The sequence below is a fragment of the Chaetodon auriga genome, chromosome 16 (assembly GCF_051107435.1).
Source record: "Chaetodon auriga isolate fChaAug3 chromosome 16, fChaAug3.hap1, whole genome shotgun sequence".
NCBI lineage: Eukaryota > Metazoa > Chordata > Actinopteri > Chaetodontiformes > Chaetodontidae > Chaetodon > Chaetodon auriga.
In genome coordinates, this window is record NC_135089.1 from 24436554 (window position 1) to 24724911 (window position 288358).

At 40.0% G+C, this 288358-nt stretch overlaps 2 protein-coding genes across 2 annotated transcripts; both read left to right on the plus strand.

The window, feature by feature from the left end:
• Positions 1 to 27012: 27012 nt before the first annotated feature.
• On the plus strand, positions 27013 to 175035 carry smg1 (SMG1 nonsense mediated mRNA decay associated PI3K related kinase). Its single transcript, XM_076751852.1, has 64 exons — positions 27013 to 27259; positions 28723 to 28871; positions 29663 to 29815; positions 44806 to 44942; positions 57173 to 57231; positions 60693 to 60906; positions 62447 to 62572; positions 65051 to 65123; positions 65690 to 65787; positions 66022 to 66195; positions 74687 to 74908; positions 75704 to 75805; positions 76006 to 76296; positions 78759 to 78889; positions 79565 to 79726; positions 80232 to 80350; positions 81947 to 82034; positions 82263 to 82364; positions 82747 to 82887; positions 84445 to 84671; positions 85108 to 85307; positions 85517 to 85678; positions 85932 to 86086; positions 86173 to 86306; positions 86932 to 87243; positions 87781 to 87922; positions 88723 to 88873; positions 90250 to 90370; positions 93326 to 93577; positions 94382 to 94533; positions 94804 to 94939; positions 95180 to 95324; positions 95478 to 95616; positions 99923 to 100141; positions 100638 to 100818; positions 101759 to 101920; positions 102033 to 102244; positions 104248 to 104402; positions 106887 to 107109; positions 107213 to 107459; positions 108874 to 109103; positions 109288 to 109533; positions 116448 to 116586; positions 116801 to 116910; positions 117072 to 117290; positions 117902 to 118095; positions 121165 to 121337; positions 121860 to 122139; positions 122791 to 123063; positions 125405 to 125639; positions 125837 to 126048; positions 126175 to 126331; positions 126896 to 127085; positions 127502 to 127782; positions 129165 to 129374; positions 132295 to 132432; positions 144188 to 144340; positions 145822 to 146001; positions 150124 to 150351; positions 150716 to 150927; positions 151016 to 151116; positions 151384 to 151560; positions 152032 to 152138; positions 173737 to 175035. Exons 1-64 carry the CDS (start codon positions 27183 to 27185, stop codon positions 173812 to 173814), a joined length of 10968 nt encoding a protein of 3655 aa, XP_076607967.1. The 5' UTR covers positions 27013 to 27182; the 3' UTR covers positions 173815 to 175035.
• A 983-nt stretch (positions 175036 to 176018) lies between these two features.
• hao1 (hydroxyacid oxidase (glycolate oxidase) 1) lies at positions 176019 to 193701 on the plus strand. Its single transcript, XM_076753125.1, has 8 exons — positions 176019 to 176155; positions 181589 to 181740; positions 185107 to 185377; positions 185499 to 185671; positions 185984 to 186075; positions 192764 to 192922; positions 193274 to 193343; positions 193478 to 193701. Exons 1-8 carry the CDS (start codon positions 176019 to 176021, stop codon positions 193543 to 193545), a joined length of 1122 nt encoding a protein of 373 aa, XP_076609240.1. The 3' UTR covers positions 193546 to 193701.
• The last annotated feature ends 94657 nt before the right edge of the window (positions 193702 to 288358 follow it).

Sequence of the window (288358 nt, forward strand, 5' to 3'; positions counted from 1 at the left end):
TCTTCGTCACAGCTTTTTTGGTGTGGTGCCTTAGAAAAGAGATAAACAAAAGAGACAATACAATTACAATTAAGCAACGGAGTGGTCAATCAAACAAGAAACAATAAATAAGTCTATGTATGAATATACAATCCACAACCAAACAATCCAAAACGGTCAAGCAACAAACAATCTTCTTACATGGCTCCTGACGTATGTCTGGGAACAAAGAGATTAGGGCAGCAGAGCACATGTCAGCAAAGCCACCACAAAAGGCATACAAATGAAACAATCAAAATGATTAATTGACCACTCACGTTCGTTGAAGACACACACAAATCAGGATACATGGATATACTGGCAGGGAGTGCAAAGGATGACTGGAAGGGTGAACAAACAATTTATAGTTTCAGCCCCCTAACCCAGCAGGTAAGGTGGGCGTGGTCGGGTGGCAAGTACCCTTTGGGTTCTCTTTGGCAGATTCACCATATTTATTTGGAAAGTAAGAGTAGGTAAGAAAGAAAATTAACTGAGAGAGCACATGGTCCAGGGAGTCTTTTCACTTACAACATACATATAAATGTGAAGGCAACCAGGGGGGTATTCCAGAAAGCAGGTTATGTGAAAACTCAGAGTAAGTTAAGCCTGAGATGAGGGAAACTCTGAGCTTTCCATTCCAGAAAGAGAGCTAACTGAAACTCTGAGTCAGTCACCATGGTAACAGACTCCGTGGACATAACCTGCTCGCTGGCAGGGTTACTATAAGAAACCCTGAGTTCTTACCTGTCTCCTCCCACACAAAGAAAGCTGTTAGACATGGATTGCCCATTCAGTCCCAATCGGATTGATAATAATTCAAAATGCTTTACGTCGCAAGAGAATCTTCCGACCCAGATTAGATTTCCCGTCACTCCAGAGGAATATCTGTTCAAACGCTACCACTTTTCATCAAATGGTATTTATTAGGATTAGTTAGGATTTGTAATATAGTTCCAACCATTAACATATTTTACCCTAAGCCTAACCCTATTTTATATAGTTTTATATATAAGTTGTATTTTTTAAAAAGACATAAGCGTATACTTACATCCGATGTAGGCACTTGTGTCCTGGGGGGTGACAGGTTCAGATGAGCTTCCCCCGGGGATGCCTTCAGCCACCGTCGGTCATGGTTTTGGCTGAGGGCCAGCTCCTCAGTCTCTGTCAGAGGTGGTGGAGGTGGCCCTCCACCCGTTTTTCGGGCCTCTGCCTTCTTTCTGTTGGCTGAGCAGAACTCAAATGTTAATTTCTTTTAAATTAGCATTTTATTGAGTGTTCGTGTACACATCGTCACATTGTAAATGACTTCAATACGTATACAAACATTGTATCAAGTGTTAATCTACTCAGTGGTGTATTAAGTAAGATGACGTGTTAAAACAACATTTTGTTAGGGGTTTAAATTAATACTTGAAGTAGCCACTGCATTAATATTTACTTTGTTTAATAGCCTAAGTCAATTCAAAAATATCAAATTAAAATCAAAGTGAGGTACAATCATAGCCTAGCAAAATATGCCTTACCTTTTTGAATGATGTTTTTAGATTTCATTTTTAGCTGCTTCCAAGTTCGTTTCTCCCCTGTTGGATTGCACCTAAATGAAAATCAGATTTTATTCCTATTTATACTCATAACTGTATGCTACGATCGTAAGTAGGGTTGAGTGTTAAGTCAGTGGAATAGTACATTCAAACTTACACATTGACTCGGGTAGCATTTTTCTCCCATACAGTTTCTCTCTCCTTCACTGCTGCAGCGGTGTTACAGTTACGCCGAAATATGTGCTCATACTACCCGCAGGCCTGCAATAAGACCTCCAACTCTATTGGAGGTAAAATAACTTGATCTTTTTTTGTCGGTTGTCATGGTGACTCGTGGCATTGGAGCTCCATTGATGATGGCTTTTTTATAGTGGTTGTGCACACACGCAAATCAAGGTGAACATACTCAGAGTTGATTGAACTAACTCAGATCGGCTGTTCTGGAACCGGATACTCAGAGACACAGCAAAATATAACAGGATACACAGTCTGACTCTACAGTAAGGCCACAAGGTCTCCAGCCACGAGCTTGAACATCGTCTCAGTTAGTCAGAAACTCTTTCAACAACAAACTACCAAAAAAAACATCTTTCTCTTACGTGCAACATCACAGTTACACAGAGAAAACTATTATTAACATATGTTCATAAATTTAAAGTACTTTGCAGACATAACCACCTTAAACATGGGAGAATGAGCAGGACGACACACAGCTCTCATCTTCACTCCTCTGTATTGTGAGTACGACAGCTCTACCTCCTGAGCCACAGCCGCCCCATTACCTACAATATATGTGTTTTTCTTGTATCATTGGCTACAAAATATCAATGGTAAAAAGTACTAATACACACAAGTAGAAAAAAATTCTGTAAATTAAATACTTTGTATAGAAAATGAATTTATAGTTTGTGTTCCATATTTCTTGTCACACTTTTACATCTGTGTCATCCATGACAGTTAATATATAAAGGGAAGACTTTGAAGGAATTTGATCAAAGGTGTTAAATTTATTCCATCCATCCATCCATCTTCTCCCGCTTCATCCGGTGCCGGGTCGGGGGGGCAGCAGTCTGAGCAGGGACACCCAAACTTCCCTCTCCCCGGACACTTCCTCCAGCTCTGGCTCTAGAGGGATCCCGAGGCGTTCCCAGGCCAGCCGAGCGACATAGTCACTCCAGCATGTCCTGGATCTTCCTCGGGGCCTCCTCCCGGAGGGGCATGCCTGGAACACCTCCCTAGGGAGGCGTCCAGGGGGCATCCGATAGAGATGCCCGAGCCACCTCAGCTGACTTCTCTCGATGTGGAGGAGCAGTGACTTTACTCTGAGCTCCTCTCACTAAGGGAGCGCCCTGCCACCCTGCGGAGGAAACTCATTTCAGCCGCTTGTATCCGTGACCTCGTTCTTTCAGTCCTGACCCAAAGTTCATGACCATAGGTGAGGGTAGGAACGTAGATTGACCGGTAAATCGAGAGCTTCGCCTTTTCGGCTCAGCTCCTCCTTCTCCTTCTCACCACGACAGACCGATACAGCGACCGCATTATTGTTGCCGCTGCACCGATCCGCCTGTTAATCTCACAATCCATCCTTCCCTCACTCATGAACAAGATCCCAAGATACTTAAACTCCTCCACTTGAGGCAGGAACTCTCCCCCAACCTGGAGGGAGCAAGACACCTTTTTCCGGTCAAGAACCATGGCTTTGGACTTGGAGGTGCTGACTCTCATCCCAGCTGCTTCACACTCGGCTGCGAACCACCCCAGTGCATGCTGAAGGTCCTGGCTTGAGGGAGCCAACAAAACAATATCATCCGCAAAAGCAGAGACAAAATCTGCTGGCTCCCGAACCGAACCCCCTCCGGCCGCTGGCTGCGCCTAGAAATTCTGTCCATAAAAATAATGAACAGAACCGGTGACAAAGGGCAGCCCTGACGGCAATGCGGACCAAGCTCCTGCTTCGGTTGTACAGGAACTGTACAGCCCTCAGCAGAGGGCCTCCAACCCCATACACACCCTCCGGTCCCCCTTTTTAAACAGAGGGACCACCACCCCAGTCTGCCAGTCCAGAGGCACTGTCCCCGACTGCAGAGGCATGTCAACCAGGACATCCCTACAACATCCAGAGACTTGAGGTACTCAGGGCGGATCTCATCCACCCCCAGTGCCTTGCCACCGAGGAGCTTGCAAACTACCTCAGTGACTTCAGCCCAGGTGATGGAGTCCCCAGTCTCTGCTTCCTCTACAGAAGACATGACAGTGGGATTGAGGAGATCCTTGAAGTATTCCTTCCATCGCCCGACAGTATCCCCAGTCGAGGTCAGCAGCTTCCCACCTCCACTGTAAACAGTGTTGACAGAGAACTGCTTCCCCTTCCTGAGGCGCCGAACGGCTCCCCAGAATTTCTTCAAGGCCGACCGGTAGTACTCCTCCATGGCCTCCCCGAACTCCTCCCAGACCCGAGTTTTTGCCTCTACAACTGCCCGAGCTGCCGCACACTTGGCCTGCCAGTACCCGACAGCTGCCTCAGGAGTCCCATGAGCCAACCAGGCCCGATAGGACTCCTTCTTCAGCTTGACGGCATCCCTTACTTCCGGTGTCCACCACCGGATTCGGGGGTTGCTGCTATAACAGGCACCGGCGACTTTACAGCCACAGCTACGGACAGCTGCATCAGCAATGGAATTGGAGAACATGGTCCATTCGGACTCGATGTCTCCAACCTCCCTTGGAATCAGGTCGAAGCTCTCCCGGAGGTGGGAATTGAAGACCTCCCTGACAGCGGGTTCCACCGGACGTTCCCAACAGACCCTCACGGTACTTTTGGGTCTGCCAAGTCTGTCCCGCTTCCTCCACTGCCAGCGGATCCAACTCACCACCAGATGGTGATCAGTTGACAGCTCAGCCCCTCTCCTTACCCGAGTGTCCAAGACATACCGCCGAAGGTCAGATGATACGACTACAAAGTTGATCATTGACCTCCGGCCTAGGGTGTCCTGGTGCCATGTGCACTGATGGACACCCTTATGGTTGAACATGGTGTTTGTTATGAACAAACTGTGACTAGCACGGTGGCACGGTGGCACGGTGGCAACACTGTCGCCTCACAGCAAGAAGGTCCTGGGTTCGATTCTCGCTGCGGGCACCGGGGGTGTGTCCTCCACCATGCCTTTGGTGCCTGCTGCTTGAGGAAAAAGGCCTTTCTGTGTGGAGTTTGCATGTTCTCCCCGTGTTCACCTGGGGTATCCTCCATAAAATATACCCCCACTAAAAACATGCAAGAAGATCACCACCTGACCAATGGTGACAAAGGAACTGGGTCCCCGGGCGCCGGTTGGATGGCAGCCCACCGCTCCTGGTCTGCCGCGGAGGAAGGACGACCAGGATGGGTTAAAGGCGGAAGTTAAATTTCACCAGTGCATGGGCGTGTGTGGGCATGATATGTATCTGTGTGACGAATAAAGGGGATTGTCCCTCTGATTCTTCTTCTTCTTCTTCACAGAAATCCAATAACAGAACACCACTCGGGTTCAGATCGGGGAGGCTGTTCCTCCCAGTCACACCCCTCCAGGTATCACTGTCACTACCTACATGAGCATTGAAGTCCCCCAGCAGAACAATGCAGTCCCCGGTTAGAGCGCTTTCCAGTACCCCTCCCAGGGACTCCAAGAAGGCCGGGTACTCTACACTGCTGCTTGGCCCGTAGGCTGAAACAACAGTGAGAGACCTATCCCCGACCAGAAGGCGCAGTGAAGCGACCATCACCAGAAGCTTAATATCAGCAAAACCAATGCACTGGAATGATTCAAATATGGATGTTGCTGCAAAGAAGCTACAAATTGCAAAACATAAATGCTTCACACACATCTTCAGCCTGGCAGCACAGAAGACCTGTACAATCACAACTGCTTCAAGGTGGGCATGCAAGATTAGTGTCACCAATTCTATATGTAATTAAACATGAAATATGGTCACATATTCTATTCTTGGAGTTAGGGTGTTGAATAATCACAAGGAAAGTGTTTTTGTGGACTATTGCTGACCTTTTCAACTTTAGAATATGAAATGTCACCACTTCATCAGTCACTTCATCAAATTTTGTGATTACTACCGTATGAATTTGTGAATTATGGCCAAAAATATGTTGTTGTGTAGTCACAGTGTCATTTGATATTTGGAGACCAAATTAGAATCAGTGCATACTTGGGATCGGTTTCACATGGGACACAAGGAATGTAGGATTGATTCTCATGGACCAGGGAAGCCTCAACCTCACACCCGTGGGACTGATGACTTTCTGGATGAGAAATGGACCAATAAATCTGGGTGCCATCTTCCTGGACTCCACTGGGAGAGGAAGATACTCTGATGGCAAGCCACTCCCTCTGACCTCTCGGTGCAACGATGATTGGCGGCAGTCCTGTCGTGACCAACAGAGCAGAGGAATGAGTCTCTAGTCAGGACCAATGGTGGCAGTGGCAGATGAAGGCTTGGACAGAGGGACAAGAAGCCTCCTTCTCCAGGGCTGGGAAGAGAGGTCGCTGGAAGACGTATGCACACTGGAATGGTGACAGTCGGTGGCAGAACAGAGTATTGTGTGCGTACTCTATCCCCAGAAGCCGCTGCAACCAAGAATGAGGGATTCTGGGACACCAAGCAGCAGAGGGCCATCTCCATCTGCGGTCTGCGAGGCTGGCATAACCAGTTCGGTGGTTTCTTTGGCAATGGGCAGCTTAGTCAGGGGCATTAAGAGAGCCATCTTACTGAACCGGTCCACCACAGTCAAAATGGTTGTGTTCCTTTTGGGTCCTGCAGTCTTCTCCCTCCCTCAGAGTCATTTATGTAGATCTCCATTTCATCTCTCTTGAGGGGCTGACAGTGAGTCAGTGAGTGACTATGGAGTAGTCCACCACTGTCTGCTCTCCATGGTGCAGGTTCAGAAGACCCTGAGCAGCAATAGCCAGTTGGGTCCGGAACAGTTGGCTGCTGGATCTGTGCAGTTAATGTAGTTAGCCTCTGCTCTTGAAGTGCTGCTGCCTGCCTGGCTGCAGCCGCTGCAGATGCCATCAGAGCCTTGCTTTGTTGGAGGACACCTGCAATCCTCTTGAAGTGATTCTGTGGAGAAGTGGAGCATGCTGGGTCCATGACTGCTCTCAAGTCTCACCCATTGGGAATGAGATACACGCATTTCAACCACATTGAATGCTCACACACCACACCTTGTATTTCTCACGCAGAGAAATTACCAGGATAATGCCCACCAAGTTGCGCCACTATCTTTTATGGAGTGGAACAGGTAGATCGCGAACAAAACGGCTCTTAGAGATTGTTTGAAGTGAACAATCGGAGTAGGCTCCTGCCTGAGAGACGCTTTTTTGTGTTTTTTTTCCTCTGGACTTTTTTTCTGTTCAAGCCGCACGTGATTGATTGGACAGCTATATGATGTGTGGTGGCTTCTGTGTGTAGGCACTGAGCAGGAGGGGGAGGGGTGGGGGTTACAGACAGAGCATGCGTGCGCACACACACACACACACCTGCACTAAGAAATGCTGAATTGAATAAATATTTTTATTTGAATGAATTTATGTGTCATTTATCAGATCAGACCCCTGTCCCCACCCCAACCCTCTCCACCACCACCAAAATCTCACTCTGAGCTCAGTTCAAAACTTGAGAGCCCTGTGTGTGTCTTTGTAACTGTCCAGGGGACAGTTATTGCTGTGATTTCTGTTTTCAAGTTTGTTGTTATTTTCTGTTATCATTTCATAAATATTTGAATTCATATGGTCATTTAAAACTAATTAAAATTACAATGAATTAAATGTTAAGAAAGGTAACTTTGAAAATGTACAACTTTAAAATTAATGTTTGGTTAAAAAAATGTAATGCTGGTTTACGATGTTTATTTGATGAGAATGAAACAAGTCACATGATCACAGTTTAGTTAAAGGTCTTACCTGTGGGATTGTGGGTCATGCAATACGGCTGCAGAGGGATTTGCCAACATTGTTGGAGAGGAAAAGATGTGACCTACAAACATAACTATTCTATATGGTCTGAGAGGCACACACGGTAATTGTGACTTCTAATTTTTTATCTGTTTCATATTTGTTGGCATTATTTGTGTTTTGTATGGACAGTTTAATACATTGTTGTTGTAAGTTAGCATATTGGACCCGTCTAATGACTGAATTTAGCTTGATCAGCTTATTTTTGGATCAGTCTAAGTAGAGACACTTTTTGTTAAAGTTGTGTATTTGAAATGTTTGTATGTCTTTTACTTTCGTAGTTTTCACTGTGTCGGCTGCAAGAATATCAGCTTTGTGTTTAACTAAAAAGGCCCAGGTTTCGCACTGAGTAAGTAAATAAAGTAAATTGAGACTAGCTTTTCATTATATTTCAATAAATACACTTTTTGTAACATTTTTGTTTGGTGGTGTGCCTTGTGATTTTTCTAATGTAAAATATGTGCCGTGGCTCAAAAAAGTTGGGAAACACTGGGCTAGATTGTACTGTAACTAGTTGATTTAGGACTTAATTGCAGAACCCCGTTCTCACTGACTTTGATCTCAGGCATGACAGAGACGGATAAGCCATAGTACAGATCAATGCCCTGTTCAGAACTATTGTCTCTCAAAGTACTAGATGTGGCAAGATCAATGTTCCATTCAGAACTATTGAGAGGCTCAGGAAAATGTTTGGCGAACCAAACATTCAACAGTCACAAACAGGCGGAGATCCAGGAAGTGCAGAGCAACACACATAGTCAGGTACTGAAGGCAGAGGTACTTACCTGAGAACAGAAGATCAGGCGAAGCCAAAGGCAGGCAGGTCCAGTAATGAGAGATAAGTCCTGACAAAGAACGCTGGAGAGTCTTGCATGACATGAAGAACAATCTGGCACTAAGTGTGCATGGGAGAGCACCTTAAATACTGGACTGATTGGGAATGAATCTCAGGTGTGTGATCAGGTGAGTGGGTAGGTGGGCGTGACTTCTAGAGTAGACCGGCGTCTGAAAGACCATGTAGGTGGTTATATTTACTGCCTCAGTAACAGGCAAAACTTTCAGTTGAGTTAAAAAATCACGCCCTTTCATAACATAAGGGTCAATCCAACATGTGTTCTGATCTTCTGTTTATACCTTTCTTTCGTAATTTCATCTAAAATAGCCCAGTCACGTAACTGCCAACAACTTATTGGTTAACTGTGTAGTATAATAAAACAATGTTTTGAGCTTGTGAATTCTAATACACATTCTCGAGATTGTTTCAGAGATCCACTCCTTTTACTGAAATGCACTTAGGTGTGAAATTTAACCTGACTGCTATTATATCATGTAACACAAGTGACCTGAAAATGAATTAATCACAAAGCATGAAAAAATTCTATGAATGTTGCATAGGTAACTTTACTACTTTTCTTCAAGTAGAACAGACAGATTTGTGCCTCCTTTCTTTCCAGTATGATCCATTCATGTATTTTTTGTTTTGTTTTGTTTGTATGTCATTCACTGTGCTATGCAACCAAGCAAAACTACAGGCGGGGATGAAGCAGGTAACAGGCGCAGCAAACCCACCCACAGCAAGCTTCTCCTCCACACAGCTTTGTGTGTTTGGATGCATTGACGTCATGGCTGACGCACAGCGGCCTGGAGTAGCTGACTCTATCAAGGGCCTGTATGTTTGGGAACAGCAATATCATTTGCCAGCAGAGGGACGAAGAGAAGAAGAGAGAATGGAAGGAGAGGAGACAGAGAAGAGGGAGGGGTGACAATTGAGGTGTTGTGTGTGTGTGTGTGTGTGTGTGTGTGTGCAGTTTTGTTATTCATTGGGAGCAATAAAGGTTAAAATTTTAAATTGATAAAACTGCAACAGATGTTATAGGGTGTCACACTGGAGCTAGTTTGCAGCCCTCACCAGAGCCCCAACCTTCTTTTTGAAGTCAGAATAAAACAAACACTTCTGATATTGACATTGATAGCACTTTAACAGGTAGCTGCTCTTCAGCTTTCGATTGTATCACGTGATCTTCCCCAGCAGATGGGGTTGCTCAGTTGGTATGGAATTGAAGCAGTTCAAATTTCTTTTTTCCCGAGCACTTTGAGACTTCTCATCTCGTCGTTTTTCACCTTGGAAATGGCATTTGGCAACATCAAGATTCAAGGTTCAATTTATTCATCCATAAAAACATGCAATGACAGTGCTCTCATCCTAATCTCATGTCATGATTTAGTCCATTGACTTTATCAAGGTAGGATTATATTTAAAAAAAAATCAGTTTTCAAATAGATTTTTTACATCTATTGGAAAATCTGAGCTTCATACAACATGTTCATGAACCAACTCAAAGATGTGGTCATACCTTAGACCCCGTCATTACATGAGAAATTTCTGTTGGCATTTCATCAGTTATGGATGTGTTTCTGTCTGAAGAGGGACAGCAAATTCAATGAAGTAGTCTTCATTGAATTTGCTATCCCTCTTCATATGCTGCATGTTAATTTAACAGTGGAACAGTTAAAGAGTCAGAGTCAAAACAACGATATCTTACATCTTAGTTAACAGAAAATTTAATCTTTCATGTAAACTGTTAAGATGGTGCAATGTGAGTGGCAGCTTGTTACAGTAGTTCTGGCCATTTTTCTTTCTATTATTGTGCTTTTGTGTCTTTCTCGTGCTTTTTCTATCACTAGTCTCAGTCGATCATGCATACTTATGGATGTACAACTGGTGAGACTTGTGATTTGCTTTTTTATGCTTTGTGGATTACTTTCATCAACTTCAGGAGATCAATTGAACTTCAGGTCAATTGTTTACACACGGGAACAGCTGATCACGCTGACCAACACAAGCGGACTCCAAGTGGAAAGACTGGAGATCCCCAAGGAAATAAGGAGATATAAGGAGAATGGGATGCAAAGCTGGGGTGAAGTGAAGGGACAAGAAAAGACGATATAAACGATCCACACCATAAGATAAGCTAAGATAAGATAAGATAAGATAGGACTTCATTGATCCCATGCTGGGGAAATTTAGTTACAGCCAGCAGGCACAGTGGCATAAGAGGTCAAAAAATAAAAATATAAAAGTTTACAACGTAGAAAAAAACAACTATGTATATGTACATTTTTACAGGGTAAGTAAAGAAATACTGTTGCTAGTAGTCTTATAAGAAAAACTAACTACTGACATGACATGACATGACATGTATTGTATTGCACTTGAGAATACTATTGTACTTGAGAAAATACTATTTCACTTGAGAAATACTGGGTTTATGTATATGCACAATATATACATTTTATAAAAATACAGTTGCCAATATGGCACCACGTAAAATGGATAATGTGAGCATATATTAGCATTGAAGTAGTAGTGCAAACAAAAGTGGGTATGATGTAGAATTGAGAAAGACAGCCTCAACACAGTGCTATGTTACATGATGCTGGAGTTAAACAGTCTGACAGATGCAGGAATAAAGGACCTACAGGAGCAATCTTTCTAGCAGACTGGATGCAGCAGTCTGTTACTGAAGGAGCTGCTTAAGCCCCCCACTGTCTCATGCAGGGGGTGGTATGGGTTTCCCATGATTGATGTCAGCTTTGCTAACATACTCCTCTCACCCACTTTTTCGATGGTGACCAGAAGCCAGTCCAGGACAGTGCCAGCTCTCCTGACCAGTTTGTTAATCATCTGGTAACCATTAGAAGAAAGAAAAGAATTAAGTTTATTGCATTAAGTCATTGCAAGGGTTACAATGAAATTCCATTTGGCAACATCTTTTGTAGCAGCTACAATGTCCTAGTCATAAATATAATATATATAAATAGTAAAATAAATAAAATAAAATAAAATAAGGTGCAGTTTAGAATATTTACATCAGATACAGACCCTAATAGTCTGTATTAAGAGTGCAAGACAGTCAGTAGTCCGGGGAGGTAGTAGTGGGTGTGTGTGTGTCCTGGGGGCAGGGGGGGATCATGGTTCCTGCAGCAGTCTCTTCACGGCCATGGAGAAGAAGCTGTGTCTGTTGGTGTGGGCTTTCATGACTCTGAGTCTGCCAGAGGGAAGGCTGGTGAATAGAGAGTGTCCTGGGTGGGCGGGGTCATCCCAGATTTTTGTCGGAGGAGACGGCTGGAGTAGATCTCCTCTAGGCGTGGAAGAGAGGAGCCGATGATCCACTGAGCCGTCTTGATGACCCACTGTAGTTGTTTCTTTTCAGATGCAGTGCAGCTGGCGTACCACACCGTACATCCATAGGTGAGGACACTCTCTATTGTGCAGTAGTAAAAGTTTATCAGTAGAGGTGAGGGGAATTTGTTTCTCTTCAGTGTTCTCAGAAAGAAGAGATGCTGCTGGGCCTTTTTGATGATGTGGGTGGTGGTCACAGTCCAGCCCAGGTCCTCCGAGATGTGCAGGCCAACAAACTTAAAGCTGGTGACCCATTCCACTTCCTCCCCATTGATGCTCAGAGTGCAGTGTGGTCCTCGACTTCCAGAAGTCAATATGACTTCTTTTGTCTTCTTGGTGTTAAGGTTGTGGTGGTTGCCACTGCACCAGGCCGCCAGTGCTCGGACCTCCTCCCTGTATGGTGCCTCGTCACCGTTGTTGATAAGCCCCACAACGGTTGTATCATCTGCAAATTTGATGAGGGTGTTGGAGCCATGAGTGGCGACACAGTCAAAAGTGTACAGTGTTTACAAGACTGGACTCAGCACACAGCCCTGAGGAACACCAGTATTGAGGACGATGGTGGAGGATGTGGAGGTGCCCATTCTGACATGCTGGGGTCTGTTAGTCAGGAAGTCTTTGATCCACAGACAGAGGGAGGTTCCAAGTTGTAGTGTCTGCAGTTTGTTGATGAGTCAGCTGGGGCTGATGGAGTTAAATGCCAAGCTAAAGTCAACAAACAGCATCCTGATATATGTGTTGCAATGTGGCTGAGGGCGGTGTGGAGGGTGATGGAGATGGCATCGTCTGTGGATGTGTTGGACCTATAGGCGAACTGATGTTGATCAGAGCCAGGTGGGATGTGGGCCTTGACATGCAACGCCAGTCTCTCCATACATTTCATGATCACTGGTGCCAGGGCCACAGGCCGGTAATCATTCAACCACTCCACAGGGATGGATTCTGGGAGACCAGGCATCTTAGACCTGTCTCCAGTTCCTGATTGTAACGTTCTGTCTGGCCATTGGACTGGGGGTGGAAGCCAGAGGAGAGGCTGGCAGTGGCACCAATTAATCGGCAGAACTCCTTCCAGAGCCGGGAAACAAACTGAGGCCCTCTATCAGAAACGACATCCTGTGGCAGGCCATGCAGACAAAAAACATGAGACAACATGGCCTCTGCCGTCTCCTTGGCAGAGGGAAGTTTGGCCAAAGGACCAAAGTGTGCCATCTTAGAAAAGTGGTCGATAATGGTGAATATAACAGTGTTACCTTTAGAAGAGGGCAACCCCGTGACAAAGTCCACAGATATGTGGGACCAGGGTCGTCATGGTACAGGGAGAGGATGAAGCAGCCCCTGCGGCTGCTGTCGAGAAGACTTATTCTGAGCACAAACAGAACAGGCAGACACGAATTCCCCCACATCTTCCGCTAAAGAAGGCCACCAAAACCGCTGCTTAAGCAAACTCACTGTCCGACTTACTCCTGGATGGCAGCTCACCCTGGAGGCATGACCCCACTGCAGCACCCGTGGACGTAGCGGGATCGGGACGAAGAGAAGGTTCTGAGGGCACCCATCAGGAATTCGAGCCCCCTCCAGTGCTTGTCTCACCTCACTCTCAATGTCCCAAGTCACAGCTCCAATCACACAAGCAGCAGGCAAGATGGTTGAAGGGGCTCTCGGAAAGTCATCGGGTTCAAACTGGCGGGAGAGTGCATCTGGTTTGGTATTCCTGGAGCCAGGGCGATAAGACAGGGTGAAGTTGAAACGGTTAAAAAACAGAGCCCACCTGGCTTGACGTGAGTTCAACCTCCTGGCTGTTCTGACATATTCTAGATTTTTATGGTCCGTCCACACTAGGAATGGCAGTTCAGCCCCCTCCAGCCAGTGTCTCCACTCCTCCAAAGCCAGCTTTACAGCCAACAACTCCCGGTTACCCACATCAAAGTTTCTCTCTGCTTTGGACAACTTTCTGGAAAAGAAAGCACATGGGTGAACCTTATTGTCTTTGAGAAAGCGTTGAGAAAGTACTGCCCCCACCCCCACATCTGAGGCATCAACCTCAACGATGAATTGAAGTTTGGGGTCTGGCATGGAAAGGATGGGTGAGGAGGTGAACTGGTGCTTCAGGGTATTGAAGGCCTCCTCTGCTTGAGTGTTCCACAGAAACTTGGAGCCAGGAGAAGTGAGAGCATGTAAGGGGGCTGCTATGGAGCTATAGTTCCTGATAAAGCATCTGTAAAAGTTAGTGAACACCAAAAATCTCTGCAACTGCTTGCGGTCAGAGGGTATTGGCCAGTCAACAACTGCACTAACCTTGGCAGGATCCATTTGGATGCTTCCAGGTGACACAATGAACCCCAGGAAAGAGACTGACTGCTGGTGAAATTCGCACTTCTTCGCCTTGACAAAAAGCTGGTTCTCCAACAGCCGCTGAAGTACCTGCCGGACATGCTGGACATGCTCATTTTCACTTTTAGAAAAAATCAGAATATCATCCAGGTAGACAAATACAAAGTGGTTAAGCATATCACGAAGAACCTCATTGACCAGGGACTGAAAAACTGCTGGGGCATTAGTGAGTCCAAAAGGCATCACCAAGTATTCATAATGACCACTAGGGGTGTTGAAGGCCGTCTTCCACTCATCCCCCTCCCTAATACGAACAAGATGGTATGCATTTCTGAGATCAAGCTTAGTGAAAATGGGGGCTCCCTGCAACAGTTCAAAGGCGGATGACATAAGAGGGAGGGGGTACCTGTTCTTAATGGTGATGTCGTTCAGGCCCCTGTAGTCGATGCACGGTCGCAGAGTCTTGTCCTTCTTATCCACAAAAAAAAAATCCAGCACCAGCAGGAGATGAAGAGGGGCGGATAATTCCAGCAGCTAAGGAGCTCTGGATGTATTCATTCATGGCTTCCCTCTCTGGGGCTGACAAGGAGTAGAGGCGGCCCTTAGGGGGGAAAGTCCCAGGGAGGAGATAGATGGCACAGTCATACGGTCTGTGAGGCAGCAGAGACGTAGCACGGGCCTTGTTGAAAACCTCCTTCAAATCCATGTAAGCAGAGGGAACGCCAGACAGATCAGGGAACTCTGAGGAGGAGTCAACAGGCTTGGGGGAATCAGTAGACAGGAGACAAGTTGAACGACATTGGTTACTCCAGCCCAAGATAGTGCCAGTAGCCCAGTCTAAATATGGGATATGCTTAGTTAGCCAGGGGAAACCAAGAATGAGAGGAAGTTCAGGAGAGTCAATAATGTAGAAGGAAATAGTCTCTGAATGGTTACCTGCCATGAGGAGAGTGAGAGCGGGAGTCCGGAGAGACACGTGGCAGAGGAGACGACCATCTAAGGCGTGGGCCACCAGGGGAGAAGGGAGAGGCTCGAGTTGCAGCTGGAGCTGGCAAGCGAGGCCTTGATCCATGAAGTTTTCATCAGCTCCAGAGTCCACAAAAGCAGCCAAATCCAAGGAAACCAAAGGAGAGGAAATGTGAGCCTGGGTGAATGCACGGGAGGGTCTTGTAGAAGAAGTTCTGCTCACCAGTAACCCTCCATTCACTGATGAGCACGGCTTTTTACTGGGCATGCTACCAGGAAGTGGCCTTGGAGACCACAGTAGATGCATCTTCCCTCCCTAAGGCGGCGCTGTCGCTCCTCTGAGGAAAGCTGAGTTCGGCCCACCTGCATAGGTTCCTCCTTCTCCCCAAGGGGTGCTGTAACTTCCTCATTGGAGCTCCCAGGAGAGCTGGAATGACGTTTAGTTGGAGACTAGGAAGTAGACTGCCCCCAGTGGGCTGGAGTTCTCCTCTCAGCACGACTCTTCTCCTTCCTTCTTTCAAAAAGGCGATTATCAACCTTGATAGCTAATGCAACCAGAGCGTCAAAGTCAGAGGGTAAATCGAGGGGAGCAAGGTGATCTTTAATATCATCAGAAAGGCTATGCAGGAATGTATCGGACAGGGACTGAGGGTTCCATTCACTGTCAGCAGCCAGAGTCCGAAAACGAATGGCATGGTCTGCCACATGGCTGTTTCCCTGTTTAAGAGCCAACAAACCCCGGGCTGCCTCCCGACCAGGGGTATGATGTCCAAAAACTCTTCTTAAGGCATCAGAAAAAGCCTCCTCAGACTGGCATACTGGCGACTGTCTATCCCACTCAGCTGTAGCCCACTCTCGTGCCCTTCCAGTGAGGTTAGTGATGATAAAGGCAACACGGGAATGTTCTGTGAGAAATGAGAATGGCTAGAGGCCAAAGGTTAGGGTGCAGAGAGTCAGAAAGGAACGGCAAATCTCAGGATCCCCGTCATACCTTTCAATGGGCGGTGCACGCAGTTTGTGGCGGGGTGCAGGCTTGATATCAGGCGTTGCTGCCTGGGCCAGAGGGGTTGAGGCAGCCACCACCGGAGCTTGGTTGTCAAGGAGCGTCAAACACCGCTGAGTCTGGGCTGTGAGTGCATGTAGCTGCTCCTTCATGGCATTCTGGAAAGAATCTTGGCGCTCATGAAGCTCTCAAACACCTCCGACCAACCTCTTCAACGTCTGATCGTGGTCTTGCAGCCACTGCTCTTGAGAGCGTAGAGCAGTACGAAGGGCATCGTTCTCTGCTGAGTCCGACATGGCCAGGTTGTACTGTAACAACTCAGGAGGAACTGGGACTCGGGTGCAGAGAAAACTCAGGAGACGGAGTGAGGTTCAAACAAAAATCACTGTCTTTATAAGTATCCAAAAAAGGCAAAAAAAAAAAAAATGAAACAAGGAATCCAAAAAAGGCTAACAAAAAACCGACAGGGAAAAAGCCAACACTTGAAATAAGAAAACGAACAGGCAAGGTACAAAACCACTAGGATGCGCACAGCTAATGCTAACAGCTCTGTCATGGAAACAAAGACAACCTGGCAAAGCCATGAGGAGCTGGTGGGTATATATATACACAGGGAAGGTAATAATCAGGGACAGGTGAGTGAGTTGCCGCAGGTGGAGATGATGAAAGACGGGAAAACACAGGAAACTGAAACGAGACAAGAGGTTAACATTACAAAATAAAACAGGAAACAACATGACCACAAACCAGACTGTTACAGAAGTATGTGTAGACAGGAATGAAGGAGATCATGGGGCTCAAGGCAAAAGACAGACCAGCAGCCGGCAGCCTTCAGAGGGCCAATGAGCTAAACCACTTTTTCAACAGGTTTAGCTCACAGTCAGGAGTGGCCCTACATTCCCCCGCCCCTTCACATCTCCCCACTATCCACAATGGCCTCCACAACCCCCCTCTGCCCAAGCTTTCTCCCTCCAACCCTCAACCCTCACTGGTTATCCCTCCCTTGAACTCAACTCTTCACTCTTCAACCTGAGCCTGCAGAGAGTCCCAGTGCTGTGGAAGACATCCTGCGTGGTTCCTGTTTCAAAGAAGAAATATCTATCTGGCCCCAAAGGCTACAGACCCGTTGCTCTTACATCACTCATGATGAAGGTGCTGGAGAGGCTGGTCCTGGCCTACCTCCAGCCGATAGTGAAATCATCACTGGACCCTCTACAGTTTGCCTACCAACCCCATCTGGGTGTGGACAATGCCATCAAACACCTGCTGCAGCTTGCTCACTCCCACCTGGATTATAGCGACAGCACTGTGAGGTTCACTTTCTTTGAATTTTCCAGTGCACTTAATACCATTCAGCCGCTGCTCCTGGGTGAGAAGCTACGAGTGATGGGAGTTGACATGCCCACAATCTCCTGGATTACTGACCACCTGACAGACAAACCGCAGTTTGTCCGACTGGGCAACATTCTGTCTGAGACTGTGGAAAGTAGTACAGGAGCACCATAGGAGACTGGTCTGTCTCCTCTTCACCTTGTACACCTCAGACTTTCAGTACAACTCTTCATCGTGCCATCTACAGAAGTTTTCGGTGGCCCAATGGTGGTGGGGTGTATAAAGGATGGACTAGAGGAGGAAAACAGAGCAGTGGTGGAGTGGTCTGGTAGAACTTACCTGCTGCTTAACGTGGCCAAGACCAAGGAGATGGTTATTGATTTCAGAAGGAACAGGACGACCACACAACCACTGTGTATTCTGGGGGAGAATGTCGCAGTGGTGGAGGATTGCAAATACCTCAGAGTGCACCTCGACAACAGACTGAACTAGAAAACCAACATCAACGCTGTCTACAAGAAGGGGATGAGCAGACTCTATTTCCTATGGAGGCTCAGACCATTCAACGTGTGCAGCAAGATGTTGGAGATCTTTTACCAGTCTATTGTTGTCAGTGCACTCTTCTTTGCTGCAGTGTGCTGGCTTATGACTGACTTATTGGACTCGTCCAAACTACTCTCCTTCTTCCTTCTGTTTTTATTTTCAAATCCTTTCTGCCATCTGAATCATGCTGTGTGTTCTGGCTTGTCTTTAGAGAAAATGGCTGCCCTAACCTCTGAACTTGAAAATGTGAGTAAATGTCGTGTGAATTTCAACAGGGTTGTGTTCACCATAAACCTCTAGGGGATGCTAAAACACTTAGCAGTATGACAATATGTAACACTACAGTCTATCAGTCACTGTGGGATTATGTGTGTTGTTGTTTCAGCAGAGCTGTATTTAATAAAAGCCTTGTTAAGAAATTAAGCCTTTCTGTCTACTGAAAGACAAGAGGACTTTAAATTTGAAATGGATACAGGAAGTGATGGCTTTGTGTTAACAGCATAATGCAGTAACAAAAATTTAACAGGGCAAATAGGAGCAGTTTAACAAACAGAGACAATTGGCACTAAAATATGACCTACTGTAAGGCTTTTAATATCATCACCTCATTAAAATAATCGCAGGTCATTTTTTCAAGTTTTTCAGAAAACTTTTACTAGAGGTGTGCAGCACCATAAGGTGTTGATTTAGGGGAAAAAAAAAAAAAAAAAAAAGATGGAGGCCAGGTACCCTTTGCACTTGAGGTAAATAAAGGCCTTGGTCACTATTTAAGGAAATGTGGTAGTGGAATGCCATTAAAGAGTCAGATCTCACAGAGTTAGTAGAGCCCAAAAATGAAGCTAAAATTGAAGGAATTCTAGAATTTTACCAGGTGGCCAGAAACACAACTCCAAATTAATGATAATGTTGCTTTGTAACTGCTAGATGTGTAAATTAGCATCTGTTTCATAACAAGTTCACTATATAAACTAAAAATGTAATATGTCACTGATCTGCTGTCTCCCAGTGGCCAAAATCATCAACCATTTAGTTTAATAGCATTTACAGTGCTTCGACTATACATCATGCACTCTGTTACATTTCCCTTTACTAGCAGGAAACAATAATGCTGACAACCAACAAAGAGAGAACTCAGGGCAGACATGAAGCAGCCAAAAAAGAGAGAGATTTATTTAGAATATTTAAAAGAAAAGGTAAACAACAGATGTAGGTTTGAAAAATGTGGGGGAAGGAGGAACAGTGAGGGTTGTGCTGAACAAAATAAACAAAGTACAATAAAATAGGGCCTAGCTCAACATTAACTGTGAGGAAAGAAAAAGAAAACAAAAGGCCTGACTATCTCATCTACAAAAGTGTCTGAATATAATAAAAATACAGCAGAGGCAACAACCCATAACCTAGTGTAGTAACAATTTCCTCCTATGTGCATGAATGTATAGGGTACCCCAGCCTCACCTCAGTCCTACCTTCCCACCACAAACCTTCCCAGACAGCAAACAAAGTCTGTGGAAGCAAAGCGAGAGAGAGGCTTTTAAATGGTGTCCTCTGTCTCTGATTGTCTAATTGGTTGGAGTGTGAGCCAATCCACAGCCTTTCAGGAGCTCACAGATGGCAGCCAATCTTCCACTTCTCACATGCAGGACAAAGGGAGGAAAGAGCGAGAGAGAGAGATGCACACACAACTCTATACATGTAACACACTCAACCAACTCAATCAACAGACTCTACTCTAAAAAGACTAACAGTAACCATACAGGGCCAATCACATAATAACAGATACCTGATCCCCATTACTTCAGTACCTTGGGACCCTTATCACCATCTTTGAACTGATATGTCTAACACTCTATGTCAGTCTCTCTTCATAGTACAATGTGCTTGTGCTTGGGATTGTATACCTTGTGGAACAAAATGGTCTTCATTTGTCAATATTTGTCACCTGCCCTCCTTGTGCAACCCTAATTCACAGATAATGCTGATGCCATGACACAGAACAGAAACTGAGTGAAGCAGAAATTGTCCAGCTCTGATTCAATCATTTGTTTTGTAGATGGTGGATATGCTCTACACAGCTATAATCTGCAGTGAACATTATCTGCTGAAGTTGGATTCCCTCTGGTGGTGGCAGGCTGAGATGCATCCCAAATTCTTTTACATTTGCTGTCAGTGCAGTCATGCAATAGCCATTTCATTGGCTTAATTTGTTGAGTTGATGCTTTTATCCAGTGCAACATACAATAAGCGTTATGGTTTTAGGTTTTAGTATAGTTGTTTCCTTTTTTATTTTGTACAGTGTTGCCTCATGTGTCATCCTTTTGCTATATCTCCTGTGTTCATGTGTTTTCCTGCCTTTGTGATTGTTGATAAGTTTCACCTGTCCTGGGGGGTATTCCAGAAAGCGGGTTATGTGAAAACTCAGAGTAAGTTAAGCCTGAGATGAGGGAAACTCTGCGTTTTCTGTTCCAGAAAGAGGGCTAACTGAAATTCTGAGTCAGTCACCATGGTAACAGACTCTGTGAACATAACCTGCTCGCTGACAGGTTTACTATAAGAAGAAGAAACCCTGAGTTTCTACCTGTCTCCTCACACATGAAGAAAGCTGTTAGACATGGATTGCCCATCCATTCCCAATCGGATTGATAGAGGATTTCCAGAGAAATATCTGTTCGAACACTGCCGCTTTTCATCAAATGGTATAATTTAAGATAAGATAAGATAGACTTTATTTATCCCACAATGGGGGGAAATTCACATGTTACAGCAGCAACAGGACAGAGTGCAAGAAGTCGGAGCACAAGAGGACAAGAAAAATATTGCACAGTATTATATACCCTATGGAATTTACAATATATACAATACGTACACCCTTATTTACCTATATGTATTACTCATTTAAAAATGACGATTGCACATGGGAAACAGGAAAAATGTGAGATGTGATCAGTACGGCTTGCATTGAGTTGATGTTATTGTGCACTGTTATACAGTCTGATGGCTGTGAGCAGGAATGACCTGCGGTAGCGCTCCTTCCTGCACTGGGGATGTAAAAGTCTTGTGCTGAAGGAGCTGCTCAAGGTCCTCACAGTGTGGTGCAGGGGGTGGGAGGAGTTGTCCACGATGGATGTCAGCTTGGCTAACATCCTTCTGTCTGCCACCTCCTTGATGGAGTCCAGTGGGCAGCCCAGGACAGAGCTGGCTCTCTTAACCAGTTTGTTCAGTCTCTTCCTTCCTGTCTCTGTCCGTGCTGCCCCCTCCCCAGCATACTATGGCATAAAACACTGCAGAGGCCACCACAGTGTCATAGAAAGTCCGGAGTAGAACCCTGTACACACCAAAGGACCTCAGTCTCCTCAGCAGGTGTAGGTGACTCTGGCCCTTCCTGTACAGGGCATTAGTATTGTCTGTCCAGTCCAGTTTATTGTTGAGGTGAACGCCCAGGTACTTAAATGAGTCCACCATCAGAATCAGAATCAGAATCAGAAAAAGCTTTATTGCCAAGTACGCTTTTACACATATGAGGAATTTTTTCTGGTGAAATTGGTGCATGACATATCCACTAAAATAAGAGCATGTCAATGTCCGAGCCCTGGATGTTCACCGGTGTGTGAGAGGAAGGTTTTCTTCGGAAATCAATAATCATCTCCTTGGTCTTGCTGGTGTTCAGGATCAGGTGATTCTGCTGACACCAGTCCACGAAGTCCGTGATGACCCCCTTGTACTCCTGCTCATTCTCCTCTGACACACAGCCAACAATGGCACTGTCATCAGAGAATTTCTGCAGATGACAGAGGGTGGAGTTGTGCATGAAGTCCGAAGTGTCGAGGGTGAAAAGGAACGGTGACAGCACCGTACCCTGGGGGGCCCCTGTGCTGCTGACTACCACATCTGACACACAGCTGTGTAGCCTCACATACTGTGGTCTGTCAGTGAGGTAGTCGATGGTCCATGCAGCCAGCTGTTGGTCCACACCAGCCACCTCCATTTTCCCCTGCAGCATTGAAGGCTGGATGGTGTTGAAAGCACTGGAGAAGTCAAAAAACATGACTCTCACAGTGCTCCCGGGGGACTCCAGGTGAGACAGGGCCCGGTGTAGTAGGTAAGTGATGGCGTCGTCCCCCCCGATGCCAGGTCGATATGCGAACTGCAGCGGGTCCAGCACAGAGCTCACCTGGGAGCGGAGGTGGCTGAGGACGATCCTCTCCATGGTCTTCATGAGGTGGGAGGTTAGGGCGACAGGTCTGTAGTGGCTTGGTTCCCTGGGATGGGCTGTTTTTGGAACCGGCACCATGCAGGAGGTCTTCCACAGGGCTGGGACTCTCTCCAGACTGAGACTCAGGTTGAACATGTACAAAACCACCTGACTGAGCTGGTCTGCACACTCCCTGAGCACCCTGGAGCCTGTGGCTTTCCTGGCCTAATGTATTGTTCATTTCTGGCCACCTGGTCATAGTGATGGAGAGGGGAGAGGGGGGTGACTGTGGGGGGTAGTCCAGAGCTGTAGGTGGTGGTGGTGGTGGGACCTTGATGACAGTGGGGGTTGGAGCAGAGTGGTCTGAGGGGAGCTGAGGTGTTAAGGACTGCAGCTGAGGGGAGATAACTGGTCTGGAGAGGAGTGAGGAAGTGGGGCCCCAGTGAGAGGGGGCTGGAGTGGGGGCAGAGTCAAATCTATTAAAAAACAAGTTTAACTCATTTGCCCAGGCCTGATCTCCAGTGGTGGTTTGTCCATCCCCACTTTTGCCATGGCCCGAGATATGTTTAAGACCTCTCCACACATCTCGAACATTGTTCTTCTCCAGGCGCTGCTCCAGTTTCTCTCTGTAGTTTTTCTTACACCTCCTGATGTTATATTTCAGCTCCCGCTGTACTCTCCGCAGCTCCTCCTTGTCCCCTGAGATGAAGGCCCTCTTCTTCTCATTTAGCAGAGCCTTCAGTTCAGGGGTCACCCAGGGCTTGTTGTTGGGAAAACACCGTACTCTCTTGGATGGCACAATGTTTTCCACACAGAAATTGATATAGTCCGTGATGCAGTGAGTCAGACTGTCAATGTCCTCCCCATGAGAGCTGCACAGTATGTCCCAGTCAGTGGTGTTAAAACAGTCCCTCAGTTGCTCACATGCCTCCTCAGTCCAGGTCTTCATAGCCTTCCTCTGTCTTTTCAGCACTGATGTGTATTTTGGCTGCAGATGGACAAGGTTGTGATCAGAGTGACCAAGAGGGGGGATTGGGGTGGAGGTGTATGCATCCCTGACATTAGCATACAGAAGGTCCAGAGTTTTATTGTCCCTTGTGTGGCAGTTTACATACTGTGTGAAGTTGGGGAGAGTGGCAGAGAGGGAGGCATGATTGAAGTCCCCAGAGATGAGAAAGAGGGCCTGTGGGTGTCTTGTCTGCAGCGTAGACAATGTGCTGTTTTTGCGCTCACAGGCAACAGCAGCATCAGCCGACGGGGGGATGTACACAGTCAGCACAATAACGTGAGAGAACTCCAGAGGAATGTAGTACGGCCGAACGCTGACTGCAAGAAGCTCAATGTCCCTGCTACAGAGCTTCTCTTTAACAGTGATGTGGCCAGGGTTACACCATCTGTTGTTAAGAAACACACACAGTCCACCACCTTTCTTCTCACCGCTCTCTGCCACTTTCCGGTCTGCACGGACAAGGGTAAATCCATCTAAGGAGACAACAGAGTCTGGTGTGTCCTGGTTCAGCCATGTCTCTGAAAAACACATAAGACTGCTCTCCCTGTACTCCCACTGCAGCCTTACTAGCGCCGATAGTTCGTCCATCTTGTTGGAGAGAGAGCAGACATTTCCTGTGATGACGGCCAGCAAACATGGTTTATACCTCCGTCTTCTCTCCCGGGGCTTGAGACCCCCTCTACAGCCTCTCCGTTTCCTCCTTATCTCCACTGGAATCTCTGGTTTCCCAGTGTGGAGCAGTCCAGTGTGTCTGAGGGCTAACAGCTGGTCCCGTGTGTAGACAATAGAGCCATGGCTGAAAGGGTCTCCCAAGGCAGACTCAAAAAGTCCAAAAGATAATGCAAAAATTACAAATATGGAACCCCTACTTGCGCATATCCATAGGGGTTTTAGAAAAAAAGAAAGGACACAAGAAAAACACACAGAAATACAAAAAAACACAAAAGTGAGGAAAACAGAAGACAGAGCTGCTGTAACTTGCTACCACTCACGCGGCGCCATCTTGGATATCATGATTTATTTATTAGGATTATTAGGATTAGTTAGGATTTGTAATATAGTTCCAACCATTATCACATCTCATCCTAACCCTATTTTATATAGTTTTATATATAAGAAGTTTTATAAATAAGTTTTATTTTCTAAAAAGACACAAGTGTACACTTGCATCTGATGTCGGCACTTGTGTCCTGGGGGGTGACAGGGTCGGATGAGCTTCCCCCGGGGATGCCTTCAGCCACCATCGGTCACGGTTTTGGCTGAGGGCCAGCTCCTCTGCCTCTGTCTGAGGTGGTGGAGGTAGCCCTCCACCCGTTTTTCGGGCATCTGCCTTCTTTCTGTTGGCTGAGCAGAACTCAAATGTTAATCTCTTTTAAATTAGTATTTTATTGAGTGTTCGTGTACACATCATCACATTTTAAATGACTTCAATACGTATAAGACAAAAATGTGGAAACATTGTATCAAGTGCTAATCTACTCAGTGGGGTATTGAGTGAGATGACGTGTTAAAACAACATTTTGTTAGGGCTTTAAATTGCTACTTTAAGTAGCCACTGCATTAATATTTACTTTGTTTAAAAGTCAATTAAAAAAAATCTAATTAAAATCAAAGTGAGGTACAATCATAGCCTAGCAAAATATGCCTTACCTTTTTGAATGTTGTTTTTAGATTTCATTTTTAGCTGTTTCCAAGGTCATTTCTCCCCTGTTGGATTGCACCTAAATGAAAATCAGATTTTATTCCTATTTATATTCATAACTGTATGCTACAATTTTAAGTACGGTTGAATGTTAAGTCAGTGGAATAGTCCATTCAAACTTACATGATGACTCGGGCAGCATTTTTTTCCCATGCCGTTTCTTTCTCTTTCACTGCTGCAGCGGTGATACTTTTAAATATGTGCTCATACTCCCCAAAGGCCTGCAATAAGACCTCCAACTCCATTGGGGGTAAAATAACTTGATCTTTTTTTTGTCAGTTGTCATGGTGACTTGTGGTATCAGGGCTCCATTGATGATGGCCTTTTTATAGTGGTTGTGCATGCGGGCAACTCAAGGTGAACATATTCAGAGTTGATTGAACTAACTCAGATCGGCTGTTCTGCAACCGGATACTCAGAATGGAATACCCCCGCTGTATTAGCCTTCCCTCCCTCATATATTTTCCCTTAATCAGTGCCAGTTTGTGTTTGTGTCTCCAGTGGTTTTTTTTTTGTTTTTGTTTTTTTGTTTTTTTTTACCATCGCTTTGTTCTTCTTGGACCTTGCCTGTTTTGTTTCCATGTATGCATAAGCACAACAGTACAAACTGGCCATAAATAGACCAGGAGATATTATTTCTCACTTGGAGGAGGTTAAGGAGATGAGATCTGCTATGGATTACGTTTTTTTGCGTTTGAGTTGTGCAATGGCCTTTAAGAATAAAATGAGGGCCATAATCTCGCTCTAACAAAATGCTTACTCAAAGCCCTGGTTTTTGGGAGCTCCAGGTAGGGCTGAGTTGTGAAATAGGATTGATAATCTTAATAATCTGTTAACTCCCGTCAGACACAGGTTCCCAACTATCAGGCCAAGCCTCAGCCCCAGCCTCCCAGCCATCTAACCTGCCAGTATCCAGCCCACTAGCCTTCAGTCTGCACTTTAGTCTAATTCTCAGCCTACTAGCCACCAGCCAGCTAGCCTCCTCCCATGCCATGTGACACTATCAGAGAAGATGGGTATGTGGCTTGACCATTTCAAGTAGTATATTCATCACTCACTGCTACTGTTAACTTAAATCCCTACATTTTATTGTATATATTATATATCGCCCTGTCATTTTTTTTAAAATGTATTGTTCATTTCATATTTCTGCACTGCTTAACTACTCGTTCAGTCTTTTTTTTTTTTGGCCTTTTGTCCTCGTTGAGCTGTATGTCCTTTTTTGTATGCAAGCACATTGAGGGTAATGTTTCAACCAGAGTCAAATTCCTTGTATGTGCACACATGCTTGGCCAATAAAGCAGATTCTGATTTGGATTTTTATGTCCTGGATGGGCCTGAGTCATTCACAGCTAGTACTAGTAGCCTGTGCAGGGTGCAGAGGGGTGGCTTCAACTAGGTGAGGTCAACTAAATACTCATATAGTCTGCTCCAGTGTATAGCATATGTAGACAGGTACATCCAGTAATCATCAGGATCTGCTTCATGAAAGATTCACCAATTCAAGAATAGTATATCGTAATCATGTGGCACATGTAGTGATAAAAAAGTAGACAAATTGGCAGAAGAATTACATGAAAAAAGAGTTGATGAAATCAAAATTAAACTTTCAAAATCAGATGGGAAAGCCATACTGTAAAAGAAAATATATATACAGTGGCAACAGTAGTGGGATGGTGCAACAGAAGGATGATATCTACACTAAATGAAGTGGAATAAACAGAAAAGAACAACTTTTTATAATGATAATGATAATGATAATGATAATGATAATGATGAGAACTATAGTAACAACAACAACAACAACAACAACAATACTAATAACAGTAACAATTATTGTTTTTGTTACAATTATAATTGAGATATATAATTATTCTGAGATATATTGATTATTATATATCAATATGTAATTTAGAGAGAGAGTGCAGGGGGTGTTGAGACAAGCTTTTGGGCCCTCTCAGGGCCTTAGACTAGTTTATTAGAGAATGGGATGAGGGGTGGGGAAGACTTTTAATGGAATTTAGATTAGATAAGAGAATGGAGTCTTTTTTTCAATTCAGTCAGGGGCGGTATAGCATTTTTTGGATACAAAAACAACGAAGACGACACATCGGAAACAGGAGTATGCTAACTCCAGAAGATGGCAGTAATGCGACGTCAAGGATGCAAACTGCCGTAAAACCTCAAAGTAACAGAAGAAGAAGAAGACAGCAACGACGAAGAAGAAACACTATCGTAGGATAGCTATAACGACGAGTTGCTAACCGATTTATGAGACTTGATAAAATACAAGAGTAAAAAGTAACCCTTGAGGAGAGATACGGTTACCGCTGCCAGCGGGTCATGCAGCTCTCTAAAAGGTAATGAGCCGTAAAGCCTCGGGGTCTCGGCTCAGCGGCGCCCACAAACTGCAGCCACACTGGAATGACTGGCAGCCCAGGTTGGTGTTCTGCTCCGGAGTAGACTGGTTGCATTAAATCGGTGGCTCTTTAGGCCTATGCTGTGCTGCTTGAAGTTACGGTCATATAGGAGGGAAATACTTTGTGTGTCTTTATCGTAATAGTAAATGTTCATAAGCGTTTAAATGTATTGTGTTTTAAACCGTAATGTTATCATAGCTGGTCACACAGTATACACAAAGACACATCGTTTTATCCACTGTTCAGTCCCGCCTCGCAAAGTGGTGAGCCCAGCTCAAACGTTAGCTTAACGTTAATAGTAACGTTGCCAGCCCTCTGCTAACTGGATAAACGTTAATGGCTAATTGGTAGCAAACGACTCAAGACAAGTTGTCCGAAACTGTAAAGACGTCCGATGAACCGCAATGATGAATCGATCATTTTGGTGTTAACCATAATCTGATGGAAATTATCAATGAACTGTGCATAGCTGGTTAGCATTACAACGATGCTGTTCGCGCCGGCTAACTACAGCTAGCCAGCACGGGGAGACGTCACCCTGCTGTTAGGGTATCAACTTCACAAATAACTTCCGCATATATATTTTTTAACACGTTTAACGTTACATAAAAATGGATGACAATGCTGATCTTGTATTTTTGAACTGACAGTAATGTAAATCGTCACAGCAATTATTGAAGCATTTGACTCCTGAATCAGGCTCACATGCATTAACGTAAAGCACCTGCACTTCTTGTTTGCGTATTTCATATCTTGGTGATATGTACCAGCTATATTCTGTCTTATGGTTTGATGAGACTGTATCTATCAAATGCAACTTTGATTAAAAAAATCATGAACATGAGAGTAGAGCAAGTACTGCCAAAAACCACTTTAAAAGTGAGTGAGAACGAAGTCCACCTTCACCTGTTGAGTGCATTTAAATTGTTTGGGGAAGACCATACAATATGCAAGCTTTGCAGGATGAAGATTTTTTTTTTTTGTGTGTGTGTGTGTGTGTGTGAGAGTGAGTGAATACTTCATATGTATCATGTAGAGCCCAATTTTTGTGGAGTGGTGCACCACACTGCAATACTAGCAAGGAAGCTGGCTAGCTAGGGCATACTGCACTACTGTGCAAAACTTCCAACCAATTCTAATGGGTCAAGAAAATAACTCTGTTCACCATGTGTTTCATTGATAATCATGCACCGTGCAGCGTTCTGGTTAACAATAGGTTTTTTTGTGCTCATGTTACAAAGTATTTTCCACTGCTGCAGACAAAATGTTAGTTAAAGCACAGCAGAAGGCAATGAGTCCTAGACAAAACTACCTCGACTTTCAACCAGTGGTAGTGGTCAGTAAAGTACACTTTCAGTCGATTATTCTATTGCAGGCAGAAGATTGTAACATGCTTGCAAATTATTGCAGTTACATTTTTCAAATTTAAAAGCTGCATACTGCACCACATCTTTCTCTGCTTTGTGTGTGTCCATGTATTCAGAGTTGACAGTGTGTCATTCAGCCAGGACGGGGTGAAGTCTACAGAGCTTCATTCAGCAGCGTTGTACGACGTGTTGCCCCCGAGCTGCCCTGACCAGCCAGTGGTGCCCAGCGATGCCTACACTCCTGCAGATACACACCAGGAAGAGGGTGAGACCTTTGCTAGCACCTGTATTATTAGAGTTTATCTGCAGGTCTTGAAAAGTATTGAAGTGGAATTACACTTTAAATTAGTTTTGTACACTGTACACATATCGTAGATTTTTGTTGGTATACAATGTTAATATCAGGGATTTTTTCCAAACAAAACACGTTATGGTCATTAACAGCTTTTTCTGCTCAAAATTAGCTTGTATCTGTCTGCTTGCATTCGAAAGTTTGGCTCAGATTCGGCTCAAACTTTTTGGCAACAATACAATGTTTGGAGGCGAAATGAGGGATGCCATGTTCTGTTGATTTTGCTTTTGATAACCTGACACCCATTAACCCAGAACTAACTGGTTAATTTTGAGCAGAGGAGTATACTGGACCAGTCTTTCAGTCAGGGTTTCAGAAAGAAAAAATTGGTGCCGGTCCACATTTCCTGGAAGATTTCAATGTCTTGGAGAAATGGGAGAAATTCCAATTTAGATATTATGTGTCAGATCAGACATCTAAGACTGCATTCACATTCGTGTGCTGATAAAGCAATAGAATCGGGCAAATAAAATAAGCAGAATATCCATCAGTAGTTGCAGAGATTGAGGTTGTTTTCATTTTCACCTACAGACAACTGTTCAACAAAAATAGTCAGCAAGTTTTTTGTAACTTAACTTAAACTTTCAAATCACCATGAATCAAAAGTTGCTCCTGTTTGCTTTGGCAAGGTCAGATAAGCTCATTTTTGTCTGTTTGTTCCTTGTAATAAATTGGTTTAAACCAACATTGTCTTTGTCCCATAGGTGAATATGAAGCTGGTCAAGGTGTCTGTGATAATACGTTTGGTTGGAAGTCGATGGGGCAAGAGTTGAGGCCCAATGACGTGACAACAGATTTAACTCCTTTTCAGCATGGAAACCGTGCTTTAGCATCCAAGGACATGAAGAAATCGCAGGGTGAGCTGTGACAAAGCAATTTCAATTCAATTTTATTTGTATAGCACCAAATCACAACAGAAGTTGTCTCAGGACACTTTCCATATAGAGCTGGTACAGACCAAACTCCTTTATCTACAGAGACCCAACAGTTCCCTCATGAGCAAGCACTTGGCGACAGTGGCGAGGAAAAACTTCCTTTTTAAGAGGCAGAAACCTCAGGCAGAACCAGGCTCTGGGTGGGCGGTCATCTGCCTTGACCGGTTGGGTGAGAGAGAGAGAGAGAGTGAAGGACAGATGGAGAGAGACAGACAGAAATGCAATCACAGTAACAGTGGATGTAATAATAGTAGTACAGTGTTTCCCACAGGATTTTAGGAGACTGTGATGGGGGGGTCTCTGTGTGTGTACGTTTTCAAGCCTGATGTATCTCTTTAGGGCATTTTGAGACCACTGAATGTAATATAAATTGCTGTATATGAACATAACAGGTTGGTATCATCCTTAAGAACATACAAAGGCATATCAGGAATATTTCAAATTTAATCTTGAAAAAAAAAACCATGACACAAAGTCATTAATTCATTCACTCACTCATTCAATCAATTGTTCATTTGTTCATTCACTCACTCGTTCATTCATTTAGAGCATACAAAACTTAACATCAATCATGTGAACAATCTTCACTGTCAAACAAAACGATGAACAAAGAACACTTGCTGTCCATAACCTTGGCATATGTATGCTGCACCAATAGTCAGCTAAGACTCAGGCAGCTTGACACTGAGTGTCACACTATCGTGCACACACACGCACAGCGAGAGAGAGAGAGAGAGAGAGAGAGAGAGAGTGCGCGCGCGCGAGAGAGAGAGAGAGAGAGAGAGAGAGAGAGATCGCCAGACAGTGCAAGAGAGGTGGCATGTCCTCTTAATCTTCAGAAACGCTCTGATTCAGACTGTTTTCTCCCCGTTTTTTTTTTTTTTTTTTTTTTACACTTATATCTTTACAAATACAGCAGTAAGAGACCGACTTTCCCTTTTTGTTTTTTCGGCATCAGCCTTGCGATGGGCCCCCTCATAACCGTGGGCCCGGGGCAGCCGCACCCTCTGCCCCCCCGCCGGCTCCGCTACAGCTTTTAAGCCATAACCTCACCCGTCTTCACCGATAAGGCTGAGTCACTGACTCAGTGCTGTCGGATCCCTCTTTTCTTTTTCTTTTCTTTTTCTTTCTCGCCGACGAGAGATATTAAATAATTAATTTCATGTTAATTTTTATAAACGGGTAGAGAGAGAGCACAAACGACAGAGGGATGAGAGAGAGAAATAGCGCGAGCGGGAGAGGGAGAAATAGCGGACAAGTAGCTAGCTACCGGGAAATCAGCACCAGGGATAGCGGAAAGTTAGACTCTGTTTGGTATGTTAGAAGTTGACTGGTGCAATGAGATCAGCAACATGGCCGACACTGCTCCGTTATCGAACTTGATACCTGCCCAAAAGAGAAGTTACACTTACCTCACACAATCTTGAAATGCCGTCCCGGCCTGCTGTCATGTATGGATCATAGACTGTATGGATGCAGTGTTGCCGGATCGCGCCAAATGCAGCAGACAGTAGGACCGTCTATGAACGCGACCTGTTGGCGCGTGCGTGTGTGTTCACGCGCACGCTCTCGCTCGCGGGCTATAGAGTAGAGTAGGCTACAGCTGTGTAATCGGCTGACTGACGGATCTGGTTATTATTATTATTTTTTAGGTGGGGAGGAGGGTGGAAAGCGGGGGGGGTGGGGACGAGACTGTGGCGGGCCCAACGAGACTGTGGAGGGCCGCCACAGTCTCCTTAATTGGTGGGAAACACTGGTAGTAGCAATTGCAGTGGATGTCAAGCTGGGCCATGGCAGGAGATGTAGCTATAATCCACAATCCAGGTTCAGCCACTATCCATGGGAACCTGCGAGACGACAATGCACAAAGGCTCCTGGGAAGAAACTAAGTTAGTAACACACCATGGTAGGACATGAAACCGTGCAGTTGGAGAGGGAGAGAGCTTGGTGTATCTTTGGAGGCCCCCTCACATTCTAATCCTACAGTAGCATAACTTAGGGCTGGTCCAGGGCAAACCTGAGCTAACCCTAACTATAAGATTTATCAAAAAGGAAAGTTTTAAGCCTCTTCTTAAATAGAGACAGTGTCTGCCTCCCAGACAAACACAGGAAGATGGTTCCACAGGAAAGGAGCTTGATAGCTAAATGCTCTGGCTCCCGTTCTGCTTTTGGAAACTTTAGGAACCATAAGTAAGCCTGCATTCTGGGAACGCAGTGTTCTAGTGGGGTAGTAAGGCACTATAGGCTCTTTAAGATAAGATGGTCCGTGACCATTTATGGCTTTTTAAGTCAGGAGCAGGATATTAAATTCTATTCTAAATTTTACAGGGAGCCAGTGTAGAGTGGCTAATAGTGGAGAATATGATCTCTCTTCCTTGTTTTTGTCAGAACACGTGCTGCAGCGTTCTGGAACAAGTGGAGAATATTCAGCAACGAATTTGGGCAGCCTGATAGTAAGGAATTGCAATAATCCAACCTGGAAGTTACGAATGCATGGACTAGTTTTTCTGCATCGTTTTGAGACAGAATGTGCCTGATTTTTGCAATGTTACATTGGTGAAAAAAGGCAGTCTTTGAAATTTGCTTTACATGGGAATGAAAGGACATATCCTGATCAAAGATAAGTCCCAGATTCTTTACAGTGGTGCTGGAGGCCAGTGCAATGCCATCCACAACTGCTATATCACCAGAAAGTGAGTTTCTAAGGTGTTCAGGGCCTAGTACTATAACTTCAGTTTTGTCCGAGTTTAGTAACAGAAGATTGCATGTCATCCAGGTCTTTATGTCCTGAAGACACGTTTGCAGTCTAGTTAACTGACTGGTTTCTTCTGGCTTCATTGAAAAATATAGCTGGTTATCATCTGCATAGCAGGAAAAAAAATGTTGAGTGTTTCCTGATATTGTACCCTAAAGGAAGCATATGTAAGGTGAATAGTATTGGTCCAAGTACAGAACCCTGCAGAACTCTGTAGCTGACTTTAGCGAGTACAGAGGAGTCATCATTAACGTGTACATCCTGAGAATGATCTGAAAAGTAGAATTTAAGCCAGCTTAGTGCAGTTCCCTTAATGCCAATGAAGTATTCCAGTTTCTGCAATAGGATACCATAGTCAATGTTGTCGAATGCAGCACTAAGATCTAATAAGACTGGCACAGAGACAAGTCCTTTGACTGGTGCAATTAGAAGGTCATTTGTAACTTTGAACAGTGCTGTCTCTGTGCTATGATGCACTGGAAATCCTGACCGCAAGTCTTCAAATAAGCTGTTGTTGTGTAGAAATTCACACAGCTGATTAGGCAACTGCTTTCTCAAGAATTTTTGAGAGAAAGGGAAAGTTTGATATAGGTCTGTAGTTTGCTAAAAAAAAAAAAAAAAAAAATCCCTGGATAAAGAGTGGGCTTTTAAAAAAGAGGTTTTATTACATCTACTTTAAAGGACTGTGGTACGTAGCCTGTTGATAAAGACAGATTGATCATGTCTAATAAAGAAGAGCCAATTAAGTGTAAAACTTCTTTAAGCAGCTTAGTTGGGATGGGGTCTAAAATACAGGTTGATGATTTTATTAGGATTAGTTGGTGAAGGTCAACAGGTGAAAACTAAAACTAAGACAGGTTTAATAACAATTTCTGTGGTTTCTGTGTTTGAAAATAAATCTGTACCTGGTGACGGCAGGAGGTAGTGAATTCTGTAATAGTAAGAACTTTATCATTAAAGAAGCTCATGAGGTCATTAGTGTTCAGAGCTAAAGGAATACATGGTTCAACAGAATTATGGCTCTCTGTCAACCTGGCTACAGCGCTGAAGAGAAACCTGGGATTGTTCTTATTTTCTTCTATTAGTGCAGAGTAATAGGCCGTTTTAGCACAGCAGAGGGCTTTCCTGTATGTTTTGAGACTGCCTTCCAGGTGAAGCAAAATTCTTTCTACTTTTCATGAAGTTTGCTTTAATTTGCTGGTTTGAGAGGTATACCATGGAGCTAACCTCCTCTGTTTTATTATCTTCTTTTTTTAGAGGGGCAACAGAGTCAAGTGTCATACACAATGAACCTGTAGCACTATCAACCATGTAGTCAATTTGGGAGAGACTAAAGTTAGCATCTGTTGTATTGAGACATGGCATTGAATAAAATGCTGATGGGATCATATCCTTAAATTCCACTCTTATATAGCCAGACTTCTAAAACAGAGTACAGTTATTTGTTTGTCATGTTAAAAGGCCAGTTTGGGATTTTTAAGTCGGGTTATATGAAGTACATATCCATAGTCAGTGTATGACTAACAGTAGATGGCAGTCAGCACACTCCCATTTTGGAGAAGCAGCAAGAGTGCTGGTGTAGGAAGCTAAACAATTTACTGCTGTGGACAGAGGCAGAAGCAAAACTTACTTTAGTGACCTCAGAAAATAGCCACCTAAAAGAATAAATACCATTGTAAGTACACTATATTACCTGGCTGTCGCACAGTCTGTTCTGTTGGCACAATGTTTTTCTCAAGTGTAGAACATCTGTATTCCAACACATGCTGTGTACTGTATTATGCCACAGATCATGCTTGTGTCAATCCACAGAATGGAATAATAGAATTCTAAATTCTGTGGTTCAGTCAGTGCAATATTGGTTCATGCTAGGGATGCACCATACCGATACCAGCATCGGATATCGGTCCGATACTGAGCGTGTGTACTAAAGTGCTCTGATACAACCACACCCGATACCACTTTATGGCAGCGTGGAGGAGGAGCAGTGTGAGCAGTGTGAAGATTTTTCAAGGTAAACAACGGTGACAAAAGTAAAGCTGACTGCAAATTATGCTCAGCCAAATTGTCTAGAGGAGGGGCGAAAACTGGCACCTTCAACACTAGCAATCCAATAAAACATCTGAAGAACCAACACAACGCCGAGTTCAAGGAGTTTGTTAATGCTAGCAGCGGGAAACAGACACAACCAACTTTGCAGCAAACGCTGGTGAAGAGAGAGAAAATGTCCAGAGACAACCCGCAGGCGGTGAAAATAACAGAGGCTCCTACCCATTTCATTGCTCTGGATGACCAGCCTTTGTCTGTTGTTGATAATATGGGATTTTGACGTCTTCTCAGTGTACTGGAGCCGAGGTATGAGATCCCCAGCCGTCACCACATCACAGACATGGTGTTACTAAAGCTGCAGGACTTTTGAAGAAGCACATCAACAGCCTGCTGCATGACATTTCAGCCTTCAACTTCACCACTAATATTTGGACCAGCAGTGTCAGCCCAGTGTCCCTTATCAGCTTAACTGCACAGTGGATCAATGAAAATTTTACGCTACAGAGAGTCGTCCTACATGCAAAACAGTTTCGGGGGTTCACACACCAGCCAAGTCATCACTGGTGCGTTTGATGAAATGCTTCAGACTTGAAGCATCCCAAAAAGTTCTGTTCACATTGTGCTTAGGGATAACTCCAACTGGAATAGCACGTACTACATGCTACAGGCTCTTATCGAGCAGAAGAGGGCCATGGGAATTTTCGGGTCCGAGCACGAGCTCCCCGACAATCTCACCGCTCATCAGTGGGCACTTCTGGAAAAGACTGACTGTCCAGGCTCCGTTTGAAGAATTAACCCAAAAAGTAAGCTCATCCAGTGCACTGGCATCAGATGTAATTTCGGCTGTGACCGTGCTTCTGAGACATCTTACTAAGGAAACGGACGAGGACCACGGCATCAAAACAATGAAGGGGACCTTAGCTGCAGCCGTCAAGAGACGCTTCGCCGACACGGAGAAAACCCCACTGAACTGCATTGCAGCTGTACTTGATCCAAGGTAGTGTGTGTCCGTCATTACATTTAGTGACAGTGTGTTTGATAAGATAGCAGATGAGCAAGAAACAACATCAGTGAGCAGTGCACCAGTGGGTGCTTTCATTCAGTTAGAGACATACCTTGAAGAGACCACAGCTGCTAGGGAAGACAACCTACTGCAGTACTTGGGCGTTAACAAAGTGAGGTTTCCCACTCTGGCTCAAATGTCACAGAGATACCTCTCAGCACCATGCAGCAGTGTGGACAGTGAAAGGCTGTTTAGCTCAGTCTCACACATTGTAGATGAAAACAGAAACAGACTCACAGCTGATAATGCAGAGAAGCTTCTTTTCATCAAGAAGAACCTGCCACTGACTTTTTCAAAACAGGCTTAGTCCTCAGAGACAGACGTTATGACTTCATAACATATCATTTCAGTTGTTCTGCCACAGTTTTATGTTGGCACTGAAATTTCTTGTTACATTTAAGTAAAATGCCTGGCAAGGCCATGTTTGTATTTGCAGTTGAAAGTTAAAATGTCAGTAACGACTGTTTGTTACACTTGAGCGTGTTAATAATTTAGTGAAATTTGTGGCAATGGCATGTTTAACAAAACATATGGTTAAATGTCACTAGCAGCACTTTGTTACAGTCAGAAAATGACAATAAAGCACGTTTTCAAAAGTAACCAAGAACTGTAATGGCATTATTAAGTTCTCATATTGGTACTTGGTATCGGCAAGTACTCAAATGTAAGTACTTGTACTTACATTTGAGTACTTGCCTTACTATTGAGTACTTGGTCTCAAAAAAGTGGTATCGGTGCATCCCTAGTTCATGCTGTATCATGTAGGAATTATTTGTAAGCAATTATGATATGTTTGTAACATGATGATATTAGCCAGTTTGTTTGTGTGTTTGCTCTTCTTTGGACTGCAGGCACATCATTTTTGCACCCGGACTCTTATACTATGGAGCCATGCTGTTGTAGTACGTGCAGAGTGTGGTTTGGCATTGTCTTGCTGAAAAAGCAAGGCATTCCCTGAAAAGGATGTCGTCTGCTTGGCAGCATATATTGCTCCAAAACCAGTGTATATCGTTCAGCATTAATGGTGTCTTCACAAATGTGCATTGTTACCCACATGCACTAATGCACCCCCACACCATCACGGATGCTGGCTTTTCAACTGAGTGCTGATAACAAGCAAGATGGTCACTCTCCTCTTTAGCTTGGAGGATGCAGCAAAATTTTGACTCATCAGACCACAGGACAGTTTTCCACTTCCCCTCACTCCATCTCCAGTGAACTCGGGACCAGAGAGGGTGGCCTTTCTGGTTGTGGTTTATATACAGTTTCTTCTTTGCAGGGTAGCTTCAACTCATATTTGTGGATGCAGTGATGAACTGAGTTAACAGATAATGGTTTCTGGAAGTCTTCCTGAGCCCATGCAGTGACGCCCACTACAAAATCCTGTCTGTTTTCTATGCAGTGCCACCAGAGAGCCTAAAGATCACGGCCATCCAGTATTGGTTTTTGGAGTTGTCCCTTGCATACAGAGATTTCTTCAGCTTCTCTGAATCTTTTGTGATGCACTGATGTACTACAGACATTGAATTCCCCAAATTCTTTGCGATATGACTTTGAGAATCGTTATTCATAAATTGTTGCACTGTTTGCCAGCACAGTCTGTCACAGAGTGGTGAACCACAACTTTATGTCAAAGACTCAAGACTCAAACTCTGTGGGAGGCTCTTTTGAGACCCAGTCATGATACCTGATGATAACCTGTTGCCAGTTAACCTAGTTTATTGTGGGATGTTCCATCAGGTGTTTTGTTTTTAGCATTTCACAATTCTCCCAGTCTTTCGTTGCCACTGTCCCAACTTTTTGAAACTTGTTGGCATCAAATAAAAATGAGGATAGAATTTTCAAAAACAGTCAAATTTCTAGGTTTCAAAATTTGATATGTTGCCTTGTGCTGTTCCAGTTACAATTAAATGTGACATTTTAGAATTTTGCAAATCATCACATTCTGTTTCTATTCATGCTTTACACATCTTTTTTGGAAACACGGTTGTACCGTGTAACCAATCAGAGCTAGAACAAGCAGCTAAACAGGGAAGACCTTTGACAGCAGATCATGTAATGCTAATGCTACAACATTGTTGGTAATTTAATAAAACTGTTTGTAGCAGACAGCTGTCCAGCTAGCTTGTCAATCTCCCTAATGTTATGGATTGCTGTTGCTTTGGAAAAGACTCTTACTCATAACATTTGGCATGTAGCAGCCCGAGTCCTCTATTTTTCGTAAATCTTTGATTTGAAAACCAAAACTTAGATTTAGTGTAGGCTGGAAAGTGGAAATGCTACAATAATATACATAATGGTAGAAGTTACCACATAATGTTTGTTTCTCTGAGTATGCAATGGAAGGCTTAAATAATAATAGATGGTAAATAACCTACTATTGGGAGATTTTCCAACATACTTTTTGTCTTGTTTGGTCTCGTACAAGTTAATCCTCGTACAACTTTTACTTTTTTACGGTGTTAACTGCTGATAAATGCGCTTGTTAAGTGCTCTAAAACATTATTTTTCATTTCTGAGGTGTAATGTAATCCTTGTGCACCCACCATCAATACACAGCTCGGGACAAAATTAGATAGATAGATAGAAAGACAGATAAATAGATAGATAGACTTTATTTATCCCACAATGGGGGGAAATTCACATGTTACCGCAGCAACAAGACAGAGTGCAAGAAGTCAGAGGACAAGAAAAGAAAATATTGCACAAGTGTTATATACCCTATGGTAATTTACAATATATACAATACGTACACCCTTATTTACTTATATGTACTACTCACTTAAAAAATGACGATTGCACATGGGAAACAGGAAAAATGTGAGATGTGATCAGTACGGCTTGCATTGAGTTGATGTTATTGTGCACTGTTATACAGTCTGATGGCTGTGGGCAGGAATGACCTGCGGTAGTGCTCCTTCCTGCACTGGGGATGTAAAAGTCTTGTGCTGAAGGAGCTGCTCAAGGTCCTCACAGTGTGGTGCAGGGGGTGGGAGGAGTTGTCCATGATGGATGTCAGCTTGGCTAACATCCTTCTGTCCGCCACCTCCTTGATGGAGTCCAGTGGGCAGCCCAGGACAGAGCTGGCTCTCTTAACCAGTTTGTTCAGTCTCTTCCTGTCTCTGTCCGTGCTGCCCCCTCCTCAGCACACTATGGCATAAAACACTGCAGAGGCCACCACAGTGTTTGCACACACCAAAGGACCTCAGTCTCCTCAGCAGGTGTAAGTGACTCTGGCCCTTCCTGTACAGGGCGTTAGTATTGTCTGTCCAGTCCAGTTTGTTTTGGATCAGGTGGTTCTGCTGACACCAGTCCACGAAGTCTGTGATGACCCCCCTGTACTCCTGCTCATTCTCCTCCAACACACAGCCAATAATGGCAATGTCATCAGAGAATTTCTGCAGATGACAGAGGGTGGAGTTGTACATGACGTCAGAGATGTAGAGGGTGAAAAGGAACGGTGACAGCACTGTACCTTGGGGGCCCTCTGTGCTGCTGACTACCACATCTGACACACAGCTGTGTAGCCTCACATACTGTGGTCTGTCAGTGAGGTAGTCGATGGTCCATGCAGCCAGCTGTTGGTCCACACCAGCCACCTCCATTTTCCCCTGCAGCATTGAAGGCTGGATGGTGTTGAAAGCACTGGAGAAGTCAAAAAACATGACTCTCTCAGTGCTCCCGGGGGACTCCACTCGGCGTTGTCCACCCTGATGCCAGGTCGATATGCGAACTACAGCAGGTCCAGCACAGAGCTCACCTGGGCGCGGAGGTGGCTGAGGATGATCCTCTCCATGGTCTTCATGAAGTGGGAGGTTAGGGCGACAGGTCTGTAGTGGCTTGGTTCCCTGGGATGGGCTGTTTTTGGAGCTGGCACCACGCAGGAGGTCTTCCACAGGGCTGGGACTCTCTCCAGACTGAGACTCAGGTTGAACATTTACAGAACCACCTGACTGAGCTGGTCTGCACACTCCCTGAGCACCCTGGAGCTGATGGCGTCTGGGCCTGTGGCTTTCCTGGCCTTTGTCTTCCTGAGCTCCCTCCTCACCTGGTCCATAGTGATGGAGAGGGGGGAGGAGGGTGACTGTGGGGGGTAGTCCAGAGCTGTAGGTGGTGGTGGTGGTGGTGGTGGTGCGACCTTAATGACAGCGGGGGTTGGAGCAGAGTGGTCTGAGGGGAGCTGAGGTGTTAAGGACTGCAGCTGAGGGGAGATAACTGGCCTGGAGAGGTGTGAGGAAGTGGGGCCCCAGTGAGAGGGGGCTGGAGTGGGGGCAGAGTCAAATCTATTAAAAAACAAGTTTAACTCATTTGCCCAGGCCTGATCTCCAGTGGTGGTTTGTCCATCCCCACTTTTGCCATGGCCCGAGATATGTTTAAGACCTCTCCACACATCTCGAACATTGTTCTTCTCCAGGCGCTGCTCCAGTTTCTCTCTGTAGTTTTTCTTACACCTCCTGATGTTATATTTCAGCTCCCGCTGTACTCTCCGCAGCTCCTCCTTGTCCCCTGAGATGAAGGCCCTCTTCTTCTCATTTAGCAGAGCCTTCAGTTCAGGGGTCACCCAGGGCTTGTTGTTGGGAAAACACCGTACTCTCTTGGATGGCACAATGTTTTCCACACAGAAATTGATATAGTCCGTGATGCAGTGAGTCAGACTGTCAATGTCCTCCCCATGAGAGCTGCACAGTATGTCCCAGTCAGTGGTGTTAAAACAGTCCCTCAGTTGCTCACTAGGGATGCAACGATTATTGATTTTGATTGTACGATTATAGTCCGAGGAATAATCACGGTTTCACAAGTATCACAATTATTATACATTAATTAATTTCACAACACTACTAATGAACTAATGTATAAAATCACATGAACATTCTTTAGAGATTTTAATGTGCTATTTATTGCTGTCAGAAATAACATAGTAATCAAATAATACAGTACAAAAATAATAAATAAAGATAAACAAAAACTCCCTTTGGAATTAAATAAAGTGACCTCTGCTCTGTAAACATCCATGTCAGTATTTCCCTTTTGAAAAAAATAAACAAAAGTCTGTGTCTGTTTGGAGTTAGAATAGAATAGAAGCTACATATTATTATAACTTTTATATATAACTTATGTTCATTGATAGTTAGTGTTTTACACCTGGTATATTAACCTACAAAGCCCAGAGTTTACTCAACACAGATGGGAAGAAGCAAACTGTGACGTTGAACGGTCACTGACAGAAGCCTTTGAGAGAAGCAGTTTTGTCTTCCATAGGCAAACATGCCGCTTTGCTGCTGTTTGTTAACATTGAACTAAAAGCTCAACTCTCACCGCTATGCCACTGATTGTAAGTCACACATTTATATTTAACTCCCTACAAACTCAATGTTTCATTAACTAACTTAAATAACGTAATTTAACTCAGTTATTATGTGTTACCTTTACTTTGGCGTGTAAAGCTGGGTGGTGATCCCGCAAATGCTGCATTAAGTTCGATGTGTTTGACCCTTTAGCCGCAACTTTTTTTCGGCAGGTTTTGCAGACAGCTGATCCGTCGTCTTGGATGACTCCCTGGTCATTCTTATTGTATCCGAAATGCTACCACACTGCCGACTTCACTCTTTTCTTCGGTGGGAACAAAGTTTCGCTGCCTGGTCCTTCTGCCATTGCTAAGCTACTGTAGCGGAGCCTCCATATCTTTTGATACGCACGGCACTTAAAGCAGGTGCACTGCTGTTGTAACTTTGTTTTCGTTCCGTGCAGGTTGCGCTGAAAATAATGTACCAGCATAATGTCCGTTTTTTGCGATTGAGAACAGAAACACTTGGTGTAGCAGAGCCTTTGGGATTAAATAACCGTGACGTTTTAAAGCGCGGTTAATAGTAAAATTGGTTAATCGCTGCATCCCTATTGCTCACATGCCTCCTCAGTCCAGGTCTTCACAGCCTTCCTCTGTGGAGACTGTCTTTTCAGCACCGATGTGTATTCTGGCTGCAGATGGACGAGGTTGTGATCAGAGCGACCAAGAGGGGGGAGGGGGGTGGAGGTGTATGTGTCCCGGACATTAGCATACAGAAGGTCCAGAGTTTTATTGTCCCTTGTGTGGCAGTTTACATACTGTGTGAAGTTGGGGAGAGTGGCAGAGAGAGAGGCATGATTGAAGTCCCCAGAGATGAGAAAGAGGGCCTGTGGGTGTCTTGTCTGCAGCATAGACAGTGTGCTGTTTATTCGCTCACAGGCAACAGCAGCATCAGCTGACAGGGGGATGTACACAGTCAGCACAATAACGTGAGAGAACTCCCGAGGAATGTAATAGGGCCGAATGCTGCTACAGAGCTTCTCTTTAACAGTGATGTGGCCAGGGTTACACCAGTTGTTAAGAAACACACACAGTCCACCACCTTTCTTCTTGCTGCTCTCTGCCACTTTCCGGTCCGCACGGACTAGGGTAAATCCATCTAAGGAGACAACAGAGTCCGGTGTGTCCTGGTTCAGCCATGTCTCTGAAAAACACATAAGACTGCTCTCCCTGTACTCCCACTGCAGCCTTATTAGTGCCAATAGTTCCTCCAAAAATAACAGAAAAAAGAGCGCAAAAATAACAAATGTGGAACCCCTACTTGCACATATCCATAGGGGTTTTAGAAAAAAAAGAAAGAACACAAGAAAAACACAGAAATACAAAAAAACACTAAAGTGAGGAAAACAAGACAGAGCTGCTGCAACTTGCTACCACTCACGCGGCACCATCTTGGAAAAAAATTAGATGGACAGTGAGGTTGCAGACCAAGAAAAACTCCACTTTTGAAGAAGAGACACCTTCAAGCCAGACTTACGTATGCTCAGGACAACCTGGAGAAAGATTATGCATACTGGAAACATGTCCTATGGTCTGATGAGGCTAAACTAAAGCTCTTTGGCCATAGAGACACTGCTTATGTTTGGAGAAAAAAGGGAGAGGCATATAACCCCAAAGAACATCATCCCCACAGTGAAACACGGTGGTGGGAGTATTATGCTGTGGGGATGTTTCAGTACATCTGGAACTGGAAATCTTGTCAAGGTGGAAGGAATCATGAACAAAGAAAGATATGTGGAGATTTTAAAAGAAAACCTTAAGCAGTCAGCAGTAAAACTGGGTCTGGGTCGTCGCTTCATCTGCCAACATGACAACGATCCAAAACTTACGTCTCTCATGGTGAAGAACTATCTCCAGAAGACCAAAGTGAATGTAATTGAGTGACCTGCAAAAAGCCCTACCTTATACACCTCAGACTTTCAGTACAACTCTTCATCGTGCCACCTACAGAAGTTTTCGGATGACTCAGCGGTGGTGGGGTGTATAAAGGATGGACAAAAGGAGGAATACAGAGCAGTGGTGGATGATTTTGTGGAATGGTCTGGTAGAAATCACCTACTGCTTAACGTGGCCAAGACCAAGGAGATGGTTATTGATTCAGAAGGAACAGGACAACCACACAACCACTGTGCATTCTGGGGGAGAATGTTGCAGTGGTTGAGTATGTGTATTAAACTTTATAATACACATTATATAACTATATATCTTGTTGAGTTAAATTCACTGCTGTTATTTCTGTCCTTATTTGTTGCTACTTTTTTGTTACTCTTTTAACAATTCTTGTATAGATTTTGTGTTTGTCTGTATGTTTGCTACTGCAACAAAATAATTTCCCAAATTGGGATCAATAAATAAGCAGTCTAAAGTCCGAAGTCTGACTTTAATTTCACTGAAAATATGTGGGGTGACAGGTGAAAGAAGAACGTCCATGCCAGGGCCAAGGCCATCAAATCTGGAGGAGCTTGAGAGATTTGCCAAACGACTGCAAGCTGTTATCCAGCACAATTGACTATTAGGATCTATTAATAATTTTGACCCTGGTAGTTTTTGTTTTTTGTGGAATATTTTCATTTCTGTGTGCACACTGAAATAATGTAAGCAAAATAAATCCAAAATAAAACTAGGATGTCTAAAAATGCAGTGTTAAAAATGTGTTGCTCTGTTTAAAAGCACTTGGGAAAAACTTTTAAAACAATGACATTTTTTGTAGGAGGGCTAATAATTTTGTCCTCAACTGTATGTCTGACATTGTCAGATTGGTATTCTAAGTGCCTGAAAACATCATGCAAAGGATCCCTATAGAGATACCCTTTGTTAAAGATAAAGAATCTTTTTGTTTAACCAGAAACAGTTGCCATGTCACTCTCACCAATGCCACCAGACTCCATTTACAGCAACAGTAATATTATCATCATAAAACAGCCTCATGTAAAAAAAATAAAGCTCACCAAAACCTTCATGGTATCTTTCCACCGTTCCAACAATCACTATGAACTTTGTTTGAAATAAACTCTTAATTCACCAAATCAGGAGATCAGTGAGAAAGAGCAGGGCCATCAGAGAAGCAGCTGGGGACAACAGGATATTTTCACATCTGACTGGCTGCATTATGAACACATTAACTAAAATGAAAGAGATGGTGCAGACAGTAACATTCTCACAATAGATATGATTACATTTTTGTGTTTATCAGATGCAAAAAGAAGAAAAAAACAATATGACACATTGGTTTGGCCATTGGAAAACCCCTATCAGTTGACCACTGCTTCAGGGAAGAAAAGACTTTTGTGCGATTTCTATATGCCTATTGCATTTAATGCATTTAAAAAGGTTTGAAATGTACTTTTTTTTTTTTCCAAAATACATTGTTTAACTTCGTACACCAGTACTCCTGCTGCTTCTCCAAACTGGTGGTGTGCTGACCACCATTTACTAATTAGGTAATACACTGATTATGGGTAAGTACCTCATATAACCCCACTTCAGAAAACTACCCCTTAAACCATTTGGGCTGCAGCTGCAGCTCTATCAGGGTAACAAACAAATGTGTGACAGTGTGACATCATAGATTATGTGTAAATACAAGCAGAGAACCAGGCAATAACCACTGCCAATATCAACTGGCAATATGGCAATATCAACTGTAAGTCATGGAGTAAGACTATTTGTATGATGTTACTTACATTGTGGTGGTTTTGCAGACAGAGGGATGGCTCACTCAGAGGAGTCTCGCCTGGCCAACCTCCTGCGCCGAGTCGCCAGGGAAGATGATCGTGACCGCAGGCTTGCCACCCTGAAACAGCTGAAGGAATTCATCAGCCACGGCGAGAGCAAAGTGGTTAGTGAGATTGTGTAGAGATTACCATACTGTTTGCTTCTTACAAAACCCTCATTATATCTCTGCATTTGAAGGACCAGTGTGTAGGATTTAGTGACATCAAGTGGTGAGGTAACATATTGTAACAAACTGAATACCCCTCACCTTCCCCTTCCAAGTGTGTAGAAGAACTTATGGTGGCTGCTAAAACCCGCAAAACTTCTTCTTGAGCCAGTGTTTGGTTTGTAGGTTCTAGGCTACTGAAGAAACACGGTGGTGTGACATGGCAGACTCTGTGGAAAAGGATCTGCTCCCTCTGTAGATATGAAGAGCTCATTGAGATAATGAACACAAAAGGATTTTTATTTTCAGGTGATTATACACCAATGAAAACATAATTGTCGTTATTTTCCATTTCTGTCAATAGATCCCCTCTAAATCCTACACAGTAGACCTTTTAAATGTTACTCTTTAAGACCCCTGCCAGTTATTCTGAAACAATGCAATTCATCCATAGTGATGGAATTATGAGGTTGATATTTCCTTTTTCTAGTTAACTCAGTTATTTTGAGATAAAGTCAAAAGTAAACTAACTTTCAGTCTCACAAACATGGTTTTATCCTGGTTCACTGTTTCAAGCCTGAAGTTCAGGATCAGTGAGAATGGACACATTCTGCGACTGTTTATCATACTTATTGCCTGTGTTCTCCACTGACAGATTCTCAATTGTGCACTGTGGTTACACGGTTATTATTGTAATAGACTTACTAATACTTACTCACTAATTGCCAAAACATGCACAACTGAACTGAGTTTTTTTTTGTTGACTTAATGATTGGATTTGAAATTTAACAATTATTATAATTGGTGAATCTCAACTTCGATTTGATCAGATTATAGCTCTTTTTGTACAAAGTCATTCAGTTTTAGGATACAGGCATGAATGGTGATTATGGTACATGCGGATGTGGCAGCCAGTAGCTCCCATAAGCTTTGCTACCTTTTTTGTTTTTAATTTGTTAGTACCTTTATTACTTAAGCATGCATTGCCTATGACAGAAATACACAGAATCAGAAAAGGAAGTGCAGGGATTGGATTGAGTTCAACGAACCTTAAGACGATCACTGCCAACAACATCTTCTGACCACCCAGCTGGACCAACCGCTACCAAAGGCAGTGTGACCGTTCCTGGAAGAGTGCTGTGATAAGTGCTAAGCGAAACAAAGAACAAGGTTGTTCACAGTCCACTCCTGGCTAATATCTGGTTGCAGAAAAATAAATAAGACAAATAAGAAATAATACCCAGGCTAACTCAGCAATGGAAAATGAAAAATCATACAGTAGAAATAAATGCAACAGCAGTCAGTCATTCTGAAATTTTTGGCTTGTATGCCGAAGGACACAACCGTTTCCTACCGCACAGCATTTTTTTGAGCTACTGGTGAAGAATGTGGATGTGAATGTGGATGTCCTCTAGAAAAGAGGGAAAACAAGTGGAACCAAGGGGCACAAAAGCAACTCTGGTCTGTCTGCCTCTTCTCTCTCTGTCACTGCCTGTTTGCATGAGGGAGGAGCTGAGTTCCTCACACTGTCTGTAACAGTGTAACTTCAGAATGGAGCCCACACCAGAGGGTATGAAACACACTTATGTTTTACAGGTTTTTACTGTTTGGACGGACAGGAGATGACAGGCGGGCGGACGGACGCACAGACAGAAATGCAATCACATTAGTAGTTGCAGTTCTAATAATCTCTCTTAACTAACTTAACTCTCAACTATATGTAGTATATATAGCATTGTGTAAACATAAATGATATATTTATGTATGTGTAATATGTACGTATTGGGAACAGATAGTATATGTACATAATACAGCACTATGGATGTAATAACAATGGAAGTATGACTAATAGTACTAGCAGTTGCAGTGGATGTCAGGCAGGGCCATAGAGATGTAGCTACAATCCACAATCCAGGTTCAGCCACTATCCATCGGAACCTACGAGCCGACAAAGCACAAAGACTCCAGGGAAGAAGCTAACTTAGTAATATGCCTTAGTAGGACATGAAAGCGTGCAGATGGAGATGGAGAGAGGAACAGAGGAGCTTGGTGTGTCTTTGCAAGTCTAATCTTATAGCAGCATAACTAAGGGCTGGTCCAAGGCAAGCCTGAGCCAGCCCTAACTACGAGCGTTATCAAAAAAGAAAGTTTCAAACCTACTCTTGAATGTAGAGATGGTGTCTGCCTCCTGGACAAAGACTGGAAGATGCTTTCATAGGAGTGGAGCTTGAAAGCTAAAGGTACTATAACTTCAGGCTCCTTTATGGCAATGAAGTGTTCCAGTCTCTGCAATGGGATACCATGGTCAGTGGTGTCGAATGCAGCAAGATCTAATAAGACTAGTTCAGAGACAAGTCCTTTGTCTAATGCAATTAGAATGGAATTTGTAACTTCACACAGTGCTATGATGCCCTCAAAATCCTGACTGGAAATCCGCAAATATACTATTGTTATGTAGAAAGTTACACAGCTGATTAGCAACTGTTTCTCAAGAATTTTTGAGAGAAAGGGGAGATTACAGTTGCAATCAAAATTAGTCAACCCCCATTGCATATTAGGCTTATTGGCAAAATGTACAGTTTTTTTAGCTGTTTGCAAGAAACAAAGTAGACAAGAGCAGTTGAAATAGTTTAATAAAACTAATATTACCATGGTTTTTATCCAAAATTCAACACAAAATACTACTTTCACTACTGCAGTCTCAAAATTATTCAACCCCCTGTCTCAAGCACACCTGATGCAACTAATCAAAATTACCCAACCCCCTGTTTCACACACTTTGTCCAACTAATCAGGGGCTTCATTAGTTCAGGTGTGCTTGAGATAGAACACATAAATACCTGGACTGGCTAGGAGTTTGTTGAGATTGATGTTTGAAGTCAAAAGAATTGTCCCAAAAGTTCAGAGAAGAGATCATTGCCTTGCACAAACAAGGAAAAGGATACAAAAAGACAGCCAAAGCTCTGAATGCTCCTGGACATACAGTTGGAAGCATAGCTCGCAAATTCAAAGTTAAAGGAACAGTGGCTACACTACCTGGACGTGACAGAAAGAGGAAATTATTAGCAGCTGTCACCAGATTCCTGAGGAGGCAAGTGGTCAAAAACCCTTGAGTGACTGCAAAACATCTGCAGCACCGAGGTTTCAGTTTGCACAGTACAGCGCACTGAAGGGCTCCATGCCCGGACTCCAAGATGTACACCACTACTGACCCAAAAGCACAAGAAAAGTTGGCTCCAATATACTCAAAACCATATAAATAAGCCACAGAGTTTTGGAATTCTATTCTGTGGAGTGATGAAACAAAACTGGAACTTTTCGGGCCTATGGAACAGCGGTATGTCTGGAGGTAGAAGAATGAAGGATATGCTGAAAAGAACACCCTGCCTACAGTGAAGCATGGCAGTGGCTCAGTGATGCTCTGGGGCTGCTTTGCTGCCGCTGGCACTGGAAACCTGCAGCGTGTGGAGAGCACGATGGATTCAGTCAAGTATCAGGAAATCTTAGGAAAAAACGTTATGCTGTCTGTGAGGAAGCTCAAGCTTAGGCGTCATTGGGCCTTCCAGCAGGACAATGATCCCAAGCATACCTCAAAGTCCACCAAGACTTGGAAGAAGAAATGGAAGATTCTAGAGTGGCCCTCACAGTCACCTGACTTGAACCCCATAGAAAATGTCTGGTGGGATTTGAAGAATGCAGTAGCAAAACGCACACCCAAGAATATTACTGAACTGGAGGCCATTGCCTATGAGGAATGGGCTAAGATTCCTCAGGAACGCTGTCAGAAGCTGTGTCTGGTTATGCATCTCGTTTGCAGCAGGTCATAACAGCAAAAGGGTGCTTTACTAAGTATTGAAGATGCTTGTTATGAAGGAGTTGAATAATTTTGAGACTACAGTAGTCATTTGAAGTAGCATTTTGTGTTGAATTTGGATCAAAACCCTTGTGATATTAGTTTCATTGAACTACTTAAACAGTTCTTGTGTAATTTATTTGTTGCAAACAGCTGAGAAATTGTATATTTTGCCAATAAGCCTAATATGCAGTGGGGTCGAATAATTTTGATTGTGACTGTAGATATAGGTCTATAGTTGGCTAAAACCCCTGGATCAAGAGTAGGCTTTTTAAGAAGAAGTTTTATTACAGCTACTTGAAGGACACAAACACGTAGGAATTATTTTAACTGTACATTGAACTAAACATCAAAACGAACACCTGTGTGTGTACGAATGTATGCGCACGTGTGTGTGTCCATATGGGGAACTCCGACATGTGCGATACAGAGAGCAAAGGAGAATTGTAAACGCACAACCATGTAGAAATAGAAATGACATGCCATTGTGTAAATAAGATTAATTGATATGAAAGACTAAGAACAAGGTGGTCAAATGAGTTATAATTGAATTTAGGTTTAAGGAGGAGTAGCTTCATTTAGGCTTACATACTCTTCATGACACAGACAGGTGTCAGTCAGACAAAATAAATCAATACTGTGGTCTGAACACAACTCATTTACTAGTACAGCTTTAGAGGACAGATCTGATGTGAGTCCACATTTAATTATCCTATCTTGTACTATTGCAGTGGTTGTTTTAATTTTTATTAAGTTTTTAAGGATAATTCCTCTTCTGTTTACTTTTGGTTTAATTAGTTTACATGGTCGGGGGTACGCAGTCTCTATGCCTTTAACTATATTCTAAAGTTTAACTAACTGATCTAACTATCAACTAACTAATATTCTAAAGTTTAACTAACTTTTTCTCACTTTCTGTTCCAAATGACACCAATATTTCTCAGCCATTGTCTATGCAATTTTTTAAAAAGAATAATAAAGCATAACAGAATAATATTTTCATTTTAGGATTACATTAAGATTATGGTGAGGTTACATGGAGAATAAGTTCATTGATAGGTATAGTAAAACACATGATTATGAGTTATAATAAAAAAGTATGTGGTTATGAGTCTTAGCTTGTGACCTTAATGTGCTCCCTTAGTTTTACACAGTGCTTCAACATATGACCCGTGTATAAGACTTTTCCCATTACATTTCTTCATAAATTATAATACAAAAGGATTATCACATGGTAATAAATATCAATATGATATTTAATGATAATATGGTCAAAATGGATGGAAAAAACTATGGTGGTGATATTTTTTGCCATATCTTCAAGCTCTGCTTGGTGGAAGGGTGTAGTAGGAGCCAAAGGAAAACCCATTTAAGACCTCCTCCAATTTAATTCAAGTTTTAGCCTTGTTAGCATGTCCATATAATGTTTTTCTATATGCTAGAAGACACGTCTTGAGTGAAATAGTCAACTGCAGGGCTGAATATTTGCCAATATATCAATGACAATCTCAAAAACAGATACAGCCAGCCAGGCTTTCAAACATCTCACACCTTAGGAACCAAGGTGTGAGGTGGTGCTTTCCAAGGGGTATCAGAGGACAAGCCAGGTGTAGCTAGTATTGATACTTTACAGGCTAAGATTCAGCATACTCCTAACTGTTGATTAGAGAACCTTCATGGATAAGGATATTAAAATTGTAGACAGAGAAAATGTTAGCAGTAGACATTTTTTTGCTATTCCATCCAGGGGATACAGCAAATACATGGCAACTTGTTGGTCAGTCATATTTTTTCCTTGTGTTTTATCCATTGATTGTTCCCATCAAATCTGCAGTATGCTCGATAATATCAGCCAATATTAGCCTGCCAAGTTACAAGATGATTAATTGAATTTTCAAAAGGAACAACCCTGTGCACACTCCCGAACATATATCAGCAATAAATGCAGTTAAAATGGACAAAAAGCAAACCATTTAACTATGTGGCCTACTTAACCATGGTAGAAGCACAAACATCAAGGAAAAAAATACGAAATCATTAAAATCTGAGAGAATCAACAAAATCATGCAGTATTTAGGGTCCTGGAGTCGTACCGGTCCAGTATTTAGGGAGAGCTCTGTCACCAGCAGCCGCAAAACAGGCTGCAATGTAATCCCTCCATGCATTTACACACTGTCCCTGTATGTCCACTGGAAGTGCTTGTTTTTGCCATTGACAGGCTCCAATTGTTATTCAGTGTCTGACAACAGTATGGAAAGGCTCCCTACAGAGATGCCTTTTTGTTAAAGAATGAGATCCTTTTTGTTAAACCAGAAACAGCTACTATGTATATTGTTCTTGCCAAAGCCACTAGATGTGCATTTTTAGAAACTGTAAAACACACTTTATTCAAACTCGACAGACACAAAATAACTCTCACCAAAATCTTGGTTTGTCTTTCCTCTTTTTTAGCCATCACCACTAACACTTGTTTAGCCAAAATATTCTTGAATGGATGACTAAGCGAGTCTAATGAAAATTTAGATTATTAGAGCCTAGGACACCAACTCTTTGTTCAAGTTTGACCCAGACAGATGAGTTAAGGCTGGCAGCAGGACTTCAGTCCAAATTGGCTGGCGACTGTATGGCAAAAACTTTTAGGTTAATAATAAAATTTAGAGTACTTTTGATGGCTGGTTGAAAATGTCTACAAGAATATTAGATAGATAGATAGATAGATAGATAGATAGATAGATAGATAGATAGATACTTACTTTATTCATCCCCAAGGGAAATTCACACTATTATTACGTGATTAGGCTTCAACTTTGAAAAAGTTATGCGGCTTAGCGTGTTGAGCAAATATTGTAGTTACACGAAGATTTGGAAAAGAACTAGAGAAAATCTTTTTTCTGAAGAGACAAGTAAGATAACTGAATGTGACGTAAACGAAGAACAACTGGACTGAGAGAGACAGACAAAACAAACAACTGGGACAACTGAGAGACGGAAAGCAACTGACCTTCATGTGCTTAGAATGATTTACAGGGGGACGCTGTGATGTCATCCAGTAGAGATGAAACATCAATTAATGATTGTGTGCGATGGATCCATCTGCTTCTCACTATGGTCAATTACATAGTATAAATGATCAATTTTTCAATCACATTTCAACCTTGTTGACACCGATCTACATATCTCAGACACATTTTATTGAGTAATGACAACATTCTTCAATACTAATACTAATGTATATTATAACTAATACTCTTAACAGATTTTATTTGCCAAACTAAGCACTACTAATTATAACTGTCTCATGTCAAGTACTAACCACTACTAGTCTCTAGATGGCAGTATGGCTCCATGATAGAAACTCGGACCCTGACGTTTATTAAAATTAAGATCATAGTTTTGTCACTTTACAAGCTAGATACAGGGGAAAAACATTGATGCCATACAAATTATGAGTTTAGTGCTGTGGGAACATCCAAAGTTGAGTCAAACACAGGAATCTGATTTACAACTTGTTAGTACTCTCTGATCCTTGAGATCTCTCTGAGGCCTGGAAACTGTCCATTCAGACAGTTTGAACGCCTTCATCTGGTGTGGAGCTGTAAAGAAAGAATTAGCATCTCCATGATGCATAGTTGATTGCCTTTCTCTTCCAGTCCTCCTGAAGGAGGTGCATTAGCACCTTTCTGCAGACAGATTGAATGATAAACAACACTTTGCAGCTGGAACAGCTCTCCTGAAGGAATGCAAGGGAGATGAGTTAGTTAGAGGTCTTGTTCATCCTACATTTGTAAGTGCTCTCTCGTAGTCAGTGGTCATAGGTAGCTTGTCTTCCCTGGCTAGCTTGACTTTTAGCTCATCCTTCTTTTCCTCAGTGTTTTCAGTGTGTTTAGTCAAAGTAGCTCCAGATGGGACAATGTACTCTTAGTCTTTGATAAATACAAATTTATTAGGGCATCATGGCCAGAACCAATGGTGCAGTTACATAAAGTGATAATTGCTTATTATGAAACCAAAACAGTATAAAATCAACAGTTAGATGTTTAGTTGATTTTTCCCCGAAATACTGTATAATGGATTTTTTAAAATGTGAACAGCTCATAGTCATTGTTATTGTCCTATTTCAGTGTTAGAAAAATGGACTAAGGTAATTAATCAGGTTTTAACATAGGCCACATACCTATCAACATCACTACAAACTGAATATACCTGAATGCCTAGATACTGATATGTGTCAAATCAGATCTTACAGAAACTTATAAACTGTACATTCGTAGTTAGCAAGCTCTATTCAGCAGTATGCTTGTAACCTTTAAAACACACTTCTAATAATACTGGCACTGTACAATTTTTAGATGCCTGTGCTTTCCACATAACATTAGTTGTTAGCTAACAGGTTACTTGTTCATGTTTACAGAGTGGTAGAATTCATGCTACTGTTGATGTCCAGCATGATGACAGAGAAGCTGGGAAATAGTGAGTTTTTTTATTTGTTGCATTGCATGTAGTTTTTCAAAACAGAGAGCATTATGAGCATTTTGGCAACACACCAGGATATCCATAACACTGGCCATTTGGCTGTGGTATAATTCCTGCCCTGTCATATAGCACACCAACTGGGTGATGGCGTAGGACCAGAGTGCGTGCATGCATGCACATGTGTGACTGTGAAGCTATGGGCCATCATGCATATCCAGTCAAAAGCTTCTTGGTAATTAACCGGTTAACAGTTAACCACTGACATCCCTATCTGATAGCTCAAATCTTTTTGGGTGCCCAAACTTTTTTTGTGGTGCTCCTGTCCTTTTTTCCACTTTACAATTGTCCAAAACAAAATTAATGCAATGATCTTGCTTAAAATGTTGAAGACAATGTTTCATCTTTATCTTTAAGCCTTTTGAAGGTCAGTTCATCTTCTGTACCCTGATGCAATAAAAGCTGTGACTCTGTGTAAAATGTAAATAAGTAATATCCTCGATACTAGAGGTTCTCAATCTTATAATTCAATGGTTAAAAACTGGCGGCGACTAAGTTAATTTCACATGTTTTGTGATTGGGCCAGCACAAAACCAAGGAAAACAAGGCTCAGACAGTTAGTCCATATTTATTTCTGACTCAGACATATTCTTACAACTATATTTATACTATTTGTAAAAATTTTGTGCTAGAAAAATACAAGACACATTCTCTGTTGTAATGATAATGTGTGAACAGGGCAGCAACAATTCCTTCTCCATCAGTGAACATTGCCCTGGCAGCGATGTCAACCACATGGAAATGAGCAACATTAAAACCATGTTCATGGGGACAAGATGGCTGTGAATGATCTCCAGTATACTGAATTTTCAATTCAATTTATTGATCATTAGAAAACTTATGTCAATTTCAAAACAATCCACATAGTAATGTATTGTAGGCTATTAATTAATTAACACAAGGTATGGCAGGGGTCCTCCACTACATTTGCTCATGAGTAAGAATTCTTCCAAGCCGATACTGTGGGGGCAAGACTTTCAAATAAAAACAAATTATTTAGCCCTAATTTCATATTTTCACTTTCTGACTAAGTTAATATTTTTATTTTTTTTATTTTTATTTTTATCAGTGTGCACAGGCAAAAAAAAAAAAAAAAAAAAAACATGGAAAATCCGTAATAACTACATTTACTGAACTAGAAAGTGTTGTTAGACCTCTGCTAAGGTGGCAGTTGGCGCTCAATACAAACTCCACAGTTCAGTTACCAATGAATGAATCCTTATCTCAACAACATCTGTTCAGGATCCCTGGCAGCAAACAACAATACTTAGTTTTGGATTCACTACAATTGTTGACCACCAAGTCACACCTGTTTTGTCTAATAGATAGCTCCATCAACACTAGAGTTACCTTCCATATCCAGCCAGTGTGCTGCTGTCGGTTCCAGCAAATGGCCAGCCAGGGAGCCGAGCGGTTTGATAGTGAGTCCATGTGCCGATGGGATGGAGCCGGACAATAATTTGTTTCTGTAGAGCAGAGGGACCATGAATTACAGTCGTTTTTGCTTGTGTCAGTTGTTGGCAGGCTAATCAATGATCACTCTGAGGAAGAACTGGACATCTTGTAATGGTAAGAAATGTTAGATGCATGTATATGAATTGATAAACATTCTGCGGAACAGATGTGGCCCGTGGGCTGCCAGTTCACAATCACTAATTTATGGGCTGGGTCTAGAATTATTTGCCATTCGGTCCTGATGCCCTGCTTTATACTGTCATGTGTTTCACAAGGTGGTGAACCTCGCCCCGTCCTTGCTTGGGAACGACTGAGTCTTTTAACCCTTTCATACCCAGTCATTAGACTGTCACCTGTTAACAGCTAACCTGTTTACTTGTGGAAAACAAAATACATCGTCTTTGTACTGCTTTGAGTTGAGAATTTAGGCCAGATGACTGGCATGCCATTTAGGACCATAATTTGGCTACAGCAGGAAAAAAATCTTTGTCTTGTTTGTATGTTAAAAGGGCCATATTATGCTTGTTTTCAAGTTCCTATTTTTTATTTTCAATGTCTACTAGAAAAGGTTTACATGATTTGATGTTCAAAAAACACATTCTCATACAGTCCATTGTTGTAACACTGTTCTACTCCATAATGTTAGTGGCCAACTGGGCAGTGAGGCAGAGGCTGATTAATGATCACATTCATTCTCGAACAAGGTTTTTTTTTTTTTTTTTTTCTTTTCCCCAGAAACAGTTATTCTGGTGAAACTCATAGCAGAAGTGCAGCTTTCACCTTTTCATGTCAATATGTTTTATCTTATGTGGATGTTCTAGCTCTATACTAGTTTTTACCCTCCATAATTAGTTTCTAAGTATATTCTTTTTTCTTCTTCCATGTAAACTGATATAATTGTTTATAATTTGAGGAATGAATGAGGACTTCAGTATAAAAGACAACATTACAACAAACACTGAAGTTAAAAGATAAAGTACCTTTCTGGCAGGCTTCCAAATTATTTTTTAAATTACATTTAAAGTGAAATATTCACATTTGGTAATCTCTATTTATCGTCACACATTATTTACAAAGAATGTGTATCCACTGTATCAACAGAGTGGTGCAGAGTTGCAGTCTAACAGTTACACATTCTGATAATAAATGTTTAACTACTTAGCTGTTTAATTCCTACCTGAGGTCAGTTTAGTGTTATGTGTATTTTGTGATATATGAATTGCTGCCGCAATACTGTGATTTCCCTCGGGATCAGGAAAGTACTCTATGCCATTGTCATAGTTTTGTACAAGTAAATGACTTTAGGCAGCATGTCTGTACGAGAGAGATGAACAAGACAAATTTAGCTCTATTCTCATATAAAAGTGTAAAAAGATTGATGATGATGATGATTGATATCATTTTCAGCATCTTACTCATATAATAAATAAACATGTTCATCTTTTTGTTCTTTACGTGGCATAAGTTAGCTTAATTTCATATCAGGACAGTCACATTAACTTTATATTTGCTTAAAATAAGGATCACTTATTGTGATGAGAAACGAATGAAACATTGCCAAATGAAAGTACAGGTGAAAACAGAGGGAAACGAGTGAAAATTTTACAGCATAGCTAAATATAGCTATATAACTTTTGACTGCAACCAGCAGCTCTTGTTCTGTTGTTGGTACATAGAGACTCGAGAAAAGATTCAAGGAGATGACATTAAAGTATTGAGTTCATTTGCTAAGTTATGTCTGTCCACAGACCCTAGCTGTGGCCATTGACTTGAATCTGTTGCACTCTGTTGAAGAACAAAGAAATCTTTTGGATTCTAGTTTTTTTTTCTAGTACACTGCGTCCCGTTTGTTTGTGTGAAACATTAATAAGAGCATAAAAACAGTTTACAGATTTATACTGTATGGTCAATATGAATGTCATGTAAGTATTATGTATGTATGATTATATACAGACATTTGTATTGCTCATTTGATGTGTAGTGCATGCATGTTTTCAATAGCCTCACTTCTGAATGTCCCTGCAATTGATCATTTTTGGTAAATAAAGAAAATGTTTGGGTTAGTATTGTGTCCTGTATGCAACATTAATGTTCTTTGCCAGACAAGTACACTGGAATTTTCCTTTAAGGATCATACTGTCTTGCTTCACTGTTCTCAGTTTGAATGACACTGTATAAAATGTCTGAGTCCTACAATGGTCACCCAGTATGGAGGTGAACACCTTTAAATCTCTTAAAGCTTAGTCAACACATTGTCAACTCATTGTCATTATTTCATTTGTAATGAAATGTATTGAAAGTTCTAACAAATAAATCCCTGTCTTAATACTATGCATTTTCTCTTGTGCAGACCCTCGTCAAACAGTTGGACACCATCCTCAGCACTTTGAATGACATTTTGAATGAGAGGTAAGAGGAAGCTGGATGCTCTGAGTTTACTGGATTCAGGATTTACTAAGTACTACATTGTGGACATGCTAGAAGAAGGTGTCAGTATAGGTGGAAAATATTTCTGGTAGTCAACAGTCCAGGACTGTGAAAAGGGAAAAGTAGAACAACATTCACATTACAAACAAATAATAAAAAAAAAACTACCCAAGAAATCTCAACATTCCCCTGCTTTTTAACCTAGAAAGCAGGTGGTCTGGGATCAGTTTTCAATCATTTTGATGAGTGTAGGGCCAGAGTGGACAACAGAGTGAAAATTTCCAGCTGATTAGAAAGCATGTGAAGGCTTTTTGATCAATTTTGGTTTTCTGCTACAGGACATTATTTCAGAAATGTTGGAAAATACCGGATAGACACATCAGTGCATAATGTTATACAGAGGTAGAGCAATGTCGGATGCCCTTCCTCACTGTGCAAACTGGCAGCAGTCATTGACATAGGTGAGCTGTATAACGTAATTAAGCACAACAATGTAGCCAAAACAAATCCAAAAAAATATTGTATTTCAGACACAAACAATTATCAGAAGGTGGAGCTTGTAACACCTAAACAATGAAAGATGATTTTGTGGCATTGTATTCATTTATTTATTTTTGATGTTGCAAGCTCTTTCTGATTATTGTCTGCCTGAAACATCTATGCATGAAAACATGCTTTAATAGAAGTGCTGTCCTTCTGACCATTAAGCATCTATTTGCACATAACAGGGGGGACTGCTTTCATTACATATTATTTTATTATTTTTACATTTAGAATAGCCAGTGACGACAGCTTAGTGATTAATTTGCCACATGGATGTAGGTATTCCAATGAATGAAATAGGTAAATGCTTAGTTTTATGTTATGAAGTTATAACAGAGATGCATCTTTCTAAGACATGACAAAATGGTCTGGAGACCAGGCTGAAGTTGTGCAACCTTGTCTATAGGTGTCAGATCTGTGACTCCCACCTATAATGCACACCTTGTTATTGCAACAATTATTACTTTGTTTATCCTAAATGCCAGAGCATTCCATAAGCGCTGTTGCCGTCCAAACAGCCAATAACTCAGCTGGCTTTGTTGTCATATTAATTTTTGATTCTGATAGAATACTTCAACAAGTTTTGATTCCCTATGTGTGTATATTTTACAACCACTAGCATCTACTTCAAAACGCTGCAAGCAATGTGTACACATGCTCAGTCGAGAAGTTGTGTCCTTCCAAGTAGAGAGTGGAGAGTCGTCTTAATTGTTTGACAGATTGCATTGATTGCAAAGACAAGATGTCCGCATTAGGCAGGCTGCGGCAGAAAACACTGGTGTCAGTGACTTCGAGGACTACGCAGTAAGCATTAAAAGGTCCACCGAAGCGCTGCATTTTCCACATATACACCACACACACATTTATGGGCTTCATGTACGAACAAATGAGTGAATTATCTTTATTTGCAGTCTGCTTTTTGCAGCTGAACCATGATGCATTGTGAGCACGCTAAAACCGGCAATGTTGTCTAAGTAGGCTTTGATGTCAATAATTAAATCAAAAGTAATAAATAGGTCTAACGATTCTTAATTCTTAAGCGCCACAGAGTTGCGAGAGCAACACCTCTCGGCTCAACAGTCTGAATAGCTTCTTTGCATGCTTTGAAGCACAGAACAACACACGCCCACAGAAGACCCCATCCCCTTCCCACGATCAGCATGAAGAACACTCTCCACTATCAACACCCACAAGGCAACAGGCCCAGACAACATCCCTTGGTCGTGTGCTGAAGGACTATGCAGAGGAGCTCACGGATGTCTTCACGGACATTTTTAACACTTCCCTGAGGCAAGCCGTTGTTCCATCATGTTTCAAGGCCACCATCATCATACCTGTACCAAAGAAAGCTGCTCCATCCTTCTTCAATGACTACCGTGCTGTGGCACTGACACCAAACATCATGAAGTGCTTTGAACGGCTAGTTATGTCACACATAAAATCCACCCTCCCCACCCTGGACCCCTACCAGTTTGCATACCAAGCCAAACGATCCACAGAGGATGCAATCTGCTCTGCCCTTCACCCAGCGCTCACCCACCTGGACAAAAAGACTCTGTGAGGATGCTGTTCATAGACTTCAGTTCAGCATTCAACACCATAATACCACAACAACTCATTTGCAAACATGACAAACTGGGGCTCAGCACCTCCCTCTGTAACTGGCTGCTGGACTTCCTCAGTCAGAGGTCACAAGCAGTATGGGTCGGCAACAACACCTCAAGCATCACACTGAGCACACACCCAACACCCGCCACTGACCATCGATGGTGCTGCTGTGGAGAGAGTGAGCAGCACCAAATTCCTGGGGGTGCACATCAGTGAGGACCTCTCCTGGACCACCAACACCACATCACTGGTGAAGAAAGCCCAGCGGCGCCTCTACCTCCTGAGCAAACTCAAGCGGGGTAGTGCTCCACCACCCATCATGAGCACATTCTACCGAGGCACCATTGAGAGCATCCTTTCCAGCTGCATCACTGCATGGGGTGGGAGCTGCACTGACTACAACAGGAAAGCCCTGCAGCGCATAGTGAACACAGCTGGAAGCATCATTTGTGCCCCACTCCCCTCCCTGTAAGACATATACATCACCCGCCTCACCTGCAAAGCGACCACAGTTGTGAGCGATGCAAGCCACTCTGCACACAATCTGTTCAGCCTTCTGCCCTCTGGGAGGAGGTATAGGAGCCTCCATTCCCGCATCACCAGACTCACCAACAACTTTATCCATCAGGCTGTTAGGATGTTAAACTCTCTCCCCTCCCTACACTCAGCTCCATCCAACAGGCTGTCAGGAAGCTAAAAACTTCCCCCACTCTGAACTCTGAACCCTCTGACCCACATAAACGACTGTCTTTGCACTACTATGCCACTTGCACACTTCTATCAAACAGAAAACTTCTGCTGCTATTACTGATTGACATTGCAGTATTACAATCCTCTAACTTAAACTTTTTGCTGCTACTTGTACTTTCACTGTGAACTCCTATTCTCTATTGTGAATTCCTATTCTCTATTGTTCATTTTTAGTATTTATTTTCAGTTTATTGTTTACTGTAGTTGTTAGGACACGTCTGTCTTTATTCTTTGTGCCTGTGCACTTTACTGTTTTACTTGAAATTGTCTTGTCACACCATGGGATAGTGGGAAACGTAATTTCGATTCCTTTGTATGTCTGGTACATGTGAAGAAATTGACAATAAAGCCGACTTTGGCTTTGACTTTGACTTGACTTTGACTTAATTAGAGATTTTTGATCAGTCAGCAATAGGTGTGGTTTTAGTTATTAATGGATATGTACAGACTGTGTGACTGAAACTTATCTTTGTGTATCTTTGTAGAAATCCCTGTCCATATGCTGTGTGTTCTTTAACATGTGGTCTCCTTGCCATGTGCAGCAGCAAGCTGCTATGGGAGTTGCGTCAGGACGCAGCAGCCTGCCTGGGTCTCCTCTGCTCAGTGCTCAGCTACGAAGCTGAGCGAATCTTCAAGTGGCTCTTTGTGAAGTTAACTTCGAGTGGTCGTGATGAGGTAAAGCTATTGTACCTGGTGGCAGCACAGCGTGCTTTGGAGGCTGCTGGAGAGAGGAAGGCCTTCTCTCACGTCATGCAGGTAAGCACACACAGTGGCTTGAGTTGATTTCTGTACAGCTTTTGACTCTTTGTTTGGAAAAGAAACAACAATTTTCAAGGAATGCAATTTACTCTTAATTTGTGTTTAAACATAAGATTAGTTCTGTAACAGTGTCTGCATGTTAAATTTAATGCTTTTGAAGACATTTTTATGACAGTTATACCTTGTTTTAGGATGAATAATCTGTTTCTTATTCAAAAGGCATTGAAGCTTTATTATATTTTGTCCAGTCAATTTTAGGTAGAAAAATGATTGGTTATTAAACACATTATTCCAGGAACCATTAACTTAAGTTTGTTGCAGAGTCCTGCACGGGTCCAATTTTCGAAACCCGTGCCCGCCCCGCCCGTCAATCATCAGACCCGTGAACCGACCCGTTACCCTTGATTACATCAAATGTCAAACCAGCCCCGCCCCGCCCGTCAAAAAATGGACCCGTGTCCCGACCCGTTACCCGTGATTACATGCACTAAATAGCCTACAGCAGACGGTCTCTCACTTAAAAAAAAAAACGTTTTATTTTTTCAAGCCTGTGTTAACACAAGATGACAGCAGCCTTCATTAACGCTCTCAGCGAAGTCTTACAGTAGTAGACTGACTAGTCACACACAGACGCACCACTATTTCATATTCACCGCTTGCTAACTTAGCTCGTATCTCCTTCTCCTCCATGCTGTTTTTGTTGTTATTTCCGCGCGCGCACGCGCTGCTGCCGGGGTGTGTATATGTACTGGAGGTCAGAGTGCGTGCTGCGCGGTGCGCAGCGTCTTCGCTGCGTCATGCTGCTTGAAACTAGTGATTTTCATGACACAATAAAATGTTACCCGCCCGCTTTTGGTTCCGTTCCGTTCCGCCCGTGCCCGTACCCGTAAAATTATAAATGCATATTTTCCACCCGTTTGTACCCGTCAATTGCGGGTACCCGTCGGATATCCGTGGGTACCCGGCCCGTTGCAGGACTCTAGTTTGTTGTAGGTTAGGCAACAAGCAGTTACTGTAATATATCTAACCAGGACTTTATTCCTGAGTGAGTGGGACAGGTAAAATAGGAGAATTTTCTTTATATTCTCTTTCCACATATCAATATGGCAGGTAAATAAATTGTGTGTTGGGTTCATGTACTATAGGAATTGTCTCAGCAAATATATGTAGCAGTTGTCACTATAAAGGCAGTATTAGGTTTTGGCTTGTATCAGAATGCTGATTCACTGTCACTATGAAGGCAGTATTAGGTTTTGGCTTGTATCAGAATGCTGATTCTGATGCACCAAAATATGATGCACCAAAATATGTCTTATTTTTACTCCTGTGTTACAATATGCTTTCGAGTAAATTACTGGGATATGAAATGCTTTAAGCCTAGTGAATTTTTTACTGAATCTGACCAGATTAATAGCACCATTATTCCCTAGAAAACACACATATCATGCTAGTACAGACATGGAAAGTCTATAGTGCCTGGTGCCATGTAACAGCCTGGTAGGAAGATGGTGTTGAGTGAGTGTTGCATGTGTTTCAGCTGGTGATGAGCAACCTGCAGTCCATCCTGGAGAATGTGGACACACCAGAGCTGCTTTGTCAAAGTGTCAAGTGTATTCTTCAGGTGGCACACTGCTACCCTCATGTCTTCAGCACAAACTTCAGGGTGAGTGTTTTAGGAGTCATTGCTCCAAAATTCCTCATTTCCACTGCATGGAACAGTTTGACTCGACTCTATATGCTCTTGGTACCAGGTACTTTTCTCTTGAATTTCCACTGCAATAGTATTCCCCCAAGATACACAGAATTCTTAACTGATTGTCATAGTGACTCTGCAACCCTTTGATTTTTATAGGAGATGGGAAACAGTGCTTTACTTTGCTTCTGAGAAGCTACAGCCTTTATCCAGTGATTAACTGTACCTAAACTATACATTTACAGCTAAATTGACAAAGCATTTCAAACCTTTTCCTATGCTCCTTTAGAGAGACAGTGAGAGTGACAGCGGGAGAGAGAAAGAGAGAGAAATGCAAGGAATTACAATAATCCAACCTGGAATTAACTAATGCATGGACTAGTTTTTCTGCATTGTTTTAAGACAGGATGTGCCTGATTTTTGCAATATTACATATGTGAAAAAAGGCAGTACTTGAAATTTGTTTTACATGGAAGTTAAAGGACATATCCTGATCAAAGATAAGTCCCAGATTCTTTACAATGGTGCTGGAGGCAAGTGCAATGCCATCAGAAAGTGAGTTTCTAAGGTGTTTAGGGCCTACTACTCTAACTTCAGTTTTGTCCGAATTTAGCTACAAAAAATTGTAGGTCATCTAAGTATTTAGAGTATGTCCTGGTAATGTTCCCCGAAGGAATATATATACCAATAAAGCATAACATTGTAAACGCTAACAGGTGAAATGAATAACACTGATTATCTCTTCATCATGGCACCTGTTAGTGGGTGGGTTATATAAGGCAGCAAGTGAACATTTTGCCCTCAAAGTTGATGTGTCAGAAGCAGGAAAATGGGCAAGCGTAAGGATTTGAACAAGTTTGACATGGGCCAAATTGTGGTGGCTAGACAACTGGGTCAGAGCATCTCCAACTGCAACTGCAGCTCTTGTAGGGTGTTCCCGGTCTGCAGTGGTCAGTATCTGTCAAAAATGGTTGAAGGAAGGAACCGTGATGAACCAGCAACAGTGTCATGGGAGGCCTAGGATCATTGATACACGTGGGGAGCGAAGGCTGGCCTGTGTGGTCCGATCCAACAGACGAGCTACTGTTGCTCAAATTGCCAAAAAAAATTAATGCTGGTTCTGAAAGAAAGGTGTCAGAATACAGTAGTGCACCGCAGTTTGTTGCCTATGGGGCTCCATAGCCACAGACCAGTCAGGGTGCCCATGTTGACCCCTGTCCACCGTTGAAAACGGCAACAATGGGCATGTGAGCATTAGAACTGGACCATGGAGCAATGGAAGAAGGTGGCCTGGTCTGATGAGTCACGTTTTATTTTACATCATGTTGATGGCCAGGTGCATGTGCATTGCTTACCTGGGGAACACATGGCACCAGGATGCACTATTGGAAGAAGGCAAGCCAGTGGAGGCAGTGTGATGCTTTGGGCAGTGTTCTGCTGGGAAATCTTGGGTCCTGCCATCCATGTGGATATTACTTTGACGCGTACCACCTACCTAAGCATTGTTGCATACCATGTGCACCTGTGCTGTGGCCTCTTCAGCAGGATAATGCTCCGTGCCACAAAGCAAAAGTGGTTCAGGAATGGTTTTAGGAGCACATCAACAAATTTTAGGTGTTGACTTGGCCTCCAAATTCCCCAGATCTCAATCCAATCAAGCATTTGTGGGATGTGCTGGACAAACAAGTCCAATCCATGGAGACCACACCTCTGCCGCTAACATCTTGGTTAGTGCTATAATCTTAAGACAAAAAATTATTGAAATAAGTTGGTGAAGGGCAAGGGGAGAAAAAATATGACAGGTTTAATGACAATTTCTATAGTTTCTGTGTTTGAAAAGTAATCAGTACCTATTGAGGGCAGGAGGGGATGAATTATGTCTGTAATAGTAAGAATTTTATCAATAAAGATGCTTATGAAGTCATTGCTGCTGAGGGCTAAAGGAATACACGGTTCAATGGAATTATGACTGTCAGCCTGGGTACAATGCTGAAGAGAAACCTGGGGTTGTTATTTTCCTCTATTAGCGATATTCAGAACTGACTCTTTCAAAGACTGTTGTCAAGACTGACTAACTCAGATCTGGAAAAACAGCTGTGAGTAGCATCATCATCATCATTATCATCACTACCATCTGACTCCTCACCAAAGAGAAGCAGTTTTAGCCATCACAGATGTTAGTGTGATATATGTGTTCAATAATCTAGCATGGCCCCTGAAGAGTGTTATAAAAATTGAAATGGCCCCTTGGTTTGAGAAAGTTGCACACTCCTGCTTTAGAGGGCTGCTTTAGATCCCAGCAGACATTGACTGGGGGTGCGGTACATCCTGGAGAGGTGGTTTCTAACCCACTGACTGGCCTGTACACCACTGTGCCATAATTAGTATTTTTTCACATATTGACTATTTCCAGCTACATGACCTTTGATCTTTGTTGTTTTTCCACAGGACACAGTGGACATCTTGGTAGGCTGGCACATTGACCACACGCAAAAGCAGTCAGTCACACAGCAAGTTTCAGGTTGGCTGGATTTCTTATGAGCACCCAAAGATTTTTAAAGTTGTATCTGATGTTAATTACTGTTAATAAGCTTGGATTCATATTTTATGTTTACCACATACATATTCCCCACCTTGAAAATTGTCAAACCTCTTCTATATTTATGTTTACCTGTGCCTCGATTAATGTATTAAATTAATTCAACAGTTGCATTTAATGCCTTGTCTACACAGGAGTCATTTGAGCCATGTTTTTCAATTGTCCATCCCATGCGCATCTAATGGTTCACATACACATCTATGTTAATCAATAGAGCTCTTAAAACAGGCTGCATAATGACTTGCCCCTTGTAACTGTGACCCCAAGAGTGTTTTTCCGTGTCAAGTTGATCTTATCCTATTTGACGTACATAGCTAGTTATCATGTTGGCCTGTATAACTGTTGCCAGCACTCTGCCTAAACAGATTGTACTGCTACTCTGCTGACATGTAGCTTTCACTGCACTGCCTATGTAGACAAGGTGTAAAAGCTTAATGGCAACCCAGTACTTTTTCATCTGCCACTTTGTTCTCCCTTTTTGTGTTTAGGCTGGTTACAGAGTCTTGAGCAGTTTTGGGTTGCAGACCTGACCTTTTCCACTACCCTGCTGGGGCAGTTCTTGGAGGATATGGAGGCATATGCAGAGGTAAAGTTTATCCATAGTCTTAAAACATGCTGCCAAGGCCATTCTGAGCTTCTCTACAGCCATGTTGTAATGCCACTCATTAAGTGCCATGAAGCAGTGTTTAAAGGAAATATGCAGTTTTCATTATTGCCAGAGGAAAGTAAGTCCTTATTTGTGAGGATCTTCAAGAAACTGTGTTAAAATTATATTTTCCTTTCAAAATGATTAGAGTTCTTTGGTCTATGCTCTGTTTAGGATCTGAACCATGTGGTGTCTGGCGAAGTGCTGGATGAAGACATTCCCCCACCCTCAGTGTCACTGCCCAAGCTGGCAGCTTTGCTGAGAGTTTTCAGTACAGTGGTCCGGAGCATCGGAGAGCGATTCAACCCTTTCAGAGGACCACCCATTACGGAGGTCTACGTCACTGATGTAAGAGCCACACCTAGCAGAACATGACTGAGGGCTGAGTAATGTTAATATTATAAGATACAGTTATTACTACATCCAGTAGACTCAGTGGGGAAAATGAGGAGTATGAGAATATGTCAATGACATGGTTGTCAAGCTAACGTTAGGCTCCAGCAGTGTGAATTAAACAAATAAAGAAGGGATCTTACAAAGTTATAGCCTGGTTAGTACCAAATTCTTTCTTTCTTTGTGTTGCAATACCTCCACTGCAGTTCAGCAAAGAAATAGTACCAGGAAATACAAAGCGGGAATTCTGTACTCAGAAGACTGTGGGACATGACCATAAACCTTATCTTAAGACAGACTTCAGAAAATATCTTTCTTTCAAACTAGGAAATATAATGACATGTTTTTGACATAACACATTGAGATAGCTATATGTGATGGTCTCTTAGAAGACAGGAGCCCTGAGTTGAGTTTGATTTCAGAAGTGTACTCCCAAGTAGGGATGCAAGCTCTGTTGGTGGCTGATGTAATATTGACTGCTAAGTGAGAAAATTAAATTCTTATTGTTATAATAATACAATCTCGTTTCCAAAAAAAGTTGGGAGGCTGTGTAAAATGTACATAGAATCAAAATGCGATAGTTTGCAAAATGCTGAAACCCCATATTTAATGGAAATTTGCATTTGCAATTGCTGTCGTTATATCCTGTATGAGGACTTAATTTCCAAATATAGTTTATAGTCAATTCACACACGCACGCACGCACGCACACACACACACACACACACCTACAATAATTATAATTACAGTGACTCATTGATGCATGTGGGGAGCGAAAGATGGCCCGTGTGGTCCGATCCAACAGATGAGCTATTGTTGCTCAGATTGCCAAAAAAGTTAATGCTGGCTCTGATAGAAAGGTGTCTGAATACACAGTGCATTACAGTTTGTTGCGTATGGGGCTGAAAAGCTGTAGACCAGTCAGGGTGCCCATGCTGACCCCTGTCCACCGCAGAAAATGCCAACAATGGGCACGTGAGCATGAGAACTGGACCATGGAGCAATGGAAGAAGGTGGCCTGGTCTGATGAATCATGTTTTATTTTACATCACATTGATGGCCGGGTGCGTGTGCATTTCTTACCTGGGGAACACACGGCACCAGGATGCACTATGGGAAAAAGGCAAGCCTGCGGAGGCAGTGTGATGCTTTGGGCAATGTTCTGTTATAATTGGTTGATCATACACCTGATTATAATCCTGCAAAATCCCTGACGTTGTGCAAGTGTACCTGTAAGAATTGATGCTGGTTTGAAGGCAAAGGGTAGTCACACCAGATAGTGATTTGATTTAGATTTTCCTTTTGTTCGCTCACTTTGCATTTTGGCAATTCAGAAAAATAAATAATTAGAATTTATATTTGAAAGCATTCTTAGTTTACAGCATTTTTCACACCTGCCTAAAACTTTTGCACAGTGCTGTATATTAGAGTTGGGCGGTATCCAAATTTTGATACCGTCAAACCTTCCCCACATTTTCCCGGGGTGTGCGGTATTACCGTGACTGATTAAAAACCACTTTGCAGGGCAGCGTGACATGCGCACAGTTCAGACCGTCAATGCTCACGCTAGGAAGCATCAATTCCAACTTGTAGGACACCAGAATGACGGGGAGAAACTCAGCTAAAAGCCTCTATCGAGTATTGCCACCCAAACGAAACCCCAAGAAATTCTATGCACATGTAACGAAAACAGCACACGTCAACAGTACTGCATCTGTTGATTTCACCACTTCATGCAAACCACACAAGTCTGATGATCACGAAGATGTCTGCCTCTTCACTGTGCGATGAAAACTCGGTGAGGTAGCAGAAAAAAACTTCGCTTAATCATACAGTATGTCTTACCTTTGCTGTTTTGTGGTCAAAAATTATATTCCAGCTCGAAAAAACGCTGCTGATGTCTGCTCCTATGACTCTGTGTTAGTTTGAGATCAATCACGAAGGTCCTGGTTGTTTACATAAAGAGGAGGGGGTTTACTTGAGCGGTGTAACTACGCAGTTTGTTTCACCGCTCCATCTCATTTACACATGAATGAGCAGAGCGCTTACAGAGGACTCTGCTGAGCAGCCTGAGGTGTCATTTTACTGTTTTATTTGCATTTCGTCCTTTTATGAGAGCTAAGAACAATAGCAAGCAGAAATAAGGCTGAAAAAGTGTTTTCAACAGAGGAGATTCTCCGTATGCTTGGACGAGATAGCCATACTCTACCTAGATGTGCCCAAATGAGCACCTGGACATACCTGTGTTAAAACATCTGTAAAACTGCTCAGGTTCTTTTTTTAACATGTACTTTTGCAGTCACCTTTATCTTGAGTAAAAATTCAACCAGATACATTGAATGAAGTTCATTTCTGTTGCTACACTTACGTTAGGCCCCTATAGATCTAAATTCGCAGCATTTTTTTTAATGACGGTAATGAAACTGATACCATTGCTATTTTTAGATACCGCGGGATACCTTATTACCGGATTACTACCCAACCCTACTGTGTATATATATATATGTGTGTGTGTGTGTGTGTGTGTGTGTGTTTGTGTATATATACACACACAGACTCACTGGCCACTTTGTTAGGTACACCTGTTCAATTGCTTTTTAACACAAATAGCTAATCAGCTAATCACATGGCAGCAACTCAATGCATTTAGGCATGAGAAGTGGTCAAGACAACTTTCTAAAGTTCAAACCAAGAGAGCCGAGATGAGAATGTGGAAGAAAGGGGATGCCACACAACTATCTGTAGGGCTTACAGAGAATGGTCCAAAAAAGAGAAAATATCGAGTGAGCGGCAGTTGTGTGTACTTCCAACAGGATAATGCACCATGTCACAAAACTCAGATCATCCCAAACTGGTTCCTTGAACATGACAATGAGTTCACTGTACTCAAATGGCCTCCACAGTCACCAGATCCCAATCCAATTGAGCACCTTTTGGATATGGTGGAAGGGGAGATTCGAATCGTGGATGTGCAGCCAACAAATCTGCAGCAACTGCGTGATGCTATCATGTCAATATGGACCAAAATCTCTGAGGAATGTTTCCAACACCTTGTTGAATGTATGCCATGAAGAATTTAAGGCATTTCTGAAAGCAAAAGGGGGTCCAACCCAGTACTAGAGAGGTAGAGATTACAGTTACAATTTGTCATTTGGCAGACGCTTTTATCCAAAGCGACGTACATATGAGATTTTCATACATCACAACCAAGGTTCTACACGGGAGAGAACAGCAAGAGTAAGTGCTCTAATGCAACTTTCTGGTCCAACTGGAATATAGGTGCTATGAGACAGTGCTACGAAGGAATGCAAAAAGTGCATATAGTCAACCTAGAGTTTTTTTGTTTTGTTTTGTTTTGTTTTTTTTAAATGAAAGGAGAAAGGAAAGGTGATCAGTAAAGAGCTTGGTCATTAATCTTTTTCTAAAGATTGAGAAGGACTCTGCAGAACGAGTGGAGTTTGGTAACTTGTTCCACCACCTGGGAACCACAGAAGAAAAGAGTCTAGCTAGAGACTTGGGGCCTTTTGGAGGTGGCAACACCAGGCGCCGTTCCTGGGCAGAGCGTAGTGAGCGGGAGGGAGCAAACCTGAATGAGGGAGTAGGTCGGAGCGGTTTTGGTGGCGATTTTGAAGGCAAGCATCGAGGACTTATACTTGATGCAGGCAGCTGCTGGGAGCCAGTGGAGGGATATGAGCTGCGGAGTGACATGCGCTCGTTTGGGCTGGTTAAAGATCAGACGAGCCGCCGCATTCTGGATCATCTGCAAAGGAGCATGCTGGAAGCCCTGCCGGTAAAGAATTACAATAGTCAAGGTGTGATAGTACCAGCACTTGTACTAGGAGTTGTGTTGCATGCTCAGACAGGTAGGGTCTGATCTTCCTGATGTTGTACAGGGCAAATTGCCATGACCGAGCAACAGAGGTCACATGCTCTAAAAGTTAGTTGATCATCAATCGTGACGCCCAAGTTTCTAGCAGATTTTGCTGGAGTGAGCAGAGCTGAGTCAAGCTGGATACTGATCTGTTGTTGTATAGAGGGTCTTTGACAGGTTAAGCCGAAGGTGTCGCTCTTTCATCCACATATCGGCGAGGCATGGCGATATCCGTGCCAAGACAGTGGGGTCGTTTGACGGGAATGAAAGGAGGAGCTGGGTATTGCCAGCATATAAATGGTATGAGAAGTCATGTGAGCAGATGACTGCACAAAGTGTGGTGGTGTATATTGAGAAGAGAAGGGGTCCAAGCACTGACCCTTGAGGTGCCTCTGTGGCAGTGGGAGTGAGACACTTCTCCCCTCCAAGATACTGCAAAGGATCTCCCTGAGAGGTAGGACTCAAACCAACGGAGAGAAGATCCTGAGAAGCCGAGCTCAGCAAGTGTAGAGAGGAGGATTTGGTGGTTCACTGTGTCATTGGCAGCCGACTGACCAGTAGCCCTAGCTGATCGTAGTGTTTCCACTACAGGTAAGAGGGCAGTCTCCGTCAAGTGTCTGCGTTTGAAACCAGATTGGCTGGGATCATACAGGTTGTTATCAGAAAGGAATTGAAAGACCACCTGATAAAAGATTGTGTGCTCAAGAGGAGAGTGAGGCTCTTTTAGCTTGTGGTATCCTACTGAGTTGGTCAGGCTCAGAGAACTGGTTGCTGATGGTCGTAACCTTATCTGTGAAGAAGGAAGCAAAGTGATCGGCCGTTAGCATACTTAGGGGTGGAGGCTTTGCGGGGTTAAGTACTGAGTTAAAAGCAGAAAATAATTTCCGAGCGTTTTTGGTGCTAGTTATTTTCTCCTGATAATAAGTGGACTTGGCACTTTTCAGATGGGAGGAGAATGCAGACAGGAGAGTCACTGAGGTCAGAGGGATCTGTGGTTTTGCTCCATTTTCTCTTGGCTGCTCTGAGCACCACCTGTTGCTCTCTGATGACACTGGTGGGGGTTTTATGAGCAAGTTTGGATGAGAGTGGGCATAGATCGTTTAGAGAGGCAGCTAGCGAAGAGCAGAGTGTGTCTGTTGCCCCATCCACAAGGAGTGAGGAGAAAACACTGTGAGGGGGCATGGTTGCTGAGACCTCATCAGAGAGTTGAGCTGGGGGGGGGTGGGGGGGACTGGAGATTTTGTCTGAAGGAGACCATTTGCGGTGGAGCTTGAGGATGCTCTGGTAAGGATACAGAGAATTCAATGAAAAAGTCGTCTGATACATGTAGTTGGGTGACAGCTCATCTGTGCAGCAGTTTTGCATTGCAATTAAATCTAGTGTATTGTGTGTGGGAGCAGTGGAGGCCTGTTTGAGGTCAATTGAGGACAGCAGCAAAAGGAAGTCGACCGCATGGGGTTTGTTAAGATGATTATTCATGTCACCCATGACAATAAATGGGGTACCATCTTCAGGAATGGCTGAGAGTAGCATGTCCAGTTCAGCTATAAAGGTCCCCAGTAGCCAGGTGGGCAATATACGACCAGTATATACAGCTTAGTGGGAGCAGTAACCATGATTGCATGATATTCGAAGGAGGAGCAGTTGCTTAGAGGAGTAAGCTTGGTGAATTGACGCTTCCGCTGATGCTTCAGTGCAGCCTGTGGGATGTGTGTCCAAACATTTGACTGGTACTATATACATATATATGTGTGTGTGTGTGTGTGTGTGTGTGTGTACAGTGTGTGAATATACAGAGACCACTGCAAAATTACTCTCCGCCAGTCTTTCACATTGCTGTTGGGTGACTTTATGCCTCTCCTGGGGCAACAATTTAAGAGCTCAGCTATGTTTGAAGGCTTGTGACCATTCATCTTCCTCTTGATCGCATTCCAGAGGTTTTCAATGGGGTTCAGGTCTGGAGATTGGGCTGGCAATGACAGGGTCTTGATCTGGTGGTCCTTCATCCACACCTTGATTGACCTAGCTGTGTGGAATGGCGCATTGTCCTGCTGGAAAAATGAATCCTCAGAATTTGGGAACATTGTCAGAGCAGAAGGAAGCAAGTTTTCTTCCAGGCTAACCTTGTATGTGGCTTGATTCATGCATCCTTCACAAAGACAAATCTGCCTGATTCCAGCCTTGCTGAAGCACCCCCAGATTATCACCGCTCCACCACCAAATTTCACAGTGGGTGCGAGACACTGTGGCTTGTAAGCCCCTCCAGGTGTCCGTCTAACCATTAGATGACCAGGTTTTGGGCAAAGCTGAAAATTGACTCATCAGAGAATATGACCTCTATGGTCCAATCCTTATTGTCTTTTACAAAATCGCTCTTCATTGCTTCTCATTGATGATGGGGTTTTTTTTCTAGCTTAACACGCTTTGAGCCCTGCTCCTAGGAGCCTGTTTCGAACCAGTCTCGCTGTGCACTTCACCCCAGCTGCCATTCGCCATTCTTTTTGTGGGTCACTTGATGTCATCCTATGGTTGCTGAGTGCCATTTGAATGTGTTGACTGTCATCCTGGCCATTGGAGAGTCGTTTTCGACGTCTGCCAGTCCTTAGCTTTGTTGTCCCCAACGTCTGCTGCTCGACCTTGTTCTTATGAACCGCCATCTTAGAAATTTTAAGGATCAACCTGACGCCCACTGTATCCCTCTGCTAGTAAGTCAGAATTGAACCCTTCTCTTCAATCAAAAGTTTTCTTTTCAACTCTTTTGGCGTGGTCCATGGTTATTTTTTGATTCCAATTACTTTTGAGGTACTACTAGCATTGCTTTTGCCATCCAGCTGGTCTTATTGCAAGACGATAGTGATGACCACAGCAGTGGTTTTTATACTTTTCCTCGTTAAATAGGATTTGGCTCAGGTGATCACCTAATCATTACCTCATTAAGTAGAATGTGGTGTGCTTGTATTGGAATTCAACACTGGACACTGGAATGGAATGGCTGTCATACATGTAGAGATGCTGATTTCAGGAAAATTTGCCATGGTCTCTTAATTTGTTCCCGTGGGGTGCGTGCGTGCGTGCGTGCGTGCGCGTATATATGTACACACGTATACACACATACACATATATGTGTATACACGCACACATACACGTATTTATAAAACGGAAAGGTGAAATCCGGCAATCTGATTGGCTGTTAACTGTGATATAATGAGCATATATCACAGCCACTATTCTAAAAAGCCTTATCACAGCATATCACTCCGCTTTAGGGAAGCAACAATGTTTCCATGACAACAACCAACTGTTACAGTACGCAGCAAAAAGTAGTCGGTTTTGATGTCTGTTTTTTTAAGCCGTCAACAATATTCAATCATGTTCACGGTCACTGACAGGATCAGCACCTTGACAGCGACTATGACACTTAGGGCTCTATAGGGTGATCTGTCACTGTCTGATTGAACAGCCTCATGGAAATGATATTTTACAATTCTTCACATTATGTACTAACGAAATTCGTTAAGGCAGGTAATTTGGTGCTTTTAAAGTCATGATATTCAGATGCTGCTGCTGCGTCTCCAGGTGCCTGCCGCGATGTCACATATAGTTGGCTTAATAAAGTCAGTGATCACTCAAAGCTAAAACTATTTAAAAAAAAAACTCTCATTCATTGAGGTTTTGGGTGGATTCTCCCAGACCACTCACTCATATTTAACTGCGGGGGGGCCTCGCATGTTTACGTTACGGGCTGATTGTCAGAGAAGCAACAATTTATCCATGACAACAAACTGTTACAGTAGGTAGCAAAAAGTTGCTGCGGTGTTTTAACAACAAATAGACTAAATTAGTTGAATTCACATGTTTAAGGTTAACTTTCACCTCCAGATAGGGTTAGCAATGGTAGAGCAATGGTAAAACCCCCTTAGCGTGGTATAATGAGCGCATATCACGGCCTGTTGTGATGTATTGCTTAAATATACATACACACACACACACACAAACACACACACATATATATATGTGGTTTGGTTATTTTAAACCATTTCTGAGTTGAATTTACATGACAATCTATCGTGATATATACCATTGTCATAATTAAAATTACATACAGTAATTTACGGTATACTAAGTAGTTAAAAAAACTTTACAACAAACAAGCTTAGAATGAATTAATCTTTATTCTCAGGATGGTGAGGGCATGTTAAATGTTGATGTTGTAAATAAATTTGGCTATTTATAAAAATTCCAATACCTCCTCTTCACATTTGCATTTGTAAAACTTAATGTTATGATGGTATTGTAACACTTACGGCCTTGAAATTACATGTTGTTGCTACGTATTGATATTTTTTGAACACATTTGTTTATTTTCAACATTTGTAGTAGCAAAATGATAAGTGTGAAAACAATGATTACATGAGAGACACAATCTTGAGCTTCAGCCAGTTAAAGTCTTCCCTACTCTGGCTTTGGTGGTGTGGAATGTATTCGACTTTATACAAACATGTTTCACAGTCACAGATTGTAAATGCCGTACCAGAGTTTTTATGATATCAGAATAATTTTTTCTGTTTTCCTCAGGTTCTGAATCGGGTTCTGGTCTGTGTGACCACAGCGAAGCAGGTTCAGTTCTCTGAGGCAGTTCTCACAGCAGGGAATGAATGTGTGGGTGTGTTGCTGGCCAGTGTGGAGCCCTGTGGTCAGCTGTTGGAGGCAGTCCTGGTCTATGGCCTAGACCAGCTGGACTGCTGCCGGGCATGCAGCTCGGACTATAATCTGGCAGTGCTCAGCCTTCTTACTCTGGTACTCTCACTTTTATCACACTTTGAACACACCTGCAGTTTGTTTAACTTTGATCTAAAGGACAGGGTTCATCTTTGTCATCTATTAGTAGAGCAGCCCAAACAAATCTGGTCTCTGTGTAAAGCACCAGATTTTTCTAATTTAGGTTGCACAATCTTTATTTTTTCATGATAAGAATTATACCCTCAATAAAGCTTGTTCATGGGCTATTTACTTTTGTTGTTTTGAATGTTATTATTCCATCTACCAAACCGACAGTCTTGTTGGATGGTAAGTGATGCCTAAATTGTAATGTGATTGTACCTTACTCTTTTTTTTTGTTTGTTTGTTTTTTTAATTAAATAAAATCACTTATTTAATTTTGATATATTTTATACTGGGATCAGACTACACAAATCTAGCCGAATTTACTGCGACCTGTTGTACAGTTTCTGGGGCACCCTACAACATCCTGATGAGAAGCCTAGCATGTTAGTTGTTAATTGTGTTGACACGCCCAGTGTGACATCTCCCATGATGTGTTTCTTAGCATTGACCGCTCAGATGCTCCCTCTAGAGTGATGTCAGGTAACTAACATCTCTTTAGGAATGCACCCACAGCCATTTTTTTCTTTTCTTTGCTTTTCTTTTCTTTTCTTTACATTTCTTTCTCAGAATTTGTGCAAAGCCATATAATTTGAGAGGGTTTTCAGAAGAGAAGACCAGAAATATACCAGAAGAGCTTCACTGCTTTGTTAGACTTAGATTTTTTCTGACATTTTTTGAAGTAATTGTTGACAGTGCATTTGCTTTCAGATAGTGGACCAGATCAACACAAAGCTACCTGCATCCTTTGTTGAGAAGTTGTTTGCACCCGATTCCCAGCTGCTGAAGCTACGCTTCCATCGTGAGAAAGAGGTGTGTGAGCGTGTGTTGATTTTTATTTTGTATCTTTTTTCATTTGACCATTTTGTTTACTATTGATTCCATTTTGTAACAATTGAATTTCCCTGGCGTGGGATCAATAGTCCTATCCTAATGGAAAAAACTGTGAGAATATAAAAAAGTGACATATAGGCTCATGTGCCAACATGTAAGATTTAATTTGCGCTCTACAGGTGATGTCAGCTGTTCATGGTGTGTACCAGGCACTTCTAAGCCTGAAAAACATTCCAACACTGGAGGCAGCCTATAAAATGGTGTTGGGTGAGATGGCATGTGCCCTATCCAGCCTGACAGTAACGCTGGAACCCAGTGGTAGGGCCCTGGCACCTGGCAGCCCCTGCCTCAGCATCCAACACCCTGCTTTTGCCTCCCTGACCTTACCTGTGGAGAAGGCCCAGTTCATCCTCATCTTCAACCTCAGCACCCTCACTACCATTGGTAACACCAAGAACTCTCTTATTGGGGTGAGTGCCACTGTGCTTCTCTATACTTTCAATCATGAAATAGCACTCTGAGTATTTCCTATCATAACATAGTTAGCATTGGTAAAAATATTTGTTTTCAGTCTTGGGGATTATATTACCTGTGGCTGTAGCAGCTGCTAATCAGCCACAACATATCTAAATTGCTGGGTTGCCTATCAGGAAAGGAGTGAAGGTCTGACCTGCCAGTGGTGATGCCTGCTTTCTGCTATCGTTGTACTCATTCCGTGATGTCATCAGTTCAACTGTGTGGATAGTATTGCACAGCCTGGCACTCACAATATCAGGAGGAGAATGACCAGAATCAGACTCCTCTTCCTTCACCACTTCAGGTGTTGCTTTGCTGCTACAATCTCATGACCTTCATACATATTTATTGCATTGGCATAACACAGTAACACAAACAACAGGTGTCCTGGATCATATATATTGCACACTGCACTGCCCTAAGGGATATCTGCAGCTTGGCCATGACATGTTGTTAAGGGTTGGATGTAAAATTTGATCCCTTCTGACTGGATGGTACAAAGGAGACCAGCCTGGGAAAATAAGCAGCTGTAAATGATTGATTTAGCTTTAACGCTATGTAGTAGAATATTCTTAGCCACGTCCAGTATGGGTAACAGACTAATTATCCATGTTTTAACTTTGGCAATGGCACCAAACAGTCTATCACAATGTGAGCAAAGGGCTCGTGCATGACCGGCAAAGCATACAATGACACAGCAAACCTTCTTGCAACCGCATGTATGGAGGTGCCATTCTGGAGGACCTGGACTGTCTGTGCAAGCTGACTGGGCCGCAGGTACTGCCTCATGCTACCAGTAGTGACAAGGACACTAATAGAACTCAAAACTAGAGAAGAATCAGTGAGGAAGGATAAGGAGAGAGCAATTGTCTGTGGCCACCACATACAAAACTGTTCCTTTTTTTGTGTTGTATTGCTTTTGTCTCTCCATTGCACCTGTTGTCATTTTCATTTGCACCAAAGCAGGAGTATTTGAGTCACAATCACTTGTGCTTCCGAAAAGGACAGATTGATTTCCCTGAAGTTTAACTGACTTGGTGATATACTGTGTTTACTAATTTTTTGAGCAGTGTAAATCAAGAGAAGGTTATAAAGAAATATCTAGAGATTTGATAATGCCAAAAAATACCTAAAAAATCTCTTCTTTTTTCATCTAGGGGCTTCATCACACAAAAGTGATAAAGTATTAGGTACTGGTGAGATAGACATAATAGCACCCCAACTTAAAAATGTAACCTACAGGAATCTCCTGAGTGTCTTGGCAGATGTTGGAACTTTCACAGCATATTCCAAGGAGGGATCTTACATCTGATTTTCAACAGGGACTGCCTATTTAGTTGGTGGCTGCTCATACCTCAGAGTCAGCAACTCTCACAGTCATTATCTGCAACATTTGCCTCAAGGAGCCACATTAGAGGCTTATCTAAGCATTTGCCATCCAGGGTTTCTGCTGTAACCTCTGGCTGCTCTGACACAGAAAAGATCAAAAGATGTTTCGTCAGGACCTGCATTTCAAGCTCTCAAAGTCTCCTCCTGTTCTTCCTGTGCTGATTTCTTGACCTGTGAATGAGTTACCACACAAGAAGTGAAAATTCATATATATATTTAGCTTCTATGCAGACTTAAGGCTCTCCTACTAGTCTGTGTTCAGCCTCATCTTGAACAATCTTCTTACTAGCTACATCATTTACCATCACTAGGTCTGTGCAACAGAAAGGGAGATCTTGCATTTCTGCATTGTCAACATCACCTGAAGCTAATTGTGATGTTTAGTTGATTTTCTAGATTGGTACATCTTCATAATGTCCACCTTCCGTGCACAAAAACCATGCTGTAGAACTGGAAGTGGGCAGGTCCACCAGACCACTCTGGATCAAGGCTTCTTGTCCTCTCATATTGTGACTGGAACATGCAGGCCATCCGAAACTGAAACAGAAGTGCCTTGTGAAAGGAAATATTAATAACCTTGATGATCATCAGTAATGTTTTAATCCAAAGTGGCTGTTCATTCCATTAACATTGCATTATTGAAATCCATCATCTCACCCGTCATCTGGTCATCTCACTGTGTCTGCTGCTTGTTTTACAGCTGGAGGAAATGGGTTTCGAAACAGGCCCAAGTTAGCAGAACATGAAGGAAAAAGAGCAAGACAAAGATCTTATCAAAAAGTGTCACCTTCTTAATGTAGAACTGAAGAACAGAAGGAGATGGTTGTTCAGTGGCGTATCATCATTGACTAAGGCTACCAGAAGCTACTACTGCTTCACAATGGTTGACTGGTGAAAAGCTTTAATTGTGAAGCTGCATCAAGATATATAAATGTCTGCACTGACAGAAGATGTGCAGCTGCTGCTGCTGCTGTTGTTTTTTTTTTTGTTGTTGTTGTTCATGTTGAAATGTGTTTTATGTGTTTAGATGTGGGCGTTGTCTCCTACGGTCTTTGCTCTGCTCAGTCACAATTTGATGTTGGTCCACTCTGAGTTAGCAGTCTACTACCCTGCCATCCAATATGCTGTACTGTACACCCTGTACTCCCACTGCACAAGGTAATACACACACTGAACTGTGAGCAACAGTGTTGCTGTCTGCTACAGCATTCTGAATTAAAAGGGGTAAATGGGTGCATATCTGAAAGGGGTTTTATTTCACTTCCATGACATTGGGGCACTTGAGAGACAAAAAATGTACCTGACTGAGAAAATATGTATTTTATACGTATCCTGAGGAATTCATCAAGAAACCAAACATTTTATCCTGTATAACATGTCAGAGTGTCTCCGTGGTTTTAATGGTTAAGATTCATATTCAGTATTTAATAGTTCATTGTGTAGGATTTAGTGGCATCTGGCAGTGTAGTTGCAGATTGCAACCAACTGAATACCCCTTGCGTCACCCTCCTCTGTGGTGGCCACTGAAAACACGACAAATGTGAAAGGCCCTCTAGAGCCAATGTTTTGTGTTAGTTCTGGGCTACTGTAGAAACCCACTCCTTCTGTGGATATAATGGACTCCTTGTAAGATTGTGAAAACACTATGATTCTCATTTTCAGGTGATTATACACTAATGAAAACTTAATTATTAATATTATGTTCCATTTCTGCCAAGTCCTACACACTAGTCCTTAAATGAAATGCAGTTAATACCAGTGATAAAGCTGTTTTCATTGGTTAGTGGTTACTCTTCTTAAATTACCTTGTGTCTCTTCTGTTTGTTTATCCAGACATGATCATTTTATCTCATCCAGCCTGTCATCATCTTCTCCCTCCCTGTTTGATGGCGCTGTCATCAGCACTGTGACCACAGCAACAAAGAAACATTTCAGCACACTTTTAACCCTTCTAGGAGGACTGTTGGTGAAGGAGCAACTCTACCCTGAGGCCAGGTTCCGTCTCTCCCAGTCTTTGACAAACACACACAGACACACATGCACACACCAAAAACTTCCCTGTACATTAATGAGCAATAATATTGTTTAGCCTATTAACTGTCTTGAGTCAGTACATGTAGACATGGCACCATTAACTCTCCTTTCGTTATTCTTGCACACCTGTTTTACACATGTGGGCCCTCACAAAAAGCTTTGTTTTTTTATGTAGTTGGTGAATTGTGCATGAAAAAAGTATTCGAGAAGTCCAGGTAACATTGTCATTGTTCAACATATTGATTTACAGAAAGGGACCTGACAAATAAAAGTATGACAAAATATCCTCAGCATGAACACCTTTTTAGATGTATTTATTTGAGCCAAAATCAGCCCACAAGCTTACAAGATGCAACTAATGTTTGTGTTAGTAGCTATGTAACGTTGACAAGAGTGAAAATTGCATTTCACCAGGCCACATATGTTGCAGACATAATTGTTAGGAAAATTTTTGTTGGTGTTTCAGGAGGCTGCTGCTGACCTGGGCTCAGGAAATCTCTGTGCTGATGAAGAAGTCAGACACCTACAGCCCTCTCTTCTCCCTGCCCTCCTTCAACAAGTTCTGCAGGGGCCTGCTGGCTAATGGTGAGCCCAACATCACCAACATTTCCAGGAAGAATTTTCACCTTATATTTTCCACATGCTTAACATGCTTTGTAATCATTTTCAGATTTATCAGTTATTGATAGTAAAAGGGCTTTACCGGTAGTTTGAACCTTCAATCATAATGTTGACATTTGAATTCTAAATCAACATGCAAACGCTGCATACTTTGTTCTTTTTTTCCTTATAGGCTGTCAACAAAATATTCTAAATGTGAATATGTATTCTAATTCTAAAACAATCCATACATTCCAGAGTTAGATTTCAAAATATTCTGGCTCTGCCGTCTCAACATGCATCTCTTCTCTGAAGTCCACCCTCTCTCTTGCTCCTTCCTGATTCTGTGAATTGAGAGTTTATTTCAACAAATCCAGAGTTGGTGGTGAATGTCACTGTTTCTGTCAGTGTTACTGTTTGTGTGAATGGAGTCTGGTGGCTCTGGTGAGAGAAAAACGTATCTCTGTATGGACCCTTCCAGAATGTTGTCAGACACTTATGATAGCAGTCTGAGCCCGTCAATGACAAAAACAAACACTTTTAGTGGAAGTACATTGACGGTGTGTGTGATTGCATTGCAGTCTGTTTTGTGGCTGCAGCATTTTTGCTAAATATTGGAAAAGCTTCAGACTTCAAACAGTTGTCTCCATTAGCCAGGACATTGAAATCTTCCAAGACAGTGTACCAGCACCAATGGGGAACACTATACAGAACATCACTTTTATTGATTGGAATTGAGATGTAGGTCAAGCTGATCCAAGCAAATAGTTCAAGAACATAGCATAGGACATTATTTGTTTATTTTATAATGTGTAGGTCTTTTAAAGGACGTTTATGTTGAAATAATATGCAAGTAGTATGTCGCTAGTATTGGTTTTTCCTCTTATTGTCCTATTGCCCAAAAATAAACATTCGAATGGTTCAAGCCTGTTTTTTTTTTTGTTTTTTTTTGGAGGAATAATCCAACACCATTTTTGTAACACTAGTATTATAATATTTGTAGAATTAGATCCCATAAGATGAAGTTGTGTGATCCAATTTCCAGTAACTCCAGAGCATTAAGTCCAAAAGTCAAAATTGATTGAAAAAATATAGATGTTTTTTAACTAAATATTTAGCCTCAATATATATTTGATAGTGTTTTGTCTTTCCAAAAACATTTTCAATACAGTGTTTGTGTGTGAGTGCAGGAAAGCAAAGGTGGTCTAGAAGCAATAAGCCTAAAGGTGCAGTTATTATTTCATTATTATTTTAAGCCTTTATTGGATTAGCCTGCTGCCTACATGTATTTATGCTGACAAAGCTGACGAGTCATATTCTTTAAAAAAGCTCATTTAATGAAAAAAAGACTAACTCCTTTTAATTGGATGAATAGTGTTTATTCCAATTGAGAATTTTGTTTGAGGATTTATTTATTTATTTATTAGGATGATGGCATCATATAATATCCACATATATTCAAAGCTTTATTTGAAAACCTCAAAACCTTGAAATGGAAGCTCTGAATGTAAAAAAAAATTATGTATTGGGTACCCTATGTAGTGATGTTGTTGAATATTTTTCCTTATTTCCTCTGTATAGGTCTGAATGAAGATCAGAGTATCTGCCTTCAGACCTGCCACAGCTTACAGGTCCTGTCTTCATCAATGTCCATTGAGCTATTGCAGAGGTGAATGTCATACTTGCACACACAAACTTAAACTGCTTTCACTCAGTACTCAAAATTTTTACTTTGCTGTAGACATTGGGATAAAAAAGAAACTAAACTAGGATGACAGTTGACTGTCCTGTTAAGTTTAAGGTGTGTGTGTGTGTGTGTCTGTGTCTGTGTCTGTCTGTCTGTGTCTGTCTGTCTGTCTGTCTGTCTGTCTGTGTGTATGCGTGCACATGCATATAGGTGTGTGGATGTGTGCAGAGTGCAGTTGGTCCACTCAGCCGTGAGAGTGAGGCAGGCCTATGGCAAGCTACTTAGGACAATTCCCCTTGATGTAGCTTTGAGGTAAGACATATTGTACTACTGGACAGAACCTAGTGAAATGGACCTGTTCTCCACATACCAAATCTGTTCGATATCTTGTGTGTATATATATATATATCTCTTTTGTATATACTTGTTGTTTTTAATTTTGCACTTGTTACACTACTCTATCCACTTTATTGATGCTGCTGTAATTTGGAATTTCCCCTCGCGGGACGAATAAAGGAATATTGAATTGAATTGAATATATGTATAACATTCACAGTTGGGAATCTCATTATCGAATACTAATCATGTCATTGAAAGTTCAAACTGAGGGTAATACTCATATTCAGAGGAAATTCATTCACACAATTGGGTGTATATTTTATTAATGATACATGTGTGAATTGTTTATCCACAGTAACCACAGCCACCCTGAGATGAGGGAGATCTCACTGGCCATCCGCCACCACATGAGCCGAGCTCCAAGCAGCACCTTCCACCCCCAGGACTTCAGCGATCTAATAAGCTTCATCTTATATGGAGTCTTGCACCGTGGAGGGTACCTGAGACAGAGCAATGAACTACACAGATTATAGACACACTGTTACTGCGCGTTTGCTCTCACAGTCCAAGGGATGGAAATAGATACAGCAAGGGTCAGAATACCCTTCTATCATAGCATAGAATTTGCCCAATTGAAAGGCTGTAATAACATTTGGTTTTAAAGGTCCAGTATGTAGATTTTAAGGAGATGTATTGGCAGAAATGTAGCATATAATTCACAGTTATATTTTCATTACTTTAGAATGAATGTCTTCATACACTGCCTGGCCCAAAAAAAAAGTCACCACCTGGATTTAACAGATGAAGTGATGCAGCCATCATGTTAGTGTCTACTGTACAAGCCTGTGGGGGCAATGCTATAATCTGGGGTTGCTGCAGTTGGTCAGGTCTAGGTTCAGCAACATTATGTGCCCAAAAAATGAGGCCAGATGACTACCTGAATATACTGAATGACCAGGTTATTCCGTCAATGGATTCTTCCCTGATGGCACGGGCATATTCCAAGATGACAGTGTCAGGATTCATCGGGCTCACATTGTGAAAGAGTGGTTCAAGGAGCATGACACATCATTTTCACACATGGATTGGCCCCCACAGAGTCCAGACCCTAACCCTATTGAGAATCTTTGGGATGTGCTGGAGAAGGCTTTGCGCAGTGGTCCGACTCTCCCATCATCAATACAAATCTTGGTGAAAAATTAATGCAACACTGGACGGAAATAAATCTTGTGACATTGCAGAAGCTTATCGAAACAATGCCATGGCAAATGTGTGCCGTGCCGTGATAAAAGCTAGAGGTGGTCCAGCTATTAGAATTAGACAATTAACTGTGTGACCTTTTTTTTTGGTGGCACCTTTTTTTTTTGGCCAGGCAGTGTATCTACAGAGAGCCAGGGAGTCTGCCATGTTGCACAGCCATGTTTCAACTGTAGCCCAGAATGGACAAACCAAACACTGACTGTTTAGAGGGCTTTTTGCATTTTTTCTCAGTCACCATGGAGGGAGGGGGAGGGGGAGGGGGAGGTGGAGGCGGAGGCGGAGGCCAGGGTTGTTCCATTGGTTGCAGTCAGAAATCTCATTGCTAGATGTCACTAAATCCTACACATTGGACCTTTAAAGCTGAAATGATAATGAACCCATAGTGAACTTCCTAGCAAAAACAGATTTTTTACTCGTTAGTAACTAGTTTCACATTGTGACAGACATCTACAAGAAGGAGAAACGTCTGAGGGTATTTTTAAAATACACCATTGTAGTTTTTCCCCATAGCCCAAAAAATATTTTTTTAATTACAGCAGGACGCAAATGCAGCTTATCTTCGACTAATTTTCAACTGACCTTGGTTAATGTTGATTGTTCGGCTCATTCTAAATCAGGGTCATGGATTGCCCCTTAGTCCCTCGTAAGATAAATGACCGGCTCCATGGAGCTGGTTTGCTTGTGTGTCTACTATAACAGAGTGTTATTCATGCTGTCAATTTGTATCATCAATCTATACTGCATGACAGGTGTCACTGTAGATTTTCTGAGCCTTTGAGTTCTGTATCCACAGCAAGGATCCTTGGCTGGAGCGTTTGTACTACAGCTGCCAGCGGCTAGAGAAACGGGATGGTCGAGGTAGTCCAGATGGCAGCAGGTCACATGTAGTACCACGAGCACTGTTGAAAACTGAGGCTGTGTTGTGGCAGTGGGCAGTGTGGGAGGCCGCGCAGTTCACTGTGCTGTCCAAACTCCGAACACCGCTGGGCCGAGCTCAGGACACCTTCCAAACTATTGAAGGTAAGAAACTAGATCCAGTTTTGTGTTGACAGTAACTGGTGCTTCAGTTTGGTGGTTTTCAATCCTTTTTTGATTCTTGGTCTGCTGTGACATGTTTTTGTAAATTTTAAATAATGGACATTGTGGGCATGTCCATTGCTGCCTGGATGGGTACACTTTGGAATGCATTTGCTCTATTTAAATGAATCAGAAAATTTTCATTCAGTTTTCTAACTTCTAAAAGATTCAGTTATTATCATTGTTTTAAATATTTTTTGATAGGCAGTAGGGAGATGACAGGAAACAAGGAGAGCGGGACAAGGGCCATGACATTCAACAATGGTCCCCGGTTGGACATGAACCAGGGACATTGCGGTTCATGGCCAACGGCTTAACCTCTATGCTACCAGTGCACCCAAACCTTCCGTTATTTTTCTTCTGTATATCTGTGTTACAGGTATGATCCGCAGTTTGGCTGCTCACAGTCTGAACCCAGAGCAGGATGTTGGAGCATGGGCTAGTGCTGGAGGTGATGGAGACGGTCATCACTCCAATCAGCTCCGCCTCGCTCTGCTGCTTCAGTACCTGGAGAACCTGGAGAAGCTCATGTACAATGCATATGAAGGCTGTGCCAACGCTCTCACTGCCCCCCCAAAGGTGTGCAAAAAAGAAGAACCCTAGATTCCACCGCTAATTGAAGAGTTCAGTGTTTATAATTGTGATAATCCAAAAGGAGTGCTGAGACCAGAGTGCACAATTTAAATATTGGTCACTAAGATTGCTTCAGAATGGCAACCACAACCCTTACGTAATAGTCATTGACCTGGGTGTGAATAATGATGAATCCCTCTTTCTTTGTGTCTCAGGGCATCAGGACATTCTTCTACACCAACCGTCAGACATGTCAAGACTGGCTCACGAGGATCCGCCTGGCACTAATGAGGGTCGCTCTTCTTTCTGGCCAACCAGCAGTAACCATTCGCCATGGCTTTGACCTGCTTACAGAGATTAAGAACAGCAGCACCCAGGTCAGTACAAATGCATGTTTTTTTATCAAGCTTTCAGGTGAGTAACTTACATTCTAAGCTCAAATGGTGTTTTGGTGAGCAGCAGCTGTACTTTTTAGAGGACAGAGTGGACACATGCTTGAACGTCTGTTACCTCTATGTGTGCACGTCCTTGGTGGACGTGGAAGGCAGCATTTACAATATACAAGTATGTGGTTATTTGATAATAGCGTCACCTGATTAGATGAATGTTATGTTTTGATGTTCTTGTCAGGGTCCAGAGCTGGAGGTTCCTCTGACGTTGCTGGTGGAAGCTCTGTGTGAGCTACGTTGTCCTGAGGCCATCCAGGGCCTGGCAGCCTGGTTCTTCGTCACCACTGGCAGGAATCTGGGCTGGCTGTCTTCAGTCGCCCTGCAGGCTGAGGGACGGTAAGCAATGCTGCCATAAACAAACGTCCTCAGAACTTGGCAAAATACTGACTTTATTTTATTGCGTGTGGTGGGTGGGTCTGTAGGTTTGAGAAGGCAGCGCTGGAGTATCAAGATCAGATGTCTGCAGTTACAGGGATGGACTGCAGCATCAAAAGCTCTGAATGCTGTCTACTCAAAATCTCCAGCAACACTAGCAGCCCGAAACACACCACAAACGGTAACCAGTAAATTTGCATGTTTAATGTGGTCCAACTACCATGAAATACAGCTTCCTTCTATATTTGCACTTCAGTCATTATGTCTAAATTAAATGATGAATATGTATGACCCCAGAATTCATTTTTATTCAAATATGAAATGGCAGAGATTAGGCCTGTGTTAATTCACAGTTTAGTACTAATATTAGTAACTAATATTAATAACCTAAGACAGCTGCTGCAAAGGGCAGCAATTGTATTAGGAAGGCGGAGGTTTTGTTTTTGTTTTTTTTTGTAGTCCATGAAATTGCATATCTCAACACATATTGAAAAAGTGAATGCATGTTTATCTAAAGGGCAGGAATTGTATCAGGAAGGCCAAGGGTTTTTATTTTTTGTAGCCCATGATAGTACATGTCACAACATGTAATGACAAAGTGAAGGCATGTTAATCTATTGAAATAATTATACAACTTAGCATTTGTTTGCAATAATAGACATTTAACAATACATCTTTAGTCACAACAACAGTGCTTTTCCCTCATGCAGTAGTTAATGTGGAATTGGTCTTTAATGCAGCTTAAATGACTTTAAACAATGCTTAATTTCAGTAATCATAATTAACTTTCGGGTTCCTCTGAAAAGGTGACAGCAAGAAGACAGTGCTGTTAAAGTCCAGTGAGTGCTCTCCTGAGGTGATCAACTTCCTGGCCAACAAAGCGTGTCAGTGTTATGTGGCACTCTGTGATTGGGCATCTGTCAAGGAGTGGCAGGCCACTGTCCATGCCCTCAAACAGAACTCCACCAATCCAGTCAGCATCAACTTGAGGACTGATTTCAACTACATCCAGGCTCTGAGCCGTTTTGAGGAGGGAGATCTGGCTGAGTGTGGGGCTCAGCTGGAGCTACTGCCTGGAGAGGACTATAATTCGTTCTCCAGCAGTAAGGATAAGCTGGGTAAGTGCATTACAGGACAGTATCTTGAAATTAAAAAAAAGAGAGATTGTTTAAAATGAAGAATAAATCTGGTAAGTACGTTGTATTTTAAATAAGATAACAATCATATAAGATTGTGTTGAAAGATACCACCAAAGCAGAATCATAATCCCCATAATGCATGTAATAGAAACCATCACCAGCTGCACTAACTGCTCTTTTCAGCAACAGCCACCAGTGTAAAAATTGTAAGCTTCAAAGAGTTGGATTATAGATCAGTTTCCTATTTAGCCTCTATTTTGTATGTGAGTGCGTGCTTTTGTTACCCATTGGGGACTTAGACCTTGTTGGGACCATTGGTCCTCATGGGGACCAAAGCCTGGATTTCATGAAGCAAAACATCATCTCTGTTGTCCTGGTTAAGGTCAGGGGTAAAGTGTAAGTTGAAGTTAGGTTAAGAATAGGGTTTGATTTAGGATGTCTACCATTAATGGAAATCAATGCAGTGTCCTATCAAGGATAGCTGTGCAAACTTAATGTGTGTGTTGTGTGTTTCAGATCTGAAGCGGCTGCTGCCCTCCATGAGTCCAGATCCAGTTGAGCTGCAGAGAGCCATCGAGGTGCAGCTCCTTCGCAGCGCTGTGAGTGCCATGACCAAAGCCATTCAACAGCAGGAGCAGAGGACCACAGCCAATCCAGAGTGAGTGTTCGCACTAACGTGTACTTTTGGTCTTGTGTGTTAACACAAGACCAAAAGTACAGCTGGCCAACCATGGCATGAAGTTGTTGTGAATGTCAGAATGTCAGTATCGTAAAGTTGAAGAAATGGTTTGGCTAATCTGATGTAGGAAATGTGTGGGGAAGGATATTTCTGAAACTTTTTGGCCATTTGACTGACAGAGCATACTGGCAGATAATGTGGTCCAGAAACACTAGGAATGCCTTGAGAAATTTCTTCAAGTGTTGCACAAATCTTGACTTGGACTCGAGGATGAACTGATTAGAATTTGGCGATCAAGGTCACTGTGACCTCACAAAACATGTTTTTGGCCATAACCTAAGAATTCATATGCTAATTATGGCTGAATTTCAATTTGTCACAGGATAAAATTAAGCGATGACATTTTCTATCCAAAAGGTCAGAACTCAGATTGAGTGTGACATCATAATATTCTGCAGAAACACTTTTCTGGCCATTATTCATGACCATAGCTCAGGAACAGAAGGGGACATTATGACCATATTTCACATTTAGTCAGATACTAAATTTTTGACGCCAATCTTGGGTGCCCACCTTGAAACTGTGGTGATTGCATAGATCTTCTGTGCTGCCACAATGGCAAAGTTCAGATTCACTTTCATTGAGCTTCACAATGACTCTTCAAAAACGTATGAGTGGCATCACTGAGACTACATCCATATTTAATACAATCTACGATACATTTCCATTCACACAGATTTATGCAGTGTTCTTGTAAATCATGTGATGTGATGTTGCAGTACATTGGTGCGCTGCCTGAAGCAGACTGGACGGATCTGCTTGGGTCCTCTTCGCCTGTCCACCCTTATGCTCTCTGATGCCCTGCCCACCCTGCCCACCCTGCAGCTCCATTGCATTGCCACACTGGAGAACACACTCACTGGACACGAAGTATTTACACTCACACTTTCTGTTCGACTGTAACATAAATGGAATGTATTTTTATTAGCGATGTTTATTGTTTTGTGAATGTCCAATGTGTTTATTGTTTTGGATACCAAGTAATGTAAATGTCAATTACGTAAAAGAGCAAATACAAAGACCCATCATTATTTCCTACATACAAAGATACTAAGATACTAATACTGTTGAATGATGGAGCTGCTGACAAATCAGTGTAGTATAATGCTTCCTAACGCTGGGATCAGACTACATGATTTTTTTGTCTTTGATGATGGTCACAATGTCACATCTAATTATCATAATGCCATAAACTCTTGTGTCTTGGTCGGGTGACGGGCAAGATTACACTTATGACTCTGACCAATCCCAGAACATCTTATTTCACCATTACGCAGAAGTTCAGATGTCACCTGGTAGGTGGGTGAAGCAACTTTAAATCAAAGTGACACAAGTGTTGTGTGTGATGCTGGCAGTCTTGTGTATCGAAAAAAAAGAAAAGACAGAACAACTGTGGAAGCACTATAACATTCAAAGCAAATGCAAAAGGTGGAGTAAACGTAAGCACATTTGGTCATTATTTATATATCTGCTGAACAGCATGTGGATAACAACGACCGGTAGTTTCACATATAATAATTTTATTTCCACAGTTATTTATTCTATAAAGAGCAGGCTTGGCTCTGTTGGCTGCATCAAACAGGCTACCTTAACATTAGATCTGCAATTAGTAGCTAGCTAACCATATGCTACTAGAGTAATGATAAGGGTATTCCTACAGTTAAGACTGGGGATAATATTATGACAGCATAGCCAGCTACTCGCCTGGCTGTAAAGTGCTTCCGATATTTCTCGCCAACATTTGTCTTTTTCGACTCTGTCATGGTATTCCCTTCAGGAAACATCAAATAGGTGGTGGTACTGTTGCCACAGCTCAACGAAGTTTTCCTCTCTTTCATTGTCCAACCTGACAGCAGCAAACTCAGCATTCCTCCTCCTCCTCGCCATTGTTACTTGACTGTGCTGTGGAGAGAGCACCTGATTGGTAAATGCTCAGGAACATGTCATGGGACACAAGGAGTGTCAAGACAAGACAAAAAAAAAATCTTTCTTTTCGTCAGTGTGTCATGGGTTGTCGTGGGGCGTCCAAGACGCTGCACAACAGGTCATTTTGCACGATCAGCCACGACAAAATTGTCTCAAAACCAAGCTAGCTTTGTGTTATCTGATCCTGCCATAAGCCCTGGTTGGGCTATACAGAGTCAGTGTTTACCTGAATTATACAAAAGCTAAAAAGCAACACAGTAAAACTTCACTGTTGTTCTGACCAAAGAAAACAAGTTGTTTGTTGTTTGTATTCTTTGTAGGACTGTGTGATTCCTATATACAGTGATGCTCTCAGCTCTTGTAAGCAACAGGATGTCCAGCCTTTCCTTCAGGCCCTCAGATACACAATGTTCCAGAGACAACTCCTCCACAAAGTCAAAGGTAATCATAAGTTACTAGAAAAGATGCATTAACAGTATTGATGGCCTTGACTTACGACAGTGTTCTGTCATCAGATTGCAATTGTGCTTCTTCCTAACATTATCTTGACTGAGATTACACACTGAAAAACTTCTTTGCAGATCACCCAACAGCTGTGCGTGTTTGTAACATTGCCCTATGTTGACAGTATATTGACCTGCACTAGTTAATGTCATCCACATTTACATTATCTCGTTGCCAATATGTCTTTTGTGTATGTTGCAATTTACTAGATTGTTGTAGTACCAGAAGAATATTTCATATTCTAATATTTGATGCTCCATACCAATTTCCACGGTGGAATTCAGAAGAAGAGAACATCACAGAGCAGGCTATAAAGGTATAGTTAGGGTTTTCTGAAGTGGGGTTGTATGAGGTATTTACACATCGTCAATGTATTATCTACAGTAGATGGTGGGTCAGCATGCCCGCAGGTTGAAGGAGAGAGTAGTACCCATTGCTAGGCATTAGCGGTGCTACATGTTGTGGTATTACTAGTTATCTGCATTTCTCAGTAACTTACTGATAGTGTTGCTGTTTCCTGAATCATGAAACTTGCAGTAGCTTAGCTCTTTCATTGATCAAGTAGTGCGGTAAAATCCACAATAGCTACGTTTTCCTAGTCTGAAATAAAACTGCTAAGGATCATTAAGTTATGCTCCCACCAGTCTTGGAAGCACCTCTGTATGACAGCAGAACACAGACAAGCAAGCTATAGTTTCCTTGATGGCAATAGGGGTGAGTGCGAGGATGGAGAGGAATTAATCCTAAGAGATCTTAATTCTTTTTCTACTGTGGTTTTGAATTGAGTTGTTAAATACTGAGTTAACTTAAAGTGTGTCCTACAAATGTGCAGCCTGAATTGTAAAGTCTGAATTGAGCATACCCATGCAAACACAGGTGCACACACACACACACACACACACACACACACACACACACACACACACACACACACACACACACACACACACACACACACACACACACACACACACACACACACACTTTTCTTTTGGGTGGCTAAAATATATTTTGATGCTGACCCTGTCCCTAGCAGTACATTACCTATCTTCTGTGCCAGTTCTCCTATCTGCTTCTTCAAACTGGCAAACTGGTGCTGTGCTGACTCACCATTACTGTAGGTAATAGCTATGACTATGTCTAAGTACCTCATACAAACCCACTAAAAACAAACAAACTATCCCTTTATACAGGTGTATAAATGTGTTTGTATTTTCTGTCTGTTGTTTCAAGCAGACAAGCAATCATAGTCATAATAGATCATTTTGCCATTTTACAGTGTGTTGTCTCGTTCAACACAATATTAATGATGGTGGTAACTGTTTATTATTGAAATTCAGGGTTATATGCATGATGTTGGTAAGTAGTGTATAAGGGTTTTTCCATGTTGGGGGGTTTTCTTGTTGGGCCATGCCATAAACATCTGTAAGCAACTGAGTCATACTGACATGACTCACATGTTTTTTCACTGTACAGCATGGCATGGTTAAACACCAAGTCTCAGTGTGTATAAGGAGGTGTGCTGGTTTGCAAAAAATGCAGTTAGAGTCCATTGTCTGCAGCTCTTTGTCTGACAGCTCGGCGTCTGTCTGGCTGTTTCTCCTTGTTTCTTCAATATTTAAGACTGCTCAGCTGTCCAAATAGAGCCAAATATGTATACATTTTGTTGTGTACAGCTGTTTTTATTGAAGAATAGTATTGCATATTTGCTCTATAACTTCTTCGCAATCAAAGTCCTTTGTTGGTTCACCAATGGAAAGTTTTAATGTGAAGCAGAAGCAACAGGAAATGTTTGCTTCAGCGTTTTGTTTGTTTGTTTGTTGTTTTTAACCACAGCTCTGATATAGCAATCAGTAAACAGTGAAATAAGGCCACTATCTAAAGCAGGGGTCGGGAACCTTTTTGGCTGAGAGAGCCATGAACACCACATATTTTTAAATGTAATTCCATGAGAGCCATACAATATGTTTAAAACTAAAAATACAAGTAAATGTGTACATTTTATGTAATTTCAACACTTTTAAAGTACAATAAGTCTCTGAATTCTTTTTAATAACATTGTTATGCTGTTGCTAATCAATGATGAGTATTTATTACCATTAACGCGACTTCTGGTGCTGCATGGTTTTGCTGATGGCTTTGTAGTCTATTTGATACGTGGCGAGGTTAAGCTTCATGCAGGCATTGAGACTTCCATCCGTTAAACGTGATCGTAGGTTGGTCTTAATGTTCTTTAGATGTGAGAAAGACTGCTCACATGCATACATAGAGCCAAACATTGTCAGTACAGCAATACTCACACGCTGCAGTGCGTGGTATGTGACGGGAAGCACGTTCCAAGTTTTGACAATCAGCTGGTCTGCGGGTTGAAGTTTTTTCATTTCTGACCACTTGTGTTGGCTTGCCAACTCTGCTTGCTGTCGTGCAAGTCTTTCCAAATCTTCATTCAGTTTCTAAAATTAGTTAGCTGACAACTCGATTAAAACGAGGGAAGTTTACGTCCTGATCTCACGACAAGCCTTTGTGCAGATCCTTTTGCATATGCGCACATCGGCTGCTATTTTCGACAGCAAAATACGGCAACCCCACTTGAACAGTGTCTCTGCCTCATCTGCGTTGCCTATGCGATTGATAGATAGATAAATAGATAGACACAACGACATGTTTGTTTGCCACTTTCCCACTGAAATTACTGCGAACCGGCTTTCTAGTCGCCGGTTCGCACATGCGCAAAGGATTTGTCTGCGAGCCAGATGCAGCCATCAAAAGAGCCACATCTGGCTCGCGAGCCATAGGTTCCCGACCCCTGATCTAAAGCGTACTGACCTGAGCCCTGGAAAAAATGTTTATTTGTCCACATGAAGGTGTGAGATTTTGCCATCTCTTGTCCAGGTTACTCTTCCTCAATAGATGGCCACCTAATGGAGCTTTGTCTGACTGCTGTCAAATTTGCGCGAAAAAAAGGCAACATTGCCTTGGCGTCTCACCTGCTGAGCCAATGCAGTGATGGGACACAAGAGGAGGAGGAGCAGCAGCAGGACAAGCTGAAGCAGGCCTTCAGGCATCTCACCCTGGATGGCAGTCTGGGGGAGAAATGGGGACCAGAGCTGCAGATAGAAAAAGCCAAGGTCCTAAGAACTGCAGGTGAGGAACAGGAGACGTTCAAAACCTGTACATTACTTTTACAGGAATAGAATGGTGATTTTGGTCAGTACAAAGCTGAGAAGTTCTATCATATCTGGCCAGAGCAGCTGTAAAGGGATCAATGTCTAAGATTTAGGGGGATCTATTGGGAAAATATGACAGAAATGGAATATAATATTCATAAGTATGCTCTCAGTAGTGTAGAATTACAAATACGAATTCCTCTGTTTTTGTTATCTTAGAATGAGCTCTTTATATTGGCAGAGAGAGTGGGTCCTCTTCCATGAAGTCCAGCATGCTCTACTGCCATGTTTCTACAATAGCCTAGAACAGACAAACCATACAAGAGCCAGCTCTTGAATGCACCCTTCACCTTTGTCATAAGTTTCACCGTCACTGTAGGTTCTCCTACATGATTGGAAAGGGAGGGGTGAAGCGAGGGGTAATCATTTGGTTGCAAGCTGCTACCTCACCGCTAGATGCCACTAAATCCTACATGTTAGTCCTTTAACATACAGCCACAAGAACAACAGCACTATGAATAATATGTCACAAAGAAGCTCAGAAAATGAACCTTTACATCTCAGCACACACAGAACATAATGATGCAGAACAGGGACAAAAAAACTATATATGAACTTTTGAAGAGGCACATGGGATACAAAATGTTAGCTAACAAAGACTTTAGGACTGATTCCAGCTGACACATTTGTTGCCAGGTGTTTTCCATTTCTCAGCTGTTTGTTTATGATGTAGCTCAGGACACAGTCTTCAGTTTCCTTTAAGTAGTGTCTCCGTCCCAAGGCCACTCCATGACAGCCATGGAAATGCTGAGCAGAGCTGCTCTGTCCTACTGCCATGTGGGGAAGAATGAAGGTGCCGCCTGCCGCTCACTGCTGACACTCTGCAAATGGCTGTTGGCTGACTGGAAGGACATGACAGCTCAGCTTAAACAGGCATGCTCGGCTATCTGTACAGCTCTACCTTACAATTTGATTTGAATTTCATTGTTTTCAAATGTAAACCTGATATCTACATGATGTTACTGAAGTGTTTTTGGTACAATATGCTTACAAGTATTTTGTATCTGTTTTTAAAAGTAAAAAAAAAAAAAAAAAGTACAAAATGTGATTGTCTTGTTTTCTTTACACTCATTTACACCAAGTGTGCACTGTGATGTGTTATTAAGGAAAAATTAAAAACAGATTGTTGGTGTTTTGGTCTAGGTGGTAAAGAAGTCAGGAGCAGCAAACTTATCTGGTGCTGTTGGCAGCATGACATCTTTAAGCCAGAATATCTCTGCTTTGCTGGACCTTCCCCTTGAGGAGCAAGGCGTTCCCCACATTACTGCTGAGACTTCGGGTAATATCTACAGTACAAGCTCACCTATTTTAATCAGACAAATTTATGGTTAAGTATCCGCACTCAACACACGTTAAAGTATTCATACCTCTAGACACATCCAAGTATGTCAATGTGCTTTTCTAAACATCTAAACTACCGATGTCTTGTACTATTGTTAAAACAGTTATGGCTTTTTTCCTCCTTAATAAAAGGGTATAGTAGATTTATCAATAAGCTTGGTGGTCTCCCTCTGTGCAGTGAGTGTGGGCGTTGGGGAGCCAGACTTTGTGTTGGGCCAAATCTACCAGCTCTCCACCAGCCTGGCTCCAGAGATGGCAAAGTCTTGGGCAGCCCTGGCCAGCTGGGCTTACCGCTGGGGCAGGAAGGTGGTGGATAATGCCAGGTTAGTAGACCCAGTGGAATAGATGTATATGTACCAGTTGATGTTGTCAGAGGGATGTATATTGAACTCAATTATAATGTATTGCTAGGCCCATTAACCCTACAAACAGTGTTCGGTAGGAGTATTTCTGCTGATTTATTTTTTTCTCTCCAGCCAAGGGGAAGGACTGCCTCTTCTTCCTGGAGAAAAGAAGGAAATAGAGGAGCTGCTGCCACCAACCACCAGTGAAGAAGACAAGGACACCATTTTCAGCATTCTCGGACAGGCCATGTGTCGCCCTACTGGTATACAGGTAGACACTACCTTTTGTAGCTGACACTGTTTCTTTTTGGACAGATCCCACCACCTGTCACTATCCCACCCACTTTTATACTGTGATATTAATGATACTAAAAATTTAATTAAAAAAGGCAGAGGAAGAAACTGTGGTGATATGCTGTCATTACACAAATCACACCTTTACCATGAATGATTGCTTATTACTATATGTTGATTTCAGTTTTGCTGCATGTTTCAGCGAAATTCACATCCAGACAGTGTCCTCCTCAAAATCTTTTATTCAACATGCAATTCTGGACTTGAGTGATGAGTGACTACCAGATCTTAGAAAACTTGTAAAAGAACTGCAGTAGGTTCACAGCTTAGGGGCCCAGACAGCAAAGGGCCTGGTCACCTTTTTTTGGTGACCGGGCCTGATTTTGGCTCCTGCCAGAGGACTTCAAGCAGGGATCAAGTTCAAAAGAACTGAGCAGATCACAGATATAGGGGCGAGCAGGACAACTCAAGGCTTTAAAGATAAGAGGTAAAATCTTGAAATTTACTTACAGATAACCAGTGACGGGCAGCAAGGATTCATGTGATGTGCTCACTTGTCTTAGTATGCATTGAAAACCTGGCAGCAGGATTGTATCAGCTGCAATCTTTGGGTGTATTATTGACTGATAGCTGAATAAGTGCATTGCAGTAGTCAAGTCTGGAGGAAATAAAAACATGGATGACCTTTTCGAGATCAGCAGAGGAAAGGAATGATAGATAGATACTTTATTCATCCCCAAGGGAAATTCACAAATTTCATCATATTCCACAAATTTAAAGTAAAAGGCATGCAATAAATAATCCAAAAACAAACAGAATGCAAGTTAAGGTGCATGTTGAACAGAGTGTTGTACAGATTCCATTCAGAACATTGAAGAATGTTGACATTAATGTTCAATGTGGAGTTGCACCATGTGACAAAGTCCTGGATCAGTGTCCTGTACTCCTCCTCCTGTCCACTCCTGGTACAGGCCTCAGTTTATCTCTGAGGAGAGAGATTGGTGTAAGCAAGTAGACAATAGTGTACTCCACTCCCACCTTCTCCTGGTAAGCAAACTGCAGAGGGTCAAGGGCGTGGTGCACCTGTGGCCTCAGGTGGTGTAGCAGCAGTCGCTCCATGGTCTTCATCACATGTGATGTCAGGGGGACTGGCCTGAAGTCATTCAGCTCCTCAGGTTGTGGTCCCTTTGGGACTGGGATGATGCAGGATGTTTTCCACAGCTGAAGGACCCTCCCCTGCTCCAGGCTCAGGTTGAAGATGCGCTGTAGGCGGTCTCCCAGCTCCAACGCGCCGACCTTCAGCAGTCGAGGGGATACTCAATTTGGACCCGCTGCCTTGCTGGGATGAAGCCTCCTCAGCTCTCCGCACACCTGGGCTGCATCTTGGGTGGGGGGATGGTCTCCTCTGTGCTGGTGTTGAGAGGGAGAGCAGAGGGTGGGGAGGGGGGTGCAGTACTCTGAGGTGTGAGTTGGGGTGGTCAAACCTGTTGAAGAAGTTCAGCTGGTTCCCTCTCCCCACATCTCCTTTGATGGTGGCGCCCTGGTTCGAGCTGCAACTGGTGATGATCTTCATCCCGTCCCACACCTCCTTCATGCTGTTGTTCTGCAACTTCTGCTCCAGCTTCCTCCTGTACTGCTCCTTCGCCTTCGTTTCCCATCTTATGCCTGCACTGGTCTGATCTGTGTTCATATGAAACTAGTTATCAATATTATCACCAAGAAATTGAACAAATTTGGGGTCTTGAAGCCATTTAGTTTGGAGGCGCCACCTAGGCGGGCACCTGGTAAGCTTTGTTATATTAAGAGTAAATGATATGGGAGCATGATCAGACAGTACTATGCTGTCATAAGCACATTCATTCACATGGGGTAATAAATTCATAGAGATCAGAAAATAATCAATACGTGATGCATTTTTGTAAGTGTTTGAATAGCATGAAAACTCCTTTTGTTAGGATGAAGCTTCCTCCAGACTTCAATTAGATTGAGATCATTTATAGACTGAAGCAAAACCTTTCTAGTGTGCGAATGAGAGACATCAATGCCTGTGGAGCGGTCCCTCAGTGGGTCTAGCACACAGTTGTAGTCACCACCTATTATATATTGTCCAGGAGTAGAGGATATAGTGAGAAATAAATTCCTAAAAAAAATTGGGGTTGTCCTCATTAGGTCCATAAACATTGACTAGAGTAATTTGGGTCGTTAATATTGTTCCTTGTAAAATAATGTATCTACCTGCTCAGTCAATTACTTCATGGCTAAGGCTGAACGGGATTGATTTGTGAATTAGAATAATAACCCCCCTGGCTTGGGAGTTAAATGAAGCTGCAAAGATTTGTCCAGGCCATCTTTTTTTAACTTTAGTCGTATCAGTCAAATGCGATTCCTGCAGAAAAATTATTTGGGATTTAAGTAATTTAATTCTGTCTATACCTGTTTTTAATTTTACAAGTTTATTCAATCCTCTAACATTCCAGGATGTGATCTTGATTACTGGTTTACCTACCATGAAGCATAAAAGTAATTATACAGCAGTGCGCTATACAAAGATCAACTTTACCTCTCTTTTTATCAAGGAAGAAAACAAACGGGAAAACAAAAACAGAAGGACAGTAATTCCATATATACAGTAAACAAAAAACCTGGAAAACCCTTATGCATTTCCCCAACTGAAATATATAATTGTAACCCCCTGGGTATCTACAGACTCTCGTCATTTTACACACACGATCCTCATAATTAGGAGCAGTGTGGCATAAAAGCTTTAAGAGTCTCATTCTTCTGTGGGCTCCAACAAGCTATCATCTTAAATAATCAGACCATTTGAACAGTTCTGCTAACATGAAATGGATCTTATTTCTTAACATAATAACAAAAGTGTGCTGTTATAAAAGCAGGACAAAAATACAGCCTCTCTATAAAGTTATATATAATAAAAAAAAAAATAATAATAATAATCCCGATTAAAACAAACTGGGATTCATTATATTATTATAAACCAAATGTGCTTGTATGTTTGAATGCCAGTTCATCTTTAAGCATCGACTCAGGAACAAATGGTTTTCAGTGTACAACACAGTATAATTTCTCAGATGTTGACATTATTGAGCATGGCAATAATAGCCTCTCATAGACTGTTAATCTACATGGCACAACTTTACCTCTGTGTCCATATGAAAACGGCAGCTGTCGGCATAAGTAGCATCCTCTGTTTAGCCTACTTATCATCCGGCGCCAGTGCGGATGCAATGTCATCCTGTAGGCTCTGGATAAACTTTTCTGCGTTGGGGACCGACGTGAATGAATGTCGCTGCTCGTTGTGTGTGACTGCCAGAATGGCCGGGTAAAACATTCCATAGCGAAACCCCATGGATTGTAGCTGCCTTTTCACCGCATCAAAGAGCCGCTGCTGCCGGTGTGTTTCCACTGAATAGTCTGGATAAAATCTGACGTTGTGGTTTTCAACCTGCACGTCTCTCCGTCTTTGGGCTGCTCGCACAACTTTTTCTCTTTCTCTGTAGTTGAGGAACCTCATAATTACCATTCTTGGTTTTGGATCTTGGCCAGCGATAAGTTGTCCTATCCGATGCGCTCTCTCTATGACAGGTGGGGTGGGGAAGACATCCATGCCGAGAACTTTTGGTAGCCATCCTTCAGAAAATACACACGTCTTGACGCTCAGCTCTTTCAGGAAGGCCGATGAGTCTTCAATTGTTGCAACGTCCCGTATTTCCCTGCTCTTCTACTCTCTTTTCCAGTGTGGCACATTTCTCCTGCAGTTTTTTAATAGTGCTGTTCATAGCGTCTACGTTGTCCTCAGCCCTCCCAATTCGGTCTTCTGCTTCTGTAATCCTGTTAGCTTGGCTTTGTAACTCACTCTTGAGTCCATTTATTCCTGCCAGCACATCCTCAAATTTCTTTGAGAAGTCCTTTTGCATTGCGTGTATGGCGCTAAGAACTTCAGTGCTGGACTCTTCCTCTGCCCTTGCCTCCAGTTTGTCATCTTTGCTAGCAACAACTGAGCTAGCACTAGCTTGCGAAGTAGGAGCTGGTGTTGATGTTGCTGATTTTTGCTGAGTTGTTTTCTGTGATTTCCCGACCATGGTGTTGTCTGGTGGTGTATCATTTTAAGTGTGTGTTAAGTTTAAACTGTTTGTGGTCTCATAAATAATCAGTTTAATGAGTCAGCTTCGGAGCCTCACCGAGATGTGTCTCACTAGCGCCATGCCATAACCAGAAGTTTACTACAGATTGTTTGATCCTACTACTCTGTTACATGTCAGGATGAGGACATGGCTCTACAGCAGGAAGATGATGAGGACGACATGGTAGACGTTATCTGGCGGCAACTCACTGCTTCGTGCCCTTGGCTGGGGGATGTGGACCAGGCTGTTACAGATGGTCTGATCCGGGTTTGGAGACGGGTGGTGGACCGCATCTTTGGCCTCTACCGGGTCTCCTGCCAGGCGTATTTTACCTTCCTCAAGCTCAATGCTGGACAGGTGAGATCTTGTGACTGTGAAGTAGTGTGCTTACTTTTGAAAACCATGACTGGGAGTGAGGACAACTTTCTGTTTAGTCCAAGTGGCAGCCTTGAAAAATAAAGCCAATGCAGAAGTGCTAAAAATTGCACTTCCTTGAATAGTAATGTGGGGCTGGCTCCAAAAGCAATTCAATCTCCACAGACCCATATATGAAAATGACCAGCTTTGCAGCAGAAATAATATTTACAGCTTGGTACAAAAATGGTTTTGGTCTGTATAGCTTATTTCCCCATTCATCACAGCTGTACAGGAGATCAATTTTTATATAACACTCTCGTTTAAATTAAGGCCTAAGTCCTAATTATAGTTATGGGTATGGCAGCTTTGATTGATGGCTTTCCGCTAGGCTTCATTCAACCCTCCTCAACTCTAACAACACTTGACCCATTTTTGTATTAGGTGGATATCCAGTGTGTGGTTCAGTCCTTCAGGCTGTGTCTGTTGTGTGTTTTAGGTCCCTGTTGATGAAGACGACCCTAAACTCCTGCTGTCCTGTCACAACAGCAAACAGAGTAATGACGATGTGATCGTCATGGCAACGCTGCGTCTCCTCCGTCTGCTGGTGAAGCATGCTGGTGAACTGAGAGAAGGGCTTGAATTGGGCTTAGCCTCCACCCCTACAGCACCCTGGAGGGGTATGTCATACTGCAAAATAATCATTCACATACAATATGAATTCTTCACATGTCAATTGTGCCTGAAAGTTTGCTTCTCTCTCAGAGGCATTGCTCAGGTCATGTGTGACCTGTATGTGTCCTGTGTGCAAAGGAATAAGTTCACATTTAAAGTTTTAACCTGAACTTGCTCAGTCACTCTTGCACCAATTGTATTGTGATTACATATATCCAGATGACCAGAAAAAGAAACAAGTTGGATGCAGAAGCCTTTTAGAGGCAGGAAAAGTTTAATTTTGATTGGCTTCAGTCAAATGCAAGCATACTCAGAATATTCCAAGGAAACACATAGCAGATTCCTTCATGTTAGTGTTACAATAAGTAACTGGTAGATGTAGTGGACCCCTATTAACTTTTCCAAAAAACTAATTTTAGCAGCTTTTTAATTTGATATCTTTACACCTGTCATGAGGAACATTAAACTGCTAGCAAACTTCATCAGAACTGCTTGTCAAATGGTCAGCTTCAGAAACCCTGTTCTCCCACACCTTTCCGATGTTTGAACTGTGGAGGCTTTGCACCAATTTCTAAATTTTCCCAAAACTTAAACCCACTTCATATAATGTGGCCAGGTGTGTTGAAGTGAGAAAGTAAGCAGGGTTTAAGATTCTCTCACTCTGAAGCTCTCTTTTTGCATTTCTGGCACAATTATATCTGTTAATAGTGGAATCCAATGCCATAAATGTGTGCTGCTATCCCTGTGTATAAATGATTATTGCAAGCTGCCCCTTTCTATGATGACCAGCTTTTCACCCTGCCTTCAACTGTAAAGGTAGAGTGCAGTTTTAAACACCTTTGCCTTCTGTTGTAGTCAGGCAGCATGTCATTCAAACTCATTCTTTTCTAGGACCACCCAGCCCTTGCTGCTGCCTTTTATATTCTCATGTGTTGTCCTCCTCAGGTATCATCCCCCAGCTTTTTTCCCGTTTAAACCATCCAGAGGCATACATCCGCCAGAGCATATGCAGCTTGCTGTGTCGAGTGGCCCAGGACTCCCCACATCTCATCCTCTACCCTGCTATTGTGGGATCACTCTCCCTCGGAGGAGAGGCTCAGAATCCAGGTGTGCTTTATTGCTGTTGACCTGGCTGTGTGTAGCTTCTTAAGGGGTTCTGAAAGTCTTGTAAATGTAAATACTGTAGATCTATTAATTGATGATGATGATGTGTTGACAGGGAGTAAATTGCCATCAGCTCTGCCCACCTTCTTGGGCAGCATGCAAGGAGAGGGCCTGGTGGAGGAGGAGCAACCAGACAGCAGCGGGCAAGAAGGAGCTCCAAAAGAGCTGGCAACCTTCTGCTCCAGTCAAGACCAGGCCATGATGCAGGACTGTTACAGCAAGATTGTGGAGAAACTGTCCATTGCAAACCCTACCATGGTTCTACAGGTTTGTACCGGCCTCATGTTGGAAGTATTCTTCGTCTTAAGATCACCGTGTTAGAGGCTTTAGCTGTAAATAATGATGTGTAATGTCAGACACAGCAAAATAACAGCATTACCCTGTGCTCATGTTACTTATTATATCAGCTGTAGCCAAAAAGAAGACCCAAATGACCCAATGAGGTGGTAGAGGGGTTATCAGTGGGAGGGTGTTGGTGGTTGAAGGTGGGGCTGTTTGTGGACAGAGTTCAGCAGGGTAATAGCTCAGGGGAAGAAGCTTTCCTGTGCCTTCTGGTGTGGGAACGGAGGCTCCTGAACCTCCTGCCAGATGGTAGGGGGGCAAACAATCCATGTTTGGGTTGGAAGGTGTCACTGCTAATGCTACGTGCCCTTGTTAGACACCGCTTGCGCAAGGTGTGACTGCAGCCTTCTGTTTTCCTGTAGTCCACGATGACCTCTTTGGCCTTCTTGGTGTTGAAGGTCAGGTTGTTGTCGGCGCACCACATCACCAGCTTCTGAATCTCATGCCTGTAGGCTGACTTGTCATTGTTGATGATGCCTTTCACTGTGGTGTCATTTGTGAACTTGATGATGGAGTTGGAGCCATGCACAGGCACGCAGTCTTGGGTGTCGAGGGAGTAGAGGAGAAGGCTCAGCACACAGTCCTGTGGGACACCAGTTTTCAGGGTCAGGGTGGCATTGTGGTTGTCTAACCTAATAGACTGGGGTCTCCTGGTCAAAAAGCCCATTGTCCAGTTGCATGGAGAGGTGCTGATGCCGAGGTCACTGAGTTTGTTGACCAGTTTGGAGGGATGACTGTGTTGAATACTGAGCTGAAGTTGATGGACAGCATCCTTGCGTAGGTGTTGTTGTTGTCCAGGTGTGTCAGGGTGGAGTGTAGTGCTGTGGAGATGGTATCCTCCATCGGCCTGTCTCAGGCAAACTGGTGGGGTCCAGTGTGGTGGGAAGACAGCATTTGAGGTGGGCCAGACCAGCCTCTCGAAGCACTTGGTGATGATGTGGGTGAGTGCGACGGGGCGGAAGTCATTAAGGGCCACTGCAGCTGACTGCTTCGGTACCGGAACGATGGTGGTGGTCTTGAGGCACGTGGGGACTGCTGCCTTGGCCAGCAACAGGTTGAAGATGTCAGTAAAGACAACAGCCAGCTGTTCTGCCCAGGCCTTGAGCATGCGACTGGGTACGCCATCAGGGCCAGCAGCCTTACGGACATCCACCCTGCTGAGTGCAGCTCGCATGCCGTAAATGGAGAGCGTGAGGGGCTGTTCATTCTTCGGTAGGGAGCAGTTTTGATGGCTGGTTGTTTGTTGTCCCTGTCGAAGGGCGCATAGACGTTGTTGAGCTTGTCAGAGAGTGAGGCATTGCTGGTGCTTTTTAGCTGATAGTGGCTGGGATGCTGTTGTTAAGCCACGTTTCAGTGAAAATCATGATGTTGCAATCCATAACATTGTCTGTGATGTGATCTGAAGTTGTGGCTCATCCATCTTGTTCACCAAAGACCAAACACTGGCAATGAAGATACTGGGTAGCGGGAGCTGGTGCAGGGTTAGCCGTAGCTTAGTCTGTAGACCTCCACACTTCCCTCTCCTTTGTGTATGATCTCGACACCACCAAGGGCTGCTTCCAGTCGGCAAGCTGAGTCACTTGATCTTGCTGTCCTGGCGATCTCTTGGGGGGAGCTGAAGTTTGTTGAATACAGAGCAAATATAACAAAAATGCATATGGTACTTACTGTAGCTTTAAGTCCTGCTGTTATATTTAGAACAGAAAACTATGTCACAAATAGAAATTTTCCTTTGACAGAGCTCAACAATGCACATTTAAGACCTGTTTAAGAATATACACACACACACACACACACACACACACACACACACACACACACACACACACAGAATAGGACTAAAAACTGTCAACTCTGGCCACATGTAGGGCCTTTAGATTCATGCTGTAGTCTTGAAAAGCTGCTAACCAGTCCTGTGTGTTGACCAGGTCCAACAGCTAGTGGGTGAGCTGCGCAGAGTGACCTTATTGTGGGATGAACTGTGGCTGGGTGTGTTACAACAGCAACACATGCATGTCCTGCGTAGGATCCAGCAGCTGGAAGACGAAGTCAAGAGGGTGCAGAACAACAACACACTGCGCAGGTGACTCACTAACTTTGCTTGATGCATTTACATACTTTGTAAGCATGTGTACCTTATAGGGAACAGCATTTCCTGGTTTAGACCACTGCCATTTCTTCTTTTTTTGTCCCCTGCAAATTTGCAAAATATGCAAAAATGCAAATCTGTCTGGGTTTTTTTTCCTCAACTCAGAGTGACAGGATTGTCTGTCAGGATTGGCAGAACAAGCAAAGTTCCCTGTTTTTTTCCCCTGGTAAAATAAACACAGCCCTTTGCAGGAGAAAATTGTTTTCAGAATGCTCTTGGTGCAATTTTTTCCCTTTTATCTGTGGGGGACAGTATTCAAACCTCTACTGGGCATTGTTGTAAATATACATTATTTATCTTTGTATTTGTCTCATCTAATTGTGAAATCATAATATTCATAAGGGCATATAAATACATTGTCCATTTGTGATGCAATGATATACTTTTTTGTTGTAATCATATGAAATTGTTTAATATTCAGTATTTATAATATCCACAGTGACAACTGTGCCTGGAGGCATCATGTACGTGTGTACATAGGTCCCAGTATCATGAATGTAATATCTTAGAAACGCCTTGAGACAGTGTCTTCAAATTCGCCTCAAATCTTCACTTTGGCGGCGGCACGGTGGCGCAGCAGGTAGTGCACGTGCCTCACAGCAAGATTAGTAGTCAAGGTCAATGTCACTGTGACCTCATATTTGTGAACATGAATTTGAGAGGTCATTGTAACCTCACAAACATATTTTTGGAATATCTAATAGGATAAAATAATGAGGTGATAGCATTTTATATCCAAACGGTAATAGGTTCAAACCCAAAACACTTTTCTGGCCATTATTCAACATGGTAACAGTAACAGAAGGGCAGATTGTGACCATTTCACATTTGGTCGGATACTGAATTAGTGGCACTAATCTTGGGTGCCCACCTTGAAACTGTGACAGTTGTTTAGATCTTCTGTGCTGCTGGCTGAAATATGTGTGTGAAGCATTCACATTTTACAATTTGTAGCTTCTTTGCAGAAAAATCCATATTTGAAGCGTTGCAACTCACCCAAAGCTCAATGTTTTTGCTGATACTGAGCTTCAGTTGATTGTCATCGCACCATGTGATGAAGCTCTCTATCAGTCAATTTGGACAAGGACAATAAATGACTGAAAGTTGTGAAATGCTCAAAAATCACAGGAAAACAGGCTAACTGGTAACAGGTAATAGAGAGTGTCTTGATTGGGTATCAAAGAGGCATTCTAGAAAGGCTCAGTTGTTCACAAGCAAGGATGGAGCCAAGATTTGGCAAATAACCCAACAGTTTCCACTGGGCATGGCTGTGTTGCATTCCAGCTGTGACATGGTTTTGTTCTGTCCTCCACTTGCCTTCATACCCCTGGGGAGGTGGGATATGATGCCTGCCAGATTTTTTTGGTTTACTCAGATTTTGCTGATTTGGTCATTTTTCCTTGATGTTTGTACTCCACTACGAGGGTGGAGAGCTACTTCTTGAAAGCGGCACTGCACTTGATGGAGTCACAATCATTGTCTAGAATTGGCTCAGTCAACTTCGATTGCTCCTTTGCAGCCAGAAAGCAACGCAGCTATGTCCGGTGTAATTTGTGAGTAACAACATTTCTGAATGCATGATTGTAAGGAATTTAGAGATTACACCTTTTACAATCTGTAATATCAAAAGATCCAGATCTAGTCTCTTCACTTCAGGGGCAAGGCTGAAAAGATTGTGGACCTCTGTCTGGCACAAGTCTGGTACATCCTTAAGAGCAATTTCCACACACTTAAAAGTACAGTTTGCATTTGCACATGGCAAGACAGAGCTCACTCTTTTGAGAAATTAAAAGTTGAATTGTTTAGCTATAATGACCACTGTTATATATGGAAACACCTCACCCCTGTGTTTCTGTCCCAGCCTTGAAACACAGGGGTGGCCACATCATGTTGTGGGGGTACAAAATAGATGTCATCATGAGGAACAAGAAACATCTCAGGAAGGTAAAACTTCACCCAAATTTGGTAAAACCAGAAAGGTAAAACGTCACAAATTTGTAACAAAATGGCTCAAGGTGTTGGAGTGGCCATCACAAGGCCTGACCTCAATCCAATTGAAAATTTGCAGGCAAAACTAAACACCAGATCAGTCAGGAGAAATGAGCCACACTTACAGCAACTTATTGTGAGAGGCATGGTGGAAGGCTAGCTGAAACATCTGAGTTTAAGAATTTAAAGGTAGAACTACGAAATATTAAGAGATTTTTGTGCAGAGAGAGACTAAACTCATGATCCAAGGCTGGAATACATAATACAAACCTCTATTAAGCCACCTGTGAAAGCTATATTTAGGATGCTCTTAACATCACAATTGCCTTGACAGTGAGCCTCAGTGAGCTTCTGGGTTCAAATTGTTCTCGATGCTTGGTCCTGCCATGCTTGCTTGCAAGTCTAGTTACACTCTTTGCTTTGCTGCAGGGAAGAAAAGATTGCCATTATGCGTGAGAAGCACTCTGCTCTGATGCGTCCCGTGGTTTTTGCCCTGGATCATGTATGCAGCATCACAGCAGCTCCAGCAGAGACTCCACATGAAACGTGGTTCCAGCAGACCTACGGTACTGCAGTCATCTCTGCCCTGGAGCGACTGAGAAACCCTGCCAACCCCGCCAACCCTGCCAGCAGCTGGCTCCCCTTCAGACAGGTGTGTGAGTGCTGGTGCATTCTATACATCAGTACAATCATTATTCATTTTATAAAACGAAAACTTTTTGCAAGCTTGAGCAAGTGCTGTGTGTGTTGGTTAGATCATGATGAGCCTGCAGCAGCGTGCTCAGAAACGAGCCAGCTATCTGCTTCATCTGAATGAGATCAGTCCTCGTTTGGTCTCTATGACCACAACAGAGATGGCCCTGCCAGGCGAGGTGTCAGCATCAGATGCTGTCACCATACAGAGTGTAGGCAACACCATCACCATCCTGCCCACCAAGACCAAGCCAAAGAAGCTCTTCTTCCTGGGTTCGGATGGACACAACTACCCGTACCTTTTTAAAGGTAGGAGACCAGTTCACAGCAGTGAATATAGGTTGGAAATAAAGAGATGGCAACTATGTGCATAGGCTCTGAAGCTACATTTTGTACCTGTAAATCTGATCTACAAATCAGAACTTGCATCTTAAATGTATCTGGTGTAGATATTGTAATCCCTTTCAGAACAGACAATACAGTTGTACTTGTAGGAATAAAAATATAGTGATATAATGTAGCACTTGTTGTGAAGCAGAGACACTGAATGAAAAGAAAGAACAATGCAAAAAAAACTAGAAGTTTGTTTTCTTTTGAAAGAAAATCTCAAGTAGTTTCTGAATTTGCAGACAGGTTTGGTTTTATTTGTTCAGGTTTTGAGACCTCTTTCCAAAAAGTCCAAAGTAGTTTTAATAAAATTGTTCAGTGACATCTGTGGATTGTGACGGTTTGCTGTGGGCATGTGAGCGGGAAGTTTCTTTTAGGGCGCCAGCCAGGTCTCTCTCCTGACACGTAAGATGTTTGATTTAGTCGGTCAGTTAAGTCTTTACCTATTGTTATTTTCATTTAACCCAACACATCTCTTTTCCCCACATCAATACACACAAAGGTAATACATTTAACTATGCACACCTTCACTCATAAAAAAAAAACCTGAGCAACACAAAATCACAACACCACAAAATATTAAGGTTAATGCAAACACAAACACAAAGTCTTTTCCCAAAACAAAAAAAAAAAATGAAGAAACCCTTCAGGACAAAGCAAAAATTCATAAAGAACAAAAAGCGCCTCAGTCCGAGTAAAAAAAAAAAAAGACTCGGTACCTGAGTGGTATTTGTCAGTCAGTCTTTGTCTTTGTTTGAGGGCTTCCAAACTGCTCCGGAGGGGTGGGGTTGCTGAGAGCGAGATGCAGAAAAAAAGGGGAATGAGGAAATGAATGAACTGAGGGAGTAAGCGTACTCGCTAACTTTTAATAATGGAGATGAATGAAAACATCCATCAGGTTACCTGAGAGGTTATGGCAAAAGGGACGGAGATATGAAGATGTGGCAGGAGTGGATGTCAGATGAGGTCCGGGTCGCAACTGAAAGATGATGATGTGGATGAATGAATGAATTGCCGTTTGAGGTCGGGGTCGCAACTGCAGATGGTGCGGGAACGTAGCAGTACGAGGGGTGAGGACTAACGGCTCACTTTTCTGTACAGGAGTTCCGACACTTTGTGCTTCTCGCTATCCGGCATCAAACTAACTCTGGAGGTGGAGATTTTTTATAAAGTGGCGCCATCAATCCTCGGTGAATCGGTGCCGCACAGTGCACCCAGGGGGTGGTTACGAGGGCGTGGGCAGGCTGGCTGTCACAGGATCTCTGTTTAAACAAAAAAAAAATAGTGAAGAATGTCAGTAGTGCTGAAGTAGTGAATAAAATCTTGTCTCTCTCAGGTCTGGAGGATTTGCATTTGGATGAGCGCATCATGCAGTTTTTGTCAATTGTCAACACCATGTTCACCAAGATCAACCAGCAGGAGCAGCCTCACTTCCATGCCCGCCACTACTCTGTCACGCCCCTAGGAACCCGATCCGGACTCATCCAGTGGGTGGATGGAGCCACACCACTGTTTGGCCTCTACAAGCGTTGGCAACAGAGGGAGGTTGTGCTGCAGACTCAAAAGGTAACTCCCCAGTACTATGCTGCACTGAAAAGTAGTCAGTAGTACATTGGATCATGTGAACAGCAAGAATTTGTTTACCAAAACTGCACCAGGCCGTTTTCTGACTATCTTTCCCATTAAAACCCCTGGGCCATTGCAGTATAGATATTTTAACAAGTTTTGACATGTTTTTTGTCCTGACCAGGCCCAAGACTCATACCAGCAGCAACCAGTGCCTCCAGTACCCCGCCCTAGTGAGCTCTACTACAGCCGCATCGGGCCAGCTCTGAAGGCAGTTGGCCTCAGTCTAGATGTGACACGACGAGACTGGCCGCTCAGCGTCATGAAGGAGGTGCTAAAAGAGTTAATGGAGGCAACACCTTCCAACTTGCTGGCCAAGGAGCTATGGTGTTCTTGCACCACGCCAAACGAGTGGTGGAGGGTCACTCAGGTAACCATGGCTGCTCGTGATTTAAAAATGATGAATGGATGGATAATGTGTGGTGTGACTAAAACAATTTCCTCAACTGTTGTTTTGCCAATTCTTGAAACTTTGGCAAAAACATGTCCCACTAAGAAAATCGACAATTCTGTTGGAAATTAATAACATTTTCATGAATAAAAAGAATTAAGGTTATAATCAGGGGGGCCTTTGCACATATGTAAGGCTCTTTTATAGGCTTATTTTTAATTTTTATTAATTTAATGATTATATGCTGGCCCATTGCCTACAAAATCAGTTGTCCTTGGATAGGAGATAATCATTTCAACTTGATTAAAAAAACAAAAAGTAATAATTGAATTGAATAATATCTTTACCACATGAAAGAGTACATTGTAATATGTATTAAAAACTACAAACAGTGAGTTTTGAACAATATTTACTATTATTTTGTGGTTGCTCAAAATGTGTCCCACATATTTGTCACCACCGTCAGATATTTATAAAAAGCAATAAAATCAGGCAACTACAAGGTTAACTATATTCCTGAGGACCCTATTTTCAAACCTTCAGCTCTACTGCATGCTTCCAGATCACTCAAGCTCCTGTAAGTTTGCTATTTTCTCTTAAACTTGTTCATATTTTTGGACACTGCTACTGTCACAACCATAACTGAAGTAGCTAGCAACAGAGGAGAAACAAGATGGCTAATGTGCACAACTCATGCATATCATGTGAGATAGTAGGTTTTTTGACACCACCTTCAGACATCACCACCGTCAGGTTTTCTGTCTTATGGTGGTGACGTACAGTCTGACGGTGGTGACAAAAGCCTCCAAATGGTCTTCAACAGAGGCTAGAATATAATTGTTGATCACAATAAATACCGATATAACCTGTGATGTTTCATTAACCTCTTTTATATTTGTATTTATGTAATTCCCCCTGTATTTCTTCCATATCGTCCAACCCTAGGGGATGAGGTGTGCCTTTCTCTCACTCTCAATTCACTATTATGTCATGTTCATTTGGCTTATGTCATTTGGGATGCACATAGTGCACCTACTATCTACCTATATAGCACATAGTATACAATATCCCTTGTAGGCTATGCATCTCCAATGACTAAAGCCAAATGAAAATGGCATGACAACATTTAACCAAATCCAACATTCACAGCATTCCCCTCAATTTCATAGTCATAACACTGAACTTTGACTTTATGTATTTTAGGAAGTTATGGCTAGGCAGCAGCTATCAGTGGAGGAGAGAAGGAGAGGAAACAGGAAATATCAAAAGAAGCGGAGAGAGAAAATACACAGTGAGGCAGAGTTAAAGGAGGAATATCTCAGAATGGAAAGGCAAAGATGGAAGAAGAGGGTGGAGGAAGGGAAGATAAAAAATATCAATGACTTGAATGAAAGGGAAAAGAGAAGTCAGATAAAGGATTGGAAACGTAGACAACAAGAATCAAGAGAACCTAAGAGAAAGGGCTCAGATCACCCAGAAACTCCTCCCAGACAGTCCAGTGGATCAGGCCATACACGAGTCAGCTCGAAGTAGGCAGGCTATAGCAGGAGAAAGGGAAAGAAAGAAAACAAGAGCAAGATATTCTAGAGTGATGAAAGCTATGAGAAATAAACCTCAAGAGGTAACAAAGGATAGGAACAAAATGAAAAAGCGTTGGTTACGAGAACAAGCTAGGAATAAAAATACACAAGAATCACCAAGAAAAAAAACAACAGAGCAGCTGCTGCAGGGAAGCCATCTTAAAAACCCCTCCATCAAGAAAACTGCTGTTCCACAACGCACTCATTCATGAATTGAAACAAAACAAGTCTGCCCACAAGAACAAGAACTTGACTCTGTCAAGCAAGTTCTCAAAAAATATTGGCTAATTCACCAGACAAGGCAATTTGGCATAACATTTTACACACTACGGAAGAGGAGGCTTACTGACAAAAAACCTACATACATTCAAACAATTACTCAGAAGGTTCAGGATTTCTACCGTAATGCAGCACGAATGACAACTGACAAACAGGACACAATCACACGCAAGAAAATAAAGCATCAGAGAATGATTCTCACTGATTCAGTATTGAACCTCCACAAGGAGTTCACCAAGAAGGAAACAAGAGTGAAGCTCAGTTATTCATCCTTCTGTGCCTTACGTCCATTCTATGTCACAGCACCAAAATCATCAGATTGTAAGACATGTGAATATCAGTACCATAAGAATGCTAAGCTCATGCTTGAAATGCTAAGAGAAAATGGTGTCGTCAAGACTAGCAAACTGGAGGATAGTTTTGAACTTGTCTGCTGTTCACAGACAAGCGAGGCATGTCTTCTGCGCTCCTGCACCCGGTGTCTCCTTAAACATACACTTCCCACACCACAGCAAGACCAGACCAATGTTGAATGGCAGCAATGGGAACGGGTTCAGGATCAAACAGCAGAGGGGCTCCAATTCAACACAAGACTTGTGATGCACACGGGCATGCTGGGAGAGCTTCTCCAACAATATGAAGACAAACTGAAGACAGAAACAACAACACACGTGTGCTCAGTTCAGAACCAGACCAGAGAATACAGGAGCATGATCGAGAAGTGCAATGATAGCACAGTAATTGTGCATGTGGACTTCTCTGAGGCATGGAAATGCAAGTATAGTTCTGAGGTACAGTCATGCCATTTTGGTCAGAACCTCCCACAGCTCAACCTGCACACTGGCATGTACTATACAAAAGAACAGAAGACAGGCGTTTGCACAATATCAGAATCCAAGCGACAAGATGCGTCTGCCATTTGGACTCACATGGAACCAGTCCTGACAGATATTTGTTTAAAGTTTCCAAAAGTTGATACTATTCACTTTTGGTCAGATGGCCCCAGCAAGCAATACAAGAACAAGAACAACTTTTCTCTCCTCTGCAGTGTCCCTCCAACTCTAGGTTTCAAGAGAACAACCTGGAACTTCTTCCCCACTTCACATGGAAAAGGAGCCCCAGACGGCATTGGACGAACTGTGAAAAGGACTGCAGACAGCCTTATACTGCGGGGTAATGACATTGTGAATGGGAATATCTTCCATGAGATGGTTGGCAGAAGCCTCTGCAGCACTAAGCTGCATATCATTACTGAAGCTAACATGCAGCCATATGATGCACTCCTTTCTCAACCACTAAAACCTGTACCTGCAAAAAGGAAACTCCATCACGACATACCAACACACCGAAATGACTCTGAGATCTATTGCAGATCACTGTCCTGTTTCTGCAGTAAGCCACAGATGTGCGAGTGTTTCAGCCCAACAATATTCCATTTGACTGCCAACACACCCAGGGTACAGGTTGAGGATGATTGTCCTATACCAGTGCAAAAGAGGAAAGGTCCTTTGGCAGTGTTGATGGAGGAAATGGAACAGGAGGAAAGTGAGCACGAGCCAATGGAGCAAGAGCCACTGACCAAGAGTGGTCCTGATGGGACTGTGACAGATCTATCTGCTGATGTAGTTCATTGCGGAGATTGGCTTGCGGTCATTTATGACCAGAACTGGTGGTTAGCAAAGGTTGTCACTGTGGATGCTGATCATCAAGATGTGGAAGTGGAATTTTTCCACCGTCATGGGCACAACACACAATTCTATCCAAAAGGAGGTGGAAAGGATATGTGCTTCATACCATTTGACCATATTCTTGTCAAACTTGTGGAAACGTCATCACCAGGTCACGCAAGCAGGACGAGGGAGATATACAAACTGTCTGCTGAAGTCGTGGACTACATAGAGGAGAAACATAAACACCATAAAGTTAAATGAGTGGTGGAGTGATGTAAAACAATCAGGGAAAACTCACAGGAGTTCACAAATGAATTATTTTTATTATTATTATTATTATTATTATTATTATTAATATTATTGTGCCAGATGTGTTTTGTGGTATTTACACAGAATGCTTTCTGTATTTTGAAACATTTAAGTTTATGGAAAAGAGACTGTAAGATGTAGTTATTCATTAATCTGTTCTTCACGTCCAGTATACAGTTTATAGTCTAGTTTACAGAAGAATATGATCAATATTATTTTATTAGTGGGGGGTACTACATGACATGACTGCATGGTCAGTGATGAATTATATCTTATTGCTACTGGTAATGATTTCTTTTTTACTTATGATTAAGGGGTACTTTTATTAATGATAGGCTATTGCTGATTGAACCTTTATGTTTCTTATTGAATGTTTGCCACAGTGCTCACAATTGTTATTTGTTATCTGTTCAAGTCCAATGTACAGTTTACTGTCCAGTTTACAGAAGAATATAATGTATTACAGTGCCTATCATAAGTATTCACCCTCTTGGATGTTTTACACTTTTATTGCTTTCATAAATCATTCATGGTCAATAAAATTTGGCTTTTTTAACACAAAAATTTATTGGAAAAAACTCTTTAATGTCAAAGTGGAAACAGATTTCTACAAAGTAATGTTAATGAAAGAAAATTATATAAATGAAAATAATTGTTTGCATAATTATTCACCCCCTTCAAGTCAGTATTTCGTAGATGCACCTTTGGCTGCAATCACAGCAGTGAGTCTGTGTGGATAAGTCTCAATCAGTCTTGTACATCTGCCCACTGCAATTTTGCTCCGTTCTTCTTTGCAAAACTGCTCAAGCTGTCAGGTTGCGTGGGTATCGGGCATGAACAGCCCTTTTCAAGTCCAGCCACAAATTCTCAATAGGATTGAGGTCTGGGCTTTGACTCGGCCACTCCAGAACATTTACCTGGTTCTTTTTTAACCATTCCTGTGTAGCTTTTGCAGTATGCTTTGGATCATTGTCTTGCTGGAAAATAAATCTTCTCCCAAGCCATAGTTCTCTTGCAGACTGAAGAAAATTGTCCCCCAGGATTTCGGTGTATTTTGCAGCATTCATTCTGCCCTCTGTCTTTACAAGCCTTCCAGGTCCGGCTGCTGCGAAACATCCCCACAGCATGATGCTGCCACCACCATGCTTCACAGTGGGGATGGTGTTTTTTTGGTGATGTGCAGTGTTTGGTTTCCGCAAAAAAACATAATGTCTTGTCTGATGGCCAAAAAGCTCAATTTTTGTCTCATCAGACCAAAGAATCTTCTTCCACTTGACCATGGAGTCTTCCACATGCTTTTTGGCAAACTCTAGTCAAGATCTAATATGACTTCTCTTCAACAGTGGCTTTCTCATGGCCACTCTCCCATAAAGCTTTGACTGGTGAAGAACCCGGGCAGCAGTTACTATATGCACCGTCTCTCCCATCTCAGCAGCTGAAGCTTGTTACTCCTTCAGAGTAGTCGTAGGGGTCTTGGTGGCTTCTCTCACTAGTCTCCTACTTGCACGGTCACTCAGTTTACGAGGGCGGCCTGATCTAGGCAGATTCGCACAAGTGCCATATTCCTTCCATTTCTTGATGATTGATTTCACTGAACTCCGGGGGATGTTCAATGCCTTGGAAATTTTTTTGTATCCATCCCCTGAATTGTACTTCTCAATAACCCCTTCCCTGAGTTACTTGGAGTGTTCTTCTGTCTTCATGGTGTAGTGGTAGCCAGGAATACTGATCAACCATTCTCTGGACCCTTCAGACACAGGTGTTTTATACCTCAATCACTTGAAACACACCCACACCACTCAGATCACACAGGTGATCTTCATTTCACTAATTGTGAGACTATTGGCAACAATTTGATGGACCTCTATTGAATTAGACCATTAAATTAAAAAGGGGGTGAATAATTATGCAAACAATCATATTTCTTTATATATTTTTATTTCATTGACATTACTTTGTAGAAGTCTGTTTTCACTTTGACATTAAAGAGTTTTTTCCAAAAAATTTTTGTGTTAAAAAGCCAAATTGTTTTGACCATGATTGATTTATGAAAGCAATAAAAGGGGAAAACATCCAAGGGGATGAATACTTATGGTAGGCACTGTATCTTATAAGTAGAGGGCACTAGATGACAGTTAAAGATAATGTCAGTGATGCATTGTACACTATTCCTACTGGTATTGACTTCATTTTTTACTATGATGATTTGATATTTGATGATAAGGGCATGGGGTACTTTTAAAAATGATATTGCTTAGGCCTTAGGCCTATATTCCTTGAAAAATGTTATAACAGTGCTCAGGATTGTTATTTTTTGGACCAAATAGTTCAATAAAGTTGTTAAGCAAGAAGCCATTGACTTGAGTGGTATAAATTTTGGAATTGGATGTTGTAATGAGGCCACTGTCACCACCGTCAGATTGGTGTCACCACCGTCAGTCCTAAAGTCACCACCTTCAGAGGGAGTTTTATTTGTTTTAAATGAATATGCTTATAATGTTTCTTCAGTGCCGTTTAGTTGTTAAAGTAATAGTCTCTTTTAATACAAAAATATATTTGTTATATAAAAAAACATTACTTTTTCCATTTAGGTTTAAAGTAAACGTATGACATTCGATCTTTTAAAGGAGTATACGTGAAACAGTATAAAAAATGAACAAAAGTGAATATTCAACACTTAACAGCATATGTGTGTACTAAGAATGCCAGATAATGATTTAAAAACTCTAAATACATATTAGACCAAATAAATAAAAAATTATTTTCCTTTTATTGTGTCTGACGGTGTTGACAAAAACAGAATAATAACTAATAAAAAAAAAAAAAAATGAGGAGGTCTATGATGACATACCTTCAGATTTTGTAATTTAAGTAACATTTAATTTTCAAAATTAAAACCTGTTTTATCCAAATTCCCAAGAATCAGTGGTTTCTTAAACATGACCATAGCTTTTCATTTCATTGATCACTATTAAAAGAACAGTGGTATGGGATCTTCAGAAATGTCATCAATGATGAAAGTTCAGTCTGTTTTTCTTTTTCTTTGATTCTGCAGTCGTACGCCAGATCAACTGCTGTCATGTCGATGGTGGGATACATCATTGGCCTTGGCGACCGTCACCTTGATAATGTGTTGATTGACATGACCACTGGAGAAGTGGTGCACATTGACTACAATGTATGCTTTGAAAAAGGTCAGTTTCAACTTTTTTACTTACTTTACTGTGTGTTGAGTCAGTTGAATCAGAAGGACATGAAGAACTGCTTTATGCCCAACATGTAGACTCTGCTTTGTCTTATGTGATTATATGTCCGTCTTCATTTGCCGATTAAAGTGATGTGTGTAGCATGTCATAAAATGTACTCAATTATGAATAACTGTGTGTCTGTGTCTGTGTCTGTGTCAAGGGAAGAGCCTGCGGGTGCCAGAGAAAGTCCCATTCAGGATGACCCACAACATTGAGACTGCTCTGGGAGTCACTGGGGTTGAGGGCATCTTCAGACTGTCCTGTGAACAGGTTCCTGTCATATCGCACACTACTTAGACCCGATCACTTTCATACTGAATTGTGTATACGCTATACTTACAATTCAAATCTTGATCTGTAATAAAAATGTTTGCTGTGTTTTGCAGATAGTTGCTGCTGAATAAATGCTGAAATCAGTTGTGTCATTTCAGGTGGTTCAGATGATGCGCCGGGGCCGAGAGACCCTACTGACTCTGCTGGAAGCCTTTGTCTATGATCCCCTGGTTGACTGGACTGCTGGGGGGGAGGTGGGCTTTGCTGGAGCAGTATATGGAGGAGGAGGCCAACAGGCTGACAGCAAGCAGAGCAAGAGGGAGATGGAGAGAGACATCACACGCTCTCTCTTCTCCTCCAGGGTGGCTGAGATTAAGGTCTCATCTCATTAGTTATTAAATGTGTTATATTCGCCAGTGTTGTGCAACTATGCTGTGATAGACATTTTGAACATATTGAATTGAGTTGGATTGAATTTTCTGAGCTTCTCTAACGTTTAATCTTATTGAATCTTTTATTTATTTGTTTCATTTCAGTAAGTTAGTGGAGAACTTTTCAAGAAATTTGTGGATATTTTCTAAGTCTCTAAATTACAGCTGACCAAAGTTAGGCCTGTGGGCAATACATTAGGGATTTGGTTTTGGCCTCTGACCCACCATTAAGTTTGAGTTTTTGCCCTTCAAGGGAGAATGTTTTGGCAATCCTGGTTGAAATGGTGATTCAGGATTCATCAATCTGACTAAAATTGAATTCAGGAGGAGACAATGAATGTCTTCTTTTTTGATGAAGCGCTCTAGTGGAGGCAAGAAGGCAGCAAGGTATAGACTGGAGACCAGAGGTCAGACCAAGGTTATGGTTAAACTCTGGGAAATAAAATTTCTACTTACAAAACCTCAGGGAACTCAAGATTCATTGAAGAACCACACACAGATGAAGCAAAGCATTTGAGGATTTTGAGTGATTGGTGTACTGTGTGGACTTTGTGCAGGTGAACTGGTTTAAGAATCGTGACGAGATGCTGGCAGTCCTGCCACAAGTGGAAGAGTCCGTGGAGGAGTACTTGGTCCTGCAGGAGGTGCTCTGCCAAGGGGAGAAACTACAAGCCAAACTTGAGGAGGAGATGGCCTTCCTGGAGGGAGCAGAGAACCATCCGGACCATCTCATCCTCACCCTGGAGCAAAGGTCTGTGACAACACAATACTCATTTACTCCAAATCCATGTCCATTTAAATATGTATGAACGCGCACACACACACTCACACACACGTATGTGCAGTTCTTGGAATTGGAACCGATGCCCCAAGCCACATGGACCAAGAATTCTAAGTTTTTAGCCATGCTCAATTGTTCAAGAAAATCTTCTCGTTGGTGTTCAATGAAATCATCAGCAGGAGTCAGAGTTCTGGGTAGCAAAGATTTTTATGTCGACAGAAAAGGAGAGTTGTTCAACATGCACACAGATACACGTGAAGAGCTCTGATCTAAAATGGCTGGTGTGTCTGCTTTTATACAGTTGAGACTGTACTTGTCCACGCCTATTGTCCATCCTCTAAACATTGTATGAGTCTTAATCTTAATACACCATTAGGTAATGTCTCAACACATATTAGCAGATGGCTTTTTCTGTGTCTTATTACATTTCCCATTCCAGATGCTCCCTAGTTACTAGGACATCCTTGGGTCATGTCCTCTTTTTTTTAGTAATCTCCTTCAGACAGATTACACCAGTATTTTCCTTCTTTGGTCTTGCTTTTCAGTTTTGTCTAAGTTATTACTAGTTCCAGACACCATTATTTCTTGGCTGTCACTTGATATTTTTTAAAAATAATAGTTTTATGCAAGTGCACTTAGGATTACATCAAGATCACAGTGAGGTTACAAGGACAGAGTTCATAACACAAAATCACAGTGAGGGTACATGGACAGTTGGGTCGTTTTCACACCTGACCAAGCAGACTCGGTTCGATTGGGGAGCTGAAAGTCGCAACATTGTTGCATTTATCACTTGTTTCAGTTCTACTTTCACACTGTGATTTCTAAAGCGCACCAAACTTTCTGAGCAGCATCAAGTGGTTGAAAGGGGCGTTTGTCGATTGGACAAAGTAGGAGGGGAAATCCCTCCCTCCTGGCCCGGAAAAACAACAGTAAACATGGAACACCATGTGAAGTTGGTTGTTTTGGGGATGGTGTTTCTCTTTACGTTTCAAATGCACATGGCTTGGCAAGCGGTGAATATGACCGCCTGGTAAGGCAGTGAGGCATGGAGCATTTCGCAGTGTCACGAATAAAAGAGAGGTGGCACCGGAGGAGAAGACTGAGGAGACGAGAAGACTGTTGACAGACTATGGGTTGTTGGTGTTGCTACACAGACGGCGGGCAAGGTATGTAACCTCACGGATTACAAACGGGTGGACTAGCTGTCTTGTATTGTGCTTGGTCACATTATTTTAGGGAATGCTACAGCGTTAGTGAACACAACTGTTTCTATAATGCTATCGTAGCTTGTCAGGGAGCATTGTTTTTGTGAGTGGATGTCAGAAGTAGTTTTATGTGGTCATCTGAGCCTATTTCAAGGAGAGCTTTGAGCTTCGTCTGACCACGTGTGCCCTCTTGCCACATTTGTTTTGGTTTGGAGTGCGCGCTGTACTCCCTCTACCCTAGATGCACTGCGTATGCACTGTGTATAGCATCACTAAGTACATTTGGTCCTGTGTTTGGTCTGGTGAGCTTTCACACTGCATACGAACCGAACCAGGGTTCACTTGCAAGCGAACCGAGACCCACGTTTTCAGGTGGACCAGAGTTCGCTTGTTTGGTCTGCACCGGAGTTTGGATGAGCTATCACACCTGCCCAAACAAAGCGGACTATCTGAGGAAACGATCTCTGGTGCGTTTAAAGCGGACCAAACAGCTCTGGTGTGAAAGCGACCTTAGTTCATAACAGGGTCACAGGGAGGCTACATGGACAATTAGTTCATCACAGCCATTTCATCCTGATTAACTCATGTCCTTCTCCGTCGTACTAATGTACTTTCCTTAATCTAAAACAGAACACACATGACATACATGATTTATTCTAAAGCACTGCAACATGATATCTCTTCATCATCACATATCTTTGTTAGAAAATTATACTACACAGTGGCATGGCAAGTTAAGGCATCCCATGTCAAAATGTCTGTTACTGTAAATAGTTAAGTGAGTAGAACATGGAGTGATCTCCAAAAGGCATAATGTAAAAGATTAAACATTCTTTTCAGCATTTTAAACAAGATTGGTGCAATATTTTTGTTTTGTTTAATTTCAGAGTGAAAAAAAGGCAAAGGGGGGCAAGGGGCACTATGCAAAGTTTGGGCAAGAGATTTGACCTCTCTTACCTGAATTGATAGTGCTATGCTTTGATCACAATCATTATCAGGAAAGGCCAGGGGATGCAAATTTAAGAGTTTTGTAAATACTGTGACTCTTAAACTTTGACCCAACAATCAGCAGCCATGGCTCCTTTAAGCAGCGTTCTAGCACTTCGAAAACTAAAATGATTGATGCCCACTATGCACTAAAAGGCTATGAGAAGATAGCAAAGTGTTTCCAGGTAGTTGTTTCTGCAGTTTGTTATGTTATTAAGAAATGGCAGTTGACAGGAACAGTGGAGGTTATGGTTATCTTTACTTGCTTAGCTATGTTAGGTAACAGAAATTTTGACCAGGGATATCCATTATTTGAATGCCACTGTATATTTGTGTATGTATGTATGTATGTATTTATGTGCGTGTGCGTGTGTGTGTGTGTGTGTGTGTGTGTGTGTGTGTGTGTATGAGAGAGAGGTGTTGATTTAAACCAATTCAAAAGACATAAATGTGGCCCTGGGACACATTCTCAAGTGTTTAATTTTGATCAATTAATTTTTTAGATTAGTTCATGTGTCTTGTAACATTTGTATTTTCATATAATCCCAGCAATGCAATCTTGGCAAAATAAATAAACATGCTGCTCACATACCATTATAATATTTGGAAAAAGTGTAAATTAAAAAGTTTAGTAATAATTTGGTTTCAAGTTAAATGCATGTCACCATTCAGCTTCTTGGAAACCTCACTGCAACTTCTTGAGCTTTTCCACAGTTATTGAGTTCCAGATTTTCTCTCTTTGTATGCAGGGAGGAGCCCAGCAGATGACTCTATATAAATACACTATGCAACAGTATGTCACACCAGATTTTAAAAGCTTAATCTCAAGCCCTCCTCGTCACAGGTACTCTGAACACACCCAGCTGCAGTCGCGGCAGCGGACAGTGCAGGAGGCCATTCAGAGCAAACTGGCTGACCTGGACCAGTGGATCTCCCAGTACCAGGCAGCATTCTCCAACCTGGAGGCCACCCAACTGGCCAGCTTGCTTCAAGACATCAGCACCCCGATAGATCTTGGTTAGTCCCAATGGAAATCATGCAAGGACAAATGGGTGCACTTTTAAAATCCATTTTAAAAGTTCATTTTTGTAGCATTTCTTGAGTTTTAAGTAAAATACTGTTCCCAGTTTTTAGTAACATTTCTGTATATGATCTGTGTAATTATCTAGTTACCATTGGGTGCTAATTAGGTTTGCTTAGTGTGAAACATACATTTAAAGTGAAACAAGAATTGTGACATTTTATGTTGCCTTTGACAAGAGGCAATAATTTCTCTTACTGCTTTAACAACACCAGCCTCTTTCTTCTGCTATAAAGTACTCCTGCTTTATGCCAGAAAACAATCAAGCAAATTCCCTCAAGATCAACCTGCCAGCATGCACTTTAGAATGTGATTTCAAGGCTGCTAGGTTTTCAGGCATAATTTTACATCTCTAAATGAGTGTGGTAAAATGTATTGTTAAAATGCCACATGGAGCATTTAATTCTAGTTTCCTTGAGCTGTGTTACATCTTGGTCTTGGTTGTCCCATTTTTCCAGGTCCTCCCAGCTATGTACCAGCTACAGCCTTCCTGCAGAATGCAGGCCAGGCCCACCTGATAAGCCAGTGTGAGAGCCTGGAGGCAGAGATGAGCTCCTTGCTGCAGCAGCGCCGTGGGGCCCTTCGTGGCTGTCTGGAGCAGCTGCACAGCTATGCTACAGTAGCTTTGTTGTACCCTCGGGCTACCCTACTGCTCCATCGTGCCTATCAGTGGAAGGCCTGGTTTGAGGAACTGCTGAGAGACATGACAGTGGACCATTGCCAGCACATCTGCAGACAGTAAGGAACTGCAGCAGGCTTTCCTCTATGGCATCACACAAACTATTAAGAGCCTCTATGTCATTTCCCTGGCAAATTTGTGATTCTGCATGGTGTGGTTTATTTTCAGATGATTATATGCCTCTCATTCAAGGGCGGTTGAAGGGTTAGTGCAGATCTGGGGCTTAGCTCTGAAATCTTAAATGAGTCTGGGTTCACGTCAGTCAATAATTATTGCAATATCTAGGTGTGATATATAAATATTATATATATTCTTACTGTTACTTCTACTTTAAATACACTTTACTGTTTCCTGTTTTTAAAAAAACTGCCTCCTTTAATGTACTGTATGAATGAAGAAATTAAACTTTGGTATAATATAAATTTATGCTGTAATTTTGTTTTCCATATCCTCTCATGGCTGACGCACTATTGTCTTTAGCTCTTACCAGGCAACAGCATCTCCTCTTTGGAGTTGTTGCAAGGTTACAAAAAACAACATAACGTTCCAGAAACATTTTTCTGGTTGCTCAAGATTATGCAGAGACTGGGCTATGAATATATTTGATTTAGCATTTTATCAGTAAGATTTTGTCACGTTGATTGTGTTGTTGCACTCACCTGTAACTTATCATGCTCACAGTTGATCTTTGTTTCCCCTTGACTTTACAGATATGAGCTGCTGTTTACTCCCCAACCTCCTGCAGCCTCTTGCCAGTTCCTGTCCAGTGTGGAGTTGACTTTACAGCACCAAGTGGCTGATGCTAATGATCGTGTGATGCACCAAGCAGAGCGACTGAAAGCTGAGGGTACAACTGCAGCAGTCTGCGAGGAACAGCTACAGGAGATTGACCACTGCATCACAGTCTTCCTTCAGGAGAACGGAGAGCCAGGGTCCCTTAGTCTGGCTGGAATCATTACCTCTGCCCTATGCACACTCTGCAGGTTTAACACATATCTTTCATTCATGTCATTCATTCCACGTTTCATTGGGCTGTTCGTCCACTCACACTAATGGAAAATAGTTAGTGGTACAATATCATCAGTGGCTGCATTGCTAAAATAAGCTTTTTTTACAACAGGTATATTTCTGAAACCTTCAAATATCACAAATACATCAAACAGATTTTGGCTGGACTGCAGCAAAGCAGGGGCTAGCCTTATAAATGTGAAAGTCTATGCCAATGACTGGGTGATCAAGTTAAGCAATTTATCTGCTGAGTTTTGGAATTTTCTCATTTTAAGATGAGAAGGCACAAACGTTAGTTACGTACCATAACTGCAGATTCTATAAGTGAAGGTGGCTATTCCTAGTGTGTCCATCCCTCGCACATGCAGTACTGAAACCTTTTAGTCAATGCCCACTTATTGCGTGATTTAATAATAATTAATGAATTAATGGGAGATCAATTTCATCATCTGAAGCGCAAGCTCTCGATACAAGGATCGTCTATTTCCAGCTCAAAAAGACACCGCCTGACAACGAATTAACTGAAAAGTATTATTTATCTGACACAATAATGAAAATGGATATGAATAATGAATAATATGGCCTGTCCTGAATGGCCACAAAGGAAGGGGGCCCCAGACTGTCGGCTCCAATCTGCTCTGCGGTCCAACGGGGGAGAACCAGTCGAACCGCGGTGGAGAGCCAGTGTTGGACAGAGATGCTTCAGGGGTTCAGCCATCAGCATCAGCAACAGAGAAGGAGCATCTCTTTCAATGGCTAATTGACCCAGACAGATGGGTTGAGTCAGGCTGCAGAACTTCAGTCCTAAGAGGCTGACGGTTGTATGGCAAAAATGACTCGGCTAATAATAAAGTTGAGAGTACTGCCTGTCAGAAGTATCTATAAGGATCTTCTTACGTGATTCGGCTTTAATGGTTAAAGAAAAGAAGAGTTTGTCTTTGACTCTGAAAAACTTGTGCGGTTTAACGTTGTGAGCAAAAGCAGACAAAAGATTAAAATAACACGCCAATAGGTGGGCAAAAGACAACTGACAAGCAAAAATTGAACTTACAAAAACTAAAGAAAAAGTAAAATGCCGAAAAAGTGGCATGAGTAAGGGACATGTAGAGACTGGTCAAGAACAAAGAAGTGAGACCAAGGAAGGACAAAAAGACATCAAAGAAGAAGTGTAACAAAGAAGAAAGTGGAAGTCAAACAAAGAATCGAGCGCTTGCCGCACGCTGCGGGGCGTATATTTTCTGCCCTCCGGGCTGACGAACAGACCTTGCGCACTTAGAGTGAATGACAGAGGAGGAATGCTGTGATTTCATCTTATATTGCATAACTAACTAATAGAACAAACAAGGAAAGGCAGATTATATTTGGTGAATTAAGCATTAATAATTATAATTGTCTCATATCAAGTATCTAAAACCTCACCGCTACTAGTCTCTAGATGGCAGTATGGCTCCATGCTGGAAACGTGGACTGCTGATGTAATTTAAAACCATAGTTTTGTCATTTTACAAGCTAGAAACACGGGAAAAACATTGATACCATACAAATTATGAGTTTAGTGCTGCAGGAACATCCAAAGTTGAATCAAACATATAAATTGCATTATCCTGATGTGGTAGAAAAAAGAAAGCACACAGACACATAAAACAGTTTGCTACAGGAATGTCTGATTTACAACTTGTCAATGTTATCTGAATCTTAGGGTCTCTCTGAGGCCTGCAAACTGTCCATTCAGACATTTTTAATGCCTGCATCTTGTGTAGAGCTGTAAAAAATAGTTAGCATCTCCAGGGGATCCAAGCCAGACATCCCTTCTCTCTCTGAATTAACACCATACAGCACAGTAAATTAGTAAGTAGTAAATTAGCGCAGTAAACAGACAAAATGATACTTAACTCCTTGCAGCTGGAATTGCAAGGGAGAAGGGTCAGTTAGAGGTCTTGTTTTCCTACAAGATATAAGTGGGAAAACATCTTAAGATATGAGTAGAATGTATATTTCGAACTGTATTTGTAACATTTTTGACTCAAACGTTCCTTTACCATGTCATGTAATATGCTCCTTCAGTACAGTTTAAGAACCACTAGGCTACAGAAAATTGCAGATGAACATTTGATATCCAGGAATTATAGACACTACCACTAACTATTTTTGTAACTATCTGGCCATGATACAGCCCCTTGACCATACACACTCCAGCCATATACTAGGTTTCAACCTAGTCTTGTTTAGAAATATGCTTCTGGAAAGTAGAACTGAGAAAGTGAAAAGCAAAGTTGCAGGTGAACAGAAGGGGGTCACTGTCTTTTTATTCTCCAGACGGAATCTGGTGATGGAGGGTGCAGCCACCAGTGCTGGAGAACAGCTAGTTGACCTGACATCTCGGGATGGGGCATGGTTCCTGGAGGAGCTCTGCAGTATGACTGGAAATGTCAGTGCCCTGGCAACACTGCTACAACGCTGCCCACTCCTGCCTCATGATCTGGAGTTGCCTGCACCCTCAGCTACGACCCAGGCTGTGTACCTGGCCAATGCTGTGTACACCTGCTTGCAGGTAAGTGCACCCCCAAAACACAGTGAAATCAAACAGATACAACTAGGAGTAGCCTATTTTCCAGATGGAAATGAGAGGCTTATTACAATTTTGTGTCATGTTTTTGTTTTGAAGTGTACGTTAATGCTCTGTTAATGCGGTATGTTCCAGTGAAAAAAAGGTTTTCCGAGACTCATGTGTATCTTTCTTCACCGAAGGAACTGAACACCAACTTCCGTCAGATCATCTTTCCAGAGGCTCTGCGCTGTATGATAAAAGGAGAGCCCACCCTGGAGTCCATGTTGGCAGAGTTAGAGCAGCTGGTGGAGCAGAGTTCTGATGGTCTTGGCCTACAGGGTTTGGCTGACGGTCTGCAGGCTACCACAGGCCTGGACCACGACGGGCACAACCACTGCCTCCACATCACCAGGTAATAGCTGCTGTGGAATTCTAGTCATGAATTTCACCAGATGCAGCATTGGCTTAACTGATGGCAATCTTGCAAATGCTTAAAATCCAAATTATGTCTGATGAACGAAAACATGTTTGTGTTCAGGATGCTGCATGCTCAGTACTCTGAGCTGATCCAGCCTCGCAGCATGAATGGACCAGGCCAGGACACACCAAAGATGTCTGCAGGTCAAATGTTGTTGGTGGCCTTCGATGGCATGTTCACACAGCTAGAGACTGCCTTTGGGCAGCTCACAGAAAAGGTAGAATCCTTGTTTTTTTTTAGATGTAATAAGTGTAATGATGGGCTTTAAATGACAGTATGTTCTCCCCTGCATAAAGTGTGTTATTTGATATTTATTGGATCTCTTGTGCCTTTTTTATATTGAGATTTAGGTCCTCTTTCATGTGATCATCTTTTTATGTAAGCCTTATCTTGAGTAAAAACCACAAGCTAGAGGTCTGTGTGAGGCAAGTCAGCCTACAGGTCCCATTAGATCGTCATCACATTACACAGATGCATCAAATTACTATTTGATGGCTTTTGTTAATTTAAAGCCAATGTCTTTTTTACACTCAGAGGATTTTATCACCCCGTTATCCTGTAGAGTTTTTCAAAAAAGAAAATATTTTGTGAAATGAGATTTTCAGATTGTGGGCCTACATTTTATACAATGGACTGTGGGAGTGGGTGGATATGATCTTAAACAAGCAAGTGGTAAACATTGAGTTTTGTACATCCAGGATTTAGCCACCAGTCATAATTTTCATCAGCATAATTTCTTCTCCCTTTTACCCCATGTTCTTCTGCACCTCATCATCTTCAGCTGAGTTCTCTGGAGATACCATCAGCCTGGAGGAAAGTGGATGTTCTGAGGGAGGCTTGGGCCACACAGCTTCACTTCTTTGAAAGCCTGAACCAGCGGCAGTGGATGGAAGAGGTATTCTTCCTGAAGAGACTGCAAACCATCAGGGATTTCTTCAAGCTGTGTGCCTCCTTTGCTCAGACTCTGTCTGGTAAGAGCTCCTCACTGCAACATAAGAACTTAGGATGAACCAAGTTTCTCAGACCTTCCATTTATAAACCATCCACCTATAGTGATGGGCTGATCACCAGTCACCTGTTAAATAAGACCTGTGAGCTGAACTTTGTACAAACCCTATGGAGGACATGCCTAAAACAATATGTTAATATTCTTGATCCATCTTGTGGTCTAAAATGTTTATTATTATGTTTCTGCTCTGTACAGATGTGTACAGGAGTGTTTCCCAGGCAAAGAAGATTCATTTTGGGCAATTACATCTGCACTTGGTTGTTTTAACAATTCGTATTTGAATCATATTTATGGTCTATGACCATCAGTGTTACAAGTTCATTGGTCAGCTTTTCAGCCTTCTGTCTGACAAGTGTGTGACAAATCTTGTGTGTTCAGGTACCTGTCCCTCAGCTGAGGACCTATTACCTACAAATGGACCAGTTGGTCTGGGGAAGGTGCTATACCAGCGGCCCAGTGCAACGGGGTCAGGCGTGATAGTGGTCAGTGAGGACAAGATGACCCGCCCAATCAAGTCCTTCACAGCTGAGTTTGTTCGACAGATGCTTATGGGTCTGCCCAGCCAAGCCCTCGGTCTGGCCCTCTGCAGCAGCATGTCTGCACTCGGCCTTGACATTGTCACCATGGTGGAGGCAAAAGACTTTGGTGCAGAGAGCAAGGTATTATACATTTTTTGTGTGTGAGTGAGATAGATTTTTGGTGAGCAGTTAGTGATGCAGAAGGATATGGCCATAAGGTGTAACTGCATTCATTAATTTTCATTTTTCATTTCCATACATCACATTAAAAGATATGAAATGTAGATTAAGTATGTATTTTCACATTAAAAAACAGTAGCCCACTGACTGTGGTATAATTTTTCAAAAGCTACAGTTGCACTTGCTCCAAATACTAGACTTAGACAGCTTTTATTGTCATTTAGTAGACAGCAAGTGAACACCGAACAAAATTTGTTTGCAACAAGCTCAGCACAGGGTTGAAAAATCTTTCCAAAAAGTGTGTGTGTGTGTGTGTGTGTGTGTGTGTGTGTGTGTGTGTGTGTGTATGTATCTATCGATCTATCTATATATACATATATGTGTGTGTGTGTGTGTGTGTGTGTGTGTGTGTGTACATATATATATACACACACACACACACACACACACACACACACAATATGTATACACATAAATAAAAAAAAGTGTGCAGTGATATATACAAGTAAAACAGCAGTGTATTTTGGTATATACAGTATGTGAAATAGAACAGGTTGAAAATAGCAGCAGGAATATGAAGTCAGTTAAATATATAGCAGCATAATTATATGCTAAGGTTAATATTAAAGTGCAGAGTACCCTGAGGTGATAACGAAGGTGAAAAAACACTCATTTACAGTTTAGCAGTCTGATGGCCTGGGGGAAAAACCTGTTGCAGAACATGGAGGTCCTGCACCGAATGCTGCAGAACCTCCTTCCAGAGGCCAGCAAGGAGAACAGATAGTGGTGGGGGTGTGAGGAGTCCCTGATGATGTTTTTAGCACGGAACATGCAGCATATGGGAGCAATGTCCTGAATGGAGGGGAGAGAAGTCCCAGTGATTTTCTCTGCTGTCCTCACCACTCTCCTCACATTCTTCCAGTCAGCAGCACTGCAGCCTCCACACTGCACAGAGATACAACTGGTCAAGATGCTCTCTATGGTGCTTCTATAGAATGTAGTGAGGATTTTTTAAATAAATTGCTCTTATTGGCATTTTAATTACAAAGGTTTTATTTCACAGTAATGAGCATAGCTATTAACTGAAGTGATGTTTTTGACTTCACTTGGGTTCATTCTACCCACCACAGCCTCTCTGCCCTCCTTTGTGTGTGAGTGTGGGTGTGGGTGTGCCTGCCTGCAGAGGCTCATCCTGCCCTCATAACACAGAAAGCACAAGAGAGAAAGAATAATTGCTGGACAGACCTGTCATTGTAGGTAGTGCACATATATCCTTTCATTGTGTCAGTGTTCAAAAAGTGTACAAAAGCTCACCACATGCACTGTCTGCCTTGGCTCTGAAGGTGTCTCTGGATGAGCTTTGTAAGAAGGCAGTGGAGCAAAGCCTGGCGTCAGGCCGAGTCTCCCAGCTGCTGCTGAACAGAGCCACCGTGCTGGCCTCCTCCTATGACACAGCCTGGAAGAAACTAGACCTGCTGAGGAGGTTGGACGCCAACCTGGAGGCCACCAAGGCCAGCCTGCAGAGGAGCCAACTGCACATCGCTGTGTTTCAGGTACAGACTGAAGTGTGTGTCCATGTCTCTGATAAGCTTCATTCATATGCTATTCAAAGACTGCAATGACATTGAAATGATTGATTGGTTTTAGCCATAAGTGATGAATTTATATGTTAATTAAGACAACATTTCAAACAAAGGTCTCATAGGAGCAAATAGGTGATTCTGGCCATTGGTGAATGCCATAACTGTCAGTAACAGAGTGGTAGATTGTGGCCATAAATCACATTTTGTCAGACACTGAATTGGTGACACTAATCTTGGGTTACCACCTTGGAACTGTGGTGACTGTTCAGATCCTCTGTGCTACCAGGTTGAGCATCTCTGTGAAGCATCCTCATTTTAAGATTTGTTGCTTTTTTGCATCCATATTTGAAGTACTGTAGTCCACCACAAGCTCATTAATTTTGTTGATATTGAGCTTCAGGTGATTGTCCATGTCATGAAGCCTTCTATCAGTCCTCTGTACACCTCTGTAAAAAATAGTCTCTTAGATATAGACTGATTCCATTTAAAGTCTTACATAGACTGCATTTTTCAAAAATTAAGCTTAGCAAGATATTTGAATCAGTTTCTCCCATGTGTGATAGATGTCATACTGCCGAAGGATCACTGGCACACTTATTTTGGCACTGTCCAATTCTAAGTAATTTCTGGAGTGATATATTCGATTGGTTTTCCAAACAATATGGAATAAACATTCTGCCAGACTGTAACTTAGCTATATTTGGTTGCTCTGACCAAAAGCAGGCTCTCAAAGCAGGTATGGTTGCAGCTAAAAAAATTAATATTATTGAACTGAAAGTCTCCATTGTCCCCATGTTTTAAGAGGTGGCGTAAGGAAATGCTTTCTTTTGCTAAGATGGAACAAATTCGTTTTTGCTAAAGAAACTCAAACTCATTTCTTGAAGGTGTGGAAACCTTTTCTGATACTGCTTGATCAGACCTGCTGCTATATTGTATCTTGAATTCTGAGCAAACTATGACCTATGCAGTATACTGACTGAAACTTTGGCAGTTCTCCTGTTTGTTTGTTTGTTTGTTTGTTTGTTTGTTTGTTTGTTTTTTCTCCTTTCTCTCCTTTTTTGTTTGTTTAGAATGGGTAGTCTCTTATTGTACTAATTTGTGGTTGATGGGTGTCTTGAATTATTTTGGGAGTTCTACATGTGAATGACCTGATTTTCTTTGTTATCTTGAAGTAGTTAAAAGTTTAAAAAAAAAGAAAAAAAAATTCTCTTAAGTGAAAACTGTTTAATAAGTTTAGTCACATGTTTCTCACTGGAAATTATTCACTGGAATCATACATGTCAGTATAGTGATAACTTTCATTTCGCCAAAAAATAAATAAATAAATAAATGCACAAATATATTTTGTTAGATTCCTTTGAGTCTTCACTACATATAGAAGTGCATGGGTTTACATGGATGTAAGCTGCCATGGACGACAGACCTTGGTCGAATTTCTGTTTTCCACTACTCACATGTACAAAATCTGTGAGTCAGATGATTCTGTAGATAACCACAACAAGACTTCCCATCTTTTATAAGTACCACTTGAATGCAAAGGATTTTTTTCGGTGTGTTACTGACTCATATTGACACTAAATACAACATGACATCAATGTGAGGTATACTATTCACAATAAAGCTTGCAGGACGATGGATGTTGTCAGTGCTTGCTCTTTCAGGTATAACACTATCATCCCAACTCTGCTTCAGGAGAAGCTCTCTCAGCTGAGCGTGCCTGACTCCACTTGCAGGTGGATCACAGACTTCCTGTCTGACAGGAAACAGTGCGTGAAGCTGAGGAAACACGTCTCCAACGCTAAGACCATCAGCACCAGATCCCCCCAGGGCTGCATTCTTTCTCCGCTGCTCTTCTCCCTGTACACAAACAACTGCACCTCCAGTCACCATTCTGTCAAGCTCCTGAAGTTTGCAGACGACACCACCCCCATCGGACTCATCTCTGATGGCGACGAGTCCGCCTACAGGTGGGAGGTTGACCATCTGGTGACCTGGTGCAACCAGAACAACCCGGAGCTCAACGCTCTAAAAACGGTGGAGATGGTTGTGGACAACAGGAAGAACTCAGCCTCACCTGTCCCCATCACCCTCTGTGACTCCACTATTGACACTGTGGAGTCTTTCCGCTTCCTGGGAATTATCATCTCCCAGGACCTCATGTGGGAGCCGAACATCAGCTCCCTCATCAAGAAAGCACAGCAGAGGATGTGCTTCCTACGGCAGCTGAAGAAATTCAGCCTGCCAAAGACAATGATAGTGCACTTCTACACAGCCATCATTGAGTCAATCCTCACCTCCTCCATCACCATCTGGTACGCTGCTGCCACCACCAAGGACAAGGGCAGACTGCAGCGTGTCATTCGGTCTGCAGAGAAGGTGATTGGCTGCAATCTCCCATCTCTTCAGGACCTGTATGACTCCAGGACCCTGAGGCGTGCAGAAAAGATTGTGGCTGATCCCTCTCACCCTGGACACAAACTCTTTGAGTCACTCCCCTCTGGCAGGAGGCTGCGGTCCATCAGGACCAAAACCTCACACCACAAGAACAGTTTTTTCCGATCTGCTGTCAGCCTTATCAACAAGGCCTGGAACCCCTCCGACACTCTTCATACTCCACCTCTGCCTCATCTTGCCATATTGACATAAATACAACTCTATGCATTACATTAACGCTCAGATTGGACTTCCTTTTGAAAAAACAGACTGTGTTTCCAGAAAAAACAAACAAACAAAAAACAGACTTGTGTAAATATATTTATATTGTTATATTTTGTGCTCTTATTTTTAATAGATGTGTCATGCACCAACTGCACTACAACAGATTCCTTGTATGTGTAAAATCATACTTGGCAATAAAGATTTTTCTGATTCTGATTCTGATCACTTACAGTGGCAGCATGAAGATGTTCTGGGCCCCAGTAATCAACCTTTAAGTGTCAGCATTCCTCCTCGCTCTGTCATCCTCAGCAACATGAAGAAGAAGCTGTACAAACTGAGTCAGGATGAGGGAGCCATAGTTGCCATTCAGGTCAGTATCATACCACATCACACCAGTATCATAACACGCATCCTGTGTTAAATCTATCAATCAAATCAACCAAAGATGGTGTTGTGCTGAAATCATTTATTTGTCCATTTTGTTATTGGATCAAATGAAACAGTTACTCACATGGGTGAACAATGTAAGTTATCAGTGGAAATAAAATTCTACACAGACTATTGAAAATCTCAGCAGCCCTACAGAGAGCTAACTGAGCCAATACTGAGGGCTCAAGGATTCCCTGTTGAGTTTTTGACCTCTAGTAGGGCCATGGAACTGTTTTTCTGAGTGGGTCCCCATTTTGTTTGTCTTTGCACAAACATCACTCAATACACAGGTCCTGCCAGTGTTTTTCATACCATTCTAATGATCAACACCAAAATGTGCAGCAATGTGCCAACAAATGCAGAGGGAGAGAAGATGGATTTTAAAGAAATGCAATCATCACTTTTGTTAGACCTCAAGGATACACAGAATGTACTTTGAGAACTGCACAGGTCACCTTTTAATTACGCAGAAATCCAGTTAGTTTTTAAGAGAATACAAATGTCTCAAACACATCAGGTCTTACCTGCTGCCATTTTCACTCTAATCTGCTCATCTGCTCAGTCAGCACTCCTCACTGCTCAGCCTGTGAGACAACAAAGCACAGAGACTCCGGGGAAGAAGCTAAGTTAGTAACACGCTGTGGTAGGACATGAAAGCATGTAGATGGAAAGGGAGAGAAGAACAGAGGAGCTTGGTGTATCTTTGGAGGTCCCCCGACAATCTAATCTTATAGCAGCATAACTAGGGGTTGGTCCAGGGCAAGCCTGAGCCAGCCCTAACTATAAGATTTATCAAAAAGGAAAGTTTTAAACCTACTCTTAAATCGAGAGACAGTGTCTGCCTCCCGGACAAAGACTGGAAGATGGTTCCACAGGAGAGGAGCCTGATAGCTAAATGCTTCAGCTCCAGTTCTGCTTTTGGAGACTTTAGAAACCATAACTAAGCCTGCATTCTGGGAACGCAGTGCTCTAGTCGCGTAATAAGGTACTATGAGCTCTTTAAGATAAGATGGTACCTGACCATTTATGGCTTTGTAAGTAAGGAGGAGGATTTTAAATTCTATTCTTAAATTTTTTAAGTTACGAATGCATGGACTAGTTTTTCTGCATCGAAAAACGACAGGATGTGCCTGATTTTTTGCAATGTTACATTGGTGAAAAAAGGCAGTCCTTGAAATTTGTTTTACATGGGAGTTAAAGGATATGTCCTGATCAAAGATAACTCCAAGATTCTTTACAGTGGTGCTGCAGGCCAGTGCAATGCCATCCACAACTGCTATATCATCAGAAAGTGAGTTTCTAAGGTGTTTAGGACCTAGCACTATAACTTCAGTTTTGTCCGAGTTTAGCAACAGAAAATTGCATGTCATCCAGGTCTTTATGTCCTGAAGACATGATTGGTTTCTTCTGGCTTCATTGAAAAATATAGCTGGTTATCATCTGTATAGCAATGAACTTTATTGAGTGCTTCCTGATAATGTTCCCTAGAGGCAGCATATATAAGGTGAATCGAATTGGTCCAAGCACAGAACCCTGTGGAACACTGTAGCTGGCTTTAGTGAGCACAGAGTCACACAGTCATCATTAACGTGTAAAAACTGAGAGTAGTCTGAAAAGTAGGTTTTAGACCAGGTTAGCGCAGTTCCCATAGTGCCTGTGAAGTGTTCCAGTCTCTGCAATAGAATGCAGCACTAAGACCTTTGTCTGATGCAATTAGAAGGTAATTTGTAACTTTGACCAGTGCTGTCTCTGTGCTATGATGCATTGGAAATCCTCAAATAAACTATTGTTGTGTAGAAAGTCCCAGAGCTGATTAGCAACTGCTTTCTCAAGAATTTTTGAGAGAAAGGGGAGGTTGGATATCGGCCTATAGTTTGCTAAAACCCCTGGATCAAGAGTAGGCTTTTTAAGTTAAGGTTTTATTACAGCTACTTTAAAGGACTGTGGTACATAGCCTTTTGATAAAGATGGGTTGATCATACACTACTCACAAAAAGCTATAAAAGCATCATTGAGCTGGCCACCAGGGTGGACCTCCGCATTCAGGTCTGTCAGCAGGAGAGAGGATGGGGGACACCGGCTCGCCAAGCTGCAGCTCATCCTAGGGCAACGCCCACGGCCACCTTGTCATCATCATCCATTCCATCTGCACCCCAACAGGAGGGAACGGAATCCATGGAGTCCATGCAACTCTGGGCGCACCAAGCTGCATCAGAGGAGAGGGAGAGAAGACAACAGTGTAATCTCTGTCATTTTGTCTCCCGATGCCCAGCAAAAGACAGGGCTCACCAATAGTTGGGGAGCTACTATGTCTGGGGCAGATGCAGTATAATAGATGAGGAACTGGCTCACCAGCTGGACCTTCCTTGAATCCCTCCGTCTCAACCTGTGGCCACCAACGCTCTTGACAGTCGTCTTCTGGGAACCATTACCCACCAGACCACCCCAGTCCAGATCCTGATGTCCAGCAACCACCACAAGACTATTCAGTTCCACATCCTGAAGTCTAGACATATTCCTCTCATCCTGGCTTACTCATTATACCTGGCTCCAACCCACACATTGATTGGGCCACCGGAGCTACTCGGGGGTGGAGCACCTCCTGCCACCAGATCTGCCTCAGACAAGCAACCATCCCACTCCCAGCTCCACCCCTGATCTGTCCATGGTCCTGCCTGAGTATCATGATTATTGATGATTATTAGTCTGGTCCACATCCGAGAGGGAGATGAGTGGAAAACCGCATTCAACACCCCCACAGGCCTGACATCCTCGACAGTTCAGTTTCAATGGACTCCAATGGCAGAGAGGACTTTCGAAACATTTAAGACCTGATTCACCTCTGCACCCATTCTCCAGATCCCTGATCTGGACTGCCAGCTGATCATGGAGGTGGACACCTCGGACATTGGAATTGGAGCCATATTGTCCCACTGGGTGGCCTCCAACCAGAAGCTCCACCCCATGCTTTTTCCTCAAGAGGAACTACGACATTTGAAACCGAGAACAATTGGCTGTCAAAATGGCTTTGGAAGAGTGGCGCCACTGGCTCGAAAGAACGAAGACGCCCTTCCATATCTGGACGGACAAGAACAAGAACCTCGGATATATTTGGATGGCTCAGAGGCTGAACTCCAAACAGACTCGGTGGTCTTTCTTCTTTACCTGATTCAACTTCACCCTCTCCTACTCAGAACATCAAGCCTGACACCTTCTCATGTCAGTTTCAGGAAAGGGAGGAAAAAGCGATGAAGACCACGCCCATCTTGCCTGCTTCCTTTCTGTTAGCCCCCGTCACCTGGGAGATTGAGGAAAGAGTGCAAGCGGCTATAGAGAATCAGCCCAGGCCCAGCACCTGCCCTCAGGATCGGTTGTTCCTTGGAACCTGCGCTTGAACATCCTGCAGAGGGTCCACTCACCTGCCAGCCTGACTCGGGACGTCCTCCATCAACGGTTTTGATGGTCTACCCTGGAAGAGGATGTCAGGGGGTTCGTTAATGCATGTGCTGTGTGCAACCAGCAGAAGCCATCTCATCAGGCCCTGGCTGACTTCCTCCAATCCTTACCCATTTTTGGTCCCCCATCTCCCTTGACTTTGTCACTGGCCTTCCTCCGTCCCAAGGGAACACAGTTATCCCGACTATTGTGGACAGACTGTGCAAGATGGCTCACTTCATTCCACTTCTCAAACTTGCCTCAGCCAAAGAGACCGCAGAGCTGATGTTACAACAGTTATTTCGTCTGCATTGCTTCCCAGTGGATGTGGTGTCGGATCTGGGCCCCCAGTTTGCATCCCAATACTAGAAGCCACTGCAAGTTTATCATCTGGATTTCACCCCCAGTCCAATGGTCAGACAGAGCGGATGAACCAAGACATGGAAACCACCTGTCGCTGTATGGTATCACAAAATCCCTGCTCCTGGTCACAACAGCTATTGTGGGTGGAATACGCCTAACACTCTAACCAGTTCCACCAAAGGCCTCCTTTCTAGTGTGCATACAGGTTTCAGCCCCCGCTCTGCCCTGCACTGGAGAGGGAGGTCTCCTGCCCGTTTGTTCAAAGATTCATCCATTGCTGTCGACGCACCTGAGTTCGAGCCAGAACCTTGTTCCTCCTCACCATGGGCCGCTACACCATCTCAGCCAAATATCAGCGTATGCAGGCACCAGAATACCATGAGGGTCCTCCTGCTCCTGGTGGAGTCCAGGAAAATGGCTCCCAGGTTCATCAGGCCATTCCCCATCGAGAAAATCATCAGCAATAAGGTTACACTTTCCCTGCTCTATCAGAGTCCACCCTACCTCCCGAGTAAAGAGAGTCCTCTCATGCCCACTGAACCTCCACCTCCACCTCCTCAAATTATTGAGCAAGGACCCACCTACTCTCTATGCTGATTTCTGCACTCACGCTGCCAGGGTCGGGGCCTGCAGTATCTGGTGGATTGGGAAGGTTATGGCCCTGAGGAAAGATCATGGGTCCCTGCTCAACATATCCTGGACCATGGACTCAGTACTGGTTTCCACCTACAGCATCCAGAGCAGCCCACAAGGGCCTCCACAACTCCAAGAAGGAGGAGGGCCAGGCCAGGCCAACACAGCTCCCTGTGGAAAAGGAACTGTCCTCAGACAGACGAGGAAGATTCCCTCCTCCAGACAACTGTAGGGGAATCAGTTAATTAAACCTCTAAGTTAATGTTGCATTCGTAAATAAAATAAGGGGCACCAACCTTCCTCAGCTAAGAAGGATTTTATTCATTATTTCTTGTACTGCTGATTTAATGATAATGAATGAACTAACGATAAACCAGTCTGATAGTCTGAAGCGTAAATTCTCAATACAGGGATTGCTTATATCCAGCTCAAAAGGACACCGTCTGACCACGACTTGAATGAAAAGTCTTATTTATTAAACACAATAATGAATATGAATAATGAATAATAATACGACAGAGGATATGGGTGATATGACGTAACACAAGCAACTGTATAGAGAAACTTATGGCAAATAATGGCAGAATGAGTTTGACGATAGCGAGAAGTAGTTTTGAGGAAAAATGGGGATACGAATGTAAGTTAATTTCTTGAATGAATGGCTGAGAGAATTTAAGAAAATTAAGAGTATTATAACCTTATGGATTTTGAGAGAAAATTTGAGAGTCTTTTCAATGGCTGGTCGAAAATGTCTCCAAAATTATTATTACGTGACTAGAATTTTAACCTTGGAAAAATTATGTGACTTAACATGGCGAGCAAAAATGAAAGTTTCACAAAGATAAAAAAAACTAGAAAAGAGCATTTTCTGAATAACGAAATCAAGCAACTACACTTAGCGAGAAAAAGAAAAAGACAAACGAAGACTAAGAAAAAGACAGTATATTCACTCCAGGGTGTGTCTAATGACCATTAGGCTTTTGCGCATGTGGGATGGCTTTCAGGAGCGCGATGTGATCTCACCTTATAGAGCGAGAATTAACTAATGATTTGTACAAGGGACTCATCTGCTGCTCACTATGGTCAATCATATATATTCTAAATGACCAATTTTCAAGGACATTTCAACATTGTTCACAACATGTCAGACACCTTGGATGAATAATGACCTCATTCTTCTAGAATCATACTAACACATATGATAACATTTTCAAATACTCATCCAAACATATTATGACTAATGGTATAACTACCTTAATAGGACAAAGATAAGGAAAGGCAGACTATATTTGATTACTATCTACTATTATGACTACTTATTATAACTGTCTTATATCAAGTATCTAACCTAACTGTTACGGACCTCTAGACAGCAGTATAGTTCCATGGTAGAAACTCAGACAAACTTTTAGGAGAACTAAAATCACAGTTTTGTCATTTTATGAGCCAGAAACACAGGAAAAGCATTGATATCACACAGATTATGGGTTTAGTACTGTAAGAACATCCAACATTCACTCAAACATATAGATTTCGTTATTCTTGTGTGATAGAAAAGAGGCACACAGACATACAAACACAGTTTGCTTCAGGAATGTCTAATTTACAACCCATCAGCATTATGTGATTTTGTAGGTTCCTCTGAGACCTGGCACTTGTGCACTCAGACGGTTTTACTGTCCTTATCTCTCACGGAGCTATCAAGAAAGAATTAGCATCTCCATGAGAAACATCCTGGGTGAAAGGTAACCTTTGAAGTAAAAGTGTCTGTGTCTCTTGCTCCCCTGAAGTAATGTCAGAAGGTGTTCTACAGCCAGACATCTTCTCTCTCTCCGAATTAAAACTTTCCTGTAAACAGTTCAAATGGTCAATAGCTCTTAAAAGCTGGGGTGTTTTACAACCCCAGGAATGCAAAAAGGGGGGGAAGAAGGTCAGTTACAGGTCTGTTCTTCTACACCACCCCCACCCACCTGACACAGGAGGATGTAGACATGAAACTCTCTGAGGATGATGTGGGCTCTTGTCATGGTGCTAGAATGAAATTTAGTGGCTAGGGATAAACCCGAAGGGTCTGTTAGTTTCTTTAGGCTACAGTAAAAAAAAAAAAAAAAGTAAATCAATCAATAAATCAATTAGTAGAATAATCAACAATTAAAAAATATAACTAATAAAACAGCTGCTGCTAAATCATTAATCAAAGTGGTAGAGAGATTGGTTATCTGGACAGTACAACCTGTCTCTTCCTACAGAAATGTGGAAACTAGAAGAAACCCATGACTGTCCAAAGTCCCTAAGTTCCTTCAAAGTTCCATCTTTATTGCAGCAGAGTGAGTGAAGAAGAATTTAAACTCCAATTTATAATCCACAGTCAGCGGGAAAATGGTTATTCCTCCTGTGCTATCGGTCTTCCTTTGCAATGTCAAGCTCCCACACACTCCTTCTCTTGAGTTGACTTTGAACTTGGATGTTGCTTAGTGGAACATTGCTTACTTGATTCCACATCCAAGATCATAAATTGTTTTTCATTAACTTAGCTCAGCTTACAAAACTTTGAACTTGATTCTGTCAATTTATGATTCCATGCCATTATTTGGTTACAGTAACAGCATCTTAAATTCAGTCATTTTTATAACTTATAATATGACGATTGCTCATGTGTGTAAGGCAAGGCAAGGCAAGGCAAATTTATTTGTATAGCACAATTCATACACCAGGCAATTCAAAGTGCTTTACAGAAGCATAAAAATACATTAAAATCATACATTTCAAAGAAAGAAAGAGATTAGAAGAGAATAGAAGAATAAAAATAAAATACAATTAAAGGAAGCCAGTAAAAGACAATAATTTAGTGTTTAAGACAATAATCTAGCATTTAAAATGATTACTTTAAGTAAAAGCTGTAGCGAATAATAATGTTTTCAACTCTGATTTAAATGAGCTGACAGTTGGTGCAGACCTCAGGTGTGCAGGGAGAGTGTTCCACAGGTGAGGAGCATAATAACTGAAAGCTGCTTCACTTTGTTTGGTTCTCATTCTGGGAACACACAATAGACCTGTCCCTGATGACCTGAGAGGTCTGGATACTTCATATGGAGTTAATAAATCTACAATATATTTTGGTCCTAGACCATTTAATGCTTTGTAGACCAACAGTAAGATTTTGAAGTCTATTCTTTGATTCACAGGAAGCCAATGTAGTGATCTGAGGACTGGTGTAATATGGTCCATTTTTCTGGTGTTTGTAAGGACTCGTGCAGCAGCATTTTGAATCAGCTGTAGTTGCCTAATTGATTTTTTGTTTAGGCCAGTAAAGACTCCATTGCAATAGTCCAACCTACTGAAAATAAATGCATGAACCAGTTTTTCCATGTCTTCTTTGGACAGACATCCCTTAATTCTGGTTATATTTTTCAGGTGGTAGTAGGCTGATTTGGTAATGAGCTTTAACTGGCTGTTAAAATTCAGGTCAGAATCAATAATTACACCAAGATTTCTGGCTTTATCTGTTGTTGTCAGTGACATGGAATTAAGGTGAGCACTGATCTTTGACCTTTCATTTTTGGGGCCAAATACAATCACTTCTGTCTTATCTGCATTAAGCTGAAGAAAATTCTGGCACATCCACTCATTGATTTGATGAATACAGTCACTCAGTGAAAGTAAGGGACTGTAGTCATGTGATGACACAGAAATATAAAGTTGTGTATCATCTGCATAAGTATGATAAGAAATATTATGTTGCTCCATGATCTGAGCTAGGGGCAACATGTAGATATTGAAAAGAAGTGGTCCGAGAATGGACCCTTGTGGCACCCCACACATCATCTTTTGTCGTTCAGACACATGCTCACCAATTGACACAAAGTAGTCTCTATCTTGTAAGTAAGATTTGAACCAGTGTAGTACAGTGCCAGTAAGTCCCACCCACTTTTCCAGTCTGTCAAGAAGTATGTCATGATCAACTGTATCAAAGGCAGCACTGAGATCCAATAATACTAAGACTGAGGTTTTGGAAGCATCATTATTCAGATGTATGTCATTTAAAACTTTGATAAGTACAGTCTCAGTACTGTGGTGTGGACGAAATCCAGACTGAAATGCATTAAAAAGATTGTTCTGCATCATGAAAGCATGCATTTGTTGAAAAACAACCCTTTCAATAATTTTTCCTAGAAAGGGAAGATTTGATATTGGCCTGTAGTTACTTATCGCTGAAGCATCCAGATTAGTCTTTTTTAGGAGAGGTTTTATTACTGCAGTTTTCAAGGCCTGGGGAAAGTGACCAGACTGAAGAGAATTATTTATAATCTGCAACACATCTGGAGCTATGCAATTAAAGACATTTTTAAAAAAGTTTGTTGGCAGAGTATCAAGGCAGCATGTTGTGGATTTTAACTGTGATACAGTTTCTGCCAGCCTTGTATGATCTAGAAGTTTAAAATGTGCTAGATTAACTGTAGAACAAGAAGGCACAGATGGACTTATCATTTTGCCTGAGCTGGAGCTGCACACTGTTTGTCTTATCCTTGAAATTTTATCTGTAAAAAAGGCTGCAAATTCATTGCATGACTTGTTGGATAGCAGCTCAGGAGGGACTGATGCTGTGGGGTTTGTCAGTCTATCCACAACAGAAAACAAAGTGCGGGCATTATTACAGTTTCTGTTGATAATCTCTGAGAAGAATGCTTGCCTTGCCTTCTTTAGTTCATGGTTATAGGTGTGGAGACTGTTTTTGTAAATCTCATAATGAACCTGGAGTTTAGTTTTTCGCCACCTGCGCTCTGCCTGTCTGCAGACTCTTTTCTGGACTTTGACCAGTGTGGTGTTTCTCCAAGGTGTCTTTTTCCTTCCTGATAAAACTTTTGTCTTAACTGGGGCGATGGAGTCAATAATAGCCATAACTTTGGAACTGAAACTATTTACAAGGTCATCAGTTGAAGCTGAGGGCAGTGTTGGTGATGGTGTAAAACACTGAGTAAAGACTGCACAGGTGTTATCATTAATATAACGCTTTTTGATTACCTCTGTTCCACTTTTGTTAAGAGTAGCAGGTATGGCCATTTTAAATGACACACAGTAATGATCAGAAAGAGCAACATCCATCACCACAACCTCAGAGATATTGAGCCCTTTGGAAATAACCAAATCTAATATATGCCCTTTGTTATGTGTTGAATGTGTTACATGCTGAGATAGGCCAAAATGATCCAGGATGTTTAGAAGTTCTTTAGCACATCCATCTTTGAGATTATCAACATGAATGTTGAAGTCACCCACTAACACAACACAGTCAAAATCAATACAAACAACAGACAGTAGATTGGCAAACTCATCGGAAAACTTTGCATTGTATTTTGGAGGCTTGTAGATGGTTACGAAGACTGATCGACAGGGAGACTTAGATTGAATGGCAACATATTCAAAAGATTCAAACTGACCATAAGAGACTCTGCTGAATTGAATGCTATCATTAAACAAAATGGCGACTCCACCTCCTCTCTTATGCATCCTTACTTCACTTATGAAACTGAAGTTCGGAGGGGCTGACTCATTGAGAACTGCTGCGCTGTTATCTTGTCCTAACCAAGTTTCAGTTAAAAACATAAAATCAAGCTTGTGCTTGATGATGAAGTCATTGATTAAGAATGATTTGCCTGCCAAAGACCTAACATTTAAAAGGGCTAAATTAAATGTGCTAAAAAGTCCAACATCCCCATGTTTTAGAACATACTGTGGCTGATGTGGAATACATGTTAAATTCGATGATGTGATGTTTCTGGAGAGATGGGCCGATCTTCTCCTCCTACCTATTGAGACATGAATCACTGCTTCCGGCACAATGGGCCCTGGCTTTTCCTTGGAAAAGTCAGGCATAACATTTGCCTTAAAAGCTGGACCCGGAACACATCAGTTACCAACACAAATAGGTGGCTGTGCTGGGCTCTTACTAGGGGACTGGAGTAGGTTCAGATCAAGCCGTGGAGGGGGTGGAGGTGGTGCCCGTCGGCGCTGTGGTGGTGGAGGGGGACAGGGTGGTTGTAGGGGGCGGGGTGGAATTTGGGGGGACAGGACCCCATATGGGCGAGGGGTAAGTCTGATACCCGCGCTGACAAGTTTGTTCATTTGGTCAGTAAACTCCAGAAGGGGGGAGGATGGTGATGGGATACCCAGTGAAGATGATGAGCTAGATGGAGTTTGGGCAGTTGGAGATGGTGACCTAGGTGGAGTTTTAGTGGTTGGAGTCAGTGAATCCTCACGAGCAGTGGCCCCTGGTGGAGGACATGAGGCATCCCCCTTTTTGCTCTGGCATCCTTCATGGTTAGAGCATACAGGCGGGGGGAGAGTTGGTTCTCCTTCATGTTTTGGTGTTTGCTGCTTTTGTTTGGATTCCTCTTGTCTCTTGTCCTTGGGAGTGGGAACAGTGTTACGCAGGAAGAAAGATAGGTTGGAGGCAAAAAGTTTTACTCCTGACTTGTTTAGGGAAAGTCCGTCTCCTTTGAAAAAATGTCTGCGGTCCCAGAAAAAGTTGAAATTGTCAATAAAATGCACTGAGTGGACATCACATGCAGTTGAAAGCCATCTGTTTACTGCCAATAATCTGCTGAATCTCTCTCCTCCTCCTCTGACTGGTGGTAAAGGCCCACTGAAGAAGACCTCAGCATTCAGAGAGCTCACTGCATTTAGCAGTTTATCTAAATCTCGTTTGAGCACTTCAGATTGTCGTTTCGCAATATCATTTGCACCTGTGTGCAGTACAAGGTATTTCAAAGTTGGAATTTCTGCAACAAGACTGAGGATTCTGTCGGTCATGTTGGAGACCGTATCATCAGGAAAGCACAATACTTTCGTGTTTCTGCTGTACATGCTTCCCACGTCTTTAATAGCAGAATCGCCAACAACCAGAGTCTCAGGACCAGTCAGTAGCTTTCCGTGTAGCTTTCTAGCTTCTGACTTCCTGTCAGGCCTTACCCTTCTCTGTGAGTCCGAGGAGTTATCCAGGTTTTCAGTTGGAGATCCAGGGTCCTGCAGTAGTGGAGCAAACCGATTTTGTAATTTTGTAATACATCCTAGGACTGGGTGATAAATGTGAAGGTCTGCACACTGTTTGAAGTCTTACCAAACTGCCACCAAACCTTGATGTGGGAAAATGGAATCGTTTTCTGTTTGTTTCATTGGTCTGAAAGAAGTTACAGTTTGAAAAACTCAAAATACAATATTCATAGAACACAAGTCCATATCTTTGTGTTGTTTGTTGTTGTCTTCAGGAGAAGCTGGCATCACTAGAAGCTAGCATTGAGCAGCGTCTGAAGTGGGCGGGTGGAGCCAATCCGGCACTGGCTCCTGTCCTGCAGGACTTTGAGATGACCATCAGGGAGAGACGTGCCATGGTGGCCAGAGAGAATCAGCGCACCAGCCAGGTAACACCACTGCCTTGATCACGATCAAGGGCCCATTTGTAAAAATTAAGTGACTGGGCTGTTCTGTTTTGTGCCATCCACAGCACTTGCAGAGTTGAGTTTTACGTGGATAGGAGAACGTGCGTGGCACGTGCAGCATACTGAGTTTGTGCTCAGAGCATTTGAAGTGCAGTGCATTTAAGTGAAAAATATCTCAATTTCACTTATTGCTTACCAATTTACGTACAGACAAAGAAACCTAAAAAGGACAAAACGGCACAGACCCTGATGTACAAAGTGTAGACAAGAATGACGGAAAAAAGCTTTGCAAGTAAACAGATACCAACATGAAGCTATTGACAGAAAATGCTGAATTTTGTGATAATAATTAAGATTAATAAAATAGAAGAAAAAAACTAGAAGAAATCACTAAAATATAATAAAGGAGCATGTTTGTCCTATATTGTAAATTAATTCAGTATTGATTTCAAGTCGCAGGGTCACACAACATTGATACTATTGAAAAAAACAGTGATGAATTTTCCATAAAAATATGAATAGAGAACAGAGGAAGCACTAAAATTAAATAAAAACAGGTGTGTCCTATGTATCATATGACATGGAATCTATAGGATAAACTCTTATTTTCAAATTCCAAAAAGGTTGAGATGCTTTGTAAAACATGAAGAAAAATAGAATGCAATCATTTGCAAACAGTTTTACAGCCCCATGAGGATGCCCATTAATACCCAATCATGTTACTGTTACCTGTTAACAATTAGAACAAGTGTTTTTTGAGCATTCCACAACTTTATCAGTCTTGTCCCTGTCCCAGTTTGTTGTGTTGCTGCCCCCAAACTCAGAATACGCAGGTGTTTACAAAAATCATGATGTTGAAACGTTAAATGTATTGTCTTAGTATGGTTTTCAATTGAGTAAATGGCAAAAAGGAATAGCAAATTATCACATTGACTTTTATTCATAGTTTACACAGAATCCAAACTTTTGTGCAATAGAATTTATATTCAGATGTTTGTGTCAAATAAATTAATAATACATTATCAATCAAAATAGGTGTGCTACATGAGACAAATTTTGTATAATTTCTCTATCCTAATTTTCACGAATACAGGCAAGGAAGCATGAAGCTATTCAAAATAGGGAAATTCATGATTTCTGTTATCTGTTAAGTAACTGCACTCAAAAAATAGGCTACTGGGGTTGTACATCCAGTCCTATTTGATCCTGCAGAAATTGTAAATGTGTCATTCCTCCATTGCCTCCACACTTGAGTGCCATGTGTAATGTGCAAGTGCTTGGTACAAGTGCATCAAAGCAGTTGCTGATAAAAGGCTCAATATTTTTTTCTGAATTTTCAAGGCAGTAGCCAACAAAACAAAGGCAGCCCACTGTTGAGTTAGATAAGCAGGGAAAATCCAGACTTCATAGATGACCAATGTTAAAAAAAAGAAGTGCAAGTTTTCTTGTTGTCTTCCTTATAGGTCACCTTCCTATGCTCCACCATCCTGAACTTTGAAGGACTTCGAACCCGATCCCCCGAGGCCCTCAACATGGATGCAGCACTCTTTGAACTGCTGAAGCGCTGCCAGCAAACCTGTTCCTTTGCTGCCCAGTTCAGCAGCACTGTGTCTCCATTGGAGCTACAACTATTGCACAGACTGGTGGGTTTGATCTCTGATCTCTGCAGTCTATATTCCTGTCAAAAATATCAGATGTCACTTTTGCATTAGAAGTCTTGAACCAGGTCTGTGTTGAAGCAAGCTAGAGAGTGAATGAAGGGAGGGAGCAGTCTTAGCAAGAAGGTTTTTTTCTGATTGTTTGATGGCAGTTACGTTCTAAAGCACAAATAAATTTTGTGATTTTGTGTGAATGCAGCTAAAGCACATGCTTCATCCTGTCTGCCCTTTGCATCTCTGTTCTCTGTGTCTGTCTCAGCCCCACCCTTGGTTGAACAGACACAGAGACCTGCACCTCATAACACATACAGAGTAGAGGAGAGAAACAGAGACAGCGATGAAACTGTCTTTTTATAGTCCCAACCTTGCCCAGTAACTGGCTGGGGACAATATCCCACTGCCCAGAGGCCGACGCCCAGGAACTTCCTATACTACTTCTGTCTGTTGTTAGGTTTAGGCAACAAAAACACTTTGGTTAAGGTCAGTGAACGATTTTGATTAAATGCTAATAGAAAATCTCAAGTCTCAAGCCACTGCTGACTTCATCTATATTAAAACAGACCATGATATTTCTGTAACCTAAACCACATTTTCCAGTGCCTAAACATAACCATAAACAAGTTGAATAATTATGTAGTCAGTATGAGTGGATTGCAAGATTTCCTATTTTGGGATAAAACAAATGAAATACATTGTCTGTGAACATTTTACTGATTTTTGGCAGCTTTGCGGCTCAGTGATGTCATGCTGCTTGTCAGGCACACAAGTTGATTCCATATTAAATTGTTGACCAAATGGGCTTAGTTCTTTTTGTTTACTTTTCATGTCCTGAAACCTCTCAAGAAATCAGAGTTTTCACACCCACAAGCATATTCAGATGTCATAGCAGGCTTTTGGTCTTGCAGAATAAGAAAATGCACAGTGTTACACCTTTCCAGTTGCACCTGCAACAGCTTTAAATTTGGTTCAAATGGTTTCACATTTGAAAGCAGAGAGCTAAGAAGCTGGCTGGAGCACGAGGTTCAGCTCTGAGAGATATTTGGTGTTGTTTACCAGAAAGATCAAATTACACAGAGATATGCTATGACTGAGTTTCCACATCGGGTTTTCCCTTCATCTCTATAAATTATTCCAGACAAACTGACACTTTGGAATAATTTTACTTTATCTGGCACTAGCAGCTCCACAGCAGCAATATGGTACTGCTTCACAGAGTACCATGTCCCTCTGAGTGAGGTTTCATCTTCTTAGCTATTAGCTCATTCACCACAAAACTTGCCTGCATAACAGTGTCTCTGTCAGAATGTGGGTTTGCAAAAGCTGCTGGTTGGGCACCCAAACTCAGAAGAGATCATCCCATTTAAGATAAGAAAAAACTTTATTAATTGCACACTAGGGAAATTGTTACAGACAGCAAGAAATAAAGAATAATAGCGATACATAGAAAAGAATAAAAAAGACAGTAAAAAAGGATACAGAATAAGAATCAATTATGTACATTATATACAAGGTATATGAATACTATTGACGTAAAAATACTATTGCCATATTCAATTACACGAGTCAGATATGGATAATAAATACAATGATTTGTACTATTACACAGGAGGGAAAAATATATAACAGTAAAAAATATGTAATATTTCAAAGATATTTGCACAGGTGTAATAGATATGAGCAAGTGTTAACATAAGTAACAGTAGTGCAAACAGAAGTTTTGTAATGCTGTGGTATGAAACAACATCAACACAGTGCTAAAGTGTTAAATGATGCTGGAGTTAAATAGTCTGACTGCTGTTGGAATGAAGGACCTGCGTTCCTTCTTACACAGTGAATGCAGCAGTCTGTTGCTGAAGGAGCTGCTTAAGGCCCCCACTGTCTCATGTAGCGGGTAAGAGTGGTTGTCCATGATTGGCGTCAGCTTGGTTAACATCATCCTCTTACCCATCTCCTCGATGTTGTGCAGAGGGCAGAGCCAGTTCTCCTGAATAATTTGTTCAGTCTTTTTCTGTCCCTCTCAGAGCTCCCACAGGCCCAGCGGACCACTGCATAGACAATTGAAAATGCCAACAGTGTCATAAAGTGTTTTTAATAGTGTCCTAACTACTCCAAAGGAAATTAGCCGTCTTAGCAGATGCCTGTACAGGACATCTGTCAACAGTGGCTATATCATCGATGAATTGTTGAATGTGACAGCTGTCAGTGTTGTGTCTGAAGTCCGATGTGTAGAGGGTGAAGAGGAAAGGAGAAAGCGCTGTACCCTGTAGAGCCCCCATTGATGCAAACTACCACATCAGACACACAGTTGTGAAGCCTCACATACTGTGGTCTGATGATGCGGTAGTTAACGGTCCACGCAGCCAGTCTACTCCAGCTCCTTCCAGCCTTCACCTGAGCAATTATGGTTGGATTGTGTTGAAAGCAATGGAGAGTTCAGAAAACATGACCTCCACTGTGCTCCCTGTACTCTCCAGGTGGGAAAAAGATCAGTGAAGTGGGTAGATCACTCCAATCCAATTCCACTCCAATGCCTGGTTGAAATGTGAACTGTAGCGGGTCCAGCATGCTATTCACCAGGTGATGTGGTGGTTCAGTATGATCCTCCCCATGGTCTTCATCAGATGGGAGGTTAAGGCCGCCAGCCTGAAGTGGTTGGGCTCTCTGGGATGCACCACATGGAACCACACAGGAAGTTTTCCATAGGGCTAGAGCTCTCTCCAGATTGAGGCTCAGGGTGAAGATGTGCAGAATAATGCAGCAGAGCTGATCCACACCGTCTCTAAACCTTCTCAAGTTTGTTTCAAGCTGTAATGACTGTTGAGATTGACTGCATACTGCCATTAGAAACATAGTACAATTACCTGATAATTAGCAATTAGCCTGACCAGACAACATCAGTAATCAATACAAACACACATTAGTAGACCGCAAAACATTAATCAAACCAATAACTAACTGCAGTCACTGAGTGTTAGGCAATCTTGTCATACAAGCAATTACCTAGTGTTTCTGTGATGGTGACAAAATGTCCAAAAATATTCCTGAAGTATTTGGATGAAGCAGAAATTCCCTTTAAGAAATGGGACATATTAACAATTCCTTACACCTCTAATTCGGTATCAGTGTAATCTGTGAAGATAAACTGTATTTCCATATGAATTTTGCTGATTTTGAACTTCGGTGCCGTAACTCCCTAATAACCTCTGTGGGGTAGTTGCGCTATTTGATTGGGAGACAACCACGGGAATGAGAGGCGAATCATTTAAAAAATTATGATTTCTCACTAAAATATATAAATATAGAAGCTGTTTCTGGGAAAAAAAAAAAAAGGATCTTACTCTTTAACAAAAATGTAGAGATCTTTTCCATAAAGTTATCAGACATTTTGAATAACAATCTCAGCTTTACACTACATGCTACATCATCAGAAACTCTACTAACCTACTTGATGTAGGTTAAGCTTAGACAAAAAATAAGTCCACAAAAACGGAATAGTAATGATGGGACGGTTCACAACACAACTTGACAGCAGAGGGAGTAATTTGTAACCCAACCTATTATATAAGCCCCATTTGGAAATACTTCAGTGGCCCCATTATGAATATTACCTAACCTGTATAAAAATTAGGCTATCGAATAACGCATCAGTTGTGAATCATTCACTTCATCTCGCTCTGAGAGACAGCATTTTTTTTTGTTTTGTTTTGGTTCTCTCTGTAGCACCAACCATGGCACAGAGAGAGAGATCTACAGTCTGAAAATCTTTGCAAGTGGTTGAAACCTATGTATTTTTTTTTAGAGGGAATAACCAAATTATATTTTTGACAACCCTAGTTTACATTCAGTTTCTGACCAGAACACATTCTATATCCTTGAGGCTGAGCAAACACGTTGAATACATGAATTTAATCCTGCATTGTGTACTGTCATGTTTACTGGGCTTACAGTCTTATTCCTTCCTGCCTTTTCTGCCTCATTGTTGCATATCTTGAAGTGTTACTGCCACCCGTATGTAAGTGAAACAGTGAAACTCTTGGCAGTACCTGCTCCATAGCATTACTACAGGTCAAAAACTGGACACCTTTAAGCTTTTGTTTATCATGACAGAGTCCAGTGCTGGACTTGCCCATCGGCACTCCTGACTGGCTGAGCTGTGCCCAGAGGCAGCTGGAGGAGGAGCTGAGTGTTGAGCGGAGGACTCAGGAGGAGAGGGAGCAGCAGCTGGAGTCCTGCGGAGAGACACTGCAACTCCTGGTTGACTCCATTAAGACCATTCTGTCCAGCCACAACCGCCAACTGGCTGATGTCAAGCACCTCCTGAGAGCCATGGCTAAGGTACAGTCAAGGCCCAAGCTAGTTCAAACATGCACATGGTTTTTAATACATTTTTACCAAAAAAAAAAAAAAAAAGTATATATATATATATATATATATATATATATATACACACACACTATTATATCATTGTTTTAATGGGTGTGTGTGTAGAAACAGTGCAAAAAATTAATTATTTTTTAAATCATCAGCTCAGTAAAGTCTGCAAAAAGAGAAGGGGTCTTAATACTTAAGTCAGACACACATAGACGTGTTACAGAGCATGTATTCTTTTTTACAGTATTCAGATAAATTCTATTCTAACCCAGAAGTCTGTTTCAGCTGTGACTGAGTAGTCATCCTCTGGGTTAATTCTATCATACAGGATGAGGAGGCAGCATTGGCTGATGGTGAAGAGGTGGCATATGAGGGCAGTGTGCGTCACTTCCTGTTGGAGTACAAAGCATGGCAGGACAACATCCAGCTGGTCCTATTCACTGTGGTCCAGGCCAGTGGGCAGCCTCGCAACCAGGAGCAGCTTGAACTGCTGGAGGAGATTCCTGCTACCCTGAAGGAGCTGCACTCCCAGAGCCAGAGGTGCTCACATAATAAATGTATACTCTCACACTCTTTTGATTTCCATGTGTAAATCCTGTGTTAATATACTGTGTATGCATCACTGCAGTGTCTATAATGGCCTGGTTGGCTTCGCCTCCCCGCTGGTGACAGACAAAGACAGTGAATGTGCCAGTCCTGTTTCTGCAGCACAGACAAGCTTTGCAGCAGGTACAGACTGAGAAGTATCAAAGCATCCATAGAAACATCTTGAAATGGAGAAGTGTTTTATATTCCAGGAGTGGTGTACATGAGTGATTATTTATTCACAATTTAATACTTTGGGAAAACCAGAGGAGTTAGGGACTAAATATTTGGGTGACATTTGTAATGCTGGAGGTCATTCATTGGTCAAATACAGACCTTGTGACTACTTGTTTTATTTTGTGTTTTTTCATTGTTTTCTCTTACACCATGTCATATGTGGTGTGACTTCAGCTGTAAGATGCAGCGGAATGAAGACCCAGCCAGACTCCATGTCCCAGAATGCACGCAAGACTCTGCCACGTAACCTGGGAACTCCCACTGATACCCCACCCAGCACTCTGCTGATGAACAGCAAAGGCCTCAACCCCAGTCCCAAGAGGGCTGTACGAGACCCCAAAACAGGACGAGGTACTGTTCTTCACTCTCTTCACTAGTCTGTGGTTGGTAGTCCTTTTATTTTAGCTTTTACATGTATACAATTCCAGGATATACCGGAGTGAGACCTGAAAATTATATTTTTAAAAATGTGATGTTTATTAAAAAAACTATTGAGTAAAATGTTAAACAAGTGGATTTTCAGACATTTTCTACCAATGAGCAGGCTAACACTGGTCATTTGTGAAAATATCCCTTAACAGATGTGTAATTTCTTAGTGGCTTAGCCCGGACTCCCTAAGCAGAAAGGTAAGGTTAAATATAGTTGGGTGGAGCAGAGGTTTGGTGGACTTATGCCTTTGCCTGTAGCTCAAGTGAGTTACACTTACTTGAACCTAGATTTCAGACTCAAGAGTGAATGAAGAGCAGGGTGAATGAACACGAAATATTGATTTTGGTTAAAAATCCCACTGCACTGTTTTGAACCTGCTGCTTGCTCTCCAGCCGTCCAGGAGAGGAACTCGTATGCGGTTAGTGTGTGGAAAAGAGTGAAAGCCAAGCTGGAAGGCAGAGACATTGATCCCAACAGGAGGATGAGCGTCACAGAGCAGGTAACACTCCAGACACACTGGCTGTCATGGGAGATTCAAGTATGATCATTTTTCATGTTTGAAAACAACCATACCATCAGTCTAAACATAGAATTAATGGACTAAGTGTCCATAGTGTCTACTGACAAAATATACATTTTAATACTCACTCTATGTTACATGCAGTACCATCAAATGTTTGGACACACCTTCTCATTCAATGTTTTTTTTTTTTTTTTTTTTTTTTTTTAAATTATTTTCTACATTATAAATTAATACTGAAGACATCAAAACTATGAAATAACACGTGGTATTATGTGGTCAACAAAGTATAAATGATGCAAAATCAGTTTTATATTTAAAATTCTTCAAAGCTGCCACCTTTTGCAGTGATGACAGCTTTGCATATTATTGGCATTCTGTCAATCATCTGCATGAGGGAGTCACCTGGAATGCTTTTCAGTTAACAGGTGTGCCTTGTAAAAAGTTAAATAGTGGATTTAATTGTGTTCCTAATGCATTTGAGACCATCAGTTGTGTTATGTCCATAGTGTTGGTATACAGTAAATAGCAATGCACATTATGGCAAGAACCGCTCAACTAAGTAAACAGAGATGACAGCCCATCATTAAGGCAAGTATTTCAGGGTCCGCTTCCGGGTCACCACGCAATGGCAGCTTAGGCAGAGACCTCCCGACCAAAGCGAAATAAAACCGCCCCAAAGTTAAACTAACAGACATGTTGAACAACTTACGAACCATACGGAAGAGGGCGAGGATGCCACAAAAGATCCAAAATAGAAGACAAACCGCTCAAAGAGTTGACAAAGACGGTGAAGTGCAGCAACATGAAGGAGCTAATGTTAGCTCCCCCACAGCTAGCCTCAACAGTGGCGAGACGGACAGTGTGGAGCCGGCAATCTGACTTTGATTCTCAAAGAAATATGAGACTTCAGGCAAGACAACAAACTTCAGCTCGAAGATATTAAAGGAGAGATTGCCAAAAGTAACTCCAGGTTAGATGAAGCCGAAGCGAGAATTGGGGAGAGCGAGAAGAGACTGCAAAATGCTGAAGAAGTACTAGCCGAAATGCTAAAAATACAGGAGCTGCTCCAGACTAAGCTAACAGACCAAGAAGGACGCTCAAGAAGAGAAAATGTGAGGATATATGGCGTTCCCGAAGGAGCCGAAGGAGGTCCCAGGTCAGTGATCCCATTTGTGGAAAAACTGCTTAAAGACAATCTTGCTATTCCCAGCTCGACAGACATGCAGATAGAAAGAGCTCAACGGGCATTAGCACCTCAGCCCCTGGCCGGTGCCCAGCCTAGATCGATCCTGGTAAAATTTCTCAGCTTCAGCATGAAAGAAGAAGTGATTAAACTGGCGTGGCAGAAGAAAGGCTTCTCGTGAGAAAATTGCAAGTTTTGTCTCGACCACGACTACGCCCCGGGAATCCTGGCCAGACGGAGAGAGTATGCGGAGGCACGAAGGTACTTGAAGGAAAGCAACATCAGATTCCAAACCCTCTACCCTGCACGGCTGAGAGTTTTCCATGAGGACGGGTCAACAACCTACGACACAGTGGAGGATGCAACAGTCGACCTAGCGAGACAAGGATTCTCGGTGAAAGTATTCACCCAACCAAAGTCGCTTCTGGAAAGAATCCGGCGTGGGCTATGGCAGCTAGCACGAGCATGACGCACAACCCGGGCCAGCAAAACACCACCAGGCATGATGTGTGTATTGTTATTCTGTTCTGTCTTGTTTCTGTGCAGGGACTGCTTGTTATGAGACTAGAAGGGAATGTAGACTACTCAATCTCAAGATGCAGGGAGAGTCTGTAAAAATAATATCCTTCAATGTGAAGGGGGCGTTAAATCCAATTAAGAGAAGCAAAATTTTATCAAGGGTGGCACGGTGGCACAGCAGGTAGTGCACGTGCCTGTGTGTGTGTGAAATTTGCATGTTCTTCCTGTGCATGCGTGGGTTCTCTCCGAGCACTCCGGCTTCCTCCTGCTCATTAGGTTAATTGGTGACTCTAAATTGTCCGTGAGTGTGAATGGTTGTTTGTCTGTATATGTTGCCCTGCAATCGGCTGGCGACCGGTTCAGGTGTACCCTACCTCTCGCCCATTGACAGCTGGGATAGGCTTCCAGCCCCCCGCAACCCTGAAAGGGATAGGCAGTATAGAAGATGAATGAATGAATGAAAATTTTATCAAAGTTGAAAAAAGAAGAAGCTCAAATAGCTTTCCTCCAGGAGACACACATGAACCAACTTGAACACACAAAAGTAAAAAGGATGGGGTTCCAGCACGTTTACTCCTCCTCATATAAGTCAGGTCATAAGAGAGTAGCAGCCCTATTATCAAACACATTAAATTACGAACACGTCTGAAATCCAGGACGAGGACGGGAGATTTGTTAAAATTACAGGGAGAATAGAAGGGACTTTAATAACACTAATAAACGTTTACACCCCACCAGCGAGTGAATGGATATTTTATAGACGCATTTTTGATTTGATGGTAAACTCCCAGGGGGTAGTAATTTGTGGGGGGGATTTTAATTTCAGATTGAATCCCACTCTGGACTCATCCAAGACCACCGGCCAGAACAAACTCCTAACCAAGAAGTTGAAATCACTGATGGGTGAATTGGGCATAATAGACACATGGAGGGAACTCCACCCCACCAGTAGAGATTACACACATTTCTCATGTCCACACTCTATTCGAGGATTGACTACTTTTTTACGTTTAATGTAGACAGATTCAAAATTAAGGATTGTGATATAAAAACAATTGATCTCTGTCTCTAATATTGGAGGGGAAAGTGAGGAGAAAGTTATGGAGATTAAACTCAAATATTCTCAGTGATCCAAAAATAAGGGAGGAACTAAAGGGGGAAATTAAAGAATATTTAGACTTCAATGATTCTGGGGACATCGCCTGTGATTCTGTGGGATACATTGAAGGCTGTAATGAGAGGGAGAATTATATCCATTACTACACATATGAATAAACTTCAAGAACAGAGATTGGCCAACCTCCAAGAAAAACTAAAACAGTTACAAACTGCAGACAGTAAAAAATCAAGCCCAATTTTAAAAGAGGGAATTAAACATTGAAGAGTGAAATTGACGATATATATATGCAAGAAACCCAGAGAAAAATGCTTTTTTTTTTTTTTTTTTTTTTTTTTTTTTTGAGACAGAAGTACTATGAAGAGGGAATAAAATCAGCAAAACGTTTAGCATATAAGTTGCGCAAACAACAAGTGGATAATACAATCATTAAAATTAAAAACCCCAACACAAAGAAGCTCGAAAATAAACTTAGTAAAATTCAGGAGAGCTATCAGAATCAGAATGCCTTTATTTATTTTTTTTTTCCTTTTTTTTTTTATTGGAGTTTTGTTTCCAGTCAACAAATCAGACAGTGTCTACGAACATTAGACACATAACAAGACACAAAACAAGTACAACAGCTCTCAATGAAAGATAAACATAAATCATAATAAAGGAGAAATACAAAAGGTGATGGATCAGTGTTATGTTGGATCAGGCTTAAAGTAAGCAGATGTCGTTCACACCAGTCCTTTTAGTAGAGGGGAGGAGAGGTCCGGTCCGATATAGTCCAAAAATGGGCTCCGTACTCTGTAGAACTGATCTACACTGTAATGTATGACGTTGGTCAGATATTCCAGGGGGATCAGATCGAAAATTATCTCACGCCAGCCACAAATAGAGGGAACCTTGTCATTAACCCAGTGCAAAAGAATGTTCTTCCTAGCGGCAAATGTTAGAATATTATACAATCTTTTGTTGGCTGCTGTTTTTAAATGGTCACTTGAAAGACCTAGGATCAAGGATGTGGGATCCATGTCTATGTTAACATGAAAAATTCTCTCCATTTCACTTATAATTTCAACCCAGTATCTTTGAAATTTATGACAGGACCAAAAACAACGAGTTAAAGTTCCCACATCGGTTTTACACTTGAGACACAAAGGGGAGAGCGAGCGGTTGAAGAGATGTCTGCGATGAGGAGATATATGTAATCTGTGTAGAATTTTAAGTTGTAATGCTCTTGTCCGAGTACAAATTGAAATCTTTTTAGCAAGAGCCCAAATAGTGTCCCATTTTTCTTCATCTATGGTCACAGACAGCTCCTTCTCCCACAAGCCTCTGGTCCCCTGAGTATCAGTGGAAGATAAACCAATAAGTACACGGTAAAATAAACTCAAAGACACCTTCAACTGTTGCTGGAATAGAATTTTCTCGACAGCAGATATTTCAGGGTAATCAATAAGGGTTGTGCTATGAGTGATGTAATGTCTTATTTGCAAAAAGCGAAAGAAATCTTGTTTGCCCAATTTATAATTATTAGTGAGTTGTTCAAATGACATAAGTTTACCATCTGAGAGAAGGTCCCCGAGAGATTTAATGTTTTTATTAGACCACTGCCGAAAACCAGGGTCCAAAGAGCCTGGGGGGAAAGCTGGGTTGTTTATTATTGGGGTGAAAATAGATGTTTTATTTGACCTTCCCTCAAGACGGCGGACAAGCCGCCATGCTTTTAGAGTGTTAATTGTTACAGGATTTGTACAAAAAGCTTTAATTTCTTTAAAGTTATTAAAAAATAGCAAATCACTGCATTGTGATAAAGCTGCCTCGATATCCATACAGATTGAAGTTCTACCTTTAACCCAGTCGTTAACAACTCTTAAGTGGGCACAAAGTTGATACATTTTAATATTAGGTAAGTCCAAGCCACCCATTGAGCTTGGTAGGTGTAATACTGCCATCTTAAGCTTGGGTCTACGCTTGTTCCAAATAAAAGAGCTGAGCCACCCATTTACATCCTTCAAGACCTGTTTGGAAAACAAAACAGGGATCATTTGAATAGGGTACAGTAGTCTAGGTAACACATTCATTTTGATCAGGGCAATGCGTCCTAACCAGGAGACAGGAAGTGGTGTCCATCGCTCTAAGTCCTGCTTAATTTTACAAAATAAGGGTATAAAGTTGGCTTTATATAATTGGTCAAAGGATGGGGTAATGAAAATTCCCAAATACACAAACCTGTTAGGAGACCATTTGAAAGGAAAGGCAGGTACGGTAGTTGGTATTTTTGAAAGAGTGCCAAGGGGCATAGCTTCTGATTTGGCCAAATTGATCTTGTAACCAGAAAAGCAACTAAATCTGTCAATCACATCAATAAGACCTGGTACTGATGTTTCAGGGTAGGTCAAAAGGATCAGAACATCATCTGCGTACAAGGTTATTTTATGACACAACTGTCCAATTTCTAAACTACGTATTGTGGGTGTCACCCTTATAGCCTCAGCTAATGGTTCTATGGCCAAAGCAAATAAGAGGGGTGATAGAGGGCAACCTTGCATCACCCCTCTGTGAGTGTTGAAATATTCAGACCTGAACCCATTAGTCAAGACCGCTGCTTGCGGCCTAGTATATATAATTTTGACCCATTTTATGAAGTTCTCCCCTAAACCAAATTTGCCCAGTGTATGAAGTAGGAAAGACCATTCAATTCGGTCGAATGCTTTCTCTGCATCAAGAGAAAGCACCAGGCCATTAATAGATTTTTGTTTAAAAGCTAGGATAGCGTTCAACAAACGTCTAACATTAGTGGCTGGATTCCGACCCTTTATAAAACCTGTCTGGTCTTCCTTAACCAGTACTGGTAAAAGATTTTCTAAACGGGAAGCTAAGATTTTAGAAAGCAGTTTCCTATCCACATTTAAGAGGGCTATGGGTCTGTAGGAGCTGCAAGATTCCGGACATTTCCCTTTCTTTAAAATTAAGGATATATTGGCCTCCTTTAGTGTGTGTGGAAATTCTCCTGTGGTGAAGGAGTGATTGAACATATTAAGAAGTGGTTCTACAAGAATATTTTGGAACTGTTTATAGAATTCACAGCAGAAACCATCAGGTCCTGGTGACTTTCCATTCTGTAATGTATTAATGGCTTTGATCACTTCGGTTTTAGTTATGGGACTATTAAGGGCAGACTTTTGCTCTTCTGATATATATGGTAAGTCAAATTGAGCGAAGAAATTACCCATTAGTTGTTCTGTTTCTGGGGTTTGTTCGGAGGAGTACAAGTTTTGGTAAAAATTTTTAAAACAGCTGTTTATCTGTTTATTTTCGTATACTTTGTGACCATCCTCATTAGATATAGCTGCAATAGTTTGGGATTCTGCACGTTTCTTAACATGGTAGGCCAGACATTTACCTGCTTTATCTCCATGCTCATAAAACCTCTGTCTGGTATATTTCATTTTCCTCTCTGCATCCCTAGTGAGGAGGCAGTTTAGAGCTGATCTGAGTGTTGTGATTTCTTGCCATAGTAATGGTGATGGAGAAGCAATATATGCCTTTTCTTTATCCGACAGATCACTCTCTAAAGAGTTTTGTTTCTCCTGTCTTTGATGCTTCTTCGATGCAGAGTATGAGATAATTAACCCTCTTGCATAAGCTTTGCATGTTTCCCATAAGATGGAGGCATTACTGGCCGATGAGGCATTAATTTTCAGAAATGCGTTGAATTCAGTGGAGAAATTAGAGGTAAATTTTTCGTCTTTAAGAATAATGGTATTAAGTCTCCAGTGCCGAGATCGATGTAGACCTGTTTTGAGGTTTATATCCATTATTACTCTAGCGTGATCGGAAATAATTATACTGGTTATATCCCATGATAAAACTGAATAGAAGTCAGTTCTTGGCAGAAAAAAATAATCGATCCTAGTTTGGCACTTATGCGGAGCTGAGAAAAATGTGTATTGCTTATCCAAGGGGTGGATGCACCTCCAAGCATCAATAAGCCCAAACTCCTCGCATAAAGCATGGAGCATATTGGCCTGAAGAGAGGGAGGAGAAGTGCTATGTGGAAACTTGTCAATAAGCGGGTTTAATACTAAATTAAAATCACCACCAACAATAACAGTGGAGTTAGGAAGAAATGGAGCTAAATCCAGAAACATTTTGGTAAGGAAAGTAATTGGGTGGGCAGGTGGAAAATATACATTCATCATAACAATATTTTGACCTTGCAAAATTCCTTTGATAATCACATAACGACCATTCAGATCCTTAACACAGTCAGATATTGTAAGAGGTAGGTTTTTCCTAATCAAAACTGCTACCCCCCTACTTCTTGTTGTGAAGGATGAGAAAAATACTTGTCCAAATGGCCCTTGTTGCAGCTTTACATGTTCAGTGTCGTCAAGATGTGTCTCTTGCAACATAGCAACATCTATATCATCCTTCTTTAGACATGTAAGTATTTTTCTCCGCTTGATAGGGTTATGGACTCCCCTTACATTCCAGGTGCACACTCTCATCTTCATTTTTACTATTATTATTCATGTAGCCTATCATATAAAGGACATGAAGCCAAATCCACCAGACTCTTTTGTGGAAGAAAAAAAAAAAATAAATTAAAAAAAGTAATAATAAAATAAAATAAAAATGTCATACATGTGGGGAAAAAGAAACAGAGAGAGCTGTGTAACACAACATTCAGAAACAGTAACTTGGCGACAGTCCTACTGAACATGTAGGGGAAAACCATCCTTCTCCTGCTTGTGGCAAGGAGCCGACAGGCGCGGCAAGCGCTTAACTCGCGCCTACTCATAGACTTGAACACAGTCTGTCAAGCACAGATGAAGTAAAACATTTCACCTGGTTGATTATGATCAGAAGGTTAGAGGAGAAAAGGGATATAGTCACACCCGCCTGGATTGGGCAAGTACTCACGTTTCTTCATAAGTGCAGTCCAGGCGCAATATCAGAGAAAAAGGGGCAGTCCGGAGGTTAACGTTGCAGCAATTCAGGGCAGCGTTTCCACGTAGGTCGTGGCTGCCTCCAGTGTGTTGAATCTCCTCTCCCTACCGTTAACGATCACCTTAAGCGTAGCAGGATACAGAAGCGCGTAATCCACCTTCTTTGTCCTCAGGCAGATCTTCACCTCGTCAAAAGCCTTGCGTTTCTTGGCCACCGCCGCCGAGTAATCATTGAAGAAGGAGACTTTAATCCGGTCCGCTGGCTGATTCGGTTCTGCAGCTAGACGTCGGGCCGCGGCCATCACTCGTTGTTTATCAGCGAAGTTATGGAGTTTCATGATGATGGGTCTGGCGCGTTGGTCAGGATCCGGCCTCGGTGCAGAGGAGCGGTGAGCGCGGTCCAACTTAATCTTCCCGGCTTTAGTTTTGAGATTGAGATAGGAGGGAATCCATTTCTCCAAGAAAATGACTGGATCTTTTCCCTCCATGCCCTCGGCCAGCCCGATCAGACGGAGGTTGCATCTGCGGCTGCGGTTTTCCAAGTCATCTATATGCTCTGCCATGTCGGATGTTTGTTTTTCAAGTTTTATCACTTAAGCCTGCAGCGCGTCCAAAGTGTCTTCCACGCCTGAGATCCGTGTCTCCGCATCACCAACGCTGTCAAAACTCACCGCGCTGTCAAAACTTGCATCTGGGATGTTTGCTCATTTATGGCAGCAAGAACCTTGTCGACTTTAGCATCCAGTAACTTTGTAATATTGTCAGTAATCTTACTCAAAGCCGACAGGATGCTCGGGTTAACGTCGCTCTCAGTTTCCTCGGTCTCTGCAGTAACAGCTTCTCCCTCGCTCGCGTTAGCTTCTTCGGGCTCGGCCGTAGCTTGCTTCTCGCTAATATGCCTAGTCTTAATCTTACGACTAGTATGGGGCATTTTGACAAAATAGCCTTCCAAGCTCATACTCAGTTATTCCCACATACGCCTGTAACGTTTCACCAGGTGAATGCGTGTTTTAAACGGATAATTCAGAAAGCCTCACCGGAGCCTAACAGGTGTGGTGTTCTCGCTACGACGCCATCTTGCCTGCCCAGAATGCCTTTATTAGTCTCCCGAAGGAGAAATTCCATTTCAGTTACATCCCGTCCAAGAAACACAAAAAAGACAGTGACACATAACAGGGGAGGACAGGAGCGGAAGAACTGTGGGTCGCACACATGGAGAGCGCCCCGTTTACTTAGATGTGAAAGAGGAAAAACAAGAGGGAAGAAGAGGGTAAAAAAAGCAATTCCTAAGCTCCTGTAGGGGGGGCACAGTGTGAGATTAGGAAAAAAAAACACCTCGGCATATAAGCAACATAGTAAGACATTACAACAAAATCTCAAGGACTTACACATGTGGGAAGGGTGAGGGGAGTTGGGGAGGGTAGGTGTCACCGTACAGACACTGGGGGCGCGTGCACGCAGCCACATTTGAGTGCCTCACAACAAGGGAGGGAGGGGGGTGGGAGCCACAAAGGCGTTGAGTTGGAGGTTGTGTGCGTGTCATATGTGTCTTCGTGTGTGTGTATGTGTAAGCCCGTGTACTTCATCTCTACTCAGTCCAACCCATTGTCTCTGCCGTCTGATAACTGATGACGAAAACACAGCCGTAGCTGTGGAGACGACCTCGGAGAGTCCTGATCCAGAAACAAAGTTCACAGGAGTAGGGGGGTGATGGGGGAGGAGATAGGGCCGGAGCATCTTGTCTGCAAAACATCCAGGAGAGTGGAGAGACACCGGCCTTGGGAAGGCCAGCTATCTCAGGGAGCCAATGAAGATAACAATTGTTTTGGGGCAGGCCGACACTGCAAATTTTCCGTCTGCCTTTGAGTCTCTCTCTGTCTCCCAGTGTCTTTGTTCAAATATATCCAAATTCGGTGGCCAATTTCACTCGAGCCGAGCTGAAAACTTCTCCAAGTTGGCATCCATCCTGCGAAAGAGTTCAGGAATCGCGTCCAGCCTGCGATTTTGATCAAGAATCACATCCAGCTTGCGATTTTGATCAAGAATCGCATCCAGCTTGCGATTTTGATCAAGAATCGCATCCAGCTTGTGACCAAGCTCACACATCACTTGAGTCTGAGTGTTTACAGCCCTGCTCATTCCTTCAATCAAGACTGGCAGCTTCTCGATTGCCAAAAGTGCTGCCAACATCTTCTGAACTTTGCGATAGATCAGGAAACTGCCAACTCCAGACAGCAGAAAGCCTGTTATCACAAATCCAATTATGAAGACGTCTTCAACATCCTCAACGGAAAGGATCGACAGGCACACGATCCTCCACTTCTCCCAGGAGTCCATCGTGTATCCGGTTGCAAACGTTCCGTCAGGGCAGGCGGGCGTTCCTTTACCCAGTCTCTTAATCGAGAAAATTTGGTCAATTGCGTTGAGAGACCAGCTGACCAAATCCATGATTTTAGGCTTCGGAAAGAAATGCAGAGAGAGGCTCCAATAGATCAGACAAAGACAGCACAAGACAAAGAGCAGCAGCAGGGCAGATAAGGGCAGGGAGGGAGCAAGAGAAAAAGCGTCCGCCTTCGTTGAGAGCCAGAAGAGGAAAAAAAAAAAAAAAAATCGTTCTATAGAGATTTATCCTCTCAACCCCAGATCTCGGATGAAAAACAAATCGATACCTTTTTAAACTCCCCAAACCTGTGTTCTCTCACAACTTTGCAAAATGAAAGTTTAGTACAGCCTATATCGATTAATGAACTGAATTTGGCTATTTCCAAATTAAAAGCCGGTAAGTCCCCAGGGACAGACGGTTATACGACAGAGTAGTACAAATTATTAAAACCAGAACTATCACCATTGCTACTTACTACCTTCAATTGGATATTGCAGAAGGGAGAAATTCCACCTTCATGGAGGGAGGCAGTCATCTCTGTCATTCCCAAAGAAGACAAAGACAAGCAGGAGTGTGGAAACTACCGACCTATTAGTGTCCTTAATCTGGATTACAAACTGTATACATCAATTTTAGCTCATAGATTAGAAAAAATTTTACCAGATCTTATTCATCTAGATCAAACTGGATTCATTCAACAGAGACTGTGGATAACTTGAGAAGAACATTACACATAATTCGACCAAATAAATTAAGACCAAATAAAATCAATGATAGTAGGATTAGACGCGGAGAAAGCCTTTGATTCAGTTCGATGGATGTTCCTCTATAAAGTGTTGGAAATATTTGGCTTTCAAGATAAATTCATTAGAACGATACAGTCCCTCTATTATAAACCCACAGCTTGAGTAAATATTAATGGGGATCTGTCCGATTCCTGTCCTTGAGAGGGGAACGAGGCAGGGGTGCCCGATTTCCCCCCTTCTGTTCGCCCTATTTATTGAACCCATTGGCCAACAGATAAGACAAAGTGAAGTTGTCAAAGGCATTGGTGTAGCAGGAACCGAACAGAAGGTGGCGCTGTTTGCCGACAATGTCTTAGTTTTTTTGGAGGAACCCGAGAAGTCATTTGTAGAATTAATGACATTGCTAGGTGACTTCATGAATCTGTCAGGTTATAAACTCAATATCTCTAAAACACAGGTTATGACTTTTAATTTTAATGTCTCAAGAAATTTATTGGAGGATTACAATCTTAACTGGGAAGCCAACTCAATTAGATATTTAGGAATAAATCTGACTAAAGATCTTACAAAACTGACAACAGAAAACTACGGCCCATTATCCTTAAAAATTAAATCAGATTTGCATAAATGGAACCTGATCCCCTTCTTAAGTTTAAACTCAAGAATTTGTGCAGTAAAAATGATTATCCTTCCCCGCCTATTATACATCTTTCGGACCCTGCCAGTGGAAGTGAGCGACAATCAATTCTGAGAATGGGATAAATGGATTTCACATTTCATTTGACAGGGTAAAAACCAAGAATCCGCTTCCAATATTCTACAACTTCCTAAAGAGAGAGGTGGGATGGCACTCCCTTGTTTAAGAAACTACTGTTATGCCTCACAATTAATCTTCCTGTTACCCTGGTGTAATGGAGAATAAAAAGCCAAATGGAAAGAATTAGAACTGGGTTTGTCCCATAACTTTCCCTTGCAAGCCACAATTGCTGATAGAGGTCTAGCAGCCAAGTTAGAGAACATTAATAACTCTTGGATTAACCATACACTATAAATATGGCAGAGGGTAATCAAAGCTTGTGAAATCCAAAATATGCTTAAAATTTTTAGATGGTGTGCCTTTGACACAGAATTCCCTCCTAATAGAGGCGATAAAAGATTTTAATCCTGGGTGGGGAAGAGCCTTATGACCTACCTCTCTCTTACACACAAAGGCACACTTAAAAGTTTCCAGACTCTGAAGGCCGAACATGATTTACAACAAATAGACTTTTTTAGATTCCTCCAAGTCCATGATTATTTCAACCAAAATTGCAGAATTTCTGACCCCTCAGCAGCTGAATCAACATTTTTTGAAATTCTAAAACTAGCCTCCCGCTCAACCATTAAAAAGAGCATTTCTAAAGTTTACAATGTACTTCCCTATGCTAAAAATGATAACACACTTTATATTAAAGAGAGGTGGGAAAGAGAGGCAGGCTTGAGGTTCTCAGAGGAGTCTTGGGGGGAGATCTGCAGCTTCCAGTGGTCCTAGACCTCTTCCACAGACTGGAGAGAACACTGTTGGAAAAATGTGATTAGGTACTTTAAAACTCCACATCAGGGAAAATATAAAAACACAAGCTCACAATGCTGGAGACAATGTGGTTCCCAGGAGGCAAACCATTTTCACATGTTTTGGAGTTGCCCAAAACTAATTCAGTACTGGAGCAATATTCATAACACACTAAATATAGTGTTCAAGATTTGCATACCCCTAAACTTTGAGAATCTGTACCTGGGTCATGTTGTATGCTTGAAACTGAGAAGGGATATAAAGCTGCTGCAGGCCCTATTGGCTGCGAGTATCAAATGTATCACTAGGAAGTGGCTAAATCCGTCACCGCCTTCTATGGAGGATTGGTATAGAGTAACACTAGAAATATTCAAAATGGAAAAGCTGACTTATTCTCTAAGAACCCAGAAGGAGAAATTCTACCAAATTGAGAAAAGTGTATTGAATTTATATCCCCAAAGAGAGCAGATTTTATGTGACCCCTCCGAAGTTTTGCATCTTTTTATCGAATTTTCCTTTCTGTATCTCCTCCTCTCTTTCTTCTGATGGAAATAATGTAAAGTCCCTATGTCCAAATGTATATAGTTTGAAATTTGAAAATGTTTGACTGAATAGTTAAATGCAGTACTCTATAGTGCCTGTATAAGGGTGGAATAAGGAATACAATTACTTTAGGGTGTAAAAGTGTGGAAACTGTTCACTCAAAGGAATACCAAAGGACACTTCTGCAGGAAAGTGAACCTAGAGAAAAAAGAAGGGTGGACTGTCTCATACCACACTGATTGTGCCTTTTATGGACTTTTACCTGCCCATCCATATGCATAAGGGCAAAAAACAAAAACTGGAATGAGACTACAGACAATACTGAATATTCTTGAACATTTTGATATGTTGTACGAGAATGTCTTTTTCCAAACAAAATTAAAAAAAAAAAAAATATATTTCTAAAAATATCACCAAACACTATGATGAAACTCTGATGAGAACCACCCCAGAAAAAGAAGCCTAAGACTTACCTCTGCTGCAGAGGATAAATTCATTGCAGTTACCGGCCTCAGAAATATTTGATTCACAGATTTCAAATAGCAGACACATCTCAACATCAACTGTTTGGAGAAGACTGTGGGAATCAGGCATTCATTGTCAAGAAGATGCCTCTGCAGTAATTTGTTATCACTATACAACTATTTTGTGCCAGGAAAGCCTTAAAAGATGCATTATTAAACAGAACTGTGAGAAAAATGATAGTAATAAGGAACATTTGACTCATATACAGTAAGAAATAACTGTGCCACAGTGTGCATACATTGCTTTGCACTGTGTCAGCTGATCTTGTCCAACTAGCCTACTAACCAGTACTACAACACATCGGGACAAACTGAAACAGTGTTTTGTTATATAAAGATGGGTCCGTAATGAAAACTGCGGAGAGCACAAAAGTCTCCATTTGCTTGGCTTTAGAGTCAGCAAAGGTGCGCACACAGCTCCAATATCACAAACCAGTTTTTATGCATTTTGCCTTTTCTTTTTAGTAGTGTCACATCTATAACATAATCTACTGAAATGTCCATCAAAATGTGGTCCTTTGAGGTCCACATCAAGCACCTTTGGAAGACTTCCTTCTTCCACCTCAGGAACATTGCAAAACTCTGCCCCACACTCACTCTCCAACGCCGAAAAACTTGTCCATGCCTTTGTCTCCTCCAGGCTGGACTACTGCAACGCACTCCTCATCAGGATCCCCAGCAAGAACATCCACCAGTTGCAGTACATTCAGAACTGTGCTGCCAGGATCCTGATGAGGGTGCGAAAATATGACCACATTACACCTGTCCTCAAGTCTCTCCACTGGCTTCCTGTCCAGTACAGGATTGAATTCAAAGTTTCCCTGCTGACCCACCAGTGCCTCCATGGCACTGCTCCCCCCTACCTTAAAGAACTCCTCACCCCCCAATCCTCCTCACGCCATCTTCGCTCTGGACAGGCCAACCTCCTCCAGCCTCGTAGGACAAGGCTCCGAACTATGGGTGACTGCGCTTTCTGCACAGCTGCTCCCAGTCTGTGGAATGTTCTCCCCGACCACCTAAGGGCACCCCAGACTGTGGATTCTTTTAAAAAAGGCTTAAAAACCTATCGTTTTAGAAAAGCATTTGCACAGACTACAAATTTTAAAGTCCTTTTTGTTTGTTTGTTTTGTTTTAATTCCGTAGGCCTATATGCAGCCTTGCTCTGCACTAGTTTTAGTTGTTTTTATTGTGACATTGTTTTTTTTACCCTTTTTTTGCAATGTAGCACTTTGAGATTATTTGTTTGATGTTAAGTGCGTTCTAAATTACGTTTATTATTATTATTAAAATACAGCTATTAATTTAAATTTACTGACTCATCCAAAAGTCAAGGAGGAGGAAGCCATGATATTATCCCTCGACGCCCAGAAGGCATTTGATCGAGTATCCTGGCAATACCTATATCAAACACTGAAACAATTCCAATTTGGCCCCCATTTCATAAAGTGGATACAAACACTGTATTCTAATCCACAAGATGCTGTTAAAACAAATGGATTCTTGTCAGACTGATTTGCCCTAGAATGCGGCTGCAGACAGGGTTGCCCCCAATCGCCCCCGCTGTTCGAAATAAGTATGGAACCACTCGCACAACTTATTAAGAACGACAGTAACATAAAGGAACTGACAATAAATGAAGAACAACATAAATTATTGTTGTACGCTGATCATGTGCTTTTATATCTAGCTGACCCTGCAACAGCAATCCCGCACTTGAAGGATCTTATTTCCACATATGGGTACTTCTCAGGTTATAAAGTTAATGTGGACAAAATAATGGCTGTGGATATGGGTGGTAAAATCTCAAAAACAGTCAAACTTCAGAGTGGGTTTAAATGCCTGAAGAGGGCATTAAATCTATTGGTATTCAAATCCCTTCATCGCTAGAACATTTATGTAATGCAAATTACAAAAACATAATCCAAAATATCAGTAAGGACTTGGACTGGTGGTCAATACTTTTCCTATCTTTGTTAGGCCATATTGAGAGTGTATGCATGAATGTGCTACCTAAGCTTCTCTACCCATTTCAGATGTTACCTGTTGAGATCCCAAAATCTACATTTTGAAAATTGGAAAGGTTCATTTCAAAATTTATATGGCAGGGAAAGCAACCAAAGATTAGACTAAAAACACTGCAGCTATCTAAACTACATGGTGTGCTCAAAATCTGGAATCTAAGATATTACTTCTGGGCTGCACAGTTGAAACCTTTAACGATATGGATTCAGGATTTTTCATATACACGCTGGCTCAACATCCAAAAAACCTTATGTGCAAGACCCCAACAGACCTTGACTGTCCTAGATGTCTCCCTAAGGGAAACTCAGATGGGTGAATGGACTAGAGTTACACTTAAAACTTGCAGGAAAATAAAACAATCATTTGGCTTGCTTGAAGTAATTTCAGCACTAACCAATATTGGTTTTATAAAGGATTGTATACCCTCCCATATAGATACATGCTTTAGAAAATGGTCAGAACGGCGACTCACTGAGATAAAATAAGATAAGATAGGATTTTATTGATCCCACACTGGTGCAATTTAATCGTTACAGCCAGCAGGTTACAAAAAGCAGGCACAGTGGCATAAAAGGTCAAAAAATAACAATATGAAAGTTTACAAGATACAGAATAGAAAAAAACAACTATGTATATGTACATTTTTACAGATTATAAAAAATAGTAAATGCCAAATAATTCTACTGCTACTATTGCTAGTAGTCTTATGAGAAAAACCAACTACTGACATGACATGTATTGTATTGTACTTGAGAATGCTATTAAACTTGAGAAAATACTATTTCAATTGAGAAATACTGGGTTTATGTATAAGCACAATATATACAGTTTATAAAAATATAGTTGCCAATATCGATAATAAAAAGAATTATTGCACAGTTGAGAGAAATACACAACTTGGAGATTGCACCAGGTGAATTGAAACAGTAGTGCAAATAAAAAGTGAGTATGATGTAGAATTGAGAAAGACAGCATCAGCACAGTGCTACATTACATGATGCTGGAGTTACTGGTGCTGCAGGAATGAAGCACCTGTGGTAGCGTTCTTTGTTACAGACTGGCTGCAGCAGTTTGTTACTGAAGAAGCTGCTGAGGCCCCCAATGCAGGGGGTGGGATGGGTTTTCCATGATCAATGTCAGCTTGGCTAACATCCTCCTCTCACCCACCCCCTCAACGGTGTCCAGAGGGCAGTGCAGGACAGAGCTGGCTCTCCTGACCAGTTTGTTAAGTCTGTCCCTCTCAGAGCTCCCACAACCCCAGCAGACCACTGCATAGAAAACTGCAGATGCCACCACACAGTCACAAAATGTTTTTAACAGTGTCCTTCATACTCCAAAGGACCTCCAGTTTGTTGTTGAGGTGAACACAGGTATTTGTAATCCCCCATGATCTAAATGTCCAAGCCCTGGAAGTTCACTGGAGTAGTCTGTGGTACATTCCTTCAGAAATCAATTAAAATTCTCCTTCCTCTTGCTGGCGTTTATGTGCAGGTAGTTCAGTCCATGCCAATCGACAAAGTTGGTTTACAGCTTCCCTGTATTCCAATTCATTCCCCTGTGAAATGCGTCCAACAATGGCTGTGTCATCGGAGAACTTTTGGATGTGGCAGTTGTCAGTATTAAGTCAGAAGTCCGATGTGTAAAGGGTGAAGAGGAAGGGGGAGAGCACTGTTCCCTACGCAGCCCCCGTGTTGCCAACTACCACATCGGACACGTAGTTGCGAAGCCTCACATACTGTGATCTGTTGGTGAGGTAGTCGATGGTCCGTGCCGCCAGGTGGCAGTCTTCGCCGGCTCCTTCCAGCTTCCCCCTCAGCAGTGATGGTTAGATCGTGTTGAAAACACCAGAGAAGTCGAAGAACATGCCCCTCACCGTGCTTCCAGTATGCTTCAGATGGGAAAGAGATTGATGGAGCAGGTAGATGACTGCATCCTCCACGCCGATGCTTGGACGATATGCAAACTGTAGGGGGTCTAGGTCACTGCCCACCAGGTGACGGAGGTGGTTCAGTATAATCCTCTCCAAGGTGTTCATCAGGTGGGAGGTTAAGGCTACTTACCTGAAGTGTTTGGGCTCCCTGGGGTGCGTGGTCTTTGAGACTGGAATCACACAGGAAGTTTTCCAAAGGGTCTGTACTCTCTCCAGTCTGAGGCTCATGTTGAAGATGTGCAGGAGGACCCCACAGAGATTATCTGTGTAGTCCCTGAGCAGCTTGAAGTTGATGCCATCCGGGCCTGTAGCCTTCCTCGCCTTCATCCTCCTTAGTTCCTTCCTCACCGGGTCAGTTGTTATGGAGAGGCTGGGGGGGCAGGGGGTAGACTGGGGGGTGGCTCCTGTAGAGTGACATGGGGGGAGGTTCGGGAGGTAATATGGCCGGATGCTAACAGCTAAATGTCTTGTGCAGCACTGCTCTTTTACCCTGATGTGCCCTGGGTTACACCATCTGTTCGTTACAGACATCACTTATGCCCCCACCTTTCCTCTTGCCACTCTTTCGCTTTTCTGTCCGCTCTCAGCAGTTGGAAAGTGTCCAGCTTAACATGCAAGTGCGGCATAATGACCAGCTTTCAGTCAAAAAGATGAGGCTACACTCATCTACTCCCTCTGCAGTCAGGTTAGCGCCATTAGCTCTTCCATCGTATTTGGGAGAGATCTCACTTTTCCTGTAATAACAGATGGTATGGATGGTTTGTACCGTCTTTTCTTGTCCCAACACTTGGCCCCAGCTCTGCATCCCCTTCTCCTCCTTATTTCCTCTGGGATCTCCAGTCTTTCCACTGGGAATACGCTTGTGTTGCTCAGTGTGATCAGATGTTCCCCTGTGTAAACAATGGAATTTGATAAAATTGCAAACAGGGAACAGAGATAAGAAAGTTATATCTCATTTTTATCCAAAAATCTTTAGGCATGATTTTGAATAATGCACTACAGATGAAAGAGAGATGGGAAACCGAAATGAATACAAACATACCACAGGACATATGGGAAGAAATATGCACTGATTCACATCTAGTAACTAGATCAAATACATGGAGGGCTTTCAAATGAAAGGTGATTATGAGATTATGATACCAGAAATAGTGGCTAAAATGGGCTCAACAAATTCAAATAAATGATACACAAATTGGCAACCATACCCACATATTTGGACATGCTCCAAATTAAAAACATTTTGGGAAAAGTTATTTGAGGTACTCAATGAAGTATTCTCCCAAGATAACACAAAAGATCCAAAGGTGGCACTACTGGGAGTACTACCAGAAGGTATTGATGGAAGAGCTAGAAAATATCTCTTTCAAATATTGTTTAACAGCAGCAATCAAATGTATCATAATTAAATGGTTAAAACCTGACCCCCCAACATACAATATATGGACTGAGAAAGTATGGAATGTTTACCAAATGGAACAAATAACGTATTCTCTGAGACTCCAAAAAGATATATTTCTTAAAAGATGGAGCCCTGCTATGGCTATGCTAATACAGTGAAGTGATCTGAATCCTTCTTCATATTCTGAATAATATAGGCCAGTTTCCAAAAACGAGACTTTATTTGGGTCAATCAGACAACAAGACGCTATGGAGAAGTGTCGTCTCACTGAACAAACGCTGAAGTGAAGAGTCATGGCTAGGGAAACGATACACTCTCTTATCTAGTTGCATTCGTGTAAACATTCCTTATGACATTCCCAAATACATTAGCATTTGAGTGTACCTTTTGGCTAGCAGTTAATGTGCCGCCCATCATTGTCATCCTGACCTTCCCACCCTCCATAACTCTTAGCCCCAACAGATCCAAACACAAGAAAAATGTTTTGTCAATGGACCATCCAGACCTATTTCACAATCACTGTTGATACAGTATAAATGAGGAAAAAAAAGCAATAATTAAATGTGATACTAAATAAATACTTGTAATTGGGAATGTATTGATAATAGTATCACCAGGAATGTACTTAACTTGAAGTTTAGTGTTTGTTCTAATGGTGTGTTTTTTAATTAAGTCTTCATTTATTATAAATAGAGGAATATCATGGCAATCAGTTTACATGCAGACAGAAAAAAGAATATACTTAGAAACTAATTACATAGGGTAAGTTCATGTTAAATAATATATAGAACTATTACTGTCTACATAAGGTAAAGTAATGGAAACCCACATTTTTAGTTTAGCTAAGTAGCCTGTATCATAAATACATTTCTGGCATTTGTAACAAACCAAAGTGCTTGAAAAAAATCAGTGTTATGATTATTTTTATTGAGGATAGACATCTGTCTTGATAGACTTGTATGTGCATTAGGAGGCTTCCCTCTATCAATAAGTTGGCCTTTCCCTATGAATTATGGAAATCGGTGTTGAATATATGGATTCCCAGGTCATGCAATAGACTTCTGTTACCAAGTCGAATAGCATTGTGCCATCAATTCACCTCGCACACAAAGCACACAAACCCTCACCTCACACAAGCATGCAGCTCTGGCTACATCTTTGTTTTCATTTAAAAAAAAAAAAAAAACCACACAAATCCGCTTAAGTGAGTGTGAGTGGAGCATCCAGACTTATTTCACTGTTAATACAGTAAAAGTCAATAAAAAACATGTCAATGTGATCCTTGCTCAATAAATACCAAGTATCTGTTGATAATAATAATATTGCTGAATTTTGGAGAAGTGTGTCTAAAATGATGCACTGAACTTCAAAGTCATTAAAGTGAAATGTGAGGGTAATTTTTCAAGGTTTATGCTGGTAAATATATTAGTAACCACTGAATTCATTCACCCATTAAAGATCTTTGGCCAAGCCACTGGCTTGCAAGCTTTATTCAAGTTTAACTTTGGCTTGTTATCAAGTTACTTGCAGAATTAACATTAATTAGCAACAGCTCATATGATGTTGTCATTTTAACCCAGTGTTTCTCAAAGTTTTGATGACTGAGTGGAAATTTTAGGAGTCAGCATCTGATTGAGGGCAGCATAGATAAGACTTTATTGATGCCACACCGTGGAAATTCAGTCGTTACAGCCAATCCCTCTTCTCTATTGAGGGATGGTTTCTCTGTTTTTACATGAATCTCCTATTGTGGCCAACCTCTGCATGGACAAAGTTGAAGGGAGAGTCCTTAACTCCTTAAGACAGCTTGGTGTTTTTGGACTGTGCCATACACATTGAAGGGGACAAGAGCCTCGACATTCAAGTGTACAGGAAACCCCCACACAGTCCCACAGACTAGTACATACTCTTTGACTCTCACCGACCACTGGAGCATAAGTTAAGAGTTGTTTTTTTCAAACCCATCAACACATTAACACAGAATCTGTTCCACCTCAAAAAGAACGTGCACACACAAACACAAGAAAACCGATCTTCTGTATGCAGTCTAAATCAGTGAGGAATGCACAAGCTTGTATATCAGAGAAACTTGACAACCATTAACCAACTTTTTAAAGTTGCCCTTTTGACAACCTGAACAACTGTCAGCCAGCCACACTCAAGTGGTTAAAATGACCATGATAATAATCCCGCAGAGATTAAATAGCTGGGACACCCAACCAGCCAGTTAAAACTGAAGAATGCCTTTTGATGAGAGGCAAACCATTTTCAAGTTTTGTCCTTGGATAAGGGATGAAAATGAAAAATGAGATACCACTATCTGAAAGATTTGTTCACACTTTTAACTCGTGATATTTTTGTGTCTCATATATATTTCACCAACGCCTGTGTCTGAACTCTGAAAGTGTGTGAATGTTAAAAATTATTAGAGGCTAGCTGTGATAAAAAAAAGAAAGCAGATAAGACACAGGCTCTAAAACATCATTATCAATATATTCACAACTCCCAATGTGGATCAATAATAATAATAATAATAACAATAATAAATTCCATTATTATTGTTATTATTATTATTATTATTATTGTTGTTGTTGTTGTTGTTGTTATTATTATACTTTTCCATTTAAAGGTTTGGATTCTCTATTCACAAGATATATTTTTCTTAAAAGTGGGTTTATTCCTGAACTGGTGTCCTGCTGTTTTGTTGCAGGTGGACTTTGTCATCAAGGAGGCCACCAACATGGACAATCTGGCCCAGCTGTATGAAGGCTGGACTGCCTGGGTGTGAACACTATGCTGCTTCATGTCTTTGGTCCAGCGAAGGCTTGGAGATCCACCAGAGTCCAGCGGGTCTGGGGTGTCGGAACAGCAGCACCAGGCTACACTGGGGGGAGAAAATGGGAAGTGGATGCTTAGCCCATCCTCCCAAACTCCTGGGCACTCAAAATGGGGCAGTGACCTCGTAGCGCCGCTGCAACCACACTCCCCCAACCATCGGCGATTGGGCTAACACACCGCTTAGTGGGCCTGCGGTCCCACCTTCCTTTCTGGGGTTTGACCAGACAGAGCAGTGCCGAATGGGGGAGGGGGGAAGGAGGGCAAAGGCCTCCTCACCCTCAACTTGGAAACACCTCCCCCCCACCTGCATAGCTCACTATCAAGTTGTATCCATTAACATCACTTCATCCTGTTAAGCCAATCAAACTCCACCCAATGACAGGATGAAGCAGGAAGTGAGCTGTTTCCCCCTGAAGCACACAGATAACATGCTGTGGGTGGCACTTCACTGGGGCTAAGGCTCAGATGGATGGGGAATTTACATGGCCATGCTTGTTTTTCTCTAATCTTTTCCTCAATGGTGTTGTGATTCTGATTGGCTAGTGGGTTACATGCTTGGCAGGAATGATGAAAACAAAGGTTCACCAGGATTCTAAAGGCTACATAGAGACCCACCTGAAACCTGAATGGAAAAGAAATTAAAGTAGAAAACAATCAAACTGTACTTGGATCAACAGTAAAGACACATTGACACATCTCTGAAGTGTTGTCAGATTTCCCAGAATATAAGATTAAGTGGAGTTGTTTTCTCAGGAAGGTTCTTTGTGCTTTTGTTGATAAAACTAAATCGTCTTTTCATGTGAAATCGTTTTGGATTGTGAGCTTAGATCAGACATGTGAAGGTGAAGTCAGTTAAACAAGAGAGAACCTCTGATTCTTTTTCTTCGGTGTGCATCTTAAGTCTGTGTTGTGCTTTGTAACTATCTTCAGTCTTTCTTTAGCTAGAACAGTAAAAGTTAGATTTCTACCTTTTTTGACTTGCCTGTCAGAAGCAGTTGCTAGCCTCATGCATAGTCATTCCCCATCCCAAATTCTTGCATTTTAGAAATCCTGACCTCCTAGTTTTACATTTTTAGTGGGAGAAATTATGTTTTTGGTGGTGGTGCAAACTGTTAATTCTTAAAGCTTTTAATATATTTTGTTGAATGCCAAATAAACATGGAATCGAGAAGTGGTGAGTGTTTTATTTAACAGTGAAAATCTTAAGATTGACTTAAGGATGCAATCTGGATGCATTCCAGAAAACCCATACATGCAGTAACTGCATATACACACAAGCAGCAAGATGATATTATTTCAGTCCAGTTTAAGAAGGTTTTTTTTTGCCAGTTATCCCCTATCATTACCAGATAACTGTTTTACATGTCAGGGAAATGTGTTAGGGTTTAAAATATTTTAAGATGAAAACGTCTTCTTGTAATAATTAGGAATTGTAAGAGTAGATCACAGGTTAGGTGTTACAGTTCTCAAAAAAAATCCTCATATTTATCTTGGGACCCCCCCCACACACACACACACAGACACACAACACAAGATAGAATCAGTTGTGTAGTATGTAATGTAACATTCTGCACAAAAAAAACAAATGTGTCAAAGGTGCAAGGGGAGCAGCTTCACTGTGATACCTAAAGCATGAAGACCTATTGCAAAACAAGAACTACAAACTGGAGCTATGACATTAACAAAAAGATGATGACGCTGCATCTGAACTTTGATTTGTACAATGCGTCCATCATGATTGGAACATTCCACAGCATTTTACACCGCAGGTGAATAGTTGTTTTCAATGAATACATCAACCATTATCAACAGACTTAAACATGAGGATTCAAAGTTCACAGGCAGCCAGCACTATCTCATAACCTAGTAGCAGAGTAAATATGCATAGGATACAAAGGTCCAGATACTTCATAACCATAAGTCATAACCATGCTGCCCACAATCCTTTGGGTTAGTTCCAGCCTTTATAACAGGTCTTTATCTTGTGTAAACTGGGCAGAGCAGAAGTCATGAATAAGAAGTGGTTTCAGGCTGATGAAACCTCCAGCAAGTTAATCATTACTCTAGCGCTGCATATCACAGCTTACCCTGCTCTGCGTGTCAGAGTGACAGTCAGTGAGTGTCCTCAGTGTCTTGGTGTTTGAGTGGACAACAATGTCAGGGCAGCATGTATGTGTGTCAGACTTTGAGGAGGAAGCCAGGAAACTTCTTCCTAAAGCTGTGTATGACTACTACCGCTCAGGAGCTGATGAGCAAAACACTTTGGCTGACAATGTCGCTGCCTTTAACAGGTACAGCACTCACGCACACACATATTGAGCCTTGAGCATCAGACTGCGAGATGCATAAGAAGCACTCAGAGACCCCACAAGAGTATAAAAAACAAAACAGATACAAATGGAATATTTAAAACATCTGTATTTAAAACATTATTTAAAACATCTGTATTTAAAACAAGTCATTTTTTGTCATCATTCAGTTTTTGCATGTATGAATATGCGTGTGTGTATGTGTGTCTGTGTGTGTGTACATATATACATACATATATGTATATATATATGTGTGTGTGTGTATAGAGAGAGAGATATGGATATATATGTATGTATGTATATATACAGTGCTTAACAAATGTATTAGACCACCACCCAGTAAGGTTTATGCCACAGCTGCCCTAAATTACCAGCACTGGTAATTACCAAAATCATTTTTTTATGTTTCTGTAATGGTTAATACACCAATATGTAGAAGCTCTTTAACCGAAATGTTATTTTTAAAGTTAAAATATAATTATTATTGTTATCCATGAATTTTCAAATTTACTGATTTACTAAAAAATTGAAAAAATAGTAAAGCACATTATTTCTTGATTAATATGTCAAATTATAGTGATTTACTTGCTTTCCTGAACAGAAAAATTAGTTTTAGTGGTTGGATGTCATGCTTGATTAATTTCTGACATCTCAGAGAAGCCCAGTGAGCCGGCTCAAATTTGGGTATAAAAAGATGAATTCAATTTGAAATTCCTCATTCCTGTTCAAAATGGTAAAACGTTGGGAGCTCACTGAAAATGAAAGAGTTCGCATTAAAGCACTCCATGATGCTGGATGGTCTCTGAGACAAACAGGTGTTCTCACCGCATGGTCAAGTATGCTTTGGAGTCAATTGCTGAGACTGGTACTTACAAAATGTGCGAAGGAAGAGGCAGGAAACGAAAGTTAACTGAAGCAGATGTTAGACACCTCAAGTTCTTTTAAGTACTAGAGACAGAAGGAAGACCACCGCTGATCATCAGGCAGAGATGAATGCTTCTAGATCAGAGTCTGAGAAAGTCTCCAGAATGACCATAAGCAGAAGACAGATTGAACAAGGCTTAAATGGAAGAACAGCTGCTAAGAAGCCATTATTGAGGCCTGCAAACATCCAGAAACGCCCCAGATTTGCCAGGGAGCACAAACACTGAACTATTGATGACTGGAAGAAGGTACTCTGGACGGACGAGTCCAAGTTTGAACTCTGGTCAGCATCATCGTGTTTATGTCCGCAGAAAAGCTGGAGAATGTTCTGATTCCAGATGCATTGCACCTACAGTGAAACACAGTGGAGATTCCATGGGATAGGGTTCCATTTGTGGAAACGGCGCGGGCAAATTAGTGAAAATCGACGGTATAATGAACAAGACCGTCTACCACAACATCTCGTGGAATCCCTTCTGGACTGAATCTGATTGGGCATGGGTTCATATACCAACAAGAACAATGACCCCAAGCATACTTCAAAGCTGCGCAGACACTGTTGGACCAAGAAAAAGGAATCTGGAGTACTGGAACTGAGGACTGGCCAAGTCAAAATCTGGATTTGAATCCTATTGAACAAATTTGGGATTTAGTGGATTCAAAGATTGATCGCACAAAAGTTTCATCTAAAGTAAGTCTGTGGGAACACCTAGAAACTATTCGGAAGTCAATAACAAAAGAGACTCTCGAAAATTACATGAAAACAATGCCAGCAAGAATGCAAGCTGTTATCAAGGCCAAAGGAGGCCTCACAAAATATGAAGTTTTTTGGTTATTATGTGTGAAAAAGGACTATTTAGTTGTTTCTAACAATAAATTTTTTGTTTTAAACAAGTTTCTGAAAGATTTCTAAAATATTTATGTTTTCTCATTTTTATGATAGATGGTCTAATAAATTTGTTAAGCAATATATATGTGTGTGTGTGTGTGTGTGTGTGTGTGTGTGTGTGTATATATACATACCTGTAACTCCCTACTGGTGTTTTTCAATGAGAAAATTGACAAAATCCACCAGGACCTAAGTCCCAATTTTCTGTCTCTTTCTTACTCCGACCATCTCCCACATTGCCTGCCTTTCTCCAGTTTCCAACTCCCTGATGCTTCCGTAATCTCAGACCTCATCCGTAAATCCAAGCCCTCTACATATCAGCTAGATCCAGTCCCCACAGCTCTGGTCAAATCCTGCCTCTCCTCTCTGCTCCCTTTCTTATCTGTCATCATCCACTCCTCACTCACCACTGGAATTGTTCCACCCTCTTCAAAACTGCAGCTGTCACCCCAATACTGAAAAAATCTGGTTTAGACCCCAACAATTTTAATAACCTCCGCCCTGTTTCAAACCTTCCCTTTATCTCCAAAATACTTGAAAAAATAGTTGCCACTCAACTCCATTTCCATCGTACCCAAAATAGCTGTTACGAACAATTCCAGTCTGGTTTCCGCCCTCGCCATAGTACCGAAACTGCTCTCATTAAAATAACCAACGACCTCCTCATGGCAGCTGATTCCGTTCTACTCACTATCCTCATTCTCCTTGATCTGAGTGCGGCCTTTGACACTATTTCCCACACTATCCTCCTCAATAGACTCTTCTCCATCGGTCTCACTCACAGGCGCATATGCGCATATGCAGGCACATATGCGCCTGTGAGTGAGGCCGCACTCAAATATATATATATATACACACACACACACACACACACACACACACACACACATATCCACCCCTGGTAAAAAGTTTCAATTTTCAATATTTTAAGTAAGATTAGTGTATTAGTTTTGTTTTGTACAATTTTATAATGGAAAAAGGAAAAGGAGATAACTTTTACCAAGGTGTCTGACCTTAATAGCTTGATAGTGCTATGATTTATTTACATTCATGGATAGTTATGGCCAAGTGATGCAAATTTCAAAGCCTTATAAATACTGTGACTCCTCAAACCTTGTCCCAACAATCAGTGGTGGAAAGAAGAATCCATTCAATTAAATACCTGCAAATTCCTGTGCAGAGCTCTAGTGATTGTCTTCTTCGAGACTACGATTCCTGATGTGGCCAAGTCATTCACCATTGTCTTGGCAGTTGTTCTGGGGTCTTTAGACACATTTCTTACTAGTTTTCTTTCCAGGGGTTTTGAAATCTTTCGCTTCCTACCTCTGCCAGGCTTGTTCTGTACTGTGTGTCTGTCTTTGAATTTCTGGATTATACTTCTCACTCCAGTTCTTGATGGAAACACCTGGATAGCTTTGTATATCCTCCTGTTTTGTGTGCATCAATAATTCTTTTTCTCAAGTGACCCATACTGAGGCTTTTATACCATGTTTTAACTTAATTGTTGAGTGAAATCACCTGATTCACCCGATCACCTTTAAGCACATCACCTGTGAAGTTAAAGCACATAATTGCACAAAAGTGGTTTATGCAATGGCTTAAGAAATGGTCATTTCTTAAAGGGGGCTAATAATAATGTCCCTGGTCACTTTAGTTTTTTCTTAAATAATTCTGTTTTGGTGTGCAAATATAAATAATTTGTGCCTTCTACAGAAAACTTGTTTGTTCAGAAATGCTATGTTGAAAATTCCTGCTCTGTTAAAAAAAGCACTTGGGAAAATCTTGAAGTAACTTCAAATTTCATAGGGGGGCTAATAATTTTGTCCTCAACTGTATATAGTATATAGTATTAAAGAAATGTATCATCTTGGATTGTAAGCTGTTTTAAAATCAGGTGACTTTATCCTAGCTATTCACAGTATCAGAAAGTTTGACCTGATTTGCCCAAACTTTTTCATGGTACAGTGAGGTCACAGTGAGGTAAAATGTTCAATCAAACTTTGAATAACAGTTATCTCCTCTGCTTCTGCCTGTGGAACTTGGTGTAACTGGTTCAGCCACAGCATTAATGTTGTTGCACTGATTCACATAATAATGTCTCGTGACAAGAGACACAATGGTCTCTCTCTCTCTCTCTCTCTCTCTCTCTCTCTCTCTCTCTCTCTCTCTCTGTGTGTGTGTGTGTGTGTGTGTGTGTGTGTGTGTGTGTGTGTGTGTGAGCTCAAGGTTTGAGTTTATTAACAGTTCAATAAAACAGAGATCTCAACTGCCAAAAATAGCATCACTGAACATCAATCAGATCAATCACTGCCAATCAGAACAGAGGAACAATCAACATCAGCTCTGCGTCACAGTAACTAACTGTGAAAAGTGCAAGAACTAAAATACGACTCCCTTATTCAAAAACTGTATGTCACATTGTTCAAATGACCTTACAGAAAAAAGTGAAAAATGGCCAGGAAATCAGAGTCTAAAGGTCAGAACATTTGTGTTTTTGCCTCAGAAGTAAGAGGTGAAATATGCCCATCAATGAGAAAGCTGGGCACTCTAATAAAGCTTAGAGGGACAATAGTGTGAATACTGACTCAGACTGTATTCACACTAATAATAATAATAGTAGTTAGGATTAGAAGAACAATAGTGGCACACTAACAAATAACAGGAAAAAAATAGTGTCAAGGATAAGTCAGCATTCACACTAAATAATCACACTGAATAATCTGGTGGATGTGTATATGTCCCAGTAAAGATTTTATGAGCAGTACAGTTTTTTGTCAACATTAGTTTTGGGGTCCAATGTTCAAGAGTGATAAGGATAAGGATGTTATAGAGGCTATTTTGTACTGATATGAATACAGATGGATTAGATATTTTGGTGAAATTTCAAACATTTGGCAAAATAGAAAATGTTGTGCATATAGTACTAATTATAGTAAGGCACTGAATGTCAATGCAGATTAATTGATTGATATACCTCAACACAATTTCAACCCACTAAAGAATGTCTGTATTGATTTTGGTAAAATTTGGATGACTTTTGGAGATGTTGATGTTAACTGGTTTTGCATATTTTAAAAACTAGAATGGTCTGAATGGTCTGAATAGGTCGCAGTGAGGCAAACTCAGTAGATGTCCTAAAAGACTGCACAGAGAATGTACATGTACTCTGAGTTTGGTTACAATCACTTCAGCCAAATTTGATTTTTGAGTATGTAAAATGTAAAATTGAAATTATGAAATTATTATTATTATTGAGAAATGATTGTTAACAATTGTAGAAAAACTTTAAATTCCATGCAATGTACATGTATGTGTGTGTGTAGGTGTGTGTTGCCATGTATTCTTCATGTTGTGGGGACATAAATCTGTTAACACATTTACAGTATATTGTGGGGACTCGCCTCCCTTATGAGCACAAAATGCAAGTCCCCATAATGTAAATCATTACATTTTAGGATGAAGACTGGGATTAAGGTTATGGAAAGTTTAGGTTTAGTAAGTAGTGGTTATGGTTATGGTTAGGGTAAGCCTCAAGGAAATGAATAAGTCTATGTAATGTCCCCTAAAATGATGAAAATACAACTGTGTGTATGTGCGTACAGGTGGTATCTTGTTCCTCGTGTGTTGAGGGATGTGTCCACAGTGGATCTGTCTGTCTCGGTGCTGGGCCAGAAGCTCAGCATGCCTCTCTGTGTTTCAGCTACAGCAATGCAGAGGATGGCTCATCCTGAGGGAGAGTCAGCAACAGCAAGAGGTAAACAGACACATGCATACACAAAAACACACACACACACACACAATGTGTGAATTTGGGAATAATACAGGATGTAATTTGGGAATATAGAATAATACAGTAACTGGAGGGTATAGTGTAATATAGGAAGAAACTAATGCGTACAGAAAAATACAGAATGGAGCTTGAGAATATTGAATAATTTATAATCAAACTTGGGAATACAAAATAATAGAGAATGGAATTTGAGAGTATAGGATAAAATAGAACAGCGCTTGAGAATATAGAATATAGAATGGAATGTCTGATTAGACAGCAATGTAGAACTGGGCTTCCTAGAGAAGCCCAGTGAGCCAGCTCAAATTTGGGTATAAAAGGGTGAATTCAGTTTGAAATTCCCCATTCCTGTTCAAAATGGTAAAACATTGAGAGCTCACTAAAAATGAAAGAGTCCGCATTAAAACACTTCATGATGCTGGATGAAAGTTAACTGAAGCAAATGTCAGACACCTCAAACACTTTTAAGTACTAGAGACAGAAAGAAGACCACTGCTGATCTTCAGGCAGAGATGAATGCTTCTAGATCAGAGTCTGAGAAAGTCTCCAGAATGACCATAAGCAGACGACGGATTGAACAAGGCTTAAATGGAAGCATAGCTGCTAAGAAGCCATTATTGAGGCCTGCAAACATCCAGAAACGCCCCAGATTTGCCAGGGAGCACAAACACTGGACTATTGATGACTGGAAGAAGGTACTCTGGATGGTCAGCATCGTTGTGTTTATGTCCGCAGAAAAGCTGGAGAATGTTTTGATGCCAGATGCATTGCACCTACAGTGAAACACGGTGGAGATTCCATGGTATGGGGTTCCATTTGTGGAAATGGCGTGGGCAAATTAGTGAAAATCGACAGTATAATGAACAAGACCGTCTACCACAACATCTTAATGCATCATGGAATCCCTTCTGGACTGAATCTGATTGGGCATGGGTTCATATACCAACAAGTCAATGACCCCAAGCATACTTCAAAGCTGCGCAGAGACTATTTGACCAAGAAAAAGGAATCTGGAGTACTGGAACTGATTCAATTCAATTCAAAATTCCTTTATTTGTCCCGCGAAGGAAAATTCCAAATTACAGCAGCATCAATAAAGTGGATAGAGATAGTGTAACAAGTGCAAAATTAAACACATCAAGTATATACAAAAGAGTGGGAAATACAAAAAGAAACGCTGTCCTAAAAAATAAAATTGTAAATAGTATTTACAGACTGTATGTACAGGTTGTATGGCACAGATTATTGCACAGATTATTGCATTGATTACTTAGAGCAGTTTTTGTTGTAGAGTCTGACAGCTGCAGGGAGGAATGACCTGCGATACTGCTCCTTCATACACTTTGGATGTAGCATCCTGTCACTGATGGACCTCCTCAGTGCAGTGAGCGTATGCTGGAGGGGGTGAGAGTCGTTGACTGTCATGGAGGACAGCTTGGCTGTCATCCTCCTCTCCCCCACCTCTCCACCAGTTCCAGAGGGCATCCTAGGACAGAGCTGGCCTTCCTAATGAGTTTGTCCAGCCTCTTCCTGTCAGCTGTTGTGATGCTGCTCCCCCAGCAGACTACAGCATAGAAAATGGCAGAGGCCACAACAGAGTCATAGAAGGTCTTCAGGAGTGCCCCACGCACCCCAAAAGACCTCAGCCTCCTGAGCAGATAGAGTCTGCTCTGTCCTTTTTTGTAAAGTGCAGTGGTGTCATGAGTCCAATCCAGTTTGTTGTTCAGATGAACACCCAGGTACTTGTAAGATGTCACCATCTCAATGTCCCTTCCCTGGATATTCACTGGTGATAGTGAAGAGTACGGGCGCCGACGGAAGTCCACAACCAGCTCCTTGGTTTTACCTGCATTAATTAGGAGGTGGTTCTGCTGGCACCAGTCCACAAAATCCTGGATGAGTCCTCTGCATGACCTGTCGTCCCCATTTGTGATGAGGCCGACAATGGCAGAGTCATCAGAGAACTTCTGCAGGTGGCAAGTGGGTGACAGGTGGGAAAAGTCAGCTGTATAGAGGGTGAAGAGGAACGGTACACCGTTCCCTGGGGGGCCCCTACACTGCAGAGGACAGTCCCTGACACACAGTCCCGTGTCCTCACATACTGACTGGACTGGCCAAGTCAAAATCCGGATTTGAATCCTATTGAACAAATTTGGGATTTAGTAGATTCAAAGATTGATCACACAAAAATTTCATCTAAAGCAAGTCTGTGGGAACAGCTAGAAACTATTTGGAACTCAATAACAAAAGAGACTGTCAAAAAGTACATAAAAACAATGCCAGCAAGAATGCATGCAGTTATCAAGGCCAAAGGAGGCCATACAAAATATTACGTTTTTTGGTTATTATGTGTGAAAAGGGACTATTTAGTCATTTCAGTTTGTTATTTGCAAAATAAATAACAATAACATTTTTTTGTTTTAAACAAGTTTCTGAAAGATTTCTAAAATATTTATGTTTTCTCGTTTTAAGGACAGGTGGTCTAATAAATTTGTAAAGCACTGTATAATTTCTCATTTGTTTGGCACGGTGGACATTCATTGTTCAGGGTTATTGCACAGGATATTTTCTGACACAATCTGAGTGATGTTATCTGTTCATTAGAGTAATAGAAATAAATTGCTCCCAAAGCCCAAAGTCAACTCAACAGTTTTGAGCATCTCCAGCTCCAGGTTGTTATGCCAGCACCTAAGGGCATGCTTTTCAACCTCCTGTCTGTATACTATTCACTGTATTGGATGAGGCCGATGACTGTTGTGTCCTCTCCTGAGGTGCAGTCATTGTCCACAAATAGCACCCTTGCTTGTGTCTCTGGAGAGTCAAAGTGTTGCAGAACTAGCACAGGCCTGAGGTGAGATGTATCGACTGATATGAATCAAGCAGGAAAACCCCTGCTGTGAATAAAATGGTTTAGAGTCAGTGAAAACTGACTTTAAATGAGGAGTGCATGTTTTCTTTAACACTGTGACATTTGGTTCATATAGAAGTAGTTTCAACCTCCTCACATTTTCCCGTTATGCGGCCTACTTGGAGGATTTGGAATCCCTGGACATGTAGTGCTCTATGTGTGTGATATGTGCTCACCAAGCCAGGCTTCAGAGAAATACAGGGCTGTCCATTTGCTCTTTTGAGAAGCAAAACCCAAGTTTTATTTCTCTTTTTCTTTTTAGATCGAGATGTTGCAGAATGTAACAAATTGCAATCTAATTTTCAAGCATGTGTGTGTGTTAAATTACATTTTAACAGTGTTTGCTTCTTCTTCTTAACTTCTTCTTCTTCTGAACCACTCTAGAGAAGACCCTTAAGAACAGTAATATTGTGTGTATCCAGCATGCCAATCAGTGGGAACAGGGATGATGCTGAGCTCCTGGGCCACCTCCACAGTAGAGGAAGTAATGTCAGCAATGACAGCCTCAGGGAGCAATGAGGGTGTCCTGTGGCTGCAGCTTTATATCTATAAAGACAGAGAGCTCACACTATCATTGGTCCGCCGGGCAGAGGAGGTGGGCTATAAGGCCATCTTTGTTACGGTGGATACACCGTACCTGGGGAGGAGACGGGACGACATGCGCAACCGCTTTAAACTGCCCCCACATCTAAGGTAGGAACGCATGGCAAGAGTAGAGGAAAATCTAATCACTTCCCAAATTCCACCATGGAGACTATAGAGCACATGCTGGCATCCCACCCCAACTCTTCACTCTGTGTGTTTATGTCCCCAGCATGTCTAACTTCTCAACAGCCTCCCTGTCTTTCTCTGAGGGAAACTATGGCAATGACAGTGGCTTGGCTGTTTATGTTGCAAAAGCAATAGACCCCACTCTTTGTTGGGATGACATCACCTGGCTGAAAAAACATACACATCTACCAGTGATTGTGAAAGGAATAATGAATGGTACACACACACACACACACACACACGCACAGACATTTACATTTGGTTTTAAAAAAAATGAATAGTACCAATTTGCCAATGCTTAACAGAAGCACAAAAAGGTACCAGCAGAATGTGTTTTTCACATTAAACTGAAATTGTCAGTGAAAAAAATTACAGTCAAAATTGCAATCAATCAACAACCTGTTTTTAAACTGTATGGAAATGCATGCTTTGTGCACTTGTTCAGCAGTTTTTTTGTTTTTTGTGTGTGCGTGTATGTGTATGTATGTATGTGTGTGTGTGTGTGTGGGTGGGTGGGTGTGTGTTCAGGTGATGATGCTTTCCAGGCTGTGAACTATGGTGTTGATGGAATCATGGTGTCCAATCATGGAGCCCGACAACTGGATGGAGTTCCTGCCACGGTCTGTGTGTGTACAGTTCTTTTATGAAATATCAGGTATCAGACAGTGTCACCCATCTCTGATATAAAACAGTAGTTTTCATTGAACAGCTATAGTTCAGGAAATCAAATGTTATCTTCTTATAATACTGCACTATAAGATAATCTGAATCATCTGGACATTTTTATACTGTAATAATGCCATATGGCTGCCAACAGACTTAAATGTGCCATCTAAACTAGTCCTAATGTGTTTTTTATATCTGTACTATGGTCTCAGTCTTTAAAGGAAATGTATAGTTTTAATCTGTACCTGTCCTTTTATCAACAAATCCCTTCAGAATATTAAGATTTTAGATTTACATATATTTGTCTTTCTGCAAGGAAAATTATTTCCACCTTCCGGACAACCTCATCTTAAACAAATACATACATCAAACTGGCCAGAAAACATCAAATTTGACAAATACATGAATCCCACACAACATCAGAGTAAAGACAATTACATACATGAATTTCACACAATACACCCACTACCACTGCATTTTCAAACTTTACATACACAAACACACAAACTCACTGAATTTCGCTCAGCAGAAGGTGAGGGACAACAGAAAGTGCTCTAAGTTTGCGGATGGCAGAGGGTCTTTGTTGGCAGTGTTTATGGTTGTCAATTGTGTGTACTTCAATTTATTGTCCAGGTTGATGTTGAGACATTTGTGGCTCTCCACCATTTCAACAGCTTTGCCATTGATGCTGATGGGGGTGTGGGTGGGGTTACAGTCTGACCTGTGTGTGCTGGAGAAGTTGAAGATCAGTTCCTTTGTTTTTCAAAAATAGCAAAAACGAATAATCTGTTAGTGCTTCTCTCAATACTTTCTAACTTCCGTGGCCAATCAAACTCAATCCATTGGTTCTTACTGTCCCACCACATGTAGTACTGGTAAAATATTTTGCTTGTTAGGTGTAATGAAAGTAACAAAGCACTAAATCCGCTTTTACTAGAGTTACATCTACACATGATTACATTATCAACTGGTCCTGGTTGCATTTTCTTGTGTTAATTTTCTTTTTTCCAAGGAGAAATTCAGTATTCTTTCCAAAGAGAAATCCAGTAATTTTGTCCACTTGACCCTCCCACAAAAATCAATGAAAAAGAAATGGCCTACCGTGTAACTCTCTTCCCAGCTACTAACAAGCCACAACAAGAACTGAATACAATATGTGCTCCCTCACATTATTGCTCACTCAACCACACGGTTGGGAGACAGCCTGCTCCAGTGTCTCTCTCTCTCTCTCCTGGAGTCACCAATTGTGCACTGAGCTTGGCATTGGTTTCACTTCACTTAGGTCAACAAAAAGATACTAAACCAAAATACTTTGATAACACAATAAAAAATAAAAAATAGAAACGACAAGAATATATGGTAGTGCTGTCTTGTTCCCTAACAATATCTGGCACAGAAACAAAAAGCTGATTGTTCTTACGCATCAGCCTTCCATGTGGATGACGGTTTAGGTTTAACTAGTCTTCCATGGGTCAAAGAGGCTGAGAAACAGATTGTTGAAGCACAGGAGCTGTACAAAAATGCTGGCTGATGTTCACACAAGTTCAACTCGTGCAAAAATGGAAAAATGGCACTAACCACTGAATCTCTCAACCTGTAACCAAGACGTGAGACAAGAAGGACACATATTTGACATTCAGTGGTCAATAGAAAAAGACACCTTCAGTCAAAAGTTGATGCAAAGGACCAGCCCTCAACTTAGTATCCACAAAGCTCCTTTTGTGGCCCCCTTCACCCAAAGTGGAAAGTGCATCCTGCAGGATCTGTGTTCCTAGCTGAGGTAAAAGAATGACAAGGATGAATCCCACTTCAGTCTTGTGATGGCCAAAGGAAGGGTTGCACCATAAAAAATGACAAGCATCCCAAGATTGGAATTTTCAGCCACTTTGACTACAACCAGGATGAAAACTGGACTCAAGATGGAAATTGATGGGGGTTTCTTCTGGATTGACTGTCAGGTGTTGTTGGCATACATCAACAATGAGACGCAAAGGATTCTAGTGTTTGTTACAAACTGCATTCAAGTGATAAGAGAGAAAATGGATTCCAGCCAGTACCACTATAATGATGTAGCACAAAATGTGGCCAACCATGTCTCCTGACATCTTTATGCAGCATGCATCTCTTCAACTAGCAGGTCAACAGGGTCCAAGTATTTATGGGAACAAGAGGTGCACCCATCACCTAACACCCATGTTTGTTATTCAGTATGGAGAAAGGAAATCCTTGATTATAAGCCAGTGTTCACCATTGATTCTGTGAAAGCCTTTATTAAGAGCCAGCTACACAGTCCACATTAAACAGGTCCTGGCCAGCTCTAACCATGGGTCTCTTGACAAAGAGAAACTGATATTTTTTCCAAGTTAGAAGATTGTTCTAACTGATAAAAAACCCTGTCTGATTTGTGCTGCAGCATAGTATGTATATAATGTCTGTAGAGGGTAATTAGCGAGTTAAGCATGTTCTGTTAGTTGGATCTGAAACAGATTACGATAATTTCTCCAGCTCAGCGCCTGCATAATATGATATAATAAGACACATGCATTGATTTGGTTTTTTGCATACAGAGACAGTAGAGTATTATGAGGGCTCCTCTTTGTAGCTCCTGGTGGCACAAAGGAGGACAGCATGGTGGATTTCTTGAGGCTGAAGCAGGGTTGAAGGATACTGTGTGCTTACTGTGGCAACCGCGAAGGGGACCAGCAACCAAAATGTGGTGAAAAAGTTGGACACCTTTGAGTACTACCAGACAATACTTTTAGAGGCCATATATTATTTGAAGAAGTTGAAAAGACATATTTTTTTCCATTTGAAATCTCTCAACTTTCTGGATTAATAATTTAGAGTTGTCCCTGCCATGAGAATAGGATTAATGATACGCAAGTACGACCACCTCTACAACTCCTCTTTGCGGCAGTATAAAGACTGTCAAATGGCCAACAATTTGTGGAGGGAAATCTCGCGAAACACGGGGATCCGACAAGAGCCCCCCGAAACCATTCAAAGACACAGCCACACCCCCCTAGCGGCTTGGCAGTGAATTGCGGAGCAACGCGTTCCCTCGACGCAGAACTATGAATGCTCAGTGACGGCGTCGGGTGTACACCGTAGGTACGGCGTCGCCGCGACGCAGAAGCATAAACCAGGCTTTACACCCTGCCATCCTCCTGTGTGAGTCCTCTTCACACCTCCTCCTCCGACTTCAAGACTGACTGTACTCTCCAACCTGAGGACTACACCCTTCCCCCACCTGTCACCTCCACAGTGTGCTTCACTGTTGACCAGGTGAGAAGAAAGCTGACACTCAAACAAGGCTGCAGGCCCTAATGGTGTCAGCCCCAGGGTGCTCAAAGCCTGTGCCCCCCAGCTGTGTGAAGTTCTTCACCATGTCTTCAACATGAGCCCAAGTCTCCAGATGGTCCCCATGCTGTGGAAGACATCCTGCCTTGTTCCTGTGCCAAAGATGCCACGGCCCGGGGCCTCCAAGGACTATAGACCTGTGGCGCAGACCTCCCACATCATGAAGACGCTGGAGAGACTCATCCTGGAGCAGCTGTGGCCCATGGTCAAGCCACTCTTGGACCCCTTCTTTTCGCCTATCAGCCCCGACTTGGAGTTGAGGACACCATCAACTACCTGCTCAACTGTGTCTACACCCACCTGGACAAGCCGGCAAGCACTGTGAGGGTTTTTGTTTTTTTTTTACTTCTCCAGTGCATTTAACACCATTCTTCCAACTCTACTGGGTGACAAACTGACAGCAATGCAGGTGGACACCCCCCTAGTGTCCTGGATTGTGGACTACCTGACTGGCAGACCGCAGTATGTGCACCTGCAACACTGTGTGTCAGACAGAGTGGTCAGCAACACTGGGGTCCCGCAGGGGACTGTCCTCTCTCCCTTCCTCTTCACCCTCTACACCACAGACTTCAACTATTGCACAGAGACCTGCCACCTTCAGAAGTTTTCTGATGACTATGCAATAGTTGGATGTATCAGTAAGGGTAATGAGGATGAATACAGGGCTGCTGTGAACAACTTTGTCACATGCTCTGAGCAGAACCATCTGCAGCTAAACATGGCAAAGACTAAGGAACTGGTAGTGGACCTGAGGAGAGCCAAGGCACCTGTGACCCCTGTTTCCATCCAGGGGGTCAGTGTGGACGTTGTGGAGAATTAAGCCTGGTTTATGCTTCTGCGTCACGGCGACACCGTCACTGAGCATTCATAGTTCTGCATCGAGGGAACGCGTTGCTCCGCAATTCACCGCAAAGCCGCTAGAGGGGTGTGGCTGTGTCTTTGTATGGTTTCAGGGGGCTCTTGTCGGATTCCTTGGAGTTGGTCGTACTTGCGTACCTCCTCGATAATTCTTTCTTCGGCTTGGTCCATTTTTTCTTGTAGCTCTCACCACAGAAACTTTGAAAATGGCGGTGTTGTTGTGCTGCGACTGAACCGGAAATTACGTTCTGAGCGGACCAATCACAGTCCTCGACGTTCACGTCACAACGCGTCGACGCGACGCGTAGTCAGGATTTTTTGGAGGTACACATCAGGCTACAGCGTAGGGTCTGCGTAGGGGTCTGCGTCGACGGCGTAGGTACGGCGTTGACGCGACGCAGAAGCATAAACCAGGCTTTACAGGTACCTGGGGGTACATTTTGACAATAAAATGGACTGGGCAAAGAACAGTGACGCTCTCTACAGGAAGGGCCAGAGTCATCTCTATTTTCTGAGGTGACTGAGGTCCTTCAACATCTGCTGGACTATGCTCAGGATTTTCTATGAGTCTGTGGTGGCTAGTGCTATTCTCTATGCTCTTGCATGCTGGGGCAGCAGGCTGAGGATAGCGGATGTCAACAGACTCAACAAACTGATCTGCAAGGCCAGTGACGTTGTGGGAATGGAGTGTGACTCTCTGACGGTGGTGTCAGAGAGGAAGATGCTGACTAAGCTACAGACTATCTTGGACAACGTCTCACACCCACTTCATGATGTGCTGGTCAGGCACAAGAGTACTTTCAGTGAGAGACTCATCCCACCAAAATGCATGACTGAACGCCACAGGAAATCATTCCTGCCTGTGGCCATCAAACTGTACAACTCCTCCCTCTGAATGGCCCTTGGACTTGGACTTTTTCACTCCCTGTCAGATCACTCATATTTATACTGCAGTTCACTGTTGACTTAATACAATAATCATGTTACTATTATTCAAAATAAAGTACATTCTTTCTGTATATACTCTTTCCTTTATATACTCTTTTTATTATCTATTTTTGCTTTTGTCTATGTGTATACTTATAGTTCTCAGTATACGTATATATTTTGTTTATATATATATAGAGAGAGAGAGAGAGAGAAAGAGAGAGAGACAGAGAGAGAGAGAGAGAGAGAGAGAGAGAGAGACAGAGAGACAGAGAGTTTTTTTCTTGTGAGGAGCACCTATAACAAAAACAATTTCCCCTCGGGGATCAATAAAGTATTTCTGATTCTGACTCTGATTTAAAGAGATATATTTTTACTCGATAAAATGTCCTCTAACCATTCAAAGGTACTGAGCTTAAATGTGGGTTTGTATGCCCAATATAGAAGGTACCTGGCATTACAGGAAAAATTGTAGAGCTTCACTTTATATTTAGATCTACTGAATAGTGATGGGGGTGGCACGGTGGCGCAGCAGGTAGTGTGCGTGCCTCACAGCAAGAAGGTCAACGGTTCGATCCCCGGGTTTCTGTGTGAGGTTTGCATGTTCTGGGTTCTCTCGTGGGTTCTCTCCAACCACAGACCAAAGACATGCTCATTAGGTTAATTGGTGACTCTAAAAATTTGTCCTTAGGTGCGAGTGTGAATGGTTGTCTGTCTCTATATGTTGCCCTGCAATCGACTGGCGACCGGTTCAGGGTGTACCGCACCTCTCACCCGTTGATAGGCTCCAGCCCCCTGCAACCTGATAGTTGGTATAGAAGATGGATGAATAGTGATGTTAACACAACTGCTCTAACAGCACTATAAACAGCAGGGTTATGGCTAGGGCCATGAACATGATCTAGTGGCTGTCGAAGCACTGCCAGCTTCCCTGTTTTTCTGTTTCTGACTGTTTCCAGCAGAGAAACTGAGAACACAACGTTAGCTCAGATTACCAGCACTGTGACCACTCACTTTGCTATCCACGCTACACTGAGTTGTGGTCAGTCAGTGTTCCCCTGTCCCCACACCCTTGTATGGTGCTACACTACAAGGTCACGTCACAGATGCTTCCAAACTGCTCCTCTATTGCATTTTTTCCATTACTGGAAATGAGACAAAATTTGAGGATAGACTTACGCTTGAACAAAACAAAATCCCAACTGCACAAAAAGTCTGTTTTATTTACAGTGGCTAATTTTGTTTCATGATAATGTGTTGTATTGGTTAAAGTTTTTTCTGTTAGTTACCACTAAGCCATGTGGCCATACCAGCTATTAACAGGTCACAACCTAAACTAAATGCCTTGATTGCCAATAACATGAAACAACCTTTCTGCTGCCACTCCTCTGCAATCATTTTTCATGGATTTGTTGACAATAAGATAATATAATATCACAAGACAACTTTTACTTTATGTGATAATATAAAGAAAAGTAAGTTTGTTTGTGTATATAGCTGGATGTCTTGGAGGAGGTAGTGAGGGCAACACAGGGTCGCTGTGATGTCTACATGGATGGAGGAGTGAGGCGTGGCACAGATGTCTTGAAAGCCTTAGCTCTGGGAGCAAAGGCTGTCTTCATTGGTCGACCAGTGCTATGGGGCCTCGCCTGTCAGGTGAGTCACCACACTCATCTACAGGAGGAGTGCTGAGAGTCCCAACTGCAATCATACTGATGTCATATTAGTATGAAATGTTAGATTTCATGGATAACCTATCAGTAGCCCAAAATTTTAAATTGTTTCCTGGACTTTTGTGAGCAGGAGTGAAACCGAACGCTTGCTGTTTTTTGTGGGACAAATTTGGTCATTTCCATATAATAAAACATTTCACAATGTTGGCTCAAAAACAAAGATCGTTATTATTAAAAACCTCAGACTATCCTACACTATAATTAAAAAAACTAAACAAAACAAAAACCCTAAACTCTCTAGCACTAAACAAACATGTTATGTATCTGTTTCCAGGGTGAAAAGGGGGTTACTGAGCTTCTGCAACTTCTAAAAGAGGAGCTGCGACTAGCTATGGCCTTGTCAGGTATTGCTTACACACACACACACACACACACACACACACACACAGCATTTACACTGTGGAAACTTTTTTCACACCCTATTGTGTGTGTGTGTGTGTGTGTGTGTGTGTGTGTGTGTGTGTGTGTGTGTGTATAGGCTGTTGTTCTATATCCGAGGTGAGCAGGTCCCTGGTCAGGAGAGTGGAGTTCACCGTCAGGATGTGAGTGAAGAACCTGTTGCAGGGATCACAAGACAATACATTCTTGATGGATCACTGGGCACATTCATTTGTCAAATTAGTTTGCTATTTTTGGTTTTAATGTAATAGTTTTGATGGAATGAAAATAGTATATCATCAACCCTAATGTAACACTGAAGTGTAATACTGGCCAATGTCTTGAATTAAATGAATGAAATGGCACTAATTAAAGGGGCAATCCAGCAATTTCACACATGAAGATCAGTGTACTTGTCTTGATTACTCAGCATGTGAGAACTGCTGTTAATGTCTTCTGAGGCTCTGGAGGAAAGAGAAAATGACTAAAGAGACATTACTGTGATTGCAACCTGGGGACGTCAAATTTGAAAAGCAGACACAGTACTAGTGAGGGAAGGTGTATTGGTAAATCCATTACACCGAAGATAAGATATGATAAGATAGCACTTTATTAATCCCCCATAGGAGAAATTAGGGTGTTACAAGCAGCAGCAATAGCATAACGAATATAAAAGGAGACATAAAAGGGAATACAAAACAAAACTATATATGTATGTATATTCTATATGGGGTGTGGTGGGGTAAGGGAGTAAGAATGTAAACACAGTGCTACATTAAAAAATACTAGAGTTGGACAGATTGATAGTCAGTTGGAATGAAGGACCTGCGGTCGCGTTCCCTCTTAGAGAGTAGATGCAGCAGTCTGCTGCTGAAGGTGCTGCTTAGACTCTTTTTAGACTTGTTTTAGACTCGACTTTATTGATCCTAATTTGGGAAATTCTTTTGTTGCAGCAGCAGGTTAAACAATACACATAAACATAGAATAAAACTTCGAGTAAAGACTGTTCTTAAAAAATATAACTAAGTATATAAACAAAGAATAGCAGCAATTCTTAAAATATAACTAAGTATATAAACATAGAAAAATAGCAATGCTTAAAATATAACTAAGTATATAAACTTTGTAAAACACAACTAAGTATATGAAGAAATATTATGTAATATTCTTACAGAGAGAGAGCAAGAGCTATAAACTATGTACCAGAAAAAATATGCGCTCATCCCCTTTTTGTAGACAGAGTTGATTTTAGTTTCCCAGTTCAGTCTGTTGTCGAGGTGCACTCGAGTATTTGTAATCCTCCATCACAGTGACATTCTCCCCCAGAATACACAGTGATTGTGTCCTGTTCCTTCTGAAATCAATCATGATCCTTGTTCTTGGCAACGTTAAGCAGCATGTGATTTCTACCAGACTATTCCACAAAATTGTCCATCACTGTTCTGTATTCAGCCTCTCGTCCATCCTTTATACACCCCACCACCGCTGAGTCATCCGAAAACTTCTGTAAGTGAGGAGCCGTACTGGAAGTTTGAGGTGTACAAGGTGAAGAGAAAAGGTGACAAAATAGTCCCCTGTAGTGCTCCTGTACTACTGTCCACAGTCTCAGACAGAACATCGCCCAGTCAAACAAACTTTGGTCTGTCTGTCAAGTAGTCAGTAATCCAGGAGATTGTGGGCATGTCAACCGCATCACTCGCAGCTTCTCAACCACGAGCAGTGGCTGGATGGCATTAAATCCACTGGAAAAATCAAAGAAAGTGATCCTCACAGCGCTGCCGCTACAATCCAGGTGGGAGTGAGCATGCTGCAGCAGGTGAGTGATGCTGTCGTCCACACCCAGATGAGGTTGCAGATGATACCCAGCTATATTTATCAATGAATCCAGAAGAAACCAGTCAGTTAACTAGACTACAAGCATGTCTTCAGGACATAAAGACCTGGATGACATGCAATTTTCTCATGCTAAACTTGGACAAAACTGAAGTTATAGTACTAGGCCCTAAACATCTTAGAAACTCACTTTCTGATGACATAGCAGTTATGGATGGCATTGCGCTGGCCTCCAGCACCACTGTAAAGGCAGGTACCTTCTTATCTTAAAGAGCTCATAGTGCCTTATTACCCCACTCGAACACTGGGTTCCCAGAATGCAGGCCTACTTACGGTCCCTAAAGTCTCCAGAGCAGAACAGGAGCCAGAGTATTTAGCTATCAAACTCCTCTCTTGTGGAACCATCTTCCAGCATTTGTCCGGGAGGCAGACACTGTCTCTACATATAAGAGTAGCCTTAAAACTTTCCTTTTTGACAAAGCTTATAGTTAGCCATAGCATTAGACTGTCGGGGGACCTCCAAAGATACACCGAGCTCCTCTGTCCTACCATGGTGTGTTACTAACTTAGCTTCTTTCCTGTAGTCTCTGTGCTTTGTCGTCTTGCAGGTTCCCATGAATAGTGGCTGAATCTGGATTGTGGATTACAGCTGCGTCTCCTGCCACGGCATCCACTGCAACTGCTACTACTGTTATTACATCCACTGTCATTATTACTGTGATTACATTTCTGTCTCTCTCTCTCTCTCTCTCTCTCTCTCTCTCTCTCTCTGAGTGCATTTCTGTCTGTCTCTCTCTGTCTGTCTCACTCTCTCTCTCTTGCTCACCCTCTCAACCAACCCGTTGAGACAGATGGCCACCCACCCAGAGCCTGGTTCTGTCTGAGGTTTCTGCCTGTTAAAAGGAAGTTTTCCTTGCCACTGTCGCCAAGTGCTTGCTCATGAGGGAATTGTTGGGTCTCTGTAGATAAAAGAGCTCGGCCTGTACCAGCTCTATATGGAAAGTGTCCTGAGACAACTTTTGTTGTGATTTGGCGCTATACAAATAAAATTGAATTGAATTGAATTGAATTGAATTGAATTGAATTGAATTGAATTGAATTGAATTGAGGTTGGTATAGGCGAATTGTAGAGGGTCCAGTGATTATTTCACCTGCAGTTGGAGGTGACCAGCCTCTCCAGCACCTTCATCATGAGTGATGTAAGGGCAATGGGTCGGTAGTCATTAAGGCCAGATGGAGACTTCTTCTTTGGAACAGGAACCACGCAGGATTTCTTCCACAGCACCGGGACTTTCTGCAGACTCAGGCTCAGATTGCAGAGGTGACCCAGGATGACGAACAGCTGGCTGGCTCTATCTTTATGTAATCCCAAAACCTGTCCCAAGGGGTCAGCCCCTCCCCCCTGGAATTTCTGATGCCTTCCAATGTCTTAAAACAACTTGACAAGCTGTTGTTGTACCCACCGAAATTACAGAAAAGTTACATTTGAGGAGATTTCTGTTCCGAGCCAGTTACTTAAAATATTTAAAATCTGAGTTCAGAAAGATCTGATTAAAACACATTTCCACATTCAGTGGAGAAAAGTTCCAGTTTCCTCTTTGTATTTCCAACACAAATCATGACCCAGTAGTTTCATCTTATACAATCTAGATGGTGTGTAATAGTATCTATGTAATACGTTATATTGCTTGAGTCCACACCCAGATGGGGTTGGTAGAAGAACTGCAGAGGGTCCAGTGAAGATTTCACCTGTGGTTGGTGGTGGGCCAGGACCAGCCTCTCCAGCACCTTCATCATGAGTGATGTAAGGGCAATGGGTCGGTAGTCGTTGGGGCCAGATGGAGATTTCGTCTTTGGAACAGGAACCATGCAGGACGTCTTCCACAGCACCGGGACTCTCTGCAGGCTCAGACTCAGGTTGCAGAGGTGACCCAGGATCATGGACAGCTGGCTGGCACAAGTCCTCAGGACTCTGGAACTAATGCCATCAGGGCCAGTAGCCTTGCCCAGGTGCAGCATCTCCAACTGACGTCTTATCTGGCCCGCAGGCAGGCAGGGGATGGTGCGAGTGGAGGCAAGGTTGAGGGTTAGAGGGAGAAAGCTTGGGCAGAGGGGGGTTGTGGAGGCCGTTGTGGATAGTGGGGAGGTGTTATTGTGGAAATTCTCTGCTGCTGGTGAAAAATGAAATAGAGACTTCTCCTGACTTCTACAATCAACGCCACCCCCCACTGCTCCTCCCAGCCCCCCCATCTACTTCTGGGTGGCACGGTGGAACGGTGGTAACACTGTCACCTCACCGCACAGCTAGAAGGTCCCAGGTTCGATTCTCACTGTGGGAGCCGGGGGCGTGTCCTCCACCATGTCTTCGGTGCCTGCTGCCTGAGGAAAAGGGCCTTTCTGTGTGGAGTTTGCATGTTCTCCCCGTGTTCACCTGGGGTATCCTCCATAAATACCCCCACTAAAAATATGCAAGAAGATCACCACCTGACCAATGGCCAATGGTGACAAAAAGAACTGGGTCCCCGGGTGCCGGTCGGATGGCAGCCCACCGCTCCTGGTCTGCCGCGGAGGAAGGACGACCAGGATGGGTTAAAGGCGGAGGCACCAGTGCATGGCGTGTATGTGTGGCATGTGGATGTAACTGTGTGACAAATAAAGGGGATTGTCCCTCTGATTCTTCTTCTTCTACTCAGCCTCCCTGCTCCAACTTGTCCCTCACACCTCTCCAGGTGAGGAATCAGCTCAGGAGGTTAAAGACCAGGAAGGCTGCAGGACCGGATGGCCTCAGTCCCAGGCTCCTCAGACCCTGGGAAGGGTGCCATACCTCTGGAGGACGTCCTGCGTGGTACCTGTGCCAAAGACCCCACATCCCAAGGACCCTAGCTGCTACAGGCCGGTGGCCCTAACATCCCACCTCATGAAGGCCCTGGAGCGGCTGGTCCTTGCCCACCTGCGCCCCCTGGTGAACTCGTCCACGGACCTGCTGCAGTTCGCATACCAGCCTGGCATCAGAGTGGACGATGCCCTTATCTTCCTCCTCCATCAAGCTCTATCTCACCTGGAATCACCTGGGAGCTCTGTTTGGGTCCTTTTCCTGGACCTTTTCCTGCTGGCACCGTTCCTCTTCACCCTCTATACAGCTGACTTTTCCCACCTGTCACCCACCTGCCACCTGCAGAAGTTCTCTGATGACTCTGCCATTGTCGGCCTCATCACAAATGGGGGCGACAGGTCATACAGAGGACTCATTCAGGATTTTGTGGACTGGTGCCAGCAGAACCACCTCCTGATTAATAAGGGTAAAACCAAGGAGCTGGTTGTGGACTTCCGTCGGCGCCCATACTCTTCACCATCACCAGTGAACATCCAGGGAAGGGACATTGAGATGGTGACATCTTATAAGTACCTGGGTGTTCATCTGAACTGGACTCATAACACCACTGCACTTCACAAAAAAGGACAGAGCAGACTCTATCTGCTCAGGAGGCTGAGGTCTTTTGGGGTGCGTGGGGCACTCCTGAAGAACTTCTATGACTCTGTTGTGGCCTCTGCCATTTTCTATGCTGTAGTCTGCTGGGGGAGCAGCATCACAACAGCTGACAGGAAGAGGCTGGACAAACTCATTAGGAAGAGCAGCTCTGTTCTGGGATGCCCTCTGGAACTGGTGGAGGAGGTGGGGGAGAGGAGGATGACAGCCAAGCTGTCCTCCATGACAGTCAATGACTCCCACCCCCTCCAACACACACTCGAGGAGCTCCATCAGTGACAGGATGCTACATCCAAAGTGTGTGAAAGAGCAGTGTCACAGGTCATTCCTCCCTGCAGCTGTCAGACTATACAAAAAAAAAATTGCCCCAAGTAATCAGTGTAATAGTCTGTGCAATAAGCTGTGCAATAAAACATGCACATAACAGTCTGTAAATACTATTTACAATTTCTTACAATTTTTTTTACAAATTTTTAGGATGATGTTCCTTATTTTTTATTTAAAATTCCGAGTCTTTTGTATATACTGATGTTGTTTTTAATTTGCATGCACTTCTTATATTATCTATACTATCTGCTGTATTGGTGCTGCTGTAATTTGGAATTTCCCTTCACGGGACTAATAAAGGAATATTGAATTGAATTGAATTGCATCCAATCACAATCATGTCATGACTTTGAGCACACTCAGAGAGAGTGACAGACATTGGACAAGACAAGCATGGAGGAGCCACTGCAGAGGAGGAGGAGTAAGTGCCCATTTTCAATCAAAAATATAAATTTATGTTCATGCTAGCCAAACAAATTTGCTGTCAATATAATTGTAACTGTTACAAGTGATAATATTTGAAGTTATTTTGAACATATATCACATCATTAATTTACAGGATTTTTTCAAGGTCTGGTCTCGCCAGGAGTTAGGCGAGTTTAGCTAACACTCACATGTTAAGTGTCAGTATATAAAGAAACAAAATACTTGTGAGGTAAAGGTTAAAGTTAAGTTAGGTAAAGTTTGGTGTCACAGTTTATTTATTCATGATAAATTCATGATAAATTTTTAAATATATACATTTTTTGTACATAAGGCTCTTGTGGAGTATTGCGTCGAAGACTTTCTTGAATGTCTCATAACTGGAGAGTTATCCGAACTTGACTCCTTGAATTCAGGAGATGAGGAGGATGGGACCAGGACTGAGATGGGTGGTAAGTTTAGAAATTAAGAGTTTTAGGAATTCTTTCTACCTTGATGTGGTTTTCATCAATTTAATGTCTTATATGTAAGATCTAAATGGAATGCATACCGGTTCAAGAATGAGAATACATAAGATAAGTTAAAATGTGATTGCTTTGTTATTAGATTCAGAGGGACAGTGGAGAGGTTACATACATGCCAGAAGAACTTGATGTGGCAGATGAGATTGAGATAGAGGAGATAGACAGTGCAGGGACAGAGGAGGACAGCAGGAGGACAGATGATGACAGAGGAGGACAGGAAGAGATGACAGTAACCAGGAAGGAAGAAATCAAGTGGCGTCACAGGCCGTTCATTACAATCATTGACACTTCCTTTGAGAATTCTCCAATTCATGAGGATGATCCCATGAGACCCTATGAATACTTCAAACGGTATATACCAGATGAGATCTTCAATTTGATGGCCAACAACACAAATGTTTATGCCTTGCAAAGTGGTACACTAAATTTCAAACCAACAAGTTCAGCAGAGATCAGCACCCTAATCGGTCTCCACCTTGCTATGGCAGTGTTGAAAATGCCAAAAGTCTCCATGTACTGGGAAGCTGGGATGGACATTGGTATTTTTCAAAACACCATGCCTCGTGACAGATTCTTCTAGGTCCGGTCACATTTGCATTTGGTCAACAATTTGGAGAAGCCAGCTGAGAACAATGATGTGTTTTTCAAGGTACATCCTCTCTATGATACGCAGTAGATGCTTGGAGCTTCCACTAGAGGAGAACCTTTGCGTTGATGAACAAATGGTGCCATTTCACGGAACTCTGCCTGTCAAGCAATTCATCAAAGGCAAGCCACACCCATGGGGGGTGAAAATATACTTCCTGTGTGGGAAAAGTGGCATGGCCTACGACTTCCTGCTGCACCAAGGCACTACAATGGAGCTATCACAACAGCACAGGAAGAAGCTGGGACTTGGAGTTGGGGTGGTGTACCATCTTAGCCAGCAAATCACTGAGGTCAACCACAAGTTGTATTTTGACAACTATTTCACAACATACAATCTTCTGGAGCTGCTGGCTGAGAGGAAAATTCATGCCGCTGGGACAGCAAGGGTCTTTCGCTTTGCCAGGCCTCCTCTACAGTCTGACAAAGAGATGGCCAAAAAGCCTTGAGGAAGCTGTGATGAAGTTGTAAGCCGTGATGGTAAGGTGGCACTGGTCAAATGGTATGACAACAGACCAGTTCTCATGGCCTCCAACTTCGTTGGTGTTGGCAGAATGGATGCAGTGCAGCGGTGGAACAAAAAGAAGACCCAGTTTGTGATGGTGTCCCGTCCAGAGGTGGTTAAGCTGTACAATGAAGCAATGGGCGGCGTTGATCTGCTTGATCAACTTGTCAGTCTTTACTGTACAGAATTTCGGTCAAAAAAGTGGACCCTGAGAATGATAACACATGCTTTTGACATGGCTGCGGTCAACAGTTGGTTGGAGTACAGGCTGGACACCAAGAGGGACCAGACCTCTGACATCCAGGATTTCCTCCATTTCAAGATGAATGTGGCCCAGTGTCTAGTGAGAGTCCATAAAACAGTGGCAGCAAAACGTGGAAGACCCAGTATGTCTCCAGAACCACAGCATGTCCCCCGGAGACCCGTTCACAGACCATTTCAGGATGTAAGGATGTAACCTGAAGTGCAGTATGACATGGTTGATCACATGCCAAATTATGACGAAAAGAAAGAAGCTACCAGATGCAAGCTGCCAAATTGTACAGGAAAAACACATGTCCTTTGTGACAAGTGCAACATCCACTTGTGCTTTGTGCCACAACGAAACTGCTTCAAGGCTGCTCATCGAAAATGAGAATACATGAAAACATCACAAGCTGATGTCTTCTCAAGTTCAGGTTCCAGTTTCATTCTTATCCTACTATAAAAACTATGTGGTTATGTGTGTGAAGTTCCATGATAGTTTACTGAAGGTAAAACTGATTTCAGGTAACCTCGTCTACAATCATACATCTTGTGTTCATGTGCATGTTCAGATTGCGTTATTTCCTTCTCTTCTAGCAGGCTCTGGGATTTCCTGGTGATGACTTCACTGCAGTTCCCTACCCATGCTGTGATACACCTATCAAGTTCATGTGCATGTTCAGAACTGTACACAGACTCAAACACATGCAAACACCCAGTTCCAGATGTTTAGGTCATACCTGATTGATTACTATGTGGAAAAACTCTTATTGTTTTAAAGTTTTTATGACATTTTATGTCCATTGTGTCGTGGCGTCCATTGGAATGGACATGAAAAAATACTATTTAAAACTTTCTGATGATATAGATGAAATAGTGGCACTAAATTTTTAACCCCTTACTTCAAGGGATAAAACAATGGCAATGATGCTACCAATTAAGATACCACTTTACAATACCACAATAAAACATTTTCTATGGGGTGGGAAAAGACCATGCATAAAACTAAGAAAATTCGGTGCACATAAAGAGAATGGAGGGCTGGGCCTCCCAGATCTTAGATTGTATTATTAAGCTTTTTAGATAGCCAAAATAGCAGGGTACTGGCAAGCTACAGAGGAAAAAGCAGCTTGGATGGAGGTAGAAAAGGAGATATGCTTGCCTTTCCAACCCATGAAGATTTTATCACAAAAAAGGTCTAATATTACAAATCCAATACTTATACATTCAAAGGATGTCTGGAGGAGAGTACATAAAATGTTTAAACTTACACACACTCTACAAAGATACTCATCATTGTGGTATAATCCTGATGTCTGCATTGGGAAGAAATCTGTGTAGTGGGAACAATGGCACTCTAAAGGTTTAAGCACCATTAACAATCTATTTTAGGATGGGTTATTTTCGTTATATGATAAGCTGTTGCAGAAATTTAATTTGGTGGAAAAAGATTAATTTTTGAAGGGGTAGGGGGGCAAGGGGTAAACTCAAGCAATATAACGTATTACATAGATACTATTACACACCATCTAGATTGTATAGGATGAAGCTACTGGGTCATGATTTGTGTTGGGAATACAAAGAGGAAACTGGAACTTTTCTCCACTGTATGTGGAAATGTGTTTTAATCAGATCTTTCTGAACTCAGATTTTAAATATTTTAAGTAACTGGCTCGGAACAGAAATCTCCTCAAATGTAACTTTTCTGAAATTTCGGTGGGTACAACAACAGCTTGTCAAGTTGTTTTAAGACATTGGAAGGCATCAGAAATTCCAGGGGGGGGTGACCCCTTGGGACAGGTTTTGGGATTACATAAAGATAGAGCCAGCCAGCTGTTCGTCATCCTGGGTCACCTCTTCAACCTGAGCCTGAGTCTGCAGAAAGTCCCAGTGCTGTGGAAGAAATCCTGCGTGGTTCCTGTTCCAAAGAAGAAGTCTCCATCTGGCCTTAATGACTACCGACCCATTGCCCTTACATCACACATGATGAAGGTGCTTGAGAGGCTGATCATCACTGGACCCTCTACAATTCGCCTATACCAACCTTATCTGGGTGTGGACAACAGCATCACTCACCTGCTGCAGCATGCTCACTCCCACCAGGATTGTAGCGGCAGCACTGTGAGGATCACTTTCTTTGATTCTTCCAGTGCATTTAATACCATTCAGCTGCTGCTCCTGGGTGAGAAGCTGCAAGTGATGGGGGTTGACACGGCCACTATCTCCTGGATTACTTACTACCTGACAACAGGCCGCAGTTTGTCCAACTGGGCAATGTTCTGTCTGAGACTGTGGAAAGTAGTACAGGGGCACCACAGGTGCTCCTGTCTCCTTTTCTCTTCACCTTGTACACCTCAGACTTTCAGCACAATTATACTCACCCATTGACAGGCAGTCCTGATATTACCTACCATGTTCGAGCTCTGGCAAGCGTCTACACACAAAAGGTAGGCAGTAATGTCACACAAACTTACCTCGACAAGCTGAAAGGAATCGCCAAGCTCAATGGAAAGGATTTTGAGGAGGTGTTAAAGGGGTAATGTGACAAATAGAGGATTCTATTGAGGGTGCTGAATCCAGGGAGCATGCTATTTCCACCAAACACTCAAGGGAGGCTGAGCAGACTGCAGAGCCCAGCCAGCATGTCATTCCATCACAGCTGTTGGTTGGTGCTTCCCCTTCCATTGAGTTTGGTCTCTGACATTAATCAGAGAACAACTGCTCCCTCCGTTAACTCAAAGACACCCATGACTCTGAATCCCAGTGAGCTAAACCCACCTGAGTTGCAAAAGATAGTGGTGGAGCATATTGTGATGCCTTGAGATTGAGAGGCTTTACTGGGAAGATCCCTCGACCACACAATGAGGTCAATTACAACACTTGGAGGTCCCATGTTGAGTTTGATAAAGAAACATGGTTCTGTCTCTGACCTTGAGAAAACTTGTAAAATCGTTCCCGCTTCTGATGTTGTCAGGCATCTTGGTCCTGAAGCGCTCCCTACAGCCTATCTGCAGTTGTTAGACTCTGCATTTGCTACTGTTGAAGATGGGGAAGAACTCTTCGTGCAGTTCATGAACACATTTCAGGACTCTGGAGAAAAACCATCTACTTACCTGCAGCGCCTTCAGGTCGCCCTGGGTAAACCTGTGCGTAGAGGAGGTGTCCCAGCACAGGCCGTAGATAAACACCTACTCCGACAGTTTTGCAAAGGCTGTTGGGACAACTTCCTGCTTGCTGATCTCCACCTAGAACACAAAAAGCAGAGCCCCCATTATTTGCTGAGCTTTTAATGCTTTTACGTACCAAAGAGGATAGGCAAGAAGCCAAGGTCACAAGAATGAAACAACACTTGGGTACCACAAAACAGAAAGCTGTGTCCCACATGCAAACTGTGTGTAACTGTGGTGAGACCCAAGCCAAGTTTGATGCTAGTAGCATACATGAGTTAAGGAAACAAGTTGCAGACCTGAAAAGTCAGTTAACATCCCTCAGAAAAAAGAAAAAGACAGCAGCGAAGAACAAGGCAAGATTCGACAGGCATGTCACTGCCTCTAAATTGCAGGCTGGCGACAGGGTGTTGGTGAAAGCTGTCCACCTGTGCGGCAAACATAATCTTGCCGATAAGTGGGAGATGGATGTCTGTGTGGTGGTGAAGCAAGCTGGGGATCTTCCAGTCTACACCCTCAGACCAGAGTGCAAAGAAGGCCCCTTGCGGACTCTTCACAGAGACCTCTTGCTTCACTGTGGTTCTCTTCCACTGAGTGTTGCAAAGCCAGATTTGCCAAAACCACGCAGGCCACGAACACAAAAGTCTGCTGAACAGTCTGATGATGTAAACAATCAGTGTGACTTTGAGGCTGACATTAGAAGATGATAGTAACATTCATGTGATTTTCCTGTCAAAATGACGCTATATGAGTGAGAAAAGCACAAAATGAGACAAGATGAACACTTGTTACATTTTTCACAGTAACTCAACATGAATTCAAAATAAACCATGTTGTCCTTCAAAAACATGCAAGAATTGATGTTTCTAAAGTGGAATTGTCATTCTAAGACAGTTTGACACATTAAAACAGCTGAATCTTAAATAGTGACTTTCGTTTGATTTTCCCATCAAAATGACACTATATGAGCGAGAAAAGCACAAAATGAGACAGGATGAACACTTGTTGCATTTTTCACAGTAACTACATACGTAGTCCAAATAAACCATGTTGTGCTTCAAAAACATGCACAATTGACCAGAGCGAACCAGCAGTCCCACCGTGGTTATCAAGCAGCCCCAGCGGACTTTCTAGTGGTGCCGCGCGGACAGATGTGCACCAGCTGGTATGGCGGAGGACACCAGCTTGTGACTGCCGGCTCATCATATAATCAGCGCCCCTACATCAACCGCAATAACAGCTAGAATAACAACCGACTGTGGCAGTACCAGCAGCCCATCCGTAAGTCAAACAACAGTACAAACACACAAGCTCAGAACAGGGTCCAATCCCAGGATCTGGATTTTACACACAATGTCCGCTCTATTCTATTCGCAGTTGATGTGGACAGCCTTTAAACTAAGATTGATACATAAGAAGACATCCAAGCAATTTAAAACATTTTTTGAGGAGGAATTTGCTGTGTTTTTGGACATCTTAACAAGCATAATCCCTCTATAAAATGTAAATCCATAATTCATCACAATTTGGTTGATTTCTTGGACACAACCACATTCAAAGGACCCAAATTCACACTACACAACCAATTGGACACAAAAGCTTATTTCAAATCACAATTATCAGGGTTCCACAGAATATACACAGACAGAGGATTTTAAACAAGCCACCAAGGTGCTGTTCTCGGCTTTGTCCAGCAGAGAGCACAACCACAGACACACTTGGTAACTGCTTAAGTATGGCAGAGTTGGGTTAAGGGGTTGGGTTGGGTTCAGGCTAATTATCAGCTACAAAAGCTAATATTTCTCTATATTTATTTCCTCTTTTTGTCAGCTGCTGTGTGTCTGCAGTGTATCTAGTGCCAAGAAGAGAAAAACAAGTTTCTCATCAGTGTGTTTAATGTTTAGCATGTCAAAAGTGATTTCATCCATTTTTGTGACTGCTCTTATGAGCTCAGACTCAAATGCTAATAGTTACATGGGTGCTGAAACTCTAGCACCCTGCTGTACTGACCTCTACCATCATGAAGTGCTTTGAAAGGCTAGCCATGCAACAAATAAGATCCAGCCTCCCCTCTCTCCTGGACCCCTTTCAGTATCCATATCAGGCCAACCGGTCCATCGACGATCATCCCTCAGCAGTTAAGCTTGGCCTGAGCAACCTCCTCTGGAATTGGTGGCAGGACTTTGTCACAGAGAGATCACATGCAGCACAGGTCAGCATCAGCAACAGTGATGAGACCAATTACAGGGACGAGGTGAACCCACTGGCCATGTGGTGTGGAAATACCAATCTCTCTCTGAATGTGGGGAAAACAATTACAATTAATTTGTCATTTGGCAGACGCTTGTATCCAAAGTGACGTACATATGAGATTTTCATAACTCACAATTTTTTTGTGATCACATTTTATGTCTTGGTATTATTCAGTAGTTTTGTACCCCTGTATTTATTTTAAACACTTGTCCTGTTTTTGTCTTTATTGTTGTATTGTTATTGTTTGTACCTTTAAATATATATAAATAACCTTTATACACACACACACACACACACACACATATATAGTGCATATATATATTTGCAAATGGGGGGGACTTACTTCAATCCCTCTTTATGTCCTGTACATGTGGTGTAATTGACAAAAAAGTTGATTTTTGACTTTGACCCGTAGTCCATGTATAGACTTAATTTTATTGTTGAAATATAACAATAACAATTAATAGAATGATTTGATTGCATTTTTAAAAATCAGCCAAGACAGAATTCTGTGAAAAGGTTGAACATTCAGGTTGCAGTTTGACGGTCAAGTTAATTTATTTTCTATATGGCGCCAGATCACAACATAAGTCATTTGAGAATCCCTTTACTATAGAACAAGTCTTGTCCTTTAATTAAACAAACTAAATAGCCTTAAGTTATTTATCTTATTTACAAGACAGCATGTCATTTCTGTTTCTACATGGTCGCACATTTGCAGTTCTCCTCTGCTCTCTGTATCGCGCACAGCGGAACCCCCCCCATGTGCGCGTGCACTCACTCACACACACACACACACACACACACACACACACACAACACACACACACACACGAGTGTGCGCGCACACTCCCACCAGTGGACAGAGAGCGCTTTCTCTATACATGTACAGTACAGGAGTACGTGGTGCATACATAGAGTAGCGTTTCCCCTACCATCATGTTAGGGGGGCAGACAAAAATATCTGTGTTTTAACTTGATAAATGGGCCGGACGTTTCTGACTTCCCATATCAAGACGCCCTGGAAATGTTCATCCAGAGCCTAACTGTTCAGTTGTTATATTGACTGCTGTCATTAAAAGAAACACATGAACACCATGATTCCTTTCAGTGTTTGTGTCTGTGTACGTCACCATAATAAATGAACAGCATGCACCCTTACTTTTTCATTATCTTTTTTTTTCCCCAGGCGAAGGCCCGCGACCCACTGAAAACGGTTCCGCAAGCCATTTTAGGACTGCAACCCACCAATTGAGAATCACTGAAGAATCGGAGGGACAATCCCCTTTATTTGTCACACAGATACATTCATGCACACACACGCCATGCACTGGTGAAATCTGCCTTCCGCGTTTAACCCATCCTGATCGTCCTTCCTCCACGGCAGACCAGGAGCTACCATCCAACCGGCAGGAGCTACCATCCAACCGGCACCCAGTTCCTTTTGTCACCATTGGTCAGGTGGTGATCTTCTTGCATGTTTTTAGTGGGGGTATTTTATGGAGGATACCCCAGGGGGAACATGCAAACATGCAAACTCCACACAGAAAGGCCCATTCTTCCTCAAGCAGCAGGCAGTGAAGGCACTGTGGAGGACACGCCCCTGGCGCCCACAGTGAGATTCGAATCCGGGACCTTCTAGCTGTCAGGCGACAGTGTTACCACTGTTCCACCGTGCCACCACCATCAGCTGTCAGACTGTTTAAAAGGTCCCATATTCATTCATCTTCTATACCCGCCTATCCTTTTCGGGGTTGCGGGGGGCTGGAGCCTATCCCAGCAGTCAACAGGTGAGAGACGGGGTACACCCTGAACCGGTCGCCAGTCGATTGCAGGGCCACATATACAGACAAACAACCATTCACACTCACATTCACACCTAAAGACAATTTAGAGTCACCAGTTAACCTAAGAAACATTTATTATTGACAACTATTGACACAACTATTGACACTGTGGAGTCTTTCCGCTTCCTGGGAACTATCATCTCCCAGGACCTCAAGTGGGAGCCGAACATCAGCTCCCTCATCAAGATAGCACAGCAGAGGATGTACTTCCTACGGCAGCTGAAGAAATTCAGCCTGCCAAAGACAATGATGGTGCACTTCTACACAGCCATCATTGAGTCCATCCTCACCTCCTCCATCACCATCTGGTACGCTGCTGCCACTGCCAAGGACAAGGACAGACTGCAGCGTGTGATTCGTTCTGCAGAGAAGGTGATTGGCTGCAATCTCCGATCTCTCCAGGACCTGTACGCCTCCAGGACCCTGAGGCGTGCAGAAAAGATTGTGGCTGATCCCTCTCACCCCAGACACAAACTCTTTGAGATGCTCCCCTCTGGCAGGAGGCTGCGGTCCATCAGGACCAAAACCTCACGCCACAAGAACAGTTTTTTCCCGTCTGCTGTCAGCCTTATCAACAAGGCCTGGAACCCCCCCGACACTCTTCACACACCACCTCTGCCTCATCCTGCCACAAACGCTCAGTTTGGGCTTTTTTCTAACAAAAAAAAAAAAAAAAAGAAAAACAGACTTTGTTTCCAGAAAAAAACAAACAAAATACAGACTTGTGTATATATATTTATATTGTCATATTTTGTACTTTCATTTTTAGTAGATGTGTCTGCACCAACGTCACCACAATAAATTCCTCGTATGTGTAAAATCATACCTGACAATAAAGCAATTTCTGATTCTTGGTCTGTGGGAGGAAGCCGGAGTGCCTGGAGAGAACCCATGTGCACAGGAAGAACATGCAAACTTCACACCGAAAGGCCCCCCCGACCCAGGGATCGAACCGGTGATCTTTCTGCTGTAAGGCACGTGCACTACCTGCTGCACCACCGTGCTGCCTCAGGTCCCATATTATAAAGCTTTTTCAATAAATTACTATGATTTCTATAAAACATGTTTTTGAAGCTGTTTGCTGGAAATAGCTTTTTGAAAAAGATTCTCATCTCCCTCTGTTTCCCTCTGATTCAGCCCCTTTCAGAATGTGCTGTTTCTGGTGTCTGTAGCTTTAAATGCAAATCACTAGGTAGCACTAACCAGGGTTCTAAATTAACACCCGCCAACCCGCCAAATGCGGGTTAAAATTCATATTGGCGGGTGTAAATAAAAACTTACTAGCCAATTTGGCCGGTAATGCATTAGGCAATCATGTCAGTCAGAGCCGCTCTACACTTCTCGGTCATTTGTCCCCCTGACAGTCCGTCCTACATTTCCCATGAACACTGTCGTAATGCTACGTGATGACGTACAAGACGCCCATTGGCTGTGCGCAGGCACACTACAGTCTGTAGTGCAACCGGCGCGAGAAACCACGGAAACGCAAACACAAAGAAGAAGAAGAAGAATGAACGGCGGCGTATGAACTGTAAAAAAGGAGACTGAGCTAGCTAAAAGTAAAAAGTAAAGTTAAACTAAATGCGTGGTTGGGACAGATGTCTGGGGGCGAGAAGAGGAAGGAGGCAGGGGATGAGAATGTCGATAAAGCGTGCGAAACGAAGAAAAGAAAGTTTAACGCTAAATGGCTGACAGGTCGTGAATGGCTTGTGTTTGATCACGAAAATGCCGTCATGTTTTGTAAGGACTGCCGCATGTACATGAAAGAAAAAAACAAGACGAATAATTTTGTGGTGGGGACTAATACTTTTAAAGTCGAGGCAGTAAAGGACCATGAGAGTGCCCGAAGTCATCAGGAGAGCCTAAGGAGTCTGCAGTACTGACTGCTGCACTATTTGTGTTTTCTAGTTGTACATACATAATTCAATTTATTACCAATGCAATTTTTTGCAAGTGTTTAAGTCATGGCTGTTACTTATATATATTTCTTATTAAAGAACGAAAGCAGAAACACTTTAAGTTGAAAGGAAAAATACATTTTATTAGGAATGTAATGATACTAAATACTTACTGGAAAAATGTCTTCTATAAAATAATTAATCTGACAGCATTTTTTGTTTGTATAAATTAAATGTTTGCACTTTCTGTGTATATTTTGTTTCATGTGTTGTACTTTCTGTGCATTTTTCATGCCACAATGTAAATAAAATGATCAAATGTATTCAGTGGCACTCATAATCTCTTATTTTCACCGGGAAAAAATTTGGCTAGTGGAAATTCTGATTGGCTGGTAACTTTAGAAGGTCACCAGCCACATTGGCTGGTGATCAAAAAAGTTAATTTAGAACCCTGGTCACACTGTCTCAGAATGACAATTCCACTTTTGAAACATTCAGCTGTAAATGTTTATGAAGGACAATATGTTTTAATTTGACTTCTTTTTCAGATGCTCTGAAAAGTACAAGGGTTGAGTTTGTGCTTGTCTCGCTCATGTAGTGTGATGTTGACTGTGAAATCAATTGAGTGTCACCATTTAAGATTCATTTGTTTTTATGTGTCACACTGTCTCAGAATGACAATTCCAATATAGAAACATTCAACTGTGAATGTTAATGAAGGACAACATGTTTTAATTTGACTTCTTTTTCAGATACTGTGAAAAGTACGATAAATGTTCAGTTTGTGCTTGTCTCGCTCATGTAGTGTGATTTTGACTGTAAAATCAAAAGAGCGTCACCATTTAAGATTCATTTGTTTTTATGTGTCACACTGTCTCAGAATGACAATTCCAATTTAGAAACATTCAACTGTGAATGTTTATGAAGGACAATATGTTTTAGTTTGACTTCTTTTTCAGATACTGTGAAAAGTACGACAAGTGTTCAGTTTGTGCGTGGCTCGCTCATGTAGTATGATTTTGACTGTAAAATGAAATGAGCGTCAACAATTAAGATTCATTTGTTTTCATGTGTCACACTGTCTCAGAATGACAATTCCACTCTGGAAACATTCAACTGTAAATGCTTATGAAGGACAACATGTTTTAATTTGACTTCTTTTTCAGATGCTGTGAAAAGTACAAGTGTTGAGTTTGTGCTTGTCTCGCTCATGTAGTGTGATTTTGACTGTAAAATCAAATGAGCGTCACCATTTAAGATTAATTTGTTTTTATGTGTCACACTGTCTCAGAATGACAATTCCACTTTAGAAACATTCAGCTGTAAATGTTTATGAAGGACAACATGTTTTAATTTGACTTCTTTTTCAGATGCTGTGAAAAGTACAACAAGTGTTGAGTTTGTGCTTGTCTTGCTCATGTAGTGTGAATGTTAACTGTAAAATCAAATGAGCGTCACCATTTAAGATTAATTTGTTTTTATGTGTCACACTGTCTCAGAATGACAATTCTACTTTAGAAACATTCAACTGTGAATGTTTATGAAGGACAACATGTTTTAATTTGACTTCTTTTTCAGATACTGTGAAAAGTACGATAAATGTTCAGTTTGTGCTTGTCTCGCTCATGTAGTGTGATTTTGACTGTAAAATCAAAAGAGCGTCACCATTTAAGATTCATTTGTTTTTATGTGTCACACTGTCTCAGAATGACAATTCCAATTTAGAAACATTCAACTGTAAATGTTTATGAAGGACAATATGTTTTAATTTGACTTCTTTTTCAGATACTGTGAAAAGTACGACAAGTGTTCAGTTTGTGCGTCGCTCGCTCATGTAGTATGATTTTGACTGTAAAATGAAATGAGCGTCAACAATTAAGATTCATTTGTTTTCATGTGTCACACTGTCTCAGAATGACAATTCCACTCTGGAAACATTCAACTGTAAATGTTTATGAAGGACAACATGTTTTAATTTGACTTCTTTTTCAGATACTGTGAAAAGTACGACAAATGTTCAATTTGTGCTTTTCTCGCTCATGTAGTGTGATTTTGACTGTAAAATCAAATGATCGTCGCCATTTAAGATTCATTTGTTTTTATGTGTCACACTGTCTCAGAATTACAATTCCACTCTGCAAAAACATTCAACTATGAATGTTTATGAAGAACAACATGGTTTGATTGGACTTCCTTCAGAGTTGATGTGAAAAATACAAGTGTTGATGTTGTGCTCCTATCACTCATGTAGTACGATGTTGACTGTAAAATCAAATGAGCGTCACCATTTAAGATTCATTTGTTTTTATGTGTCACACTGTCTCAGAATGACAATTCCACTTTGGAAACATTCAACTGTGAATGTTTATGAAGGACAACATGTTTTAATGTGACTTCTTTTTCAGATACTGTGAAAAGTACGACAAATGTTCAATTTGTGCTTTTCTCGCACATGTAGTGTGATTTTGACTGTAAAATCAAATGAGCGTCACCATTTAAGATTCATTTGTTTTTATGTGTCACACTGTCTCAGAATGACAATTCCATCTGAGCATCACTCAAATGTGAATGTTTATGAAGGACAACATGTTTTAATTTGACTTCTTTTTCAGATACTGTGAAAAGTACGACAAATGTTCAATTTGTGCTTTTCTCGCTCATGTAGTGTGATTTTGACTGTAAAATCAAATGAGCGTCACCATTTAAGATTCATTTGTTTCATGTGTCACACTGTCTCAGAATGACAATTCCATCTGAGCAACACTCAAATGTGAATGTTTATGAAGGACAATATGTTTTAATTTGACTTCTTTTTCAGGTACTGTGAAAAGTACGACAAATCTTCAATTTGTGCTTTTCTCGCTCATGTAGTGTGATTTTGACTGTAAAATCAAATGAGCGTCACCATTTAAGATTCATTTGTTTTCATGTGTCACATTGTCTCAAAATGACAATTCCACTCTGGAAACATTCAACTGTGAATGTTTATGAAGGACAACATGTTTTAATTTGACTTCTTTTTCAGATACTGTGAAAAGTACGACAAATGTTCAATTTGTGCTTGTCTCGCTCATGTAGTGTGATTTTGACTGTAAAATCAAATGAGCGTCACCATTTAAGATTCATTTGTTTTTATGTGTCACATTGTCTCAAAATGACAATTCCACTCTGGAAACATTCAACTGTGAATGTTTATGAAGGACAACATGTTTTAATTTGACTTCTTTTTCAGATACTGTGAAAAGTTCGACAAATGTTCAATTTGTGCTTGTCTCGTTCATGTAGTGTGATTTTAACTGTAAAATCAAATGAGCGTCACCATTTAAGATTCATTTGTTTTTATGTGTCACACTGTCTCAGAATGACAATTCCATCTGAGCAACACTCAAATGTGAATGTTTATGAAGGACAATATGTTTTAATTTGACTTCTTTTTCAGATACTGTGAAAAGTACGACAAATGTTCAATTTGTGCTTGTCTCGCTCATGTAGTGTGATTTTGACTGTAAAATCAAATGAGCGTCACCATTTAAGCTTCATTTGTTTTTATGTGTCACACTGTATCAGAATGACAATTCCACATAAGAAACATTCAACTGTGAATGTTTATGAAGGACAACATGTTTTAATTTGACTTCTTTTTCAGATACTGTGAAAAGTACGACAAGTGTTCAGTTTGTGCGTGGCTCGCTCATGTAGTGTGATTTTGACTGTAAAATCAAATGAGCGTCACCATTTAAGATTCATTTGTTTTTATGTGTCACATTGTCTCAAAATGACAATTCCACTCTGGAAACATTCAACTGTGAATGTTTATGAAGGACAACATGTTTTAATTTGACTTCTTTTTCAGATACTGTGAAAAGTACGACAAATCTTCAATTTGTGCTTGTCTCGCTCATGTAGTGTGATTTTGACTGTAAAATCAAATGAGCGTCACCATTTAAGATTCATTTGTTTTTCTGTGTCACATTGTCTCAAAATGACAATTCCACTCTGGAAACATTCAACTGTGAATGTTTATGAAGGACAACATGTTTTAATTTGACTTCTTTTTCAGATACTGTGAAAAGTACGACAAATGTTCAATTTGTGCTTGTCTCGCTCATGTAGTGTGATTTTAACTGTAAAATCAAATGAGCGTCACCATTTAAGATTCATTTGTTTTTATGTGTCACACTGTCTCAGAATGACAATTCCATCTGAGCAACACTCAAATGTGAATGTTTATGAAGGACAATATGTTTTAAATTGACTTCTTTTTCAGATACTGTGAAAAGTACGACAAGTGTTCAGTTTGTGCGTGGCTCGCTCATGTAGTGTGATTTTGACTGTAAAATCAAATGAGCGTCACCATTTAAGATTCATTTGTTTTCATGTGTCACACTGTCTCAGAATGACAATTCCAGTCTAGAAACACTCAAATGTGAATGTGTATGTAGGACAGCATTATTTCATTTGACTTCTTTTTCAGATACTGTGAAAAGTACGACAAATGTTCGTAGTCACATGTAGTGTGATTTTGACTGTAAAATCAAATGAGCGTCACCATTTAAGATTCATTTGTTTTTATGTGTCACACTGTCTCAGAATGACAATTCCATCTGAGCAACACTCAAATGTGAATGTTTATGAAGGACAATATGTTTTAATTTGACTTCTTTTTCAGATACTGTGAAAAGTACGACAAGTGTTCAGTTTGTGCGTGGCTCACTCATGTAGTGTGATTTTGACTGTAAAATCAAATGAGCGTCACCATTTAAGATTCATTTGTTTTCATGTGTCACACTGTCTCAGAATGACAATTCCAGTCTAGAAACACTCAAATGTGAATGTGTATGTAGGACAGCATTATTTCATTTGACTTCTTTTTCAGATACTGTGAAAAGTACGACAAATGTTCAATTTGTGCTTTTCTCGCTCATGTAGTGTGATTTTGACTGTAAAATCAAATGAGCGTCACCATTTAAGATTCATTTGTTTTTATGTGTCACACTGTCTCAGAATGACAATTCCACTCTGGAAACATTCAATTGTGAATATTTATGAAGGACAACATGTTTTAATTTGACTTCGTTTTCAGATACTGTGAAAAGTACGACAAATGTTCAATTTGTGCTTGTCTCGTTCATGTAGTGTGATTTTAACTGTAAAATCAAATGAACGTCACCATTTAAGATTCATTTGTTTTTATGTGTCACACTGTCTCAGAATGACAATTCCACTTTGGAAACATTCAACTGTGAATTTTTATGAAGGACAACATGTTTTAATTTGACTTCTTTTTCAGGTACTGTGAAAAGTACGACAAATGTTCAGTTTTTGTGTGGCTCGCTCATGTAGTGTGATTTTGACTGTAAAATCGAATGAGCGTCACCATTTAAGATTCATTTGTTTTTATGTGTCACACTATCTCAGAATGACAATTCCATTCTGGAAACATTCAACTGTGAATGTTTATGAAGGACAACATGTTTTAATTTGACTTCTTTTTCAGATACTGTGAAAAGTACGACAAATGTTCAATTTGTGCTTGTCTCGCTCATGTAGTGTGATTTTGACTGTAAAATCAAATGAGCGTCACCATTTAAGATTCATTTGTTTTTATGTGTCACATTGTCTCAAAATGACAATTCCACTCTGGAAACATTCAACTGTGAATGTTTATGAAGGACAACATGTTTTAATTTGACTTCTTTTTCAGATACTGTGAAAAGTACGACAAATCTTCAATTTGTGCTTGTCTCGCTCATGTAGTGTGATTTTAACTGTAAAATCAAATGAGCGTCACCATTTAAGATTCATTTGTTTTTATGTGTCACACTGTCTCAGAATGACAATTCCATCTAAGCAACACTCAAATGTGAATGTTTATGAAGGACAATATGTTTTAAATTGACTTCTTTTTCAGATACTGTGAAAAGTACGACAAGTGTTCAGTTTGTGCGTGGCTCGCTCATGTAGTGTGATTTTGACTGTAAAATCAAATGAGCGTCACCATTTAAGATTCATTTGTTTTCATGTGTCACACTGTCTCAGAATGACAATTCCAGTCTTGAAACACTCAAATGTGAATGTGTATGTAGGACAGCATTATTTCATTTGACTTCTTTTTCAGATACTGTGAAAAGTACGACAAATGTTCGTAGTCACATGTAGTGTGATTTTGACTGTAAAATCAAATGAGCGTCACCATTTAAGATTCATTTGTTTTTATGTGTCACACTGTCTCAGAATGACAATTCCACTCTGGAAACATTCAATTGTGAATATTTATGAAGGACAACATGTTTTAATTTGACTTCGTTTTCAGATACTGTGAAAAGTACGACAAATGTTCAATTTGTGCTTGTCTCGTTCATGTAGTGTGATTTTGACTGTAAAATCAAATGAACGTCACCATTTAAGATTCATTTGTTTTTATGTGTCACACTGTCTCAGAATGACAATTCCACTTTGGAAACATTCAACTGTGAATTTTTATGAAGGACAACATGTTTTAATTTGACTTCTTTTTCAGGTACTGTGAAAAGTACGACAAATGTTCAGTTTTTGTGTGGCTCGCTCATGTAGTGTGATTTTGACTGTAAAATCGAATGAGCGTCACCATTTAAGATTCATTTGTTTTTATGTGTCACACTATCTCAGAATGACAATTCCATTCTGGAAACATTCAACTGTGAATGTTTATGAAGGACAACATGTTTTAATTTGACTTCTTTTTCAGATACTGTGAAAAGTACGACAAATGTTCAATTTGTGCTTGTCTCGCTCATGTAGTGTGATTTTGACTGTAAAATCAAATGAGCGTCACCATTTAAGATTCATTTGTTTTTATGTGTCACATTGTCTCAAAATGACAATTCCACTCTGGAAACATTCAACTGTGAATGTTTATGAAGGACAACATGTTTTAATTTGACTTCTTTTTCAGATACTGTGAAAAGTACGACAAATCTTCAATTTGTGCTTGTCTCGCTCATGTAGTGTGATTTTAACTGTAAAATCAAATGAGCGTCACCATTTAAGATTCATTTGTTTTTATGTGTCACACTGTCTCAGAATGACAATTCCATCTAAGCAACACTCAAATGTGAATGTTTATGAAGGACAATATGTTTTAAATTGACTTCTTTTTCAGATACTGTGAAAAGTACGACAAGTGTTCAGTTTGTGCGTGGCTCGCTCATGTAGTGTGATTTTGACTGTAAAATCAAATGAGCGTCACCATTTAAGATTCATTTGTTTTCATGTGTCACACTGTCTCAGAATGACAATTCCAGTCTTGAAACACTCAAATGTGAATGTGTATGTAGGACAGCATTATTTCATTTGACTTCTTTTTCAGATACTGTGAAAAGTACGACAAATGTTCGTAGTCACATGTAGTGTGATTTTGACTGTAAAATCAAATGAGCGTCACCATTTAAGATTCATTTGTTTTTATGTGTCACACTGTCTCAGAATGACAATTCCATCTGAGCAACACTCAAATGTGAATGTTTATGAAGGACAATATGTTTTAATTTGACTTCTTTTTCAGATACTGTGAAAAGTACGACAAGTGTTCAGTTTGTGCGTGGCTCACTCATGTAGTGTGATTTTGACTGTAAAATCAAATGAGCGTCACCATTTAAGATTCATTTGTTTTCATGTGTCACACTGTCTCAGAATGACAATTCCAGTCTAGAAACACTCAAATGTGAATGTGTATGTAGGACAGCATTATTTCATTTGACTTCTTTTTCAGATACTGTGAAAAGTACGACAAATGTTCAATTTGTGCTTTTCTCGCTCATGTAGTGTGATTTTGACTGTAAAATCAAATGAGCGTCACCATTTAAGATTCATTTGTTTTTATGTGTCACATTGTCTCAAAATGACAATTCCACTCTGGAAACATTCAACTGTGAATGTTTATGAAGGACAACATGTTTTAATTTGACTTCTTTTTCAGATACTGTGAAAAGTACGACAAATCTTCAATTTGTGCTTGTCTCGCTCATGTAGTGTGATTTTAACTGTAAAATCAAATGAGCGTCACCATTTAAGATTCATTTGTTTTTATGTGTCACACTGTCTCAGAATGACAATTCCATCTGAGCAACACTCAAATGTGAATGTTTATGAAGGACAATATGTTTTAAATTGACTTCTTTTTCAGATACTGTGAAAAGTACGACAAGTGTTCAGTTTGTGCGTGGCTCGCTCATGTAGTGTGATTTTGACTGTAAAATCAAATGAGCGTCACCATTTAAGATTCATTTGTTTTCATGTGTCACACTGTCTCAGAATGACAATTCCACTTTGGAAACATTCAACTATGAATGTTTATGAAGGACAACATGGTTTGATTGGACTTCCTTCAGAGTTGATGTGAAAAATACAAGTGTTGATGTTGTGCTACTATCACTCATGTAGTACGATGTTGACTGTAAAATCAAATGAGCGTCACCATTTAAGATTCATTTGTTTTTATGTGTCACACTGTCTCAGAATGACAATTCCATCTTAGCAACACTCAAATGTGAATGTGTATGAAGGACAATATGTTTTAATTTGACTTCTTTTTCAGATACTGTGAAAAGTACGACAAGTGTTCAGTTTGTGCGTGGCTCGCTCATGTAGTGTGATTTTGACTGTAAAATCAAATGAGCGTCACCATTTCAGATTCATTTGTTTTCATGTGTCACACTGTCTCAGAATGACAATTCCATCTGAGCAACACTCAAATGTGAATGTTTATGAAGGACAATATGTTTTAATTTGACTTCTTTTTCAGATACTGTGAAAAGTACGACAAGTGTTCAGTTTGTGCGTGGCTCACTCATGTAGTGTGATTTTGACTGTAAAATCAAATGAGCGTCACCATTTAAGATTCATTTGTTTTCATGTGTCACACTGTCTCAGAATGACAATTCCAGTCTAGAAACACTCAAATGTGAATGTGTATGTAGGACAGCATTATTTCATTTGACTTCTTTTTCAGATACTGTGAAAAGTACGACAAATGTTCGTAGTCACATGTAGTGTGATTTTGACTGTAAAATCAAATGAGCGTCACCATTTAAGATTCATTTGTTTTCATGTGTCACACTGTCTCAGAATGACAATTCCAGTCTAGAAACACTCAAATGTGAATGTGTATGTAGGACAGCATTATTTCATTTGACTTCTTTTTCAGATACTGTGAAAAGTACGACAAATGTTCGTAGTCACATGTAGTGTGATTTTGACTGTAAAATCAAATGAGCGTCACCATTTAAGATTCATTTGTTTTTATGTGTCACACTGTCTCAGAATGACAATTCCATCTGAGCAACACTCAAATGTGAATGTTTATGAAGGACAATATGTTTTAATTTGACTTCTTTTTCAGATACTGTGAAAAGTACGACAAGTGTTCAGTTTGTGCGTGGCTCACTCATGTAGTGTGATTTTGACTGTAAAATCAAATGAGCGTCACCATTTAAGATTCATTTGTTTTCATGTGTCACACTGTCTCAGAATGACAATTCCAGTCTAGAAACACTCAAATGTGAATGTGTATGTAGGACAGCATTATTTCATTTGACTTCTTTTTCAGATACTGTGAAAAGTACGACAAATGTTCAATTTGTGCTTTTCTCGCTCATGTAGTGTGATTTTGACTGTAAAATCAAATGAGTGTCACCATTTAAGATTCATTTGTTTTTATGTGTCACACTGTCTCAGAATGACAATTCCACTCTGGAAACATTCAATTGTGAATATTTATGAAGGACAACATGTTTTAATTTGACTTCGTTTTCAGATACTGTGAAAAGTACGACAAATGTTCAATTTGTGCTTGTCTCGTTCATGTAGTGTGATTTTGACTGTAAAATCAAATGAACGTCACCATTTAAGATTCATTTGTTTTTATGTGTCACACTGTCTCAGAATGACAATTCCACTTTGGAAACATTCAACTGTGAATTTTTATGAAGGACAACATGTTTTAATTTGACTTCTTTTTCAGGTACTGTGAAAAGTACGACAAATATTCAGTTTTTGTGTGGCTCGCTCATGTAGTGTGATTTTGACTGTAAAATCGAATGAGCGTCACCATTTAAGATTCATTTGTTTTTATGTGTCACACTATCTCAGAATGACAATTCCACTCTGGAAACATTCAACTGTGAATGTTTATGAAGGACAACATGTTTTAATTTGACTTCTTTTTCAGATACTGTGAAAAGTACGACAAATGTTCAATTTGTGCTTGTCTCGCTCATGTAGTGTGATTTTGACTGTAAAATCAAATGAGCGTCACCATTTAAGATTCATTTGTTTTTATGTGTCACATTGTCTCAAAATGACAATTCCACTCTGGAAACATTCAACTGTGAATGTTTATGAAGGACAACATGTTTTAATTTGACTTCTTTTTCAGATACTGTGAAAAGTACGACAAATCTTCAATTTGTGCTTGTCTCGCTCATGTAGTGTGATTTTAACTGTAAAATCAAATGAGCGTCACCATTTAAGATTCATTTGTTTTTATGTGTCACACTGTCTCAGAATGACAATTCCATCTGAGCAACACTCAAATGTGAATGTTTATGAAGGACAATATGTTTTAAATTGACTTCTTTTTCAGATACTGTGAAAAGTACGACAAGTGTTCAGTTTGTGCGTGGCTCGCTCATGTAGTGTGATTTTGACTGTAAAATCAAATGAGCGTCACCATTTAAGATTCATTTGTTTTCATGTGTCACACTGTCTCAGAATGACAATTCCACTTTGGAAACATTCAACTATGAATGTTTATGAAGGACAACATGGTTTGATTGGACTTCCTTCAGAGTTGATGTGAAAAATACAAGTGTTGATGTTGTGCTACTATCACTCATGTAGTACGATGTTGACTGTAAAATCAAATGAGCATCACCATTTAAGATTCATTTGTTTTTATGTGTCACACTGTCTCAGAATGACAATTCCATCTTAGCAACACTCAAATGTGAATGTGTATGAAGGACAATATGTTTTAATTTGACTTCTTTTTCAGATACTGTGAAAAGTACGACAAGTGTTCAGTTTGTGCGTGGCTCACTCATGTAGTGTGATTTTGACTGTAAAATCAAATGAGCGTCACCATTTAAGATTCATTTGTTTTCATGTGTCACACTGTCTCAGAATGACAATTCCAGTCTAGAAACACTCAAATGTGAATGTGTATGTAGGACAGCATTATTTCATTTGACTTCTTTTTCAGATACTGTGAAAAGTACGACAAATGTTCGTAGTCACATGTAGTGTGATTTTGACTGTAAAATCAAATGAGCGTCACCATTTAAGATTCATTTGTTTTTATGTGTCACACTGTCTCAGAATGACAATTCCATCTGAGCAACACTCAAATGTGAATGTTTATGAAGGACAATATGTTTTAATTTGACTTCTTTTTCAGATACTGTGAAAAGTACGACAAATGTTCAATTTGTGCTTTTCTCGCTCATGTAGTGTGATTTTGACTGTAAAATCAAATGAGCGTCACCATTTAAGATTCATTTGTTTTTATGTGTCACACTGTCTCAGAATGACAATTCCACTCTGGAAACATTCAATTGTGAATATTTATGAAGGACAACATGTTATAATTTGACTTCGTTTTCAGATACTGTGAAAAGTACGACAAGTGTTCAATTTGTGCTTGTCTCGTTCATGTAGTGTGATTTTGACTGTAAAATCAAATGAACGTCACCATTTAAGATTCATTTGTTTTTATGTGTCACACTGTCTCAGAATGACAATTCCACTTTGGAAACATTCAACTGTGAATTTTTATGAAGGACAACATGTTTTAATTTGACTTCTTTTTCAGGTACTGTGAAAAGTCCGACAAATGTTCAGTTTTTGTGTGGCTCGCTCATGTAGTGTGATTTTGACTGTAAAATCGAATGAGCGTCACCATTTAAGATTCATTTGTTTTTATGTGTCACACTATCTCAGAATGACAATTCCACTCTGGAAACATTCAACTGTGAATGTTTATGAAGGACAACATGTTTTAATTTGACTTCTTTTTCAGATACTGTGAAAAGTACGACACATGTTCAATTTGTGCTTGTCTCGCTCATGTAGTGTGATTTTGACTGTAAAATCAAATGAGCGTCACCATTTAAGATTCATTTGTTTTCATGTGTCACACTGTCTCAGAATGACAATTCCATCTGAGTAACACTCAAATGTGAATGTGTATGAAGGACAATATGTTTTAATTTGACTTCTCTTTCAGATACTGTGAAAAGTACGACAAATGTTCAATTTGTGCTTGTCTCACTCATGTAGTGTGATTTTGACTGTAAAATCAAATGAGCGTCACCATTTAAGATTCATTTGTTTTTATGTGTCACACTGTCTCAGAATGACAATTCCATCTGAGCAACACTCAAATGTGAATGTTTATGAAGGACAATATGTTTTAATTTGACTTCTTTTTCAGATACTGTGAAAAGTACGACAAATGTTCAATTTGTGCTTTTCTCGCACATGTAGTGTGATTTTGACTGTAAAATCAAATGAGCGTCACCATTTAAGATTCATTTGTTTTTATGTGTCACACTGTCTCAGAATGACAATTCCATCTGAGCAACACTCAAATGTGAATGTGTATGAAGGACAATATGTTTTAATTTGACTTCTTTTTCAGATACTGTGAAAAGTACGACAAATGTTCGTAGTCACATGTAGTGTGATTTTGACTGTAAAATCAAATGAGCGTCACCATTTAAGATTCATTTGTTTTTATGTGTCACACTGTCTCAGAATGACAATTCCATCTGAGCAACACTCAAATGTGAATGTTTATGAAGGACAATATGTTTTAATTTGACTTCTTTTTCAGATACTGTGAAAAGTACGACAAGTGTTCAGTTTGTGCGTGGCTCACTCATGTAGTGTGATTTTGACTGTAAAATCAAATGAGCGTCACCATTTAAGATTCATTTGTTTTCATGTGTCACACTGTCTCAGAATGACAATTCCAGTCTAGAAACACTCAAATGTGAATGTGTATGTAGGACAGCATTATTTCATTTGACTTCTTTTTCAGATACTGTGAAAAGTACGACAAATGTTCAATTTGTGCTTTTCTCGCTCATGTAGTGTGATTTTGACTGTAAAATCAAATGAGCGTCACCATTTAAGATTCATTTGTTTTTATGTGTCACACTGTCTCAGAATGACAATTCCACTCTGGAAACATTCAATTGTGAATATTTATGAAGGACAACATGTTTTAATTTGACTTCGTTTTCAGATACTGTGAAAAGTACGACAAATGTTCAATTTGTGCTTGTCTCGTTCATGTAGTGTGATTTTGACTGTAAAATCAAATGAACGTCACCATTTAAGATTCATTTGTTTTTATGTGTCACACTGTCTCAGAATGACAATTCCACTTTGGAAACATTCAACTGTGAATTTTTATGAAGGACAACATGTTTTAATTTGACTTCTTTTTCAGGTACTGTGAAAAGTACGACAAATGTTCAGTTTTTGTGTGGCTCGCTCATGTAGTGTGATTTTGACTGTAAAATCGAATGAGCGTCACCATTTAAGATTCATTTGTTTTTATGTGTCACACTGTCTCAGAATGACAATTCCACTCTGGAAACATTCAACTGTGAATGTTTATGAAGGACAACATGTTTTAATTTGACTTCTTTTTCAGATACTGTGAAAAGTACGACACATGTTCAATTTGTGCTTGTCTCGCTCATGTAGTGTGATTTTGACTGTAAAATCAAATGAGCGTCACCATTTAAGATTCATTTGTTTTCATGTGTCACACTGTCTCAGAATGACAATTCCATCTGAGTAACACTCAAATGTGAATGTGTATGAAGGACAATATGTTTTAATTTGACTTCTCTTTCAGATACTGTGAAAAGTACGACAAATGTTCAATTTGTGCTTGTCTCACTCATGTAGTGTGATTTTGACTGTAAAATCAAATGAGCGTCACCATTTAAGATTCATTTGTTTTTATGTGTCACACTGTCTCAGAATGACAATTCCATCTGAGCAACACTCAAATGTGAATGTTTATGAAGGACAATATGTTTTAATTTGACTTCTTTTTCAGATACTGTGAAAAGTACGACAACTGTTCAATTTGTGCTTTTCTCGCACATGTAGTGTGATTTTGACTGTAAAATCAAATGAGCGTCACCATTTAAGATTCATTTGTTTTTATGTGTCACACTGTCTCAGAATGACAATTCCATCTGAGCAACACTCAAATGTGAATGTGTATGAAGGACAATATATTTTAATTTGACTTCTTTTTCAGATACTGTGAAAAGTACGACAAGTGTTCAGTTTGTGCGTGGCTCACTCATGTAGTGTGATTTTGACTGTAAAATCAAATGAGCGTCACCATTTAAGATTCATTTGTTTTCATGTGTCACACTGTCTCAGAATGACAATTCCAGTCTAGAAACACTCAAATATGAATGTGTATGTAGGACAGCATTATTTCATTTGACTTCTTTTTCAGATACTGTGAAAAGTACGACAAATGTTCAATTTGTGCTTTTCTCGCTCATGTAGTGTGATTTTGACTGTAAAATCAAATGAGCGTCACCATTTAAGATTCATTTGTTTTTATGTGTCACACTGTCTCAGAATGACAATTCCACTCTGGAAACATTCAATTGTGAATATTTATGAAGGACAACATGTTTTAATTTGACTTCGTTTTCAGATACTGTGAAAAGTACGACAAATGTTCAATTTGTGCTTGTCTCGTTCATGTAGTGTGATTTTGACTGTAAAATCAAATGAACGTCACCATTTAAGATTCATTTGTTTTTATGTGTCACACTGTCTCTAAATGACAATTCCACTCTGGAAACATTCAACTGTGAATGTTTATGAAGGACAACATGTTTTAATTTGACTTCTTTTTCAGATACTGTGAAAAGTACGACAAATGTTCAATTTGTGCTTGTCTCGCTCATGTAGTGTGATTTTGACTGTAAAATCAAATGAGCGTCACCATTTAAGATTCATTTGTTTTTATGTGTCACATTGTCTCAAAATGACAATTCCACTCTGGAAACATTCAACTGTGAATGTTTATGAAGGACAACATGTTTTAATTTGACTTCTTTTTCAGATACTGTGAAAAGTACGACAAATCTTCAATTTGTGCTTGTCTCGCTCATGTAGTGTGATTTTGACTGTAAAATCAAATGAGCGTCACCATTTAAGATTCATTTGTTTTTATGTGTCACATTGTCTCAAAATGACAATTCCACTCTGGAAACATTCAACTGTGAATGTTTATGAAGGACAACATGTTTTAATTTGACTTCTTTTTCAGATACTGTGAAAAGTACGACAAATGTTCAATTTGTGCTTGTCTCGCTCATGTAGTGTGATTTTGACTGTAAAATCAAATGAGCGTCACCATTTAAGATTCATTTGTTTTTATGTGTCACATTGTCTCAAAATGACAATTCCACTCTGGAAACATTCAACTGTGAATGTTTATGAAGGACAACATGTTTTAATTTGACTTCTTTTTCAGATACTGTGAAAAGTACGACAAATCTTCAATTTGTGCTTGTCTCGCTCATGTAGTGTGATTTTAACTGTAAAATCAAATGAGCGTCACCATTTAAGATTCATTTGTTTTTATGTGTCACACTGTCTCAGAATGACAATTCCATCTGAGCAACACTCAAATGTGAATGTTTATGAAGGACAATATGTTTTAAATTGACTTCTTTTTCAGATACTGTGAAAAGTACGACAAGTGTTCAGTTTGTGCGTGGCTCGCTCATGTAGTGTGATTTTGACTGTAAAATCAAATGAGCGTCACCATTTAAGATTCATTTGTTTTCATGTGTCACACTGTCTCAGAATGACAATTCCACTTTGGAAACATTCAACTATGAATGTTTATGAAGGACAACATGGTTTGATTGGACTTCCTTCAGAGTTGATGTGAAAAATACAAGTGTTGATGTTGTGCTACTATCACTCATGTAGTACGATGTTGACTGTAAAATCAAATGAGCGTCACCATTTAAGATTCATTTGTTTTTATGTGTCACACTGTCTCAGAATGACAATTCCATCTTAGCAACACTCAAATGTGAATGTGTATGAAGGACAATATGTTTTAATTTGACTTCTTTTTCAGATACTGTGAAAAGTACGACAAGTGTTCAGTTTGTGCGTGGCTCGCTCATGTAGTGTGATTTTGACTGTAAAATCAAATGAGCGTCACCATTTCAGATTCATTTGTTTTCATGTGTCACACTGTCTCAGAATGACAATTCCATCTGAGCAACACTCAAATGTGAATGTTTATGAAGGACAATATGTTTTAATTTGACTTCTTTTTCAGATACTGTGAAAAGTACGACAAGTGTTCAGTTTGTGCGTGGCTCACTCATGTAGTGTGATTTTGACTGTAAAATCAAATGAGCGTCACCATTTAAGATTCATTTGTTTTCATGTGTCACACTGTCTCAGAATGACAATTCCAGTCTAGAAACACTCAAATGTGAATGTGTATGTAGGACAGCATTATTTCATTTGACTTCTTTTTCAGATACTGTGAAAAGTACGACAAATGTTCGTAGTCACATGTAGTGTGATTTTGACTGTAAAATCAAATGAGCGTCACCATTTAAGATTCATTTGTTTTTATGTGTCACACTGTCTCAGAATGACAATTCCATCTGAGCAACACTCAAATGTGAATGTTTATGAAGGACAATATGTTTTAATTTGACTTCTTTTTCAGATACTGTGAAAAGTACGACAAGTGTTCAGTTTGTGCGTGGCTCACTCATGTAGTGTGATTTTGACTGTAAAATCAAATGAGCGTCACCATTTAAGATTCATTTGTTTTCATGTGTCACACTGTCTCAGAATGACAATTCCAGTCTAGAAACACTCAAATGTGAATGTGTATGTAGGACAGCATTATTTCATTTGACTTCTTTTTCAGATACTGTGAAAAGTACGACAAATGTTCAATTTGTGCTTTTCTCGCTCATGTAGTGTGATTTTGACTGTAAAATCAAATGAGCGTCACCATTTAAGATTCATTTGTTTTTATGTGTCACACTGTCTCAGAATGACAATTCCACTCTGGAAACATTCAATTGTGAATATTTATGAAGGACAACATGTTTTAATTTGACTTCGTTTTCAGATACTGTGAAAAGTACGACAAATGTTCAATTTGTGCTTGTCTCGTTCATGTAGTGTGATTTTGACTGTAAAATCAAATGAACGTCACCATTTAAGATTCATTTGTTTTTATGTGTCACACTGTCTCAGAATGACAATTCCACTTTGGAAACATTCAACTGTGAATTTTTATGAAGGACAACATGTTTTAATTTGACTTCTTTTTCAGGTACTGTGAAAAGTACGACAAATGTTCAGTTTTTGTGTGGCTCGCTCATGTAGTGTGATTTTGACTGTAAAATCGAATGAGCGTCACCATTTAAGATTCATTTGTTTTTATGTGTCACACTATCTCAGAATGACAATTCCACTCTGGAAACATTCAACTGTGAATGTTTATGAAGGACAACATGTTTTAATTTGACTTCTTTTTCAGATACTGTGAAAAGTACGACACATGTTCAATTTGTGCTTGTCTCGCTCATGTAGTGTGATTTTGACTGTAAAATCAAATGAGCGTCACCATTTAAGATTCATTTGTTTTCATGTGTCACACTGTCTCAGAATGACAATTCCATCTGAGTAACACTCAAATGTGAATGTGTATGAAGGACAATATGTTTTAATTTGACTTCTCTTTCAGATACTGTGAAAAGTACGACAAATGTTCAATTTGTGCTTTTCTCGCACATGTAGTGTGATTTTGACTGTAAAATCAAATGAGCGTCACCATTTAAGATTCATTTGTTTTTATGTGTCACACTGTCTCAGAATGACAATTCCATCTGAGCAACACTCAAATGTGAATGTGTAATGAAGGACAATATGTTTTAATTTGACTTCTTTTTCAGATACTGTGAAAAGTACGACAAATGTTCGTAGTCACATGTAGTGTGATTTTGACTGTAAAATCAAATGAGCGTCACCATTTAAGATTCATTTGTTTTTATGTGTCACACTGTCTCAGAATGACAATTCCATCTGAGCAACACTCAAATGTGAATGTTTATGAAGGACAATATGTTTTAATTTGACTTCTTTTTCAGATACTGTGAAAAGTACGACAAGTGTTCAGTTTGTGCGTGGCTCACTCATGTAGTGTGATTTTGACTGTAAAATCAAATGAGCGTCACCATTTAAGATTCATTTGTTTTCATGTGTCACACTGTCTCAGAATGACAATTCCACTTTGGAAACATTCAACTGTGAATGTTTATGAAGGACAACATGTTTTAATGTGACTTCCTTTTCAGATACTGTGAAAAGTACGACAAATGTTCAATTTGTGCTTTTCTCGCACATGTAGTGTGATTTTGACTGTAAAATCAAATGAGCGTCACCATTTAAGATTCATTTGTTTTTATGTGTCACACTGTCTCAGAATGACAATTCCATCTGAGCATCACTCAAATGTGAATGTTTATGAAGGACAATATGTTTTAATTTGACTTCTTTTTCAGATACTCTGAGAATTACGACAAGTGTTCAGTTTGTGCGTGGCTCACTCATGTAGTGTGATTTTGACTGTAAAATCAAATGAGCGTCACCATTTAAGATTCATTTGTTTTCATGTGTCACACTGTGTCAGAATGACAATTCCACTTTAGAAACACTCAAATATTAATGTGTATGAAGGACAGCATTATTTCATTTGACTTCTTTTTCAGATACTGTGAAAAGTACGACAAATGTTCAGTTTTTGTGTGGCTCGCTCATGTAGTGTGATTTTGACTGTAAAATCAAATGAGCGTCACCATTTAAGATTCATTTGTTTTTATGTGTCACACTGTCTCAGAATGACAATTCCACTTTGGAAACATTCAATTGTGAATGTTTATGAAGGACAATATGTTTTAATTTGACTTCTTTTTCAGATACTGTGAAAAGTACGACAAGTGTTCAGTTTGTGCGTGGCTCACTCATGTAGTGTGATTTTGACTGTAAAATCAAATGAGCGTCACCATTTAAGATTCATTTGTTTTCATGTGTCACACTGTCTCAGAATGACAATTCCAGTCTAGAAACACTCAAATGTGAATGTGTATGTAGGACAGCATTATTTCATTTGACTTCTTTTTCAGATACTGTGAAAAGTACGACAAATGTTCAATTTGTGCTTTTCTCGCTCATGTAGTGTGATTTTGACTGTAAAATCAAATGAGCGTCACCATTTAAGATTCATTTGTTTTTATGTGTCACACTGTCTCAGAATGACAATTCCACTCTGGAAACATTCAATTGTGAATATTTATGAAGGACAACATGTTTTAATTTGACTTCGTTTTCAGATACTGTGAAAAGTACGACAAATGTTCAATTTGTGCTTGTCTCGTTCATGTAGTGTGATTTTGACTGTAAAATCAAATGAACGTCACCATTTAAGATTCATTTGTTTTTATGTGTCACACTGTCTCAGAATGACAATTCCACTTTGGAAACATTCAACTGTGAATTTTTATGAAGGACAACATGTTTTAATTTGACTTCTTTTTCAGGTACTGTGAAAAGTACGACAAATGTTCAGTTTTTGTGTGGCTCGCTCATGTAGTGTGATTTTGACTGTAAAATCGAATGAGCGTCACCATTTAAGATTCATTTGTTTTTATGTGTCACACTATCTCAGAATGACAATTCCACTCTGGAAACATTCAACTGTGAATGTTTATGAAGGACAACATGTTTTAATTTGACTTCTTTTTCAGATACTGTGAAAAGTACGACACATGTTCAATTTGTGCTTGTCTCGCTCATGTAGTGTGATTTTGACTGTAAAATCAAATGAGCGTCACCATTTAAGATTCATTTGTTTTCATGTGTCACACTGTCTCAGAATGACAATTCCATCTGAGTAACACTCAAATGTGAATGTGTATGAAGGACAATATGTTTTAATTTGACTTCTCTTTCAGATACTGTGAAAAGTACGACAAATGTTCAATTTGTGCTTGTCTCACTCATGTAGTGTGATTTTGACTGTAAAATCAAATGAGCGTCACCATTTAAGATTCATTTGTTTTTATGTGTCACACTGTCTCAGAATGACAATTCCATCTGAGCAACACTCAAATGTGAATGTTTATGAAGGACAATATGTTTTAATTTGACTTCTTTTTCAGATACTGTGAAAAGTACGACAAATGTTCAATTTGTGCTTTTCTCGCACATGTAGTGTGATTTTGACTGTAAAATCAAATGAGCGTCACCATTTAAGATTCATTTGTTTTTATGTGTCACACTGTCTCAGAATGACAATTCCATCTGAGCAACACTCAAATGTGAATGTTTATGAAGGACAATATGTTTTAATTTGACTTCTTTTTCAGATACTGTGAAAAGTACGACAAGTGTTCAGTTTGTGCGTGGCTCACTCATGTAGTGTGATTTTGACTGTAAAATCAAATGAGCGTCACCATTTAAGATTCATTTGTTTTCATGTGTCACACTGTCTCAGAATGACAATTCCAGTCTAGAAACACTCAAATGTGAATGTGTATGTAGGACAGCATTATTTCATTTGACTTCTTTTTCAGATACTGTGAAAAGTACGACAAATGTTCGTAGTCACATGTAGTGTGATTTTGACTGTAAAATCAAATGAGCGTCACCATTTAAGATTCATTTGTTTTTATGTGTCACACTGTCTCAGAATGACAATTCCATCTGAGCAACACTCAAATGTGAATGTTTATGAAGGACAATATGTTTTAATTTGACTTCTTTTTCAGATACTGTGAAAAGTACGACAAGTGTTCAGTTTGTGCGTGGCTCACTCATGTAGTGTGATTTTGACTGTAAAATCAAATGAGCGTCACCATTTAAGATTCATTTGTTTTTATGTGTCACACTGTCTCAGAATGACAATTCCACTTTGGAAACATTCAACTGTGAATTTTTATGAAGGACAACATGTTTTAATTTGACTTCTTTTTCAGGTACTGTGAAAAGTACGACAAATGTTCAGTTTGTGTGTGGCTCGCTCATGTAGTGTGATTTTGACTGTAAAATCGAATGAGCGTCACCATTTAAGCTTCGTTTGTTTTTATGTGTCACACTGTCTCAGAATGACAATTCCACTTTGGAAACATTCAACTGTGAATGTTTATGAAGGACAACATGTTTTAATGTGACTTCCTTTTCAGATACTGTGAAAAGTACGACAAATGTTCAATCTGTGCTTTTCTCGCACATGTAGTGTGATTTTGACTGTAAAATCAAATGAGCGTCACCATTTAAGATTCATTTGTTTTTATGTGTCACACTGTCTCAGAATGACAATTCCATCTGAGCATCACTCAAATGTGAATGTTTATGAAGGACAACATGTTTTAATTTGACTTCTTTTTCAGATACTCTGAGAATTACGACAAGTGTTCAGTTTATGCGTGTCTCGTTCATGTAGTGTGATTTTGACTGTAAAATCAAATGAGCGTCACCATTTAAGATTCATTTGTTTTCATGTGTCACACTGTCTCAGAATTACAATTCCACTTTAGAAACACTCAAATATTAATGTCTATGAAGGACAGCATTATTTCATTTGACTTCTTTTTCAGATACTGTGAAAAGTACGACAAATGTTCAATTTGTGCTTTTCTCGCTCATGTAGTGTGATTTTGACTGTAAAATCAAATGAGCGTCACCATTTAAGATTCATTTGTTTTCATGTGTCACACTGTCTCAGAATGACAATTCCACTTTAGAAACACTCAAATATTAATGTGTATGAAGGACAGTATTATTTCATTTGACTTCTTTTTCAGATACTGTGAAAAGTACGACAAATGTTCAGTTTTTGTGTGGCTCGCTCATGTAGTGTGATTTTGACTGTAAAATCAAATGAGCGTCACCATTTAAGATTCATTTGTTTTTATGTGTCACACTGTCTCAGAATGACAATTCCACTCTGGAAACATTCAATTGTGAATGTTTATGAAGGACAACATGTTTTAATTTGACTTCTTTTTCAGATACTGTGAAAAGTACGACAAATGTTCAATTTGTGCTTGTCTCGTTCATGTAGTGTGATTTTGACTGTAAAATCAAATGAGCGTCACCATTTAAGATTCATTTGTTTTTATGTGTCACACTGTCTCAGAATGACAATTCCAGTTTGGAAACATTCAACTGTGAATTTTTATGAAGGACAACATGTTTTAATTTTGACTTCTTTTTCAGGTACTGTGAAAAGTACGACAAATGTTCAGTTTTTGTGTGGTTCGCTCATGTAGTGTGATTTTGACTGTAAAATCGAATGAGCGTCACCATTTAAGATTCATTTGTTTTTATGTGTCACACTGTGTCAGAATGACAATTCCACTTTAGAAACACTCAAATATTAATGTGTATGAAGGACAGCATTATTTCATTTGACTTCTTTTTCAGATACTGTGAAAAGTACGACAAATGTTCAGTTTTTGTGTGGCTCGCTCATGTAGTGTGATTTTGACTGTAAAATCAAATGAGCGTCACCATTTAAGATTCATTTGTTTTTATGTGTCACACTGTCTCAGAATGACAATTCCACTCTGGAAACATTCAATTGTGAATGTTTATGAAGGACAACATGTTTTAATTTGACTTCTTTTTCAGATACTGTGAAAAGTACGACAAATGTTCAATTTGTGCTTGTCTCGTTCATGTAGTGTGATTTTGACTGTAAAATCAAATGAGCGTCACCATTTAAGATTCATTTGTTTTTATGTGTCACACTGTCTCAGAATGACAATTCCAGTTTGGAAACATTCAACTGTGAATTTTTATGAAGGACAACATGTTTTAATTTGACTTCTTTTTCAGGTACTGTGAAAAGTACGACAAATGTTCAGTTTTTGTGTGGCTCGCTCATGTAGTGTGATTTTGACTGTAAAATCGAATGAGCGTCACCATTTAAGATTCATTGGTTTTTATGTGTCACACTGTCTCAGAATGACAATTCCACTTTGGAAACATTCAACTGTGAATGTTTATGAAGGACAACATGTTTTAATGTGACTTCCTTTTCAGATACTGTGAAAAGTACGACAAATGTTCAATTTGTGCTTTTCTCGCACATGTAGTGTGATTTTGACTGTAAAATCAAATGAGCGTCACCATTTAAGATTCATTTGTTTTTATGTGTCACACTGTCTCAGAATGACAATTCCATCTGAGCATCACTCAAATGTGAATGTTTATGAAGGACAATATGTTTTAATTTGACTTCTTTTTCAGATACTCTGAGAATTACGACAAGTGTTCAGTTTGTGCGTGGCTCACTCATGTAGTGTGATTTTGACTGTAAAATCAAATGAACGTCACCATTTAAGATTCATTTGTTTTCATGTGTCACACTGTGTCAGAATGACAATTCCACTTTAGAAACACTCAAATATTAATGTGTATGAAGGACAGCATTATTTCATTTGACTTCTTTTTCAGATACTGTGAAAAGTACGACAAATGTTCAGTTTTTGTGTGGCTCGCTCATGTAGTGTGATTTTGACTGTAAAATCAAATGAGCGTCACCATTTAAGATTCATTTGTTTTTATGTGTCACACTGTCTCAGAATGACAATTCCACTTTGGAAACATTCAATTGTGAATGTTTATGAAGGACAATATGTTTTAATTTGACTTCTTTTTCAGATACTGTGAAAAGTACGACAAGTGTTCAGTTTGTGCGTGGCTCACTCATGTAGTGTGATTTTGACTGTAAAATCAAATGAGCGTCACCATTTAAGATTCATTTGTTTTCATGTGTCACACTGTCTCAGAATGACAATTCCAGTCTAGAAACACTCAAATGTGAATGTGTATGTAGGACAGCATTATTTCATTTGACTTCTTTTTCAGATACTGTGAAAAGTACGACAAATGTTCAATTTGTGCTTTTCTCGCTCATGTAGTGTGATTTTGACTGTAAAATCAAATGAGCGTCACCATTTAAGATTCATTTGTTTTTATGTGTCACACTGTCTCAGAATGACAATTCCACTCTGGAAACATTCAATTGTGAATATTTATGAAGGACAACATGTTTTAATTTGACTTCGTTTTCAGATACTGTGAAAAGTACGACAAATGTTCAATTTGTGCTTGTCTCGTTCATGTAGTGTGATTTTGACTGTAAAATCAAATGAACGTCACCATTTAAGATTCATTTGTTTTTATGTGTCACACTGTCTCAGAATGACAATTCCACTTTGGAAACATTCAACTGTGAATTTTTATGAAGGACAACATGTTTTAATTTGACTTCTTTTTCAGGTACTGTGAAAAGTACGACAAATGTTCAGTTTTTGTGTGGCTCGCTCATGTAGTGTGATTTTGACTGTAAAATCGAATGAGCGTCACCATTTAAGATTCATTTGTTTTTATGTGTCACACTATCTCAGAATGACAATTCCACTCTGGAAACATTCAACTGTGAATGTTTATGAAGGACAACATGTTTTAATTTGACTTCTTTTTCAGATACTGTGAAAAGTACGACACATGTTCAATTTGTGCTTGTCTCGCTCATGTAGTGTGATTTTGACTGTAAAATCAAATGAGCGTCACCATTTAAGATTCATTTGTTTTCATGTGTCACACTGTCTCAGAATGACAATTCCATCTGAGTAACACTCAAATGTGAATGTGTATGAAGGACAATATGTTTTAATTTGACTTCTCTTTCAGATACTGTGAAAAGTACGACAAATGTTCAATTTGTGCTTGTCTCACTCATGTAGTGTGATTTTGACTGTAAAATCAAATGAGCGTCACCATTTAAGATTCATTTGTTTTTATGTGTCACACTGTCTCAGAATGACAATTCCATCTGAGCAACACTCAAATGTGAATGTTTATGAAGGACAATATGTTTTAATTTGACTTCTTTTTCAGATACTGTGAAAAGTACGACAAATGTTCAATTTGTGCTTTTCTCGCACATGTAGTGTGATTTTGACTGTAAAATCAAATGAGCGTCACCATTTAAGATTCATTTGTTTTTATGTGTCACACTGTCTCAGAATGACAATTCCATCTGAGCAACACTCAAATGTGAATGTTTATGAAGGACAATATGTTTTAATTTGACTTCTTTTTCAGATACTGTGAAAAGTACGACAAGTGTTCAGTTTGTGCGTGGCTCACTCATGTAGTGTGATTTTGACTGTAAAATCAAATGAGCGTCACCATTTAAGATTCATTTGTTTTCATGTGTCACACTGTCTCAGAATGACAATTCCAGTCTAGAAACACTCAAATGTGAATGTGTATGTAGGACAGCATTATTTCATTTGACTTCTTTTTCAGATACTGTGAAAAGTACGACAAATGTTCGTAGTCACATGTAGTGTGATTTTGACTGTAAAATCAAATGAGCGTCACCATTTAAGATTCATTTGTTTTTATGTGTCACACTGTCTCAGAATGACAATTCCATCTGAGCAACACTCAAATGTGAATGTTTATGAAGGACAATATGTTTTAATTTGACTTCTTTTTCAGATACTGTGAAAAGTACGACAAGTGTTCAGTTTGTGCGTGGCTCACTCATGTAGTGTGATTTTGACTGTAAAATCAAATGAGCGTCACCATTTAAGATTCATTTGTTTTTATGTGTCACACTGTCTCAGAATGACAATTCCACTTTGGAAACATTCAACTGTGAATTTTTATGAAGGACAACATGTTTTAATTTGACTTCTTTTTCAGGTACTGTGAAAAGTACGACAAATGTTCAGTTTGTGTGTGGCTCGCTCATGTAGTGTGATTTTGACTGTAAAATCGAATGAGCGTCACCATTTAAGCTTCGTTTGTTTTTATGTGTCACACTGTCTCAGAATGACAATTCCACTTTGGAAACATTCAACTGTGAATGTTTATGAAGGACAACATGTTTTAATGTGACTTCCTTTTCAGATACTGTGAAAAGTACGACAAATGTTCAATTTGTGCTTTTCTCGCACATGTAGTGTGATTTTGACTGTAAAATCAAATGAGCGTCACCATTTAAGATTCATTTGTTTTTATGTGTCACACTGTCTCAGAATGACAATTCCATCTGAGCATCACTCAAATGTGAATGTTTATGAAGGACAACATGTTTTAATTTGACTTCTTTTTCAGATACTCTGAGAATTACGACAAGTGTTCAGTTTATGCGTGTCTCGTTCATGTAGTGTGATTTTGACTGTAAAATCAAATGAGCGTCACCATTTAAGATTCATTTGTTTTCATGTGTCACACTGTCTCAGAATGACAATTCCACTTTAGAAACACTCAAATATTAATGTCTATGAAGGACAGCATTATTTCATTTGACTTCTTTTTCAGATACTGTGAAAAGTACGACAAATGTTCAATTTGTGCTTTTCTCGCTCATGTAGTGTGATTTTGACTGTAAAATCAAATGAGCGTCACCATTTAAGATTCATTTGTTTTCATGTGTCACACTGTCTCAGAATGACAATTCCACTTTAGAAACACTCAAATATTAATGTGTATGAAGGACAGTATTATTTCATTTGACTTCTTTTTCAGATACTGTGAAAAGTACGACAAATGTTCAGTTTTTGTGTGGCTCGCTCATGTAGTGTGATTTTGACTGTAAAATCAAATGAGCGTCACCATTTAAGATTCATTTGTTTTTATGTGTCACACTGTCTCAGAATGACAATTCCACTCTGGAAACATTCAATTGTGAATGTTTATGAAGGACAACATGTTTTAATTTGACTTCTTTTTCAGATACTGTGAAAAGTACGACAAATGTTCAATTTGTGCTTGTCTCGTTCATGTAGTGTGATTTTGACTGTAAAATCAAATGAGCGTCACCATTTAAGATTCATTTGTTTTTATGTGTCACACTGTCTCAGAATGACAATTCCACTTTGGAAACATTCAACTGTGAATTTTTATGAAGGACAACATGTTTTAATTTTGACTTCTTTTTCAGGTACTGTGAAAAGTACGACAAATGTTCAGTTTTTGTGTGGTTCGCTCATGTAGTGTGATTTTGACTGTAAAATCGAATGAGCGTCACCATTTAAGATTCATTTGTTTTTATGTGTCACACTGTGTCAGAATGACAATTCCACTTTAGAAACACTCAAATATTAATGTGTATGAAGGACAGCATTATTTCATTTGACTTCTTTTTCAGATACTGTGAAAAGTACGACAAATGTTCAGTTTTTGTGTGGCTCGCTCATGTAGTGTGATTTTGACTGTAAAATCAAATGAGCGTCACCATTTAAGATTCATTTGTTTTTATGTGTCACACTGTCTCAGAATGACAATTCCACTCTGGAAACATTCAATTGTGAATGTTTATGAAGGACAACATGTTTTAATTTGACTTCTTTTTCAGATACTGTGAAAAGTACGACAAATGTTCAATTTGTGCTTGTCTCGTTCATGTAGTGTGATTTTGACTGTAAAATCAAATGAGCGTCACCATTTAAGATTCATTTGTTTTTATGTGTCACACTGTCTCAGAATGACAATTCCAGTTTGGAAACATTCAACTGTGAATTTTTATGAAGGACAACATGTTTTAATTTGACTTCTTTTTCAGGTACTGTGAAAAGTACGACAAATGTTCAGTTTTTGTGTGGCTCGCTCATGTAGTGTGATTTTGACTGTAAAATCGAATGAGCGTCACCATTTAAGATTCATTTGTTTTTATGTGTCACACTGTCTCAGAATGACAATTCCACTTTGGAAACATTCAACTGTGAATGTTTATGAAGGACAACATGTTTTAATGTGACTTCCTTTTCAGATACTGTGAAAAGTACGACAAATGTTCAATTTGTGCTTTTCTCGCACATGTAGTGTGATTTTGACTGTAAAATCAAATGAGCGTCACCATTTAAGATTCATTTGTTTTTATGTGTCACACTGTCTCAGAATGACAATTCCATCTGAGCATCACTCAAATGTGAATGTTTATGAAGGACAACATGTTTTAATTTGACTTCTTTTTCAGATACTCTGAGAATTACGACAAGTGTTCAGTTTATGCGTGTCTCGTTCATGTAGTGTGATTTTCACTGTAAAATCAAATGAGCGTCACCATTTAAGATTCATTTGTTTTCATGTGTCACACTGTGTCAGAATGACAATTCCACTTTAGAAACACTCAAATATTAATGTGTATGAAGGACAGCATTATTTCATTTGACTTCTTTTTCAGATACTGTGAAAAGTACGACAAATGTTCAGTTTTTGTGTGGCTCGCTCATGTAGTGTGATTTTGACTGTAAAATCAAATGAGCGTCACCATTTAAGATTCATTTGTTTTTATGTGTCACACTGTCTCAGAATGACAATTCCACTCTGGAAACATTCAATTGTGAATGTTTATGAAGGACAACATGTTTTAATTTGACTTCTTTTTCAGATACTGTGAAAAGTACGACAAATGTTCAATTTGTGCTTGTCTCGTTCATTTAGTGTGATTTTGACTGTAAAATCAAATGAGCGTCACCATTTAAGATTCATTTGTTTTTATGTGTCACACTGTCTCAGAATGACAATTCCAGTTTGGAAACATTCAACTGTGAATTTTTATGAAGGACAACATGTTTTAATTTGACTTCTTTTTCAGGTACTGTGAAAAGTACGACAAATGTTCAGTTTTTGTGTGGCTCGCTCATGTAGTGTGATTTTGACTGTAAAATCGAATGAGCGTCACCATTTAAGATTCATTTGTTTTTATGTGTCACACTGTCTCAGAATGACAATTCCACTTTGGAAACATTCAACTGTGAATGTTTATGAAGGACAACATGTTTTAATGTGACTTCCTTTTCAGATACTGTGAAAAGTACGACAAATGTTCAATTTGTGCTTTTCTCGCACATGTAGTGTGATTTTGACTGTAAAATCAAATGAGCGTCACCATTTAAGATTCATTTGTTTTTATGTGTCACACTGTCTCAGAATGACAATTCCAGTTTGGAAACATTCAACTGTGAATTTTTATGAAGGACAACATGTTTTAATTTGACTTCTTTTTCAGGTACTGTGAAAAGTACGACAAATGTTCAGTTTTTGTGTGGCTCGCTCATGTAGTGTGATTTTGACTGTAAAATCGAATGAGCGTCACCATTTAAGATTCATTTGTTTTTATGTGTCACACTGTCTCAGAATGACAATTCCACTTTGGAAACATTCAACTGTGAATGTTTATGAAGGACAACATGTTTTAATGTGACTTCCTTTTCAGATACTGTGAAAAGTACGACAAATGTTCAATTTGTGCTTTTCTCGCACATGTAGTGTGATTTTGACTGTAAAATCAAATGAGCGTCACCATTTAAGATTCATTTGTTTTTATGTGTCACACTGTCTCAGAATGACAATTCCATCTGAGCATCACTCAAATGTGAATGTTTATGAAGGACAACATGTTTTAATTTGACTTCTTTTTCAGATACTCTGAGAATTACGACAAGTGTTCAGTTTATGCGTGTCTTGTTCATGTAGTGTGATTTTGACTGTAAAATCAAATGAGCGTCACCATTTAAGATTCATTTGTTTTCATGTGTCACACTGTCTCAGAATGACAATTCCACTTTAGAAACACTCAAATATTAATGTCTATGAAGGACAGCATTATTTCATTTGACTTCTTTTTCAGATACTGTGAAAAGTACGACAAATGTTCAATTTGTGCTTTTCTCGCTCATGTAGTGTGATTTTGACTGTAAAATCAAATGAGCGTCACCATTTAAGATTCATTTGTTTTCATGTGTCACACTGTCTCAGAATGACAATTCCACTTTAGAAACACTCAAATATTAATGTGTATGAAGGACAGTATTATTTCATTTGACTTCTTTTTCAGATACTGTGAAAAGTACGACAAATGTTCAGTTTTTGTGTGGCTCGCTCATGTAGTGTGATTTTGACTGTAAAATCAAATGAGCGTCACCATTTAAGATTCATTTGTTTTTATGTGTCACACTGTCTCAGAATGACAATTCCACTCTGGAAACATTCAATTGTGAATGTTTATGAAGGACAACATGTTTTAATTTGACTTCTTTTTCAGATACTGTGAAAAGTACGACAAATGTTCAATTTGTGCTTGTCTCGTTCATGTAGTGTGATTTTGACTGTAAAATCAAATGAGCGTCACCATTTAAGATTCATTTGTTTTTATGTGTCACACTGTCTCAGAATGACAATTCCACTTTGGAAACATTCAACTGTGAATTTTTATGAAGGACAACATGTTTTAATTTTGACTTCTTTTTCAGGTACTGTGAAAAGTACGACAAATGTTCAGTTTTTGTGTGGTTCGCTCATGTAGTGTGATTTTGACTGTAAAATCGAATGAGCGTCACCATTTAAGATTCATTTGTTTTTATGTGTCACACTGTCTCAGAATGACAATTCCACTTTGGAAACATTCAACTGTGAATGTTTATGAAGGACAACATGTTTTAATGTGACTTCCTTTTCAGATACTGTGAAAAGTACGACAAATGTTCAATTTGTGCTTTTCTCGCACATGTAGTGTGATTTTGACTGTAAAATCAAATGAGCGTCACCATTTAAGATTCATTTGTTTTTATGTGTCACACTGTCTCAGAATGACAATTCCATCTGAGCATCACTCAAATGTGAATGTTTATGAAGGACAACATGTTTTAATTTGACTTCTTTTTCAGATACTCTGAGAATTACGACAAGTGTTCAGTTTGTGCGTGGCTCACTCATGTAGTGTGATTTTGACTGTAAAATCAAATGAGCGTCACCATTTAAGATTCATTTGTTTTCATGTGTCACACTGTGTCAGAATGACAATTCCACTTTAGAAACACTCAAATATTAATGTGTATGAAGGACAGCATTATTTCATTTGACTTCTTTTTCAGATACTGTGAAAAGTACGACAAATGTACAGTTTTTGTGTGGCTCGCTCATGTAGTGTGATTTTGACTGTAAAATCAAATGAGCGTCACCATTTAAGATTCATTTGTTTTTATGTGTCACACTGTCTCAGAATGACAATTCCACTCTGGAAACATTCAATTGTGAATGTTTATGAAGGACAACATGTTTTAATTTGACTTCTTTTTCAGATACTGTGAAAAGTACGACAAATGTTCAATTTGTGCTTGTCTCGTTCATGTAGTGTGATTTTGACTGTAAAATCAAATGAGCGTCACCATTTAAGATTCATTTGTTTTTATGTGTCACACTGTCTCAGAATGACAATTCCAGTTTGGAAACATTCAACTGTGAATTTTTATGAAGGACAACATGTTTTAATTTGACTTCTTTTTCAGGTACTGTGAAAAGTACGACAAATGTTCAGTTTTTGTGTGGCTCGCTCATGTAGTGTGATTTTGACTGTAAAATCGAATGAGCGTCACCATTTAAGATTCATTTGTTTTTATGTGTCACACTGTCTCAGAATGACAATTCCACTTTGGAAACATTCAACTGTGAATGTTTATGAAGGACAACATGTTTTAATGTGACTTCCTTTTCAGATACTGTGAAAAGTACGACAAATGTTCAATTTGTGCTTTTCTCGCACATGTAGTGTGATTTTGACTGTAAAATCAAATGAGCGTCACCATTTAAGATTCATTTGTTTTTATGTGTCACACTGTCTCAGAATGACAATTCCATCTGAGCATCACTCAAATGTGAATGTTTATGAAGGACAACATGTTTTAATTTGACTTCTTTTTCAGATACTCTGAGAATTACGACAAGTGTTCAGTTTATGCGTGTCTCGTTCATGTAGTGTGATTTTCACTGTAAAATCAAATGAGCGTCACCATTTAAGATTCATTTGTTTTCATGTGTCACACTGTGTCAGAATGACAATTCCACTTTAGAAACACTCAAATATTAATGTGTATGAAGGACAGCATTATTTCATTTGACTTCTTTTTCAGATACTGTGAAAAGTACGACAAATGTTCAGTTTTTGTGTGGCTCGCTCATGTAGTGTGATTTTGACTGTAAAATCAAATGAGCGTCACCATTTAAGATTCATTTGTTTTTATGTGTCACACTGTCTCAGAATGACAATTCCACTCTGGAAACATTCAATTGTGAATGTTTATGAAGGACAACATGTTTTAATTTGACTTCTTTTTCAGATACTGTGAAAAGTACGACAAATGTTCAATTTGTGCTTGTCTCGTTCATGTAGTGTGATTTTGACTGTAAAATCAAATGAGCGTCACCATTTAAGATTCATTTGTTTTTATGTGTCACACTGTCTCAGAATGACAATTCCAGTTTGGAAACATTCAACTGTGAATTTTTATGAAGGACAACATGTTTTAATTTGACTTCTTTTTCAGGTACTGTGAAAAGTACGACAAATGTTCAGTTTTTGTGTGGCTCGCTCATGTAGTGTGATTTTGACTGTAAAATCGAATGAGCGTCACCATTTAAGATTCATTTGTTTTTATGTGTCACACTGTCTCAGAATGACAATTCCACTTTGGAAACATTCAACTGTGAATGTTTATGAAGGACAACATGTTTTAATGTGACTTCCTTTTCAGATACTGTGAAAAGTACGACAAATGTTCAATTTGTGCTTTTCTCGCACATGTAGTGTGATTTTGACTGTAAAATCAAATGAGCGTCACCATTTAAGATTCATTTGTTTTTATGTGTCACACTGTCTCAGAATGACAATTCCATCTGAGCATCACTCAAATGTGAATGTTTATGAAGGACAACATGTTTTAATTTGACTTCTTTTTCAGATACTCTGAGAATTACGACAAGTGTTCAGTTTATGCGTGTCTCGTTCATGTAGTGTGATTTTCACTGTAAAATCAAATGAGCGTCACCATTTAAGATTCATTTGTTTTCATGTGTCACACTGTGTCAGAATGACAATTCCACTTTAGAAACACTCAAATATTAATGTGTATGAAGGACAGCATTATTTCATTTGACTTCTTTTTCAGATACTGTGAAAAGTACGACAAATGTTCAGTTTTTGTGTGGCTCGCTCATGTAGTGTGATTTTGACTGTAAAATCAAATGAGCGTCACCATTTAAGATTCATTTGTTTTTATGTGTCACACTGTCTCAGAATGACAATTCCACTCTGGAAACATTCAATTGTGAATGTTTATGAAGGACAACATGTTTTAATTTGACTTCTTTTTCAGATACTGTGAAAAGTACGACAAATGTTCAATTTGTGCTTGTCTCGTTCATGTAGTGTGATTTTGACTGTAAAATCAAATGAGCGTCACCATTTAAGATTCATTTGTTTTTATGTGTCACACTGTCTCAGAATGACAATTCCAGTTTGGAAACATTCAACTGTGAATTTTTATGAAGGACAACATGTTTTAATTTGACTTCTTTTTCAGGTACTGTGAAAAGTACGACAAATGTTCAGTTTTTGTGTGGCTCGCTCATGTAGTGTGATTTTGACTGTAAAATCGAATGAGCGTCACCATTTAAGATTCATTTGTTTTTATGTGTCACACTGTCTCAGAATGACAATTCCACTTTGGAAACATTCAACTGTGAATGTTTATGAAGGACAACATGTTTTAATGTGACTTCCTTTTCAGATACTGTGAAAAGTACGACAAATGTTCAATTTGTGCTTTTCTCGCACATGTAGTGTGATTTTGACTGTAAAATCAAATGAGCGTCACCATTTAAGATTCATTTGTTTTTATGTGTCACACTGTCTCAGAATGACAATTCCACTCTGGAAACATTCAATTGTGAATGTTTATGAAGGACAACATGTTTTAATTTGACTTCTTTTTCAGATACTGTGAAAAGTACGACAAATGTTCAATTTGTGCTTGTCTCGTTCATGTAGTGTGATTTTGACTGTAAAATCAAATGAGCGTCACCATTTAAGATTCATTTGTTTTTATGTGTCACACTGTCTCAGAATGACAATTCCAGTTTGGAAACATTCAACTGTGAATTTTTATGAAGGACAACATGTTTTAATTTGACTTCTTTTTCAGGTACTGTGAAAAGTACGACAAATGTTCAGTTTTTGTGTGGCTCGCTCATGTAGTGTGATTTTGACTGTAAAATCGAATGAGCGTCACCATTTAAGATTCATTTGTTTTTATGTGTCACACTGTCTCAGAATGACAATTCCACTTTGGAAACATTCAACTGTGAATGTTTATGAAGGACAACATGTTTTAATGTGACTTCCTTTTCAGATACTGTGAAAAATACGACAAATGTTCAATTTGTGCTTTTCTCGCACATGTAGTGTGATTTTGACTGTAAAATCAAATGAGCGTCACCATTTAAGATTCATTTGTTTTTATGTGTCACACTGTCTCAGAATGACAATTCCATCTGAGCATCACTCAAATGTGAATGTTTATGAAGGACAACATGTTTTAATTTGACTTCTTTTTCAGATACTCTGAGAATTACGACAAGTGTTCAGTTTATGCGTGTCTCGTTCATGTAGTGTGATTTTCACTGTAAAATCAAATGAGCGTCACCATTTAAGATTCATTTGTTTTCATGTGTCACACTGTTTCAGAATGACAATTCCACTTTAGAAACACTCAAATATTAATGTGTATGAAGGACAGCATTATTTCATTTGACTTCTTTTTCAGATACTGTGAAAAGTACGACAAATGTTCAGTTTTTGTGTGGCTCGCTCATGTAGTGTGATTTTGACTGTAAAATCAAATGAGCGTCACCATTTAAGATTCATTTGTTTTTATGTGTCACACTGTCTCAGAATGACAATTCCACTCTGGAAACATTCAATTGTGAATGTTTATGAAGGACAACATGTTTTAATTTGACTTCTTTTTCAGATACTGTGAAAAGTACGACAAATGTTCAATTTGTGCTTGTCTCGTTCATGTAGTGTGATTTTGACTGTAAAATCAAATGAGCGTCACCATTTAAGATTCATTTGTTTTTATGTGTCACACTGTCTCAGAATGACAATTCCACTTTGGAAACATTCAACTGTGAATGTTTATGAAGGACAACATGTTTTAATGTGACTTCCTTTTCAGATACTGTGAAAAGTACGACAAATGTTCAATTTGTGCTTTTCTCGCACATGTAGTGTGATTTTGACTGTAAAATCAAATGAGCGTCACCATTTAAGATTCATTTGTTTTTATGTGTCACACTGTCTCAGAATGACAATTCCATCTGAGCATCACTCAAATGTGAATGTTTATGAAGGACAACATGTTTTAATTTGACTTCTTTTTCAGATACTCTGAGAATTACGACAAGTGTTCAGTTTGTGCGTGGCTCGCTCATGTAGTGTGATTTTGACTGTAAAATCGAATGAGCGTCACCATTTAAGATTCATTTGTTTTTATGTGTCACACTGTCTCAGAATGACAATTCCACTTTGGAAACATTCAACTGTGAATGTTTATGAAGGACAACATGTTTTAATGTGACTTCCTTTTCAGATACTGTGAAAAGTACGACAAATGTTCAATTTGTGCTTTTCTCGCACATGTAGTGTGATTTTGACTGTAAAATCAAATGAGTGTCACCATTTAAGATTCATTTGTTTTTATGTGTCACACTGTCTCAGAATGACAATTCCACTCTGGAAACATTCAACTGTGAATTTTTATGAAGGACAACATGTTTTAATTTGACTTCTTTTTCAGGTACTGTGAAAAGTACGACAAATGTTCAGTTTTTGTGTGGCTCGCTCATGTAGTGTGATTTTGACTGTAAAATCGAATGAGCGTCACCATTTAAGATTCATTTGTTTTTATGTGTCACACTGTCTCAGAATGACAATTCCACTTTGGAAACATTCAACTGTGAATGTTTATGAAGGACAACATGTTTTAATGTGACTTCCTTTTCAGATACTGTGAAAAATACGACAAATGTTCAATTTGTGCTTTTCTCGCACATGTAGTGTGATTTTGACTGTAAAATCAAATGAGCGTCACCATTTAAGATTCATTTGTTTTTATGTGTCACACTGTCTCAGAATGACAATTCCATCTGAGCATCACTCAAATGTGAATGTTTATGAAGGACAACATGTTTTAATTTGACTTCTTTTTCAGATACTCTGAGAATTACGACAAGTGTTCAGTTTATGCGTGTCTCGTTCATGTAGTGTGATTTTCACTGTAAAATCAAATGAGCGTCACCATTTAAGATTCATTTGTTTTCATGTGTCACACTGTTTCAGAATGACAATTCCACTTTAGAAACACTCAAATATTAATGTGTATGAAGGACAGCATTATTTCATTTGACTTCTTTTTCAGATACTGTGAAAAGTACGACAAATGTTCAGTTTTTGTGTGGCTCGCTCATGTAGTGTGATTTTGACTGTAAAATCAAATGAGCGTCACCATTTAAGATTCATTTGTTTTTATGTGTCACACTGTCTCAGAATGACAATTCCACTCTGGAAACATTCAATTGTGAATGTTTATGAAGGACAACATGTTTTAATTTGACTTCTTTTTCAGATACTGTGAAAAGTACGACAAATGTTCAATTTGTGCTTGTCTCGTTCATGTAGTGTGATTTTGACTGTAAAATCAAATGAGCGTCACCATTTAAGATTCATTTGTTTTTATGTGTCACACTGTCTCAGAATGACAATTCCACTTTGGAAACATTCAACTGTGAATGTTTATGAAGGACAACATGTTTTAATGTGACTTCCTTTTCAGATACTGTGAAAAGTACGACAAATGTTCAATTTGTGCTTTTCTCGCACATGTAGTGTGATTTTGACTGTAAAATCAAATGAGCGTCACCATTTAAGATTCATTTGTTTTTATGTGTCACACTGTCTCAGAATGACAATTCCATCTGAGCATCACTCAAATGTGAATGTTTATGAAGGACAACATGTTTTAATTTGACTTCTTTTTCAGATACTCTGAGAATTACGACAAGTGTTCAGTTTGTGCGTGGCTCGCTCATGTAGTGTGATTTTGACTGTAAAATCGAATGAGCGTCACCATTTAAGATTCATTTGTTTTTATGTGTCACACTGTCTCAGAATGACAATTCCACTTTGGAAACATTCAACTGTGAATGTTTATGAAGGACAACATGTTTTAATGTGACTTCCTTTTCAGATACTGTGAAAAGTACGACAAATGTTCAATTTGTGCTTTTCTCGCACATGTAGTGTGATTTTGACTGTAAAATCAAATGAGTGTCACCATTTAAGATTCATTTGTTTTTATGTGTCACACTGTCTCAGAATGACAATTCCATCTGAGCATCACTCAAATGTGAATGTTTATGAAGGACAACATGTTTTAATTTGACTTCTTTTTCAGATACTCTGAGAATTACGACAAGTGTTCAGTTTGTGCGTGGCTCGCTCATGTAGTGTGATTTTGACTGTAAAATCAAATGAGCATCACCATTTAAGATTCATTTGTTTTTATGTGTCACACTGTGTCAGAATGACAATTCCACTTTAGAAACACTCAAATGTGAATGTGTATGAAGGACAGCATTATTTCATTTGACTTCTTTTTCAGATACTGTGAAAAGTACGACAAATGTTCAATTTGTGCGTGGCTCGCTCATGTAGTGTGATTTTGACTGTAAAATCAAATGAGCGTCACCATTTAAGATTCATTTGTTTTTATGTGTCACACTGTCTCAGAATGACAATTCCATCTGAGCAACATTCAACTGTGAATGTTTATGAAGGACAATATGTTTTAATTTGACCTATTTTTCAGATACTGTGAAAAGTACGACAAGTGTTCAATTTGTGCTTTTCTCGCTCATGTAGTGTGATTTTGACTGTAAAATCAAATGAGCGTCACCATTTAAGATTCATTTGTTTTCATTTGTCACACTGTCTCAGAATGACAATTCCACCTGAGCAACACTCAAATTTGAATGTTTATGAAGGACAATATGTTTTAATTTGACTTCTTTTTCAGGTATTGTGAAAAGTACGACAAATGTTCAGTTTTTCTGTGGCTCGCTCATGTAGTGTGATTTTGACTGTAAAATCAAAGGATCGTCACCATTTAAGATTCATTTGTTTTTATGTCACACTGTCTCAGAATGACAATTCCACTTTTGAAACATTCAACTGTGAATGTTTATGAAGGACAACATGTTTTAATTTGACTTCTTTTTCAGATACTGTGAAAAGTACGACAAGTGTTCAGTTTGTGCGTGGCTCGCTCATGTAGTGTGATTTTGACTGTAAAATCAAATGAGCATCACCATATAAGATTCTTTTTTTTTTCATGTGTCACACTGTCTCAGAATGACAATTCCACTTTGGAAACAGTCAACTGTGAATGTTTATGAAGGACAACATGGTTTGATTGGACTTCCTTCAGAGTTAATATGAAAAATACAAGTGTTGATGTTGTGCTCCTATCACTCATGTAGTACGATGTTGACTGTAAAATCAAATGAGCGTCACCATTTAAGATTCATTTGTTTTTATGTGTCACACTGTCTCAGAATGACAATTCCACCTGAGCAACACTCAAATGTGAATGTTTATGAAGGACAATATGTTTTAATTTGACTTCTTTTTCAGGTACTGTGAAAAGTACGACAAATGTTCAGTTTTTGTGTGGCTCGCTCATGTAGTGTGATTTTGACTGTAAAATCAAATGATCGTCACCATTTAAGATTCATTTGTTTTTATGTGTCACACTGTCTCAGAATGACAATTCCACTCTGGAAACATTCAACTGTGAATGTTTATGAAGGACAACATGTTTTAATTTGACTTCTTTTTCAGATACTGTGAAAAGTAGGACAAATGTTCAATTTGTGCTTTTCTCGTACATGTAGTGTGATTTTGACTGTAAAATCAAATGAGCGTCACCATTTAAGATTCATTTGTTTTTATGTGTCACACTGTCTCAGAATGACAATTCCATCTGAGCAACACTCAAATGTGAATATGTATGGAGGACAATATGTTTTAATTTGACTTCTTTTTCAGATACTGTGAAAAGTACGACAAGTGTTCAATTTGTGCTTTTCTCGCTCATGTAGTGTGATTTTGACTGTAAAATCAAATGAGCGTCACCATTTAAGATTCATTTGTTTTTATGTGTCACACTGTGTCAGAATGACAATTCCATCTGAGCAACACTCAAATGTGAATGTTTATGAAGGACAATATGTTTTAATTTGACTTCTTTTTCAGATACTGTGAAAAGTACGACAAGTGTTCAGTTTGTGCGTGGCTCGCTCATGTAGTGTGATTTTGACTGTAAAATCAAATGAGCGTCACCATTTAAGATTCATTTGTTTTTATGTGTCACACTGTGTCAGAATGCCAATTCCACTTTAGAAAAACTCAAATGTGAATGTGTATGAAGGACAGCATTATTTCATTTGACTTCTTTTTCAGATACTGTGAAAAGTACGACAAATGTTCAATTTGTGCGTGGCTCGCTCATGTAGTGTGATTTTGACTGTAAAATCAAAGGATCGTCACCATTTAAGATTCATTTGTTTTTATGTCACACTGTCTCAGAATGATAATTCCACTTTTGAAACATTCAACTATCAATGTTTATGAAGGACAGCATTATTTCATTTGACTTCTTTTTCAGATACTCTGAGAATTACGACAAGTGTTCAGTTTGTGCGTGTCTCATTCATGTAGTGTGATTTTGACTGTAAAATCAAATGAGCATCACCATTTCAGATTCATTTGTTTTTATGTGTCACACTATCTCTGAATGACAATTCCACTCTGGAAACATTCAACTGTGAATGTTTATGAAGGACAACATGTTTTAATTTGACTTCTTTTTCAGATACTGTGAAAAGTACGACAAATGTTCAGTTTTTGTGTGGCTAGCTCATGTAGTGTGATTTTGACTGTAAAATCAAATGAGTGTCTCCATTTAAGATTCATTTGTTTTTATGTGTCACACTGTATCAGAATGACAATTCCACCAAAGAAACACTCAAATGTGAATGTTTATGAAGGAAAATATGTTTTAATTTGACTTCTTTTTCAGATACTGTGAAAAGTACGACAAATGTTCAATTTGTGCTTGTCTCGCTCATGTAGTGTGATTTTGACTGTAAAATCAAATGAGCGTCACCATTTAAGATTCATTTGTTTTTATGTGTCACACTGTCTCAGAATGACAATTCCATCTGAGCAACACTCAAATGTGAATGTTTATGACGGACAATATGTTTTAATTTGACTTCTTTTTCAGATACTGTGAAAAGTACGACAAGTGTTCAGTTTGTGCGTGGCTCACTCATGTAGTGTGATTTTGACTGTAAAATCAAATGATCGTCACCATTTAAGATTCATTTGTTTTCATGTGTCACACTGTATCAGAATGACAATTCCACCAAAGAAACACTCAAATGTGAATGTTTATGAAGGACAATATGTTTTAATTTGACTTCTTTTTCAGATACTGTGAAAAGTACGACAAATGTTCAATTTGTGCTTTTCTCGCTCATGTATTGTGATTTTGACTGTAAAATCAAATGAGCGTCACCATTTAAGATTCATTTGTTTTCATGTGTCACACTGTGTCAGAATGACAATTCCACTTTAGAAACACTCAAATGTGAATGTGTATGAAGGACAGCATTATTTCATTTGACTTCTTTTTCAGATACTGTGAAAAGTACGACAAATGTTCAATTTTTGCTTGGCTCGCTCATGTAGTGTGATTTTGACTGTAAAATCAAATGAGCATCACCATTTAAGATTCTTTTTTTTTTTCATGTGTCACACTGTCTCAGAATGACAATTCCACTTTGGAAACAGTCAACTGTGAATGTTTATGAAGGACAACATGGTTTGATTGGACTTCCTTCAAAGTTAATGTGAAAAATACAAGTGTTGATGTTGTGCTCCAATCACTCATGTAGTACGATGTTGACTGTAAAATCAAATGAGCGTCACCATTTAAGATTCATTTGTTTTTGTGTCACACTGTCTCAGAATGACAATTCCATCTGAGCAACACTCAAATGTGAATGTGTATGAAGGACAATATGTTTTAATTTGACTTCTTTTTCAGATACTGTGAAAAGTACGACAAGTGTTCAATTTGTGCTTTTCTCGCTCATGTAGTGTGATTTTGACTGTAAAATCAAATGAGCGTCACCATTTAAGATTCATTTGTTTTTATGTGTCACACTGTGTCAGAATGACAATTCCACTTTAGAAACACTCAAATGTGAATGTGTATGAAGGACAGCATTATTTCATTTGACTTCTTTTTCAGATACTGTGAAAAGTACGACAAATTTTCAGTTTGTGCGTGGCTCGCTCATGTAGTGTGATTTTGACTGTAAAATCAAATGAGCGTCACCATTTAAGATTCATTTGTTTTCATGTGTCACACTGTCTCAGAATGACAATTCCATCTGAGCAACATTCAACTGTGAATGTTTATGAAGGACAATATGTTTTAATTTGACCTATTTTTCAGATACTGTGAAAAGTACGACAAGTGTTCAATTTGTGCTTTTCTCGCTCATGTAGTGTGATTTTGACTGTAAAATCAAATGAGCGTCACCATTTAAGATTCATTTGTTTTCATTTGTCACACTGTCTCAGAATGACAATTCCACCTGAGCAACACTCAAATTTGAATGTTTATGAAGGACAATATGTTTTAATTTGACTTCTTTTTCAGGTATTGTGAAAAGTACGACAAATGTTCAGTTTTTCTGTGGCTCGCTCATGTAGTGTGATTTTGACTGTAAAATCAAAGGATCGTCACCATTTAAGATTCATTTGTTTTTATGTCACACTGTCTCAGAATGACAATTCCACTTTTGAAACATTCAACTGTGAATGTTTATGAAGGACAACATGTTTTAATTTGACTTCTTTTTCAGATACTGTGAAAAGTACGACAAGTGTTCAGTTTGTGCGTGGCTCGCTCATGTAGTGTGATTTTGACTGTAAAATCAAATGAGCATCACCATATAAGATTCTTTTTTTTTTCATGTGTCACACTGTCTCAGAATGACAATTCCACTTTGGAAACAGTCAACTGTGAATGTTTATGAAGGACAACATGGTTTGATTGGACTTCCTTCAGAGTTAATATGAAAAATACAAGTGTTGATGTTGTGCTCCTATCACTCATGTAGTACGATGTTGACTGTAAAATCAAATGAGCGTCACCATTTAAGATTCATTTGTTTTTATGTGTCACACTGTCTCAGAATGACAATTCCACCTGAGCAACACTCAAATGTGAATGTTTATGAAGGACAATATGTTTTAATTTGACTTCTTTTTCAGGTACTGTGAAAAGTACGACAAATGTTCAGTTTTTGTGTGGCTCGCTCATGTAGTGTGATTTTGACTGTAAAATCAAATGATCGTCACCATTTAAGATTCATTTGTTTTTATGTGTCACACTGTCTCAGAATGACAATTCCACTCTGGAAACATTCAACTGTGAATGTTTATGAAGGACAACATGTTTTAATTTGACTTCTTTTTCAGATACTGTGAAAAGTAGGACAAATGTTCAATTTGTGCTTTTCTCGTACATGTAGTGTGATTTTGACTGTAAAATCAAATGAGCGTCACCATTTAAGATTCATTTGTTTTTATGTGTCACACTGTCTCAGAATGACAATTCCATCTGAGCAACACTCAAATGTGAATATGTATGGAGGACAATATGTTTTAATTTGACTTCTTTTTCAGATACTGTGAAAAGTACGACAAGTGTTCAATTTGTGCTTTTCTCGCTCATGTAGTGTGATTTTGACTGTAAAATCAAATGAGCGTCACCATTTAAGATTCATTTGTTTTTATGTGTCACACTGTGTCAGAATGACAATTCCATCTGAGCAACACTCAAATGTGAATGTTTATGAAGGACAATATGTTTTAATTTGACTTCTTTTTCAGATACTGTGAAAAGTACGACAAGTGTTCAGTTTGTGCGTGGCTCGCTCATGTAGTGTGATTTTGACTGTAAAATCAAATGAGCGTCACCATTTAAGATTCATTTGTTTTTATGTGTCACACTGTGTCAGAATGCCAATTCCACTTTAGAAAAACTCAAATGTGAATGTGTATGAAGGACAGCATTATTTCATTTGACTTCTTTTTCAGATACTGTGAAAAGTACGACAAATGTTCAATTTGTGCGTGGCTCGCTCATGTAGTGTGATTTTGACTGTAAAATCAAAGGATCGTCACCATTTAAGATTCATTTGTTTTTATGTCACACTGTCTCAGAATGATAATTCCACTTTTGAAACATTCAACTATCAATGTTTATGAAGGACAGCATTATTTCATTTGACTTCTTTTTCAGATACTCTGAGAATTACGACAAGTGTTCAGTTTGTGCGTGTCTCATTCATGTAGTGTGATTTTGACTGTAAAATCAAATGAGCATCACCATTTCAGATTCATTTGTTTTTATGTGTCACACTATCTCTGAATGACAATTCCACTCTGGAAACATTCAACTGTGAATGTTTATGAAGGACAACATGTTTTAATTTGACTTCTTTTTCAGATACTGTGAAAAGTACGACAAATGTTCAGTTTTTGTGTGGCTAGCTCATGTAGTGTGATTTTGACTGTAAAATCAAATGAGTGTCTCCATTTAAGATTCATTTGTTTTTATGTGTCACACTGTATCAGAATGACAATTCCACCAAAGAAACACTCAAATGTGAATGTTTATGAAGGAAAATATGTTTTAATTTGACTTCTTTTTCAGATACTGTGAAAAGTACGACAAATGTTCAATTTGTGCTTGTCTCGCTCATGTAGTGTGATTTTGACTGTAAAATCAAATGAGCGTCACCATTTAAGATTCATTTGTTTTTATGTGTCACACTGTCTCAGAATGACAATTCCATCTGAGCAACACTCAAATGTGAATGTTTATGACGGACAATATGTTTTAATTTGACTTCTTTTTCAGATACTGTGAAAAGTACGACAAGTGTTCAGTTTGTGCGTGGCTCACTCATGTAGTGTGATTTTGACTGTAAAATCAAATGATCGTCACCATTTAAGATTCATTTGTTTTCATGTGTCACACTGTATCAGAATGACAATTCCACCAAAGAAACACTCAAATGTGAATGTTTATGAAGGACAATATGTTTTAATTTGACTTCTTTTTCAGATACTGTGAAAAGTACGACAAATGTTCAATTTGTGCTTTTCTCGCTCATGTATTGTGATTTTGACTGTAAAATCAAATGAGCGTCACCATTTAAGATTCATTTGTTTTCATGTGTCACACTGTGTCAGAATGACAATTCCACTTTAGAAACACTCAAATGTGAATGTGTATGAAGGACAGCATTATTTCATTTGACTTCTTTTTCAGATACTGTGAAAAGTACGACAAATGTTCAATTTTTGCTTGGCTCGCTCATGTAGTGTGATTTTGACTGTAAAATCAAATGAGCATCACCATTTAAGATTCTTTTTTTTTTTCATGTGTCACACTGTCTCAGAATGACAATTCCACTTTGGAAACAGTCAACTGTGAATGTTTATGAAGGACAACATGGTTTGATTGGACTTCCTTCAAAGTTAATGTGAAAAATACAAGTGTTGATGTTGTGCTCCAATCACTCATGTAGTACGATGTTGACTGTAAAATCAAATGAGCGTCACCATTTAAGATTCATTTGTTTTTGTGTCACACTGTCTCAGAATGACAATTCCATCTGAGCAACACTCAAATGTGAATGTGTATGAAGGACAATATGTTTTAATTTGACTTCTTTTTCAGATACTGTGAAAAGTACGACAAGTGTTCAATTTGTGCTTTTCTCGCTCATGTAGTGTGATTTTGACTGTAAAATCAAATGAGCGTCACCATTTAAGATTCATTTGTTTTTATGTGTCACACTGTGTCAGAATGACAATTCCACTTTAGAAACACTCAAATGTGAATGTGTATGAAGGACAGCATTATTTCATTTGACTTCTTTTTCAGATACTGTGAAAAGTACGACAAATTTTCAGTTTGTGCGTGGCTCGCTCATGTAGTGTGATTTTGACTGTAAAATCAAATGAGCGTCACCATTTAAGATTCATTTGTTTTCATGTGTCACACTGTCTCAGAATGACAATTCCACCTGAGCAACACTCAAATGTGAATGTTTATGAAGGAAAATATGTTTTAATTTGACTTCTTTTTCAGGTACTGTGAAAAGTACGACAAATGTTCAGTTTTTGTGTGGCTCGCTCATGTAGTCTGATTTTGACTGTAAAATCAAATGATCGTCACCATTTAAGATTCATTTGTTTTTATGTGTCACACTGTCTCAGAATGACAATTCCACTTTTGAAACATTCAACTGTGAATGTTTATGAAGGACAACATGTTTTAATTTGACTTCTTTTTCAGATGCTGTGAAAAGTACGACAAATCTTCAATTTGTGCTTTTCTCGCTCATGTAGTGTGATTTTGACTGTAAAATCAAATGATCGTCACCATTTAAGATTCATTTGTTTTTATGTGTCACATTGTCTCAAAATGACAATTCCACTCAGGAAACATTCAACTGTGAATGTTTATGAAGGACAACATGGTTTGATTTGACTTCTTTTTCAGATACTGTGAAACGTACGACAAATGTTCAATTTGTGCTTGTCTCGCTCATGTAGTGTGATTTTGACTGTAAAATCAAATGAGCGTCACCATTTAAGATTCATTTGTTTTTATGTGTCACACTGTCTCAGAATGACAATTCCATCTGAGCAACACTCAAATGTGAATGTTTATGACGGACAATATGTTTTAATTTGACTTCTTTTTCAGATACTGTGAAAAGTACGACAAGTGTTCAGTTTGTGCGTGGCTCACTCATGTAGTGTGATTTTGACTGTAAAATCAAATGAGCGTCACCATTTAAGATTCATGTGTTTTCATGTGTCATACTGTCTCAGAATGACAATTCCACCTGAAAAACTCTCAAATGTGAATGTTTATGAAGGACAACATTTTTTAATGTGACTTCTTTTTCAGATACTGTGAAAAGTACGACAAATGTTCAGTTTGTGCGTGGCTCGCTCATGTAGTGTGATTTTGACTGTAAAATCAAATGAGCATCACCATTTAAGATTAATTTGTTTTTATGTGTCACACTGTGTCAGAATGACAATTCCACTTTAGAAACACTCAAATGTGAATGTGTATGAAGGACAGCATTATTTCATTTGACTTCTTTTTCAGATACTGTGAAAAGTACGACAAATGTTCAATTTTTGCTTGGCTCGCTCATGTAGTGTGATTTTGACTGTAAAATCAAATGAGCATCACCATTTAAGATTCTTTTTTTTTTTCATGTGTCACACTGTCTCAGAATGACAATTCCCCTTTGGAAACAGTCAACTGTGAATGTTTATGAAGGACAACATGGTTTGATTGGACTTCCTTCAAAGTTAATGTGAAAAATACAAGTGTTGATGTTGTGCTCCAATCACTCATGTAGTACGATGTTGACTGTAAAATCAAATGAGCGTCACCATTTAAGATTCATTTGTTTTTGTGTCACACTGTCTCAGAATGACAATTCCATCTGAGCAACACTCAAATGTGAATGTGTATGAAGGACAATATGTTTTAATTTGACTTCTTTTTCAGATACTGTGAAAAGTACGACAAGTGTTCAATTTGTGCTTTTCTCGCTCATGTAGTGTGATTTTGACTGTAAAATCAAATGAGCGTCACCATTTAAGATTCATTTGTTTTTATGTGTCACACTGTGTCAGAATGACAATTCCACTTTAGAAACACTCAAATGTGAATGTGTATGAAGGACAGCATTATTTCATTTGACTTCTTTTTCAGATACTGTGAAAAGTACGACAAATTTTCAGTTTGTGCGTGGCTCGCTCATGTAGTGTGATTTTGACTGTAAAATCAAATGAGCGTCACCATTTAAGATTCATTTGTTTTCATGTGTCACACTGTCTCAGAATGACAATTCCACCTGAGCAACACTCAAATGTGAATGTTTATGAAGGAAAATATGTTTTAATTTGACTTCTTTTTCAGGTACTGTGAAAAGTACGACAAATGTTCAGTTTTTGTGTGGCTCGCTCATGTAGTCTGATTTTGACTGTAAAATCAAATGATCGTCACCATTTAAGATTCATTTGTTTTTATGTGTCACACTGTCTCAGAATGACAATTCCACTTTTGAAACATTCAACTGTGAATGTTTATGAAGGACAACATGTTTTAATTTGACTTCTTTTTCAGATGCTGTGAAAAGTACGACAAATCTTCAATTTGTGCTTTTCTCGCTCATGTAGTGTGATTTTGACTGTAAAATCAAATGATCGTCACCATTTAAGATTCATTTGTTTTTATGTGTCACATTGTCTCAAAATGACAATTCCACTCAGGAAACATTCAACTGTGAATGTTTATGAAGGACAACATGGTTTGATTTGACTTCTTTTTCAGATACTGTGAAACGTACGACAAATGTTCAATTTGTGCTTGTCTCGCTCATGTAGTGTGATTTTGACTGTAAAATCAAATGAGCGTCACCATTTAAGATTCATTTGTTTTTATGTGTCACACTGTCTCAGAATGACAATTCCATCTGAGCAACACTCAAATGTGAATGTTTATGACGGACAATATGTTTTAATTTGACTTCTTTTTCAGATACTGTGAAAAGTACGACAAGTGTTCAGTTTGTGCGTGGCTCACTCATGTAGTGTGATTTTGACTGTAAAATCAAATGAGCGTCACCATTTAAGATTCATGTGTTTTCATGTGTCATACTGTCTCAGAATGACAATTCCACCTGAAAAACTCTCAAATGTGAATGTTTATGAAGGACAACATTTTTTAATGTGACTTCTTTTTCAGATACTGTGAAAAGTACGACAAATGTTCAGTTTGTGCGTGGCTCGCTCATGTAGTGTGATTTTGACTGTAAAATCAAATGAGCATCACCATTTAAGATTAATTTGTTTTTATGTGTCACACTGTGTCAGAATGACAATTCCACTTTAGAAACACTCAAATGTGAATGTGTATGAAGGACAGCATTATTTCATTTGACTTCTTTTTCAGATACTGTGAAAAGTACGACAAATGTTCAATTTGTGCGTGGCTCGCTCATGTAGTGTGATTTTGACTGTAAAATCAAATGAGCATCACCATTTAAGATTCTTTTTTTTTTCATGTGTCACACTGTCTCAGAATGACAATTCCACTTTGGAAACAGTCAACTGTGAATGTTTATGAAGGACAACATGGTTTGATTGGACTTCCTTCAGAGTTAATGTGAAAAATACAAGTGTTGATGTTGTGCTCCTATCACTCATGTAGTACGATGTTGACTGTAAAATCAAATGAGCGTCACCATTTAAGATTCATTTGTTTTTATGTGTCACACTGTCTCAGAATGACAATTCCACTCTGGAAACATTCAACTGTGAATGTTTATGAAGGACAACATGTTTTAATTTGACTTCTTTTTCAGATACTGTGAAAAGTACGACAAATGTTCAATTTGTGCGTGGCTCGCTCATGTAGTGTGATTTTGACTGTAAAATCAAATGAGCATCACCATTTAAGATTCTTTTTTTTTTCATGTGTCACACTGTCTCAGAATGACAATTCCACTTTGGAAACAGTCAACTGTGAATGTTTATGAAGGACAACATGGTTTGATTGGACTTCCTTCAGAGTTAATGTGAAAAATACAAGTGTTGATGTTGTGCTCCTATCACTCATGTAGTACGATGTTGACTGTAAAATCAAATGAGCGTCACCATTTAAGATTCATTTGTTTTTATGTGTCACACTGTCTCAGAATGACAATTCCACCTGAGCAACACTCAAATGTGAATGTTTATGAAGGACAATATGTTTTAATTTGACTTCTTTTTCAGGTACTGTGAAAAGTACGACAAATGTTCAGTTTTTGTGTGGCTCGCTCATGTAGTGTGATTTTGACTGTAAAATCAAATGAGCGTCACCATTTAAGATTCATTTGTTTTTATGTGTCACACTGTCTCAGAATGACAATTCCATCTGAGCAACACTCAAATGTGAATGTTTATGAAGGAAAATATGTTTTAATTTGACTTCTTTTTCAGATACTGTGAAAAGTACGACAAGTGTTCAGTTTGTGCGTGGCTCGCTCATGTAGTGTGATTTTGACTGTAAAATCAAATGAGCGTCACCATATAAGATTCATTTGTTTTTATGTGTCACACTGTCTCAGAATGACAATTCCATCTGAGCAACACTCAAATGTGAATGTTTATGAAGGACAATATGTTTTAATTTGACTTCTTTTTCAGATACTGTGAAAAGTACGACAAATGTTCAATTTGTGCTTGTCTCGCTCATGTAGTGTGATTTTGACTGTAAAATCAAATGAGCGTCACCATTTAAGATTCATTTGTTTTTATGTGTCACACTGTCTAAAAATGACAATTCCACTCTGGAAACATTCAAATGTGAATGTTTATGAAGGACAACATGTTTTAATTTGACTTCTTTTTCAGATACTGTGAAAAGTACGACAAGTGTTCAATTTGTGCTTTTCTCGCTCATGTAGTGTGATTTTGACTGTAAAATCAAATGAGCGTCACCATTTAAGATTCATTTGTTTTCATTTGTCACACTGTCTCAGAATGACAATTCCACCTGAGCAACACTCAAATTTGAATGTTTATGAAGGACAATATGTTTTAATTTGACTTCTTTTTCAGGTACTGTGAAAAGTACGACAAATGTTCAGTCTTTCTGTGGCTCGCTCATGTAGTGTGATTTTGACTGTAAAATCAAAGGATCGTCACCATTTAAGATTCATTTGTTTTTATGTCACACTGTCTCAGAATGACAATTCCACTTTGGAAACATTCAACTATCAATGTTTATGAAGGACAGCATTATTTCATTTGACTTCTTTTTCAGATACTCTGAGAATTACGACAAGTGTTCAGTTTGTGCGTGTCTCATTCATGTAGTGTGATTTTGACTGTAAAATCAAATGAGCATCACCATTTCAGATTCATTTGTTTTTATGTGTGACACTATCTCTGAATGACAATTCCACTCTGGAAACATTCAACTGTGAATGTTTATGAAGGACAACATGTTTTAATTTGACTTCTTTTTCAGATACTGTGAAAAGTACGACAAATGTTCAGTTTTTGTGTGGCTAGCTCATGTAGTGTGATTTTGACTGTAAAATCAAATGAGCGTCACCATTTAAGATTCATTTGTTTTTATGTGTCACACTGTATCAGAATGACAATTCCACCAAAGAAACACTCAAATGTGAATGTTTATGAAGGACAATATGTTTTAATTTGACTTCTTTTTCAGATACTGTGAAAAGTACGACAAATGTTCAATTTGTGCTTGTCTCGCTCATGTAGTGTGATTTTGACTGTAAAATCAAATGAGCGTCACCATTTAAGATTCATTTGTTTTTATGTGTCACACTGTGTCAGAATGACAATTCCACTTTAGAAACACTCAAATGTGAATGTGTATGAAGGACAGCATTATTTCATTTGACTTCTTTTTCAGATACTGTGAAAAGTACGACAAATTTTCAGTTTGTGCGTGGCTCGCTCATGTAGTGTGATTTTGACTGTAAAATCAAATGAGCGTCACCATTTAAGATTCATTTGTTTTCATGTGTCACACTGTCTCAGAATGACAATTCCACCTGAGCAACACTCAAATGTGAATGTTTATGAAGGAAAATATGTTTTAATTTGACTTCTTTTTCAGGTACTGTGAAAAGTACGACAAATGTTCAGTTTTTGTGTGGCTCGCTCATGTAGTCTGATTTTGACTGTAAAATCAAATGATCGTCACCATTTAAGATTCATTTGTTTTTATGTGTCACACTGTCTCAGAATGACAATTCCACTTTTGAAACATTCAACTGTGAATGTTTATGAAGGACAACATGTTTTAATTTGACTTCTTTTTCAGATGCTGTGAAAAGTACGACAAATCTTCAATTTGTGCTTTTCTCGCTCATGTAGTGTGATTTTGACTGTAAAATCAAATGATCGTCACCATTTAAGATTCATTTGTTTTTATGTGTCACACTATCTCTGAATGACAATTCCACTCTGTAAACATTCAACTGTGAATGTTTATGAAGGACAACATGTTTTAATTTGACTTCTTTTTCAGATACTGTGAAAAGTACGACAAATGTTCAGTTTTTGTGTGGCTCGCTCATGTAGTGTGATTTTGACTGTAAAATCAAATGAGCGTCACCATTTAAGATTCATTTGTTTTTATGTGTCACACTGTCTCAGAATGACAATTCCACTTTGGAAACATTCAACTGTGAATGTTTATGAAGGACAACATGTTTTAATGTGACTTCCTTTTCAGATACTGTGAAAAGTACGACAAATGTTCAATTTGTGCTTTTCTCGCACATGTAGTGTGATTTTGACTGTAAAATCAAATGAGCGTCACCATTTAAGATTCATTTGTTTTTATGTGTCACACTGTCTCAGAATGACAATTCCATCTGAGCATCACTCAAATGTGAATGTTTATGAAGGACAACATGTTTTAATTTGACTTCTTTTTCAGATACTCTGAGAATTACGACAAGTGTTCAGTTTATGCGTGTCTCGTTCATGTAGTGTGATTTTCACTGTAAAATCAAATGAGCGTCACCATTTAAGATTCATTTGTTTTCATGTGTCACACTGTGTCAGAATGACAATTCCACTTTAGAAACACTCAAATATTAATGTGTATGAAGGACAGCATTATTTCATTTGACTTCTTTTTCAGATACTGTGAAAAGTACGACAAATGTTCAGTTTTTGTGTGGCTCGCTCATGTAGTGTGATTTTGACTGTAAAATCAAATGAGCGTCACCATTTAAGATTCATTTGTTTTTATGTGTCACACTGTCTCAGAATGACAATTCCACTCTGGAAACATTCAATTGTGAATGTTTATGAAGGACAACATGTTTTAATTTGACTTCTTTTTCAGATACTGTGAAAAGTACGACAAATGTTCAATTTGTGCTTGTCTCGTTCATGTAGTGTGATTTTGACTGTAAAATCAAATGAGCGTCACCATTTAAGATTCATTTGTTTTTATGTGTCACACTGTCTCAGAATGACAATTCCAGTTTGGAAACATTCAACTGTGAATTTTTATGAAGGACAACATGTTTTAATTTGACTTCTTTTTCAGGTACTGTGAAAAGTACGACAAATGTTCAGTTTTTGTGTGGCTCGCTCATGTAGTGTGATTTTGACTGTAAAATCGAATGAGCGTCACCATTTAAGATTCATTTGTTTTTATGTGTCACACTGTCTCAGAATGACAATTCCACTTTGGAAACATTCAACTGTGAATGTTTATGAAGGACAACATGTTTTAATGTGACTTCCTTTTCAGATACTGTGAAAAGTACGACAAATGTTCAATTTGTGCTTTTCTCGCACATGTAGTGTGATTTTGACTGTAAAATCAAATGAGCGTCACCATTTAAGATTCATTTGTTTTTATGTGTCACACTGTCTCAGAATGACAATTCCATCTGAGCATCACTCAAATGTGAATGTTTATGAAGGACAACATGTTTTAATTTGACTTCTTTTTCAGATACTCTGAGAATTACGACAAGTGTTCAGTTTATGCGTGTCTCGTTCATGTAGTGTGATTTTCACTGTAAAATCAAATGAGCGTCACCATTTAAGATTCATTTGTTTTCATGTGTCACACTGTGTCAGAATGACAATTCCACTTTAGAAACACTCAAATATTAATGTGTATGAAGGACAGCATTATTTCATTTGACTTCTTTTTCAGATACTGTGAAAAGTACGACAAATGTTCAGTTTTTGTGTGGCTCGCTCATGTAGTGTGATTTTGACTGTAAAATCAAATGAGCGTCACCATTTAAGATTCATTTGTTTTTATGTGTCACACTGTCTCAGAATGACAATTCCACTCTGGAAACATTCAATTGTGAATGTTTATGAAGGACAACATGTTTTAATTTGACTTCTTTTTCAGATACTGTGAAAAGTACGACAAATGTTCAATTTGTGCTTGTCTCGTTCATGTAGTGTGATTTTGACTGTAAAATCAAATGAGCGTCACCATTTAAGATTCATTTGTTTTTATGTGTCACACTGTCTCAGAATGACAATTCCAGTTTGGAAACATTCAACTGTGAATTTTTATGAAGGACAACATGTTTTAATTTGACTTCTTTTTCAGGTACTGTGAAAAGTACGACAAATGTTCAGTTTTTGTGTGGCTCGCTCATGTAGTGTGATTTTGACTGTAAAATCGAATGAGCGTCACCATTTAAGATTCATTTGTTTTTATGTGTCACACTGTATCAGAATGACAATTCCACCAAAGAAACACTCAAATGTGAATGTTTATGAAGGACAATATGTTTTAATTTGACTTCTTTTTCAGATACTGTGAAAAGTACGACAAATGTTCAATTTGTGCTTGTCTCGCTCATGTAGTGTGATTTTGACTGTAAAATCAAATGAGCGTCACCATTTAAGATTCATTTGTTTTTATGTGTCACACTGTCTCAGAATGACAATTCCACTTTGGAAACATTCAACTGTGAATGTTTATGAAGGACAACATGTTTTAATGTGACTTCCTTTTCAGATACTGTGAAAAGTACGACAAATGTTCAATTTGTGCTTTTCTCGCACATGTAGTGTGATTTTGACTGTAAAATCAAATGAGCGTCACCATTTAAGATTCATTTGTTTTTATGTGTCACACTGTCTCAGAATGACAATTCCACTCTGGAAACATTCAATTGTGAATGTTTATGAAGGACAACATGTTTTAATTTGACTTCTTTTTCAGATACTGTGAAAAGTACGACAAATGTTCAATTTGTGCTTGTCTCGTTCATGTAGTGTGATTTTGACTGTAAAATCAAATGAGCGTCACCATTTAAGATTCATTTGTTTTTATGTGTCACACTGTCTCAGAATGACAATTCCAGTTTGGAAACATTCAACTGTGAATTTTTATGAAGGACAACATGTTTTAATTTGACTTCTTTTTCAGGTACTGTGAAAAGTACGACAAATGTTCAGTTTTTGTGTGGCTCGCTCATGTAGTGTGATTTTGACTGTAAAATCGAATGAGCGTCACCATTTAAGATTCATTTGTTTTTATGTGTCACACTGTCTCAGAATGACAATTCCACTTTGGAAACATTCAACTGTGAATGTTTATGAAGGACAACATGTTTTAATGTGACTTCCTTTTCAGATACTGTGAAAAATACGACAAATGTTCAATTTGTGCTTTTCTCGCACATGTAGTGTGATTTTGACTGTAAAATCAAATGAGCGTCACCATTTAAGATTCATTTGTTTTTATGTGTCACACTGTCTCAGAATGACAATTCCATCTGAGCATCACTCAAATGTGAATGTTTATGAAGGACAACATGTTTTAATTTGACTTCTTTTTCAGATACTCTGAGAATTACGACAAGTGTTCAGTTTATGCGTGTCTCGTTCATGTAGTGTGATTTTCACTGTAAAATCAAATGAGCGTCACCATTTAAGATTCATTTGTTTTCATGTGTCACACTGTTTCAGAATGACAATTCCACTTTAGAAACACTCAAATATTAATGTGTATGAAGGACAGCATTATTTCATTTGACTTCTTTTTCAGATACTGTGAAAAGTACGACAAATGTTCAGTTTTTGTGTGGCTCGCTCATGTAGTGTGATTTTGACTGTAAAATCAAATGAGCGTCACCATTTAAGATTCATTTGTTTTTATGTGTCACACTGTCTCAGAATGACAATTCCACTCTGGAAACATTCAATTGTGAATGTTTATGAAGGACAACATGTTTTAATTTGACTTCTTTTTCAGATACTGTGAAAAGTACGACAAATGTTCAATTTGTGCTTGTCTCGTTCATGTAGTGTGATTTTGACTGTAAAATCAAATGAGCGTCACCATTTAAGATTCATTTGTTTTTATGTGTCACACTGTCTCAGAATGACAATTCCACTTTGGAAACATTCAACTGTGAATGTTTATGAAGGACAACATGTTTTAATGTGACTTCCTTTTCAGATACTGTGAAAAGTACGACAAATGTTCAATTTGTGCTTTTCTCGCACATGTAGTGTGATTTTGACTGTAAAATCAAATGAGCGTCACCATTTAAGATTCATTTGTTTTTATGTGTCACACTGTCTCAGAATGACAATTCCATCTGAGCATCACTCAAATGTGAATGTTTATGAAGGACAACATGTTTTAATTTGACTTCTTTTTCAGATACTCTGAGAATTACGACAAGTGTTCAGTTTGTGCGTGGCTCGCTCATGTAGTGTGATTTTGACTGTAAAATCGAATGAGCGTCACCATTTAAGATTCATTTGTTTTTATGTGTCACACTGTCTCAGAATGACAATTCCACTTTGGAAACATTCAACTGTGAATGTTTATGAAGGACAACATGTTTTAATGTGACTTCCTTTTCAGATACTGTGAAAAGTACGACAAATGTTCAATTTGTGCTTTTCTCGCACATGTAGTGTGATTTTGACTGTAAAATCAAATGAGTGTCACCATTTAAGATTCATTTGTTTTTATGTGTCACACTGTCTCAGAATGACAATTCCACTCTGGAAACATTCAACTGTGAATTTTTATGAAGGACAACATGTTTTAATTTGACTTCTTTTTCAGGTACTGTGAAAAGTACGACAAATGTTCAGTTTTTGTGTGGCTCGCTCATGTAGTGTGATTTTGACTGTAAAATCGAATGAGCGTCACCATTTAAGATTCATTTGTTTTTATGTGTCACACTGTCTCAGAATGACAATTCCACTTTGGAAACATTCAACTGTGAATGTTTATGAAGGACAACATGTTTTAATGTGACTTCCTTTTCAGATACTGTGAAAAATACGACAAATGTTCAATTTGTGCTTTTCTCGCACATGTAGTGTGATTTTGACTGTAAAATCAAATGAGCGTCACCATTTAAGATTCATTTGTTTTTATGTGTCACACTGTCTCAGAATGACAATTCCATCTGAGCATCACTCAAATGTGAATGTTTATGAAGGACAACATGTTTTAATTTGACTTCTTTTTCAGATACTCTGAGAATTACGACAAGTGTTCAGTTTATGCGTGTCTCGTTCATGTAGTGTGATTTTCACTGTAAAATCAAATGAGCGTCACCATTTAAGATTCATTTGTTTTCATGTGTCACACTGTTTCAGAATGACAATTCCACTTTAGAAACACTCAAATATTAATGTGTATGAAGGACAGCATTATTTCATTTGACTTCTTTTTCAGATACTGTGAAAAGTACGACAAATGTTCAGTTTTTGTGTGGCTCGCTCATGTAGTGTGATTTTGACTGTAAAATCAAATGAGCGTCACCATTTAAGATTCATTTGTTTTTATGTGTCACACTGTCTCAGAATGACAATTCCACTCTGGAAACATTCAATTGTGAATGTTTATGAAGGACAACATGTTTTAATTTGACTTCTTTTTCAGATACTGTGAAAAGTACGACAAATGTTCAATTTGTGCTTGTCTCGTTCATGTAGTGTGATTTTGACTGTAAAATCAAATGAGCGTCACCATTTAAGATTCATTTGTTTTTATGTGTCACACTGTCTCAGAATGACAATTCCACTTTGGAAACATTCAACTGTGAATGTTTATGAAGGACAACATGTTTTAATGTGACTTCCTTTTCAGATACTGTGAAAAGTACGACAAATGTTCAATTTGTGCTTTTCTCGCACATGTAGTGTGATTTTGACTGTAAAATCAAATGAGCGTCACCATTTAAGATTCATTTGTTTTTATGTGTCACACTGTCTCAGAATGACAATTCCATCTGAGCATCACTCAAATGTGAATGTTTATGAAGGACAACATGTTTTAATTTGACTTCTTTTTCAGATACTCTGAGAATTACGACAAGTGTTCAGTTTGTGCGTGGCTCGCTCATGTAGTGTGATTTTGACTGTAAAATCGAATGAGCGTCACCATTTAAGATTCATTTGTTTTTATGTGTCACACTGTCTCAGAATGACAATTCCACTTTGGAAACATTCAACTGTGAATGTTTATGAAGGACAACATGTTTTAATGTGACTTCCTTTTCAGATACTGTGAAAAGTACGACAAATGTTCAATTTGTGCTTTTCTCGCACATGTAGTGTGATTTTGACTGTAAAATCAAATGAGTGTCACCATTTAAGATTCATTTGTTTTTATGTGTCACACTGTCTCAGAATGACAATTCCATCTGAGCATCACTCAAATGTGAATGTTTATGAAGGACAACATGTTTTAATTTGACTTCTTTTTCAGATACTCTGAGAATTACGACAAGTGTTCAGTTTGTGCGTGGCTCGCTCATGTAGTGTGATTTTGACTGTAAAATCAAATGAGCATCACCATTTAAGATTCATTTGTTTTTATGTGTCACACTGTGTCAGAATGACAATTCCACTTTAGAAACACTCAAATGTGAATGTGTATGAAGGACAGCATTATTTCATTTGACTTCTTTTTCAGATACTGTGAAAAGTACGACAAATGTTCAATTTGTGCGTGGCTCGCTCATGTAGTGTGATTTTGACTGTAAAATCAAATGAGCGTCACCATTTAAGATTCATTTGTTTTTATGTGTCACACTGTCTCAGAATGACAATTCCATCTGAGCAACATTCAACTGTGAATGTTTATGAAGGACAATATGTTTTAATTTGACCTATTTTTCAGATACTGTGAAAAGTACGACAAGTGTTCAATTTGTGCTTTTCTCGCTCATGTAGTGTGATTTTGACTGTAAAATCAAATGAGCGTCACCATTTAAGATTCATTTGTTTTCATTTGTCACACTGTCTCAGAATGACAATTCCACCTGAGCAACACTCAAATTTGAATGTTTATGAAGGACAATATGTTTTAATTTGACTTCTTTTTCAGGTATTGTGAAAAGTACGACAAATGTTCAGTTTTTCTGTGGCTCGCTCATGTAGTGTGATTTTGACTGTAAAATCAAAGGATCGTCACCATTTAAGATTCATTTGTTTTTATGTCACACTGTCTCAGAATGACAATTCCACTTTTGAAACATTCAACTGTGAATGTTTATGAAGGACAACATGTTTTAATTTGACTTCTTTTTCAGATACTGTGAAAAGTACGACAAGTGTTCAGTTTGTGCGTGGCTCGCTCATGTAGTGTGATTTTGACTGTAAAATCAAATGAGCATCACCATATAAGATTCTTTTTTTTTTCATGTGTCACACTGTCTCAGAATGACAATTCCACTTTGGAAACAGTCAACTGTGAATGTTTATGAAGGACAACATGGTTTGATTGGACTTCCTTCAGAGTTAATATGAAAAATACAAGTGTTGATGTTGTGCTCCTATCACTCATGTAGTACGATGTTGACTGTAAAATCAAATGAGCGTCACCATTTAAGATTCATTTGTTTTTATGTGTCACACTGTCTCAGAATGACAATTCCACCTGAGCAACACTCAAATGTGAATGTTTATGAAGGACAATATGTTTTAATTTGACTTCTTTTTCAGGTACTGTGAAAAGTACGACAAATGTTCAGTTTTTGTGTGGCTCGCTCATGTAGTGTGATTTTGACTGTAAAATCAAATGATCGTCACCATTTAAGATTCATTTGTTTTTATGTGTCACACTGTCTCAGAATGACAATTCCACTCTGGAAACATTCAACTGTGAATGTTTATGAAGGACAACATGTTTTAATTTGACTTCTTTTTCAGATACTGTGAAAAGTAGGACAAATGTTCAATTTGTGCTTTTCTCGTACATGTAGTGTGATTTTGACTGTAAAATCAAATGAGCGTCACCATTTAAGATTCATTTGTTTTTATGTGTCACACTGTCTCAGAATGACAATTCCATCTGAGCAACACTCAAATGTGAATATGTATGGAGGACAATATGTTTTAATTTGACTTCTTTTTCAGATACTGTGAAAAGTACGACAAGTGTTCAATTTGTGCTTTTCTCGCTCATGTAGTGTGATTTTGACTGTAAAATCAAATGAGCGTCACCATTTAAGATTCATTTGTTTTTATGTGTCACACTGTGTCAGAATGACAATTCCATCTGAGCAACACTCAAATGTGAATGTTTATGAAGGACAATATGTTTTAATTTGACTTCTTTTTCAGATACTGTGAAAAGTACGACAAGTGTTCAGTTTGTGCGTGGCTCGCTCATGTAGTGTGATTTTGACTGTAAAATCAAATGAGCGTCACCATTTAAGATTCATTTGTTTTTATGTGTCACACTGTGTCAGAATGCCAATTCCACTTTAGAAAAACTCAAATGTGAATGTGTATGAAGGACAGCATTATTTCATTTGACTTCTTTTTCAGATACTGTGAAAAGTACGACAAATGTTCAATTTGTGCGTGGCTCGCTCATGTAGTGTGATTTTGACTGTAAAATCAAAGGATCGTCACCATTTAAGATTCATTTGTTTTTATGTCACACTGTCTCAGAATGATAATTCCACTTTTGAAACATTCAACTATCAATGTTTATGAAGGACAGCATTATTTCATTTGACTTCTTTTTCAGATACTCTGAGAATTACGACAAGTGTTCAGTTTGTGCGTGTCTCATTCATGTAGTGTGATTTTGACTGTAAAATCAAATGAGCATCACCATTTCAGATTCATTTGTTTTTATGTGTCACACTATCTCTGAATGACAATTCCACTCTGGAAACATTCAACTGTGAATGTTTATGAAGGACAACATGTTTTAATTTGACTTCTTTTTCAGATACTGTGAAAAGTACGACAAATGTTCAGTTTTTGTGTGGCTAGCTCATGTAGTGTGATTTTGACTGTAAAATCAAATGAGTGTCTCCATTTAAGATTCATTTGTTTTTATGTGTCACACTGTATCAGAATGACAATTCCACCAAAGAAACACTCAAATGTGAATGTTTATGAAGGAAAATATGTTTTAATTTGACTTCTTTTTCAGATACTGTGAAAAGTACGACAAATGTTCAATTTGTGCTTGTCTCGCTCATGTAGTGTGATTTTGACTGTAAAATCAAATGAGCGTCACCATTTAAGATTCATTTGTTTTTATGTGTCACACTGTCTCAGAATGACAATTCCATCTGAGCAACACTCAAATGTGAATGTTTATGACGGACAATATGTTTTAATTTGACTTCTTTTTCAGATACTGTGAAAAGTACGACAAGTGTTCAGTTTGTGCGTGGCTCACTCATGTAGTGTGATTTTGACTGTAAAATCAAATGATCGTCACCATTTAAGATTCATTTGTTTTCATGTGTCACACTGTATCAGAATGACAATTCCACCAAAGAAACACTCAAATGTGAATGTTTATGAAGGACAATATGTTTTAATTTGACTTCTTTTTCAGATACTGTGAAAAGTACGACAAATGTTCAATTTGTGCTTTTCTCGCTCATGTATTGTGATTTTGACTGTAAAATCAAATGAGCGTCACCATTTAAGATTCATTTGTTTTCATGTGTCACACTGTGTCAGAATGACAATTCCACTTTAGAAACACTCAAATGTGAATGTGTATGAAGGACAGCATTATTTCATTTGACTTCTTTTTCAGATACTGTGAAAAGTACGACAAATGTTCAATTTTTGCTTGGCTCGCTCATGTAGTGTGATTTTGACTGTAAAATCAAATGAGCATCACCATTTAAGATTCTTTTTTTTTTTCATGTGTCACACTGTCTCAGAATGACAATTCCACTTTGGAAACAGTCAACTGTGAATGTTTATGAAGGACAACATGGTTTGATTGGACTTCCTTCAAAGTTAATGTGAAAAATACAAGTGTTGATGTTGTGCTCCAATCACTCATGTAGTACGATGTTGACTGTAAAATCAAATGAGCGTCACCATTTAAGATTCATTTGTTTTTGTGTCACACTGTCTCAGAATGACAATTCCATCTGAGCAACACTCAAATGTGAATGTGTATGAAGGACAATATGTTTTAATTTGACTTCTTTTTCAGATACTGTGAAAAGTACGACAAGTGTTCAATTTGTGCTTTTCTCGCTCATGTAGTGTGATTTTGACTGTAAAATCAAATGAGCGTCACCATTTAAGATTCATTTGTTTTTATGTGTCACACTGTGTCAGAATGACAATTCCACTTTAGAAACACTCAAATGTGAATGTGTATGAAGGACAGCATTATTTCATTTGACTTCTTTTTCAGATACTGTGAAAAGTACGACAAATTTTCAGTTTGTGCGTGGCTCGCTCATGTAGTGTGATTTTGACTGTAAAATCAAATGAGCGTCACCATTTAAGATTCATTTGTTTTCATGTGTCACACTGTCTCAGAATGACAATTCCACCTGAGCAACACTCAAATGTGAATGTTTATGAAGGAAAATATGTTTTAATTTGACTTCTTTTTCAGGTACTGTGAAAAGTACGACAAATGTTCAGTTTTTGTGTGGCTCGCTCATGTAGTCTGATTTTGACTGTAAAATCAAATGATCGTCACCATTTAAGATTCATTTGTTTTTATGTGTCACACTGTCTCAGAATGACAATTCCACTTTTGAAACATTCAACTGTGAATGTTTATGAAGGACAACATGTTTTAATTTGACTTCTTTTTCAGATGCTGTGAAAAGTACGACAAATCTTCAATTTGTGCTTTTCTCGCTCATGTAGTGTGATTTTGACTGTAAAATCAAATGATCGTCACCATTTAAGATTCATTTGTTTTTATGTGTCACATTGTCTCAAAATGACAATTCCACTCAGGAAACATTCAACTGTGAATGTTTATGAAGGACAACATGGTTTGATTTGACTTCTTTTTCAGATACTGTGAAACGTACGACAAATGTTCAATTTGTGCTTGTCTCGCTCATGTAGTGTGATTTTGACTGTAAAATCAAATGAGCGTCACCATTTAAGATTCATTTGTTTTTATGTGTCACACTGTCTCAGAATGACAATTCCATCTGAGCAACACTCAAATGTGAATGTTTATGACGGACAATATGTTTTAATTTGACTTCTTTTTCAGATACTGTGAAAAGTACGACAAGTGTTCAGTTTGTGCGTGGCTCACTCATGTAGTGTGATTTTGACTGTAAAATCAAATGAGCGTCACCATTTAAGATTCATGTGTTTTCATGTGTCATACTGTCTCAGAATGACAATTCCACCTGAAAAACTCTCAAATGTGAATGTTTATGAAGGACAACATTTTTTAATGTGACTTCTTTTTCAGATACTGTGAAAAGTACGACAAATGTTCAGTTTGTGCGTGGCTCGCTCATGTAGTGTGATTTTGACTGTAAAATCAAATGAGCATCACCATTTAAGATTAATTTGTTTTTATGTGTCACACTGTGTCAGAATGACAATTCCACTTTAGAAACACTCAAATGTGAATGTGTATGAAGGACAGCATTATTTCATTTGACTTCTTTTTCAGATACTGTGAAAAGTACGACAAATGTTCAATTTTTGCTTGGCTCGCTCATGTAGTGTGATTTTGACTGTAAAATCAAATGAGCATCACCATTTAAGATTCTTTTTTTTTTTCATGTGTCACACTGTCTCAGAATGACAATTCCCCTTTGGAAACAGTCAACTGTGAATGTTTATGAAGGACAACATGGTTTGATTGGACTTCCTTCAAAGTTAATGTGAAAAATACAAGTGTTGATGTTGTGCTCCAATCACTCATGTAGTACGATGTTGACTGTAAAATCAAATGAGCGTCACCATTTAAGATTCATTTGTTTTTGTGTCACACTGTCTCAGAATGACAATTCCATCTGAGCAACACTCAAATGTGAATGTGTATGAAGGACAATATGTTTTAATTTGACTTCTTTTTCAGATACTGTGAAAAGTACGACAAGTGTTCAATTTGTGCTTTTCTCGCTCATGTAGTGTGATTTTGACTGTAAAATCAAATGAGCGTCACCATTTAAGATTCATTTGTTTTTATGTGTCACACTGTGTCAGAATGACAATTCCACTTTAGAAACACTCAAATGTGAATGTGTATGAAGGACAGCATTATTTCATTTGACTTCTTTTTCAGATACTGTGAAAAGTACGACAAATTTTCAGTTTGTGCGTGGCTCGCTCATGTAGTGTGATTTTGACTGTAAAATCAAATGAGCGTCACCATTTAAGATTCATTTGTTTTCATGTGTCACACTGTCTCAGAATGACAATTCCACCTGAGCAACACTCAAATGTGAATGTTTATGAAGGAAAATATGTTTTAATTTGACTTCTTTTTCAGGTACTGTGAAAAGTACGACAAATGTTCAGTTTTTGTGTGGCTCGCTCATGTAGTCTGATTTTGACTGTAAAATCAAATGATCGTCACCATTTAAGATTCATTTGTTTTTATGTGTCACACTGTCTCAGAATGACAATTCCACTTTTGAAACATTCAACTGTGAATGTTTATGAAGGACAACATGTTTTAATTTGACTTCTTTTTCAGATGCTGTGAAAAGTACGACAAATCTTCAATTTGTGCTTTTCTCGCTCATGTAGTGTGATTTTGACTGTAAAATCAAATGATCGTCACCATTTAAGATTCATTTGTTTTTATGTGTCACATTGTCTCAAAATGACAATTCCACTCAGGAAACATTCAACTGTGAATGTTTATGAAGGACAACATGGTTTGATTTGACTTCTTTTTCAGATACTGTGAAACGTACGACAAATGTTCAATTTGTGCTTGTCTCGCTCATGTAGTGTGATTTTGACTGTAAAATCAAATGAGCGTCACCATTTAAGATTCATTTGTTTTTATGTGTCACACTGTCTCAGAATGACAATTCCATCTGAGCAACACTCAAATGTGAATGTTTATGACGGACAATATGTTTTAATTTGACTTCTTTTTCAGATACTGTGAAAAGTACGACAAGTGTTCAGTTTGTGCGTGGCTCACTCATGTAGTGTGATTTTGACTGTAAAATCAAATGAGCGTCACCATTTAAGATTCATGTGTTTTCATGTGTCATACTGTCTCAGAATGACAATTCCACCTGAAAAACTCTCAAATGTGAATGTTTATGAAGGACAACATTTTTTAATGTGACTTCTTTTTCAGATACTGTGAAAAGTACGACAAATGTTCAGTTTGTGCGTGGCTCGCTCATGTAGTGTGATTTTGACTGTAAAATCAAATGAGCATCACCATTTAAGATTAATTTGTTTTTATGTGTCACACTGTGTCAGAATGACAATTCCACTTTAGAAACACTCAAATGTGAATGTGTATGAAGGACAGCATTATTTCATTTGACTTCTTTTTCAGATACTGTGAAAAGTACGACAAATGTTCAATTTGTGCGTGGCTCGCTCATGTAGTGTGATTTTGACTGTAAAATCAAATGAGCATCACCATTTAAGATTCTTTTTTTTTTCATGTGTCACACTGTCTCAGAATGACAATTCCACTTTGGAAACAGTCAACTGTGAATGTTTATGAAGGACAACATGGTTTGATTGGACTTCCTTCAGAGTTAATGTGAAAAATACAAGTGTTGATGTTGTGCTCCTATCACTCATGTAGTACGATGTTGACTGTAAAATCAAATGAGCGTCACCATTTAAGATTCATTTGTTTTTATGTGTCACACTGTCTCAGAATGACAATTCCACTCTGGAAACATTCAACTGTGAATGTTTATGAAGGACAACATGTTTTAATTTGACTTCTTTTTCAGATACTGTGAAAAGTACGACAAATGTTCAATTTGTGCGTGGCTCGCTCATGTAGTGTGATTTTGACTGTAAAATCAAATGAGCATCACCATTTAAGATTCTTTTTTTTTTCATGTGTCACACTGTCTCAGAATGACAATTCCACTCAGGAAACATTCAACTGTGAATGTTTATGAAGGACAACATGGTTTGATTTGACTTCTTTTTCAGATACTGTGAAACGTACGACAAATGTTCAATTTGTGCTTGTCTCGCTCATGTAGTGTGATTTTGACTGTAAAATCAAATGAGCGTCACCATTTAAGATTCATTTGTTTTTATGTGTCACACTGTCTCAGAATGACAATTCCATCTGAGCAACACTCAAATGTGAATGTTTATGACGGACAATATGTTTTAATTTGACTTCTTTTTCAGATACTGTGAAAAGTACGACAAGTGTTCAGTTTGTGCGTGGCTCACTCATGTAGTGTGATTTTGACTGTAAAATCAAATGAGCGTCACCATTTAAGATTCATGTGTTTTCATGTGTCATACTGTCTCAGAATGACAATTCCACCTGAAAAACTCTCAAATGTGAATGTTTATGAAGGACAACATTTTTTAATGTGACTTCTTTTTCAGATACTGTGAAAAGTACGACAAATGTTCAGTTTGTGCGTGGCTCGCTCATGTAGTGTGATTTTGACTGTAAAATCAAATGAGCATCACCATTTAAGATTAATTTGTTTTTATGTGTCACACTGTGTCAGAATGACAATTCCACTTTAGAAACACTCAAATGTGAATGTGTATGAAGGACAGCATTATTTCATTTGACTTCTTTTTCAGATACTGTGAAAAGTACGACAAATGTTCAATTTGTGCGTGGCTCGCTCATGTAGTGTGATTTTGACTGTAAAATCAAATGAGCATCACCATTTAAGATTCTTTTTTTTTTCATGTGTCACACTGTCTCAGAATGACAATTCCACTTTGGAAACAGTCAACTGTGAATGTTTATGAAGGACAACATGGTTTGATTGGACTTCCTTCAGAGTTAATGTGAAAAATACAAGTGTTGATGTTGTGCTCCTATCACTCATGTAGTACGATGTTGACTGTAAAATCAAATGAGCGTCACCATTTAAGATTCATTTGTTTTTATGTGTCACACTGTCTCAGAATGACAATTCCACTCTGGAAACATTCAACTGTGAATGTTTATGAAGGACAACATGTTTTAATTTGACTTCTTTTTCAGATACTGTGAAAAGTACGACAAATGTTCAATTTGTGCGTGGCTCGCTCATGTAGTGTGATTTTGACTGTAAAATCAAATGAGCATCACCATTTAAGATTCTTTTTTTTTTCATGTGTCACACTGTCTCAGAATGACAATTCCACTTTGGAAACAGTCAACTGTGAATGTTTATGAAGGACAACATGGTTTGATTGGACTTCCTTCAGAGTTAATGTGAAAAATACAAGTGTTGATGTTGTGCTCCTATCACTCATGTAGTACGATGTTGACTGTAAAATCAAATGAGCGTCACCATTTAAGATTCATTTGTTTTTATGTGTCACACTGTCTCAGAATGACAATTCCACCTGAGCAACACTCAAATGTGAATGTTTATGAAGGACAATATGTTTTAATTTGACTTCTTTTTCAGGTACTGTGAAAAGTACGACAAATGTTCAGTTTTTGTGTGGCTCGCTCATGTAGTGTGATTTTGACTGTAAAATCAAATGAGCGTCACCATTTAAGATTCATTTGTTTTTATGTGTCACACTGTCTCAGAATGACAATTCCATCTGAGCAACACTCAAATGTGAATGTTTATGAAGGAAAATATGTTTTAATTTGACTTCTTTTTCAGATACTGTGAAAAGTACGACAAGTGTTCAGTTTGTGCGTGGCTCGCTCATGTAGTGTGATTTTGACTGTAAAATCAAATGAGCGTCACCATATAAGATTCATTTGTTTTTATGTGTCACACTGTCTCAGAATGACAATTCCATCTGAGCAACACTCAAATGTGAATGTTTATGAAGGACAATATGTTTTAATTTGACTTCTTTTTCAGATACTGTGAAAAGTACGACAAATGTTCAATTTGTGCTTGTCTCGCTCATGTAGTGTGATTTTGACTGTAAAATCAAATGAGCGTCACCATTTAAGATTCATTTGTTTTTATGTGTCACACTGTCTAAAAATGACAATTCCACTCTGGAAACATTCAAATGTGAATGTTTATGAAGGACAACATGTTTTAATTTGACTTCTTTTTCAGATACTGTGAAAAGTACGACAAGTGTTCAATTTGTGCTTTTCTCGCTCATGTAGTGTGATTTTGACTGTAAAATCAAATGAGCGTCACCATTTAAGATTCATTTGTTTTCATTTGTCACACTGTCTCAGAATGACAATTCCACCTGAGCAACACTCAAATTTGAATGTTTATGAAGGACAATATGTTTTAATTTGACTTCTTTTTCAGGTACTGTGAAAAGTACGACAAATGTTCAGTCTTTCTGTGGCTCGCTCATGTAGTGTGATTTTGACTGTAAAATCAAAGGATCGTCACCATTTAAGATTCATTTGTTTTTATGTCACACTGTCTCAGAATGACAATTCCACTTTGGAAACATTCAACTATCAATGTTTATGAAGGACAGCATTATTTCATTTGACTTCTTTTTCAGATACTCTGAGAATTACGACAAGTGTTCAGTTTGTGCGTGTCTCATTCATGTAGTGTGATTTTGACTGTAAAATCAAATGAGCATCACCATTTCAGATTCATTTGTTTTTATGTGTGACACTATCTCTGAATGACAATTCCACTCTGGAAACATTCAACTGTGAATGTTTATGAAGGACAACATGTTTTAATTTGACTTCTTTTTCAGATACTGTGAAAAGTACGACAAATGTTCAGTTTTTGTGTGGCTAGCTCATGTAGTGTGATTTTGACTGTAAAATCAAATGAGCGTCACCATTTAAGATTCATTTGTTTTTATGTGTCACACTGTATCAGAATGACAATTCCACCAAAGAAACACTCAAATGTGAATGTTTATGAAGGACAATATGTTTTAATTTGACTTCTTTTTCAGATACTGTGAAAAGTACGACAAATGTTCAATTTGTGCTTGTCTCGCTCATGTAGTGTGATTTTGACTGTAAAATCAAATGAGCGTCACCATTTAAGATTCATTTGTTTTTATGTGTCACACTGTCTCAAAATGACAATTCCACTCAGGAAACATTCAACTGTGAATGTTTATGAAGGACAACATGGGTTGATTTGACTTCTTTTTCAGATACTGTGAAAAGTACGACAAATGTTCAATTTGTGCTTGTCTCGCTCATGTAGTGTGATTTTGACTGTAAAATCAAATGAGCGTCACCATTTAAGATTCATTTGTTTTTATGTGTCACACTGTCTCAGAATGACAATTCCATCTGAGCAACACTCAAATGTGAATGTTTATGACGGACAATATGTTTTAATTTGACTTCTTTTTCAGGTACTGTGAAAAGTACGACAAATGTTCAGTTTTTGTGTGGCTCGCTCATGTAGTCTGATTTTGACTGTAAAATCAAATGATCGTCACCATTTAAGATTCATTTGTTTTTATGTGTCACACTGTCTCAGAATGACAATTCCACTTTTGAAACATTCAACTGTGAATGTTTATGAAGGACAACATGTTTTAATTTGACTTCTTTTTCAGATGCTGTGAAAAGTACGACAAATCTTCAATTTGTGCTTTTCTCGCTCATGTAGTGTGATTTTGACTGTAAAATCAAATGATCGTCACCATTTAAGATTCATTTGTTTTTATGTCACACTGTCTCAGAATGACAATTCCACTTTGGAAACATTCAACTATCAATGTTTATGAAGGACAGCATTATTTCATTTGACTTCTTTTTCAGATACTCTGAGAATTACGACAAGTGTTCAGTTTGTGCGTGTCTCATTCATGTAGTGTGATTTTGACTGTAAAATCAAATGAGCATCACCATTTCAGATTCATTTGTTTTTATGTGTGACACTATCTCTGAATGACAATTCCACTCTGGAAACATTCAACTGTGAATGTTTATGAAGGACAACATGTTTTAATTTGACTTCTTTTTCAGATACTGTGAAAAGTACGACAAATGTTCAGTTTTTGTGTGGCTAGCTCATGTAGTGTGATTTTGACTGTAAAATCAAATGAGCGTCACCATTTAAGATTCATTTGTTTTTATGTGTCACACTGTATCAGAATGACAATTCCACCAAAGAAACACTCAAATGTGAATGTTTATGAAGGACAATATGTTTTAATTTGACTTCTTTTTCAGATACTGTGAAAAGTACGACAAATGTTCAATTTGTGCTTGTCTCGCTCATGTAGTGTGATTTTGACTGTAAAATCAAATGAGCGTCACCATTTAAGATTCATTTGTTTTTATGTGTCACACTGTCTCAAAATGACAATTCCACTCAGGAAACATTCAACTGTGAATGTTTATGAAGGACAACATGGGTTGATTTGACTTCTTTTTCAGATACTGTGAAAAGTACGACAAATGTTCAATTTGTGCTTGTCTCGCTCATGTAGTGTGATTTTGACTGTAAAATCAAATGAGCGTCACCATTTAAGATTCATTTGTTTTTATGTGTCACACTGTCTCAGAATGACAATTCCATCTGAGCAACACTCAAATGTGAATGTTTATGACGGACAATATGTTTTAATTTGACTTCTTTTTCAGGTACTGTGAAAAGTACGACAAATGTTCAGTTTTTGTGTGGCTCGCTCATGTAGTCTGATTTTGACTGTAAAATCAAATGATCGTCACCATTTAAGATTCATTTGTTTTTATGTGTCACACTGTCTCAGAATGACAATTCCACTTTTGAAACATTCAACTGTGAATGTTTATGAAGGACAACATGTTTTAATTTGACTTCTTTTTCAGATGCTGTGAAAAGTACGACAAATCTTCAATTTGTGCTTTTCTCGCTCATGTAGTGTGATTTTGACTGTAAAATCAAATGATCGTCACCATTTAAGATTCATTTGTTTTTATGTGTCACACTATCTCTGAATGACAATTCCACTCTGTAAACATTCAACTGTGAATGTTTATGAAGGACAACATGTTTTAATTTGACTTCTTTTTCAGATACTGTGAAAAGTACGACAAATGTTCAGTTTTTGTGTGGCTCGCTCATGTAGTGTGATTTTGACTGTAAAATCAAATGAGCGTCACCATTTAAGATTCATTTGTTTTTATGTGTCACACTGTATCAGAATGACAATTCCACCAAAGAAACACTCAAATGTGAATGTTTATGAAGGACAATATGTTTTAATTTGACTTCTTTTTCAGATACTGTGAAAAGTACGACAAATGTTCAATTTGTGCTTGTCTCGCTCATGTAGTGTGATTTTGACTGTAAAATCAAATGATCGTCACCATTTAAGATTCATTTGTTTTTATGTATCACATTGTCTCAAAATGACAATTCCACTCAGGAAACATTCAACTGTGAATGTTTATGAAGGACAACATGGTTTGATTTGACTTCTTTTTCAGATACTGTGAAACGTACGACAAATGTTCAATTTGTGCTTGTCTCGCTCATGTAGTGTGATTTTGACTGTAAAATCAAATGAGCGTCACCATTTAAGATTCATTTGTTTTCATTTGTCACACTGTCTCAGAATGACAATTCCACCTGAGCAACACTCAAATTTGAATGTTTATGAAGGACAATATGTTTTAATTTGACTTCTTTTTCAGGTACTGTGAAAAGTACGACAAATGTTCAGTCTTTCTGTGGCTCGCTCATGTAGTGTGATTTTGACTGTAAAATCAAAGGATCGTCACCATTTAAGATTCATTTGTTTTTATGTCACACTGTCTCAGAATGACAATTCCACTTTGGAAACATTCAACTATCAATGTTTATGAAGGACAGCATTATTTCATTTGACTTCTTTTTCAGATACTCTGAGAATTACGACAAGTGTTCAGTTTGTGCGTGTCTCATTCATGTAGTGTGATTTTGACTGTAAAATCAAATGAGCATCACCATTTCAGATTCATTTGTTTTTATGTGTGACACTATCTCTGAATGACAATTCCACTCTGGAAACATTCAACTGTGAATGTTTATGAAGGACAACATGTTTTAATTTGACTTCTTTTTCAGATACTGTGAAAAGTACGACAAATGTTCAGTTTTTGTGTGGCTAGCTCATGTAGTGTGATTTTGACTGTAAAATCAAATGAGCGTCACCATTTAAGATTCATTTGTTTTTATGTGTCACACTGTATCAGAATGACAATTCCACCAAAGAAACACTCAAATGTGAATGTTTATGAAGGACAATATGTTTTAATTTGACTTCTTTTTCAGATACTGTGAAAAGTACGACAAATGTTCAATTTGTGCTTGTCTCGCTCATGTAGTGTGATTTTGACTGTAAAATCAAATGAGCGTCACCATTTAAGATTCATTTGTTTTTATGTGTCACACTGTCTCAAAATGACAATTCCACTCAGGAAACATTCAACTGTGAATGTTTATGAAGGACAACATGGGTTGATTTGACTTCTTTTTCAGATACTGTGAAAAGTACGACAAATGTTCAATTTGTGCTTGTCTCGCTCATGTAGTGTGATTTTGACTGTAAAATCAAATGAGCGTCACCATTTAAGATTCATTTGTTTTTATGTGTCACACTGTCTCAGAATGACAATTCCATCTGAGCAACACTCAAATGTGAATGTTTATGACGGACAATATGTTTTAATTTGACTTCTTTTTCAGGTACTGTGAAAAGTACGACAAATGTTCAGTTTTTGTGTGGCTCGCTCATGTAGTCTGATTTTGACTGTAAAATCAAATGATCGTCACCATTTAAGATTCATTTGTTTTTATGTGTCACACTGTCTCAGAATGACAATTCCACTTTTGAAACATTCAACTGTGAATGTTTATGAAGGACAACATGTTTTAATTTGACTTCTTTTTCAGATGCTGTGAAAAGTACGACAAATCTTCAATTTGTGCTTTTCTCGCTCATGTAGTGTGATTTTGACTGTAAAATCAAATGATCGTCACCATTTAAGATTCATTTGTTTTTATGTGTCACACTATCTCTGAATGACAATTCCACTCTGTAAACATTCAACTGTGAATGTTTATGAAGGACAACATGTTTTAATTTGACTTCTTTTTCAGATACTGTGAAAAGTACGACAAATGTTCAATTTGTGCTTGTCTCGCTCATGTAGTGTGATTTTGACTGTAAAATCAAATGAGCGTCACCATTTAAGATTCATTTGTTTTTGTGTCACACTGTCTCAGAATGACAATTCCATCTGAGCAACACTCAAATGTGAATGTGTATGAAGGACAATATGTTTTAATTTGACTTCTTTTTCAGATACTGTGAAAAGTACGACAAGTGTTCAATTTGTGCTTTTCTCGCTCATGTAGTGTGATTTTGACTGTAAAATCAAATGAGCGTCACCATTTAAGATTCATTTGTTTTTATGTGTCACACTGTGTCAGAATGACAATTCCACTTTAGAAACACTCAAATGTGAATGTGTATGAAGGACAGCATTATTTCATTTGACTTCTTTTTCAGATACTGTGAAAAGTACGACAAATTTTCAGTTTGTGCGTGGCTCGCTCATGTAGTGTGATTTTGACTGTAAAATCAAATGAGCGTCACCATTTAAGATTCATTTGTTTTCATTTGTCACACTGTCTCAGAATGACAATTCCACCTGAGCAACACTCAAATTTGAATGTTTATGAAGGACAATATGTTTTAATTTGACTTCTTTTTCAGGTACTGTGAAAAGTACGACAAATGTTCAGTCTTTCTGTGGCTCGCTCATGTAGTGTGATTTTGACTGTAAAATCAAAGGATCGTCACCATTTAAGATTCATTTGTTTTTATGTCACACTGTCTCAGAATGACAATTCCACTTTGGAAACATTCAACTATCAATGTTTATGAAGGACAGCATTATTTCATTTGACTTCTTTTTCAGATACTCTGAGAATTACGACAAGTGTTCAGTTTGTGCGTGTCTCATTCATGTAGTGTGATTTTGACTGTAAAATCAAATGAGCATCACCATTTCAGATTCATTTGTTTTTATGTGTGACACTATCTCTGAATGACAATTCCACTCTGGAAACATTCAACTGTGAATGTTTATGAAGGACAACATGTTTTAATTTGACTTCTTTTTCAGATACTGTGAAAAGTACGACAAATGTTCAGTTTTTGTGTGGCTAGCTCATGTAGTGTGATTTTGACTGTAAAATCAAATGAGCGTCACCATTTAAGATTCATTTGTTTTTATGTGTCACACTGTATCAGAATGACAATTCCACCAAAGAAACACTCAAATGTGAATGTTTATGAAGGACAATATGTTTTAATTTGACTTCTTTTTCAGATACTGTGAAAAGTACGACAAATGTTCAATTTGTGCTTGTCTCGCTCATGTAGTGTGATTTTGACTGTAAAATCAAATGAGCGTCACCATTTAAGATTCATTTGTTTTTATGTGTCACACTGTCTCAAAATGACAATTCCACTCAGGAAACATTCAACTGTGAATGTTTATGAAGGACAACATGGGTTGATTTGACTTCTTTTTCAGATACTGTGAAAAGTACGACAAATGTTCAATTTGTGCTTGTCTCGCTCATGTAGTGTGATTTTGACTGTAAAATCAAATGAGCGTCACCATTTAAGATTCATTTGTTTTTATGTGTCACACTGTCTCAGAATGACAATTCCATCTGAGCAACACTCAAATGTGAATGTTTATGACGGACAATATGTTTTAATTTGACTTCTTTTTCAGGTACTGTGAAAAGTACGACAAATGTTCAGTTTTTGTGTGGCTCGCTCATGTAGTCTGATTTTGACTGTAAAATCAAATGATCGTCACCATTTAAGATTCATTTGTTTTTATGTGTCACACTGTCTCAGAATGACAATTCCACTTTTGAAACATTCAACTGTGAATGTTTATGAAGGACAACATGTTTTAATTTGACTTCTTTTTCAGATGCTGTGAAAAGTACGACAAATCTTCAATTTGTGCTTTTCTCGCTCATGTAGTGTGATTTTGACTGTAAAATCAAATGATCGTCACCATTTAAGATTCATTTGTTTTTATGTGTCACACTATCTCTGAATGACAATTCCACTCTGTAAACATTCAACTGTGAATGTTTATGAAGGACAACATGTTTTAATTTGACTTCTTTTTCAGATACTGTGAAAAGTACGACAAATGTTCAGTTTTTGTGTGGCTCGCTCATGTAGTGTGATTTTGACTGTAAAATCAAATGAGCGTCACCATTTAAGATTCATTTGTTTTTATGTGTCACACTGTATCAGAATGACAATTCCACCAAAGAAACACTCAAATGTGAATGTTTATGAAGGACAATATGTTTTAATTTGACTTCTTTTTCAGATACTGTGAAAAGTACGACAAATGTTCAATTTGTGCTTGTCTCGCTCATGTAGTGTGATTTTGACTGTAAAATCAAATGATCGTCACCATTTAAGATTCATTTGTTTTTATGTATCACATTGTCTCAAAATGACAATTCCACTCAGGAAACATTCAACTGTGAATGTTTATGAAGGACAACATGGTTTGATTTGACTTCTTTTTCAGATACTGTGAAACGTACGACAAATGTTCAATTTGTGCTTGTCTCGCTCATGTAGTGTGATTTTGACTGTAAAATCTAATGAGCGTCACCATTTAAGATTCATTTGTTTTTATGTGTCACACTGTCTCAGAATGACAATTCCACCTGAGCAACACTCAAATGTGAATGTTTATGAAGGACAATATGTTTTAATTTGACTTCTTTTTCAGATACTGTGAAAAGTACGACAAATGTTCAATTTGTGCTTGTCTCGCTCATGTAGTGTGATTTTGACTGTAAAATCAAATGATCGTCACCATTTAAGATTCATTTGTTTTTATGTATCACATTGTCTCAAAATGACAATTCCACTCAGGAAACATTCAACTGTGAATGTTTATGAAGGACAACATGGTTTGATTTGACGGAATAACGCTATTTGAGCGAGAAAAGCACAAAATGAACATGTACTGCACTTTTCACACTTACTCAACACGAATTCAAAATAAACCATGCTGTCCTTCAAAAACATGCAAGAATTGATGTTTCTAAAGTGGAAATGTCATTCTATGACAGTTTGACAAATAAATACAAATGAATCTAAAATACTCATATTCTGTCATTTTCAGGTCGGAATAACGCTATTTGAGCGAGAAAAGCACAAAATGAACATGTACTGCACTTTTCACACTAACTCAACACGAATTCAAAATAAACCATGCTGTCCTTCAAAAACATGCAAGAATTGATGTTTCTAAAGTGGAAATGTCATTCTATGACAGTTTGACAAATAAATACAAATGAATCTAAAATACTCATATTCTGTCATTTTCAGGTCGGAATAACGCTATTTGAGCGAGAAAAGCACAAAATGAACATGTACTGCACTTTTCACACTAACTCAACACGAATTCAAAATAAACCATGCTGTCCTTCAAAAACATGCAAGAATTGATGTTTCTAAAGTGGAAATGTCATTCTATGACAGTTTGACAAATAAATACAAATGAATCTAAAATACTCATATTCTGTCATTTTCAGGTCGGAATAACGCTATTTGAGCGAGAAAAGCACAAAATGAACATGTACTGCACTTTTCACACTAACTCAACACGAATTCAAAATAAACCATGCTGTCCTTCAAAAACATGCAAGAATTGATGTTTCTAAAGTGGAAATGTCATTCTATGACAGTTTGACAAATAAATACAAATGAATCTAAAATACTCATATTCTGTCATTTTCAGGTCGGAATAACGCTATTTGAGCGAGAAAAGCACAAAATGAACATGTACTGCACTTTTCACACTAACTCAACACGAATTCAAAATAAACCATGCTGTCCTTCAAAAACATGCAATAATTGATGTTTCTAAAGTGGAAATGTCATTCTATGACAGTTTGACAAATAAATACAAATGAATCTAAAATACTCATATTCTGTCATTTTCAGGTCGGAATAACGCTATTTGAGCGAGAAAAGCACAAAATGAACATATACTGCACTTTTCACACTTACTCAACACGAATTCAAAATAAACCATGCTGTCCTTCAAAAACATGCAAGAATTGATGTTTCTAAAGTGGAAATGTCATTCTATGACAGTTTGACAAATAAATACAAATGAATCTAAAATACTCATATTCTGTCATTTTCAGGTCGGAATAACGCTATTTGAGCGAGAAAAGCACAAAATGAACATATACTGCACTTTTCACACTAACTCAACACGAATTCAAAATAAACCATGCTGTCCTTCAAAAACATGCAAGAATTGATGTTTCTAAAGTGGAAATGTCATTCTATGACAGTTTGACAAATAAATACAAATGAATCTAAAATACTCATATTCTGTCATTTTCAGGTCGGAATAACGCTATTTGAGCGAGAAAAGCACAAAATGAACATATACTGCACTTTTCACACTAACTCAACACGAATTCAAAATAAACCATGCTGTCCTTCAAAAACATGCAAGAATTGATGTTTCTAAAGTGGAAATGTCATTCTATGACAGTTTGACAAATAAATACAAATGAATCTAAAATACTCATATTCTGTCATTTTCAGGTCGGAATAACGCTATTTGAGCGAGAAAAGCACAAAATGAACATGTACTGCACTTTTCACACTAACTCAACACGAATTCAAAATAAACCATGCTGTCCTTCAAAAACATGCAATAATTGATGTTTCTAAAGTGGAAATGTCATTCTATGACAGTTTGACAAATAAATACAAATGAATCTAAAATACTCATATTCTGTCATTTTCAGGTCGGAATAACGCTATTTGAGCGAGAAAAGCACAAAATGAACATGTACTGCACTTTTCACACTAACTCAACACGAATTCAAAATAAACCATGCTGTCCTTCAAAAACATGCAAGAATTGATGTTTCTAAAGTGGAAATGTCATTCTATGACAGTTTGACAAATAAATACAAATGAATCTAAAATACTCATATTCTGTCATTTTCAGGTCGGAATAACGCTATTTGAGCGAGAAAAGCACAAAATGAACATGTACTGCACTTTTCACACTAACTCAACACGAATTCAAAATAAACCATGCTGTCCTTCAAAAACATGCAAGAATTGATGTTTCTAAAGTGGAAATGTCATTCTATGACAGTTTGACAAATAAATACAAATGAATCTAAAATACTCATATTCTGTCATTTTCAGGTCGGAATAACGCTATTTGAGCGAGAAAAGCACAAAATGAACATGTACTGCACTTTTCACACTAACTCAACACGAATTCAAAATAAACCATGCTGTCCTTCAAAAACATGCAAGAATTGATGTTTCTAAAGTGGAAATGTCATTCTATGACAGTTTGACAAATAAATACAAATGAATCTAAAATACTCATATTCTGTCATTTTCAGGTCGGAATAACGCTATTTGAGCGAGAAAAGCACAAAATGAACATGTACTGCACTTTTCACACTAACTCAACACGAATTCAAAATAAACCATGCTGTCCTTCAAAAACATGCAAGAATTGATGTTTCTAAAGTGGAAATGTCATTCTATGACAGTTTGACAAATAAATACAAATGAATCTAAAATACTCATATTCTGTCATTTTCAGGTCGGAATAACGCTATTTGAGCGAGAAAAGCACAAAATGAACATGTACTGCACTTTTCACACTAACTCAACACGAATTCAAAATAAAC

Coding starts and splice junctions, on each gene's coding strand:
- smg1 (XM_076751852.1), top strand. CDS start 27,183: ATGAGCCGTAAAGCCTCGGGGTCTCGGCTCAGCGGCGCCCACAAACTG. Junction 44,943..57,172: donor GCCACGGCGAGAGCAAAGTG/GTTAGTGAGATT, acceptor TCTCTTGTGCAG/ACCCTCGTCAAACAGTTGGA. Junction 152,139..173,736: donor GGATGAGCGTCACAGAGCAG/GTAACACTCCAG, acceptor GTTTTGTTGCAG/GTGGACTTTGTCATCAAGGA.
- hao1 (XM_076753125.1), top strand. CDS start 176,019: ATGTCAGGGCAGCATGTATGTGTGTCAGACTTTGAGGAGGAAGCCAGG. Junction 185,672..185,983: donor TGTGAAAGGAATAATGAATG/GTACACACACAC, acceptor GTGTGTGTTCAG/GTGATGATGCTTTCCAGGCT. Junction 192,923..193,273: donor TATGGGGCCTCGCCTGTCAG/GTGAGTCACCAC, acceptor ATCTGTTTCCAG/GGTGAAAAGGGGGTTACTGA.